Consider the following 288,358-nt stretch of genomic DNA (forward strand, 5'->3'; position numbering starts at 1 on the left):
AAAAATAATAATAGAATGGGTACAGAATATCCAATGTACAGAAAAACTAGAATTGTGTGCAGTTGGTCAATATTGCTAACTTTGAACCTTTCCAAGCTTTAGGGGTTGTCCTTGTCCATGGTATTTCAGAACTGTCTGCAATTATTACCAATACAGCTTAAAAAAAACCTGACTGGCTGCAAGTGATTTATACAGTGTGCCACTAGCACATTCCACCCATTCTTCCCAATGTACATAAGGAAATCTCAGCAGCCTCTCAGGAAACTCCAAATCCTGGCCCAGTTACCTAGAAGAAAAACACAAATCCTTCCAAGCCAGTCTCCGGCAGCTCCACTCTCGGCCGCAAAGCGTGCTGGGCAATGTAGTGTGGCGGGAAGAGTCCGACAGCTGACGGTCCGGTCCTGGTACTACACTTCCCAGAGAGCACCGGGAGAATCTGCTGCAGCTGCTGTTCTGGGACAGCTGATTTCTGAGTGCGGGGTAAGAGGTGCTGCGTGTCCGAGCGGGGTGTTTCGGTGTGCCAGGTCCTTTTATCAGTCCGTACAGAGGAGCGTGAGGGGGTGTTACCGTCTGCACCGGGGACGGGGCTGCGCTGCTGCTTCCACTACAAAGCACGGCGCAGACTTCGGCGGCATGTAATGAGTCAATTTGACAAATTACATGCCGCTGGCCGTGCGCCCTCAGGGCAACTGCGCTGTGTGCCAAGCCCACTTGGCACACACGTAGTTACGGCCCTGTGACGGACACTGTACTGTACGGTGTAATGTGAATTGGTACTATTATGTGGTCACGGCCCTTCCCCGTGAAGCCACGCCCCTATTTTTTTTACACTAACCCCTGTTTTTGATGGGGGGAAGAGGGGGAGGGGGCACCAAAGGAAACTTTCGCCCTGGGCACCACAAGGTCTAGAATCGACCCTGTATTTTTTATACTCTGTAATCACACTTATGTCTAAAATTGTATTTATATTTCTTTGTTTTACACTCTAATTACCATTAATATTCACCCTATGGCAAAATAAAAGTCATATTATGAAAACAATAGCATTCACTATAATAAACTAATAATAACATTATAAGCATTTAACTAGCACACAGGAGAAATAACAAAAATACAAGGTAACCCAGTCATTTAGTGATTGACATATTTTGTGAACATTAAATTAGAAAACTTTGTGGCTAAAGTCTAAAAAAATTGTCTTTTACAGGAGGGACTAGAGGTCTCAGTAATCCTCCTCCAGGGAACCCCAGCCAGGGCTGACTAGTTATGAGGGTTAATGTTACGGCCAGGGGACCTATATAAGCATGTCCCCTGGCTGTGGCATTATCTCCCTGACTAGTGGAGACAGTGCTGGTTCTAAAAATACGGAAGACACCTCCACCCCTCCCACATATATTCAGAACCAGGACCGGTCCAAGAACCCAGTGTTGGTTCTTAAAATACAGCGGAACCCTACTCTTTTGGGGGTTGGGCAGGGCCTTACCGGACAGGAACATGCCAGATCTTGCTGATCTGTGTATGTTTCTGTTGAACTCACCTATATGAAGATGGACTATTTTTTAGAAGAGTTTTGGTAAGGCTTTGGGTGCAAGTTAACAATTCACACTCCATTACAATTGGAGGAGTTGTATGTTTTCCATATGAAAACATCTGGATGCAGGTCTGCACATTGCGAGTTCTGGTAAAGGCAGAAACATGCGAGTATGCATGTTCCCACACCCTATTACATGTGCAAGTCCTAAAAACAAGTGCAAGTTTAGCACTAAACTAACACTTTTTAAGAACTTGGACACTATTACATTTATTTCCTTGAGCATATTGTCTACAATCACCTTACTGCCTTTCTTTCCTCCCACTCCATGCTTGACCTACTTCAGTCTGGCTCTGTCCTCTTCACTCCCGAAACTGCCCTCACGAAGGTCTGCAATGACCTCCATGCTGCCAAATCCAATGGCCCCCGCTCTCTCCTTATTCTCCTTGACCTAACTGCTACTTTTGAAACTGTGGACAACACTCTTCTCCTGTATATCCTTTAGTCTATTGGTCTGTATGATACTGCCCTCTCTTAGCTATCCTCGTACCTCTCTTACCGCTCCTTCTCTGTCTCCTCTCATGACTCTACCTCTCTCAAATTTCCATAAACAGTAGGTGTTTAAAGGTACCGTTCTTGGACCTCTCCTTTTCTCGCTCTATATGTCCTCTTTAGGTGAGCTCATTCGCTCTTTTGACTTCCAATATCTTCTCTGCTGATGATACTTAAATCTACCTTTCCTCCCCGACCTCTCCTTACTCACTTTCTCTTTATAGTAACATAGTAACATAGTATCTAAGGTTGAAAAAAAACAATTGTCCATCGAGTTCAACCTACAGATGTATCCTCATACACCGTTGCTCATAGCGCGCTATTTAGGGTCCTGAATCGCGAGTTGTAATAACGTTATGGCGTGCGTTGTGTCCCACGCCATGTAATACACATTTTCACCGCTAGGTGGCGAATGCTCCATGTTAAGCACGGTGCCGCGCGTTCACTAAGAGTAGAACACATCATACTGTAACACATCATATATTTACCTGGAGTGCCTGCTCATATTGTGGTCAGCACTGGCATAATGGTTACAGTGTCCGCTTGCAATGCGTGCATCCCGTGTTTGAATCCTGTTGAGACCAGAATTTATTTATTTTTGGTGAATTTATTTAATGTCATTTTTAATGGAATGGGAAAAGTCAGAAAAAAAATGCGTGGGGTCCCCCCTCCTAAGCATAACCAGCCTCGGGATCTTCGAGCCGGTCCTGGTTCTAAAAATCCGGGGGGGAAACGGACAGGGGATCCGCCGTATTTTTAAAACCAGCACCGAGCTCTGCGCCTGGTGCTGGTGCAAAAAATACGGGGGACAAAAAGAGTAGGGGTCCCCCGTATTTTTTACACCAGCATCGGGCTCCACTAGCTGGACAGATAATGCCACAGCCGGGGGTCACTTTTATACAGTGCCCTGCGGCCGTGGCATTAAATAACCAACTAGTCACCCCTGGCCGGGGTACCCTGGGGGAGTGGGGACCCCTTCAATCAAGGGGTCCTCCCCCCAGCCACCCAAGGGCCAGGGGTGAAGCTCGAGGCTGTACCCCCCATCCAAGGGCTGCGGATGGGAGGCTGATAGCCTTGGGAAAATTGAAAGAATATTTGTTTTTTCCAGTAGTACTACAAGTCCCAGCAAGCCTCCCCCGCAAGCTGGTACTTGGAGAACCACAAGTACCAGCATGCAGGAGAAAAACGGGCCCGCTGGTACCTGTAGTTCTACTGGAAAAAAAATACCCAAATAAAAACAGGAGACACACACCTTGAGAGTAAAACTTTATTTCACACCTGCCGACACACACATACTTACCTATGTTGACCCGCCGACTGCCACGTCTCCTGATCCGACGATCCGGGGTACCTGTGAATAAAATTATACTCACCTCAATCCAGTGTCCAGATATAAATCCTCGTACTTGGCAAAAAAAGAAAACGAACAGCCGATCCAGCGGACTGAAAGGGGTCCCATGTTAACACATGAGACCCCTTTCTCCGAATGCCGGGACACCACGTGACTCCTGTCACCGAGGTCCCTTCAGCCAATCAGGAAGTGCCACGTCGTAGCACTCACCTGATTGGCTCTGTGCGCATCTGAAGTGACAGAAGCGCATCGCACTGCTCCCTCCATTATATTCAATGGTGGGAACTTTCCGGTCAGCGGTGAGGTCACCCGCGGTCAGCGGCTGACCGCGGGTAACCCCACCGTTGACCGGAAAGTTCCCACCATTGAAACTAATGGAGGGACTTCAGACGCGCACAGAGCCAATCAGCAGAGTGCAAGGACGTTGCGCTGGCTGATTGGCTGAAGAGACACTTCTGTGATAGCTGTCACGGGGGTGTCTCTGCATTCGTGGAAAGGGGTCCCATGTGTAAACATGAAACCCCTTTCAGTACGTTTGGTGCGGGTGTTCGGTTTGTTGTTTTGCCAAGTACGTGGATTATAATCTGGACCCTGGATCAGGTGAGTATAATTATCTTTTATTTTCAGGTACCCGTGGATTCTACTTGGAGAAGAGGACCGACTGCTTCGTGTCAACATAGGTAAGTATGTGTGTGTCGGCAGGTGTGAAATAAAGTTTTACTGTCACGATGTGTGTCTCCTGTTTTTATTTGGGTATTTTTTATCCAGTAGAACTACAGGTACCAGCGGGCCCGTTTTTCTCCCGCATGCTGGTACATGTGGTTCTCCAAGTACCAGCCTGCTGGGGAGGCTTGATGGGACTTGTAGTACTACTGGAAAAAACAATATTCTTTCAATTTTCTCAAGGCTATCAGCCGCCCATCCGCAGCCCTTGGATGGGGGGACAGCCTCGGGCTTCACCCCTGGCCCTTGGGTGGCTGGGGGGGGGACCCCTTGATTGAAGGGGTCCCCACTCCCCCAGGGTACCCCGGCCAGGGGTGACTAGTTGGATATTTAAATGCCACGGCCGCAGGGCACTGTATAAAAGTAACCCCCGGCTGTGGCATTATCTGTCCAGCTAGTGGAGCCCGATGCTGGTGTAAAAAATACGGGGGACCCCTACTCTTTTTGTCCCCCATATTTTTTGCACCAGCACCAGGCGCAGAGCTCGGTGCTGGTTTTAAAAATACGGGGGATCCCCTGTCCGTTTCCCCCCCGGATTTTTAGAACCAGGACCGGCTCGAAGAGCCCGAGGCTGGTTATGCTTTGGAGGGAAGACCCCACGCCATTTTTTTTCAAGTTTTTCCCATTCCATTTAAAAAATAAATAAATTTAAAAAAAAAATCTTTTTAAAAATATATAAATAATACTTGTGCCTCCAAAAAAGACAAACCAAGTACCTAATCCCTTCTAATATAAATATGGTTTGTACACAGACACCGGACAAAATCCATTAATAGTACAACACATCAAAACACATCCAAAAAAGACAAACCAAGTACCTAATCCCTTCTAATATAAATATGGTTTGTACACAGACACCGGACAAAATCCATTAATAGTACAACACATCAAAACACATCATATATTTACCTGGAGTAAAAACTCATAACATGGTCAGCACTGGCATAATGGTTACAGAGTCCACTTGCAATGCGTGCATCCTGTGTTCGAATCCTGTTGAGACCAGAATTTATTTATTTTTTCTGGTGAATTTATTTTTATATATTTTTTTTTAAATAAATACACTTGTTTGGTCTGTTTTTTCTTTCCCGCTGGGCTCCATTATGTTTTGTACACAGACACCGGATAAAATTCGTTATGGGTATACCACATTGCAGGCGGTGGGGAAGCAAATTCAGTTTGCACGCATTGTGGGCTACAGATTCAATCCACGGTTTGTGGACTGCATCCGGCGTCTTACTGTACATCAGGCAAAAATGGCAGGAAGACGCTACGTTAGAGTGTAGCTTTTGATCCTGCTTAGGTGGCGGGACCGGCCATTTACTACGAACTCGGAGAAGCGGCGGGCTTACAATAAAGCCCGCCTTGAGATCCGAGCAAAATATGTCCAGTCCTGCAGCCTCAGGTTACTCCAGAGGAAGTGGAGTGATCTGGTCACCAGGGAGCCCAGAAAACTGGAATTACTGCGGCTGTCCCTGAGGAGTAAGTACAGTCCAGTACTGCACATTATTACTACTGTATTTAAGTAATGTACATTTCTCTAATGTCCTAGAGGATGCTGGGGTCCATTTAGTACCATGGGGTATAGACAGGTCTTTAGGAGCCATCGGCACTAAATGACTTTAAACGTGTGGGCTGGCCCCTCCCTCTATGCCCCTCCTCCAGACGTCAGTTTAGAAATTGTGCCCGGAGGAATCCGTTTGGATGGGCGACCATGTTAAGGTCGACAGTCATTAGGTCATTAGGTCGACCACTATTGGTCGACAGTGACATGGTCGACATGGACTCATGGTTGACACATGAAAATGGTCGACATGACAGGTCAGCATATGAAAGGTCTCCAGTGATGAATACTCACCACTCTTCTGACTTCTGGCTCTGTTAGGGGGTAGCGGCAGTGCTGCGGGAGTGAGCACTGGCCAGGCTTGGGCTATGTTCAGTACCCTCAGGAGCTAATGGTGTCCTGTCAGCGGAAGCAGAGCCATGGAACTTAATGAGAAGTTGGTTCCTACTTCATACCTCCCAACTTTCTTATGTTCTAAGGAGGGACACATGCGTGGCGAACCCGCGAGCTCCCGAAAAGGGGATAGGGCCTATGAAAAGGGGCGTGGCTTCGCGGATACCCCGCAATTGCTAAGCAGGGCAGCGAGATCTAGCATGCAGGCCAATCTAGCGATAGCGATGCGCAGAGCTGCGCATCGCTATCGCAGTGGGAGGTACACATGGAGCGATCATGCGTAAAATCTAAGCAATCTAGTCAAATCTAAGTGATCGCTCCGTGAGTACCCCCCTTAAGTCCCACAAAGCAGGGAGACTTGCCAGCAGCATCCTCTAGGATGTTAGAGAAATACAGGCGTTCCGAAACAAACAGTATCTGAGTGAGCCTAATAATGAGTATACTGTGAGATACTGTATGACATACTGTACAGTATGCTGTATCCGAAGTGGTGCATTCATGAACAAACTCCATATGCAGTAACCTTTTTGGTTGCTTTAAGAAATGTCATTTACAATATGGCTATCCCTGCCCCCCAGTCAAAACCTGTTTCTGCAGACACTACTGTTCAATTAGCAGCAGTTGAATGTGTATTCAGAGTAAAGTGGATTAACTCTTCGCTATTGTTTAGAAATGTAGTGTCTGCAGAAATGGTGTTTGACTGGGGGGAGGGACAGCCATACAATACTGTATGTTATACTGTAAATTACATTTCTTAGCAAACAGAAAGCCCTCCTTGTGATACATTTCTCTGTGAGTGAAAAATTGCGCCAGCAAATCAGCTCATAACTGTCAATTTTCAAAAACAGTCTGTACCATGACAGTTAGGAGCTGATTGGCAATGGCTGAAATATTACTTACCGAGTAACAATGCAGTGCTCAACTAAAGTGGTACTGATCATCAGGGCAGCGGGCGGCAGTGGAGCATAAACCGAGAGGAGCAGCTGCAGCAGTTTATCACTGCTGCTGGGCTGCCCCTGTCACCCCAGGATCAGAGTTGGCAGCAGGTGTTGTGGCAGCCTGGATGGTGTGCATGGCTTATTACACCTGCATTAAAATAAATGTTGCCAGCATGAGGGGTATCAAATGCAAAAAGGATATACAGCATATTCTCTTGCATACTGTATATCAGTGTGCCTAAATTCACGGCTCCCTTATATTATAAATTATCATATGTCACTTCAAATGCTGCCATAATATCTAAAAGGGGGAGCTCTGCCTGCCGTAATATCTAAAAGGGGACTCCACCTGCCGTAATGTCTAAAAGGGGGCTCTGCCTGCCATACTGTGTAAAAGGGGTCTCCACCTGCCGTACTGTGTAAAAGGGGGCTCTACCTGCCGTAGTGTGTAAAACGGGGCTCCACCTGCCGTACTGTGTAAAAGGGGGCTCTACCTGCCGTACTGTGTAAAAGGGGAGTCTACCTGCTGTATTGTGTAAAAGGGGACTCTACCTGCCGTGGTCATGGTTGACACATGAAAATGGTCAACATGACAGGTCAGCATATGAAAAGGTAGACATGGCTTTTTTTTTTAAATAGATTTTTAACTTTGTCATGCTTTACTATACACGTGGACTACGATTTGCAATAGTAACCTGTGCCGAGCACAGCGGTAGCAGAGCGAGGCACCTTGCCCGCAGCATGGCGAGCGAAGCGAGCCATGCAAGGACACGCGGTACACTAATTCAGGTTCCCCGTCACTTTACGATGAAAACGACACCAAAAACAGTCCAAACATCCACGTTGACCTTTTCATGTGTCGACCATTGCCATGTGTCGACCATGAGTGCATGTTGACCATGTCACTGTCGACCAATAGTGGTCGACCTAATGATTGTCGACCTTAACATGGTCGACCATTTATACCGAAACCATGCCCGGACGCCACACACCATACCGCAATGCTCGTTATACCCTATGCCACACACCGCAATCCCCTGAAACATTATACCACATACCACAATGCCCATGATATAGGTGTGGATCATAGAATCGACAGTAACTAGGTCAACAATGTTTAGGTCAACCACTATTGGTCGACAGTACCTAGGTCGACAGGGTTGGAAGGTCGACATGAGTTTTGTTTTTGGTGTTGTTTTGTTCGTAAAGTGACGGGGAACCCGAATTAGTGAACCGTGTCCCCTCACAGTAGAGGGCTCAGACTCTACTGCGCATGCACAGATCTCCGGGAAAATGGCGCGGCGGCCATTTTCCCAGAGATTTCTCTACTGCGCATGCGCAGAACTCTGTGAAAATGAGTTTTAACAGCACCTGTGACGTCGGCGCGGGACTCCGGAGAGGTGAGTATTACCCAAATGGGTGCACTGTGTGTGGTGGGGACCCCTCTGGACACATTGCACCCATTATAGAAACACCAGTGCCTGTGACACATTATGACACACCGCAATGTCCGTGATACATTATGCCACACACCACAATGCCCATTACACATTAAGTCCTACAGTAAGGCTTCTAATTACTTTTACATTACTGTACCTGCTCGTTGCCAGGGGTTTACTTGTACAGGGGATCCGGTCTTGGGGTTGACAATACTTAGGTCGACAGTGTCTAGGTTGACCACAATTGGTCGATAGTAAGTAGGTCAACAGGGTGTCTAGGTCATCAGGGCCTCTTGGTAGACATGTACTATATCGACATGACAAAAGGTTGACATGCATTTTTCTAAAATGTTTTCATTTTTTGAACTTTTTCATATTTTACGATCCACATGGGTTACGAATGGGAATAGTGACCGGTATCCGATTATATGGTCAACCATCATTAGGTCAACATTCATTAGGTTGACCACTAATTGGGGTTCCCGGTCACTCTGTGAAAAAAACGATACCCAAAAATGTCAATAGTACAATGTCGACCTATTTTCATGACAACCTAGCACATGTCCACTTATAGACCATGTCCACCTATCAACACTGTCGACCAATAGTGGTCGACATAATGACTGTCAACCTTAGTGTGGTGCACCCAATGACCGTTACCCCGTTTACCTAAGCACCTCCTCAGCCATTATTTACTGTTACAGCATTCAGTATGTGCAGTAATGTACTGTATCTAAGGGCACTGTACATTCCTTTTTGTACCCAGGGCGTCAGCAGCAGATAAGGTGGCGAAGGGCCCGGCACCACTCTTTCACTGCCATAGCGGGGACCAGCGCCACAAGCAGTAAGTCTTGTACTCTCTTTATTGGGTACTCTTTATACCAGTGGTTCCCAAACGTTTTTGAGTCACGGCACCCCTAGGCCAAAAGTTTCTTATTGAGAAATTTAGAAACAAATAAATAAACAAAAGTAAAATGTGCTTGTACAGTACTGTATGTCATCCTTAGGTTCAATTACTGTATGTGGTGAGGGACAGGATTCACTTCTGATTGCCCAAATACTGTACTGTAATTTATGATTGGAAGACCCCAGCACTGATTTTGCCTATTACAGTGACAATAAATATTTGAATTGGTTCTTGATCACCCCTGCAAGCGTCTATTTTTATTTTTGAGATTTACCAGTGTCTGTGAAACTGATCATAGATGTGCTAAATTTAGCACATCTACGATCTGATCTGAATTAGGCCCCAGGTGCGATTTGCACCTTGTGAAATGTACAGTAAACCATGAGGGTATGAATGCTTTTGTTTGATTACTGCTGGGGACAATGGTAATGCTGTGGCCAATGTGTTTAATACAGGCACCCCTGGACCAATTCCTCCGCTGCCGGCATTTGCGGACCCGCCTTGTCCTGGTAAGACATTTTTGTTAAGTTAAGGCTCATTTCACCACTGTTTCTAAACCTTATTCCCCACCCTGTGCCTCTTATCCTACACCTCCCACTGTGCCTCAGCTTCCCCTTGTCTTTTAGCCTTTCCCTGCTCCTGTGGCTGAGCCTCCCCATGTCTCTGCTGTGGAACATCATGATGTCACGTAAACTGTGCTTTATAGGGTTCCTTGGGGGCCTGGTACAGTACAGTATTTACAGTCATTTATCTTTTTTCCCATAAAACAGGTACCGGCCAAGTTCCAGTGCCTATTACAGTGACAATAAATATTTGATCACCCCTGCAAGCGTCTATTTTTATTTTTGAGATTTACGGGCATTGCATAGGAGTCTTGATCACCCCTGCAAGCGTCTATTTTTATTTTTGAGATTTACGGGCATTGCATAGGAGTCACTTTATAAGCGGGACATAAGGGGCACTCCTGGGGACATAAAGGGCACTACTACTGGGGGCATTTCTTTTATGGGCTCTACTGTACATAAGGGGCACTAACAGTACAGTGGCCATAGCATAAGGGGCAATACTACTGTGGGCATTGTATAAGGGGCGGTACTGCTGTGGGCATTATGTGTATTAGGGGTGCTACTGCTGTGGGCTTTGTGTATGAGGGGCACTAATGTGTGTCATAACATGAATAAGGGACACCCCTACAGTACAGTATGTGGTGGAATGTGAATAAGATTGTGCTACTGTGCATCATAATTTTAATTGGGTATACTATATATATTGGGCCATGCACCTTGATTTTTGACCAGGGCGCTATGGCCCGGACAACCTGACTAGGGGTACAGTCATAATAATGTTATTTTCCATGCATACTGTTCATAAACTTTGATAAAGTGCTGTACAGTATACTGTACAGTACTCAACCTGTCTTACTGTTCTAATACTGTACATTGTTTTTTATTTTCACAGACCAACTCCGGCGATTGGTCCTTATACTGAGGGCGGTAGTCCAACAAATGTTTGTCTATATTTTACGTTGCTTATAAAAAAATATTATTTTTTGTTTTTTTTCCCTTCCAGTTTTTTTATTAAGTTTTTATATAATTTACAGTTATTTTGTGTTATTATAATTTGTGTTAGTTTCCACCTTAGTACACTAAGGGGGGTATTCTATGCCGGACAAGGGGGCCAGAAGGTTCTGAAAATGGGACTTTTCACACGTTTTATAGGAGAAGTTGCTTTCTCGTATTCAACGGGGTCCCGCGTTGCTTGCCCCCCACCCTCCCGGCGAGGCAAAAACGGCATGTCATTTATAACATACAGTATTGTATGGCTGTCCCTCCCTCCAGTCAAACACCATTTCTGCAGTTACTGCATATGGAGTTTGTTCATGAATGCACCACTTCGGATACAGCATACTGTACAGTATGTCATACAGTATCTCACAGTATACTCATTATTAGGCTCACTCAGATACTGTATGTTTCGGAACGCCTGTATTTCTCTAACATCCTAGAGGATGCTGCTGGCAAGTCTCCCTGCTTTGTGGGACTTAAGGGGGGTACTCACGGAGCGATCACTTAGATTTGACTAGATTGCTTAGATTTTACGCATGATCGCTCCATGTGTACCTCCCACTGCGATAGCGATGCGCAGCTCTGCGCATCGCTATCGCTGGTGCTAGATTGGCCTGCATGCTAGATCTCGCTGCCCTGCTTAGCGTGGCTAGCAATTGCGGGGCATCCGCGAAGCCACGCCCCTTTTCATAGGCCCTATCCCCTTTTCGGGAGCACACGGGTTCGCCACGCATGTGTCCCTCCTTAGAACATAAGAAAGTTGGGAGGTATGAAGTAGGAACCAACTTCTCATTAAGTTCCATGGCTCTGCTTCCGCTGACAGGACACCATTAGCTCCTGAGGGTACTGAACATAGCCCAAGCCTGGCCAGTGCTCACTCCCGCAGCACTGCCGCTACCCCCTAACAAAGCCAGAAGTCAGAAGAGTGGTGAGTATTCATCACTGGAGACCTTTCATATGCTGACCTGTCATGTCGACCATTTTCATGTGTCAACCATGAGTCCATGTCGACCATGTCACTGTCGACCAATAGTGGTCGACCTAATGACTGTCGACCTTAACATGGTCGCCCATCCAAACGGATTCCTCCGGGCACAATTTCTAAACTGATGTCTGGAGGAGGGGCATAGAGGGAGGGGCCAGCCCACACGTTTAAAGTCATTTAGTGCCGATGGCTCCTACAGACCTGTCTATACCCCATGGTACTAAATGGACCCCAGCATCCTCTAGGACATTAGAGAAATGTACATTACTTAAATACAGTAGTAATAATGTGCAGTACTGGACTGTACTTACTCCTCAGGGACAGCCGCAGTAATTCCAGTTTCCTGGGCTCCCTGGTGACCAGATCACTCCACTTCCTCTGGAGTGACCTGAGGCTGCAGGACTGGCCATATTTTGCTCGGATCTCAAGGCGGGCTTTAGTGTAAGCCCGCCGCTTCTCCGAGTTCGTAGTAAATGGCCGGTCCCGCCACCTAAGCAGGATCAGAAGCTCCCCTCTAACGTAGCGTCTCCCTGCCATTTTTGCCTGATGTACAGTAAGACGCCGGATGCAGTCCACAAACCGTGGATTGAATCTGTAGCCCACAATGCGTGCAAACTGAATTTGCTTCCCCACCGCCTGCAATGTGGTATACCCATAACGGATTTTATCCGGTGTCTGTGTACAAAACATAATGGAGCCCAGCGGGAAAGAAAAAACAGACCAAACAAGTGTATTTATTTAAAAAAAAAATATATAAAAATAAATTCACCAGAAAAAAAATAAATTTCTGGTCTCAACAGGTTTCGAACACAGGATACACGCATTTTGCAAGCGGACACTGTAACCATTATGCCAGTGCTGACCATGTTATGAGTTGGTACTCCAGGTAAATATATGATGTGTTTTGATGTGTTGTACTATTAACGGATTTTGTCCGGTGTCTGTGTACAAACCATATTTATATTAGAAGGGATTAGGTACTTGGTTTGTCTTTTATGGAGGCACAAGTATTATTTATATATTTTTAAAAAGATTATTTTTTTTACTTTTTATTTTTTTAAATGGAATGGGACAAACCCGAAAAAAATGGCGTGGGGTCCCCCCTCCAAAGCATAACCAGCCTCGGGCTCTACGAGCCGGTCCTGGTTCTAAAAATCCGGGGGAAAAACGGACAGGGGATCCCCCGTATTTTAAAAACCAGCACCGGGCTCTGCGCCTGGTGCTGGTGCAAAAAATACGGGGGACAAAAAGAGTAGGGGTCCCCCGTATTTTTTACACCAGCATCGGGCTCCACTAGCTGGACAGATAATGCCACAGCGGGGGTCACTTTTATACAGTGCCCTGCGGCAGTGGCATTAAATATCCAACTAGTCACCCCTGGCCGGGGTACCCTGGGGGAGTGGGGACCCCTTTAATCAAGGGGTCCCCCCCCCAGACACCCAAGGGCCAGGGGTGAAGCCCGAGGCTGTCCCCCCATCCAAGGGCTGCGGATGGGGGGCTGATAGCCTTGAGAAAATTGAAAGAATATTGTTTTTTCCAGTAGTACTACAAGTCCCAGCAAGCCTCCCCAGCAAGCTGGTACTTGGAGAACCACATGTACCAGCATGCGGGAGAAAAACGGGCCCGCTGGTACCTGTAGTTCTAATGGAAAAAAAATACCCAAATAAAAACAGGAGACACACACCATGACAGTAAAACTTTATTTCACACCTGCCGACACACACATACTTACCTATGTTGACACGAAGCAGTCGGTCCTCTTCTCCAAGTAGAATCCACGGGTACCTGAAAATAAAAGATAATTATACTCACCTGATCCAGGGTCCAGATTATAATCCACGTACTTGGCAAAACAACAAACCGAACAACCGCACCAAACGTACTGAAAGGGGTCCCATGTTTACACATGGGACCCCTTTCCACAAATGCAGAGACACCCCTGTGACAGCTATCACAGAAGTGTCTCTTCAGCCAATCAGCCAGCGCAACGTCCTTGCACTCTGCTGATTGGCTCTGTGCGCGTCTGAAGTCCCTCCATTAGTTTCAATGGTGGGAACTTTCCGGTCAGCGGTGGGGTTACCCGCGGTCAGCCGCTGACCGCGGGTGACCTCACCGCTGACCGGAAAGTTCCCACCATTGAATATAATGGAGGGAGCAGTGCGATGCGCTTCTGTCACTTCAGATGCGCACAGAGCCAATCAGGTGAGTGCTACGACGTGGCACTTCCTGATTGGCTGAAGGGACCTCGGTGACAGGAGTCACGTGGTGTCCCGGCATTCGGGGAAAGGGGTCTCATGTGTAAACATGGGACCCCTTTCAGTCCGCTGGATCGGCTGTTCGTTTTCTTTTTTTGCCAAGTACGAGGATTTATATCTGGACACTGGATTGAGGTGAGTATAATTTTATTCACAGGTACCCCGGATCGTCGGATCAGGAGACGTGGCAGTCGGCGGGTCAACATAGGTAAGTATGTGTGTGTCGGCAGGTGTGAAATAAAGTTTTACTCTCAAGGTGTGTGTCTCCTGTTTTTATTTGGGTATTTTTTTCCAGTAGAACTACAGGTACCAGCGGGCCCGTTTTTCTCCCGCATGCTGGTACTTGTGGTTCTCCAAGTACCAGCTTGCGGGGAGGCTTGCTGGGACTTGTAGTACTACTGGAAAAAACAATATTCTTTCAATTTTCTCAAGGCTATCAGCCTCCCATCCGCAGCCCTTGGATGGGGGGGGGGACAGCCTCAGGCTTCACCCCTAGCCCTTGGGGGCTGGGGGGGGACCCCTTGATTGAAGGGGTCCCCACTCCCCCAGGGTACCCCGGCCAGGGGTGACTAGTTGGATATTTAATGCCACGGCCGCAGGGCACTGTATAAAAGTGACCCGAGCTGTGGCATTATCTGTCCAGCTAGTGGAGCCCGATGCTGGTGTAAAAAATACGGGGGACCCCTACTCTTTTTGTCCCCCGTATATTTTGCACCAGCACCAGGCGCAGAGCCCGGTGCTGGTTTTAAAAATACGGGGATCCCCTGTCCGTTTTCCCCCCGGATTTTTAGAACCTGGACCGGCTCGAAGAGCCCGAGGCTAATTATGCTTAGGAGGGGGGACCCCACGCATTTTTTTTTCTGACTTTTCCCATTCCATTAAAAATGACATTAAGAATCCACAAAAAAAAAAAAATTCTGGTCCCGCTAGGATTCGAACCCGTCAGCCAATCAGCAGGTAGCGCTACGAAGGGTCCGTTGGCTATTTGAGGCATTCACTGTAGTGTTTAGGAAAAGCGACATCTGGTGGACAGAAAGTAGAATGCACGTTACAATTATAATGTGACGTCACATTTACAACGCAACTTATAACGGGAGTTATAGCGCAAGGAGCTGGCGCGAGTTGCATGGCGCCCGCTATGCGGTACGCAGCAACGATATATCAGGACACATCTATATTTGTGGTCTCCTATGCACGATTATTTTGTAGAAAATTTTGACTGAAGTTGATGACTGCCGTTACATTTTACCCCTCTTTTTTATAATAACCATAGTGCGTGACTATGCCCCGTAACCCTGGATATCCTTATCCATTAGGAATTTATCTAACCCATTCTTAAAGGTGTTGACTGAGTCTGCCATTACAACTCCCTCAGGCAGGGAATTCTAAACACGTATCGTCCTTACCGTAAAAAAGCCTTTACGCCGTATTGTGCGGAATCTCCTCTCTAACCTGAGCGAGTGTCCACGAGTTCTCTGTGTTGATCTAACCAAAAACAGGTCCTGCGCAAGATCTGTATAATGTCCCCATATATATTTGTAAATGTTGATCATGTCCCCTCTTAATCTCCTCTTTTCCAGTTGTAACGCTGTAAGGGTACAAGGTGCCGTTTCCTGGGATAAATGGCAGCCTGCAGCAGCTGAGGAACCACACAAGTCCAGTTTCCGGTACAACTGGCCCCAGCCAGTTGTTTATTAGACAGAAAATAAAACAAACAGCAAAAGAAAATACCTTGCCTGTCCGGCACTAACTAAACACAAGATGTTCCTAACTATCACTAAACAAAACACAGAGTTCTCCAGTACCCTGTATGGCTCACTTGTATCAGGAAGCGTGTCTCTCTCACAGAGATCCTCCAGTCTTCCCAGGCAGTCTGCCCACCCTAATCAGGCCAGCAGCTCTATAACACTCTTACACAGCTGAAAGCCTGATTAGCCTTCTGTGAGGCCAAAGACCCGAACTGGGCCCAATCTCTGGAACTTGCCCCATCTCTCTTTCAGGGTCCTTACCCAGCTTTTCCAACAAACTGAAAAGGTTCTGACAAAACAAAACAAAAACATATTCCTAGAAGTTTTCATTTTTCTAATACATGTAAGACAAGAACCTGGGACAAACATACCTGCCCTCAAACACTATCCCAGTGTTCTTGTCACACAGTGTAAACATGCCTAGTCTTGCAAGCCTTTCCTCGCATTCCAGTGTCTCCATACCCTTAATTAGTTTGGTCGCCCGCCGTTGAACCTTTTCTAGCTCCAGGATACCCTTTTTGTAGTAAGGTGCCCAGAATTGTACACAGTATCAGTGGTGGATCCAGGAAGGGGGGGGCACTCGGGCCCGTGCCCCCCCTGTCATTTGTCGCCCCATCCACCCCCCCCCCCCGCTTGTGTCACTGAGACACGCTGCCGCTCAGTCCGGGGGCAGCGTGTCTCAGCTGTCAGGAGGAGAGCGCGGCTATCTGGTGGCGTGTTGCGGACTTCAAACCAGCCGCCGGTTCGTGAGCCAATCAGAGCTTGCGGACCGGCAGCCAATCAGGAGCCGCCGGTCCGCGAGCTCTGATTGGCTCACGAACTGTCGGCTAGTTTGAAGTCCTACACGCCGCCAGACATAGCCGCGCTCTCCTCCTGACACCCTCAGAGCCAGCCGGGCAGAGAAGCAGCAGCAGCAGCGGTAAGCAGCTGCAGAACTGCTGTGGGGGCATTTGTATACCTGCTGTGGGGGCATTTGTATACCTGGCACTGTGAGGGCAATTGTATACCTGGCACTGTGGGGGCAATTGTTTACCTGGCACTGTGAGGGCAATTGTTTACCTGGCACTGTGGGGGCATTTGTATACCTGACACTGTGGGGGCATTTTTGGATCTGGCACTGTGGGGGCATTTGTGGATCTGGCACTGTGGGGGCAATTGTGGATCTGGCACTGTGGGGGCAATTGTGGATTTGGCACTGCACTATTGGGGGCATATGTCTGTGTATCACGTCGCATTTTATGTGGCCACACTCACTATATGACTGCGGGCATTACTACAGGCAACATTACTACTGGGGGCAATACAGGCATTGCATAAGGGGCACCGCTACTATGGGGTCTATATAAGGGGCACTACCAGTACAGTGGATATTGCATAATGAGCGCTACAACTGTGGGCATTGTATAAGAAGCGCCACCTCACATGCACCGAAGCCGCACGCAAATGTACTTCCCCTTCCATGGTGCCCCCCCTATCATTTCTTCTGGATCCGCCCCTGCACAGTATTCAAGGTGTGGCCTCACAAGTGATTTATATAACGGGAGTATAATACTCTCGTCCCTAGCATCAATTCCCCATTTTATGCATGCTAATATCTTATTAGCCTTCTTTGCTGCAGTCCTACTTTGGGTACTATTGCTTAGTTTGCTATCTATGAGGACACCTAAGTCCTTTTCCAGTACAGAATCCCCTAATTTTACCCCATTTAGTAGGTAGGTGTTATTTTTGTTCTTGTTACCACAGTGCATTACCTTACACTTGTCTGTATTGTGCTTCCTAGCCTAGCCTTGATTCTTGTAGTTTGTAGATAAGTCTCATGTGTGGTACAGTGTCGAATGCTTTGGCAAAATCTAAAAAGATTACATCCACCTCTTTACCCTGATCTATGTTTGCGCTTACTGTTTCATAAAAGCCAAGTAAATTGGTTTGACAGGATCTGTCCTTCATAAACCCATGTTGATTCCTTTTAATGACCTTATTGACTTCAAGGAACTTCTGAATACTATCTCTTAGAATACCTTCCAATACTTTCCCCACTATAGATGTAAGACTAACTGGTCTATAATTACCTGGTTCAGCTTTACTTCCCTTTTTGAATATAGGCACTACTTCCGCTATACGCCAGTCTTTGGAAACCATACCTGATATTACTGAATCCTTAAAGAGCAAAAATAGCGGTTTTGCAAGTTCAGAGTGAAGCTCCATTAGAATCCTTGGGTGAATACCATCGGGACCTGGTGACTTATTAATCTTTAAATGTTTTAATCGGTCACAGACTACTTCCTCGCATAGATAAGTACCTATCAGTGGGATATTCTCATTATTGAGATTATGTGTTAGTCCCTGAATTGGGTCCTCTCTAGTAAATACTCTCTAGTAAATACTCATTTAGTGTGTCCGCTATGTCATTATAATTTTTGCTTAAGACTCCCAACTTGTCTTTTAAAGGGCCTATACTCTCCTTCTTTAATCTCTTGCTATTAATGTATTTAAATATTTTTTTGGGATTCGCTTTGCTTTCCTTTGCTACTAGTTTTTCAGTTTCTACTTTAGCCGCTCTTATTTCCTTTTTGCATATTTTGTTACATTCCTTATAGTGCTTAAATGACTCTGCTTCCTCGTCAGATTTGTATTTTTTAAATGCTCTCCTTTTCTTGCCCATAAGTTCCTTTATCTTTTTGTTAAGCCACATCGGTTTATGATTTTTATTCCTTTTTTTGCTGCTCGTAGGAATAAATTTGAGTGTGTTTTTAGCTAGCAGGAATTTTAGTACCTCCCATTTCTCCATAGTATTTTTTCCTAAAAACAAACCTTCCCATTCAATATCCCTGAAAAATACCCTCATCTTTTCAAAATTTGCTTTGCTAAAGTTTAGAGTCCTAGTTGAGCCAGTATAGGGCTGTTTATGAAAACTGATATTGAATGTGACCATATTGTGGTCGCTGTTTCCTATGGGTTCCCCTACTATAATACCTGATACCAAATCCCCATTGTTTGTTAATACCAGGTCTAAGATTGCATTGTACCTAGTTGGTTCCTCAATTAGTTGAACTAAGTAGTTATCATTAAGTGTGTTTAAAAACATATTGCCCCTAGCAGTATCACATGAATCGTTTTTCCAGTTTATCTCTGGATAGTTAAAATCTCCCATCACTACTATGTCTCCTACTCCTGCTGCTCTTTCAATTTGCTTTAATAACAATTCCTCATCAGATACGTTGATACCAGGCGGCCTATAGCATACACCCAATACTAACTTTTTTATTCCTTTTTCACAGGATGCAATTTCTACCCATAATGTCTCGACAGTGTCTACAGTCCCCTCCTAAATATCTTCCCGTATATCAGGTTTTAAAAACTGCTTTACGTAAAGACACACCCCTCCACCATTTTTATTCAGTTTGTCTCTCCTAAACAGTGTATAGCCCTCTAGATTGACTGTCCAATCATGAGATTCGTCCCACCAAGTTTCAGTAATGCCTATAATATCATACTGTTTGCTTGCTGCAAGTATTTCTAGTTCGCCCTTTTTACCAGTAATGCTTCTAGCGTTTACATACATACAACTAAGATAAGTATTTTCCCTTGCGTTAGGGACATCTTTCACCTTATGTAGCAATGATGACCTGTAATCGTCATTGGTTAGTGCTTTGGTAAAATCTCTTCTAGTACCCATGTTAGTAACCTTACCGCCTGCTCTTACCCTCCCCCCAACTTCTCCCCCATTTCGTTTACTACCGCCATCCCCACTATTCTCACTGCATGACCCGTAGTTTCTAGCTAAACCCTCCCCCCAGGCTCCTAGTTTAAAATCTCCTCCAACCTTCTAACCATCCTTCCCCCCAGCACCGCTGCCCCCTCCTCAGTCAGATGCAATCCGTCATGACAAAAGAGATGGCGCCTGCCTGAGAAGTCCGCCCAGTGTTCCAGGAACACAAACCCCTCTTTCCTGCACCAATCCCTAAACCACACATTTACCTCCCTAATCTCCCTCTGCCTCCCTGGACTAGCGCGTGGCACGGGTAATATTTCGGAGAATATTACCTTAGATGTCCTTGCCTTAAGTTTCTTTCCTAAGTCTCTATAGTCTTTCTTAAGGACATCCCACCTTCCGCTAACTTTGTCATTGGTGCCAATGTGCACCAAGACCGCCGGGTCTTTCCCAGCCCCTCCCAACAATCTATCTACCCAGTCCATGATGTGCCGTACCCGAGCACCCGGGAGACAACAGATTCTACGGCAATCACGGTCCCGGTAGCAGATTGCCCTATCTGCCTTCCTGATGATAGAATCCCCTACCACCACCATCTGACTAGGTACCTCACTATCTTTTATCCCAACTGCGCCAGAGGGACCGCTCCTCTGGATGCTAGAGGGAGCAGTCTCCTCCGGCACCGTCATTTCTTCACTATCATCCTCCGATTCCTCTTCCAGTCGGGCAAATTTGTTCGGGTTTGATAGTTCGGAGATGTCGAGCCTCCCCCTCTTTTTCTTCCTTCTAACTGTGACCCAGCTGGCTACCTAATCATCATCCTCTTCTACCAGTGACCCCTCCCGCAGCTCCTCTACCATTCTGTCTAAACTTCGCTCGATTGTGAATCTCCCTCAGTCGCGTAACGGTTTGCTCTAGATCAGTTACCTGGGCTTCCAGGGCAACCGTTCGCATATACCTCGTGCAGATGTAATCACACTGGGCCGGTAGCTCCAGGTGTGCATACATCTTGCACGACATGCACTGAGTGAGGTCCCCAATCACAGCCCCTCCCATATTGTTTGTAAGGTCTAACTCCCTGTTACTCTCAAAGAAAAGAAGCAAAAAGAAAAAGTAGAAGACAAACAATCTCACTTATACAATAATTAAGCTGGCTTATACTTATCTATCTTTGTGCGGTTATTGGTCCTTCTCTTTTATGCAGCCGTAGTACTCTCTCCTGCGGCACCGATACTCCACTTAGCAGTTGCAGTTGTTCCAGCTCACTGCACCTCCTTTTCACTCGGCTTACAGCTCCTGCTTTTGCTGTTACCAACTCACACTTACAAATCCAAGCAGCACTTTAAAATACAAGCCCTTACAATGAGCAAGCTCCAATGAGTCTAAACACTGATTATATAGGCTCAGCCCTTGGCTCTTATTGGATGTCCAAGAGCTTTGATGTCTAAAACTGAGCTGATCATCTTCACATCCTCCCGCATAACCTCACCTCCCACAATTTCATTATGGAACAACTATCTCCTCTAGCCCCAAGTATGCTGTCTTGGAGTTATCCTTGATTCTTCCATCTCCATCAAACCACACATTCAGTACCTCTCGCAGTCCTGTCGCTTCCATCACAAAAATATTTCAAGGATCAGACCCTTTCTCACCCTGGATGCTACTAAGACGCTCATCCACTCACTGGTCATCTCCAGATTGGACTACTGTAATCTCCTCCTATCGATTCTCAATGCTGCTGCCCGGCTCATCTTTCACCCATTCCTCTCACATTTACATATCTGACCTTATCTCCTTTACACTCCTACCCACCATTTTCGTTACACAAATGCATGCCGCTTCTCCTGCCAACTGATTACTTTTTCACATTCCTGCCGCCAAGATTTTGGCACTAGTGCTCCCTACCTCTGGAATGCTACACCTCTCCCTATCAGTCGCTCCACAACCCTTTAAATGGGCTCACAAGACCCACTTCCTATTCAAACACAGCCATTTCTCATCCTAACCCTCTGTTTCATGTTCACTATCTATTCCATCTGTGTCACCCCTGGATGTCTGCCCCTTCCCCTTTAAGGGCCTGCCACACTGGACGACATGAAGGATAAACAATATTGTTCATTATTTTCCCTTGAATTTCCCAGACTCCCGGATGAATGATAATGAACAAGACAGAGCGGCCACACTGAATGATTTCATGAATGACAGAAAGAAATGCCTAAATTGTTTTACTCTATGGTTTTGGCACCTTTATTTAAAATGTTTGTTCTGCATTTACATGTCATCGCTCATCATTTGCACTGCCCACACTGAACAATATGCACAGTATCGGCAACGATATAGCCAGAATTGGGCTGTAGGAACAGACGACGGACAACCTCGTTGACAACCTGCAGGAGCACGCATCGTGCATCGTTCGCACTGGCCACACTGGGCGATATTTTAAATGATGTCACTCAGAAGGGTGAAAATGAGCAATATCATTTTAAATATCGTCCAGTGTGGCAGGCCCTTTAGAATATAAGCTCTTACGAGCAGGGCCCTCTTCCTTCATATGGTTTTCCTTCTCTTACTTAGAATTCTTCTACTCCATACTCCTTACAAGTGCACCTAACTCTCAGTATCTACCACCCTGATGCTTATCTTAGTGTTGTCAGGAATCTGCATTCTCCATCGCATCACTTACTGTGGAACTACAGGTTCCAGCAGTTCAGTTCAGTTCCAGTTCCAGTTTTCAGTCTACTGCAGCCTGGAGTACACAGTGCTTCAGCTAACTCACAGCTGATCTGAACACCCAATCCAGCGGGGTGTGTTCTCACAGAGATGCAACATCCAATCATCACAGACCAAGGTGTATAAACTCCAGTTCCTGGCTCAGTCTCGTCGCCTTGGACAACACGTCACATCCTGTGAACAGGCGGCTCCTGTATGGATGGTGATATTATACAACTGTCCTGCCTGAACGACCGGCTTGCCTGGTCTGGGGCAGGGGCCTTTTGGGGTCTTCCCCTTGCGGGGAGCCCCTGGCTTTGAGTGGTGATCGCACACCGGTGCACACTTCTGCATTAGTACCTTGGGTACATCTTCCCTGATTGAAAATGTCTGGCGTAAAGAATACTATTCGTTTGGAGTTGGAAAAGGATTCATCGCAGAATGATCTGAAATTTGTCTTCCATGAGATACTGGAGAAGCTAGGGAAAGTGACTCTGAGTGACCTTTATTGTATTCAAGACTTCCCTAAACAAGGTATTTATGACGTGACATTTCATTCAAATGGCTTCTGCCTCAATGTGTATGAGGTTTTGAGGGGCAAGGAACATGAGCCTGCAATGAGGTTGGTGAGAATGAAACCTCTTTTTGCCCTTGAAGAAATTTCAATTACTCTTCATGTTTATAACCCATACACAGAGGTAAGCTTGTTAAAAGCCTTCCTACTGCAATCCTGTTCTAATGTGCGGGGTGGAGTAAAACAAAAAAATGCCCTGGGAATTTTCAATGGCAAAATACGGTTCTGGGTGAGACTAAAACCTGACCCAGATAATGTGGGTGGTACTAAGCATCCCCCTGCTAGTTTCTCTAGTTTCTGCATTGGTGGTAATAGGGGATTCTTGTACTATTTTGGACAGCCAAGCTTCTGCAGACTGTGCTTTATGTATGGACACACTAAGGAGGAATGTTCCACAGGCAAAGTTTGTAGGAATTGCAAGCAAAAAGATCATGAGGCTGGCAATTGCCCAATGGCAAAAAGCTGTGATATCTGTGGAGAGGTAGGACACAGTGTCCGAAACTGTCCTGCTGCTAAAGTCAGTATGCGAAGGCAAATGTTTAAAGAGCTTGATGCTGAGATGAGAGCAAAAAACTTTGCAGATCGTGGGGTTAATATACAACAGTCTGTGCCTGGTGGGAATTCCACTAGTGAAGAGCAGGCTAGGTCTGGACCCAGTGCTGATAACGAGGAACAGCTTGTTCGGTCTGATGAGCCTGCATGTGTGGCTGCAGATGAGGGACAGCAAGAGGAGTTTGCTGATGTAATGGAGGATGTGGTGGAAGCATCAAGTGACTGTGTGGAGAGTCCAGCTCTTAGTCTGGTAATAGATGACTGTCAGAGTCCTGTACCATCGGTGGACTCTACTAGAGTGGAGGAGTTCAGCAGTGGGCCTGAGGAGTCTGGCTCAGTGGCTAGGAAAGCTGAACGACAGGTGCGCAGAGCTAAGAAGCCACGGATGGAGAATACAACAGGACATAATACTGAAGGTATAGAAGATGTGTCCTCTGCTGAGGAGGATGGCGATAGATCACAAGAGGCATCGGCTTATTTTTTAGATGGGGGAAATGTTATCCCAAATGTAAAGAAGTGTGCCTCTTACAAGGGGCCGCAAGGTATAGGGTGAGGAGGACTGCAAAGCTGTTGAGGAAGAACTGCTTTAGATCTCAGCTAAAGAGATGGTGGTCAAAAATAGCTATTTTTTGTGCTGTACCTTGGGCTGCTTAATTAGTTCCCTGATGTTTTTTAGGGTGAACTTCTGTTTACGTGCTGTGATGCTAACAGTGCATAGTGGATGTCTAATGTTTTTGTTTTACAAAGTTTATTATTATTTTTTTTGTTGTCTGTTTGTTTTATTTTGTTTCAAATGTTTAATTTAAAAATATTCTCGCTGAATGTGAGATTAATCACAAGTAAAGCCAGAAGATCGGCAGTATTAGAATATGTGGCAGCAAGAAATGCTGATATTATTTGTTTGCAGGAATGTGGATTGTCTCATATACCGGAAAAAGAGGAATGGGGCTATGGGGAGGCTATATGGTCTGGTTCTAGCTGTAACAGGAATGCAGGGGTGGGTATTTTGTTTAAAAATAAAGAAATTAATATAGAAAGTTATTTGGTGATAGAAGAGGGGAGAGCTATCTCTGTAAGTGCTAAATATAGAGGCTGGAGATTTAGGGTGTTTTGTGTTTATGCTCCAGCAGAGAAGAAAGAGAGGAAATGTTTTTTTGAAAAATTAAAGTTTTTTTTGTCTGGAAGATTTCCTACATTGCTTGTAGGTGATATGAATTGTATTCTAGAGAAGGAAGGTAGGAGTGGGAGAGGGGAAGTAGTTGTTGATATTACTGGGAAAATCCTGAAGGATATTATTCTGGATTTTGGTTTTGTTGATATTGCAGAGACAAGTATGGGTAAGCCTGTCCCAAATACCTTTTTTGCGGACAGAGGAGGGGTAATGTCTCGTATAGACTATTTACTATGTTCTAAAGATGTGATGTTTGGAGAGTTTGTACAGGAGAAAGTGCCTTTTACAGATCATGTTTCTTTATGTTGCAATGTTTGTTGTGAGTCTAGTACAATATATGGGAAAGGATTGTGGAGACTAAATGTTAAGCTTTTAGAAGATGAGGTGTTATTCAAAGATTTCTGTAAGAAATATAGTTTCTGGCAAAGTAGGAAAAATGAGTTTGTCAATATATTGGAATGGTGGGACTGGGTTAAGGAAAGGGTTAAGAAGTTCTATCAGAGAGCAGGATATAGAAAAGCTGTGAGAGAGAGGAATAAGTATCAGCTGTGGAATAGCAGGCTTAGTTTTCTTTATAAATTAAGAGAGGAAGGTGTGGATGTGAATGATGATATTATTAAAGCAAGATCTGAGGTTAGTAAATGTTTGAATAATAGAGGTAAAGAAATTATTTTTAGGTCTAGGGTGGAGGTATTAGAGGAAAATGAAAGATGTACAAGGTTTTTTTTCAAAAAAAGCTTGAAAAATAAGCATGTGATAAAGTATGTGTTAGATAAAGATGGAGAGGAAGTGAGTGGTGAAAGAATGATGGATGTGATTACAGAATTTTATGAAAAGTTGTATGATAGGAAGGAAGTAGATAGTGATATGGAAGAAGAAGTATTGTGTGGTTTGTCTGAGAGAGTGTATGAGGGAAATTTGCCGGTTTTGATGGATAAGGTAACAGGTGATGAAGTGAAAAGAGCTGTGGATAGTGCTAAAAGGAATAAAACTCCAGGTATGGATGGGTTGCCGATTGAGTTTTATAGTTGTTTTTGGGATGTCATAGGGAAGGATGTGTGTGATTTGTGTGCTTTTATGTTTGGAAATGCAAGATTATGTGATAGTATGAAAGAAGGTATTGTGGTGTTAGTGCATAAAAAAGGTGATAGGGGTTTGTTAGAAAATTGGAGACCTATTACGCTTTTAAATTCAGATTATAAAATTCTGGCAAAAATATTGGCAAATAGGATGCGGGATGTGGTGGATCAGGTGGTGGGTGATGATCAAGTGTGTGGTGTGCCTGGTAGAAGGATAACAGATAATCTGATTTTGCTGAGAGATGTGTTGGGTGACTGCAGAGAAAGGAAGAGAGTATGTATGTTATTAGCTTTAGATTTTGAAAAAGCGTATGACCGCGTGTCTCACAATTTTATGTTTAAAGTATTGGTACGTATGGGGTTCCCGGTGGATTTTGTAAGATGTGTGAGAGGGTTATATGATTCTGTTGTGAGTAAGTTTTTGGTGAATGGGAATATAAGTAAGAATGTAGTGATTAGGTCAGGAGTACGACAAGGATGTCCATTGTCAGCTATTTTGTTTTTGTGTTATTGAACCATTATTACAGATGATTAGGAGAGATAAAGTTGTAGGGGGGGTGTTGGTACCAGGTAGTGGAGGTAGGATGGTGAAAGTATTGGGGTATATGGATGATGTTGCGGTTGTGAGTAAGAGTGTTGCAGAATTGAGAAGAGTTAAATTACTGGTTAGTTTCTTTTGCAGTGCTTCTGCATTTAAAGTTAATTGGTGTAAAACAAAATTGAAGTGCTTTGGGGATGAAAGTTGCAGTGTGGAAGGGATTATGAGCGTGAGTGAAGGGATTAAAATATTAGGTGTGGTGTTTGAGGATGATTTGAAAGGGAGTGTGAGTTGGGAAGAATGTAGTAAGAGGGTACAGAAGAAGGTGGATTTTTGGAAGATGAGACAGATGACAGTGTTTGGGAAAGTGTTGGTGATTAAAAGTGTGGTGTTACCTATTTTATTGTTTCTGGCATGTGTTTTTCCTCCGTCTGTGCTGGAGATCAAGAAAATAAACAGAGTTCTTTTCATGTTTGTTTGGGGTGGGAAGATGGAACGTTTGAAACGTGAAGTGTTGATAAAGGCAAGAGAGAAGGGTGGGTTGGATTTCCCTGATATTGAAATCTTTTTGTATGTTAATTATATTCGTGTTATAGTAGAGTTAATGGGGAAGGGGAGTAAAACTGCCTGTATGGTGAGATATATGGCTGGGTGGACTTGGTATGGTTTAGGGTGGATCAAAAGGGACCTGAAGGTACCTGTGGCGTTTAGCAGTCCGTGGTGGTACAATGTAATTGAAGTTTTCATTAAAAAGAAAGATCTTTTGAATATTTCTTTAAGTGGGTTTAAAGACAGAAAGAAGGTTATGAAAGTTATAAAAGATAGAGAGAGAGTTTGTAATATCAATTATATGCGCTCAAGTGAAGCTGTGATTATATGGAAGAGGCTATGTTCGTATGGCATGTCAAATACACAAAAGGAGATTGTATGGTTGTGTATGCATGAGGGGTTGCCAGTGAGAGTGTTTATGAAAAAAAGAGACTTGGTAGCTTCAGATGTCTGTCCGAGAGACAATTGTTATAATACTGAAACAGTGATGCATGTAATGTGGAATTGTGGTTTTGCAAATGATGTATGGAAGTGTTTGGGTGGCTTGTGTAGAGAGATTACTGGTGTTAGGTATATTGGATGGAAGGTGGCATTATTTGGTATGGGAGCATGTGATAGAGGAAAAGAGAGACTTTTGTGGTTGATCATGAGCTGTGTGATGGAAGTTTTGTGGAATGCAAGGAATCTGTGTGTGTTTAGGAGTGAGTGCTGGTCTGTGAATGAGTGTGTTAGAATGGTATTGGGTAAGTTATATGTCTATTATCTGAGAGATAGGAAAGGAAGAAAAGAGCTTGATGCTGAGGGAGTTTGGAAAGTTAAGAAATGGAGGCATGTGGTTAGATATGTTAACGAAGATTGATAGCCTAATATTGTGGGTATGTGTTAAGTTGTATATTGTTTTTTGATTATGAACAGGTGTTTTTTTGTTAATAATAATAATTGTTGTTTTTAAAAAAAATTCATGCTGATGAGTTGTTTACTGTCTAAATCTGTATTGTAGATGACTATGTTTACTAACCTAAATGGTTTAATAAAAAAAAAAAAAAAAAAGTCTCCTGTTTGCAGTCCTCTGTCTGCAGAGATACCCCTGTGTATTGGACCTGTGGAACTACAGGTCCCAGCAGTTCCAGTTTCCGGTTCCAGTCTTCAATTCTTTGTTTCCAGCAATCTCCTATTTCTGGCATCTCCTAGTTGTTTCCCTGTTCCAGTGTTCCTGTGGAACTACAAGTACCAGCAACCACTCCAGCTCCCCTGCGAGTCACATTCAGTGTTCAAGTTCCTGTGTTCCAGTCTCCAGTCTTCATTGTTCCAGGTTGCTACAAACTCCAGTACAGTCTGCACACCAATTTGCAGTAAGAGACTCTCCTCAGGTGTTTTTCAGTTCTCAGCCTGTGCACCTAATTACCAGCATTCCACTCTGTGCATTGCCTTTAGCACTTAACATCTTGCTGTGTTAGGACTGTCTCCTGCTAGGGCCTTGCTTGGTTTAAAGACGTATGCTTCTACAGAGACTGTGTGCTTTGATTGCTATTCGCTATATACCAGAGTTTTGTTTGCTGCATCTGATTTCATTATTGCCTTATTTATATCAAGTTACAAGTTCATCTTCATTGCTCATTTGTTACCAGTGACTTTTGAAATATTCATTTATCGGATTAAGTTATCATTCATTATTCCTGTCATCTGTTATATCAGTTGTTCTGTTGCTGGGTTAACCCTGTGTGATAATAAATATCAAGCGCTCATGCGCAGGGCTTTCCTTCAGTCTCCCCATTTCCTCTATCGCATCTACACTGACTCACTAGTGCCCCCTCCGGGGACAGACTAAATCAGAATCCTGACAAGTGTCATGTCCCCTGATGCAGCAATAAATATATACCATGTACTGTACTTGTCCTACATTGGGAGGTATCCAATTACCCACGGTAACTGTATCGCCAGGGGATATCCAAGTTGCCCTGATGCTGGCACTTATTGGGGATTGTGTTTCGGTTGCCTCATGCACCCGAAGCATAATCTGGGATAACTGGCCGCTAGAGCTGCGAGAACACATGGGATCGGGAGCTTATTCCGGATCACATGTGTTATCGGATGATCACGGGTCAGTTTTCCGCCAATCAAAACGGCCTCTAATTGGATACAGTGATAATGACCATTGATCAAAAATCGCGATATCCATCCATTTTGATCCGCCAAAAATGGATCGCATCTAATTCGATACCCCTCATTGTCTTGTGCTGTAATGCTGGGTACACACCTAAAGATATATCTGCAGAACAGTGGCCAATTAATCTTTCCTCTGTACACACTGGCAGATCACAGTGAAATGTGCCAAATATACCTGCAATTTACATAATGGGTTGGCCTTCTAAGGAGCACACAGATAAAGAAAATAGGCCCTCTAGTCTCATATGATGCTCTGTAACTATAAAAGCAATCGTGTCACAGTACCTCGTGTCATTTTGCCAAATAAAATAAATACTATCTAATGTACATTTAGATATACATTAAAAGATCATTATATGTGTCAGGGATGTGGCTTTGGGTCCCTAAGATAGCAATATGTATGCACCTGGATTACACCGGGAGAGAGCAGTAGTATATGTTCATAGGTTACTCCAGGACTGGACTGGCTCCCTGCAACTACCTCTACCTCTGTGGAGCTCTCTGTGCCCGCGTCCGTCCAGGGTGGTGTTTGTGGCAGCTGTCAGAGAGGAGACACGAGGGAGAGATCACAGCTTACCCACAAGGAAGCTGCTGCCTAACTTACAGGAGACTGCTGGACTGAGAGCAGACTGTCAGCATGAAGATATTACAGGCTGCTAACCCACTGCTACCGGTATACTTACAATTTCCCGTATGTCAGAATCCCGGCAGAGAGTTCCCTCGTGGGATCGCTGCAGTCGCCACGCTTCGGGCCCGGTGGCTCGCTTCACTCACAACAGGTTATATTCCAATTTGGTTGGTGACATGGATTTACCAACCGAATGGGAATAATCTGTGGTTGACGGAATCCCAACAGGCGATATTTAAAATGGCATTCCCTGCTACCGATGCTGATGCTACTGGTCTCAATGTGGGAGACTCAGGGGCAGGAGCAAAACTACAACTTTGTGCGCCCCATAGCAACATTTTGAAAGGGCCCCCCTTCTACAGAGAGGGGAGGCACAGGGTGACACACACACACATACATTGGTAGAGTTGGAGTACAATGTGTCACAAACACACACACAGGTGTAGGGGGTATAGGGTGTCACACACACACGGGTAGTGGGTGTACACTGTGTCATACACAGGGGGTAGATGGGTACAGACCATAGTTGCCTACCCTCCTGCATTCTGCAGGAGACTCCCTGAAATAGCAGCAATCTCCCTGACTCCCTGAATAATCCATCAATCTCCCTCATTACACCTTATCTCCATTATGCAGCTGTTATATTCTTGGGGGAAACAAAGAAATCCCTATGGCTACTTTCATTTTAAATAAGGTTTCTCCTGGCCACTTTCAGTATACGGAACCTCCATTTACATTTGGATGTAAGTCATTTTCATGACACGCCTCTCAGATGTAGCAGTATGCATCCGCACTGATAGGTGTTACTTTCACAATCTCCCTGAAATGCTTTTTTAAAAGTATGGTACAGACTGTCATACACACAGGGGTAGGGGTGGCACAGGTTGTTAAACAAACAAACAGGGGTAGGGGGCACAGGGTGTCACACAAACAGACAGTGGTAGAGGGGTACAGGGTGACACACACACACACACACACACACACACACACACACACACACACACACACACACACACACACGTGTAGAGGGGTATGGGGCTCTCCTGGCACTCACCGCTCTGTGCACTGGTGCTTCTTCCTCTGTCGGGTTTGGGCAATCAGGTAATTGTGCCCAAGAACAGGAGGCCACACTCTGCTCCGTCCTCATGGAGAAGCGACTTGAGGACAGAGGGTGCCATGGCTGCTGGGCAACACAGATCTCCTGCATTACCTGCTCTCTCCCCGGACAGAGTGTTCCATGTAAGTGGTGCTCTGAGATAAGTAGTGGGGGGTGCTAGGCTCCTGTGGCCCTAACAGGGTACACAGCTCTCCGGTCCATCAAGCCTCTCTCTCCCTGTATGGCCTCGGGGCAGGACCAGTGTAACTGGGTGCAGGAAATGTGGGACCCTGCACCCATGTGCCAGTGGTCTGAGTGCACAAGAGCAGGTGTGGTCATGGGGGGGAAAAGGGGCCCAGGTGTAGGTGCAGGGCCACGGGGGAGGGGTGGGCACCAGTGCAGGTGTGGCCACAGTGAAGGGGGGCCCAAGTTTTCGGTGTAGTCACGAGGGAGGGGGCACAGGTGTAGGCACAGTGAGGTGGGGGGGCACAAGTGCAGGTGGTCTTCGGTTGCAGCTCCATTTCCATGTGGAAGTGGTGCAGCCGGCAGAGCTGGAGGCCGAGGCAGGGTCTGGTGGCCCCCGAAGGAAGCGCTGCGGTGAGGCCAATATATCTGCCAGTGTGTACCCGCCATTAGTCATTGTTTTCTTGATTTCCTCATTTGTTTATGTGCTTTGTTAGGAGCTGCAGATCCCTTGTGGCTCCATATAAATAAACAAGAATAATCAAAATAAAATAATATAGAACAAAATAAGATAAACATAAACTTAAAGCCTCTGCACATATGAGAAATTCGACTTGTAAGCACTAACTGCTAGGGCCTAATGCAGACGTGATCGCTGTTGTGCGAAATCGCAAAGCGGATAATTATCGAACAACGGCGCATGTGTATGGATTGTAATGCACAGGCGCGAAGCCAAACTGCGAAAAAATCCTGCATATTTTTTGATCGCTAGAAGTATGCAGATTGATTAACAAGACGCAAACTATTGGTGATGGTAACCGCCCATTTTCTGGCAGTATTAGGAAAAACACTAGCGTTTTCAGGGAGGGTGTGTGACGTTAGCTCCGGCCCGATCAGCCTGTTTTTTATCGCACAGTAGGAGTAGATTCTGGGCTACACAGAGTGTGTGCATTAGGGAACCATTGTTTTTTCCTACACACAGACTGCACAGACTGAAAAAAATCATTTGATGGTTAGTGAGTTGAACAGATTTTCAGCTGACCGGCGCTTGCAAAAGCTTTTCACATGGCGTACGCAGACTTGCACAGGGCGGATTTTCATTCTGGCTGGGCGGCGATTATCCGATCGCAAACCTCTGCAAATTTGCAAAGGTGTGATCAGGTCTGAATTAGGCCCACAGTTCAAGAACTGGGCAAAGATAGTTAGTTCCATCCGTGTATATTTAAATGGGGAGCAAGGAACAGTCTGTGTAACACACATCGGTTTTGAATGCTAGCAGATAGGTATTTGTTGTGACCTGTTTTTGGATTGTTTACCTATACCAAGTGGGCTTTATATTGTTTTTGGAGTGTGGCCGGAGAGACCCCAGCCCACGTGGACAATGGCGGCACTGAAGGGGTTAACCCTCAGTGACCGGCGCCATATTTAAGGACAATGGGCGCTTGGCGCCACTTTTAAACTGTGCACTGGTGCTAAACGCCATCTTTAAATGTAGTGTGGGTGCTAGGCACCAGGTATTTAAAAATATATTTACTACTGTGTTTTCACCAATGTTATATTTAATGCAAATGCCAGCACTTAGAAGGAATGTGTAAGCTTACTATAGATGTCTGAATAATCATCTCCTGTCAGTAGGAAGTGGCATGCTAATGGCCCTGTCCTAGCAGAGAGGTGTGAATGACAAAAACCTTTTGATGTGTACAGATGCTAATCACGGGGTCAATGGGCTTGGAACCTGTTTCATGTACGTGATTTAATTGATATACGAACCCTGGATGGCAGATGCAGGAAGGAAGACTGTTTGTTTGTATTGTAGCCTTTCCTGTTGTAATCTCAAACACTGAGTTTGCCTGGAGATGTGAATGAGACAGAAACATTTGTATTTTGAAGCTATGTGATAAATTTATCAATAGTGAATGTTAATCTGATACCAAACGTTGTCTGGGTGACAGGAAGGAGGATATTGTTTTATTGCACTTATCTCCTTTTGAAATGTAATTTATTTATTGGTATTTTGTAAAATAACCTGATTGGTTGGAGAAGACAGGGAGGGCTTAGCCCCCTGTGGTACTGTGTGGAAAATTGACATAAAAAGGAGGCCTGTGTGCCTCCAGGTTGTAGTTGTACCATCTTATTCTGCTGGAACATCTTGCTGTATGCTGTTGCCCCTAGCAATAGGGAAGAGTTCTTTTTAGAACTATTGAGCAAATAAATACCATTTGCCTCAAGAAGACCGCGTCATCTTGTGACCTACAGGGTTATGCCAAACCTAGCCCCGTCCTCCAGCTGTCCAGGGAAGCACCTAACGTCTCCAAGTTCCGCCTTCCACCAGCTACCGGTAGAGGCCTAGCTAGTGGGGATTCGTCAACACCACACAGGTGTGGTAAGGCAGTGCGTTAGCACATACAGAGCAGAACCGTGGTTCCAAACGCCACGGCAGGTTAGGAGTTTGGTGGTGGCAGCATAAACCCGCCCACAGCGCAGTGGGTGGAGTCAGTAACAGGCGGTTACTGACGGTAAGCGGGAATCCCCTATGTGGTCAGGCCTCGTGTGACCTAACCTTCCAATCTGTGCGCAGGAGACGGGATGCAAAAGCGGCGAGTGCTTTCGTACGGGACCGTCCTGTCACAGAAATTGGTGGCATAGCGATGGGATAATCCCAGGCGGCTTTTCATCACCCGATTGGAGAAGCCGAGTTACCCAGGAGAGGAGTAACTGCAGCGCAGGAGAACACACAAGATGGCGGAATGTCCAAGGATGATCTGGAGATCGTGTGCCAGGAGAAGGGTGTGGATATCCCTTTCAACGCGTCCAGAAGCGTCATGAAGGCGGCGCTCATGAGCGTGGAGAAGTCCCATCGGGCGGAGGTTGGAAAGCACTGACGGCGTCAGCATCGCAGAGGACGGCCCAACAGTGGACCTTCGTAAGGAACCGGTGAGACCCACAAGCCCCGCCCTCTCTCACAGCAGCAATGTTTCCCAGCAATCCCTAGCAGAGCCAGGATCCCAACGTCCCAGGGGGGGTGGCCCGGATACCCTAGCAGATCGGCTAGCGGAATTGGGGGAAAGGGCAACGGAGCAAGAACGCATGCTTGTCATTCGGATGTGGCATGCGGAGCGGGCACCACAGGCCGTGGTACCCCGGAGCCGTTGTCAGCTGTTGTACACAGATCAGGACGCATTCAGTTTGCTAAGTTTGCAGACAGTGATGGGGACATTGATGGACATTTGCAAGTTTTTGAAAGGACTTGCAAACTACACGATTTACCCAAGTCGGAGTGGGTGAGACACCTTGTGCCCACTCTGCATGGAGAGGCCTATCGAGGAGTGGCCACGGAGGACTGTGGGAACTACGACGAAGTTGCCAAGGCCCTCCTCCAGCGATTCTTCATCACTCCAGAGTCTTACAGGAAGAAGTTCAGAGACTTGCCCAAGAATCCTAGCAGCACCCATGAGCAGTTCGCCACCCAGCTGCGGCAGTACGTGGTGAAGTGGGTGAAGGATTCGGAAGCCACTACATGGGACGCACTGATTGACCTGATCTGCAGGGAGCAGTTCTACCGCAGGTGCACCCCAGAAGTGAAGGAGTGGGTGCTAGATCGGGAGCCACCCAGCTTAAAGATGGCTGCCCAATTAGCCGACAAGTATGTTGCAATTCGGCCACAGGGGCAGAAGCGCCCAGCCAGCAGCCAGCTCCAAAAGACTGCACCACCAAGGGTACCCCCCTCTTCAGCTAATCACCCCCAAAGACAAGCATCTTCCAACCCGGGTGTTCTTGGCCAGCAACCGCACCGCAGCATCCTTGCAACTGATCAGAGATCATCGGTGCCACGACTGGAGAAGAAGTGCTACGGCTGTGGGAAAATCGGACATCTGAGGATGAACTGTCCTGCATCCCAAGCACCCCAGACTCGTGCCCCAAATCCGAGTGCTGGAGCCCGGCTCGCTTGTTTGACGAGAGGAGATGAGCCTACAGAGACTGTTCCCCTCCAGTCAGTCCGATGGAGTGTGGCGAGAGACAGGTGTACTCTGCGGAGAGAGTCATCTGCATGGCCAAACAGCCCCTACACAACATGTGGAGGCACCTGCAGCCGGTCCACGTGGGACCCCTGCAGGGAGAAGGCCTAAGAGACTCTGGGGCCTCAATCACTGTGGTGAGCCCCCACCTTATAGATCCTGCTGCAGTATTGCAGGGTCGCACTGCCAAGGTCACCCTGGCAGATGGAATGGAGAAAGCGGTTCCCATGGTAAGAGTCTACCTGGACTGGGGAGCTGGACCAGAGTTGCGAGAAGTTGCCGTCATGGATGGTCTCTCAACTGATGTGGTCCTAGGAAATGATCTGGGTGGTGGGATCGTCACCACGTTTGCTGGCGCCATTTCCCGGAGTCAAGTTCCACAACCACCGTTGACATCAGTTACTCCAGCACAGCCCAGCCCGGAGGAAAAGACTACAGCTGCTAGACAACTGCCAGCACAGCCAACCACAGCATCAACCAGCCCAGAGGAAAAGATTACAGCGGCTAGATCGGCACATCGGCCCCGCATGCTTTTGCCTCTGGTATGCCTACGTCCCCTAGCAACGCAGAGGATGTCGGTTCCAGCTCGTTTGATCCTGTGGGGGTGCCCAATAATACTCCTGACCCCAGTGGTTTGCCAACTCCGGCGGTGAGTATGAGAAACCACACTGACTTTTCCATGACTGACCCCTACCAGACTGACCCTAGTAGTCCCCACCTAGATCCCCCTGTAGAGTGTCCCAATTTAGGAGAGATTGAGGGCCACAGGCAGGAGTTTAGGGAGGCTCAACTCTCTGACCCATCCCCGAAAGGCATGAGGCGCCACTCTGGCAGCGACCTTGACAGGGTTGGGGCAGGAAGTTTGACCTGGCGGGAAGGGTTAAGGTACAGGGTAGCCAGGAAAGTGGGAGGGGATAGACCAGATAGGGAATGTGTCCAACTGGCCCCCCCAGGGAACGTTCCTGCGCAACCGGTGTCGCTTGCCAGCGAAACCCCTTTGGACAGTAACCCGGAGACAGACCGTACCCTGAAGTGCCTGACACAGAGCTTACCCTGGTCTGGAATGTCGGATGACGCCCAGACCAACTGTAAGGCTGGTGCTATGCGTTGGCAGCTGGGACACTCCAGCGGTTGTGTTGTCTCTGGGCCTCTGCCCATAGGAGAACCCTTGCAGCAAGTTGCTGTGGACATAGCAGGTCCCTTGCCTGTGCTCAGTAGATCGGGGAAGACACGCAGCCTCCCTGTAGTGGATGCTACACAGGATCCAGAGGCTGGTGGTCTGGCCGCCATCACTGTGGCACAGGTAGCGGACGAGGAGGGAAGAGTAGGCCTAGGTGACAGGGTAGGTTTCCCGAGTCATAGGTCGACAGAAGAGGATTGGAGGGCAGGTCTGACAGTTCGGGCAGACAGTTGCCAGATAGGTATGACGGAGGTGCAGTGCCTGGGGCACCATGTGGGAGGAGACAGGGGTAGGCCCAAACCAGAGGGGGTGGAGGCAACCAGAGGCTGTCCCCGACCCACATCACCCAGACCGGCACTGACCTTAGAACCTGTAAGGCCCTACGGACACGTTGTCATTGACTTTAGTCCTGTAGTGAACCCCTTGACAGAGATGGCTAGGAAGGGCATTCCCAAGTCAGTGGACTTTGCACCCGCTTGCGAGTTGGCATTCCAGTCATTGAAGGAGACTCGGGTACCCGCTCCAGTGCTGATGGCGCACATTCTTGACCAGGACTGTGTGTTACGAACTACTGCGCCACTGCACAGACTGGGAGTAGTACCGAGCCAGAAAGAGCCATATGGGCAGGAGCACCCTGTGGCCTGTTTGAGCAGTATACTGCTATTGTGGGAGGTGGGGTATGCCACAATTGGGACACCGTGGGTGGCACTTGTGTGTAACTGGCCCCCCACCGTGGTGACTTACCACCAACCTGTTAGGTGGCTGCAACCTACCTTGGGGAAATTGGACAGACTTTTGTGGTGGAGCCTTGAACTTGGACTTCAGGTGGACTATTTGAACATTGTGCACCCACAAAGAGAGGCCCACTGCACTATGGATGAACTGTCTAGGCTGGAGCCTACGCCCCAGGTAGCGTCACCTTCAACCCCATTAAGGACTGCGGGACCAGGGACCAAATCGTTGGGACATGGGTCCCTGGTTGACCCGCTTGAATGGGGGGGGGGGGAGTGTGGCCGGAAAGACCCCAGCCCACGTATGGCGGCGCGGCACTGAAGGGGTTAACCCTCAGTGACCGGCGCCATATTTAAGGACAATGGGCGCTTGGCGCCACTTTTAAACTGTGCACTGGTGCTTACCGCCATCTTTAAATGTAGTGTGGGTGCTAGGCACCGGGTATTTAAAAATATATTTACTACTGTGTTTTCACCAATGTTATATTTAATGCAAATGCCAGCACTTAGAAGGAATGTGTAAGCTGTGTTGGTTTTAAAATGCACTTACTATAGATGTCTGAATAATCATCTCCTGTCAGTAGGAAGTGGCATGCTAATGGCCCTGTCCTAGCAGAGAGGTGTGAATGACAAAACCTTTTGATGTGTACAGATGCTAATCACGGGGTCTATGGGCTTGGAACCTGTTTCATGTACGTGATTTAATTGATATACGAACCCTGGATGGCAGATGCAGGAAGGAAGACTGTTTGTTTGTATTGTAGCCTTTCCTGTTGTAATCTCAAACACTGGGTTTGCCTGGAGATGTGAATGAGACAGAAACATTTGTATTTTGAAGCTATGTGATAAATTTTATCAATAGTGAATGTTAATCTGATACCAAACGTTGTCTGGGTGACAGGAAGGAGGATATTGTTTTATTGCACTTATCTCCTTTTGAAATGTAATTTATTTATTGGTATATTGTAAAATAACCTGATTGGTTGGAGAAGACAGGGAGGGCTTACCCCCCTGTGGTACTGTGTGGAAAATTAACATAAAAAGGAGGCCTGTGTGCCTCCAGGTTGTAGTTGTACCATCTTATTCTGCTGGAACATCTTGCTGTATGCTGTTGCCCCTAGCAATAGGGAAGAGTTCTCTTTAGAACTATTGAGCAAATAAATACCATTTGCCTCAAGAAGACCACGTCATCTTGTGACCTACAGGGTTATGCCAAACCTAGCCCCGTCCTCCGGCTGTCCAGGGAAGCACCTAACTTCTCCAAGTTCCGCCTTCCACCAGCTACCGGTAGAGGCCTAGCAAGTGGCTAGTGGGGATTCGTCAACACCACACAGGTGTGGTAAGGCAGTGCGTCGGCACATACAGAGCAGAACCGTGGTTCCAAATGCCACAGCAGGTTAGGAGTTTGGTGGTGGCAGCATAAACCCACCCACAGCGCAGTGGGTGGAGTCAGTAACAGGCGGTTACTGACGGTAAGCGGGAATCCCCTATGTGGTCAGGCCTCGTGTGAGCTAACCTTCCAATCTGTGCGCAGGAGACGGGACGCGAAAGCGGCGAGTGCTTTCGTACGGGACCGTCCTGTCACAGGAGGCATAGAAAGCTTTATTGTTTTAATTTTCCCTATTTGTGCAGGCGCTGATAGAAATCTATATGTGTATATACAGTATTTTAATTTGACTGCTATCACTAGTTATAAACAGCTGCAGCCACCCAGGTATGCCTGTGGCCGCACACCTTAGTTAAGGGCCGTACACACGGGAGACTTCCCCAGAGATGTGTGCTGAGTGGTCTAGCGCAGACCGCTCAGCACAAATCTCTAACCCCACTCAGCACAGCGCAATGTGCTGAGCGAGGGGGGAACGGACACGGGGGGCAGCTCATTTCACCCAGTGGTGAAATGAGCGACCTGCTAGATTGTGCCTACATGCAGGCCAATCTAGCACTGGCGATAGTGACGCACGGGACTGCGCATCGCTGTCCTCGGCACCCCTACACACGGAGCGATGTCTAAGCAATCTAGTCAGATTGCTTAGAAATTAGCTGAACATCGCTCTGTGTGTACCCCCTTAAGAAAGGTTATCCAATAAAGGATAACAAAGCATTGCAGATATTAATGGTACTGTGCTTATCAATAAAAAAAACTCTGTTTTAGCTGAAATAATATGAACACACTTTTATATAAGAAAATAAAATGTATTCATTAATACTCTAAATAACATTTAGCACATAGAAAGCAATCAATTGCATTCAAATATAATAAAATTATATATATATATATATATATATATATATATATATATATATATATATATATATATAGCAAAGGTTATCTGCACTCCATATTAATCAAGCTTGCTGGGGTGACACTCAAAGTTCACTGGTTAAAAGGCACAGGGGTATATGCAATTCCGGATGAATTGCGCCTGTTTTTCGACCGTTTTAGGATTCGACACTACTCGACAGCCGAAACCCTCCACCCGGGACCATGAATTCGACATATGCAATACAAAACGCATTCGACACTCCCCTTGTCGAATAACGGACCAATCGTCGAGTAGTGGGCGTCCTGGATTCGACTTCCCGCCGTTTGCAGCCCTTTATAGGGCTTGTTTGCTGCGTGCTCAGCAGCCATTTTGTGAACCTGTAGAGAGGTGTGTGGAGGTGCAGAGCTAGCAAATTGGTTGTTTTTTGCTGTGGTATCGTTTGGACACCCAGCAGGCTTTAATCCAGGATGGACAGGATACCTGTTACCCCGGAGGAGAGTCTTTTTGGAGCGATTTCTACATTTGTAGGCACGTACCACATGTGGTCTGGCGTTGCATGTATGTGTTTGTGTAGTGTATGGGTGTTGTTCTGAGTGCTTGGCTACTGTTTTGGATGAGGTATGAGAGCCGTATGTACTGTTTGGGTGGTGGGGGTACCATGAGGTGTACATGTGGCGTTGCTTTGGGGTATGTGTGTATATAGGTCCTGTTTGGATTGCTGCAGGTCCTGCTTGTATCGCTGCATTTTTTTGGGAGTTTTGTGTTTGGGGGTAGTTTTTCACGTTTTTTTTCCCGTAAAATGTTTTTTGTCATTGGTGTACCTCCAGCATGTGCAGGGATGCTTTTTGGCTTGTTTGGGGTGACTTTGAGCGTGTAGGTATCATCCATGTGGTCGACATGTGCTGTCGTTTGTTTGCCAACACATTTTTTTGCTCCTACTTTAGCACTGGTGTACCTCCAGCATGTGCAGGGATGCTTTTTGGCTTGTTTGGGGTGACTTTGAGCGTGTAGGCATCATCCATGTGGTCGACATGTGCTGTCGTTTGTTTGCCAAACACGTTTTTTTGCTCCTACTTTTGCACTGGTTGGCCTCCAGCATGTTCAGGGATGCTTGTACGGGGGTTTTGGCTTGTTTGGCTGAGTTTTTTTTTAAATTTTTCAAAAAAATGTTTGTGTGTTTGGTCCTGCTTGAGCACTGGGGTACCAGCAGCATGACGTGTGGTTGCATGTAATTATGTAATGTGTGTTAAATTTGTAAAAATTATTTTTATTTTTACAACAGAGATGTCCAGGGACAAGCGGCCCCGACCCCCCCCCCTTCCCCCCACCCCTCAGAAGAATTTTCCCTGCACAGCAATGAGGAGTGGGAGCCGACCCAGGAGGAGGATACGACCGAACAGGCATCCAGTGACCAGCCGCAGTCGTCAAGGGACCAAAGGAAAAAGCGAAAGAAAAAGAAAAGGCCTAGACAGGTAAATACTGACAACACCTGCAGACACAATAGCATCCAACTTGACACACCCTAGTTTGCGCACTGCCATGCACACCTACAGGTATCTTTGCGCACTGCCAGGGATACTGACACACTCACAGGTACATACCGATCATATTAAATGCATGTTTTTTTATCCCTAAAGGCAAGAAGCCAGCCAGAGGATCAGTCTGAGGAGGAAGACTCTGGTGAAGACGCAGGACAGAAGAAGCCGCGTGGACCCAGATACACCGAGGCGGAAAACTGTGCCCTAGTGGATGGCGTCGACAGGTCCTACGACGTTCTGTATGGACCAAGGGCACAGACCACAGCAGCTAAGACAAAGTGAAACATCTGGGATGCCATCGCGAGACAAGTCACTGCAGTATCTGGAAACCGCCGGAGCACCAGAAACTGCATGAAGCGGTACAGTGATTGCCGCAGACAGACCAAGTAGAAGATGGGGATTCAGCGCCGACATGAGACAACTACGGGAGGTGATCCGGCTCTCAATCTGAAGTGGCTACCCTGGGAGAACGTTATTAAAAGGTGCATGAACCATGTCATGGTCCAAGGAGTTCGCGGAGGTGTGGACTCCAGCCGTCCTGCTGGCTTTCCCGAGGAGGAAGAACCGCCCAGAAGACGGAAGACGGTGGGAGACAAGCAGTCCAAAAGGAGGCCTGATGGTAAGAATACATTCAGATGAGCTGTACTAAATCTTTTTTTTTTTTTTTTTGCTAATGTGTTTGTTCTTTCCCCCAGACACGCCTGCCCAGAGGACATAGCCAGCGCGCGGACCATCACCTGTGCAGCAGGCATCGGCAGCAGCATGCGGACCATCACCTGCGCAGCAAGCATCAGCAGCGCGCAGATCATCACCTGCGCGCCACACATCGTCAGCGCGCAGAAAGTCACCTGTGCGCCAGACGTCATTAGCACGCAGAAAGTCACCTGCGCACCAGACATCGTCAGCGCGCAGACCATCACCTGCGCGCCAGACATCAGCGCGCAGAACGTCACCTGCGCACCAGACACCGTCGGCGACCACACCACCAGCTGGGCGCCAAACTACAGCTCCTGCGTGCAGGCCATCACCAGCTCGTCATCTCTCCAGGAGCTCTGGGACTGTGACCGAAGAGCCTCAACAAGACATTACCCTTGTGGACCCATCACCCGAACTGTTTGAGTCAACAGGGTTAACGGACAAGACTTTTCTAGGGTTTGAAGACAGCTGTGCAGACGTATCCAGCCATACCCTTGAAAAGTCTCCAGAACTGAGGACAAGTGAAGCTCCTGGAGCAGCGGCACCACCGGATGGAGAAGGTTTTTATTTATTTGGGGGGGGGGGGGGGGAGGGGGGTCGCCATTTTTGTATAGTTTATTACCTTTTATTGTTTTTTTTTTTTGTATTCTTTTGCAAACAGAGGTGCCACGGACCAGCAGCGGACTTGCGTCGGGGATTGGTCCCTACTTCAGGCCGGATCTCTTACAGGATGAGTCGGACGATGAGGTTGAAGTGCAGCAGCCCGCTGTTTCTACATCCCTGTGTGAGTAATTATCAAATTGTGAACCTTCTAACAAATGTATGAATGTGTATACTAATTTCTAATTTTCTTTTCAGCTTCACAAATGCAATTGGTGGCAGACGTACAGGAAGGGCAGGATCCCTCAAATGTTCAGAGGGTACACACCCTGGCAGCAGAGATGACTGCCCGCCAGGATAATTACACGAATGTCTTTGAAACCACTGGAATCCATTGAGAAGACAATGGAGAAGATGGCAAACGATTTGGTTGAAATGCAAAAGGCTCTTGCCGACAGCACGGCAGAAACGCAAAAGACCAGACTAGAAGATCACAGGGAGACTATGGACATCCATCAACCGGCTGCTGGATAACAAATCATGCCTGGCACACAGCGTTGACAACATGTCGGAGAGCCAACGACATTCGGCAGCCAGCCAACATATCATCGCAACCAAGCTGCAGATGATGTACGATAAGCTCCCAGAGCCAGCTCATCAACACGCTGGTGAACCACCACATCCGCCATTACAAGCCACATGGACGCCTCCTGCCCTTCCTCCACCACCATCCTGGTATGGACGGTCACAGCTGTACCAAGGATATACAGGGATGTATCCCACCTACCAGATGCCTCCACCACCAACACCGGCCGCATCTTCTACACCAGCACGGCCACCGAGGCCAATTCAACGCACTCCACAGCCGCCCAGGGCATCGACGCCACATCAGGAGGAAGAAGAGGATCCGGACGGACAACCACCATAAGCCCGGTCGTAATGTTTTATTATTTACTATTTATGTTTTTCATGTTTCCCTTTCTCCCCCTCCCATTAGTTTGTTTTGTTCCTTACTATTGTTTTATATTTGTGTTGGGCTCCCCCACCCCCCACCGGATACTATCAAGGAACTATGTCTAGGCATACATGCGCGTGCATGTATGCGGGTGCGTGTGGTAACTGATGAAAGCTCCTTGTGGTTACATATATGATGGGCCAAAGAGCTATTCTTGATACCACTTTTTTTTTTTATACCAAAAAACTCCCTTTGATTTGGTGTAAATTAGGCTTTCACTGTAGTGTGAATTTACTATCCACTAGTGTTTGTTTTTTGCTTCTTCATAGGATTGTTTGAAAAATAGAAGTGGATGGCGTAGATGTGTTGTGCGTACCAAGGTGAGTAAAGCAATGATTCTAGTATATATCCCAGAAACTTTGGACCGTCTGACCCTGGGGAACAACACAGTCCAGCATTGGGTCATGCTGGACTGTGTCGTTCCCCAAGTGCAGCCGTGTCAAAGTGCTGACCACTGTCTTGACTCTGCCACTTTGGACCGTCTGACCCTGGGGAACAACACAGTCCAGCATTGGGTCATGCTGGACTGTGTCGTTCCACAAGTGCAGCCGTGTCAAAGTGCTGACCACTGTCTTGACTCTGCCACTTTGGACCGTCTGACCCTGGGGAACAACAGTCCAGCAATGGGTCATGCTGGACTGTGTGGTTCCACAAGTGCAGCCATGTCAAAGTGCTGACCACTGTCTTGACTCTGTCACTTTGGACCGTCTGACCCTGGGGAACAACACAGTCCAATGGGTCATGCTGGACTGTGTGGTTCCACAAATGTTCTTGGGAAAGGAATGAACATGACATCATTAGTGTCTTTACTTAATATGGAATTTCTTTCCCCCCCCACAGATATCTACACAAGAAAAGAATGTAAAGAAGAACAAACACTACTTTGTTTTATTACATTTTATTTTTTAATCCAAAATAAAATACAATTATAATTCTTCAATAAATTTTTTAAATGAGAAGTTTTGTGTTTTCTTTAAATTATTAGTAAATAAAATATAAAATATGGCATTTCAGAGATGCAGTAGTATTGTGGTAGGTCGCCCGGGTGTGGTTCGTTTTATCGACAGTATCTAGGTCGACAATGTTTAGGTCGACCGCTATAGGTCGACAGTCACTAGGTCGACATGGATGGAAGGTCAACAGGGTTTCTAGGTCGACATGTGCTAGGTCGACAGGTCTAAAGGTCGACATGAGGATATTTTATTTTTTTGTGTCGTTTTCTTTGTAAAGTGACCGGGATCCCAAATTAGTGCACCGCGTCCCCTCGCATGGCTCGCTTCGCTCGCCATGCTTCGGGCATGGTGCCTTCGCTCCTCTACCGCTTCGCTCGGCACACTTTACCGTTCCAATCGTAGTCCACGTGGATCGTTAAGTATGAAAAAATAAAAATGTGAAAAACTCATGTCGACCTTTAGACCTGTCGACCTAGCACATGTCGACCTAGAAACCCTGTCGACCTTCCATCCATGTCGACTTAGTGACTGTCGACCTATAGTGGTCGACCTAAACATTGTCGACCTAGACACTGTCGATCTTCAGACCGGATCCCAGGTCGCCCATGGTACAGCAGGGGAACTGTCGTGTCCCTTGACATCCAGGCTGGTTCTTGCAAATCGGGAAGGATACTCTGCAAGACCTGTGGAAGAGAATAGTATTGTGTCATCCAAAGACAAGGTACAAGCAACACTTGCTAACAAGTAGGTTACATCAGCCTTTGTCCCAAATGCAACCCTCCGGTACTTGAGAAACTACGCATCCAAGCATGCCCTGACACAGCGTAAGCATTGCTGTCAGGGCATGATTGGATATGCAGTTTTGCAAATGCCGGAGGGCCGCAGTTGGGACATACCTGGGTTACTTGGACAAGAGGGAGTTTTGGGCAATACATCTCACCTGAGGGGAAGGGTGTCTGCTACATGGCAGAGGTTCAGGTCCACATCACAACTAGGTCGCCGATGGTACAGCAGGGGAACTGTCGTGTCCCTTGACATCCAGGCTGGTTCCTGCAACTTGGGAAGGATACTCCGCAAGACCTGTGGAAGAGAATGAGGAGGTAATTTGAGAGCGTTTACTCCACCCTGGGAAAGAACAAAAGGTCCCAGCAACACTGCGCATATACACAGGTTAATGAGACAAGATGGAGTTTTGGACAATACATCTCACCTGAAAGAGTGACTAACATGGCGGTGGTTCAGGTCCACATCACAAGTAGGACATCCATGGTAGAGTGGGGTAAACTGGTCCAATACTGGAGTGGCTTTGCAGAAGTGTATCCTGGGTAAAACTGTAAAATCATGGGTACATTTCCCTCAGCAGAGTGAAGAAAAAAATATTATTTTTAAAAATCAATTAAATAATACTTGTGAGTCAAAAAAAGACAAACCAAGTAGATAATCCCTTCAAATATAAATAGATATGCTATTAGCAATCCAAAAAAAAAAAAATACATGTTTTAAAATTTTTTAATCAGCTCTCGCCAGCAAAGTGAGGCGGAATGAAATTGACGAAATTACTGTCGAAAAGCACGGTTGTCGATTCGACTTTCTTCAATTGAATATACTTTTGTCGAAAAGCCGCATTTTTACCATTGCAGACATGTCGAATTTTGAAAATGACGAATTGCAAAAAGTCGAATCTGAAACGGCAGTTTTTTTGTCGAAAAATACTGTATTGCATTGTCGATATCGTTTTTACTGTCGAAAATGCCCCGTTTTTTCGACATTTGCGGAAAAACGGGGCATTTTCGACATGGAAAAAGACTATGGGGTATACGCAATTGCATATACCCCATAGTCTTTTTCCATGAATGTATAGAAATCTTGTATAGAGTGCACTCACCAGTCGATTCATGTAGACAACAAAGGTTTAATGTGGCATAGAAGTAATCATCACACCGACGTTTTGGTCCTTACTGGACCTTTGTCAAGGTTCAAGTGATACAAACACAGTTCACCCATATATAGCCATAGTAGATATCACAGTGTAACACAAAAAACCCGGTATCATCCACACATAACCTAATATAACAATACCACATACATATAACATAAATGACCCTTTCATGTTACCCTGCAATTGCGCAGCCTTATCCTTCCTGTGTATTTAATCATATTGCATCAAGCGTGTTTATTCCCGCCACCGCCAGCAACCGCGGGTGACCCGCATGCTGGCAGAAGCAGAAGTGATCAGAGCAGTATGTGGAACGCAACCACGTGCTTCAAACACGTGATATATATATATATATATATATATATATATATATATATATATATATAAAAATGAAATAGTTATAAACATAATATAAATTTGTGGAGGAATAGGTAATAGGGATCATTAAGTTAGCCCCGCAGAAGTATGGAAATCGCTATTTGCAGATTTCGTCACTTCTGCGCATGCGCACACACGATCGCAGTTTAAAAGCCAGCAGGGGGCGGTGGTAATGGGGGTTTAAATCGACACTGTTTTGTGGGCATCTACACACTATTTGGAGGGCGCAGTCCGGACAATGCAGACGTGTCCGGACCGTTAGTGGGGCGGGCCGCGGCGGATGTGTGACATTGCACACAGCTGCTGCGACCCAAAAGATGGATGCCCATCAACTGCCTTTGCAGCTAGGCTGCATAGGCAAGGGGTAACCCTAATCATGCGATACGCTCACATTAGCCGGGGAAGGGAGGGGGGGTGCAGCCCCCCGCATGCCAGCGAAAACAGTTGTAGTTTTCCTGAATCGGGCACTTAGTGCATTAAATCAATTCTTAAGACCAAGAAAGGAAAGTTTACACTTCCACTATGTAATTGTTTTTAATTTTTTTTGTATTTTTAAGCGCAGTACCATTAATATCTTATTTACTGTTTTAATGTCTGCATTACATCAGGTAAACAGATTCAAGAAATTACTCTTTCCCTTGATCCTTTTAAAGTGTATTTCAACCCTCAGAATATGGGCCTAATTCAGTAAGGATAGCAAATTTGCGATTCAACCTGAATTAGCCCCTATACCCCCTATTTTATTCTACATAAGAATACCATATAGGTTTACAAGTTGAGTATCCCATATCCAAATATTCAGAAATACGGAATATTCCGAAATACGGACTTTTTTGAGTGAGATTGAGATAGTGAAACATTTGTTTTTTGATGGCTCAATGTACACAAACTTGGTTTAATACACAAAGTTATTAAAAATAATGTATTAAATTACCTTCAGGCTGTGTGTATAAGGTGTATATGAAACATAAATGAATTGTGTGAATTTACACACACTTTGTTTAATGCACAAAGTTATAAAAAATATTGGCTAAAATTACCGTCAAGCTGTGTGTATAAGTTGTATATGAAACATAAATGCATTCTGTGCTTCGACCTGGGTCCCATCATCATGATATCTCATTATGGTATGCAATTATTCCAAAATACGGAAAAATCCCATATCCAAAATACCTCTGGTCCCAAGCATTTTGGATAAGGGATACTCAACCTGTATTACCATGTCAATGTACACTGCTCAAAAAAAAATAAAGGGAACACTAAAAGAACACATCCTAGATCTGAATGAATGAAATATTCTTATTAAATACTTTGTTCTTTACATAGTTGAATGTGCTGACAACAAAATCACTAGTGATGAGCGGGTTCGGTTCCTCGGAATCCGAACCCCCCCCGAACTTCACCCTTTTTACACGGGTCCGAGGCAGACGCGGATCCTCCCGCCTTGCTCGGTTAACCTATGCGCGCCCGAACGTCATCATCCCGCTGTTGGATTCTCGCGAGATTCGGATTCTATATAAGGAGCCGCGCGTCGCCGCCATTTTTCACTCGTGCATTGGAAATGATAGTGAGAGGACGTGGCTGGCGTCCTCTCACTTTGTTTCAGGGGGCTGCAGTGCAAATATCTTTATTCTGGGGACCAGCAGTATTATAGGAGTACAGTGCAGAGTTTTGCTGACCAGTGACCACCAGTATTATACGTTGTCTGCCTGAAAAACGCTCCATATCTGTGCTCACACTGCTTTATTGTGGGGACTGGGGACCAGCAGTATTATATAGGAGGAGTACAGTGCAGAGTTTTGCTGACCAGTGACCACCAGTATACGTTGTCTGCCTGAAAAAACGCTCCACATCTGTGCTCAGTGTGCTGCATATATCTTTGCTCACACTGCTTTATTGTGGGGACTGTGGACCAGCAGTATTATATAGGAGGAGTACAGTGCAGAGTTTTGCTGACCAGTGACCACCAGTATTATACGTTCTCTGCCTGAAAAACGCTCCATATCTGTGCTCAGTGTGCTGCATATATCTGTGCTCACACTGCTTTATTGTGGGGACTGGGGACCAGCAGTATTATATAGGAGGAGTACAGTGCAGAGTTTTGCTGACCAGTGACCACCAGTATTATACATTCTCTGCCTGCAAAACGCTCCATATCTGTGCACAGTGTGCTGCATATATCTGTGCTCACACTGCTTTATTGTGGGGACTGGGGACCAGCAGTATTACAGGTTGAGTATCTCATATCCAAATATTCCGAAATACGGAATATTCCGAAATACGGACTTTTTTGAGTGAGAGTGAAATAGTGAAACCTTTGTTTTTTGATGGCTCAATGTACACAAACTTTGTTTAATACACAAAGTTATTAATAATATTGTATTAAATGACCTTCAGGCTGTGTGTATAAGGTGTATATGAAACATAAATTATATGTGTGAATGTAGACACACTTTGTTTAAAGCACAAAGTTATAAAAAAATATTGGCTAAAATTACCTTCAGGCTGTGTGTATAAGGTGTATATGTAACATAAATGTATTCTGTGCTTAGATTTAGGTCCCATCACCATGATATCTCATTATGGTATGCGATTATTCCAAAATACGGAAAAATCCGATATCCAAAATACCTCTGGTCCCAAGCACTTTGGATAAGGGATACTCAACCTGTATATAGGAGGAGTACAGTGCAGAGTTTTGCTGACCAGTGACCACCAGTATTATACGTTCTCTGCCTGAAAAACGCTCCATATCTGTGCTCAGTGTGCTGCATATATCTGTGCTCACACTGCTTTATTGTGGGGACTGGGGACCAGCAGTATTATATAGGAGCAGTACAGTGCAGAGTTTTGCTGACCAGTGACCACCAGTATTATACGTTCTCTGCCTGAAAAACGCTCCATATCTGTGCTCAGTGTGCTGCATATATCTGTGCTCACACTGCTTTATTGTGGGGACTGGGGACCAGCAGTATTATATAGGAGGAGTACAGTGCAGAGTTTTGCTGACCAGTGACCACCAGTATTATACGTTCTCTGCCTGAAAAACGCTCCATATCTGTTCTGCATTGTAGTATATAGTAGGAGTACAGTGCATAATTTTGCTGACCACCAGTATATAATATATAGGAGTACGGTACAGAAGGCCACTGCTCTACCTACCTCTGTGTCGTCAAGTATACTATCCATCCATACCTGTGGTGCATTTCAGTTTTGCACAGTTTGCTGACCACCAGTATATAATATATAGCAGTATGGTAGGGTAGGCCACTGCTCTACCTACCTCTGTGTTGTCAAGTATACTATCCATCCATACCTGTGGTGCATTTCAGTTTTGCACAGTTTGCTGACCACCAGTATATAATATATAGTAGTACGGTACAGTAGGTCACTGCTCTACCTAACTCTGTGTCGTCAAGTATACTATCCATCCATACCTGTGGTGCATTTCAGTTTTGCACAGTTTGCTGACCAGCAGTATATAATATATAGCAGTACGGTACAGTAGGCCACTGCTCTACCTACCTCTGTGTCGTCAAGTATACTATCCATCCATACCTGTGGTGCATTTCAGTTGTGCGCAGTATATATAGTAGTAGGCCATTGCTATTGATACTGGCATATAATTCCACACATTAAAAAATGGAGAACAAAAATGTGGAAGGTAAAATAGGGAAAGATCAAGATCCACTTCCACCTCGTGCTGAAGCTGCTGCCACTAGTCATGGCCGAGACGACGAAATGCCATCAACGTCGTCTGCCAAGGCCGATGCCCAATGTCATAGTAGAGAGCATGTAAAATCCAAAACACAAAAGTTCAGTAAAATGACCCAAAAATCAAAATTAAAAGCGTCTGAGGAGAAGCGTAAACTTGCCAATATGCCATTTACGACACGGAGTAGCAAGGAACGGCTGAGGCCCTGGCCTATGTTTATGGCTAGTGGTTCAGCTTCACATGCGGATGGAAGCACTCATCCTCTCGCTAGAAAAATGAAAAGACTTAAGCTGGCAAAAGCACAGCAAAGAACTGTGCGTTCTTCTAAATCACAAATCCCCAAGGAGAGTCTAATTGTGTCGGGTGCGATGCCTGACCTTCCCAACACTGGACGGGAAGAGGTGGCGCCTTTCACCATTTGCACGCCCCTTGCAAGTGCTGGAAGGAGCACCCGCAGTCCAGTTCCTGATAGTCAAATTGAAGATGTCACTGTTGAAGTACACCAGGATGAGGATATGGGTGTTGCTGGCGCTGAGGAGGAAATTGACAAGGAGGATTCTGATGGTGAGGTGGTTTGTTTAAGTCAGGCACCCGGGGAGACACCTGTTGTCCGTGGGATGAATATGGCTATTGACATGCCTGGTCAAATTACAAAAAAAATCACATCTTCGGTGTGGAATTATTTTAACACAAATGCGGACAACAGGTGTCAAGCCGTGTGTTGCCTTTGTCAAGCTGTAATAAGTAGGGGTAAGGACGTTAACCACCTCGGAACATCCTCCCTTATACGTCACCTGCAGCGCATTCATCAGAAGTCAGTGACAAGTTCAAAAACTTTGGATGACAGCGGAAGCAGTCCACTGACCACTAAATCCCTTCCTCTTGTAACCAAGCTCCTGCAAACCACACCACCAACTCCCTCAGTGTCAATTTCCTCCTTACACAGGAAAGCCAATAGTCCTGCAGGCCATGTCACTGTCAAGTCTGACGAGTCCTCTCCTGCCTGGAATTCCTCCGATGCATCCTTGAGTGTAACGCCTCCTGCTGCTGGCGCTGCTGTTGTTGCTGCTGGGAGTCGATCGTCATCCCAGAGGGGAAGTCGGAAGACCACTTGTACTGCTTCCAGTAGGCAATTGACTGTCCAACAGTCCTTTGCGAGGAAGATGAAATATCACAGCAGTCATCCTGCTGCAAAGCGGATAACTCAGGCCTTGGCAGCCTGGGCGGTGAGAAACGTGTTTCCGTTATCCACCGTTAATTCACAGGCAACTACAGACTTAATTGAGGTACTGTGTCCCCGGTACCAAATACCATCTAGGTTCCATTTCTCTAGGCAGGCGATACCGAAAATGTACACAGACCTCAGAAAAAGAGTCACCAGTGTCCTAAAAAATGCAGTTGTACCCAATGTCCACTTAACCACGGACATGTGGACAAGTGGAGCAGGGCAGACTCAGGACTATATGACTGTGACAGCCCACTGGGTAGATGTATTGCCTCCCGCAGCAAGAACAGCAGCGGCGGCACCAGTAGCAGCATCTCGCAAACGCCAACACGTTCCTAGGCAGGCTACGCTTTGTATCACCGCTTTCCAGAAGAGGCACACAGCTGACAACCTCTTACGGAAACTGAGGAACATCATCGCAGAATGGCTTACCCCAAATGGACTCTCCTGGGGATTTGTGACATCGGACAACGCCAGCAATATTGTGCGTGCATTACATCTGGGCAAAATCCAGCATGTCCCATGTTTTGCACATACATTGAATGTGGTGGTGAAGATTTATTTAAAAAACGACAGGGGCGTGCAAGAGATGCTGTCAGTGGCCCGAAGAATTGCGGGCCACTTTCGGCATTCAGCCACCGCGTGCCGAAGACTGGAGCACCAGCAAACAGTCCTGAACCTGCCCTGCCATCATCTGAAGCAAGAGGTGGTAACGAGGTGGAATTCAACCCTCTATATGCTTCAGAAGATGGAGGAGCAGCAAAAGGCCATTCAAGCCTATACATCTGCCTACGATATAGGCAAAGGAGGGGGAATGCACCTGACTCAAGCGCAGTGGAGAATGATTTCAACGTTGTGCAAGGTTCTGCAACCCTTTGAACTTGCCACACGTGAGGTCAGTTCAGACACTGCCAGCCTGAGTCAGGTCATTCCCCTCATCAGGCTTCTGCAGAAAAAGCTGGAGACTTTGAAGGAGGAGCTAAAACAGAGCGATTCCGCTAGGCATGTGGGACTTGTGGATGGAGCCCTTAATTCGCTTAACCAGGATTCACGGGTGGTCAATCTGTTAAAATCAGAGCACTACATTTTGGCCACCGTGCTTGATCCTAGATTTAGACTATTTTTTTGAAGTGCCATCCTGTCTGACACTGCAGTGCCACTCCTAGATGGGCCAGGTGTTTGTGTTGGTCACTTGGGTCGCTTAGCTTAGTCATCCAGCGACCTTGGTGCAAATTTTAGGACTAAAAATAATATTGTGAGGTGTGAGGTGTTCAGAATAGACTGAAAATGAGTGGAAATTATGGTTATTAAGGTTAATAATACTATGGGATCAAAATGACCCCCAAATTCTATGATTTAAGCTGTTTTTGAGGGGTTTTTGTAAAAAAACACCCGAATCCAAAACACACCCGAATCCGACCAAAAATTTTCAGGGAGGTTTTGCAAAAACGCGTCCGAATCCAAAACACGGCCGCGGAACCGAATCCAAAACCAAAACACAAAACCCGAAAAATGTCCAGTGCAAATCACTAAAAATCACACAAGTGATCAATTGAAATCAAATTTATTAACCCATGGAGGTTTGGATTTGGAGTCACACTCAAAATGAAAGTGGAAAAACACACTACAGGCTTATCCAACTTTGATGTAATGTCCTTAAAACAAGTCAAAATGAGGCTTAGTAGTGTGTGTGACCTCCACGTGCCTGTATGACCTCCCTACAACGCCTGGGCATGCTCCTGATGAGATGGCGGATGGTCTCCTGAGGGATCTCCTCCCAGACCTGGACTAAAGCATCCGCCAACTCCTGGACAGTCTGTGGTGCAACCAGGGCCGGCTCTACCATTAGGCAGCTTTAGGCGGCTGCCTAGGGGCGCCAGCTCCTGGAGGGCGCCACTGAATTCATCTAGCAAAAAACTGAAGGATGTCTCTGTATGCGGCATCCTCCTTTTACACAGTGATGGCTTCTGCTGCGGGTCTAATCAAGTGCAGCTACCACTATCAGGCTGTACCACATAGTGTCTCAGTGCTTCCTCTGTGCCGACATGAGTAACATCAAGTCATGTGAAGGCACATAGGATGCAGATGTAACTATGGCTCCCAAGGGGCACCCCCACGGCTGCTCCTCATAGCCCTGATGCACCTCCTGCAGGGTTGCAGTTTAGGGGGCACGGCACCGGTTTGAAGCTTTGCCTAGGGTGCATAGAGACCTTGCACCGGCCCTGGGTGCAACGTGGCGTTGGTGGATGGAGCGAGACATGATGTCCCAGATGTGCTCAATTGGATTCAGGTCTGGGGAACGGGTGGGCCAGTCCATAGCATCAATGCCTTCGTCTTGCAGGAACTGCCGACACACTCCAGCCACATGAGGTTTAGCATTGTCTTGCAATAGGAGGAACCCAGGGCCAACCGCACCAGCATATGGTCTCACAAGGGGTCTGAGGATCTCATCTCGGTACCTAATGGCAGTCAGGCTACCTCTGGCGAGCACATGGAGGGCTGTGCGGCCCCCCAAAGAAATGCCACCCCACACCATTACTGACCCACTGCCAAACCAGTCATGCTGGAGAATGTTGCAGGCAGCAGAACGTTCTCCTTGGCGTCTCCAGACTCTGTCACGTCTGTCACATGTGCTCAGTGAGAACCTGCTTTCATCTGTGAAGAGCACAGAGCACCAGTGGCGAATTTGCCAATCTTGGTGTTCTCTGGCAAGTGCCAAACGTCCTGCACGGTGTTGGGCTGTAAGCACAACCTCCACCTGTGGACGTCGGGCCCTCATACCACCCTCATGGAGTCTGTTTCTGATCGTTTGAGTAGACACATGCACATTTGTGGCTTGCTGGAGGTCATTTTGCAGGGCTCTGGCAGTGCTCCTCCTGTTCCTCCTTGCACAAAGGCGGAGGTAGCGGTCCTGCTGCTGGGTTGTTGCCCTCCTACGGCCTCCTCCACGTCTCCTGATGTACTGGCCTGTCTCCTGGTAGCGCCTCCATGCTCTGGACACTACGCTGACAGACACAGCAAACTTTCTTGCCACAGCTTGCATTGATGTGCCATCCTGGATGAGCTGCACTACCTGAGCCACTTGTGTGTGTTGTAAACTGAAAGCACCGCCAGCTTTCAAAAGTGACCAAAACATCAGCCAAAAATAAGATTTTACTTACCGGTAAATCTATTTCTCGTAGTCCGTAGTGGATGCTGGGGACTCCGTAAGGACCATGGGGAATAGACGGGCTCCGCAGGAGACAGGGCACTCTAAGAAAGAATTAGGACTACTGGTGTGCACTGGCTCCTCCCTCTATGCCCCTCCTCCAGACCTCAGTTAAGGAAACTGTGCCCGGAAGAGCTGACAAAACAAGGAAAGGATTTTGGAATCCAGGGTAAGACTCATACCAGCCACACCAATCACACCGTATAACTCGTGATAAACGTACCCAGTTAACAGTATGAACAACAACTGAGCATCAGATAAACCAGATGCAACCATAACATAACCCTTATTCAAGCAATAACTATATACAAGTATTGCAGAAGAGGTCCGCACTTGGGACGGGCGCCCAGCATCCACTACGGACTACGAGAAATAGATTTACCGGTAAGTAAAATCTTATTTTCTCTAACGTCCTAGTGGATGCTGGGGACTCCGTAAGGACCATGGGGATTATACCAAAGCTCCCAAACGGGCGGGATAGTGCGGATGACTCTGCAGCACCGAATGAGCAAACACAAGGTCCTACAAATAGGATTTTGGTACACACTTTCAGTAGCGCTCCATATAACAACAATACCGTAAATGATATAAATTATAAGTTCTCGTGTGATTCTAGAGGGGTTTTTTCATGAAGTCTTCTACTGATGAGGTATTTTCCAGCCGTCTCCGTCAGTTCAGATCATGGGAGGGAAAAAAAAGGAAATAAGAAAGAAAAATCTCAGTCCCTATATCCTACACGGTTGGATATGAATATATCAAAGAGTGAATCCTCAATCTTCCTCCATATGGGTGGTGTTTGTTTCTTAAAGTTCTTATGGGGTCACCCTTGTGATAAACAATCAATTGTGTGCTCACAATGTTCTTACACAGAGCATAGGAGAAAATTCTTGTAAAGGTTTCTTTTCCCGTCACTATTAACCGTACAAAGACTAGGGAAATGCTCACATGTATGCTTACATCAGGTGGAGTGTGGATAAACACATCAAGGTATCTTTTATCGATCCTCCCTGGTTCCTTCAGATAATTCCTCGTGATTTCCCAAGTGGGGCCACAGAAAGTAAAGCAGAAGGAAGTGGTTAGTTGGAGAATATCTTAAATAGGTATTCACCTGTTGAGGGTACCCTTATTTGTCAAGGAAATGGTGCAAAGGAATATATATATGGGCCCACCTGTTCAGTGAAGTTAGATAGAAGAGACAGCTTACATGGAAGCTTACATGTAAACAGATATGAAATCACACATAAAGGTATCTTTCTTCCAAGAGTTCAAATCTCACATTTGATAATCTGAAATGCTCACTTTATCTGCTTACATCAGCAGGAGTGGTTCACGCTCATAAAGGTTTCTTTTCCCAGTATCAGATGGGTTCAGACGGTACCAAAAAAATGTGATGAAATCCTCGTGATAAAAACAGTTCTTTGCATTTATTCCAAATAAAAAAGTACAAATAATACAATAAAATGTGAAAGACCTCTGGGTTAGATGCCAGATGGAATCGCTAACCAAAGGGGAGAAAAAAAGTAAACCCGGGTTTCTCACCACTGCTGGTCAGCGGGGTATCAGTCCCAAAGGTCAATCCTAGTATCCTATCAGCTCCTCACCAACGCGTTTCGACCTGATGTGTGGTCTTTTTCAAGGTGAGGAGGAGACTGAAAGGGCATCCTTAAATACTTTGAATCTATTAGGTCATTTCCTGTGTGGGTGGAGTTGATGATAATCTCTAATGTTGTTAATATATACAGATTTAACTGTGGATTATCCGGGCATATTAATAACATTAAAATAATGCTTCCCTTACCAACAGGGATGCATAATGTATAAGAGTGTACCAGCTTTTAGTGACTGTATCACATAATTTTGCGTTCCACGAGCAGTGGAACGCACACACTTCCGGCGGATATCCGGTACCAGTCCGCCGGACCTGGAAGTGATATATGTGTTTTACCGTATAGTGTAGTTTCTTATTGACCCCAGCAGTGGTACACAAAGGTAAATAATATACTGTGGGGGATAGACGGGTGGTTTCCTACGTGGAGCGCATGCTTAGCTGCATGCGTTCCAACGTGCGGGTCCGATTCCGGAAGTGTGGGTGGTCACGTGACGTTACCGGAAGTGTAGCTGCGTTCCATTCACTCCCGTAACGCACTGACCACCAATCGAATACACAGATTTATACCAAGTGGGGCTACAAACAGAATACATAGGAACTGGTGTGTGATTAAAATACATTAATCTAAAGATGACATACATATCCAAGGACATCTTATCTTAACCTTTTCATGACATTATTATCCTACATAAAAAAGGAGATACATAATTATGATAGATTTCTGTTCAGAGGGGGGAGATCTCATCAGTGGGTTATACTGGGAATTTATGGGATTAAAACAATTTATATATAGAAATGGTAATATTATACTAAAAAAAGGTGTATTAGACAAAATTTCCACCCATGGGCTAAAACAAAGGAATGTATTTATATTGTATGGAATATTTGAACGGATGAGAAAAAATGGTCAAAGATGGTGGCTTATAAAAACCATTTTGTCTCGAAATCCAAATTTAAACCCGCATAATGTAAAGTACCAACATTAAAGATACATTTCATTTCTGTCTTCGCCAATAGTTTTTCCGTGTCATTCTTTCGCCAGTTGTTGTGAATGGTTTGGATTCCGCAGAAGAACACTAGTTCGGGGGGATCACAATTATGTTTATCTTTAAAATGGGCGGAAACTCCATGTGTGGTTAGGCCTTTCTTTATATTTCTGATGTGTTCTGTGAGACGGTCCTTTAATTTCCTGGTTGTTCTACCTATGTATTGCTTGCCACATGAACACTGTAGCAGGTATACCACATTTTTGCTGTTACACGTAATGAATTGGTTGATTTTTATACTATTCTTCTTACTGATTGATGTGTAGTCCACGATCTTAGAGGAGGTACTCTTACAATTCCTGCACATGGCACAATTCCCGCACCGATGAAATCCTTTAGTGAGTATCCTTCCCTTCTTCCCGATATCATGAGTGCTGCTTTTGAATAACTGATTTTTTAAATTGTAAGCTCTTCTATAAATGAATCTGGGTTTTTCGGCTAGCACCTCCTTAAGAATAGGGTCTCTAAGTAGTAGTTTCCAATGCTTCTTGATAACTTGTTCTACTTGTGTGTGTTGTTTACTGTATTTGGTTATAAAGGGTATGTTAGACATATCCGATGTCCCTTCTGGTTGATCTTCGTTTTCTTTTAGAAGCGATGTTCTTTCTATCTCTCTGTATTTATTGAACGGTCCCTCCACTATTTTAGGGTCATAGCCTTTAGCTGAGAGTTGATTCTTAAGATGTGTACCTTGTTCCTCGTGGTCCTCCTTCTTTGAACAATTCTTCCTTCTACGGTGAAACTGGCTGTTAGGGACAGATTTCAGCCAATTTTTATGATGACTGCTTGTGTAAGGAATGAATGAGTTGCAATCAGTCGGCTTCACATAGGTCTTTGTGTGTATAGTGTTCTCTTCTATGAAGATTTCCAGATCTAAGAAATGTATTGTGGTTTCACTAATCTCAAATGAGAGATTGATGTTTTTATTATTTGTTTTCAGATGAGTACAGAAGGTATCCAGAGATGATCGATCATCATTCCATATAAAGAAAATATCATCGATATATCTCGTCCAAGTCACCAGGTTCGCCCCATAGTCCACGTGGCTGTATACAGATTCGTGTTCCCATTGTGCCATAAATAAATTGGCATAACTAGGGGCGAACCTGGTGCCCATCGCTGTACCGTTCAGTTGGAGATAGAAGGTGTCATAACTGAAGAAATTGTTCTTGAGTATTAGTTCAATCCCTTCGACGGTGAATTCCAGTTGCGAGTGAGAATCAGTGCCTATGGTCATCATTTGTGATACAGCATCTATCCCATCCTTGTGGTTAATGATGGTGTATAATGAGGATACATCGGCAGTAACCAGAAAGTATCCTTCCCTCCATGTAATGTCCCCGTCTTCTTATAATATCTGTGGAGTCTTTCAAAAATGAGGGCGTTCTGCTGACTAGTGGTTGTAAGATGTGGTCCAGGAAGTGTGAAAGATTGGAGAGAATGGACTCTGTTCCTGCCACTATTGGTCGACCCGGGGGGTTCTCCTTATTCTTATGAATCTTCGGAAGTATATAGAACACCGGTATGGAAGGTTCAGATATCATCATATATTTGTAGTTTTTCTCTGTAATTACTCCCTTGTTCCGGTATTTCTCCAGGAATGTTGTAAGTTTCTTCTCTATACCTGCGGACGGATTTCCTCTAAGTTTCTTATATGAATTTGTGTCATCCAACTGTCGCATTACCTCCATGTCATATTTTTCCTTGTCCATGATGACAATACTTCCCCCCCTTATCAGTGGGTTTGATGATGATGATGGCAGAGTTATTCCTAAGATCCTTCAGTGCTTGTCTATCCTTATTTGAAAAGTTGGTATTCTTCCTGTACTGGTTGCAATCCTGTAGACCAAAATTATTCTCTAAATCTTCAACTGCCTTCTCGAAGGTCTCCACAAAACAACCTTTCTTGTGCACGGGGAAAAAAATGGATTTGGGTTTAAATATATCAATGGAAGTGATGTCATCTGTGGGGGTTGTTCCGCAAAAAACTTTTTCAAGGTGAGTTTTCTAATAAACTTTTGTAGGTCAACATAGACCTCAAAAGGATCCACCTTATTATCAGGAGCAAATTTCAAACCCCGTCTTAAAACATTTTCTTCTTCAATAGTAAGTTGATTACTACTGAGGTTGAAGATTTTGGTGTAATCAAGATCATTGTCAATTGGAGTCTTCTCAATCTCATTATCGTTGGCGTTTTCTACTGATCTCCGTTTCCTCTTTTTGAGTCGTTGACGGCTCCTTTTTCCTTTTTTGTTTTTATCCTGTCCCCCTCTTTTTCCTCTTCTGGTTTTTTTTCTTTCGGCTAGCCTAAAAAAACATCCTCGTCTAGACCTCTCAGCTTCTCATATCTGTTGGAGGTTCTGTGGTGGAATTGTGTTCGGCCCTGATACGAGGGTCTCCTATGGTTCTCATATCCCATTCTATCCCTTCCATGTGATTTCCTATACGGTTCCCTGGTGTTTACAGTGTTGTCCCATCTATACGTATCCCTACTCTTTGTTGGTCTGTCTCTGTAGGAGCCTCTTCTATACGGTGGTCTGTACCGGTCTCCTATTCCGATGTTCTCTTCTCGTTGATTGAAACGGGGTCTGTATTTCGACTCCCATTCGTGGCTATTAATCCTTCTGTTATCTGATCTATGCGGTGGTGTTTCAAACCTTACTGTAGGTCCTCGAGGTGTGAATGATTGACGTGATGTTCTATACAAGGTGTTCTGTTCCCTTTTCATCTGGTGTTGTCTTCCTTCTTTAAAGTCATTGATGTCTCTGATGTACTTCTTCCTTTTCTTTTGCATCATTTCCCTCTCATTGCGGTTAATTTTCTCTATGATATCTTGTTCCATTTCTTGATAGTCTTGGAGATCCTTAAATGGTTCAATACTCAATTTGAGTGATTCTATTTCCCCCTCTACTTCTTTTAAGTCTTTATTCCTTTCTCGTATGATCAATCTCATAAGTGAGATGGAGCAGGAGTCCAGGATTTTCATCCAATCTTCTTCAAACTCTGCTGATTTATTGGAAAACGTGGGAAATTTTTCTATCCTTAATCCTATCGGGATTATTTCCTCTGATACATATCTCTCTAGGGATAGTACTTCCCACCAGATTTTTCCTTCCTTGATTAAAGCCGTTTGTAGCTTATCCATGGTGCTTTCTAGATCTTCATCAACCAATTCTGTTGACTGAGATTCCCCTTGGAAAATCTCATTAAATTTTTCTCTCCTCACATTTCTGTGGGCAAACATAATGTGGGCAGCTGGGACTAACTCTACGGTGAAAATACAATAGAACGCAGCTACACTTCCGGTAACGTCACGTGACCACCCACACTTCCGGAATCGGACCCGCACGTTGGAACGCATGCAGCTAAGCATGCACTCCACGTAGGAAACCCCAGTCTATCCCCCACAGTATATTATTTACCTTTGTGTACCACTGCTGGGGTCAATAAGAAACTACACTATACGGTAAAACACATATATCACTTCCGGGTCCGGCGGACTGGTACCGGATATCCGCCAGAAGTGTGTGCGTTCCACGGCTCGTGGAACGCAAAATTATGTGATACAGTCACTAAAAGCTGGTACACTCTTATACATTATGCATCCCTGTTGGTAAGAGAAGCATTATTTTAATGTTATTAATATGCCCGGATAATCCACAGTTAAATCTGTATATATTAACAACATTAGAGATTATCATCAACTCCGCCCACACAGGAAATGACCTAATAGATTCAAAGTATTTAAGGATGCCCTTTCAGTCTCCTCCTCACATACCTTGAAAAAGACCACACATCAGGTCGAAACGCATTGGTGAGGAGCTGATAGGATACTAGGATTGACCTTTGGGACTGATACCCCGCTGACCAGCAGTGGTGAGAAACCCGGGTTTACTTTTTTTCTCCCCTTTTGGTTAGCGATTCCATCTGGCATCTAACCCAGAGGTCTTTCACATTTTATTGTGTTATTTGTACTTTTTTATTTGGAATAAATGCAAAGAACTGTTTTTATCACGAGGATTTCATCACATTTTTTTGGTACCGTCTGAACCCATCTGATACTGGGAAAAGAAACCTTTATGAGCTTGAACCACTCCTGCTGATGTAAGCAGATAAAGTGAGCATTTCAGATTATCAAATGTGAGATTTGAACTCTTGGAAGTAAGATACCTTTATGTGTGATTTCATATCTGTTTACATGTAAGCTTCCATGTAAGCTGTCTCTTCTATCTAACTTCACTGAACAGGTGGTCCCATATATATATTCCTTTGCACCATTTCCTTGACAAATAAGGGTACCCTCAACAGGTGAATACCTATTTGAGATATTCTCCAACTAACCACTTCCTTCTGCTTTACTTTCTGTGGCCCCACTTGGGAAATCACGAGGAATTATCTGAAGGAACCAGGGAGGATCGATAAAAGATACCTTGATGTGTTTATCCACACTCCACCTGATGTAAGCATACATGTGAGCATTTCCCTAGTCTTTGTACGGTTAATAGTGACGGGAAAAGAAACCTTTACAAGAATTTTCTCCTATGCTCTGTGTAAGAACATTGTGAGCACACAATTGATTGTTTATCACAAGGGTGACCCCATAAGAACTTTAAGAAACAAACACCACCCATATGGAGGAAGATTGAGGATTCACTCTTTGATATATTCATATCCAACCGTGTAGGATATAGGGACTGAGATTTTTCTTTCTTATTTCCTTTTTTCCCCCTCCCATGATCTGAACTGATGGAGACGGCTGGAAAATATCTCATCAGTAGAAGACTTCATAAAAAACCCCTCTAGAATCACACGAGAACTTATAATTTATATCATTTACCGTATTGTTGTTATATGGAGCGCTACTGAAAGTGTGTACCAAAATCCTATTTGTATGTCTAACCCTTTGGAGTGTATTTGGTGATATACTCTTGTCCACACTAACTATAGCTGCCCCTAGAGCGCAGGGATTTTCTCTAAACTCTACTCTTTACAAGGTCCTCCTCAGCCAGGGTATCAAACCTGTAGAACTTTGCAAAGGTGTTTGAACCTGACCAAGTAGCCACTCGGCAAAGCTGTAATGCCGAGACCCCTCGGGCAGCAGCCCAAGAAGAGCCCACCTTCCTTGTGGAATGGGCCTTTACTGATTTTGGATGCGGCAATCCCGCCGCAGAATGAGCCTGCTGAATCGTGTTACTGATCCAGCGAGCAATAGTTTGCTTTGAAGCAGGAGCACCCAGCTTGTTGGATGCATACAGGATAAACAACGAGTCAGTTTTCCTGACTCCAGCCGTTCTGGCTACATAAACCTTCAAAGCCCTGACTACATCTAGTAACTTGGAATCCTCCAAGTCACTAGTAGCCGCAGGCACCACAATAGGTTGGTTCAAATGAAAAGATGACACCACTTTTGGCAGAAATTGCGGACGAGTCCGTAATTCTGCCCTGTCCATATGGAAAACCAGATAGGGGCTTTTATGTGACAAAGCCGCCAATTCTGACACACGCCTAGCCGAAGCTAAGGCCAATAGCATGACCACCTTCCACGTGAGATATTTGAACTCCACAGTTTTAAGTGGCTCAAACCAGTGTGATTTCAGGAAACTCAACACCACGTTAATATCCCAAGGTGCCACTGGAGGCACAAACGGGGCTGAATATGCAGCACTCCCTTTACAAAAGTCTGAACTTCAGGAAGAGAAGCCAGTTCCTTTTTAAAGAAAATGGATAGGGCCGAAATCTGGACCTTTATGGACCCCAATTTTAGGCCCATAGTCACTCCCGACTGTAGGAAGTGAAGGAAACGGCCCAGCTGGAATTCCTCTGTAGGGGCCTTCCTGGCCTCACACCAAGCAACATATATGCGCCATATATGGTGATAATGCTTTGCTGTCACGTCCTTCCTAGCCTTTATCAGCGTAGGAATAACTTCATCCGGAATGCCTTTTTCCGCTAGGATCCGGCGTTCAACCGCCATGCCGTCAACCGCAGCCGCGGTAAGTCCTGGAGCAGACAGGGCCCCTGTTGCAACAGATCCTGTCTGAGAGGCAGAGGCCATGGGTCCTCTGCGAGCATTTCTTGCAGTTCCGGATACCAAGTCCTTCTTGGCCAATCCGGAACAATAAGTATTGTTCTCACTCCTCTTTTCCTCACGATTCTCAGCACCTTGGGTATGAGAGGAAGAGAAGGAAACACATAAACCGACTGGAACACCCCCGGTGTTACTAGTGCGTCTACAGCTATCGACTGAGAGTCTCTTGACCTGGCGCAATATCTCTGTAGCGTTTTGTTGAGGCGGGATGCCATCATGCCCACCTGTGGCAGTTCCCACTGCCTTGCAATCTGCGTGAAGACTTCTTGATGAAGTCCCCACTTTCCCGGGTGGAGGTCGTGCCAGCTGAGGAAGTCTGCTTCCCAGTTGTCCACTCCCGGAATGAACACTGCTGACAGTGGGAGCACGTGATTCTCCGCCCAGCGAAGAATTCTGGTGGCCTCCGCCATCACCACTCTGCTCCTTGTGCCGCCTTGGCGGTTTACATGAGCCACTGCTGTGATGTTGTCTGACTGAATCAGCACCGTTTTTTCGCGAAGCAAGTTCTCCGCTTGACTTAGGGCGATGCATATGGCCCTTAATTCCAGGATATTTATGTGAAGGCAAGTCTCCTGACTTGACCTCCGCCCTTGGAAATTGTTTTCCTTGTGTGACTGCCCCCCACCCTCGGAGGCTTGTATCCGTGGTCACCAGGACCCAGTCCTGAATGCCGAATCTGCGACCTTCGAGAAGGTGAGCACTCTGCAGCCACCACAGGAGAGACACCCTGGCCCTGGGGGATAGTGTGATTAACCGATGCATCTGAAGATGCATGGAACCTGCCGAAGGGAATGGCCACGTATGATGCCACCATCCTTCCCAGGACTCGAGTGCAGTGACGCACTGACACCTGTTTTGGTTTCAATAGATTCCTGACCAGTGTCACGAGCTCCTGAGCTCTCTCTATCGGGAGATAAACCCTTTTCTGGTCTGTGTCTAGGATCATGCCTAGAAGAGGCAGATGAGCTGTAGGAACCAACTGCGACTTTGGAATACATAGAATCCAGCCATGTTGCAGTTACACTTCCAGAGAAAGTGATACGCTGTTCGGCAACTGCTCTCTCAATCTCGCTCTTATGAGGAGATCGACCAAGAACGTGACAATAGTGACACCTTGCTTCCGCAGGAGCACCATCCTTTCCGCCATTACTTTGGTGAATATTCTCGGGGCCGTGGAGAGACCAACCGGCCACGTCAGAAATTGGTAATGACAATTCCGTACCGCAATTCTGAGGTACGCCTGATGAGGTGGATAAATGGGGACACGAAGGTATGCATCCCTTTTGCCCCGAGACACCATAAAATCTCCCCCTTTTTAGGCTTGCAATGACCGCTCTTAGCGATTTCATCTTGCACTTGAACCTTTCTAGTTATATGTTCAGGGATTTTAAATTCAATATGGGTCTGACCGAACCCTCCGGTTTCGGGACTACAACATGGTCGAATAATAACCCCCTCCTTGTTGAAGGAAGGGAACCTTGACCACCACCTGTTGAAGATACAACTTGTGAATTGCAGTTAACCCTGTTTCCCTCTCGCAGGGGGAAGCCGGCAGGGCCGACAGTGAGGAGGCATCTTCTCCAAGTCCAGCTTGTATCCCGGAGATACAATATCTATTGCCCAGGGATCTAATAGGGAGTGAACCCACTTGTGGCTGAACTTACGAAAGTGTGCCACCACCGGGCCTAGCTCCGCCTGTGGAGCTCCAGCGACATGCAGTGGATTTGTGTAGAGGCCGGGGAGGACTTCTGTTCCAGGGAACTTGCTGTGTTGTGCAGCTTCTTTCTTCTGCCCCTGCCTCTGGCAAGAAAGGACGCACCTCGTACTTTCTTGTTTCTTTGTTCGGAAGGCTGCCTTTGATAATGACGTGCTTTCCTAGGCTGTGCAGGAATATAAGGCAAAATATCAGAATTACCAGTTATAGCTGTGACCAGGACCGAGAACCCTTCTCCACACCATCCTCAGCCTTCTATAGGCCTCTTATGTCGGCATCTTCTGTCCATTGCATATTCTACAGGACACGTCAAGCAGAAATCGACATAGCTTTGACTCTAGGACCCAGTATACACGTCTCTTTGGGCATGTTTTATTATATATATATATATATATATATATATATATATATATATATATATATATATATATCTTTGTAGAGAGTGCACTCACCAGACTGTTGTTAGAGCCAGCAGATTCTTTATTCAGATATCAAGTACAACATCACACACCGACGTTTCGGTCCTATCTGGACCTTCTTCAAGGTATAACTGCCACCAACATGACTTATCTATATATAGCCATCACCTTAATCATGCTCTAATGAAAATATTCTAGTAAAAGCAAACATGGAACAAATATGACATGGACATACATATAGACACACATAATAACAATAGACATACCTAATCAGATCCCTTCATATCGCCCCTTGATCCGTGTGTTATCATCCAGTATATCCAATTAGTGGGCAATCACATTTTCCCACTATACCGCCCAACCATCTGAACCGCACGCCGATGGCGGCGGAAATGACCACAGCTCTCGTGGAACGCAACCACGTGATCACATCATGTGATACACACATGCGTCCAATCACCGCGGCGCTGTTCGTCCTATGTCTTACGTGCGTCATCACGTGCGACGCACATACCCACGTGAGGTGCCCGCGTCATCACGCATTCACCAGTTCATTACAGGGTACGCTGCCTAGCAACCTAGTTGCCTAGGAAACCCTTGTTATGTATGTACGTTCTTCAAATCTAGTACTGTGGTAGGGGCATAATAATTATAATTATATGAGGTAATGCCTGTGTGTCCCCACATAACGGATCATGGATCTGAGGGAATCTGAAAGCACTAAAGATAAAAATAGCTAGAAAAAATACCATCGTGTATCTTATAAAGACTATCCAGTTAACAATACATAACTTAAATATATAAAAAAATATGAGTTTTAACAATATCATGGATCCTGCACAGGACAGGACTAATACAGACCGGAACACATATAAAGTGAACAAAAATATTCAAAAAATAAAAAAATAAAAAAATCAAAAAAATAGAAAAAGATTTTTCTATTGAAATTATGACGGGGTTAGAGGATCTGCGGACATGTTCATCCCTACTTATTATAGAAAAATATTGAAATGAACTGATTCGTTCAAACCCTTCGGGTGAACAGTCTCTAACCTATGTATCCAATATGCTTCACGGCGTAGAAGGATCTTGGCTCGATCACCACCCCTCAATAGTGGTGGAATTCTGTCTATAACCATGTAACGCAATGCTGTTAGCTGGTGTTGATGTTGTACAAAATGACGTGCGACTGGTTTATCCGATCCACCAGTTTTCAATGCCAATCTGATATTAGATCGATGGTTCGAGATCCGTTCACGGAATGACCGTATTGTTTTGCCCACATATACTAGTGAGCATGGACATATCAAAATATATACCACATAATCAGAGGTGCACGTTAAACGATGTTGTATGGGTATTCGTCGACCATCATGTATTATGATGGTCGATAATTATTATGCCCCTACCACAGTACTAGATTTGAAGAACGTACATACATAACAAGGGTTTCCTAGGCAACTAGGTTGCTAGGCAGCGTACCCTGTAATGAACTGGTGAATGCGTGATGACGCGGGCACCTCACGTGGGTATGTGCGTCGCACGTGATGACGCACGTAAGACATAGGACGAACAGCGCCGCGGTGATTGGACGCATGTGTGTATCACATGATGTGATCACGTGGTTGCGTTCCACGAGAGCTGTGGTCATTTCCGCCGCCATCGGCGTGCGGTTCAGATGGTTGGGCGGTATAGTGGGAAAATGTGATTGCCCACTAATTGGATATACTGGATGATAACACACGGATCAAGGGGCGATATGAAGGGATCTGATTAGGTATGTCTATTGTTATTATGTGTGTCTATATGTATGTCCATGTCATATTTGTTCCATGTTTGCTTTTACTAGAATATTTTCATTAGAGCATGATTAAGGTGATGGCTATATATAGATAAGTCATGTTGGTGGCAGTTATACCTTGAAGAAGGTCCAGATAGGACCGAAACGTCGGTGTGTGATGTTGTACTTGATATCTGAATAAAGAATCTGCTGGCTCTAACAACAGTCTGGTGAGTGCACTCTCTACAAAGATATATGTTCATGGATAAGGCATATGCCTAGCTCTGATGGAACTTTGAGTGACACCCCAGCAAATTTCTGTTTCACTGTGAGTGCAGACAACCGTGGTTTGCTATATATATATATATATATATATATATATCTATCTATCTTAAGACAGCATCTTTAATATATATATATATATACATATATCTCTCCATATATCCATATACATATACGTACATACTAGGGTCTCAATTAGTCCACGCTGCCACAGCGCTATAAACCCATGCCGACCCAATCGCCGGTCTGAGTAGTGTACCAGAATGTGCACACTATCTGCAGGATCCCTGAGAATAGCTGTTACATCAGGGTTACCTTTTGGGCAAACGTGACACCCTAGGGGAAGATTCCCATCTTATCCTGACCCTAGTGGGGAAAGGCTACTGCCTGAGAATTCTTTGTGGGAAGCTGCAGCTTCTTGTCTGAAAATTCCCGCTCTTTTTCCTCATGAGAGGAGGGAAATTTACCTCAGCTTTCTTCCCCTTAAACATGTGTACCCTTGTGTCAGGGACAGATGAGTCATCAGTGATATGCAAAACATCTTTTATTACAATAATCATATATTGAATACTTTTCTGCCATTTTGGCTGTAACTTTGCATTATCGAAGTCGACACTGGAGTCACACTCCGTGTCGACATCAGTGTCTATTATTCTGGATAGTGAGCATTGTGAGACTCTGAAGGTCTCTGCTCCATAGGGACAGACATGGGTAGATTTCCTGTCTGTTCTCTAATCTTTTGTGCAATAAATTCACCTTAGCACTTAATTACACATATCCAAACAGGTGTCGGCGTTGTCGACGGAGACACCCTCTCACACACATATTTCCTCCATCTCCTCCTTATGGGAGCCTTTTACCTCAGACATGTCGACACACACGTACCGACACACTACACACACAGGGGATGCTCTGTTTGAAGACAGTTCCCCCATAAGGCCCTTTGGAGAGACAGAGAGAGTATGCCAGTACACACCCCAGTGCTATATGTCCCAGGAATCACACAGTAACTTAGTGTTAACCCAGTAGCTGCTGTATATACTGTTTTTGCGCCAAATTTATGTGCCCCCCCCTCTCTTTTTACCCTCTTTTACCGTGCAGGGGAGAGCCTGGGGAGCTTCTCTCAGCGGATCTGTGGAGAGAAAATGGCGCTGGTGAGTGCTGAGGAAGAAGCCCCGCCCCCTCAGCGGCGGGCTTCTGTCCCGCGATTTTGTGTAAAATAATGGCGGGGGCTCATGCATATATACAGTGCCCAACTGTATATATGCTGCTTTTTGCCAAGAGGTCTCTAATTGCTGCCCAGGGCGCCCCCCCCCCCCCTGCACCCTACAGTGACTGGAGTGTGTGGGTGTAATGTGGGAGCAATGGCGCACAGCTGCAGTGCTGTGCGCTACCTCATATGAAGACAGGAGTCTTCTGCTGCCGATTTTGACGTCTTCTTGCTTCACTCGCCGGCTTCTGTCTTCTGGCTCTGCGAGGGGGACGGCGGCGCGGCTCCGGGAACGGACGACCAATGTTAAGTTCCTGTGTTCGATCCCTCTGGAGCTAATGGTGTCTAGTAGCCTAAGAAGCGCAACCTAGCCGCAGTTAGTAGTTTTGCTTCTCTCCCCTCAGTCCCACGTAGCAGAGAGTCTGTTGCCAGCAGAAGCTCTCTGAAAATAAAAAAAAAACCTAACTAAAATACTTTCTTATTAGCAAGCTCAGGAGAGCTCACTGAAATGCACCCAGCTCCGTCCGGGCACAGATTCTAACTGAGGTCTGAAGGAGGGGCATAGAGGGAGGAGCCAGTGCACACCAGTAGTCCTAATTCTTTCTTAGAGTGCCCTGTCTCCTGCGGAGCCCGTCTATTCCCCATGGTCCTTACGGAGTCCCCAGCATCCACTAGGACGTTAGAGAAAGTATATATATATATATATATATATATATATATATATATATATATATAAATAGGAGCTGAGAAGTGGTCTGTGGTCACCACCTGCAGAACAACTCCTTTATTGGGGGTGTCTTGCTAATTGCCTATAATTTCCACCTGTTGTCTATTCCATTTGCACAACAGCATGTGAAATTGATTGTCAATCAGTGTTGCTTCCTAAGTGGACAGTTTGATTTCACAGAAGTGTGATTGACTTGGAGTTACATTGTGTTGTTTAAGTGTTCCCTTTATTTTTTTAAGCAGTGTGTATATATATATATATATATATATATATATATATATATATATATATATATACACACACACACACACACACACACACACACACACACACACACACACTTGCCTACTTTTGAAAATGCATTTCATGGAGATTGTGAAAGCAACACCTATCAGCATGGACGTGTACTGCTACATCTGAGAGACGTGTCATGAAAATTACTAATATGTAAATGGGCCCCAAAGCTAGTATGATCTACATGTGGAAGAAAAGACACTTATATTTTGCAGGATTCGTTTGTGTATTGTATTTTACAAGAGGTTCCATATACTGCAAGTGGCCACGAGCAGTGCCGTAACTAGACATTTTAGCGCTGTGTGCAAGAAACAGCACCGGCAACCCCCCCCCCCCCCATACACAAAACAGGGTCGGTGCGCGCCACGGGCACACTAATGAAATATTGGGGCGTGGCTTCATGGCAGGCAGAGCTTTCTTTTACTCATTACAGCAGGTAGTGTCCTCTTTTATACAGTACAGCAGGTAGAACTCCCCTTTACACATTACGGCAGGTTGAGTCCCCCTTTTGACACATTTTGGCAGCAGAGTTTCCCTTTTTACACATTACAGCAGGCAGTCCCCTTTTTACACATAACAGCAAGCAGATTCCACCTTTTTTCTAAATTAGGCAGGCAGAATCCCCCTTTTTTACACATTACAGAAGCAGAGTCCCCCTTTTTACACATTAGGCAGACAGAGTCCCTCTTTTTTACACATTGCAGCAGCAGAGTGGCCCAATGGGGGAGAGCTAGGGAGAAAAGCAGGTGAGAGGAACGCGGGGGAGGGGTAGGGAGAGAGCAGGTGAGAGTAACACAGGGGGAGGGCTAGGTTGAGAGCAGGTGAGAGGAACATGGGTGAGGGCTAGGGAGAGAGTAGGTGAAAGGAACGTGGGGGGAGGGCTAGGGTGAGAGCAGGTGAGATGAACGCGGGGGGAGGGCTAGGGAGAGAGCAGGTGAGAGGAACACTGGGAGGGCTAGGGAGAGAGCAGGTGAGAGGAACGCGGGGGGAGGGCTAGTGAGAGAGCAGGTGAGAGGAACATCAGGTGCCAAAAGGCTGTGTGGGCGCGCATGATCTGACGTCACGCCTGGCGTTGAGGAGCGCAGCTGAGGGGAGAAGGGATTGGTGAAGAGAATGCTCAGCCTCCTCCCCCAAGATCAGCTGCTGCCGGGTAACAGTCCTCATCCTCCAGGCTCCACACAGAGTCCACGTAATATCGCTGGTGAGCGGTGCAGCCCAGTCTGGGGCGGGGAAGGACAAGGGGTATGTAGAGCACACGTGCTCCTTGGCAGCGCTGCAGTTACCTAGTGGTGATGGCGGGAGGTAGTGTGGCGTGGCCAGAGCTGTATTAAGACTTCGGGGGACCCAGGGGACTTAACACAGGGGGGCCCTCCAGGTCTAAAATTAAAACCGTAATACAAATGCATACATATACAGTCTATTATTTATATATATATATATATATATATACACACACACACACATTTTCTATATACATATTTATATATATGTACAGAAATACAAACACACACACATACATACATATATATATATATATATAGAAAGAAAATACTGCGCCACTTGTGTTTAGTACCAACGATTAGAGGCCATAGGTATATAATATAGCATACACATGTTGCTCCCCATCCCTGTGTGGAGGCGGTGTAGAGCGCTGTATTAGCTTACAGCCACCATCCGCCTGCCACCAGCAGCCCACCACTCACCGCTGCCAGCAACAAATGCGGTAATGTTACCCTGTCGTTACCGTCCCTGTCCCTACTGTCACTCTCTCTCCCTGCTGGCACTGTCATCACTCTCTCTCCTTGTCGTCACTCTCTCTCCCTGTCGTCACACTCTCTCCCCCTGTCGTCACTCTGGCTGTCCCTGCTGTCACAATTTCAGCTCATTCAGTGTGCTACAATGTGAGTTTCGGCTCATTCAGTGTGCTACAATGTGAGTTTCGGCTCATTCAGTGTGCTACAATGTGAGTTTCGGCTCATTCAGTGTGCTACAATGTGTATTTCGGCCCATACAGTGTGCTACAATGTGAATTTCGGCTCATTCAGTGTGCTACAATGTGAATTTCGGCTCATTCAGTGTGCTACAATGTGAATTTTGGCTCGTACCGTGTGCTATGTGAATTTCAGCTCATTCAGTGTGCTATAAGGTGCAAGGGGCACCAGTCCTAGATAGTATAAGGGGTTCTACTACACGGGACACGCCCCCTTTTGGGTGATCACACACCCTTTTTGGGTGAGCACGCCCCCTTTTCTGGAGCGCGTGCATAATTACGTCCTTGACTTTTGCATACCCCCACTTCAACCACTGTATGTGTGTATATGTATGTATGTATATATACATACATAAAAAAAAAACACACACACACAGAGTATATTATATATACACATACACACATATACACACACACATACATACACACACACACATACATACACACATACATACATATATATATATACACACACACACACACACACACACACACTATATGGGCACAACTTGCTGGCACAAACTCACACAGTAGAAGAAGAGCTTGAAGTTCTCTTCTCTGACGAGCGCAACCACATGGCATGCTGTGGCTGTGTGCACGCTAGTAATAAGTGCTTTTCCTGGCTGGCGAGTGACAGCTCAGCTGTCCAATGGTGTGTGCAGCAGCAGCAGCCTGCGGCTCCGTGATTGGCTGGAGCGCAGACTGCAGCTGCACACACCATTGGCCATCTGAGCTGTCACCCGGCAGACAGCCCAGGAAAGCTTTGCGGCGCCTAGCAGTCAGTGCGGTATCAGAGGAGAGCACAGTGCTGCCGCTGCAGATCAGTAACACAGATCCGATCTGTCGCTGGTGGCAAAGGGCACTTTCAGATTGGGGGTGCCCGGGGTACTTAACCCTGGAACTCCCCCTTAATCTGGCTCTGGCTCGGCGGATGCCTGCAGAGATTTTTCAGCCTCACAGCGCATTGCGTTGTGTGCAATGCCTCTCTCGCCCATAGCTAGTTACTGCACTGGCCCCGAGAAGCCTTATTTAAAATGCATGTAGCTGTAGGGATCATTGTGCTTTATAACCAATACAGGGAAATAGCACTGATGATCCCATTTCATTGTATGCATCTCTGATTATTCCCCCCCAACCCCACAGAATGTAACAGCTATATAATGGGGGTAAGGTGCAATCAGGGAGATTGCTGCACTATTCATGGAGTCAGCGAGATTGCTGATATTTCAGGGAGTGTCCTGCATAATCATGGAGAGTAGGCAACTCTATGAGATTTTATTTATCTTACTATATCACTTATAATAGAAAAAAATGCAGTTATCTTTATTCCACTGCATCTTTTAACATGCTAGAAAATCACATTGTGTGTCTAATCTTAACATACTGTATATTCCAATAGTAGGGGCACCATTAGATTTCGGCTCAGGTCATCACATTTATCTCTGGGTACACATCTATCTAGGCATAATCATAATAACTGTTTCAGACAGCCTCCGATGAAAGACACTTGAACACTTCCTGTATATGAACAAGGTTCCTCCCCCACTCATGAACATTGACCTCAATTATTAGTGTGCTTTGCAGAGCTGCATGCAGGGAGAACACACTTATGCTTTTTAGACTCTGGAGTAGGGCAGACACAAGATGTACGTCTTTAATGTTCCAAGCAATAAAAAATAAAAAATTAAAATGTACAAACAGAAATAACTGCTATCAAATATTATTAAAATAGCTTTTATTTGGTACAAAACCCTAAAAAACTTCTAAACCAGTTTCAGAGGAAGAACCAATTCATGGTCATGGAATACATTTGTTAGGCTAGACTATTAACAAAATAGTTTCAAATATACCACTCACTCTTAGCTTTCATTTTTTTTTCTTCTTCAATTATTTTTATGGTTGCCAATTTGAAAGGCACCACAGACTTCGGAGGTAACCAGATGGTGAGGAAAAAGGAGCTTTATGTTAGACGTACCATGGTTAAATCTCTTTCTGCGAGGTACACTGGGTTCCACAGGGAATACATCAGGGTGTAGAGATGGATCTTGATCTAGAGGCACCAACAGGCTATAGCTTTAGACTATCCCAGGATGCATTGCGAGGCCTCCTCTATATAACTCTGGCTCCAGGCACTGTGAGCTCAGTTTTAGATAACCAGTCCAATGCAGAAGCAGGTAAAAGAGAAGGCAGATGTTAGTCACATAGAACCACGTTCTCACGACAGAAGGGACCAGTGGCTAATGCCATACAATCCCAAAGAAGCTAACAGCGTCAGGGTGGGCGCCCTGTAGAACCCAGTGTACCTCGCAGAAAGAGATTTAACCATGGTAAGTCTACCATAAATCTCTTTTTCTGTAGCAGGGTACACTGTATTCCACAGGGAATACATCGGGGATGTACTAAAGCAGTTCCTCAGGGGAGGGGACGCACCTTAACGGGTATGAGAACCCGGCCTCCAAAGGAAGCATCCTGGGAGGTGGAAGTATCAAAGGCATAGAACCTAATGAACGTGTTCACTGAGGACCACGTAACCACCTTGAACAATTGTTCTAAGGGCGCACCACGGCGGGCCGCCCAAGAAGGTCCAACAGAGTAGAATGGGCCTTAATAGCAGCAGGAGCCGGGAGCCCAGCCTGCGCATCAGCTTGTGCAATCGCCATTCTAATCCATCTGGCCAAGGTTTGCTTATTCGCGGGCCAGCCACGGTTATGGATACCAAAAGGTACAAAAAGGGTATCTGACCTCCTGATAGAGGCAGTCCTCTCCACATAAACAGAGAGAGCCCGTACCATATCCAAAGACTGCTCTTTGGAGGACAAAGAAGAGATGAATGCCGGCACCACAATCTCTTGGTTAAGGTGAAAAGATGACACCACCTTAGGCAAATAACCGGGACGAGTTTGGAGAACTGCATGGTCACAATGAAATATCAAAAAGGGTGGATGACAGGACAAAGCGCCTAAGTCTGATACCCTTCTGGCAGAGGCAATAGCCAATAAGAAAAGGACCTTAGCCGTAAGCGATTTAAGGTCCACTGACTCAAGAGGTTCAAATGGAGACTATTGCAGAGCATTCAGGACAACAGACAGAGCCCATGGAGCCACAGGAGGGACATAGGGAGGCTAAATACGCAATATGCCCTGAGAGAATGTATGAACGTCAGGAATACTCGCAATTTTTTCTCTGAAACCACACTGACAAGGAAGATATATGTGAACCTTGATGGAGGCCAGACAAAGTCCTAAATCCAGGCCTTGTTGCAAAACAAGCCAGAAGTCTGGAAGTACTAAACTTGTAAGCATCATAATTCTTAGCAACCCACCAGGTCAAGTAAGAATTCCAGACCCTATAATAAATACGTGCAGAAGCTGGTTTGCGGGCCTTCAACATAGTTTGGATAACCGCCTCTGAGAATCCTTTGGCCCTCAGGAGTGAAGCGTCAAAGCCAGTCTGGCCAGGTCCGGGTAGACACAAGGGCCCTTAACAAGGAGGTCTGGGCGTTGAGGAAGTAGAAGAGGACGCTCTATCGAGAGACCCTGCAGGTCTAAGAAAAAATGCCATCTGGGCCACGCTGGAGCGACTGCAAGTAGTATTCCTCCTTCTTGCTTGAACTTCCGTAGTACCCTGGGCAGCAGTGACACTGGAGGGAACACATAGGGCAGCCAAAAGTTCCATGGAATTGCCAGTGCGTCCACGAATGCTGCTTGAGGATCCCTCGTTCTTGATCCAAAGACCAGAACTTTGTAATTGTGTCGAGATGCCATCAGGTCTACATCTGGTAGGCTCCACTTCTCCACTAAGAGACTTCTGGATGAAGACTCCACTCTCCGGTGAGCACATCCTGATGACTGAGGAAGTGCGCTTCCCCGTTGAGGTCCCCCCGGAATGAACACTGCCGATATTGCTGGCAGATGGCGTTCTGCCCAATAAAGGATTTTTTACACTTCCAGCATTGCCATGCGGCTTCGAGTGCAGCCTTGATGATTTATGTAAGCCACCGTGGTGGCGTTGTCGGATTGTACTTGAACAGGCCTATTCTGTATCAGAGGCAGGGCAAGAGTTAAAGCATTGAACACAGCCCGCAATTCCAGAATGTTTATCGGGAGCAGCGATTCCTCCCTGGTCCACCGACCCTGGAGAGAGTGTTGCTCCAGCACCGCACCCCAACCCCTCAAACTGGCCCTGCTCAACTGATGGTCCTGTAGCCAACAGGCCAGTGACAGACGAACCTCCAGAGTCAAGGAGATCATTTGAGACCTGATCCAATGAGGCAGGCCGTCTCACATGGAAAGGACTAACCTCTGTAGAGGGCGGGAATGAGTGTACTCTACCATGTCGAATGCCGACACCATGAGGCCTAGTACTTGCATCGCCGAGTGTATTGACACTCTTGGGCGAGAGAGGAAGTATCTTATCCTGTCCTGAAGTTTCAGGATTTTCTCTAGAGACAGAAACAGTCTTTGGCTGTGTGTCCAGCAGTGCCCCCAGGTGCACCATGCTCCGAGCAGGGACCAGCGAGGAATTATTCCAGTTGATGAGCCACCCGTGGGCTTGTAGGAAGTTTACAGTCAGTTGTAGATGACTGAGGAGGATATCTTGGGAGTTCGCAGATTCCCTGATGACGCAGATGAGCAGTCATCATGGCCATAACTTTGGTGAAGATCCGAGGGGCCATGGCCAGTCCAAATGGCAGACCCTGGAACTGGCAATGAAGGTTGCCAATAGCAAACCTCAGATATTGCTGATGCAATATGGCAATAGGTATATGCAGATAAGCATCTTGTATATCCAGGTATACCATATAATCTCTGGGTTCCATGGCCAGTACAATCGAGTGCAGCATTTCCATACGGAACTTGGACACTCACAAATTTGTTCAGTGATTTGAGGTTGAGTATAGACCGGAAAGACCCATTGGGTTTCGGGACTAGAAACAAGGTCGAGTAGTATCCTCTGCCTCTCTGGGACAGGGGTACCGGCACTACCACTTCTGTATCCAGGAGGGAACGCACAACCAGGTGTAGAGCTTGCGCCTTCAATGGGTCCGAAGGGATAACAGTCGTTCGGAACTGGCGAGGGTGACGTCTCTTGAAAGAGACTGCGTACCCATGAGAGACGACTTCTCGCACCGATGCATCTGAAGTGGTCTTTAACCAGACCTGGGTGAATTGCAGATGTCGGCCTTCCACCCTGGTATCCCCAGGGGGAGGCCCGCCCCGTCACGCAGCAGGCTTGTCTTGTTTGGAAGCAGGCCGACGGGCACCACAGGATTGTTTTGCTTTGGGCTTAGTGGTTTTGGGAGCATGAGCTTGTCTCTGGTATGTCTGACCTTTTGCATTCCCTTGAGGTTGAAAGGAACGAAAAGTGGTACTCTGCCTTCTGTGCAGAAGGATTGGTATTTGGGAGAATCGCAATCTTAGCAGCCGCTAAGTCAGCAACAATATTATTCAGATCCTCCCCAAACAGGATGTCTCCCATAAAAGGTGTCACTGACCTGTGATGGGGATGTTGTGGACTCGGGGGTGCTTCCGATGGTCGGGAAAAGGAACCACAGGTAGGTCGGAGCAGGGATGGTCGGATATAGGATTTCCTCATACAAGACTCTAACAGTTAGGTTTGGTAAAAGAATGCTTAGGAACTTTATTAATGGAAGGGAGCAATACAGCGGCACATGAAAGAACGTGAACTTGTAGGCAATGTCAAAAAGTTACTGAAGAATTCATGAGCAATGATGAAGGACACTGAAGAATTTGTGAGCGATGTTTAAAGACACTGATGAATGAGGAACTTGTGAGCGATGGTAAATGACACTGAAGAATTGGTGAGCGGTGTTTAAGGACACTGATGAATGAAGAACTTGTGAGCGATGGTAAATGACACTGAAGAATTGGTGAGCGGAGTTTAAGGACACTGATGAATGAAGAACTTGTGAGCGATGATAAATGACACTGAATGCTGGAAGCACTAAGGTTGGTTCGGTCCGCAGGCCTTGCTGAATCCAGGGAGCGCTAGCAACTGCACTGCAGAGGAACACACAAGCTGCTCAGATCACTGGAGGCTGTGCTGCAGGAAGGCACCCTGAATGCTAAGTGCACAGGAGTATAGCTGCTGGAAAACACACTGCGTACGGGAGCTCTGGCATCCACTTCAGAAAAGAGACTATACTCAGGCACCGAGGCTCTGCCCGGCGTCTGACTTTGAATCTCCCGCCTCCGCTGGATTGGCAGAACAGTCTGATGACGTCACCTGCTCCCCGCCCACGTGATGCTGGGTGTCATGGCGGCGCCCCTGCCCCGGAGAACCGCCGGGAGCCGCGCCAGCCAGACGCCGAAGCCCATGGACCACCGAAGGCGGAGGCCGCAACACAGACCAGCAAGCACGCAGGGGTAAGCGAGGCGAACGCCGCCTCTGGTGTGTGACAAAAGGGAGTACCTCCAAGGTCTTTTTGGAGTCCAGGTCCACTTTCCATGACCTCAACCACAGAATTCGGCGAGCCAGGATGGACATAGTCGACTCCTTGGCCGCCATTACACCTGCCTCAGAGGACGCCTCCTGAATGTAGTGGGAGGCGGTGGCAATAGGGGACTGATATTGTCTGGCAGTGTCAGATATATCCTGAGGCAGCTCTTCCTCTATTGCCTGAAGCCATGCTTCAATTCCTTTTGCGGCCCAGGAGGCTACTATAGTAGGTCTATGTACAGCACCTGTAAGGGAGTAAATAGACTTCAGGCATCCTTCGACATGCTTGTCGTCGGTTCCTTCAGTGAGGTAACAGTGGTAACAGGCAGAGTAGAGGACACCACAAGACGGGTGACATGGGAATCCACAGGCAGTGGATTTTCCCATTTGTTACACAAATCAGCAGAGAGAGGATAACGAGCTAGCATCTTTTTAAACAAGGAGAATTTCTTCCTGGAGAAGACCAGGGTTCCTGACGTATGTCTACCAAATGGTCAGAATGAGGTAAGAGTACTTTAGTTCCCTTCTGACGTTTAAATTTATCAGGTTTCTTAGACGCAGTAGTGGGATCTACATCATCATCAATTTGTAGAATCAGTTTAATAGCCTTCACTAGGTCAGAGACATCAACTTCCATTGTAGTATCCTCGTGAGAAGAGACTGTATCAGTGTCTTACGGATCAGTATACTCCCCATCCTCATCAGAAGTATCATCTGAGATATTAGTGGATTGTGATGAGGCTGTGGCCCGATTAGATGACCCCTTGACCGCAGAGGGACGTGGGGTAGGTTTTCATCTAACCAAAGATTGATTCAATTGTTGTATCCGGGTAGACAGAGTATCCGCCTAGGGCGGATTAACCATAGGGACAATATGTGGCTGCACTGGCACAGGAGGCCCCATAGGGGGCGTAAGGCGGGTCACAAGCATATTAAGCATATTTTAGAATGCCGCCCAAGGTGGCTCCTGATTAGCTACAGGAGCAGCGGGCTGACTGGTAGATTATAGCACATATTACACAGACCATCCTTCAAAAACTTCCCCCTCAGGCAAATCCTTGGTGCATGCGCTGCATGATGCAGGAGCTTACACTGATTTCCCGCCCTTTGTGGTAGACATTATAGTGAATGTAACCTTAGAGCGTGACAGTACGATATAGCCAGACAAATATAATACCTGCAAATAAATCCCCTATTTATGCGACAGAAAATGCAAAACACAAACAGAGAATAAATGCGGTACGATGTGACTGAAATACACAGTAAAATACACTTAACTGTAAATACTGCGCAGCACTATATAATAGACCCCGACGCACCTAGTCCCCTAGGGTACAAAATACAGTGATAGCTATAGCTTGAGATACACTGAAAGTGAAATTCACACAGCAGTTACAGGTACACACAGTCACAGTGACAATGCAGATAATTATTTTAGTCAGACAACAGAACTGCACTGGACTAGTGTGTGTGTGTATAATATATATATATATATATATATATATATATATATATATATATATATATATATATATATATATATATACACACACACACACACACACACACACATATATTATACACATATATACACACACACATATATATATAACAATGCGCGGTCTGAGACCGGTTGAATATATCAGAATACTCGTACAATATATTATGGTAGAGGTACACTTGTTCTTAACGAACGCTGTCTTAAAATGACATGTAGAATACTTAAGTGTCTGTAGAATCACAGCACTGATAAATCAGGCGGCTTTACAGAGGAGACTTTGCCCTGCAGTCCCGGAGACCAGTCGTAGCTACTGTGAGAAGATGGCACCCAAAGTCTCAATCAGGGAGAGTGTGAGGAAGCTCCAGGGCGGGAACACCAGCAGTAGATGGCGCCAGGAGCTGGGGGAAGGGCTACAGGTCAAGCGCCTTATCCCCTATGCTGGTCCTCACCACCCGGTACTATGGAGCCTTATTAAACCTGTACTCCCCTGTCCTGGTGGATATAGCGAGGTTCCTGCACGGCCACAGTGTCCACGCCAGCATCGCAGTCCGTCTCCTGAGACGGCTACGGGAACACGATTTAATGGCAGGGACCCTCTTTGCTCCTCCCTGAGAAGCACCCATGCGATCCAGGAGAGCGTCTGCGGTGGTGTGCCTAGGAACCGGAGCGCCTCCGCCACAAGTACCTGGGAACAGAGCCAGCGGGAGTATGCAACGCCGTTGGGGAGGTGATGGAGCTGCAGCACAGTATGTCACACTGACATATGAAGTGCTGCAGCCCTTGAAGTCTTCTAAATTGCTTTTTCAGGGCTGCCTGCGCAGCCTCCCCTGTTAAGTGACCTGCTTATGCAGGCACCAACTCTAAAACTGAGCTCACAGTGCCTGGAGGCGGGGTTATATAGAGGAGGCCCCGCTATGCATCCTGGGACAGTAATACTTTAGCCTGTTGGTGCCTCTGGATCAAGATTCATCTCTATACCCCAATGTATTCCTGTGGAACAGTATACCCCGCTACAGAAATAGGACAAACATAAAACAGGGACATAAAAAGGTAGACAAAACAAGTGCAGAAATGACACAAACGTAGAGAGAACATAGAAAACATGAAATTAAGTCTTAGGGGCTGATTCTGAGTATGGAGCAAAAAAACTTTGCGCCTTGGTTAAACCATGCAGCACTGCAGGTGGGGCAGATGTAAAATGTGCGGAAAGGTTTACATTACAGAGAGGCGTGACCAAGCTCAAATCTAGATTGCAGTATATTCCAGATGCAAAGTTACTTTGTTTTGTTTTTTTGCTTAGCTTCAGATCCAACTCAGAATCAGCCCCTTAATATCGTAGCACAGGTGGTTATTTTCTGTCATTAGGTTGGATTCTGAATAACCCAAAAGTCCAAAAATTGAACCGTCTATGTATTTTCATCCAACTGCGCATAAAGCAGCACCATCTCTCTGGACATGAAATGGGTATTAGCTGGCTGTCTTGCAAGAGCACTTAAGTCATTCACTTCATGTCGTGGGTATGTATCTAGAGGTCGGTGCTATTACAAGGTGTGTGTGTGTGTGTGTGTGTGTGTGTGTGAGAGAGTGTGAGTGTGTGTGTGATGAAGGGACGACTATTTCAGACAAATCTTTTACAACATGCCTGGGATAAATGTAAGTGCAGATACTTGCACTGATGGTGCTGTGGATGTAAAAACAGGGAGCAGCATGGCAATATGCATGAAGGCGTGCAGATACTTGGATTAACACAAGGTAGTAAGTCTGACTAAAGCTTTGCATGCGACGCCCAATCAGGCCCATGATATCCATGCTGTGTATTTAGGGGCTAATTCAGACTGGATCTCTGCAGCGGCAGCGATCACAGTCTCAATCCTTTTGTGGAGTGTTTACACGCAGCATTCGCACTGCGCGTGCACACCCCGGGAGCCCAGTGAGACGCTAAAAGCACCTCAGGCCTGCGATCGCCTCTGCCCGATTGACAGGCAGCGGCGGTTGCAGGGCTGGAGGAGGCGTGCCAATGGCACTAGAATGCCATTGGCGGGGCGTGGTCCGGACCGTTGCGGGGGCAGGCCTCGGTGGATGCGTGACATCACACGCAGCCGCTGCGACCTGGGACATGGCAAGTAGCGGCCTGCCAGTGAGCAGGAGCTGCGCTGGCAGGGAGCTACTCAGTGGGTGCAAAAACATCGCTATTGTGCAATGCTTTTGCACCCTTGCGGGGGGTAGGGCCAGACATGCGGGGCGGACTAGCCCTGCTGGGATCCATAGTGGACACTCACTAGCAGCACATTCAAATACTTCACAGCTCCATATATGCCCTTAAACTTTATGTATATATGTGAATTTTATTATTCATTTTATTTGATGTTTAGTAAATAAATTGAAGTATGCTTTTACAATCATCCACAGTTTTCTAATTATTTACCATTGGAGAAACAACCAGCGCCGGCTTTAGTGCTTTTTGTTGTAAAAATTCTATTGGGACTGACAATCCTTTGCTGGCAGCTGTGACAGCGCATCTGGAATTGCTCTCTTTTCTTCCCGCATGTCTGAGAAACTGATCCGATGAGATCTGCATTACCCCCTTAGTACAGAGGTCTTTAAACTGCCCAATATCACTGGGAGTGGTCTCCCACTGCATTCCGTATTTATCACAAGAAACCTGAATAGCAAAAACCACTGACAAATAATATCTGTAGCCAACTTGACAGCACAACTGAAGAGCCAGACTGATGATGTGCGCTGAACAACTGGACTGTAGAAGCCCAGTGCCATGTGATGTGTGGATGGCCGCATTCTTATGCAGATTATAAATCTACCCTACTTTCAAGACAATCAGACATTTGGTTGGGCAAACTCACAGGCCAACAGAACGATGACTGGTCAGTTTGGTTGGCAAGATCAATATGCGAGGCCAACTAAAATGGTAAACCATTTTCTTATTTTATGTGTCCCGATATTCATCTCTGTATGGATAAACATTGTTTTACTATATTATTTCATTTATTCACAAATCAACTATTTACAAACAAGACAGTCATTTTTTCTTCATAAAAACACAAACACATTAATATGCACATCAGATTATGAATGCTGCATCAATGCTAGATTATCTGTATGCATATAGTAAATATGTACAACACTAGATTTTTGTAGAAAAACATTAGTGCCGAGAATTGATAAACTACTGACTTTGAACCATACTTCATATGGGGATGCAGTCAGGATCCTGGTAAGTCACAAGACCTACAGCGGAATCCCAACAGATCCCTCCGGGAAGTACTGGGCTTAGGCACAAAGGTTAAGGTTAGGCTGAGGGAGGGGTAGGGCTAAAACACAAGGATCCCAAGAGTGACTGCAAGCCGACAGAGACGGGGGGAGGGTTAGGCTGCAGTAAGGGAGGGTTAGGTTGCAGCTTAACATCAGGATGTCACGGTCGGTATTCTGACCGCCAGGATCCAGACTGCCTGCGTTTCAGCCCCAACCCTCTGCATATAGACATGTACTGCTAAACTAAACGTTCTACCAGAGACTTGGGTATTCTGAGATTTATAGTTAAACAGTAAGTATATCCAGACAATGCTTATTTATTCTTAAAAAATAATACATGTGAATTTTTTTTATAAAAAAAAGCACCTCTAGCAACTTTAAGATATCACACATTCCCACTGATACAGTTGAAAATAGGAGTAGTAAAAAAAATAAGAATTTACTTACCGATAATTCTATTTCTCATAGTCCGTAGTGGATGCTGGGGACTCCGTCAGGACCATGGGGATAGCGGGCTCCGCAGGAGACAGGGCACATCTAAAAAAGCTTTTAGGTCACATGGTGCGTACTGGCTCCTCCCCCTATGACCCTCCTCCAAGCCTCAGTTAGGTACTGTGCCCGGACGAGCGTACACAATAAGGAAGGATCTTGAATCCCGGGTAAGACTCATACCAGCCACACCAATCACACCGTACAACTTGTGATCTGAACCCAGTTAACAGTATGATAACAAAACGAAGTAGCCTCTGAAAAGATGGCTCACAACAACAGTAATAACCCGATTTTGTAACAATAACTATGTACAAGCATTGCAGACAATCCGCACTTGGGATGGGCGCCCAGCATCCACTACGGACTATGAGAAATAGAATTATCGGTAAGTAAATTCTTATTTTCTCTAACGTCCTAGTGGATGCTGGGGACTCCGTCAGGACCATGGGGATTATACCAAAGCTCCCAAACGGGCGGGAGAGTGCGGATGACTCTGCAGCACCGAATGAGAAAACTCCAGGTCCTCTTTAGCCAGAGTATCAAATTTGTAAAATTTTACAAACGTGTTCTCCCCTGACCACGTAGCTGCTCGGCAAAGTTGTAATGCCGAGGCCCCTCGGGCAGCCGCCCAAGATGAGCCCACCTTCCTTGTGGAGTGGGCCTTTACAGATTTAGGCTGTGGCACGCCTGCCACAGAATGTGCAAGTTGGATTGTGCTACAGATCCAACGTGCAATCGTCTGTTTAGACGCAGGAGCACCCATCTTGTTGGGTGCATACAATGTAAACAACGAGTCAGTTTTTCTGACTCCAGCTGTCCTTGAAATATATATTTTTAATGCTCTGACAACGTCCAGTAACTTGGAGTCCTCCAAGTCGCTAGTAGCCGCAGGCACCACAATAGGCTGGTTTAAGTGAAATGCCGAAACCACCTTAGGGAGAAATTGAGGACGTGTCCTCAATTCTGCCCTGTCCGAATGGAATATCAGATATGGGCTCTTGTATGACAAAGCTGCCAACTCTGAAACTCTCCTGGCAGAAGCCAGGGCCAACAGCATGGTTACCTTCCATGTAAGGTATTTTAATTCTACCGATTTTAACGGCTCAAACCAATGAGATTTGAGAAAATTTAGAACCACGTTCAAATCCCACGGTGCCACTGGAGGCACTATTGGGGGTTGTATATGTAGTACACCTTTGACAAAAGTTTGTACTTCAGGCACTGACGCCAATTCCTTCTGGAAGAAAATTGATAAGGCCGAAATTTGAACTTTAATGGACCCCAATTTTAGGCCCATAGACAATCCTGCTTGCAGGAAATGTAAGAATCGACCCAATTGAAATTCTTCCGTTGGAGCCTTCTTGGCCTCACACCACGCAACATATTTTCGCCAAATGCGGTGATAATGTTGTACAGTCACTTCCTTTCTAGCCTTAATCAAGGTAGGAATAACTTCCTCTGGAATGCCCTTTTCTTTTAGAATCCGGCGTTCAACTGCCATGCCGTCAAACGCAGACGCGGTAAGTCTTGGAACATACAAGGTCCCTGCTGAAGCAGATCCCTTCTTAGAGGTAGAGGCCACGGATCCTCCGTGAGCATCTCTTGAAGTTCCGGATACCAAGTTCTTCTTGGCCAGTCCGGAGCCACCAGTATCGTTCTTACTCCTCTTTTCCGTATAATTCTCAGTACCTTTGGTATGAGAGGCAGAGGAGGGAACACATACACTGACTGGTACACCCACGGTGTTACCAGAGCGTCCACAGCTATTGCCTGAGGGTCTCTTAACCTGGCGCAATACCTGTCCAATTTTTTGTTGAGGCGAGACGCCATCATGTCCACCTTTGGTTTTTCCCAACGGTTCACAATCATGTGGAAAACTTCTGGATGGAGTCCCCACTCTCCCGGGTGAAGGTCGTGTCTGCTGAGGAAATCTGCTTCCCAGTTGTCCACTCCCGGGATGAACACTGCTGACAGTGCTATGACATGATTCTCCGCCCAGCGCAGAATCCTTGCAGCTTCTGCCATTGCACTCCTGCTTCTCGTGCCGCCTTGTCGGTTTACGTGGGCGACTGCCGTGATGTTGTCGGACTGGATCAACACCGGCTGACCCTGAAGCAGCGGTTTTGCCAGACTTAGAGCATTGTAGATCGCTCTTAGCTCCAGTATATTTATGTGAAGAGACGTCTCCAGGTTTGACCACACGCCCTGGAAGTTTCTTCCCTTTGTGACTGCTCCCCAACCTCGTAGGCTGGCATCCGTAGTCACCAGGACCCAGTCCTGTATGCCGAATCTGCGGCCCACTAACAGATGGGCAGTCTGCAACCACCACAGGAGAGACAACCTTGTTCTCGGTGACAGTGTTATCCGCTGATGCATGTGCAGATGCGATCCGGACCATTTGTCCAGCAGATCCCACTGAAATGTCCGTGCATGGAATCTGCCGAATGGAATCGCTTCGTACGAAGCCACCATCTTTCCCAGGACTCTTGTGCATTGATGTACTGACACAGTTCCTGGTTTTAGGAGGTTCCTGACAAGTTCGGATAACTCCCTTGCTTTCTCTTCCGGGAGAAATACCTTTTTCTGAACCGTGTCCAGAATCATACCCAGGAACAGCAGATGCGTTGTCGGGGTCAATTGAGATTTTGGAAGATTTAGAATCCACCCGTGTTGCTGAAGCACTACTTGTGTTAGCGCCACACCGACTTCCAGCTGTTCTCTGGACTTTGCCCTTATCAGGAGATCGTCCAAGTAAGGGATAATTAATACGCCTTTTCTTTGTAGAAGAACCATCATTTCGGTCATTACCTTGGTAAAGACCCGAGGGGCCGTGGACAAACCAAACGGCAGCGTTTGAAACTGATAATGACAGTCTTGTATCACGAACCTGAGATACCCTTGGTGTGAGGGGTAAATCGGGACATGTAGATAAGCATCTTTTATGTCCAAGGACACCATGAAGTCTCCTTCTTCCAGATTCGCTATCACTGCCCTGAGTGACTCCATCTTGAACTTGAATTTCTGTATGTACAGGTTCAAGGATTTCAGATTTAGAATAGGCCTTACCGAACCGTCCGGTTTCGGTACCACAAATAGAGTGGAATAATACCCCTTTCCCTGTTGTAGGAGGGGTACCTTGACTATCACCTGCTGAGAATACAGCTTGTGAATGGCTTCCAAAACCGACGTCCTTTCTGAGGGAGACGTTGGTAAAGCAGACTTTAGGAACCGGCGAGGGGGAAACCTTTCGAACTCCAGCATGTAACCCTGAGATATTATCTGCAGGACCCACGGGTCCACTTGTGAGTGAGCCCATTGATTGCTGAAAATCTTGAGTCGACCCCCCACCGTTCCTGAGTCCGCTTGTAAAGCCCCAGCGTCATGCTGATGGCTTTGTAGAAGCCGGGGCGGGCTTCTGTTCCTGGGCAGGGGCTGCGTGCTGCCCTTTCTTACCCTTTCCTCTGCCTCTCGGCAGATAAGACTGTCCTTTTGGTCGCTTTTTATAGGAGCGAAAGGACTGCGGCTGAAAAGACGGTGTCTTTTTCTGTTGTGAAGGGGTCTGAGGTAAAAAGGTGGATTTGCCGGCAGTTGCCGTGGTCACCAGGTCCGAAAGACCGACCCCAAACAATTCCTCTCCTTTATATGGCAATACTTCCATATGCCTCTTGGAATCCGCATCACCTGACCACTGTCGCGTCCATAAACTTCTTCTGGCAGATATGGACATCGCGCTTACTCTTGATGCTAGAGTACAAACATCCCTCTGAGCATCTCGCATATAAAGAAAAGCATCCTTTAATTGCTCTAGAGTCAATAAAATACTGTCCCTATCCAGGGTCTCAATATTTTCAGTCAGAGAATCCAACCACACTACCCCAGCACTGCACATCCAGGCTGAGGCTATTGCCGGTCGCAGTATAACACCAGTATGTGTGTATATACTCTTCAGTGTAGTTTCCAGCCTCCTATCTGCTGGATCCTTGAGGGCGGCCGTATCAGGAGACGGCAACGCCACTTGCTTTGATAAACGTGTGAGCGCCTTATCCACCTTAGGGGGTGTTTCCCAGCGCGCCCTAACCTCTGGTGGGAAAGGGTATAATGCCAATAACTTCTTTGAAATTAGCAATTTTCTATCGGGGGTAACCCACGCTTCATCACACACATCATTCAATTCCTCTGATTCTGGGAAAAATACAGGTAGTTTTTTCACCCCCCACATAATACCCCTTTTTGAGGTACCAGCAGTATCAGAGATCTGCAACGCCTCCTTCATTGCCGTGATCATATAACGTGTGGCCCTATTGGAAAATACGTTTGTTTCTTCACCGTCGACACTAGATTCATCTGTGTCGGTACCCGTGTCGACTGACTGAGGTAAAGGACGTTTTACAGCCCCTGACGGTGTCTGAGACGCCTGAACCGGTACTAACTGGTTTGCCGGGCGTCTTATTTCGTCAACTGACTTTTGTAGTGTGCTGACATTATCACGTAATTCCATAACTAAAGCCATCCATTCCGGTGTCGACTCCCTAGGGGGTGACATTACCATCATCGGCAATTGCTCTGCCTCCACACCAACATCGTCCTCATACATGTCGACACACACGTACCGACACACAGCAGCCACACAGGGAATGCTCTAATCGAAGACAGGACCCCTTAGCCCTTTGGGGAGACAGAGGGAGAGTTTGCCAGCACACACCAAAAGCGCTATAAATGTATATAAACAACCCTAGAAGGTGTTGTTTACTATATATGCGCTCTTAATATATAAATATCGCCAATTTATGCCCCCCTTCTCTTTGTTACCCTGTTTCTGTAGTGCAGTGCAGGGGAGAGTCCTGGGAGCCTTCCTCACCAGCGGAGCTGAGCAGGAAAATGGCGCTGAGTGCTGAGGAGAATAAGCTCCGCCCCTTTTTCGGCGGGATTTTTCTCCCGGTTTTTAAGAAACTGGCCTGGGTCAAAATACATACATATAGCCTTAATGGGTATATGTGATGTATTTATTTTGCCACTAAAGATAATTATATTGCTGCCCAGGGCGCCCCCAGCAGCGCCCTGCACCCTCCGTGACTGAGTCAGTGAGCCGTGTGACAACAATGACGCACAGCTGCAGTGCTGTGCGCTACCTTCATGAAGACTGTGGAGTCTTCTGCCGCCTGTTTTCCGGACCTCCGTTCTGCCGTCTCTTCAGCGTCTGTAAGGGGGATCGGCGGCGCGGCTCCGGGACGAACCCCAGGCTGACCTGTGTTCCGACTCCCTCTGGAGCTAAGTGTCCAGTAGCCTAAGACTCCAATCCATCCTGCACGCAGGTGAGTTGGAAATCTCTCCCCTAAGTCCCTCGATGCAGTGATCCTGTTGCCAGCAGGAATCACTGAGATTGAAACCTAAAAAAAAACTTTTCTAAACAGCTCTTTAAGAGAGCCACCTAGATTGCACCCTCTCGGACGGGCACAAAAACCTAACTGAGGCTTGGAGGAGGGTCATAGGGGGAGGAGCCAGTACGCACCATGTGACCTAAAAGCTTTTTTAGATGTGCCCTGTCTCCTGCGGAGCCCGCTATCCCCATGGTCCTGACGGAGTCCCCAGCATCCACTAGGACGTTAGAGAAAACCCTTTCCCTTCAAAATTTTCTGTGTGCAGTTGCCACCTGAAATTATAGTGCAGTATTAACAGCCAAAGTAATACAATTAAAAACTCACTGCAGTAGTACTGAGCTACAAATGACAATGAAAGGAAGAGCATAGCTACGATCGGGAACACTGACATGCGGGGGGACGCCCAGCACAGGGCTAGCCTGCCCCGCATGTCAGTCCCTGCCCAGTCACTGAAGTACAAATGCATTGCACAGCAGCGATGCTTTTGTACTTCAGGAGTAGCTCCCAGCCAGCGCACCTTTTGCGTGCTGGACGGGAGCTTCTCATCGCTGCCCGGCTCGCAACGGCTGCGTGTGACATCACGCAGCCGATACGGTCCGCTCCCCGCACGGTCCGGCCACGCCTGTGTTGGCCGGACTGCACCCACAAAAAGGAGGCCAAATGCCGCCCTCTCCCGCCCAGCGACCACCTCTGCCTGTCAATCAGACAGAGACGATTGCTAGGCAACGACAGCCGTCGGAGGTCAGCCATGCACCGACGCACTGCGGCTCCGGCGCATGCGCAGTTCACACCTGAACGCTGCGCTGAGAAGAACTGCAACGAGCGTTCAGGTCAGAATGACCCCCATAGTTTGAACACAAGAGGTAGGAAAGTGCAAAATTGACTAGAGAAAACAGGATTTTAATAACTACCGTTAAATCCTTTTCTCCTAGTCCGTAGAGGATGCTGGGGTCCACTTCAGTAGCATGGGGGTATAGACGGTTCCGCAGGAGCCATGGACACTTTAAGACTTTTCCAGAGTGTGAACTGGCTCCTCCCTCTATGCCCCTCCTCCAGACCTCAGTATAGGAACTGTGCCCAGGGAGACGGACATTTCGAGAAAAGGATTTACTTTTAAGTTAATGGTGAGATTCATACCAGCTCACACTTCAACCATGCCGCACAACATGACATTCAACATAACACATGCCAACGGGCATAAACTATTGCAGCAACATGCTGAAAATAATTGTAACACCTGTGTAACTCACAACAAAATAACAACTGCAGGTAAAGTACGCACTGGGTTGGGTGCCAGGCATCCTCTATGGACTAGGAGAAAAGGATTTACCGGTAGGTATTAAATTCCTGTTTTCTCATACGTCCTAGAGGATGCTGGGGTCCACTTCAGTACCATGGGGTTATACCAAAGCTCCAGTACGGGCGGGAGAGTGCGGATGTCCCTGCAGCACCGATTGACCAAACTTTAGGTCCTCGTCGGCCAAGGTGTCAAACTTGTAAAACTTAGCAAACGTGTTTGCCCCTGACCAAGTAGCTGCTCGGCAAAGCTGTAATGCCGAGACCCCCCGGGCAGCCGCCCAGGATGAGCCCACCTTTCTAGTAGAATGGACAGTCACCGAATTCGGTATCGGCAATCCTGCCGTGGAATGAGTGTGCTGAATCGTACCTCTGATCCAGCGCGCAATAGTCTGCTTAGAAGCAGGACACCCAATCTTGTTGGGAGCATACAGGACAAACAGAGCCTCTGTTTTCCTTATCCGAGCTGTTCTTGCGACAAATTCTCAAAGCTCTGACTACATCCAGAGACTTTGAAGTAGTGAAGGTGTCAGTAGCCACTGGCACCACAATAGGTTGGTTTATATGGAAAGAAGAAACCACCTTTGGAAGAAATTGCTGACGAGTTCTTAACTCAGCCCCATCTTCATGGAAGACCAAAAAAGGGCTCTTGTGAGACAAAGCCCCTAACTCAGACACCCTCCTTGCGGATGCCAAGGCCAACAACATGACCACTTTCCAAGTGAAAAACTTCAACTCCATCTCTTGGAGAGGTTCAAACCAATCTGATTGAAGGAACTGCAACACCACGTTAAGATCCCATGGTGCCACAGGAGCACAAATGGAGGATGGATATGCAGAACCCCCTTCACGAACGTCTGAACTTCTGGAAGAGGCGCCAATTGTTTCTGAAAAAACACAGACAAGGCCGAAATCTGGACCTTGATTGAACCCAATCTTAAGCCAGCATCCGCACTCGCCTGGAGAAAATGGAGAAAACGTCCTAACTGAAACTCTTCCTTTGGAGCCTTCTTGGATTCACACCAAGACGCATATTTTCTCCAAATACGGTGGTAATGTCTAGACGTTACTCCCTTCCTGGCCTGAACCAGAGTGGGGATGACTTCTTTGGGAATACCCTTTCGGGCTAGGATCCGGCGCTCAACAGCCATGCCGTCAAACGTATCTGCGGTAAGTCTTGATACACGCACGGCCTCTGCTGCAGCAGGTCCCCGCGAAAAGGAAGAGGCCGAGGATCTTCTATGAGCAACTCCTGAAGATCTGGATACCAAGCGCTCCTTGGCCACTCTGGGACAATGAGGATCGCTCGAACCCCTGTTCTTCTTATGATCTAGAGAACTTTCGGTATGAGTGGAAGTGGAGGGAAGACATACACCGACCGAAACACCCACTGGGTCACCAGTGCACCCACTGCTATTGCTTGCGGGTCTCTCGACCTGGAACAATATCTCTGAAGCTTCTTGTCTAGACGAGATGCCATCATGTCTACTTGAGGAACTCCCCAAAGACTCGTCACCTCTGCGAAGACTTCGTGGTGGAGGCCCCATTCCCCTGGATGGAGATAGTGTCTGCTGAGGAAGTCTGCTTCCCAGTTGTCCACTCCCGGAATGAAAATTGCCGACAGAGCTCTTGCATGTCTTTCTGCCCAGAGGAGGATCTTTGTCACCTCTGCCATCGCCGCTCTGCTTTTCGTTCCGCCCTGACGGTTTATGTACGCGACTGCTGTTACATCGTCCGACTGGATCTGTACGGGATGATCTTGAAGAAGATGCACCGCTTGTAGAAGGCCGTTGTAAATGGCTCTCAACTCCAGAACGTTTATGTGAAGTTTCTTGACTTGACCATCTTCCTTGGAAGATTTCCCCTTGAGTGACTGCTCCCCAGCCTCGGAGACTTGCATCCGTGGTTGCTAGGACTCAGTCCTGAATCCCGAACCTGCGTCCCTCTAGTAGGTGAGAACTGTGTCGCCACCACAGGAGCGAAATTCTGGCTTTTGATGACAGGATTATCCTCTGATGCATGTGTAGATGGGATCCGGAACACTTGTCCAACAGGTCCCACTGAAATACTCTGGCATGGAATCGGCCAAACTGTATGGCCTCGTAGGTCGCTACCATCTTTCCCAACAACCAAATGCATTGATGAATCGACACTCTTGTTGGTTTCAGAATTTGTTTGACCATTCTCTGGATTTCCAGAGCCTTTTCTACTGGAAGAAATACCCTCTGTACTTCTGTGTCCAGTATCATCCCCAGAAACGATCATCTTGTCGTCGGTTCCAACTGTGACTTTGGAAAATTTATGATCCAACCGTGTTGTTGAAGTACTGTCAGGGAGAGTGCAATATTCTGCACCAACCTTTCCCTGGACCTCGCTTTTATCAGGAGATCGTCCAGGTAAGGAATTATATTAACTCCTTGTTGTCGAAAGAGGACCATCATCTCCGCCATCACCTTGGTGAACACCCTCGGAGCCGTGGAGAGTCCGAACGGCAACGTCTGAAATTGGTAATAGCAATCCTGTACGGCGAATAATAATTATTATTATTAATATCCTTTATTTATATGGCGCCACAAGGGTTCCACAGCGCCCAATTACAGAATACATAAACAAATAATCAAACAGGAAAACAGCAACTTACAGTTGATGACAGTATAGGACAAGTACAGGGTATATAAACATAGTTACATCAGCAGATGACACTGGAATAAGTATCAGGTGGCAGAAGACTGCTGGATGTGGTGCAGTTGAAGATTATTAAAGTAAGAAAGGATAAGCACATGAGGGAAGAGGGCCCTGCTCGTGAGAGCTTACATTCTAAAGGGGAGGGTTAGACAGACAGGGGTGACACAGATGGGGTACATAGAGAGCGTAGAACAGAGGGTTAGGATGAGATTTGGCTGGGTTTGGTAAAGAAGTGGGTCTTGAGAGATCGTTTGAAGTTTTGTAGAGAGGTGGAGAGTCTGAGGGGGAGAGGTAGGGAATTCCAAAGAAGTGGTGCAGCACGTGAAAAATCTTGGAGGTAGGAGTGGGAGGAAGTAATCCGTAGGCAGGAGAGTCCGCGTGCATTAGCAGAGCGAAGAGGACGGGTGGGAGTGTAAAGGGAGATAAGGTCAGAGATGTAGATGGGAGAGGAGTGGGTGAGGGCTTTGTAAGCGAGTGTGAGAAGCTTGAAAGAAACCAAAAGAACTAATGAGCTTACCTAGTGAGGACGTATAGAGAGAGAAGAGAAGAGGACCAAGAACAGAACCTTGGGGTACCCCTACAGTTAGTGGAAGTGAGGGGGAGGTGGAGTCATGAGAAGAGACAGAGAATGACCGGTCAGAGAGGTAGGAAGACAGCCAAGAGAGGGCAGTGTCACGCAGACCAATGGAGTGAAGAATTTGCAGTAGGAGAGGATGGTCCACAGTGTCAAAAGCAGCAGAGAGATCAAGTAGAATAAGAATCTCAGATAAGCTTGATGTGGAGGCTAAATGGGGACATGCAAGTAGGCATCCTTTATGTCCAATGACACCATGAAGTCCCCTTCCTCCAGACTGGAAATCACTGCCCTCAGAGATTCCATCTTGAACATTTGCAGGTAGAGATTCAGGGTTTTCAGGTTTAGAATCGGTCTGACCGAGCCGGAACAACGAAGAGGCTTGAATAAAACCCTTCTCCTTGTTGTGACAGGGGAACCAGGACAAGAACTTGATCCTGACACAATTTTTGTATTGCTGCTGCTACCACCTCACTGTCTGTGATCGAAACTGGTAAGGCTGATTTGAAAAATCGGCATGGGGAACGTCTTGAAACTCCTGCTTGTACCCATGGGACACTATTTGTAGGATCCACGGGTCCAGGCCAGATTGAACCCAGAACTGACTGAAGAGTTTTAGACATGCCCCCACCTGAGTGGACTCCCGCAAAAGGAGCCCCAGTGTCATGCTGAAGATTTGGGAGAAGCTGACTTCTGCTCCTGTGATCCTGGAGACGCTGTGGACTTTTTTCCTTTTCTCCTTCTTTTGCCCGCAAAGAAAGGGGAACCTTTACCCTTTTTGTACTTATTGGGCCGAAAGGACTGCATCTGAGAGTTTTGTGTCTTTTTTGCCGGCGCAGGAGCATTAGGCAAGAATGTCGACTTACCTGCGGTAGCCGCAGAAATTAAAGCATCCAGGCCCTCTCCAAACAAGGCTTCTCCTTTATACGAGAGTGCCTCCTTATTCCTTTTGGAATCTGCGTCAGCATTCCATTGGCGAATCCACAACGCCCTCCGTGCTGAGATTGCCATGGTAGCGGCTTTTGATCCCAAGAGACCAACATCTTTCATGGCTTCTAGCTGTATGCAGCAGCGTCTTTGATATGACCTAACATTAGGAGTATCTCTCGTCTATCTATTGTGTCAATTTCTGATGACAAGTTTTCTGACCACTTTTCAATAGCACTACTCACCCACGCACAGGCAATGGTAGACCCGAGTAGTGTCCCATTGGCCACATAAATAGATTTTAACGTAGTCTCCAACTTGCGGTCTGCCGTCTCCTTTAGTGAAGCCGTCCCAGGCGCAGGGAGATCACCTTTTTTGTTAACCGTGACAGGGCACTGTCTAAAATGGGGGGTGACTCCCACCTTTTCCTGGCCTCTGCAGTGAAAGGTTAAGCTACCTAAATTCTTTTGGGAATCTGAAATTTCTTTTCAGGATTTGCCCAACCTCCCTCAAAGAGACTGTTCAGCTCATGGAGATGGAGGAAAAGTTACATTCATTTTCTTTTCTTTATAAAAGTAAGCCTTCTCCTGTGGTAAAGGAGAGGGCTCCGTAACTTCCAAAACCTCCTTTATAGCATCAATCATGTATTGAATGTTTTTAGCTAATTTTGGATCTATTCCCCTGGAATCACTAGTGTCGACATAGGAAGACCGTGTCGGTATCAGTTTGTACTACCTGCGCAAATGACCTTTTATGTGAACTAGAGGGGTCCTCTGTGGGTGAAAGGGCAGAACTATTAAAAAAATCACATCTTCCACGGATTTTCTCCAGGTTTCTGCATGAGACTCAGGGGCATATTTACTAAAATGGGAGTTCTATTTAAGATGGGATGTTGCCCATAGCAACCAATCAAATTCCAGGTATTATCTTCTAGAAGGTGCTAGATAAATGAGAAGTAAAATCTGATTGGTTACTATGGGTAACATCCCATCTTAAATAGAACTCCCATCTTAGTAAATTTACCCCTCAGACTTATCTAATCTCTTACTGATAGGATTCACACTATCACGTAATTCTTTCACCCATTCAGGCTCGTGGTGTGCCGGCAGCGCCACCACATTACAACTGTGTCCCTAAAATGGCTCCCTCAGGGGAAGAGCTCCCTGCCTCAGACATGTCACCACACGTGGACAAACACCCAGACACTCCGGGGCTTATAGGGGACAGACCCACAGTAAAATCTGTCAGAAGGACACAGAAAATATTTGCCAGTTCATAACTCAGCGCCTGACTAAAATCCCTGTGTAATGTAAAATGTCCACAGAGACCTGTAGCGCTTTTATAATGCCAAATAGCTATAATTAAGCACCAATTTACACTGTGCCTCCCCTTACTTGCACCCCGATACTTGATTCAGAAGTGGAGGACCAGCGTTTCGTCCCCTGCAGCTTGCTTGGAGAAAATGGCGCTGAGCAGTGTGCTGGCTGACTGAGGAGGAAGCCCCGCCCCCTGTAATGGCGCGTTTCCCCTCCGAATTTATCACAAAAATATTTATACTGGCGGGGGTGTAGGATTGTGCCACGGCATAATATACTACTTTTGCCAGTCTAAGAGGAGGTTTCATGCTGCCCAGGGCGCCCTCCCGCACCCTTCTGTGCGCTGTGTAATGGATAGCATGTTCGCGCAGCGTTCCCGCCCGCTGCGCGGTACATTGAGCCGTCACGATGACCGGAGGTCCCTCTTGCAGATCTCCGGTAATATTACTCACCCGTCTTCTGGCTCTGTTAGGGGGGTGACGGCGTGCTGTGGGAGTGAGCGCATAGCCGCAGCTAGTGTTCATTACCCTTCAGGAGCTAATGGTGCCCTGTCAGCAAGAAGCAGAGCCATGAAACTCTTCAGGAAGTTGGTTCCTACTTCTTCCCCCCTAAGTCCCACGAAGCAAGGAGACTGTTGCTAGTAGCCTCTCTGAAAACAAAAAAACCTAACAAAGTCTTTTAGAGAAACTCAGTAGAGTTCCACTAGAGTGCGACCAGTCTGCCTGGGCACATTTTCTAAACGGAGGTCTGGAGGAGGGGCATAGAGGGAGGAGCCAGTTCACACTCTGGAAAAGTCTTAAAGTGCCCATGGTTCCTGTGGAACCGTCTATACCCCCATGGTACTGAAGTGGACCCTAGCATCCTCTAGGACGTATGAGAGACACTTACTTACATTTTAGGATATATTCAATATTGCTTCTAATTTCACAGCAAATGTTGGAACAGGTATACAATACATAGTGATGTAATGAAATTTTCAGCAAATACTGTATATAGAAAATACTGTTGGCTTGTGCATATAGAGTGTAGTAGTAGTAGTAGTATTGGTAGTTAACATCTTGTCATCTGTGTATTATTTACATTTATATTGCACAGGACACTGAAACCAAAAAAGGATGGTCCATGTAGCGAGATATTATGTTTTTATTAGCTCTGAGTTGTAACTTGTGGTAGTATAACAGATGCACAAGCTATTCCAGCAAAGGACTCTGGGAAATGCAAGTCCCTTTCCCATTCATCAGTTTCTGCATTGTACACTTGTACAATACTTGTCACATTGTTTAAGTGCCAGTTGTAACCCCCTACAATGAAAATTTTCTTATCCAGAAGACAGCAGCCAGCTTCAGACTGCCCTGCTCTCATTGGGCTCACAGTCGTCCACGCATCAGTCTCTGGAGTATAATACTCAACAGCCAACACATCAAAACATCGATCAACATGATCCATCCTCCCGCCAAACACATAAATTTTGTTTTTAGTCCCTATCATTGCATGAAGGACTCTTGGTTCATTCATTGGACTTTTGAATTCCCACTGGTCTAAAGAAGGATCATAGCAATGCAAGGCTTTTTTGTCTTCAACAGACACTCCATAGCCTCCTGAAATGTATAGTCTGCCCCCAAGTGTAGCACCAGCATGGCCCCAAGTTCTACGTTTTAGTGAGCAGACATAGGTCCATTCATTCTTTTTTGGACAAAATCTTTCGACAGAGGCCAAACTTCCTGATCTGTTTCTTCCTCCGGTGGCGTACAGCATGCCATACAAGACATGCAGTTGAAACTGAATTCTGCTCTCCTGCATAGATTGAATTCGTAGCCACTGATTTAAATGAGGATCATAGCGGAAACAGACTTCTACAGCTCCTTCCCCGCTTCGATACTGCAAATGTTGTCCTCCAACTACATACACAAAATTGTCCAGCACTGCAACGCAAGCATGGCTACAACCAACCTCCATTTCATAGAGGTCCTTAAACTGACGAGCACTCATGTCTGGCAAATAATACACTTTGCTGCTCACCGTACGGTCATTATCTGTGTAAGGCGTTCCACCAAATGTTATAAGTGAAGATACATCTGACCTTATGACTGTTCGATGAGATTGCATTTCGTGCTGCCTGAATGGAAGAATTTGATAGTTGAAAGCCTCAAGCAGGTACTGTCTGCACAGGACATCCTCTACCATGATATCTACAATCTGAACACTGTCCACCAGCTCAGAAGACTTCATCAGCGGAAACCGGATATGGCAAAGAACTTGACTAGCATTAGCACGACGAGAATAATCAAATTGCAGCCAACGAATTGCAGCATGAAATAAATCTATTTCACTGCAGTTTTTAAGCTTATTGCTTTGGAGGAAAAAAACTAACCTTTCTAAAGGCAAATGAAGAAAATCTTCTTCCTCGGAAATTTTAAGAAAGTGTCTAAACGTAAATGAATCCACGGATTCTTTCAGAGATGCCAAGCTAAAAGTTGTAGCCATCTGTCCAATATTTAAACAGGTCTCCACACTCATTGCAGACTTCAGAAACTCTTCACAAAGTTCAACAACAGGTACCATTTGGAGGAAGACTGCAGCTCCCAGCACATCATGAATACAGTCAAGGTCAAGAGTAACTTCCGCGCTATATGCAAAGTCAATGATGTGTCGCAATCCTCTGGAAGACACACCTTTTAATTCAATAACATCTTGGCTTGCTTCTCTCATCCCTCCTGTAAACATTGCCCTTTAAAACAAATAAATAAAAATAAGATTTTACTTACCGATAAATCTATTTCTCGTAGTCCGTAGTGGATGCTGGGGACTCCGTCAGGACCATGGGGATTAGCGGCTCCGCAGGAGACAGGGCACAAAAATAAAGCTTTAGGATCAGGTGGTGTGCACTGGCTCCTCCCCCTATGACCCTCCTCCAAGCCTCAGTTAGGATACTGTGCCCGGACGAGCGTACACAATAAGGAAGGATTTTGAATCCCGGGTAAGACTCATACCAGCCACACTAATCACACCGTACAACTTGTGATCTGAACCCAGTTAACAGTATGACAACGTAGGAGCCTCTGAACAGACGGCTCACAACAAGAACAACCCGATTTTTTTGTAACAATAACTATGTACAAGTATTGCAGACAATCCGCACTTGGGATGGGCGCCCAGCATCCACTACGGACTACGAGAAATAGATTTATCGGTAAGTAAAATCTTATTTTCTCTAACGTCCTAGCGGATGCTGGGGACTCCGTCAGGACCATGGGGATTATACCAAAGCTCCCAAACGGGCGGGAGAGTGCGGATGACTCTGCAGCACCGAATGAGAGAACTCCAGGTCCTCTTTAGCCAGGGTATCAAATTTGTAGAATTTTACAAACGTGTTCTCCCCCGACCACGTAGCTGCTCGGCAGAGTTGTAATGCCGAGACCCCTCGGGCAGCCGCCCAGGATGAGCCCACCTTCCTTGTGGAATGGGCCTTGACAGATTTAGGCTGTGGCAGGCCTGCCACAGAATGTGCAAGTTGAATTGTGCTACAAATCCAACGAGCAATCGTCTGCTTAGAAGCAGGAGCACCCAGCTTGTTGGGTGCATACAGTATAAACAGCGAGTCAGATTTTCTGACTCCAGCCGTCCTTGAAATATATATTTTCAATGCCCTGACAACGTCCAGCAACTTGGAATCCTCCAAATCGCTAGTAGCCGCAGGCACCACAATAGGCTGGTTCAGGTGAAACGCTGACACCACCTTAGGCAGAAAATGAGGACGCGTCCGCAGTTCTGCCCTGTCCGAATGGAAAATCAGATATGGGCTTTTATACGATAAAGCCGCCAATTCTGACACTCTCCTGGCTGAAGCCAGGGCCAGTAGCATGGTTACTTTCCATGTAAGATATTTCAAATCCGCCGATTTGAGTGGCTCAAACCAATGGGATTTGAGAAAATCCAAAAACTACATTAAGGTCCCACGGAGCCACTGGGGGCACAACCGGGGGCTGTATATGTAGTACTCCTTTTACAAAAGTCTGGACTTCAGGAACTGAAGCCAATTCTTTCTGGAAGAAAATCGACAGGGCCGAAATTTGAACCTTAATGGACCCCAACTTGAGGCCCATAGACAATCCTGTTTGCAGGAAATGTAGGAATCGACCCAATTGAAATTCCTCCGTGGGGGCCTTCCTGGCCTCACACCACGCAACATATTTTCTCCAAATGCGGTGATAATGTTGTGCAGTCACCTCCTTCCTGGCTTTAACCAGTGTAGGAATGACCTCTTCTGGAATGCCTTTTTCCCTTAGAATTCGGCGTTCAACCGCCACGCCGTCAAACGCAGCCGCGGTAAGTCTTGGAATAGACACGGTCCCTGCTGAATCAGGTCCCGTCTTAGAGGTAGAGGCCACGGATTTTCCGTGAGCATCTCCTGTAGTTCCGGGTACCAAGTTCTTCTTGGCCAATCCGGAGCCACGAGTATCGTTCTTACTCCCCTTTGCCGTATAATTCTCAGTACTTTGGGTATGAGAGGCAGAGGAGGAAACACATACACTGACTGGAACACCCACGGTGTTACCAGAGCGTCCACAGCTATTGCCTGAGGGTCTCTTGACCTGGCGCAATACCTGTCCAGTTTTTTGTTGAGGCGAGACGCCATCATATCCACCTTTGGTTTTCCCCAACGGTTCACAATCATGTGGAAGACTTCTGGATGAAGTCCCCACTCTCCCGGGTGTAGATCGTGTCTGCTGAGGAAGTCTGCTTCCCAGTTGTCCACTCCCGGAATGAACACTGCTGACAGTGCTATCACATGATCTTCCGCCCAGCGAAGAATCCTTGCAGCTTCTGCCATTGCTCTCCTGCTTCTTGTGCCGCCCTGTCTGTTTACGTGGGCGACTGCCGTGATGTTGTCCGACTGGATCAACACCGGCTGACCCTGAAGCAGGGGTTTTGCCAGGCTTAGAGCATTGTAAATCGCTCTTAGCTCCAGTATATTTATGTGAAGAGACATCTCCAGGCTTGACCATACTCCCTGGAAGTTTCTTCCCTGTGTGACCGCTCCCCAGCCTCTCAGACTGGCATCCGTGGTAACCAGGACCCAGTCCTGTATGCCGAATCTGCGGCCTTCTAACAGATGAGCACTCTGCAACCACCACAGAAGAGACACCCTTGTCCGTGGCGATAAGGTTATCCGCTGATGCATCTGCAGATGCGATCCGGACCATTTGTCCAGCAGATCCCACTGATAAGTTCGTGCGTGGAATCTGCCGAATGGGATTGCTTCGTAAGAAGCCACCATCTTTCCCAGGACTCTTGTGCATTGATGCACAGACACTTTTCCTGGTTTTAGGAGGTTCCTGACAAGTTCGGATAACTCCTTGGCTTTCTCCTCCGGAAGAAACACCTTTTTCTGAACCGTGTCCAGAATCATTCCCAGGAACAGCAGACGTGTTGTCGGGGTCAACTGAGATTTTGGAAAATTCAGAATCCACCCGTGTTGTTGCAGCACTACTTGGGTTAGTGCTACTCCGTCCTCCAGCTGTTCTCTGGACCTTGCCCTTATCAGGAGATCGTCCAAGTAAGGGATAATTAATACGCCTCTTCTTCGCAGAAGAATCATCATTTCGGCCATTACCTTGGTAAAGACCCGAGGTGCCGTGGACAATCCAAACGGCAGCGTCTGAAACTGATAATGACAGTTTTGCACCACGAACCTGAGGTACCCTTGATGTGAAGGGCAAATTGGGACATGCAGGTAAGCATCTTTTATGTCCAGGGACACCATAAAGTCCCCTTCTTCCAGATTCGCTATCACTGCTCTGAGTGATTCCATCTTGAACTTGAATTTTTGTATGTACAGGTTCAAAGATTTCAGATTTAGAATAGGTCTTACCGAGCCGTCCGGCTTCGGTACCACAAATAGCGTGGAGTAATACCCCTTTTCCTGTTGTAGGAGGGGTACCTTGACTATCACCTGCTGAGAAAACAGCTTGTGAATGGCTTCCAATACCGTCGCCCTGTCTGAGGGAGACGTTGGCAAAGCAGACTTTAGGAACCGGCGAGGGGGAGACTTCTCGAATTCCAACCTGTAACCCTGAGATACTACCTGCAGGATCCAGGGGTCCACCTGTGAGCAAGCCCACTGCGCGCTGAAATTCTTGAGTCGACCCCCCACCGTTCCTGAGTCCGCTTGTAAAGCCCCAGCGTCATGCTGAGGGCTTTGCAGAACCCGCGGAGGGCTTCTGTTCCTGGGAAGGAGCTGCTTGCTGCCCTCTCTTACCCTTTCCTCTGCCTCGGGGCAGATATGACTGTCCTTTTGCCCGCTTCTTATAGGACCGAAAGGACTGCGGCTGAAAAGACGGTGTCTTTTTCTGTTGGGAGGGGGTCTGAGGTAAAAAGGTGGATTTCCCGGCAGTTGCCGTGGCCACCAAATCCGATAGACCGACGCCAAATAATTCCTCCCCTTTATACGGCAATACTTCCATATGCCGTTTGGAATCCGCATCACCTGACCACTGTCGTGTCCATAAACTTCTTCTGGCAGATATAGACATCGCACTTACTCTCGATGCCAGAGTGCAAATATCCCTCTGAGCATCTCGCATATAAAGAAAAGCATCCTTTAATTGCTCTAAAGTCTGTAAAATACTGTCCCTATCCAGGGTATCAATATTTTCAGTCAGGGAATCCGACCAGACCACCCCAGCACTGCACATCCAGGCTGAGGCGATGGCTGGTCGCAGTATAACACCAGTATGTGTGTATATACTTTTTAGGGTAGTTTCCAGCCTCCTATCAGCTGGATCGTTGAGGGCGGCCGTATCAGGAGACGGTAACGCCACTTGTTTTGATAAGCGTGTGAGCGCCTTATCCACCTTAGGGGGTGTTTCCCAGCGCGCCCTAACCTCTGGCGGGAAAGGGTATAATGCCAATAACTTTTTTGAAATTAGCACTTTTCTATCTGGGTTAACCCACGCTTCATCACATACATCATTCAATTCCTCTGATTCAGGAAAAACTACAGGTAGTTTTTTCACCCCCCACATAATACCCCTTTTTGTGGTACTTGTAGTATCAGAGATATGCAAAGCCTCCTTCATTGCCGTGATCATATAACGTGTGGCCCTACTGGAAAATACGTTTGTTTCTTCACCGTCGACACTAGATTCAGTGTCCGTGTCTGGGTCTGTGTCGACCGACTGAGGTAAAGGGCGTTTTACAGCCCCTGACGGTGTCTGAGACGCCTGGGCAGGTACTAACTGGTTTTCCGGCCGTCTCATGTCGTCAACTGATTTTTGTAATGTGCTGACATTATCACGTAATTCCATAAACAAAGCCATCCATTCCGGTGTCGACTCCCTGGGGGGTGACATCACCATTACCGGCAATTGCTCTGCCTCCACACCATCGTCCTCATACATGTCGACACACACGTACCGACACACAGCAGACACACGGAATGCTCTATTGAAGACAGGACCCCACTAGCCCTTTGGGGAGACAGAGGGAGCGTTTGCCAGCACACACCCAAGCGCTATAATATATATGGGAACAACCCTATATAAGTGTTGTATCCTTATAGCAGCTTAAATATAGTAATATCGCCAAAAAAAGTGCCCCCCCTCTCTGTTTTACCCTGTTTCTGTAGTGCAGTGCAGGGGAGAGTCCTGGGAGCCTTCCTCACAGCGGAGCTGAGCAGGAAAATGGCGCTGTGTGCTGAGGAGAATAAGCCCCGCCCCCTATTTCGGCGGGCTCTTCTCCGGAGTTTGTGAGATCTGGCAGGGGTTAAATACATCCATATAGCCTCAAGGGCTATATGTGATGTATTTTTTAGCCATAAAAAGGTATTATACATTGCTGCCCAGGGCGCCCCCCCAGCGCCCTGCACCCTCCGTGACCGCTGTGTGAAGTGTGCTGACAACAATGGCGCACAGCTGCAGTGCTGTGCGCTACCTCAGGAAGACTGAAAAGTCTTCTGCCGCCTGCTTCTGGACCTCTTCCATCTTCGGCATCTGCAAGGGGGGTCGGCGGCGCGGCTCCGGGACCGGACTCCATGGCTGGGCCTGTGTTCGATCCCTCTGGAGCTAATGGTGTCCAGTAGCCTAAGAAGCCAATCCATCCTGCACGCAGGTGAGTTGACTTCTCTCCCCTAAGTCCCTCGATGCAGTGAGCCTGTTGCCAGCAGGACTCACTGAAAATAAAAAACCTAAAAACTTTTTCTAAGCAGCTCTTTAGGAGAGCCACCTAGATTGCACCCTGCTCGGACGGGCACAAAAACCTAACTGAGGCTTGGAGGAGGGTCATAGGGGGAGGAGCCAGTGCACACCACCTGATCCTAAAGCTTTATTTTTGTGCCCTGTCTCCTGCGGAGCCACTAATCCCCATGGTCCTGACGGAGTCCCCAGCATCCACTAGGACGTTAGAGAAAAGGTTAAAATTTCCAACAGGACGAATTCAGTCCACCATGAAATGTACATCCTTAATGGTTATTTGGTGAAATAATCAATATTAAAACTAACAATTTTCTTTTATAAAACTACATGTATAAAATTTATATTACATGACTAAAAACAAATTTTTATAATAATAAATCACAAAATTTATCGGTTGTGCACAAAAAGCGGATGAGAGAACAGCAAAAAGCATTTATCAGCAAATGTCTGCTGAGTGGAAACGAGATAAGGGAGTCGATAGATATGGGGCCTACATTTAGACAGCAATAAATATATAACGTGTGTTGCATAAAGCAATTGATGAATTGAACCATGTGGTTTAAGTCCTGACACAGTAATTTCTGGTCCAGTTCCTCACGGAGTGAGAATAATATATTCACTGAATGCACATCTTTACAGTGCCATAAAAAAGTATTTAGGAGCATATTTATCAATTGTTTTTATGAAAAAAAAACCCAAAAGTATGTAGAAACTGCAGTTTATGCACAATTTTATGAATTGTTGCTATGTACAAATAGCCTAATGCAGGAGATTCACAGAAATCTTCTGCAGAGGCTAATTAGTGTTGCAGATCAGTCCTCATTATCATCAATGGAGACAACGATGTGACCCCTATTTACCAAACTCCAAGAAGTTTCGTAGTTGGGCTTTGTTAGTTTGGTATGCGGTCTCTCGGTCGACAGTCACTAGGTCGACCACTATTGGTCGACATGCATTAGGTCAACAAGGTTTCTAGGTCGACAAGACGATTTTTAATTTTTTTCACATTTTCATACTTTACAATCCACATGGACTACAATTGGGAACGGTAACCTTGCCCGAAGTATGGCGAGCTAAGCGAGGGGACACAGAGCACTAACTGGGGTTCCCGGCCACTCTACATAAAAAAAAAAAAAAAAAAAATTGTATCATTTTCTTAAGTAAAGAACCTCATGTCAACGTTGCTCATGACGACCTAATGGTTGTGTTGACATAGTTACGGTCGACCAATAGTGGTCGAACTAGACACTGTCGACCTAAGTGTGGTCGACCCTATGAACCACACCCATTTTACATAGACAATGCTAGGATTTTTTGGCTCAGTTCTTCAAAGTATGGAGAACCTTAAATAAAAATAAGCATTCCAAAATTGTTACACTAACTACTAAGACTGTCACCCCCCCTCCACCAGAAATGATTAAAACAAAATTATATTTATACAGTATATCCTATAATCAAATTTCATCAAATGTAAAACAGCGACTCAAGACACAATTTGTGCAATAACTCCAAGTGTAAAATTAGTGGACGATAAATGTAAATCTCCTCTCTGACTGTATTCATTTTTATCTGAAGGGTTTGTGGACATCTACAAATCTGTAAGTGTGTATTTATGAGCATCTTCACTCTCCAAGTATAAGAGAATAAAAAACCCATTTACACTCTGTAATGGTTTCTGATACATCACAGTTAAGTGTTTCTTGTATGTAATAGCTTCCTGTAATTTAGAAAGGTAAAAATAGGATTTTAGTTACCTACCGGTAAATCCTTTTCTCGTAGTCTGTAGAGTATGCTGGGATCCACATTAGTACCATGGGGTATAGACGGGTCCACCAGGAGCCATTGGCACTTTAAGAGTTTGAGAGTGTGGGCTGGCTCCTCCCACCAGACTCAGTCTAGAAACTGTGCCCAAGGAGACGGACATCTTCGAGAGAAGGATTTAACACAGACATTGGCGAGATACATACCAGCTCACACATACAAGGCACATCAAGCTACCTTGGCTTGAAAACTCAGCAACAGCTGATAACAATACTTACCAAGTAACAATGCAGTACTTAACTAAAAACAAAAGTTGTACTGAACCAGATAATTGCAGAAAATAAGATTTTACTTACCGATAAATCTATTTCTCATAGTCCGTAGTGGATGCTGGGGACTCCGTCAGGACCATGGGGAATAGCGGCTCCGCAGGAGACAGGGCACAAAAGCAAGCTTTTAGGATCACATGGTGTGTACTGGCTCCTCCCCCCATGACCCTCCTCCAAGCCTCAGTTAGGTACTGTGCCCGGACGAGCGTACACAATAAGGAAGGATCTTGAATCCCGGGTAAGACTCATACCAGCCACACCAATCACACCGTACAACTTGTGATTTTAACCCAGTTAACAGTATGATAACAATGAAGTAGCCTCTAAAAAAGATGGCTCACAACAATAATAACCCGATTTTTTTGTAACAATAACTATGTACAAGTAATGCAGACAATCCGCACTTGAGATGGGCGCCCAGCATCCACTACGGACTATGAGAAATAGATTTATCGGTAAGTAAAATCTTATTTTCTCTAACGTCCTAGTGGATGCTGGGGACTCCGTCAGGACCATGGGGATTATACCAAAGCTCCCAAACGGGCGGGAGAGTGCGGATGACTCTGCAGCACCGAATGAGAGAACTCCAGGTCCTCCTCAGCCAGGGTATCACATTTGTAGAATTTAGCAAACGTGTTTGCCCCTGACTAAGTAGCTGCTCGGCAAAGTTGTAAAGCCGAGACCCCTCGGGCAGCCGCCCAAGATGAGCCCACCTTCCTTGTGGAATGGGCATTTACAGATTTTGGCTGTGGCAGGCCTGCCACAGAATGTGCAAGCTGAATTGTACTACAAATCCAACGAGCAATAGTCTGCTTAGAAGCAGGAGCACCCAGCTTTTTGGGTGCCTACAATATAAACAGCAAGTCAGACTTTCTGACTCCAGCCGTCCTGGAATTATATATATATATATATTTTCAGGGCCCTGACAACGTCTAGCAACTTGGAGTCCTCCAAGTCCCTAGTAGCCGCAGGCACCACAATAGGTTGTTTCAGGTGAAACGCTGACATCACCTTAGGAAGAAACTGGGGACGAGTCCGCAGTTCTGCCCTGTCCGAATGGAAAATCAAATATGGGCTTTTGTAAGACAAAGCCGCCAATTTTGACAATCGCCTGGCCGAGGCCAGGGCCAACAGCATGGTCACTTTCCATGTGAGATATTTCAAATCCACAGATTTGAGTGGTTCAAACCAATATGATTTGAGGAATCCCAACACTACGTTGAGATCCCACGGTGCCACTGGAGGCACACAAGGGCTGTATATGCAATACTCCCTTGACAAACGTCTGGACTTCAGGAACTGAAGCCAATTCTTTCTGGAAGAAAATCTATAGGGCCGAAACTTGAACCTTAATGGACACCAATTTTAGGCTCATAGACACTCCTGTTTGCAGGAAGTGCAGAAATCGACCTAGTTGAAATTTTTTCGTGGGGCCTTCCTGGCCTCACCCACGCAACATATTTTTACCACATGTGGTGATAACGTTGTGCGGTCACCTCCTTCCTGGCTTTGACCAGGGTAGGTATGACCTCTTCCGGAATGCCTTTTCCCTTAGGATCCGGCGTTCAAACCGCCATGCCGTCAAACGCAGTCACGGTAAGTCTTGGAACAGACAAGGTCCCTGCTGGAGCAGGTCCTTTCTTAAAGGCCGATGCCACGGTTCCTCTTGGAACAGACATGGTACTTGCTGAAAGCAAATCCCTTCTTAGCTCCCGAGGCCATTAGTCCTCTGTGAGCATCTCTTGAAGTTCCGGTTACCAAGTCCCTCTTGGCCAATCCGGAGCCACGAGTATAGTTCTTACTCCTCTATGTCTTATAATTCTCAATACCTTGGTTATGAGAAGCAGAGGAGGGAACACATACACCGACTGTTACACCCACGGTGTTACCAGGACGTCCACAGCTATCGCCTGAAGGTCTCGTGACCTGGCGCAATACCTGTCCCATTTTTTGTTCGGGCGGGACGCCATCATGTCCACCTTTGGTCTTTCCCAACGGTTCACAATCATGCGGAAAACTTCCCGATGAAGTTCCCACTCTCCCGGGTGGAGGTCGTGCCTGCTGAGGAAGTCTGCTTCCCAGTCGTCCACTCCCGGAATGAACACTGCTGACAGTGCTATCACATGATTTTCCGCCTAGCGAAAAATCCTTGCAGTTTTGCCACTGCCCTCCTGCTTCTTGTGCCGCCCTTTCTGTTTACGTGGGCGACTGCCGTGATGTTATCCCACTGGATCAATACCGGCTGACCTTGAAGCAGAGGTCTTGCTAAGCTTAGAGCATTATAAATTTGCTCTTAGCTCCAGTATATTTATGTGGAGAGAATTCTCCAGACTTGATCACACTCCTTGTGTGACTGCTCCCCAGCCTCTCAGGCTGGCCTCTGTGGTCACGAGCATCCAATCCTGAATGCCGAATCTGCGGCCCTCTAGAAGATGAGCACTCTGTAATCACCACAGGAGAGACACCCTTGTCCTTGGATATAGGGTTATCCGCTGATGCATCTGAAGATGCGATCCGGACCATTTGTCCAGCAGATCCCACTGAAGAGTTCTTGCGTGAAATCTGACGAATGGAAGCGCTTCGTAATAAGCCACCATTTTTACCAGGACTCTTGTGCAATGATGCACTGACACTTTTCCTGGTTTTAGGAGGATCCCGATTAGCTCGGATAACTCCCTGGCTTTCTCCTCTGGGAGAAACACCTTTTCCTGGACTGTGTCCAGGATCATCCCTAGGACCAGCAGACGTGTCGTCGGAACAACTGCGGTTTTGGAATATTTAGAATCCACCCGTGCTGTCGTAGAACTACTTGAGATAGTGCTACTCCGACCTCCAACTGTTCTCTGGACCTTGTTCTTATCAGGAGGTCGTCCATTTTCTTTGAAGACGAATCCTCCTTTCGGTCATTACCTTGGTAAGGACCCGGGGTGCCTTGGACAAACCAACGGCATCGTCTTGAAACCGATAGTGACAGTTCTGTACCACGAACCTGAGGTACCCTTGGTGAGAAAAGGCAAATTTTGGGACATGGAGGTAAGCATCCCTGATGTCCCGGGACACCATATAGTCCCCTTGTTCTTTGCTATCACTGCTCTGAGTGACTCCATCTGGATTTGAACCCTTGTAAGTGTTCACATTTTTCAGATTTAGAATAGGTCTCACCTAGCCTTCAGTACCACCATATAGTGTGGAGTAATACCCCTTTCCTTGTTGTCGGAGGGGTAATTTTATTATCACCTGCTGGGAATACAGCTTGTGAATTGTTTTCAATACTGCCTCCCTGTCGGAGGGAGACATTGGTACAGCAGACTACAGGAACCTGCGAGGGGGGAAACCTCTCGACATTCCAATCTGTACCCCTTGGATACTACTTGTAGGATCCAGGGGTCCTGTACGGTCCCAGCGTCATGCTGAGAACTTGGTAGAAGCGGTGGAGGGCTTCTGTTCCTGGGAATGGGCTGCCTGCTGCAGTCTTCTTCCCTTTCCTCTATCCCTGGGCAGATATGACTCTTATAGGGACGAAAGGACTGAGGCTGAAAAGACGGTGTCTTTTTCTGCAGAGATGTGACTTAGGGTAAAAAACGGTGGATTTTCCAGCAGTTGCCCTGGCCACCAGGTCCCATGGACCGACCCCAAATAACTCCTCCCCTTTATACGGCAATACATCTTTGTGCCGTTTGGAATCTGCATCACCAGACCACTGTCGTGTCCATAAACATCTTCTTGCAGATATGGACATCGCATTTACTCTTGATGCCAGAGTGCAAATATCCCTCTGCGCATCTCGCATATATAGAAATGCATCCTTTAAATGCTCTATAGTCAATAAAATACTGTCCCTGTCAAAGGTATCAATATTTTTAGTCAGGGAATCCGACCAAGCCACCTCAGCTCTGCACATCCAGGCTGAGGCGATCGCTGGTCGCAGTATAACACCAGCATGTGTGTGTATACTTTTTAGGATATTTTTCAGCCTCCTATCAGCTGGCTCCTTAAGTACGGCCCTATCCGTAGATGGTACCGCTACTTGTTCTGATAAGCGTGTGAGCGCCTTATCCACCCTGAGGGGTGTTTCCCACCGCGCCTTAACTTCTGGCAGGAAAGGGTATACCGCCAATAATTTTCTATCGGGGGAAACCCACGCATCATCACACACTTCATTTAATTTATCTGATTCAGGAAAAACTACAGGTAGTTTTTTCACCTCACACATAATACCCTTTTTTGTGGTACTTGGAGTATCAGAAATATGTAACACCTCCTTCATTGCCCTTAACGTGTGGCCCTAAAAGAAAATACGTTTGTTTCTTCACCGTCGACACTGAAATCAGTGTCCGTGTCTGGGTCTGTGTCGACCGACTGAGGTAAATGGGCATTTTACAGCCCCTGACGGTGTTTGAGACGCCTGGACAGATACTAATTTGTTCGCCGGCCCTCTCATGTCGTCAACCGGCTTGCAGCGTGTTGACATTGTCACGTAATTTCCATAAATAAGCCATCCATTCCGGTGTCGACTCCCTAGAGAGTGACATCACCATACAGGCAATTTGCTCCGCCTCCTCACCAATATTTTCCTCATACATGTCGACACACACGTACCGACATACAGCACACACATAGGGAATGCTCTGATAGAGGACAGGACCCACTAGCCCTTTGGGGAGACAGAGGGAGAGTTTGCCAGCACACACCAAAACGCTATAATTATCCAGGGACAACCTTTATATAAGTGTTCCTCCCTTATAGCATTTTAATATATATACATATCGCCAAATCAGTGCCCCCCCTCTCTGTTTTAACCCTGTTTCTGTAGTGCAGTGCAGGGGAGAGCATGGGAGCCTTCCCACCAGCCTTTCTGTGAGGGAAAATGGCACTGTGTGCTGAGGAGAATAGGCCCCGCCCCCTTTTCGGCGGGCTTCTTCTCCGGAGTTTTAGATATCTGGCAGGGGTTAAATACATCCATATAGCCTCAAGGGCTATATGTGATGTATTTTTCGCCATACAGGTATTATACATTGCTGCCCAGGGCGCCCCCCTCCAGCGCCCTGCACCCTCCGTGACCGCTGTGTGAAGTGTGCTGACAACAATGGCGCACAGCTGCAGTGCTGTGCGCTACCTGATGAAGACTGAGAGTCTTCTGCCGCCTGGTTCCGGACCTCTTCATCTTCAGCGTCTGCAAGGGGGGTCGGCGGCGCGGCTCCGGGACGAACCCCAGGGCGAGCCCTGTGTTCCGACTCCCTCTGGAGCTATGTCCAGTAGCCTAAGAATCCAATCCATCCTGCACGCAGGTGAGTTGAAAATCTCTCCCCTAAGTCCCTCGATGCAGTGAGCCTGTTGCCAGCAGGACTCACTGAAAATAAAGAACCTAAAAACTTTTTCTAAGTAACTCTTTAAGAGAGCCACCTAGATTGCACCCTTCTCGGCCGGGCACAAAAACCTAACTGAGGCTTGGAGGAGGGTCATGGGGGGAGGAGCCAGTACACACCATGTGATCCTAAAAGCTTGCTTTTGTGCCCTGTCTCCTGCGGAGCCGCTATTCCCCATGGTCCTGACGGAGTCCCCAGCATCCACTAGGACGTTAGAGAAAAACGAAGCGCTTGGCGGGCGCCCAGCATCCTCTACGGACTATGAGAAAAGGATTTACCAGTAGGTAACCAAGATCCTATTTTCTCTTACGTCCTAGAGGATGCCGTGGTCCACATTAGTACCATGGGGATGCACCAAAGCTCCCAGAACGGGAGGGAGCGCGCGGAGGCTCCTGCAGAACGGATTGGCCTCTGATGATCTGAAGTTCAGTCAAAGTATCGAACTTGTAGAACTTTGCAAACGTGTTCGACCCAGACCAAGTTGCAGCTCAGCAAAGTTGTAACCCCCAAGACAGGGCAGCCGGCCAGGAAGAACCCACCTTACGAGTAGAGTGGGCCTTGACAGACATAGGACACGGCAAGCCTGCCGTAGAATACGCATGCTGGATAGTGAACCTGATCCAGTGAGAGATCGTCTGCTTAGAAGCAGGACACCCAAATTTCTTTTGATCATACAGGACAAACAGAGTACGATTTCCTGTGACGAGCAGTCCTCTTCACATAGATTTTCAGAGCCCTTACAACATCCAAGGACTTTGATGAAATTGAGGAGTCAGTAGCCACTGGCACCACAATAGGTTGGTTGATATGAAATGCCGACACAACCTTCGGAGGAAACTGCTGACGTGTCCGGAGCTCAGCTCTATCTTCGTGGAAGATCAAGTATGGGCTTTTACAGGACAAAGCCCCCAACTCCGACACACGTCTAGCAGAAGCTAAAGCCAATGTGACAGCCTTCCACGTAAGAAATTTGACCTCAACCCCCTATAGAGGCTCGAACCAGTCCGATTGGAGGAACTGCAACACCACGTTAAGGTCCCAAGGCGGTACAAAGGGAGGTTGGATGTGCAGAACTCCATTCAAAAAGGTCTGAACCTCAGGGAGGGCAGCCAGTTGTTTTTGGAAGAAAATGGAAAGGGCCGAAATCTGGACCTTCACAGATCCCAACCTCAGGCCCATATCCACATCAGCTTGTTGGAAGAGGAGAAACAGTCCCAGTTGAAACTTCACCGCAGGAAACTTCTAGGATTCACACCAAGATACATATTTTTTCCAAATCCGATGGTAATGTTTAGACGTTACTCCTTTCCTAGCCTGTATCACGGTAGAAATAACCTTGTTCGGAATGCCCTTCCGAGCTAGTATCAGGCGTTCAACCTCCATGCCGTCAAACGTAGCCGCTGTAAGTCTTGATAAGCGAACCGCCCCTGCTGCAGCAGGTACTCCCGAAGAGGAAGAGGCCTCAGCTCTTCTTGCAGTAGATCCAGAAGATCCGTGTACCAAGCCCTCCTTGGCCAGTCTGGAGCAATGAGGATCACTTGAACCCTTGTTCGCCTTATGAGCTTTAAAACTCTTGGGATAAGTGGAAATGGAGGAAATACGTACACCACGAAGTCACTAGGGCATCCACTGCTTGCGGGTACCTCGACCTGGAACAATACCGCCCAAGATTTTTGTTGAGACAAGAGGCTATCATGTCGATCTGGGGTACGCCCCAAAGACAGTGGTGCAAGTAGAAATATTTTCTTAGTGGTACGGAGTGCCGAAAATGGGCGTGGTCATGTGTTGTGAGGGCGTGTGGCCACATGCTGCTAGTGGGAGTGGCTACATGACACTAACGGCGTGGCCACACGACAGCCCCCTTTTTTTTGGAATCTGGAGGCAATGCTAAAAATATATAGTAATGCCTCCAGTATAATAGAAATATATAGTATTGCCCCCAATTTAATAATATATAGTAATGCCTCCATTATAACAGGAAAATACAGCCACTGTCGCAATCCCAGTAACCCTGACAAAGTGGGACGAGCCGTCATGCTGCCAAGCACCATGGTCTTGTGGCTTTGTGACATTATAATTGTGGTAATGGCAAAGTGTGTGGCAGGTGGTACTGTGTACCCGCTGCCAAATTCTTAAGGGTACTCCGTACCCAAGCGTACCCGCATACTTGCACCGCTGCCCAAAGATATGTTACCTCCTTGAACACCTCTGGATGGAGGCCCCACTCCCCTGGATGGAGATTGTGTCTGCTGAGGAAGTCCGCTTCCCAGTTGTCTACTCCCGGAATGAACATTGCCGATAGCGACAACGCATGCTTTTCTGCCCAGAGGATGAGTCTTGTTACCTCTGTCACTGCAACTCTGCTCTTCGTTCCGCCCTGTCGGTTTATGTAAGCCACCGTTGTCACATTGTCCGACTGCCCTTGAATGGCCCGATTTCTTAGAAGATGGGCCGCTTGGAGAAGACCATTGTAGACGGCTCTTAGTTCCAGAATGTTTATCGGCAGGCCGGCTCCCAGACTTGACCACCTTCCTTGGAAGGTTTCCCCTTGAGTGACTGCGCCCCAGCACCGGAAACTTGCACCCGTGGTTAGAAGGATCCAGTCCTGCAGCCCTCCAGAAGGTGAGGTAATTGCAGCCACCAGAGGAGTAAAATCCTGGCCTTTGGCGACAGACGTATTCTCTGGTGCATGTGTAGATGGGATCCCGACCACTTGTCCAGGAGCAGTTGGAAGGACCGAGCGTGAAACCTCCCGTACTGCAGAGCCTCGTATGAGGCCACCATCTTCCCCAGAAGGCGAATGCACTGATGAACTGACACCCAGGCTGGCTTCAGGACATCCCGGACCATCGTTTGAATCACCAACGCTTTTTCCTCTGGGAGAAACACCCTCTGCACCTCCATGCCGAGGATCATTCCCAGAAAGGACAACCTCCTGGTTGGTTCCAATTGTGATTTTTGAAGATTCAGGATCCAACCATGTTCCCTGAGAAGCTGGGTCGTGAGGGTTATGGACCTTAACAGCTTCTCCTTGGACGATGCCTTCATTAGCACATCGTCCAGATACGGAATTATGTTCACCCCCTGTCTGCGGAGGAGAATCATAATTTCCGCCATCACCTTGGTGAATACCCTAGGTGCTGTGGAGACCCCGAATGGGAGGGCCTTGAACTGAAAGTGACAATCCAACAATGCGAATCGAAGATAAGCTTGATGCGGCAGCCAAATCGGAATGTGGAGGTACGCATCCTTGATATCCAGGGATACTAGGAATTCCCCTTCCTCCAGACCTGATATCACTGCCCTTAGGGACTCCATTTTGAACTTGAACTCCCAAAGAAAGGGGTTTAGTGATTTTAAGTTCAGAAATGGGCATGACCGAACCATCCGGTTTCGGTACCACGAAAAGGTTCGAATAGTAACCTTTGTTTTGCATATGAAGAGGTATTGGTACTTGTGCCTCCACCAACTTCTGGATGGCTTCTTGCAGGACAGTCCTGTCTGCCAGCAGAGCTGGCAAGCCTGATCTGAAAAATCGGTGAGGAGGGAGATTTTGAAATTCCAGCCTGTACCCCTGGGACACAATATCTTGCACCCAGGGGTCCAGGCCGGAGGACACCCAGACGTGACTGAAATGCCCGAGTCTCGCTCCCACCGGCCCCACCTCCAGGGCGTGCAGTCCACAGGCATGCAGAGTACTTTGGTGTACCTGAAGCAGGTTTCTGTTCCTGGGAAACTGAAGCCACAGGTTTCTTGAACTTCCCGACCTCCCCGAAAGAAGGTGGTGTTGGACGGCTTGGCCTTTCTGGGCTTGTTAGAACGAAAGGGCTGTGATGTAACTGAAGAAAAGGGTTTCTTCAGAGCAGGTGTAGCTGACAGAAGAAAGGGTGACTTACCAGCCGTAGCCATGGAGATCCAAGTATCTAACGCTTCCCCAAAGAGAGCCTGACCTGTGTAGGGTAGGGTAGGGTCTCCACACTTCTCCTGGATTCTGTGTCAGCAGACCACTGGTGCAACCACAGTCCTCGACGAGCTGATACTGACATGGAGGAAATCCCCACAGCCATGGAACCCAGGTCTTTCATGGATCCTACCAGAAATCCTGCAGATTCCTGAATGTTACATAAAAACAATTCAACATCACATTTCTCCATAGTAGCCAAGTCCTCAAGTAACGTGCCTGACCACTTTACTATAGCTTTGGCAATCCATGCACTGGCAATAGTGGGACGTAGGATTGCCCCAGAAACCGTGTACATGGATTTGAGCGTTTTATCAATTTTACGATCGTCCGGCTCTTTCAAGGCGGTAGATCCTGGAATAGGTAAAACCACCTTTTTTGAAAGTCTGGATACGGACGCGTCAACAATAGGCGGGTTTTCCCATTTTTTCCTATCCTCTACCGGGAAAGCAAACGCTACCAGAACCCTTTTAGGGATCTAGAATTTTTTATCTGGGTTTTTCCAAGCCTTTTCAAATATAGCATTTAATTCCTTTGACGCAGGGAAGGTTAGCGAGGCTTTCTTATTTTCAGTGAAGTAAGCCTCCTCAACCTGCTCGGGTGTTGTGTCAGTAATATTCAACACATCCCTAATAGCCTCTATCATCAACTGCACCCCTTTTGCAAGAGATGCAGCCCCACACAACACATCCGTCACCGCCTGCAGTATCAGAATCGGTATCATCCTGCATGATCTGAACAAGAGCACGTTTATGTGAACATACAGCGGGGAGCCCTGATGTACCAGAACTAAGCCAGACTGCCATAGAGTTCTGTAAAGCCTGAGTTGCAGATTAATTTTGTGCAACCCTATTTGAAATCTGAGAAATCATAGATTTGATAGAGGATAACCACTCAGGCTCCCTTGCTGGAATCTGTGCTAAACCAGTGCAATCCTGATTACATGGAATGAGATCATCCTGAGAGGACATATCCAGAGTCCCTGGACATTGCTTAATGGAGACCACAGACACTACACACACGGGAGAAGAAAAGGATAGATATACACACTCCAGCGCTAAGGAGAGGACCACATTCACAGAGTAAGTTCAAAAAGCTCCATGCAAAAAACTTATCACCAGTGTGGATAATAAGTTAATTAATAATACTTAACGTTAGGGAAGTGATCGACACAAATGTAGAATGATCTTAGTCCGTAGATTTCCACAGTTTACCATATGAAAGGAACAAAAGAATATATGATAGTGCAGATTATTTAAAACAAGTTCTAAATTTTATTACAGGTATCCACTTACAAACACAGAGTTTGGATTGAGCCTGATATTGTTCCTGTAGTGGCAATTTCAGCATCTAGTAGGTACATCGATTCCAAGTATACCCCGGATCTTTCATGTTGACTCCATAGTAAGGTATATGTTACCATAAAAAGAAGAATATAGATAGTGCAAGTATGTAAAAACAGCTAAGAGATTTTAATACAAATATGCACTTAAAAACACTTGAAAAAACACAGCATAACTGGTTCCCCACTGGCAAAACAGCATAGGTGAGTTCCTGATGTTTCGAGGAATTCCAACACTCACTTCCGGAATGTGAATGCTGTAACAGACCTACGATCTCCAGCCATGCAGGGTATCCGTCCCAAAGCCACGCTAGACGTGTTTCAGACCAAAGTCCTTCCTCAGTAGCGTGGCTTATGTTATCCTGAATGTCCTTATATTGAGAGTGAACAGGTGCTCCCAATCCCCGGTAATTTGCGCCGTCCGCGCATCAAACACGTGTCACAGCCGGAACCGGAAGTGATGTCGCGATTTGCGTTCCATCCAACCGGAAATGGTTCATATGCGTTCCACAGTCGTTTTCTGAATGCCAAGCGTGTCCGTCACTACCGGAAACGGAAGTGACGTCATAATTTGCGTTTCACTTGGCCGGAAGGAGATCACATATGTTCCCAGTCCATTTCTCTAACAGGAGTCATTAACAACAAGTCCCGATACAAGATCCTCTTAGTACAACTAGGGCAAGACAATCACATATCAAAGACATCAATAAAAACAAAAACAAAACAAGATATACATTCTTAAAGTGCATTAAAGTTATATAAAAAGGTATAGATTACCACAAGAATTCAAGGGAATCAAGCATCAGAATAAATATATATAAAATTATATATAAATATATAAAAAATATATATACAAAAAAATTATTTTATTATAAAATTGTTTAAAAAATGTGAACTGATAATTATGTTAAAAAGCATTTAAGCTCGAAGTCCACATTAAGCCCATTAGGGACAAGGGTTCCTAGATAATGTATCCACCGCATTTCAGCTTGTGATAATCGTTTCTCTATATCACGGTTTCTAGATCTAGATCTTTTGTTCCTTTCATATGGTAAACTGTGGAAATCTACGGACTAAGATCATTCTACATTTGTGTCGATCACTTCCCTAACGTTAAGTATTATTAATTAACTTATTATCCACACTGGTGATAAGTTTTTTGCATGGAGCTTTTTGAACTTACTCTGTGAATGTGGTACTCTCCTTAGCGCTGGAGTGTGTATATCTATCCTTTTCTTCTTTTCACTATTTCTGAGTAACCTGGATGCATTACTCTGATATACATAACTAGCTGCATTATAGGGTTTTTTTTGCGCACTAAAATTGGAAAATTTTTTTTTGTTTACTATAGATTCAGAAGCACCCTCTTTTACCAGTCTAGTGCTGCAAACATGTTCACTTATAGAGAATCCAGGAATCAGATGATTAAAAATACATTTTCTAAACCTGGTGATGACCCCCAGTTATGTGATGATGACCTAGGGTCAGTATTTAAGAAACTAGAGATAGTTATGATAAAAGAAAATAAGTTGTGGTGGGAGGTAGCCACCCTAGAACAGTACCAAGTTTCCCGCATTGTTCCAAAAGGACTAAAAATTTATAAACAACCATCATTTGGTACTAGTGATGATATTTTTAAAAATGAATGGAACGCTATTCTGGAGAGTTGTTCTCAGTCTCTGGTTAATTTAATTATCAGGGAGAGAACAACGCTCCTGAAGAAATTAAATGATGAAATTAGCCTATTACAATCTATGGCACATCCCTTTAAGGAATTGGATGATTTTGCTTCATACGAAAAAGAACTACTTTTTAAATTAAATAAAAATACTAAAGAGTTAAGGGAGAAAAAACAGAAAAAGTTTTTTAGGGATGTTAATCCTCCTACAGCCCTGGATGATACGCCATGTTCTACCATGGCACAATCCAGTTTACGGGTTGATGAAGATCCCATCCCTTTTAAGAAACGTAGAATTAATCCCCAAAGGCGAGAAGTTGCCAATAATCCCAGATATTCTAGTAACCACAGATATTTTCAGGATAATAGAAGGCCAGAAGCTGCCATTAAATCTAGATATCCTAATGAACATAGAGAAGATAATAGGAACAATGAACAACATTATTTAAAATGGGATATCAGGAATTACCATCACAGAAATAATTCTTGGGAACGAACAGGCCATAATAGAGGGGGCAATATGGCGAGAGATTGGGTAAATAATAGACGAGAAAGAATTAATTCTAATTACACTCGGTTTAATCATCCAAATAGATTCTCAGTTTTAGAGAATCAGGAACAACAGAAATTCCATGAACCAGAACGCTCTTCTTTTTTATGGGATCGCAGGGCGACAAGGTGGAACAAACATTAGCTATTAGCACGAAGAAAACAAGGATGGGAAAAAGGGGCGGACGAAAAAATCACCAAAAACAGAAACAAAAATATAATAGAAAAAAAATCTAGTCCTTTAACGACAATAGACAGTATTGTGACTGATGGTAATGATTCAGTTAAGGGAAAAGTATTTAATCTTACAGATAGAGAGCTAACTGAGGAAGAGTTGAAAGTCCTCCAAAAAGGACTCAAATTTGCTCCATCATTTCATCCCAATTCTTTTAATTTATTGATGTGCAGAAGTATATAAGAAAGTTGACGATTAAACACTTTTTTCTAAATAAAGAGAGAGAAGAAGGCACACAAAATGTTGAACCAACTATCTCCTCTAAATTTAAGCCACCATCCACTTTTTATCCCTCACATTTTAAAGGAAGTTTTTTAGATTGTTTTAACAATGTGGTATGTGAGGAAATTAATAAAATAATACAAAAGGAACAGAAAAATAAAGGTAGACATTTAGATAAAAATAAAAAGTGTAATCTGTCTAAAAAAGAGTTCAGTGCATTAAAATCACTTAAAGCTGATAGCTCGATAATTATAAAGCCTGCAGATAAGGGTGGGGGGGTGATTTTATTGACACGGGATGCATATATAGGGGAAATTAACAAACAATTAGGAAATGGTGATACATATAAAAAAACTCAAGGGTGACCCTACCTTAAGAATTAGTAAAGCACTCCTAGAGTTAACCACTGATGCTTTAAATAAAAAAGTGATCAACAAGAATGAGTTTGAATTTTTAAATATAAAAGAACCAACTGTTCCCTGTATATATGTTCTCCCGAAAATACACAAAGACCCCCTTCACCCGCCAGGAAGACCTATTATCTCTGGCTGTAATAGTATCACAAGTAATTTATCTGCTATGATAGACCATTACCTTAAACCCTTAATTTTAGAAACAAAAGCTTATTTACGAGACACTGGTGATATTTTGAGGAAACTATCTCTATATAATTGGCAAGAGGGTGATCTACTATGCAGTGCTGATGTTAGCACACTGTATACTATTATAAATAAAGAAAAAGGGTCTGGTAGCGGTGTCTTACTTTTTGGATAAAAGCACTTTAGATTCTAATCTAAAGAAATTTATTTTAGACAGTATTAATTTTATCCTTACAAATAATTATTTTATATTTGAGGGGTCCTTTTATCTACAGTGTGTAGGTACCGCCATGGGCACCAGGTTCACCCCCAGTTATGCCAATCTTTATATGGCCTACTGGGAAGACCAAGTGATATGGCATGATGGCGTACTGGCGGCGGGCCTGGTGTCCTGGATCCGTTTTATTGATGATGTGCTTTTTATTTGGAGAGATGGCGAGAATCTTTTTAACCAGTGGTGCACCGATCTTAATTCAAATGCCTTTTCTATCGTATTAACTTTCTCTTGTAGTCCCTTGAAAGTGTCCTTCTTAGATCTTAATATTTATATCGAGGATGGTCTATTAAAAACCAGAACTTTTAGGAAAAAAACCGATTCAAATAGCTTCATTAACACCTCGAGCCAACACCATAAAAATTGGCTTGATGCAATCCCATTCGGGCAATTTTCCCGGATCAAGCGTAATTGCACTGATGGGTTTGTTTGTGAGGCACAACTGGATGAGGTATCAGTTAGGCTAAGTGCTAAAGGTTATTCTGGTAATCTATTGCAGAATGCACGAGATAGAATAAATACAATTGAAAGAAAGGACCTTTTGAAGATTAAAACTAAAGAGGATAATATTGATAATAAGAATAAACATGAATGGGCCTTCTTTAGCCAATATAATAATTGTCACCGAGAGATAGAAAAGGTTTTTATTAACAATTGGAAACTATTACAACAAGATCCAATTATAGGTACAATTATTCCAAATAAACCGGTCTTTGTCTATAGGAAGGCACCGTCCTTAAAAGATCATTTAGTCAAAAGCAATCTAACAACTGAGATTAGGCAGAGCATTAGAACAAAAGGTTTCCATCGATGCGGGGGATTGTCTTATGTGTAAGACAGTTAAGACAAAAGATAAGAAAGTTAGTAGTTTACACATTGGGGGTAAAATATACCCTATTAATGAATTCATTACCTGCCATTCCAAAAATGTCGTATATCTTTTACAGTGTACTTGCGGCTTGCTATATGTGGGTAAAACCACGAGACAATTAAAAATTAGAGCAGCCGAGCACATTTACAATATTAGGAAATCTTTCTTGACTCACAATGTCTCTGCTCATTTCCATAATTATCATGAATTAAGGGAATGTTTCATTAAGAATTTTTGGGGTATTCAATTGATATTGCCTAGATCTAGAAACCGTGATATAGAGAAACGATTATCACAAGCTGAAATGCGGTGGATACATTATCTAGGAACCCTTGTCCCTAATGGGCTTAATGTGGACTTCGAGCTTAAATGCTTTTTAACATAATTATCAGTTCACATTTTTTAAACAATTTTATAATAAAATAATTTTTTTGTATATATATTTATATATAATTTTATATATATTTATTCTGATGCTTGATTCCCTTGAATTCTTGTGGTAATCTATACCTTTTATATAACTTTAATGCACTTTAAGAATGTATATCTTGTTTTGTTTTTGTTTTTATTGATGTCTTTGATATGTGATTGTCTTGCCCTAGTTGTACTAAGAGGATCTTGTATCGGGACTTGTTGTTAATGACTCCTGTTAGAGAAATGGACTGGGAACATATGTGATCTCCTTCCGGCCAAGTGAAACGCAAATTATGACGTCACTTCCGTTTCCGGTAGTGACGGACACGCTTGGCATTCAGAAAACGACTGTGGAACGCATATGAACCACTTCCGGTTGGATGGAACGCAAATCGCGACATCACTTCCGGTTCCGGCTGTGACACGTGTTTGATGCGCGGACGGCGCAAATTACCGGGGATTGGGAGCACCTGTTCACTCAATATAAGGACATTCAGGATAACATAAGCCACGCTACTGAGGAAGGACTTTGGTCTGAAACACGTCTAGCGTGGCTTTGGGACGGATACCCTGCATGGCTGGAGATCGTAGGTCTGTTACAGCATTCACATTCCGGAAGTGAGTGTTGGAATTCCTCGAAACATCAGGAACTCACCTATGCTGTTTTGCCAGTGGGGAACCCGTTATGCTGTGTTTTTTCAAGTGTTTTTAAGTGCATATTTGTATTAAAATCTCTTGGCTGTTTTTACATACTTGCACTATCTATAGTCTTCTTTTTATGGTAACATATACCTTACTATGGAGTCAACATGAAAGATCCGGGGTATACTTGGAATCGATGTACCTACTAGATGCTGAAATTGCCACTACAGGAACAATATCAGGCTCAATCCAAACTCTATGTTTGTAAGTGGATACCTGTAATAAAATTTAGAACTTGTTTTAAATAATCTGCACTATCATATATTCTTTTGTTCCTTTCATATGGTAAACTGTGGAAATCTACGGACTAAGATCATTCTACATTTGTGTCGATCACTTCCCTAACGTTAAGTATTATTAATTAACTTATTATCCACACTGGTGATAAGTTTTTTGCATGGAGCTTTTTGAACTTACTCTGTGAATGTGGTACTCTCCTTAGCGCTGGAGTGTGTATATCTATCCTTTTCTTCTTTTCACTATTTCTGAGTAACCTGGATGCATTACTCTGATATACATAACTAGCTGCATTATAGGTTTTTTTTTTGCACACTAAAATTGGAAAAATTTTTTTTGTTTACTATACACACAGGGGAGGGCAGACAGAGTTTCCCCCCCAAGAATGGCAAGAGAGACACAGAGATTGGAGCCAACCCACACACAGCGCTTTTAATATAAAGGGAGACCCCCCCATATCAGCGCTGACTGTGCACCTTAATAGGTTACACAGTCGTTTTGCAGCCTCCCCCCCTTCTACAACCCCCTGGTACCGTGATAGATAGCTGGAGTTGCTGTGGAGGGACTTGCTCTTCACTGACAGCGTTGTGCAGGCAGCAAAATGGCGCTGAACGCTGCTGGGTCCACTCTGAGAAGCCCCGCCCCCCAAAATGGCACTGTCGGTCTTCCCACTCTTCAGAGGATTATACTGGCCTGAGGATTTGTGCTGGCTGAGATCCAGGGACCCCGACATGCTGTGTGACCAGTGAAGGCGCTGGCTCAGGGCGCCCCTCACGGCGCCGCACTATGTACCGCTGAGCCTCCGGAGCGCAGTTAATACTGCGCTCCTACCTTTATGCCGCCATCTTCACACCAGCCCCCCCTTCCTAGGAAAGGGGGGGTTGGTGACTCACTCGCCACAAATCTTCAGCTCTGTAAGGGGGTGGCGGCATGCTGCCGGGGTGAGCGATCCCCTGTGGCGGGGAACGATCTATCCCCTCAGGAGCTCAGTGTCCTGTCAGCGGAGATAGTGGCTCAGACCCCGCAGGCCGGACACTACTCCCCCACTTAGTCCCACGAAGCAGGGAGGCTGTTGCCAGCAGCCTTCCTGTAAAATAATAAACTCTAAGATAAAACTTTACTAGAGAAACTCCGTAGAGCTCCCCTAGCTGTGACCGGCTCCTCCTGGCACATTTTCTAAACCGAGTCTGGTGGGAGGGGCATAGAGGGAGGAGCCAGCCCACACTCTCAAACTCTTAAAGTTTGAATGGCTCCTGGTGGACCAGTCTATACCCCAAGGTACTAATGTGGACCCCAGCACCCTCTAGGACGTAAGAGAAAATGCAATGTGCAGAGATTTGAAACTCATCACAAGAAGGACATACAGTACATCCTAGATGTGAACACTGGTTACTCTAAGCGGTTTATTACCTAAGGGCTCGATTCAGAGATGTACATTAATCTGCGCCTGCGTAGGACCCGTTCTGCACACATGCAGAACAGGTCATGCAATACTGGACTGATTGACAGGCAGAGGCATTTGGGAGGCGGTGCAGGGGCATTCCTGGCTAGAAACGCACCCTTTTTCTGGGAGTGGAGAGTCAGGGTTCTGCGTGTCACCACAGATTTCCTGGCCTTGCAGCCCCCACTAAACGTCACTCAGTTGAGTAAGCTGGAGCTTACTCAGCTGACCTTCTGCGATGTTGGATTCCAGCTGGCAATGTCGGTCGCAGTGCTTGGATCGCAGCTATATGCATGAGACGTCTATCATAAGGAGACTCCTCATGCATGCCCATCCTGGAGATTGGATGAAAATACAATGCTGCTTGTATGCAGAATTGCATTTTCGTCCATCTCTGTATCAGACCCTAAGTATGGGGTTCTAAAACCCGGCGCTACAGATTGTGTTTATGTCCGTAATTTAAAAGGGCAATGCTTTTATTAGAAAAAAAAACAGCTACTCTTTTACATTTTAGGAATAAACACAATCGGAAGCGCCAGATTTTAGTTCCCAACTCTTAGTACAAAAAATAAAAATGTTATCACTCAAAGCTGCTCTTTCTACAAGGGAAAATTTCAGTTGTACTTCTTAGGACAGAAACTGTAGATTAAACACATCATACCCAGAAATAATCCCTCCAAAAACAAGATAAGGCTGGCCAAACAAGAAACCAGTTTCTTCAACTAGCCAGCTTTTCTTTCACAACTTAAATATATTGCATTGCCAGGAGACACATATTGCCATACATAAAGGAAAAGGATATTAAAGAAAAAGAAATCCAAGTTCTAAACCCACCTAAAATAGTCACTGCAGGCAGCTAAGACCACTTTGTGTACTTGGAACACTTCATTGTGAATGGTAAGAATGACATCAAGCAGCTGACCCTGAGAACGTAGTGCAGTCAGCCCCTGCAGGAGAGTTGTGCTATGGCCAGGAGCAGAGAAGGTGCATTTCAAGCTGCTGTTCTTGTCAGCCATGCTAAAAAGTAAAGAAAATCACATCTCATTGACTATTCTTCTCGTAAGACGTTTGAATACACAAGATATTCAGATAAACATTCACATGGTGTTGTATAGATCTATACATCTAAAAGAAAGCCAGAAGCTAAATATGCACATCATTCACATCAACTTGCACAAACTCCCAGCTTGCTCCACACGTACAGTCCTCTGAAGAACTGGATTTGTGTCAAAGATCTTTCCACACATGCACATTTCTCAAACTGGACAATTAAAATGTTTATGTCTAGCCTTAAAAAAAAATAAAAAAATCCATCAGTTAACAATAAACATTAGATATCATTTTTATATAGTTTTAAGTTCCGATTTTTAATTCTAAGCAGGGTATTTTGTAACACCACAGGTGTGGATAAACGGGTAACTTGCATAATACAACAGGCTAGTGGAGCGCCCTCACTCTGTAGATCTCTTTACACCGTAATTTATGTACATATGGTTTTGAGTAAAATAAAAAAGTTTTTTTGCACAATATATATATATACACATACATACACCAAATTTTTTTTTTGCACATATATATATATATATATATATATATATATACACACACACACATATATACACACACATATACAGTATATATATATATCTCTACACACAATTTTTTTTCTCATAGACTAATGTTACATGGTTCTAATTTATATTATGAATAAATGCATTCCCTTTTTAGCTCCATCTATTATGCAGGAGGATTAGACTTGCTGAATAACTGTTATTCTATGCATGACAGGTTAGACAGAAACAAGCTTTCCTCTGTTAATGGTTATTTGTATTTCTTTTTAATAATTAGAACTGGTTTCATCATCTATGTATTGAATGATTATTTTGCTGACAAAATATTGATTAATAACAATTGCATATGCGGGCTACTGTGTTGTGGTCACTATTGCAATATTTAATTCATACATTGGAAAGGGGGGGGGGGGGGGGGGGGACTGGACAGGAGTATAAACCCCAGAGAGCTATGCATATATGCAAAGATTGCTTCTGCATCCAAATAGTCTATAATGTGAGAGAGAGAAAAAAACACTGCAGGCGATGAGTGAGTGAGAGTATTTTATCTTTCAGACTATTGGTTTTTCTGCAGTTTCTTAAGCCCCATACACATTATGCGATCCCCACTGACGCCAATATTGGCTGTCGTTAACGAGGACCTCCCTCGTCTGTACATGTTCACATGAGGGAGGGGGTCATTAACATTGAGTGTACACACTGGACAAGATTGTGAAAGATCTCGCTCAGATCGGCCCTTTTGAGCAAGATCTTTCATTTTCTTTTCTAGTGTGTATGGGCCTTAAAAGTGGCAAGGGGAGTTTGCAAGGTATATAATAGGATTTTAATACCTACCGGTAAATCCTTTTCTCCTAGTCCGTAGAGGATGCTGGGGTCCACTTCAGTACCATGGGGTATAGACGGTTCCGCAGGAGCCATGGGCACTTTAAGACTTTTCAAGGGTGTGAACTGACTCTTCCCTCTATGCACCTCCTCCAGACCTCAGTTATAGGAACTGTGCCCAGGGAGACGGACATTTTGAGGAAAGGATTTACTTTTATACGAATGGTGAGATTCATACCAGCTCACACCTCAACCATGCCGCACAACATGACATTCAACATAATACACGCCAACAGGCATGAACCATTTACAGCAACATACTGAAAATAAATGAAACTAGTGAAACTATAAGAACAAACTGCAGGTAAAGTACGCACTGGGTCGGGTGCCCAGCATCCTCTACGAACTAGGAGAAAAGGATTTACCGGTATTTTCTCATACGTCCTAGAGGATGCTGGGGTCCACTTCAGTACCATGGGGTTATACCAAAGCTCCAGTACGGGCAGGAGAGTGTGGATGACCCTGCAGCACCGATTGACCAAACTTGAGGTCCTCATCGACCAAAGTGTCAAACTTATCAAATTTAGCAAATGTGTTTGACCCTGACCAAGTAGCTGCTCGGCAAAGTTGTAAAGCCGAGACGCCCCGGGCAGCCGCCCAGGATGAGCCCACTTTCCTAGTAGAATGGGCCTTCACCGACTTCGGTACCGCCAAGCCTGCCGTAGAATGAGCGTGCTAAATTGTCCCTCTGATCCAGCGCGCAATAGTATGCTTAGAAGCAGGACACCCAATCTTGCTGGGAGCATACAGGACAAACAGAGCCTCTGTTTTCCGTAACCGAGCTGTTCTTGCGACATAAATCTTCAAAGTTCTAATCACATCTAGAGACTGACTCAGTGAAAGTGCCAGTAGCTACTGGCACCACAACAGGTTGGTTTATGTGGAAGGACGAAACCACCTTTGGAAGAAATTGTTGACGAGTTCTTAACTCTGCCCTATCTTCATGGAAGATCAGGTAAGGGCTCCAACTCAGACACCCGCCTTGCGGATGCCAAGGCCAAAAGCATCACCACTTTCCAAGTGAGAAACTTCAATTCTATCTCCTGCAGAGGTTCAAACCAATCTGATTGAAGAATCTGCAACACCACATTAAGGTCCCATGGTGCCACTGGAGGCACAAATGGAGGCTGGATGTGCAGAACCCCTTTCACGAACATCTGAACTTCTGGAAAGGAGGCCAATTGTTTTTGAAAGAAAACTGATCAGGCCAAAATCACCAGCCTGCAGAAAATGGAGAAAACATCCCAACTCAAACTCTTCCGTAGGAGCCTTTTTGGATTCACACCAAGACACATTTTCTCCAAATACGGTGGTAATGTTTAGACGTTACTCCTTTCCTGGCCTGAATAAGAGTGGGGATGACTTCTTTGGGAATACCCTTTCGGGCTAGGATCCGGCGCTCAACAGCGTAGCCGCGGTAAGTCTTGATACACACATGGCCCCTGCTGTAGTAGGTCCTCTCGAGGAGGAAAAGGCTGAGGATCTTTTATGATCAACTCCTGAAAATCTGGATACCAAGCCCTCCTTGGCCAGTCTGGGGCAATGAAGATTGCTCAAACTCTTGTTCTTATTATTTTGAGAACTTTTGGAATCAGTGGAAGTGGAGGGAAAACATATACCGACCAACACACCCACTGGGTCACCAGTGCATCCACTGCTATTGCTTGAGGGTCTCTCGACCTGGAATAATATCTCTGAAGCTTCTTGTTTAGACGAGATGCCATCATGTCTACCAGTTGTCCACTCCCGGAATGAAAATTGCTGACAGAGCTCTTACATGTCTTTCTGCCCAGAGGAGAATCCTTATCACCTCTGCCATTGCCGCTTTGCTTTTCGTTCCGCCTTGCCTGTTTATGTACGTGACTGCTGTTACATTGTCCAACTGGATCTGCACGGGATGATCTTGAAGAAGATGCATCGCTTGTAGAAGGCCGTTGTAAATGGCTCTCAATTCCAGAACGTTTATGTGAAGGCAAGCTTCCTGACTTAACCATTTTCCTTGGAAGCTTTCCCCCTGTGTGACAGCTCCACAGCCTCGGAGACTTGCATCCGTGGTTATTAGGACCCAGTTGTGAATCCCAAACCTGCGTCCCTCTAGTAGGTGAGAACTGTGTAGCCACCACAGGAGCGAAATCCTGGCTTTGGGGGACAGGATTATTCCGGTGCATGTGTAGGTGGGATCCGGGCCACTTGTCCAACAGGTCCCACTGGAATACTCTGGCATGAAATCAGCCAAACTGTATGGCCTCGTAGGCCGCTACCATTTTCCCCAACAACCGAATGCATTGATGGATCGACACGCTTGTTGGTTTCAATATTTGTTTGACCATTTTCTGGATTTCCAGAGCCTTTTCCACTGGAAGAAATACTCTCCGTACTTCTGTGTCCAGAATCATCCCTAAAAAGGACAATCTTGTCGTCGGTTCCAACTGCGACTTTAGAAAATTCATGATCCAACCGTGTTGTTGGAGTATTGACAGGGAGAGTGCGATGTTCTGCACCAACTGTTCACTGGATCTCGCTTTTATCAGGAGATCGTCCAGATAAGGAATTATATTGACTCCTTTTTGACGAAGGAGGACCATCATCTCCGCCATCACCTTGGTGAATACCCTCGGTGCCATGGAGAGTCCGAACGGCAACGTCTGGAACTGGTAATGGCAAGCCTGTACTGCGAATCTCAGATAAGTTTGGTGAGGAGGATAAATGGGAACATGCAAGTAAGCATCTTTTAGGTCTACTGACACCATGAAGTCCCCCTCCTCCAGACTGGAAATCACTACCCTCAGGGATTCCATCTTGAACTTGAACCTTTTCATGTAGGGATTCAGATTTTTCAGGTTTAAAATCAGTCTGACCGAGCCGTCCGGCTTCGGAACTACGAAGAGGCTTGAATAAAAACCTTCTCCTTGCTGTGACAAGGATACCAGGACAATGACCTGATCCTGACAATTTTTGAATTGTCGTTGTTACTGCCTCTCTTTCTGGAAGAGAAGCTGGCAAGGTCGATCTGAAAAATCGGCATGGTGGGGGACGTCTTGAAACTCCAGTCTGTACCCTTGGGACACTATTTGTAAGACCCATGGGTCCAGGCCAGATTGAATCCAGATTTGACTGAAAAGTGTCAGACGTGCTCCGGCGTCATGCTGCAGATTTGGCAGAAGCAGGGGTGGACTTCTGCTCCTGCGATCCGGGAAACGCTGCAGATTTCTTTCCTTTTCCCCTTCCTGCAAAAAAGGGGGAACCTTTGGCCTTTTTGTATTTGTTGGGCCGAAAGGACTGTATGCGAGAGTGATGTCTTTTTCGCCGGTGTAGGAGCATAAGGCGAGAATGTCGACTTACCTGCGGTAGCCGCCGGGACTAACGCATCCAGCCCATCACCAAACAAGGCCTCACCTTTATACGGGAGAGCCTCCATATTTCTTTTGGAATCTGCATCAGTATTCCACTGGTGAATATACAACGCCCTCCGAGCCGATACTGCCATGGTAGCGGTTCTTGATCCCAAGAGACCAATATATTTCATGGTTTCTAGTACGTACGCAGCAGCGTCTTTGATATGACCTAACGTTAGCAGTATCTCGTCTCCATCTATTGTTTCAATGTCGGACAAGTTTTCTGACCACTTCTCAATAGCACTACTCACCCACGTACAGACAATGGTAGGCCTGAGTAGTGTCCCATAGGCCACATCAATAGAGCACCTCACTCACTTGCGCCTGTCGGCTCCTTAAATGAAGCAATTCCAGGCGCAGGGAGAAACACCTTTTCTCTTTTATGACAGGGCCCTGTCTAAAATGCGGGGTGACTCCCACCTTTTGGAAAAAAGGTAAACTGCCTGAATTCCTTTTGGGAATCTGAAATTTCTTTTCAGGTTAAATCAGACTCCCTCCAAGAGACTGTTCAACTCCTTAGGTGGAGGGAAAATTACATTACTTCTTTACTAAAGTAAACCCTCTCCTTGTGGTAAAAGAGGGGGCTTCGTAACTTCTAACACCTCCTTTATAGCTAAAACATGTTTTGAATGCTTTTTTGCTAACTTAGGACCTATTCCCCTGGAATCACTAGTGTCGACACAGGAATCAGAGTCCGTGTCGGTATCAGTTTGTACTACTTGTGCAAATTTGTATGTGACCCAGAGGGGTCCTGTGGATGAAAGGCAGAACTATTAAATATCACATCTTCAACAGATTATTTTCAGTATAAGATTCAGCCCAACCTCTTACTGATATGATTCACACTATCATGTATTCACACTATCATGTAACCTTTCACCCAGTCAGGCTCTTGGTCTCATATTACACCTCTCTGTCCCTAACATGTCTCCCACAGAGGAAGAGTTCCCTGCCACAGACATGTCACACACGTGCACAACCACACCACAGACACTCCGGGACTTATAGGGGACAGACCCACAGTAAAATCTGTCAGAGGGACACAGATAGGATTTGCCAGTTCACAACCCAGCGTCAGTAACACAATGTCTGTGAACACAAAATGCCCACTGACATGCAGCGCTTTTATAATGTTAATCACACAATTATATAGCACCAAATTCACTGTGGCCCCCCTGTTTTGCACCCTGATACTTGTTCAGCAGTGGAGGACCAGCGTTCTTCTCTGCAGTCCGGAAGAGAAAATGGCGCTGAGCAGTGTGCTGGCTGACTGAGGAGGAAGCTCCACTCTTCAATGGCGTGTTTCTCCTCAGCTTTTATGAGGTCATTTTTTTATACTGGCGGGGGAAGGACTGTGCCTCAGCAACTTATGTCCCTTATTATGCCAGTTTCCATAGGTTTCATGCTGCCCAGGGCGCCCCCCACGCCCTGCAGTGCCTGTGTATGTGTGGGCAACATGGCGCGCCGCGCGGTACCTTTAGCCGTCACTTTCTTGATTGAAGATCTGTCTTCTAACACTCACCTGTCTTCTGACTTCTGGCTCTGTGAGGGGGGTGACGGCAAGCTGTGGGAGTGAGCATCTAGGCACAGCTAGTGTTCAGTTCCCTTCAGGAGCTAATGGTGTCCTGTCAGCAAGAAGCAGAGCCTTGAAACTCTTTAGGAAGTTGGTTCCTACTTCTGCTCCCTCAGTCCCACGAAGCAGGGAGACTGCTGCCAGCAGTTCTCCCTGAAAATAAAAAACCTAACATAAGTCTTTTCAGAGAAACTCAGTAGAGCTCCTCTGGAGTGCATCCAGTCTGCCTGGACACATTTCTAAAACTGAGGTCTGGAGGAGGGGCATAGAGGGAGAAGCCAGTTCACACCCTTGAAAAGTCTTAAAGTGCCCATGGCTCCTGCGGAACAGTCTATACCCCATGGTACTGAAGTGGACCCCAGCATCCTCTAGGACATATGATAAAATATGTTCCAACTTGCTGTAACCGAAGCAATTACAGCAATATATCTGCTAAATTTAAAGCATCAATTTATTTTAAAAGGAAAACCAACCTGTCTCTTTTAATTTAGCTTCCATAAAATTAGTACCCATTAAACACAACTATACTGTAGGTCTATTCTTAATGCTGTTATTTGGAATAATTCAAATTCTCTCAAGTTATTACCAAACCAACCTATTTTCGTTATATTTATGTTGGTTAGTATTTATCAGGATTGATGTAGCGTTGTTCTTCTGCATCTTTTCTGTGCTTCATTTTTAGCAGACTAACTGCAGAGATTAGCATGTTTAATATAAACAGTAACAAAAGAGTAAACAATCTACCTCACTGCTCAAATAGATAAGTCTTCCTCACCAACACACATCCGGGTAGAATGACATTCCTCACAAAACTGGTAATGCCAGTATAGTTTCACAGCAGTGTTTAGAACTTTTAACATAAAACAATGAGGAGAGGATCTTTCAAAACGGTTTAATGGAATATTCATCTTATTTTGCAGGTACACGTAGTTTTGCAGGCCGATATTAATCTAACTGCGAGATGTAAAAGTCTTTACTGGCTGCTGGAGTTCGGATATTCCAAAAGATGCCCTAGTAAAACTTTTTATGCAAACCATTTTTCGCATTGCTGCTGGAAAGCTCATTTCAGGGAACATTTTAACCAGCTTTAAAGACCAGTCCTGATGCCGCCTTACAAATTTACCATGAATGAGAGTACACAGAGAAATACTTTAAGTGAAAAACATTTGGAGGCTGACTGTCATTAGACAACCCATATTTGCATAATTCACCTGGCCACCAGGTTTTTTCGGTAAAAATTGTAGTAGTTTTACCACAAGCATGCGCGCTCCTGATACCCACATTATGCAATTGAAAAATAATTGGTGCAGGGTGAGAGTGAGTGTAGTAGAGCAGTGTATGAAGGAAGGGATGCACAATGACAGGTAATGGAGTGCAGGGTAGAGTGATGTAGTGCAGTTTGTGCTGGGAGAGGGTGCAAGGTGAGCAGTAGTGTAGGAGCAGTGTATGCTGGGAAAGGGTGCAGGGTGAGGAGTAGTACTGTACCTGTGTCTAGCGTGGGAAGCCCTGCCACCTGGAAAAAGAGTGACTAATTTGGAAATCTCAAATTGCTTAATTACTCATTATGGGGAAGGGGGTGTTCGAGGGGTTCAGAAGGAAGTACCAACAATTTTTCTTTAAAATAACAATTTAAGGAAAAATTGGACTTGCTCTGGGGCTGCGAGAAAAGAGCAACAGCGATTTTTATAGAAGCTAATTTTCTCTCTTTACATTGAATAGGAAAACTACGCACTCAGGGCCTAATTCAGCATGGATCACTAATGTAAACAATTTATTAAAAAATTGCAATTGATCGCAAAATTGAGTACACGCCCCCAAAAAGTATAGGCGACAACCATCGAAACTACAAAATAAAGGTGGTTACTAGGGCTGCCAAAATGGCGGTTTTGTTAAACTAATGTAATCGCAGATGCAACAGCAAACGCAAAATACAGAGCATTAGTACCATTTATATGTATATTTCCCAGTATTTTCAAACCCACTGACTACAGACTTAGTCCAGGTGTAACTAAACAATGAAGCCATCACACAACAAATTACTTTGATTGGTAAATTGTTCAATATACAAGGTTTCCTACATATAACTGATAGATACCAATACATTTAAAAAAAACAAAAACCAAAAAAGAGTTACTGAGAACATAAATGGTTTAACAAACAGGTAAATTTAAAAAAAAAAAAAAAAACCTTAAATCAAAATGTTAATACAGGCAGCCATGCCAGCCAGGTGTTGCTACAGCTGCTGCCTGATTGCAGAATTCCTGTTTTCATCGTCAGCATCTACAGATAGTGGGGGGGACAAGGAAAAAAAAAGTGTTAAAACTGTACTAATATACATACTGTGTAGACCATTTCTCAAATGCTATTTGTGGTTATGTTCCCCAAAATTCCTCTTTTTGGGAGCAAGCCACAAACATTTAATATTACCGCAATTTTAGAAGGAAGAAACGTAGGAGGTATCTTCAATACCTGGTGCATTGCCCTTAGGTGTATATGGGGGTTGCAATGCTGGCAGATGTATAAATATTCAGAATGGGTGCGCATAGGCCTGGACAACATTGCAGGGACTGGCTCCTTACCTTCCACTAAATTTGCGAATGATCAATAGCCACCCATAAACATAATTTTATAGGTTAAAACAGCATTTATGTAAACTTCCTCTATTGAGAAGGGCCATTTTTTTGCACCTCTTCCCCCTCGAGAGTGCGTTATCACGGCCAAGGGATGTTGATGAGAGGGTTGGAGTCTGGAGGTGCTGGGGCCTTGGCGTATCTGTTGTCTTCTTGCATTGTCTAAAAAACAAAGATTAAAATATATTTTAATTGAAAAATTAAATTTCTATTATTTAAAATGATACATAAATATACTGTCTTAGTCAACTACAGAACTGCCTTAATTTAATTCTAAGCACTACATTTGGCTACATATCATACACAAACTGGCACCTGAACATGAAAACCTATAAACACACAAGCACACCAGAAAACAACACCAAACATACATAATGTCTGAAAGTATGCTGAAAAGTACTTACGCTCATGAATAGATGCCCTCAATCTGGCCAACAGATCCAGCAGTCAGCTTCTTAGGTCAAACCACCGCCTCTCTAGCTGCACAACTCCACCTCCTGTGCAGATATACACAGAGACCTGTGTGTATGCGGCAAGACCTGGGTGCATGCGGCAAGTTTGCCCGCATTAGACACAAAGCATGGGGTGCCCCAGCCTCCTGTCCATGATCGCAGTTAGTATGTGGAGCTCCCGTGTACGGAATGACTTGGCTCTCATGATGGCTGAAGTCTTGATTTTTATGCAATATTTATAGGATTTGTTGAGTTGTGAATGGTTGCCTTCATTAAAATGGACTGCACACCCTGTTACTAAGGATATTAAGAGGTGCTATCATGCAGAGGCGTCTAATACTTTGCTGGAGGAAGAGAAATTCAGGTGCACACTCCTAGCACTAAGAACACTGACAGTAAGAATAATTTAAATAAACCCTCACAATTAACATTAAATATAAGTGAAGTTCTTAGCACACATTTGCGCAAATATGTGGGCCCATGTACCGCGACCAGGTGACTTCATAAATTAGTGCTAGGATTGTGCATCTGCATTTCTCTTCCTCCAGCATAGTACAAGAGGCAATGGCAAGATGTCCTGGTGATTCACAGGCCAGTGGTAGATAGAAGGGGATATAGTTATGTGACCGGCTGTCAGGAGACCACCGGTCACATTACCGATGGCTAAATCCCTCACCCCTTTAAATGCTGGCCAACAGGGACAAATCCCACTTGTAAGGGGCTTGTTGTGCTCGCTCCCCCGCTGGCATTCCGCGGTCGGTATGCTGACCGTTGGGATCCCCAGCGACTGTCCCGCATACCCAACCCAGAAAGAAGTGGGCAAAAGATCTGACAAAAGACTACAAAAAAAATAAAATATATATATATATATATATATATATATATATATATATATATATATATATATATATATATATATATATATATAATATAAATAATAATAATAATAATAATAATAATAATAATTAGGATTTTGCCTACCTACCGGTAGATCCTTTTCTCGTAGTCCGTAGAGGATGCTGGGGTCCACATTAGTACCATGGGGTATAAATGGGTCCACCAGGAGCCATTGGCACTTTAAGAGTTTAATAGTGTGGGCTGGCTCCTCCCTCTATGCCCCTCCTACCAGACTCAGTCTAGAAACTGTGCCCGAGGAGACAACATACTTCGAGAGAAGGAAATACACAGATAGTGGCGAGATTCATACTAGGTCACACAAACATGAAACTCCGGCCAACATGCCGGAACAACTCAGCAACAGCTGAAACAGTAAATAACTCAGAACTTAACTAGGAACCAGGTAACACTGAACCATAAAACCAATGCAGGAAGACGAAGCACTGGGCAGGCGCCCAGCATCCTCTACGGACTACGAGAAAAGGATTTACCGGTAGGTAACCAAAATCCTATTTTCTCTAACGTCCTAGAGGATGCTGGGGTCCATATTAGTACCATGGGGATATACCAAAGCTCCCAGTACGGGAGGGAGAGTGCGGAGGCTCCTCCAACACTGCCTGACCAAACTTGAGGTCATCAGAGGCCAAAGTATCGAACTTGTAAAAGTTGGCAAACGTGTTCGACCCAGACCAAAGTAGCTGCTCGGCAGAGTTGCATCGCCGAGACACCACGGGCAGCCACCCAGGAAGAACCCACTTTACGAGTAGAGTGGGCCTTTACGGATTTCGGACACGGCAATCCTACCGTGGAATAAGCATGCTGGATAGTGAACCTGATCCAGCATGAAATAGACTGCTTAGAAGCAGGACATCCAATTTACTTTGGATCATAGAGGACAGTTTTCCTATGACGAGCCGTCCTCTTCACGTAAATCTTCAAAGTCATCACTACATCCAAGGCCTTTGAAGTAATTAAGGAGTCTGTAGCCACTGCCACCACAATAGGCTGGTTGATGTGGAAAGCAGACAACAAGGCAGGAACTGTGAATGAGTCCTAAGTTCTGCCCTGTCTTCATGGAAGATTAGATAGGGGCTTTTACAAGATAAAGCCCCCAATTCCGACAAGCGTCGTGCAGAAGCCAAGGCCAACAAGGTGACCACCTTCCACGTGAGAAACTTGAGATCAGCCTCCTGTAGAGGCTCAAACCAAGTAGATTGTAGGAACTACAACACCACATCAAGATCCCATGGAGCCGTAGGAGCCACAAAGGGAGGCTGGATGTGCAGAAACCCTTTCAAAAAGATCTGAACCTCAGGAAGAACAGCCAATTGCTTTTGGAAGAAGATGGACAAAGCAGAGACCTGGACCTTGATGGAGCCCAGTCTCAGCCCCATATCCACCCCTGCCTGCAGAAAAAGGAGGAGAAAACGACCAAGTCGAAAACTCCACCGCTGGAAACTTCTTAGACTCACACCAAGAAACATATTTCTTCCAAATGCGATGATAATGCTTAGACGTTACCCCCTTCCTGGCCTGTATCAGGGTAGGAATGACCTCACTCGGGATACCCTTCCGAGCCAAGGTCTGGCGTTCAACCGCCATGCCGTCAAACGAAGCCGCGTTAAGTCTTGATAAGCGAACGGCCCCTGCAGAAGCAGATCCTCCCAAAGAGGTAAAGGCCGTGGATCTTCCAGTAGAACACAGGTTCTCCTCACAGAATCACAAGTTAAATAATTAGCTCCACCTGTGGACCTTTTAAAATGTGTCAGTGAGTAATTAATACACCTGTGCACTTGCTGGGTTACCTGCAAAACATGCACTGTGTGGGGTCCTGAGGACCGAGTTTGAGAACCCCTGTAGTAGAAGATCCAGCAGGTCCGCGTACCAAGCCCTCCTTGGCCAGTCCGGAGCAATGAGGATTGCCAGAACCTTCGTTCCTCTCACGAGTTGAAGAACCCTTGGTATCAGAGGAAGTGGAGGGAACACATACACTGACTTGAACACCCAAGGTGTTACCAGTGCGTCCACCGCCACTGCCTGTGGGTCCCTTGACCTGGAACAGTACCTCCGTAGCTTCTTATTGAGGCGGGAGGCCATCATGTCTATGTGAGGAACCCCCCACCAACTGGTTATTTCCTCGAACACCTCCGGATGGAGGCCCCACTCCCCTGGATGGAGATTGTGTCTGCTGAGGAAGTCTGCTTCCCAGTTGTCTACGCCCGGAATGAAGATTGCCGGCATCGCCACCGCGTGCCTTTCTGCCCAGATGAGGATCTTGGACACCTCTGCCATGGCAGCTCTGCTCTTCGTTCCGCCTTGTCGGTTTATGTAGGCCACCGTGGTCACGTTGTCTGACTGCACCTGTGCACCTGAACAGCCCGATCCTGTAGAAGGTGTGCTGCTTGTAGAAGGGCATTGTAAACGTCCCTGAGTTCCAGAATGTTTATTGGGAGAAGTGACTCTTGATCCTACCATCGTCCTTGAAAGGTTTCCCCCAGAGCGACCGCTCCCCATCCTCTTAGACTTGCATCTGTGGTCAAAAGGATCCAGTCTTGAATTCCGAACCTTCGCCCTTCCAGAAGGTGTGGAAGTTGCAGCCACCAGAGGAGTGAAATCCTGGCTTTCGGAGACAGGCGTATCCTCTTGTGCATGTGTAGGTGAGAGCCCGACTACTGGTGCAAGAGGTCCAGTTGAAAAGGTCGAGCATGAAACCTGCCGTACTGCAGAGCCTCGTAGGCGGCAACCATCTTCCCCAGAAGGCGTAAGCATTGATGAACCGATACCTGGGTAGGCCGTAGGACATCCTGGACCATTGTTTGAATCAACGCTTTCTCCGCCGGGAGAAATACCCTCTGCACTTCCGTGTCGAGTATCATTCCCAGTAAAGACAGCCGCCTTGTCGGCTCCAGATGAGACTTCGGAAGATTCAGGATCCAACCGTGCTTCCTCAGCAGCTGTGTTGTGAGTGCAATGGCCCGCAACAACCTCTCCCTGGATGACGCCTTGATCAGGAGATCGTCCAGATATGGAATTATGTTCACCCCGTTTGCGGAGGAGAACCATCATCTCTGCCATCACCTTGGTGAAGATCCTTGGTGCTGTTGAGAGGCCAAACGGCAACGCCTGGAACTGATAGTGATCGTCCATCAGCGCAAACCTGAGATAAGCTTGATGCGGCGCCTAAATCGGAATGTGGAGGTAAGCATCCTTGATGTCCAGGGACACCAGGAACTCCCCATCCGACAGCCCTGAAATGACAGCTCTCAGAGATTCCATCTTGAATTTGAACTCCTTGAGATAAGGGTTCAAAGATTTTAAATTTAGAATAGGCTGTACCGGTTTCGTTACCACAAAAAGGTTCGAATAATAACCCTTGTTCTGTTGCTGAAGAGGGACCTGAACAACGACCTCTGACACCACCAATTCCCTGATGGCTTCCAGAAGAATTGTCCTGTCCGCCAGCAGAGCTGGTAAGCCTGACTTGAAGAAACGGTGAGGCGGGGGCTCTTGAAACTCCGGTCTGTACGCCTAGCTGTCCACAGTCATGCGGAAGACTTAGGGGTAACAGAAGCGGGCTTCTGGGTCAGGGAACCTGCGGGAGCGGGTTTCTTTCCTTTGGCACAACCACCTCTGAAGGTGTTCGAAGGCTTATTCTTTCTAGGCCTCGCGGACCGAAAGGACTGTGACATGTTAGATGAAAAGGGCTTCTTCGTAGCCGGTGCAGCTGAGGGGAGAAAAGGAGACTTACCCGCGGTAACCGTGGCAATCCACGCATCCAGCGCCTCCCCAAATAGAGCCTGACCTTTGTACGGAAGGCCTTCCACAAACTTCCTGGATTCCAGTTGCGCAGCCAGAGACCTCTTCGAGCCGAGACAGACATGGAGGAGATCCCCGCAGCCGTGGAACCGAGGTCCTTCATGGAATCCACCAGGAACCCTGCAGAATCCTGAATATTACGCAAAAACAAATCAACCTCACCTTTGTCCAGCGTAGACGATTCCTCCTGAAGAGTGATCGACCACCTTGCAATAGCTTTAGCAATCCAAGCTCAGGCTATAGTAGGCCGCAATATAGCCCCCAAAGCCGTGTAAATGGATTTCAGCATAGCATCCACCTTGCGTTCTGCCGGGTCCTTTAACGCGGTAGATCCCAGGACCGGTAAAACTACCTGTTTGGACAGCCTGGATACAGAGGCATCGACTATCGGCGGGGATTCCCACCTCTTCCTATGGGAAGGTAAAAGCCACCAACACCCTCTTGGGAATCTGGAATTTCTTTTCGGAGTTTCCCATGCCTTTTCAACGATAGCATTCAATTCTTTGGATGCCGGGAAAGTGAGGGGGGGGGGGGGGCTTCTTATTATCTGTGAAGAAGGCCTCCTCCACCTGTTCCGAAGCTGTGTCTGAAATGTGCAAAACTTCCCTAACAGCCTCAATCATCAACTGCACCCCCTTGGCAAGTGATGCCGTGCCCCGCAACACATCCCCATCACCGTCTGCAGCGTCAGAGTCGGTGTCCGTGTCATCCTGCATAATTGCAAGTGCACGTTTATGAGAATGTACCGCCGGGGACCCCGAGGAGGCAGAATTAGACCATACCACCATAGACGACTGGAGGACCTGAGTGGCGTGCTCAGTCCTAGCAACTCTATCAGAAATGTGGGAAATAGTCCCCCTCAGAGAGACTAACCATTCTGGCTCTCTAGTTGGGATCTGCGCTAAAACTGTGCATTCCTGATTACATGGTATGGAGTCCTCTTGGGAGGACAAATCCTCTGCAGCATATGACACATTGTCCCTAAACATGTTACCACACACACACACACACACACACACACACACACACACACACACACACACAACACCCCACAAACACACAGGGTATTATGTAGGCAGAGTCCCCCGCTCTCCCCCCAAGAAGGGCAGAGAGACACAGAGATTGGAGCCAACCCACACACAGCGCTTTTTAGGCAAAGGGAGCCCCTTTCCAGTGCTGTGTCTCTTAATAGGTGACACAGTCTATTATGCAGCTTCCCCTCCCTTCTACAGCCCCCTGGTACCGTACAGACTGCTGGAGAAAGCTCTGGAGGGACCTGGATCCAGTGGATAGCGACTGCAGGCAGGAAAAATGGTGCTGAACGCTGCTGGGTCCGCTCTGAGGAGAAGCTCCGCCCCCTTCAATGGCACCGGCTTCTCGCTCTCAAGAAGATTATACTGGCCTGGAGGATTTGGCTGACCTGGATCCGCAGACCCAGACATGCTGGCCCAGGGCGCTCCCTCCCAGCACCGCACCAAGGTACCGCTGAGCCTTCCAGAAGCGCGGTTAAGACCGCGCTCCTAACCCTCTAGCCGCCCTCTTCACACTGTCCTCCCGCTTGCAAGGGGGGACAGTGACTCACTCGCCATCTTCAGCTCTTGAGGGGGTGGCAATCGGCTGCCGGGGTGAGCGTTCCCCTGTGGCGGGGCACGATCGGACCCCTCTGGAGCTAGTGCCCAGTCAGCGGGAGCAGTGGCTCAAGACCCCGCGAGGCGGACACTGCTCCCCCCTCTCAGTCCCACGCTGCAGGGAGGCTGTCGCCAACAGCCTCCCTGTAAAATAAAAAAACCCGAAAAGGAAGAAATATACTCTTTTTCTAAGAGAACTCTGTAGAGCTCCCCTAGCTGTGATCGACTCCCCCGGGCACATTTTCTAAACTGAGTCTGGTAGGAGTGGCATAGAGGGAGGAGCAACCCCACACTATTAAACGCCTAAAATGCCAATGGCTCCTGGTGGACCTGTCTATACCCCATGGTACTAATATGGACCCCAGCATCCTGTAGGACGTTAGAGAAAAAAAAAATGGAAAAGTGGCACCTGTGGCCAGATCATCAAAATATCTATAAGGAAACCAATTCACCTTATAAACAAACTGCTAATGTTTGGTTGCACTGTAGTGATTTTTAGGTTTCCTATATTATATAGGTTAGGTTTGTGGTAAGTGTTGGCATAGGCGTGCGCATGGGGGGTGCCTTGTGCGCACAGGTACCCCCAACATGCAAGGCCAGCAGCTGAATTGTCTTCACTACTGCTGCGGCTGTTAATTGTTAATTTAGCTGCCTCTCAAGGTCCGCCTCCGACTGGTCACTAAGCTGCTGTACCCGGGGCGGCCTCCGGCACCTCCCTACTTGAAATGCTGCACCTCCAGTCCCGCTTATGTCTGCCTCCAATTCCTCCTCTCCCGTCTTCACTTACAGGGCCACAAAACAGCTCCGCTCACCGTGGCAGCCTCCTCAGCGGCACCACCAGACTTCTCCATCCGTCAGACAGGGGCTCCCTGCTACTTACTGCTGCTGCACTCCTCTGCACTGCGGCGCCCGGCCTACACAGCCACCGCTGAGCTGCCTCACAAGATTCAGGAGCCGCTGTGTCACAGGTACACACAGCGCAGCTCTGTTCCTTCAGAAAGCTGCCTCGGCACTAACGGTCCGTGGGTCCCCTGTTATTTTTAATCTCGTCTCCTCTAAGGTGCCGAATGTTTCCCCGCTCTCTCCACTAGACCTTGTATAGCTGGCATGCAGGGTACAGTTCCATTACCCACACATTGGCTCCTGGAGCTGCTCTCAGTGTCCACTGCTACCAGTGAGTCTCTGGCAGCATAAGGTTTAGCATATATTTATATAGACTACCAATTGCTCCCTCACTCATATCCACTACATCTAGCATGGGGTCTAAATTGGGAGGGGGGTGGGTGGGTGGAGGGGTATTAAGGGGCTCAGTTGTAGAAGTGAGGTGCCACTTTGTGTATTTATTTTTATTCACAAGAATGCTCTCAGTATTTTATGGTAGTCACTAAAATACTCTAGTTATTGTCTGGTGGTGACTGAAATGCTCTCCGTATTCTCTGGTGGTGACTGAAATGCTGTCTGTATTCTCTGGTGGTGACTAAAATGCTCTCTGTATTGTCTGGTGGAGACTAAAATGTTCTCCGTATTGTTTGGTGGTGATTAAAATGCTCTCCATATTGTCTGGTAGTCCCTAAAATGCTCTCCGTATTGTCACAAAAATGATGTCTGCATTGCTTGGTGGCAATTAGTATTCTCTCTGTTTGACAATCTTAAAAATAGCATTTTAATTGTATGGCAATCTCAAAAATGATCTCTGAATTATATGGTGATGCACAAAAAGCTCTTCATATTGTATAACGGTCACAATAAATGCTCTATGTCAATTAGTATATTCTCTTTGCACTGTGTGGTGGTCATATAAATTTCATATATTGTATATTGGGTGGCAGACACAAAATCATAGGATCCCTCTTCTGTGAGGGAGTCTCCATATGCAATAAAGCACTTAATGCCATCTGAGGACAACTTTAAATAATGTATAATAGTTATCGAAACAACCAATAGGCAGTGCTAGACACGCCCCCTCCAGCAGTGCACACCCTAATAAAATGTTCTGCGCACACCTATGAGTGTTGGCCAATTGGAAGTGGAAAACCAGTGATCGTGGATAATCCCCCACTGGAATTGGCTGCACATCTCATGGAAGCCCCACATCTTGAAACTGCTAATCAGAATTTAAAGACAATATAAGTAGCACACGATTATGAATAAATACAGAGACATAAAAATGTAAAAACAATATAATTATTTCCTACTCTTTCACTGCAGTATGGTTTGTACAATTTACAGAAGTATGTCATTTTTCCTAGTAGCTTCTGATTCATGTTGAAACACCAATTTAGATACTTACAGTGTGTGTATATATTATAATAAGAATTTACTTACCGATAATTCTATTTCTCATAGTCCGTAGTGGATGCTGGGGACTCCGAAAGGACCATGGGGAACAGCGGCTCCGCAGGAGACTGGGCACAAAGTAAAAGCTTTAGGACTAGCTGGTGTGCACTGGCTCCTCCCCCTATGACCCTCCTCCAAGCCTCAGTTAGGATACTGTGCCCGGACGAGCGTACACAATAAGGAAGGATTTTGAATCCCGGGTAAGACTCATTACCAGCCACACCAAATCACACCGTACAACTTGTGATCTGAACCCAGTTAACAGCATGATAACAGAAGGAGCCTCTGAAAAGATGGCTCACAACAACAATAACCCGATTTTTGTAACAATAACTATGTACAAGTAATGCAGACAATCCGCACTTGGGATGGGCGCCCAGCATCCACTACGGACTATGAGAAATAGAATTATCGGTAAGTAAATTCTTATTTTCTCTAACGTCCTAGTGGATGCTGGGGACTCCGAAAGGACCATGGGGATTATACCAAAGCTCCCAAACGGGCGGGAGAGTGCGGATGACTCTGCAGCACCGAATGAGAGAACTCCAGGTCCTCCTCAGCCAGGGTATCAAATTTGTAGAATTTAGCAAACGTGTTTGCCCCTGACCAAGTAGCTGCTCGGCAAAGTTGTAAAGCCGAGACCCCTCGGGCAGCCGCCCAAGATGAGCCCACTTTCCGTGTGGAATGGGCTTTTATAGATTTTGGCTGTGGCAGGCCTGCCACAGAATGTGCAAGCTGAATTGTACTACAAATCCAACGAGCAATCGTCTGCTTAGAAGCAGGAGCACCCAGCTTGTTGGGTGCATACAGGATAAACAGCGAGTCAGATTTTCTGACTCCAGCCGTCCTGGAAACATATTTTCAGGGCCCTGACTACGTCCAGCAACTTGGAATCCTCCAAGTCCCTAGTAGCCGCAGGCACCACGATAGGTTGGTTTAAGTGAAATGCTGAAACCACCTTAGGGAGAAATTGACGAGTCCTCAATTCTGCCCTGTCCGTATGAAAAATTAGGTAAGGGCTTTTATAGGATAAAGCCGCCAATTCTGATACACGCCTGGCTGAAGCCAGGGCTAACAGCATTACCACTTTCCAAGTGAAATACTTCAAGTCCACAGTGGTGAGTGGTTCAAACCAATGTGATTTTAGGAATCCCAACACTACATTGAGATCCCAAGGTGCCACTGGAGGCACAAAAGGAGGCTGTATATGCAGTACTCCCTTGACAAACGTCTGAACTTCAGGTACAGAAGCTAGTTCTTTTTGGAAGAATATCGACAGGGCCGAAATTTGAACCTTAATGGACCCTAATTTGAGGCCCATAGACAGTCCTGTTTGCAGGAAATGCAGGAATCGACCCAGTTGAAATTCCTCCGTAGGGGCCTTCCTGGCCTCGCACCACGCAACATATTTACGCCAAATACGGTGATAATGTTGTACGGTTACATCCTTCCTGGCTTTGATCAGGGTAGGGATGATTTCATCCGGAATGCCTTTTTCCTTCAGGATCCGGCGTTCAACCGCCATGCCGTCAAACGCAGTCGCGGTAAGTCTTGGAACAGACATGGTCCCTGCTGGAGCAGGTCCTTCTTAGGAGGTAGAGGCCACGGGTCTTCCGTGAGCATCTCTTGAATTTCCGGGTACCAAGTCCTTCTTGGCCAATCCGGAGCCACGAGTATAGTCTTTACTCCTCTCCTTCTTATGATTCTCAGTACTTTTGCTATGAGAGGAAGAGGAGGGAACACATACACTGACCGGTACACCCACGGTGTTACCAGAGCGTCCACAGCTATTGCCTGAGGGTCCCTTGACCTGGAACAATATCTGTCCAGTTTTTGTTGAGGCGAGACGCCATCATGTCCACCTTTGGTTTTTCCCAACGGCTTACAATCACTTGGAAGACTTCCGGGTGAAGTCCCCACTCCCCCGGGTGAAGATCGTGTCTGCTGAGGAAGTCTGCTTCCCAGTTGTCCACTCCCGGAATGAACACTGCTGACAGTGCTATCACATGATTTTCCGCCCAGCGAAGAATCCTTGCCACTTCCGTCATTGCCCTCCTGCTTCTTGTGCCGCCCTGTCTGTTTACGTGGGCGACTGCCGTGTTGTTGTCCGACTGGATCAATACTGGCTGACCCTGAAGCAGAGGCCTTGCCTGACTTAGGGCATTGTAAATGGCCCTTAGTTCCAGGATATTTATGTGAAGTGACGTTTCCATGCTTGACCACAAGCCCTGGAAATTTCTTCCCTGTGTGACTGCTCCCCAGCCTCTCAGGCTGGCATCCGTGGTCACCAGGACCCAATCCTGAATGCCGAATCTGCGGCCCTCTAGGAGATGAGCACTCTGTAACCACCACAGGAGAGACACCCTTGTCCTTGGAGACAGGGTTATCCGCTGATGCATTTGAAGATGCGATCCGGACCATTTGTCTAGCAGATCCAACTGAAAAGTTCTTGCGTGGAATCTGCCGAATGGAATCGCTTCGTAAGAAGCCACCATCTTTCCCAGGACCCTTGTGCACTGATGCACCGACACCTGGCCTGGTCTTAGGAGTTTCCTGACTAGGTCGGATAACTCCCTGGCTTTCTCTTCCGGGAGAAACACCTTTTTCTGTACTGTGTCCAGAATCATCCCTAGGAACAGCAGACGTGTCGTCGGAATCAGCTGCGATTTTGGAATATTTAGAATCCATCCGTGCTGTCGTAGTACTATTTGCGATAGTGCTACTCCGACCTCTAACTGTTCTCTGGACCGTGCCCTTATCAGGAGATCGTCCAAGTAAGGGATAATTAAGACGCCTTTTCTTCGAAGAAGAATCATCATTTCGGCCATTACCTTGGTAAAGACCCGGGGTGCCGTGGACAATCCAAACGGCAGCGTCTGAAACGGATAGTGACAGTTCTGTACCACAAACCTGAGGTACCCTTGGTGAGAAGGGCAAATTGGGACATGGAGGTAAGCATCCTTGATGTCCAGAGACACCATGTAGTCCCCTTCTTCCAGGTTCGCTATCACAGCTCTGAGTGACTCCATCTTGAACTTGAACCTTTTTATGTAAGTGTTCAAGGTTTTCAGATTTAAAATGGGTCTCACCGAGCCGTCCGGCTTCGGTACCACAAACAGCGTGGAGTAATACCCCTTTCCCTGTTGTAGGAGGGGTACCTTGATTATCACTTGCTGGGAATACAGCTTGTGAATGGCTTCCAATACCGCCTCCCTGTCGGGGGTAGACGTTGGTAAAGCAGGCTTCAAGAACCGGCGAGGGGGAGACGTCTCGAATTCCAATTTGTACCCCTGAGATACTACCTGCAGGATCCAGGGGTCCACTTGCGAGTGAGCCCACTGCGCGCTGAAATTCTTGAGACGGGCCCCCACCGTGCCTGAGTCCGCTTGTAAGGCCCCAGCGTCATGCTGAGGACTTGGCAGAAGCGGGGGAGGGCTTCTGGTCGTGGGAAGAAGCAGTCTGTTGTAGTCTTTTTCCCCTTCCTCTGCCCCGGGGCAGATATGAGTGGCCTTTTGCCCGCTTGCCCTTATGGGGACGAAAGGACTGAGCCTGAAAAGGCGGTATCTTTTTCTGCTGCGAGGTGACTTGGGGTAAAAAGGTGGATTTCCCAGCCGTTGCCGTGGCCACCAGGTCCGATAGACCGCCCCCAAATAACTCCTCCCCTTTATACGGCAATACTTCCATATGCCGTTTGGAATCCGCATCCCCTGACCACTGTCGCGTCCATAATTCCATAATCCTCTTCTGGCAGAAATGGACATCGCACTTACTCTTGATGCCAGAGTGCAAATGTCTCTCTGTGCATCTCGCATATATAGGAATGCATCCTTTAAATGCTCTATAGTCAATAATATATTGTCCCTGTCCAGGGTATCAATATTTTCAGTCAGGGAATCCGACCAAGCCACCCCAGCACTGCACATCCAGGCTGAGGCGATTGCTGGTCGCAGTATAACACCAGTATGTGTGTATATACTTTTAAGGATATTTTCCAGCCTCCTATCTGCTGGCTCCTTAAGGGCGGCCGTTTCTGGAGACGGTAACGCCACTTGTTTTGATAAGCGTGTGAGCGCCTTATCCACCCTAGGGGGTGTTTCCCAACGAGCCCTAACCTCTGGTGGGAAGGGATATAGTGCCAATAATTTTTTAGAAATTAGCAGTTTTCTGTCGGGGGCAACCCACGCTTCATCACACACTTCATTCAATTCATCTGATTCAGGAAAAACTACGGGTAGTTTTTTCACACCCCACATAATACCCCTTTTTGTGGTACTTGCAGTATCAGAGATGTGCAAAACCTCCTTCATTGCCGTGATCATGTAACGTGTGGCCCTACTGGAAAATACGTTTGTTTCTTCACCGTCGACACTGGAGTCAGTGTTTGTGTCTGGGTCCGTGTCGACCCACTGAGGTAATGGGCGTTTAATAGCCCCTGACGGTGTTTGAGACGCCTGGACAGGCACTAACTGAGCTGCCGGCTGTCTCATGTCGTCAACAGTTTTCTGTAACGTGCCGACACTGTCACGTAATTCCTTAATTACGGCCATCCATTCAGGTGTCGACTCCCTAGGGGGTGACATCACCATTATAGGCAATTGCTCCGCCTCCACATCATTTTCCTCCTCATACATGTCGACACACACGTACCGACACCCAGCACACACACACACACAGGGAATGCTCTGATAGAGGACAGGACCCACTTAGCCCTTTGGGGAGACAGAGGGAGAGTTTGCCAGCACACACCAGAGCGCTATATATGTATAGGGACAACCTTACAATAAGTGTCTATCCCTTATAGCTGCTTATATCTGTTATTTTGCCAAATAAGTGCCCCCCTCTCTTTTTTACCCTGTTTCTGTAGTTGCAGGATGCAGGGGAGATTCTGGGAGCCTTCCTACCAGCGGAGCTGTGTGGGAAAAATGGCGCTGTGTGCTGAGGAGATAGGCCCCGCCCCCTTCACGGCGGGCTCTTCTCCCGCTTTTTTCTGGAAAACTGGCAGGGGTTAAATACATCCATATAGCCCAGGAGCTATATGTGATGTATTTTTCGCCAACTAAGGTAAATTCATTGCTTCCCAGGACGCCCCCCCCCCCCCAGCGTCCTGCACCCTCAGTGACCGGAGTGTGAAGTGTGCTGAGAGCAATGGCGCACAGCTGCAGTGCTGTGCGCTACCTTATGAAGACAGGAAAGTCTTCTGCCGCCGATTTATGGACCTCTTCTTGCTTCAGCATCTGTAAGGGGGCCGGCGGCGCGGCTCCGGGACCCATCCATGGCTGGGCCTGTGATCGTCCCTCTGGAGCTAATGTCCAGTAGCCTAAGAAACCCAATCCACTCTGCACGCAGGTGAGTTCGTTTCTCTCCCCTAAGTCCCCCGATGCAGTGAGCCTGTTGCCAGCAGGTCTCACTGAAAATAAAAAACCTATTTAAACTTTTACTCTAAGCAGCTCAGGAGAGCCACCTAGATTGCACCCTTCTCGTTCGGGCACAAAATCTAACTGAGGCTTGGAGGAGGGTCATAGGGGGAGGAGCCAGTGCACACCAGCTAGTCCTAAAGCTTTTACTTTGTGCCCAGTCTCATGCGGAGCCGCTGTTCCCCATGGTCCTTTCGGAGTCCCCAGCATCCACTAGGACGTTAGAGAAATATATTTTAATTATACATACACACACACACACACACACACACACACACGTGATGATAGGTCAGCAATCCTCTCCCTTCTACGCCCTCAGCCCGCTGTACAGCATGGGTGCCACTATGAACTTTTGCCTGCTTTTCTGTACCTTGAATCCAATGTTGCTATTGGCTCTTTCTTCACTATTGCATACTTCCTCTTTGTGATGTGTGGCACTTGTCTATCAGCAATGTCATCTTCTGTTGATTCATTACAACTGTTGTCACATTGGAGTGGGTGCTTGATATCTTTTATCTACAGCAGAAGCAGCTGCACCTAGATTTGTAAGGCACACCCTCTGGTTCACCATCTCATACAGTAAATCTATGTCTTGCGCAAATTGTAAATACTTTTTTAAAGCCATTTAATACTGTTTAATGTGTTGGGATGCGTTTAGCATCCTAGCAGTCTGTAAGCCGGCGGTTATGTGACCGACGCCAGGATCCTGACACCACTCAGGACACCAACCGCCGGAATGCCAATGGTGAGTATCGGGGTTAGGCACTAAGGGAAGGGGGGGAATTAGGGTTAGCCACCCCTCCGAGGTTTAATCCTAGCTGCTACCCACAAAGGGTTAGGCTTGGGGTAGGGGGCATGATAGGGGCAAAATACTTACCCCTTTTCCGGTGCCAGGATACGCATTGTCGGGATGCAGATGTCAGTCATGTGATTTGCCGGCATCCTCGACAGACGGTATTTCATATCCAACCCGATGTGTTGATGTTTGACATTGGGATAAGTGGAGACATGTATATGTTAGCAAACAGTATAGTATTGTTCTCCATGAGTTACATTTGCAAAGTCAAAAGTTATTTACAGTGTAGAACATATGAATTAGTCACACATGGTACACAAGGTAATGGACATGAACAAGGTAATTGAGGGTTCAGTTTTTTTATATCACTAAATTAAATGTTTGAACATAATGTGTTAAAAATAAAAAGGTTTAAAAAACAACAACAAACAGTTGTTGCTTTTAAGATTTATGAAGTAAAAGAACTTGCACAATTTTTTTTTTTTTTTTTTTTTATTGTTTAAACATAGTTTAAAAATCTACTGTATATCAGAAAGTAAATTACTGGCTAATCTACTTTTTTAGTTTACACTTTACAATTGTAGCAACAGTAAATAGTATTTAAAAAGAAAAAAAAAATTCAAATGAGAACATACGTGACAAAACACAATCTTATAAGTCTATTTCAGTGCAGATATACATTGCAATGTTTAAATTAACTGGAAAGGCTAATCACTTGTATTTTGTGCAGTCTCTCAAACATCGATGGTTGCCGTGAAAGAAGGCATTGGAAAATCAGAGAACAGCCTGCGAAGCCCAAGAGCTACTCAGAAAACGGATTGCAATTGTCTGCTCTCCTCGTGGACATCTGCGACAAAATATGCAGTAACTAGTGTATGCAAGCCCACACTGAGGCCGCATATGCCCACTTTTGCAATACTAATTCAGCCACTCCCCAAAACCCCTTTTCTTTGCTAGTGCTATATGAGGATTTTGGGATTGCAATTGCACTGCGTTCGCTGTCAGTTCTCTGAACACAGCCAATAAGACTATACGACTTTCCCTCAGTGCTGAACAACTTTTGGTAATATCACTGCCGGGCAGCAGAGAAATTTTGCCAGACGGACCACCTGAGAAAACTGCGTGGGGAGAACACTGACAACCTTTCTTGAATCACAGCAACCTAGAGCAGGCATTCCCAACCACGGTCCTCAAGGCACACCAACAGTGCAGGTTTTAGTGATATCCAGGCTGCAGCACAGATGGTTAAATCAAAATAACTGAGCTACTAATTAAGTCACCTGTGCTGAAGCCTGGATATCACTAAAACATGCACTGTTAGTGTGCCTTGAGGACCGTGGTTGGGAATGCCTGACCTAGAGTATCAGCATTTGTTCACGGCACTACTAGGGCAAAAGTACCGTGTTGAAAAGTTCAGCAAAATATATTTCATTTAGAAAATTGTGCTGAACAGTCATCCACAGAGTGTTATGTGGCGACAGGATTGCACTTGTTTGTCCACATATTTTATGGTAGGCAAAACCTGTGCTCATGTCTGCCAATAACATGGACCAGAAATAATTTGATTTGGACCAGGACCAGCAACCAATGCAATTACCCAATAGTACCTGGTTTGGTAACCACTGGTTTAAAGCTTAGGACTTCCGATAAGACACTTTACAGGAGTCATTACATGCTATGGAAGCTGCTCATTTTGCACAAAGTGTGGTCAAGAATGATTTTTTTTTACGCACTTTATTTTTCCAGAACCTCAGGCTTAAGGATACAGTACATGGGGTAGACATGTTCAATAAAAAGTTAAGCTCACCAAGTACTTCTGTCCTCCAGTTATCTCTTTATATGGGTCCATGTGTCCATGTATGCATAATGTATGTTTTAACTGTATTTCATGCTAGTACTATTACTAAGCCTATATAAGAACTAGAACCATTTTGGGTAAGGCTGTTCCTACCACGGCGAAGACAAGCATAAGTGCCTACTCGTGCCCTGGCTGGTAGCCCAGTTCTGCATCCAGAAGAGCATTAAGACTATAGGAATTGCCTCTCGGCCAGAAAGCAAAAAGCTGCAATTCATCCGTTCAGGGATTAAATCAACCAATCTTCACTCCAGTGATTAGGCACTTCTTGGAAAAACCATGGTGAACCCTGATATATTCAGATATCATGGAGTCAAACATGGATGGGCAGCACTTGACATTATAGCCTTGATAGTGAAAGTCTTACAGAAAGGGAGCCAGATGGCGGGAGATAGGTTATGAAGTGTCATGATAATAAAAGGAGACTTTGTGATTGTGAATCTGGGGGTCAGGACTGCATGACTGACTAAAGAATCTAAAGCTGGGTACACAGTACACGATTGGTCATGCAATCGTGGTACCTGCGACCACTCTGCACAACCATAGTGTAGTGTGAACTCTTTTACACATTGTTCATGGTTGCACAGGGTGCACACAGAGACATACGATTGCACTATCGGAAGGACTGTCAGATGATTGGCATGTCGTTCATGTGTATAGTATACACTATATACCCAGCTTTAGGCTACAGCAACGGACTACAAGGATCTGCAATCTTCTTCCTCGGGCATGAACCCCTGCAGGATTTGTGGATTAATGTGCTAGTTGTAAGTGTGGTGAAAATTAAGAACAAACAGTGCTTTCCAGCAGTGATAGGAAAAGAACCTTGGTATCACAGACCACGCTGAAACAGGTACCTGAAGGCTAGCACCTAGAAGAATAGTCTTACACAATACTTTTACGTATGCTGTACATTTCATGTCAACAGACAGCAAGCTTTTCGCTACCACTCTGCCAGCTAAATTCTAGTTATATCAGTAAGTCAGTTCTACAAACATTAATTTACATTTTATAATACATCTATTGCGACCTCTGATGTAGAAAATACACTCCTATACTATTCCAATACACTAATCCAGTGGTTCTCAAACTTGGTCCTCAGGACTCCACACGGTTCATGTTCTCCAGGTCACCTGCAGCTGCACTGTGCTTCACCAACTGTCACATTTTAAAAAATCTCCAAGTGACCTGCAAAACATGAACTGTGTGGGGTGGCGAGGACAGAGTTTGAGATCCTGTGCACTAATCACACTGTGTTAAAAGAAAAAATAAGATTTTAAACCTACCGGTAAATCTTTTTCTCGTAGTCCGTAGAGGATGTTGGGGACTCCGTAAGGACCATGGGGATAGACGGGCTCCGCAGGAGACATGGGCACTCCAAGAAAGACTTTAGGTATGAGTGTGCACTGGCTTCTCCCTCTATGCCCCTCCTCCAGACCTCAGTTAGAGAAACTGTGCCCAGAAGAGACGGACAGTACGAGGAAAGGATTTTTGTTAATCCAAGGGCAAGATTCATACCAGCCACACCGTATAACTTGTGTACCCATTAAACAGTTAACAGTATGAAAAAACAACGTAGCATCAGTCCAAAACTGATGAAACTATAACATAACCCTTATGTAAGCAAAACTATATACAAGTCTCGCAGAAGTAGTCCGGACTTGGGACGGGCGCCCAGCATCCTCTACGGACTACGAGAAAAAGATTTACTGGTAGGTGTAAAATCTTATTTTCTCTTACGTCCTAGAGGATGCTGGGGACTCCGTAAGGACCATGGGGATTATACCAAAGCTCCCAAACGGGCGGGAGAGTGCGGATGACTCTGCAGCACCGATTGAGCAAACAGGAGGTCCTCCTCAGCCAGGGTATCAAACTTATAGAACTTTGCAAAGGTGTTTGAACCCGACCAAGTAGCAGCTCGGCACAGTTGTAGTGCCGAGACCCCTCGGGCAGCCGCCCAAGACGAGCCCACCTTCCTAGTGGAATGGGCCTTTGACCGATTTTGGTAACGGCAATCCAGCCGTAGAATGCGCCTGCTGAATCGTGTTACAGATCCAGCGAGCAATAGTCTGCTTTGAAGCAGGGGCGCCAACGGCTGCATATAGGACAAACAGTGCATCTGTTTTTCTGACTATAGCCGTTCTGGCCACGTAAATTTTCAAAGCCCTGACTACATCAAGGGACTCGGAATCCTCCAAGTCTCGCGTAGCCACAGGCACCACAATAGGTTGGTTCATATGAAAAGATGACACCACCTTAGGCAAGAACTGAGGACGGGTCCGCAATTCCGCCCTATCCATATGGAAAACCAGATAGGGGCTTTTATGAGACAAAGCCGCCAATTCCGACACTCGCCTAGCCGAAGCCAAGGCTATTTTAACTCCACCGTTTGAAGTGGTTCAAACCAGTGCGACTGAAGGAAACTCAACACCACGCTAAGGTCCCAAGGCGCCACCGGAGGTATAAAAGGAGGCTGAATATGCAGCACTCCCTTCACAAAATAAGATTTTACTCACCGGTAAATCTATTTCTCGTAGTCCGTAGTGGATGCTGGGACTCCGTAAGGACCATGGGGAATAGCGGCTCCGCAGGAGACTGGGCACAACTAAAGAAAGCTTTAGGACTACCTGGTGTGCACTGGCTCCTCCCACTATGACCCTCCTCCAGACCTCAGTTAGGATACTGTGCCCGGAAGAGCTGACACAATAAGGAAGGATTTTGAATCCCGGGTAAGACTCATACCAATCACACCGTATAACTCGTGATACTATACCCAGTTAACAGTATGAAATATAACTGAGCCTCTCAGATGGCTCAACCATAACCCTTTAGTTAGGCAATAACTATAAACAAGTATTGCAGACAATCCGCACTTGGGATGGGCGCCCAGCATCTACTACGGACTACGAGAAATAGATTTACAGGTGAGTAAAATCTTATTTTCTCTGACGTCCTAAGTGGATGCTGGGACTCCGTAAGGACCATGGGGATTATACCAAAGCTCCCAAACGGGCGGGAGAGTGCGGATGACTCTGCAGCACCGAATGAGCAAACTCTAGGTCCTCCTCAGCCAGGGTATCAAACTTGTAGACTCTTGCAAAAATGTTTGAACCCGACCAAGTAACAGCTCGGCAAATTTGTAAAGCGGAGACCCCTCGGGCAGCCGCCCAAGAAGAGCCCACTTTCCTCGTGGAATGGGCTTTTACAGATTTAGGGTGCGGCAGTCCAGCCGCAGAATGTGCAAGTTGAATCGTGCTACAGATCCATCGAGCAATAGTCTGTTTAGAAGCAGGAGCACCCAGCTTGTTGGGTGCATACAGGATAAATAGTGAGACAGTCTTTCTGACTCCAGCCGTCCTGGAAACATATACTTTCCAGGGCCCTGACTACGTCCCGTAACTTGGAATCCTCCAAGTCCCAAGTAGCCGCAGGCACCACAATAGGTTGGTTGACGCCCTGATATATAAAAGAGGGAGTGCAAATGCAATAAGCAGTCTTTGTACACTATTAGTAGAGTTCCCATTTTAGTTGTCACACTTAAGATACTGCATCCGTGGCGCTGATATCTCTCCAGTACACAACCACAATAGGTTGGTTCACATGAAAAACTGATACCACCTTAGGAAGGAATTGGGAACGAGTCCTCAATTCCGCCTTATCCATATAAAAAAAAAATCAGATAAGGGCTTTTGCATGACAAAGCTGCCAATTCTGATACACGCCTGGCCAAGGCCAACAGCATGACCACTTTCCACGTGAGGTATTGTAGCTCCACGGATTTAAGTGGCTCAACCCAATGAGACTTCAGGAAATCCAACACCACGTTGAGATCCCACGGTGCCACTGGAGGCACAAACGGGGGCTGACTATGCAGCACTCCCTTAAAGTCTGAACTTCAGGCAGTGAAGCCAGTTCTATTTTGGAAGAAAATCGATAGAGCCGAAATCTGGACCTTAATGGAACCCAATTTTAGGCCCATAGTCACCCCTGACTGTAGGAAGTGCAGAAATCGACCTAGCTGAAATTCCTCCTTTGGGGCCTTCCTGGCCTCACAGCACGCAACATATTTCCGCCATATGCGGTGATAATGGTTTGCGTTCACTTCTTTCCTAGCTTTAATTAGCGTAGGGATAACTTCCTCCGGAATGCCCTTTTCCTTCAGGATCCGGCGTTCAACCGCCATGCCGTCAAACGCAGCCGCGGTACGTCTTGGAACAGACAGGCCCCCTGCTGCAGCAGGTCCTGTCTGAGCGGCAGAGGCCATGGGTCCTCTGAGATCATTTCTTGGAGTTCTGGGTACCAAGCTCTTCTTGGCCAATCCGGAACAATGAGTATAGTTCTTACTCCTCTCCTTATTATTCTCATTACCCTGGGTAAGAGAGGCAGAGAAGGGAACACATACACCGACTGGTACACCCACGGTGTTACCAGAGCGTCCACAGCTATCGCCTGAGGGTCCCTTGACCTGGCGCAATATCTTTTTAGCTTTTTGTTGAGGCGGGACGCCATCATGTCCACCTGTGGCCGTTCCCAACGGTCTACAATCTGCGTGAAGACTTCTGGATGAAGTCCCCACTCTCCCGGGTGTAGGTCGTGCCTGCTGAGGAAGTCTGCTTCCCAGTTGTCCACTCCCGGAATGAACACTGCTGACAGTGCTAACACATGATTTTCCGCCCATCGGAGAATCCTTGTGGCTTCTGCCATCGCCATCCTGCTTCTTGTGCCGCCCTGTCGTTTACATGAGCGACCGCCGTGATGTTGTCTGACTGGATCAGCACCGGCCGGTGTTGAAGCAGGGGTCAAGCCTGACTTAGGGCCTTGTAAATGGCCCTTAGTTCCAGAATATTTATGTGTAGGGAAGTCTCCTGACTTTTCCATAGTCCTTGGAAGTTTCTTCCCTGTGTGACTGCCCCCCAGCCTCGAAGGCTGGCATCCGTGGTCACCAGGACCCAGTCCTGTATGCCGAATCTGCGGCCCCCTAGAAGATGAGCACTCTGCAGCCACCACAACAGCGACACCCTGGCCCTTGGAGACAGGGTTATCCGCCGATGCATCTGAAGATGCGACCCGGACCACTTGTCCAACAGAACCCACTGGAAGATCCTTGCATGGGACCTGACGAATGGAATTTCTTCGTAAGAAGCTACCATCTTTCCCAGGGCTCGCGTGCATGATGCACCGACACCTGTATTTGTATTAGGAGGTCTCTGTCTAGAGACGACAACTCCTTGGACTTCTCCTCCGGGAGAAACCCTTTTTATCCTGTTCTGTGTCCAGAACCATACCCAGGAACAGTAGACGCGTCGTAGGAACCAGCTGCGACTTTGGAATATTCAGAATCCAGCCGTGCTGTTGTAGCACTTCCCGAGATAGTGCTACTCCGACGAACAACTGCTCCCTGGACCTCGCCTTTATAAGGAGATCGTCCAAGTACGGGATAATTATTTCGGCCATTACCTTGGTAAATACCCTCGGTGCCGGGGACAGACCAACGGCAACGTCTGGAATTGGTAATGACAATCCTGTACCACAATTTTGAGGTACTCCTGGTGAAGAGGGTAAATAGGGACATGCAGGTAAGCATCCTTGATGTCCAGTGATACCATGAAATTCTCCAGGCTTGCAATAATCGCCCTGAGCGATTCCATTTTGAACTTGAACCTTCGTATATAAGTGTTCAAGGATTTCAATTTTAGAATGGGTCTCACCGAACCGTCTGGTTTCGGTACCACAACATTTTGGAATAGTAACCCCGGCCTTGTTGAAGGATGGGTACCTTGATTTCACCTGCTGGAAGTACAGCTTGAGAATTGCCGCCAGTACTACCTCCCTTTCTCCGAGGGCAGCAGGCAAGGCTGATGTGAGGTAACGGCGAGGGGGAGTCGCCTCGAACTCCAGCTTGTATCCCTGTGATACTACTTGCAGAACCTAGGGATCCACCTGTGGGCAAGCCCACTGGTCACTGAAGTTCCCGAGACGCGCCCCCACCGCACCTGTCTCCACCTGTGGAGCCCCAGCGTCATGCGGGGGACTCAGAGGAAGCGGGGGAAGATTTTTGATCCTGGGAACTGGCTGTCTGGTGCAGATTTTTCCCCTCTTCCCTTGTCTCTGTGCAGAAAGGAAGCGCCTTTGACCCGCTTGCTTTTCTGAAGCCGAAAGGACTGTACCTGAAAATACGGTGCTTTCTTAGGCTGTGAGGAAACCTGAGGTAAAAAATTTTCTTCCCAGCTGTTGCTGTGGATACGAGGTCCCAGAGACCATCCCCAAACAATTCCTCACCCTTATAAGGCAGAATCTCCATGTGCCTTTTAAAGGCAGCATCACCTGTCCACTGCCGGGTCTCTAATACCCTCCTGGCAGAATGGACATTGCATTAATTCTGGATGCCAGCCGGCAAATATCCCTCTGTGCATCCTTCATATATAAGACGACGTCTTTAAAATGCTCTATGTTACCAAAATATTTTCCTGTCTAGGGTATTAATATTATCTGACAGGGTATCAGACCACGCTGCAGCAGCACTATTTATGCTGAGGCAAATGCAGGTCTCAGTATAGTACCTGAGTGTGTATATACAGACTTCAGGATAGTCTCCTGCTTTTTATCAGCAGGCTCCTTCAAAGTGGCCGTATCCCAAGACGGCAGTGCCACCTTTTTTGACAAACGTGTGAGCGCCTTATCCACCCTAGGGGATATCTCCCAACGTGACCTATCCTCTGGTGGGAAAGGGTACGCCAGCAGTAACTTTTTAGAAATTAACATTTTCTTATCGGGGGAACCCACGCTCTTTACACACTTCATTCACTCATCTGATGGGGGAACAAAACACTGGCTGCTTTTTCTCCCCAAACATAAAAACCCTTTTATGTGGTACTTGGGTTCATGTCAGAATGTGTAACACATTTTTTAATGCCGAGATCATGCAACGGATGTTCCTAGTGGATTGTGTATATGTCTCAACCTCGTCGACACTGGAGTCAGACTCCGTGCAGATATCTGTGTCTGCCATCTGAGGTAACGGGCGTTTTTTAAGCCCCTGATGGCATTTGAGACGCCTGGGCAGGCGCGGGCTGAGAAGCCGGCTGTCCCACAGCTGTTACGTCATCCAGCCTTTTATGTAAGGAGTTGACATTGTCGGTTAATACCTTTCACCTATCCATCCACACTGGTGTCGGCCCCACAGGGGGCGACATCCCATTTATCGGCCTCTGCTCCGCCTCCACGTAAACCTTCCTCATCCAACATGTCGACACAGCCGTACCGACACACCGCACACACACAGGGAATGCTCTGACTGAGGACAGGACCCCACAAAGTCCTTTGGGGAGACAGAGTATGCCAGCACACACCAGAGCGCTATATAATGCAGGGATTAACACTATAACTGAGTGATTTTTCCCCCCAATAGCTGCTTGTATACACATATTGCGCCTAAGTTTAGTGCCCCCCCTCTCTTTTTAACCCTTTGAGCCTGAAAACTACAGGGGAGAGCCTGGGGAGCTGTCTTCCAGCTGCACTGTGAAGAAAAAATGGCTCCAGTGTGCTGAGGGAGATAGCCCCGCCCCTTTTTCGGCTGACTTTTCTCCCGCTTTTTTCATGGATTCTGGCAGGGGTAATTTATCACATATATAGCCCTGGGACTATATATTGTGATGATTTGCCAGCCAAGGTGTATTTTATTGCCCTCAGGGCGCCCCCCCCAGCGCCCTGCACCCATCAGTGACCGGAGTGTGAGGTGTGCATGAGGAGCAATGGCGCACAGCTGCAGTGCTGTGCGCTACCTTGTTGAAGACATAAGTCTTCTGCCGCCGATTTTCCGGAACACTTCTTGCTTCTGGCTCTGTAAGGGGGCAGGCGGCGCGGCTCCGGGAACGAACACCAAGGTCGGGTCCTGCGGTCGATCCCTCTGGAGCTAATGGTGTCCAGTAGCCTAAGAAGCCCAAACTACCACCAGTTAGGTAGGTTCGCTTCTTCTCCCCTTAGTCCCTCGCTGCAGTGAGTCTGTTGCCAGCAGATCTCACTGTAAAATAAAAAACCTAAAATATACTTTCTTTCTAGGAGCTCAGGAGAGCCCCTAGTGTGCATCCAGCTCAGCCGGGCACAAGATTCTAACTGAGGTCTGGAGGAGGGTCATAGTGGGAGGAGCCAGTGCACACCAGGTAGTCATAAAGCTTTCTTTAGTTGTGCCCAGTCTCCTGCGGAGCCGCTATTCCCCATGGTCCTTACGGAGTCGCAGCATCCACTTAGGACGTCAGAGAAAAGTCTGTACTTCTGGGAGAGAAACCAAATATTTTTAAAAGAAAATGGATAAGGCCGAAATCTGAACCTTAATGGAGCCTAATTTTAAGCCCAAATTCACTCCAGTTTGTAGGAAGTGAAGGAAACGGCCCAGATGGAATTCTTCCGTAGGAGCATTCCTGGCCTCACACCAAGAAACATATTTTCGCCATATCGGTGATAATGTTTCGCTGTCACATCTTTCCTAGCCTTTATCAGAGTAGGAATGACCTCATCCGGAATGCCCTTTTCCGCTAGGATCCGGCGTTCAACCGCCATGCCGTCAAACGCAGCCGCAGTAAGTCTTGGAACAGACAGGGCCCCTGTTGCAACAGGTGCCGTCGCAGAGGAAGAGGCCACGGATCTTCCGTGAGCATTTCCAGCAGATCTGGATACCAGGCCCTTCGTGGCCAATCTGGAACAATGAGAATTGTTCTCACTCCTCCTCTTTTTCTTATTATTCTCAACACTTTGGGTATGAGAGGAAGAGGAGGAAACACATAGACCGACTGGAACACCCACGGTGTCACTAGGGCGTCTACTGCTACCGCCTGAGGGTCTTTTGATCTGGCACAATACCTCTGTAGCTTTTTGTTGAGGCGGGACGCCATCATGTCTATCTGGGGCAGTCCCCACTGACTTGCAATCTGTGCGAAGACTTCCTGATGAAGTCCCCACTCTCCAGGATGCAGGTCGTGTCTGCTGAGGAAGTCTGGTTCCCAGTTGTCCACTCCCGGAATGAACACTGCTGACAGTGCGCTTACATGATTTTCCGCCCAGCGAAGAATCCTGGTGGCTTCCGCCATTCCCACTCTGCTCCTTGTGCCGCCTTGGCGGTTTACATGAGCCACTACGGTGATGTTGTCTGACTGGATCAGAACTGGTTGGTCGCGAAGTAAGTTCTCCGCTTGACCTAGGGCGTTGTATATGGCCCTCAGTTCCAGGATGTTGATGTGAAGACAAGTCTCTTGACTTGTCCAAAGTCCTTGGAAGTTTCTTCCCTGAGTGACTGCTCCCCACCCTCTGAGGCTCGCGTCCGTGGTCACCAGGATCCAGTCCTGAATGCCGAACCTGCTGCCTTCTAAAAGGTGAGCACTCTGCAGCCACCACAGGAGAGATACCCTGGCTCTGGGGGACAGGGTGATCAGCTGATGAATTTGTAGATGTGACCCGGACCACTTGTCCAATAGGTCCCATTGGAAAGTCCTTGCATGGAACCTGCCGAAGGGAATGGCTTCGTATGTTGCCACCATCTTTCCCAGGACTTGAGTGCAATGATGTACTGACACTTGTTTTGGCTTCAATAGGTTCTTGACTAGAGTCACGAGTTCCTGAGCTTTTTCTATCGGAAGAAAAACCCTTTTCTGGTCTGTGTCCAGAATCATGCCCAAGAAGGTCAGACGAGTCGTAGGAACCAGCTGCGACTTCGGGATATTGAGAATTCAGCCGTGTTGCTGTAACACCTTCAGTGAAAGTGACACGCTGTTCAGTAACTTCTCTCGTGATCTCGCTTTTATGAGGAGATCGTCCAAGTATGAGATAACCGTGACACCCTGCTTGCGCAGGAGCACCATCATTTCCGCCATTACCTTAGTGAAAATCCTCTGGGCTGTGGAAAGCCCAAACGGCAACGTCTGAAATTGGTAACGACAATTCTGTACCGCAAATCTCAGGTACACCTGGTGAGGTGGATAAATGGGAACATGAAGGTATGCATCCTTTATGTCCAGAGATACCATAAAATCCCCCCCTTCCAGGCTGGCGATGACCGCTCTGAGCGATTCCATCTTGAACAGTTTTAAGTATAGGTTCAGGGATTTTAAATTCAATATGGATCTGACCGAACCGTCCGGTTTCGGGACTACCAACCGAGTTGAGTAGTATCCCTTCCCTCTTTGAAGCAGGGGAACCTCGACCACCACTTGTTGAAGACACAATTTGTGAATAGCATTTAACACTATCTCCCTTTCTAGAGGAGAAGTCGGTAGAGCAGATTTGGAAAACCGGCGAGGAGGCACCTCTTCGAATTCCAGCTTGTATCCCTGAGAAACAATTTCCATTGCCCTGGGATCCACCTGTGAGTGAACCCATATGTGGCTGAAAAGTCGAAAACGTGCCCCCACTGGGGCGGACTCTCTCAACGGAGCCCCAGCGTCATGCGGTAGATTTTGTAGAGGCCGGGGAGGACTTCTGTTCCTGGGAACTAGCTGTGTTGTGCAGCTTTTTTCCTCTGCCCTTACCTCTGGCAAGCAAGGACGATCCACGTACTCTTTTGCTTTTATTTGACCGAATGGACTGCATTTCATAATGTGGCGCTTTCTTAGGCTGTGAGGGAACATAAGGCAAAAAATTCGATTTACCTGCCGTAGCTGTGGAGACGAGGTCCGAGAGACCTTCCCCAAACAATTCCTCACCCTTGTAAGGCAAAACCTCCATATGCCTCTTTGAGTCGGCATCACCTGTCCACTGCCGGGTCCATAAGACTCGCCTAGCAGAAATAGACATAGCGTTTATTCTGGAACCCAGTAGACTAATGTCTCTGAGCATCTCTCATATATAAGACAGCATCTTTTATATGGCCTAGGGTCAATAAAATGGTATCCTTATCTAGGGTCTCAATTTCAGCTGATAAGGAATCTGTCCATGCTGCTACAGCGCTACAAACCCAGGCCGACGCAATTGCCGGTCTGAGTAATGTACCAGAATGTGTGTAAATGGACTTCAAGGTAACCTCCTGCTTTCGGTCAGCAGGATCCTTGAGGGTAGCCGTATCCTGGGATGGCAGCGCTATCTTTTTTGGTAAGCGTGTCAATGCTTTCAGAATCAGGTTTATTGGCCAGGTATACTTGCGTATACTAGGAATGTCTTCGGTTTGCTTTACAACAGCCAAGTACTGTAGGTAACAGATAAGCAGGTGGGGGGGTAAGCAAAGTCACAGATAGGTATACTTTGTCTACCCTAGGGGAGGATTCCCACCGTATCCTGTCAGTTGGCGGGAAAGGATACGCCATAAGAATCCTTTTGGGAATCTGCAGTTTTTTGTCTGGAGATTTCCAAGCTTTTTCACATAATTCGTTCAACTCATGTGAGGAGGGAAAAGTTACCTCAGGTTTCTTTCCCTTATACATGTGTACCCTCGTGTCAGGGACAGGGGGTTCCTCTGTGATATGCAAAACCTCTTTTATTGCAATAATCATATAACGAATACATTTAGCCACTTTTGGCTGTAATTTTGCATCATCGTAGTCGACACTGGAGTCAGAATCCGTGTCGGTATCTGTGTCTCCTATTTGGGATAGTGGGCGCTTTTGAGACCCCGAAGGTCCCGGCGACATAGGGACAGACATGGGTTGACTCCCTGACTGTTCCCTAGCTTCAGCTTTGTCTAATCTTGTGTAATAAATTTACATTAGCACTTAAAACATTCCACATATCCATCCAGTCAGGTGTCGGCGCTGCCGACGGAGACCTCACATTCATACGCTCCCCCTCCTCCCTAGGCGAGCCTTCTACCTCAGACATGTCGACACGCGCATACCAACACACCACACACACAGGGAAACTCTTATCTGAAGACAGTTTCCCCACCAGGCCCTTTGGAGAGACAGAGAGAGAGTATGCCAGCACACACCCCAGCGCTATATGACCCAGGAAGAAACACAAAATGTTTACCCAGTAGCGCCTTTTATATGTATATGCGCCAATTATGTGCCCCCCCTCTTGAAAACCCTCCGTCACCATGAGTAAGCAGGGGAGAGTCCGGGGAGCTTCCTCTCTGCACCGTGCTGTGGAGAAAATGGCGCTGGTGAGTGCTGAGGGAGAAGCCCACGCCCCCTCTGCGGCGGGCTTCTGTCCCGCTCAAAAATCTTAAAAAACTGGCGGGGGCTCTTTATATACATGTACAGTGCCCTGCTGTACATGTATATATGTATTTTTGCCAAAGGAGAGGTTTATATGCTGCCCAGGGCGCCCCCCCCCGCGCCCTGCACCCTTACAGTGACTGTCGTGTGTGAGGTGTATGGGAGCAATGGCGCACAGCTTTACTGCTGTGCGTTACCTCTGTGAAGATCAAGAAGTCTTCTGCCGCCTCTGAAATCTTCTTTTCTTCTCATACTCACCCGGCTTCTATCTTCCGGCTCTTCGAGGAGGACGGCGGCGCGGCTCTGGGACGGACGGCGAGGGTGAGACCTGCGTACCAATCCCTTTGGAGCTAATGGTGTCCCGTAGCCTAAGAAACAGAGCCTTGAAACTCACAGAAGTAGGTCTGTTTCTCTCTCCTCAGTCCCTCGATGCAGGGAGTCTGTTGCCAGCAGGCTCCCTGAAAATAAAAAACCTAACTAAAATACTTTCTGACAGGAAACTCAGGAGAGCTCCCTGTAATGCACCCAGTCTCCTCTGGGCACAGTATCAAACTGAGGTCTGGAGGAGGGGCATAGAGGGAGGAGCCAGTGCACACCCATACCTAAATTTTTTCTTGGAGTGCCCATGTCTCCTGCGGAGCCCATCTATCCCCATGGTCCTTACAGAGTCCCCAGCATCATCTAGGACGTAAGAGAAAAAAAAAATCTCAATGCAGATTTGAGTCAGTACAATACATAAAATATTTTGTGAAAAAAGTAGGTGCCACATTAAGAGCACCTGTACTAGATATGCATTAGACTGTAAAGGGAAACTGGTCTCTTATTTTTGGAGGGGATTTGGACGATGGATAGGCAGTCAATAGATTGACAGGGTCAAAAGGTCGACAAGTAAAAGGTAGACCAGTCAGTAGGTCGACAGTTTTTTTTTTTGTAGACTTGTGTCGACCCTTTGTACCAGTCAACCTATTGAATGGATCCAATAACTGTAGGGCTTCTATACCACCACCCCCTTTTGGAGGATGCCTATATAAAATGCACTAGAAACATATAAAAAAAAATAAGAATTTACTTACCGATAATTCTATTTCTCATAGTCCGTAGTGGATGCTGGGGACTCCGAAAGGACCATGGGGAATAGCGGCTCCGCAGGAGACTGGGCACAAAGTAAAAGCTTTAGGACTAGCTGGTGTGCACTGGCTCCTCCCCCTATGACCCTCCTCCAAGCCTCAGTTAGGATACTGTGCCCGGACGAGCGTACACAATAAGGAAGGATTTTGAATCCCGGGTAAGACTCATACCAGCCACACCAATCACACCGTACAACTTGTGATCTGAACCCAGTTAACAGCATGATAACAGAAGGAGCCTCTGAAAAGATGGCTCACAACAACAATAACCCGATTTTTGTAACAATAACTATGTACAAGTAATGCAGACAATCCGCACTTGGGATGGGCGCCCAGCATCCACTACGGACTATGAGAAATAGAATTATCGGTAAGTAAATTCTTATTTTCTCTAACGTCCTAGTGGATGCTGGGGACTCCGAAAGGACCATGGGGATTATACCAAAGCTCCCAAACGGGCGGGAGAGTGCGGATGACTCTGCAGCACCGAATGAGAGAACTCCAGGTCCTCCTCAGCCAGGGTATCAAATTTGTAGAATTTAGCAAACGTGTTTGCCCCTGACCAAGTAGCTGCTCGGCAAAGTTGTAAAGCCGAGACCCCTCGGGCAGCCGCCCAAGATGAGCCCACTTTCCGTGTGGAATGGGCTTTTACAGATTTTGGCTGTGGCAGGCCTGCCACAGAATGTGCAAGCTGAATTGTACTACAAATCCAACGAGCAATCATCTGCTTAGAAGCAGGAGCACCCAGCTTGTTGGGTGCATACAGGATAAATAGCGAATCAGATTTCCTGACTCCAGCCGTCCTGGAAACATATAGTTTCAGGGCCCTGACTACGTCCAGCAACTTGGAATCCTCCAAGTCCCTAGTAGCCGCAGGCACCACAATAGGCTGGTTTAAGTGAAATGCTGAAACCACCTTAGGGAGAAATTGAGGACGAGTCCTCAATTCTGCCCTGTCCGTATGAAAAATTAGGTAAGGGCTTTTATATGATAAAGCCGCCAATTCTAAGACACGCCTGGCTGAAGCCAGGGCTAACAGCATTACCACTTTCCATGTGAGATATTTTAAGTCCACAGTGGTAAGTGGTTCAAACCAATGTGATTTTAGGAATCCCAAAACTACATTGAGATCCCAAGGTGCCACTGGAGGCACAAAAGGAGGCTGTATATGCAGTACTCCCTTGACAAACGTCTGAACTTCAGGAACAGCAGCCAGTTCTTTTTGGAAGAATATTGACAGGGCCGAAATTTGAACCTTAATGGACCCTAATTTGAGGCCCATAGACAGTCCTGTTTGCAGGAAATGCAGGAAACGACCCAGTTGAAATTCCTCTGTAGGGGCCTTCCTGGCCTCGCACCACGCAACATATTTACGCCAAATACGGTGATAATGTTGTATGGTTACATCCTTCCTGGCTTTGATCAGGGTAGGGATGACTTCATCCGGAATGCCTTTTTCCTTCAGGATCCGGCGTTCAACCGCCATGCCGTCAAACGCAGCCGCGTTAAGTCTTGGAACAGACACGGTCCCTGCTGGAGCAGGTCCTTTCTTAGAGGTAGAGGCCACGGGTCTTCCGTGAGCATCTCTTGAATTTCCGGGTACCAAGTCCTTCTTGGCCAATCCGGAGCCACGAGTATAGTCTTTACTCCTCTCCTTCTTATGATTCTCAGTACTTTTGGTATGAGAGGCAGAGGAGGGAACACATACACTGACTGGTACACCCACGGTGTTACCAGAGCGTCCACAGCTATTGCCTGAGGGTCCCTTGACCTAGCGCAATATCTGTCCAGTTTTTTGGTGAGGCGGGACGCCATCATGTCCACCTTTGGTTTTTCCCAACGGTTCACAGTCATGTGGAAGACTTCCGGGTGAAGTCCCCACTCCCCCGGGTGAAGATCGTGTCTGCTGAGGAAGTCTGCTTCCCAGTTGTCCACTCCCGGAATGAACACTGCTGACAGTGCTATCACATGATTCTCCGCCCAGCGAAGAATCCTTGTCACTTCCATCATTGCCCTCCTGCTTCTTGTGCCGCCCTGTCTGTTTACGTGGGCGACTGCCGTGATGTTGTCCGACTGGATCAACACCGGCTGACCCTGAAGCAGAGGTCTTGCCTGACTTAGGGCATTGTAAATGGCCCTTAGTTCCAGGATATTTATGTGAAGTGACGTTTCCATGCTTGACCACAAGCCCTGGAAATTTCTTCCCTGTGTGACTGCTCCCCAGCCTCTCAGGCTGGCATCCGTGGTCACCAGGACCCAATCCTGAATGCCGAATCTGCGGCCCTCTAGATGAGCACTCTGTAACCACCACAGGAGAGACACCCTTGTCCTTGGAGACAGGGTTATCCGCATTTGAAGATGCGATCCGGACCATTTGTCCAGCAGATCCCACTGAAAAGTTCTTGCGTGGAATCTGCCGAATGGAATCGCTTCGTAAGAAGCCACCATCTTTCCCAGGACCCTTGTGCATTGATGTACTGACACTTGGCCTGGTCTTAGGAGGTTCCTGACTAGGTCGGATAACTCCTTGGCTTTCTCCTCCGGGAGAAACACCTTTTTCTGTCCAGAATCATCCCTAGGAACAGCAGACGTGTCGTCGGAATCAGCTGCGATTTTGGAATATTTAGAATTCATCCGTGCTGTCGTAGTACTACTTGAGATAGTGCTACTCCGACCTCTAACTGTTCTCTGGACCTTGCCCTTATCAGGAGATCGTCCAAGTAAGGGATAATTAAGACGCCTTTTCTTCGAAGAAGAATCATCATTTCGGCCATTACCTTGGTAAAGACCCGGGGTGCCGTGGACAATCCAAACGGCAGCGTCTGAAACTGATAGTGACAGTTCTGTACCACAAACCTGAGGTACCCTTGGTGAGAAGGGCAAATTGGGACATGGAGGTAAGCATCCTTGATGTCCAGAGACACCATATAGTCCCCTTCTTCCAGGTTCGCTATCACTGCTCTGAGTGACTCCATCTTGAACTTGAACCTTTTTATGTAAGTGTTCAAGGATTTCAGATTTAAAATGGGTCTCACCGAGCCGTCCGGCTTCGGTACCGCAAACAGCGTGGAATAATACCCCTTTCCCTGTTGTAGGAGGGGTACCTTGATTATCACCTGCTGGGAATACAGCTTGTGAATGGCTTCCAATACCGCCTCCCTGTCGGGGGGAGACGTTGGTAAAGCAGACATCAGGAACCGGCGAGGGGGAGACGTCTCGAATTCCAATTTGTACCCCTGAGATACTACCTGCAGGATCCAGGGGTCCACTTGCGAGTGAGCCCACTGCGCGCTGAAATTCTTGAGACGGGCCCCCACCGTGCCTGAGTCCGCTTGTAAGGCCCCAGCGTCATGCTGAGGACTTGGCAGAAGCGGGGGGGGGCTTCTGTTCGTGGGAAGAGGCTGTTTGCTGTAGTCTTTTTCCCCTTCCTCTGCCCCGGGGCAGATATGAGTGGCCTTTTGCCCGCTTGCCCTTATGGGGACGAAAGGACTGAGCCTGAAAAGACGGTATCTTTTTCTGCTGCGAGGTGACTTGGGGTAAAAAGGTGGATTTTCCAGCCGTTGCCGTGGCCACCAGGTCCGATAGACCGACCCCAAATAACTCCTCCCCTTTATACGGCAATACTTCCATATGCCGTTTGGAATCCGCATCCCCTGACCACTGTCGCGTCCATAATCCTCTTCTGGCAGAAATGGACATCGCACTTACTCTTGATGCCAGAGTGCAAATATCCCTCTGTGCATCTCGCATATATAGAAATGCATCCTTTAAATGCTCTATAGTCAATAATATATTGTCCCTGTCCAGGGTATCAATATTTTCAGTCAGGGAATCCGACCAAGCCACCCCAGCACTGCACATCCAGGCTGAGGCGATTGCTGGTCGCAGTATAATACCAGTATGTGTGTATATACTTTTAAGGATATTTTCCAGCTTCCTATCAGCTGGTTCCTTGAGGGCGGCCGTATCAGGAGACGGTAACGCCACTTGTTTTGATAAGCGTGTGAGCGCCTTATCTACGCTAGGGGGTGTTTCCCAACGCGCCCTAACCTCTGGCGGGAAAGGGTATAATGCCAATAATTTTTTACAAATTAGCAGTTTTTTATCGGGGGAAACCCACGCTTCATCACACACCTCATTTAATTCATCTGATTCAGGAAAAACTACGGGTAGTTTTTTCACACCCCACATAATACCCTTTTTTGTGGTACTTGTAGTATCAGAAAATGTTCAAAACCTCCTTCATTGCCGTGATCATGTAACGTGTGGCCCTACTGGAAAATACGTTTGTTTCCTCACCGTCGACACTGGAGTCAGTGTCCGTGTCAGTGTCTGTATCGACCTGAGGTAACGGGCGTTTTATAGCCCCTGACGGTGTTTGAGACGCCTGTACAGGTATTAACTGATTTGCCGGCTGTCTCATGTCGTCAACAGTCTTTTGTAAAGTGCCGACACTATCACGTAATTCTTTCCATAAGACCATCCAGTCAGGTGTCGACTCCCTAGGGGGGTGACATCACTAACACAGGCAATTGCTCCGCCTCCACACCATTTTCCTCCTCATACATGTCGACACAGCGTACCGACACACAGCACACACACAGGGAATGCTCTGACAGAGGACAGGACCCCACTAGCCCTTTGGGGAGACAGAGGGAGAGTTTGCCAGCACACACCAGAGCGCTATATATATACAGGGATAACCTTATATAAGTGTTTTTCCCTAATATAGCTGCTGTATATATTAATATGCCAATTTAGTGCCCCCCCTCTCTTGTTTTACCCTGTTTCTGTAGTGCAGGACTGCAGGGGAGAGTCAGGGAGCCTTCCTCCAACGGAGCTGTGAGGAAAAAATGGCGCTTGTGCGCTGAGGAGATAGGCCCCGCCCCTTTTTCGGCGGCCTTTCTCCCGCTTTTTTGTGGAAAACTGGCAGGGGTTAAATACATCCATATAGCCCAGGAGCTATATGTGATGTATTTTTAGCCATTTAAGGTATTTTCATTGCGTCCCAGGGCGCCCCCCCCCAGCGCCCTGCACCCTCAGTGACCGGAGTGTGAAGTGTGCTGAGAGCAATGGCGCACAGCTGCGGTGCTGTGCGCTACCTTATTGAAGACAGGACGTCTGTTACAAACCTGCAGCGGCCGCGGCGGCCGCGCTTGTCCCTACGGGTGGTCTGGTCTGCCCGGCGCCTCGTTCCCCCTGGCGGTCTCCGGATTCAGTGGCGGGTCGGCGCTGCTCCCCGGCGGCTTCCCGGAAGCAGGGACGCCGCCATCGCAAGTGAGGGCAAGCAGGCGGAGCAGGTCTGACGTCACCTGCCTGCTCCGTCAATCAGGCTGGGGCGGGGAGTTTAAAAGCGGATACCAGGCAGAGATCCGGTGCCTGAGTATCTTCGTTTCTCCTTCGGAAGCTGTGATTCCAGAGCTCCCTCGTCCTGTGCCTCCAAGCATCCTGTGCCTCCAAGCATTCCGTGCCTCCAAGCACCTCCGTGCCTCCAAGCACCTCCGTGCCTCCAAGCACCTCCGTGCCTCCAAGCACCTCGTGCCTCCAAGCACCTCCGTGCCTCCAAGCACCTCCGTGCCTCCAAGCACCTCCGTGCCTCCAAGCACCTCGTGCCTCCAAGCACCTCCGTGCCTCCAAGTACCTCCGTGCCTCCAAGTACCCTCGTGCCTTCAAGCACCTCCGTGCCTCCAAGCACCTCGTGCCTCCAAGCACCTCCGTGCCTCCAAGCACCTCCGTGCCTCCAAGCACCTCCGTGCCTCCAAGCACCTCCGTGCCTCCAAGCACCTCGTGCCTCCAAGCACCTCCGTGCCTCCAAGCACCTCGTGCCTCCAAGCATCTCCGTACCTCCAGGGGCCTCCTAGCACGCCCTGTACTTCCAGCACCTCAGAACCCCAATACCGCGGAGCCTCCGACATCACGGTACCTCTAATATCTCAGTACCCCAGCCTTCAGTATTTCTACGAGTCTTGTCTTACAGGAGACCGTCAAGAACTCCTCTGTGCCTCCCGCCTGCCGACGTAGTCCTGCATGAGGAAGACCTACATCCGGCCATCCCTACTGCGACCCAGTGGCGGTTCCTCTTCCCGGTCATCGGAAGAAGCCCCGAGTCCACAACACTCCCAAACCAGGTCAGTGATAGTATACTCAGGCCAAATGGACTCGGGGATTCGGAACACGGACTCGAGTGCCATCCAGAACCTGGCTTCCCGAGTACAAAGTCAGGAGGCGGCGCAAGGCCAGGTGATGCAGTACCTCCAGCAGTTGTCCGGACGTCTGGATCAGATCCAGGCGTCTCTGGCCTCAGTAATTCCGGCTCCTGCTCCAGTGGTCGCACCAGTTGTCGTTGCCAGTAATGTTCAACCATCGGCTGGTATCACTCCACGTCTTCAGTTGCCTACTCCGTCCCGCTATAATGGGAATCCCAAAAATTGCCGCGGTTTCTTGAACCAATGCGAGGTACATTTCGAGCTACTTGCACACAACTTTCCTACAGACCGGTCCAAGGTAGCATATATCATTTCTTTATTGGAAGGTTCTGCTTTGGATTGGGTGTCTCCACTATGGGAACGGTCCGATCCCATGGTTTCCAACTATACCAACTTCATCTCGTCCTTTCGAAGGATTTTCGACGAACCCGGCAGAATGACCACGGCTTCTTCCGATTTGCTCCATGTTCGGCAAGGCGCCCGTTCCGTGGGCCAGTATGTGGTTCATTTCCAGACCATTGCTTCCGAACTACGCTGGAATAATGACGCCCTGAGAGCTGCCTTCTGGAACGGTCTTTCCGACCGGCTGAAAGATGAGCTGGTTACTAGGGATCTGCCGGATCCATTAGAAGATTTGATTTCTCTGTGCGTCAAGGTGGATCTTCGGATGCAAGAGCGTGGAAGAGAACGTAGCCATTCAGATCGTCCCAGGCTCCGGAATCCTACTCCTAGGCCGGTGGCCTCACCTAGCTCAGATGAGCCCATGCAAATTAACCGCTCCCGACTGTCTCCAGAAGAACGACAGCGTCGTCGTGAGGGTAAACTCTGCCTTTACTGTGGAGCCGCAGATCATTTTCTTAAATCTTGTAAAGTCCGTCCGGGAAACGGGCAGTCCTAGCTTGTTCCGGAGGAGTCAAGCTGGGAGTTGCGACAAAAGCTTCTCCAACTTCGGACTGTTTGCTTCCAGTAACTCTAGTCTCCAACTCAGTCTCCAAGTCTTGTGAAGCCCTATTGGACTCCGGAGCTGCGGGGAACTTCGTTTCTTCCATCTGTGCCCAAAGTTTGGGTTTGAAGTTACGGCCTATCGAGCGGCCAATCTCACTGACGGCTATCAATGGGACTAGAATTGCCAAAGGTCTTATAAGGTGGCGCACGGGGCCAGTTAAGCTGCAGGTCGGGGCTCTACATCAGGAAGATTTGGAACTCTTGGTAATCCCAGAAATGTCCCATGATCTGGTTCTTGGAATACCTTGGCTAAAAAGTCATAATCCCCACATCGACTGGAAGTCGTCACAAATTCTGTCCTGGAGTTCCTTTTGTCACACTAATTGTCTTACTCCTGTCTGTCCGCTCCGTGTCACTTCCAAGACGGATGAAGAGCACATTCCGGAGGCATATCAAGGGTACAAGGACGTGTTTTCGGAACAAGCTGCGGACCTATTACCACCTCACAGGCCTTGGGACTGCTCTATTGACCTTGTCCCAGGGAAGACGCCACCCCGTGGTCGCACATATCCTCTGTCTCTTCCTGAGACCCAAGCCATGTCGGAGTAGATTAAGTCCAATCTGCTCAAAGGATTCATTCGCCCCTCTTCCTCCCCTGCTGGTGCAGGCTTCTTTTTTGTGAAGAAAAAAGACGGAGGGTTGAGACCATGCATCGACTACCGCGGCCTAAATGACATTACTATTAAGAATAAGTACCCTTTGCCACTAATCACAGAGTTATTTGATAGGGTTCGTGGGGCCCGCATTTTTTCCAAACTCGACTTGAGAGGAGCTTATAATCTTATACGCATCCGAGAGGGGGATGAATGGAAGACTGCCTTTAATACCCGAGATGGGCATTACGAATACTTGGTGATGCCATTTGGTCTTAGTAATGCTCCCGCGGTTTTCCAGGGATTCGTCAATGAAATCTTTCGTGATATGCTGTATCAGAGCGTTGTGGTATATTTGGACGACATATTGATTTTTTCCAAGAATCTTGTCGAACACAGGTTACAAGTCAAAGAAGTACTACACCGTTTACGAGAGAATCATCTCTACGCCAAGCTCTCCAAGTGTACCTTTGAGGTAACATCTATTCCGTTCCTCGGTTATGTCATCTCGGGGACGGAGCTTCGCATGGATCCGGAAAAGTTATCTGCCATTCGTGACTGGACTCAACCTCTTTCCCTGAAAGCAATACAAAGATTCCTGGGCTTTGCGAACTACTACAGGAAATTCATTAAGGGTTTCTCCACCATTGTTGCGCCCATTACTGCCCTGACGAGGAAGGGTTCCAATCCTAGTCTGTGGTCCCCGGAAGCCATTTTAGCTTTTTCTCGTTTAAAATTAGCCTTCATGACGGCTCCAGTTCTCAAACAACCAGATTTCGATGAACCCTTCTTCTTAGAAGTTGATGCGTCTTCAGTCGGAGTTGGGGCTGTTCTCTCCCAGTATTCCTCTGATAAGAAACTACATCCGTGTGGCTTCCATTCTCGTAAGTTCTCTCCGGCCGAACGGAACTACACTATTGGAGACCAGGAACTCTTGGCAATCAAGTCTGCCTTGGAAGAATGGAGATATCTTCTGGAAGGGGCTAAACACGTGTTTACTATCTACACAGATCACAAGAATTTGCTGTACATCAAATCCGCACAGTGCTTGAATCCTCGCCAGGCAAGATGGGCACTTTTCTTTTCCCGATTCTCGTTCATTATCAAGTACCGGGCCGGGAGTCTCAATATTAAAGCAGATGCACTTTCTCGTTCACAAGTTTCCTCTGACGAGGATGAACCTCCGGAGCGGGGTTTAATTCTGAATCCAGTTTCTGTCTCTGTTGCTTTAACTACTCCAGCTCCTCCTCCTGGAAGAATGTCCGTACCAGCTAGATTCCGCTCAAGGATACTACTGTGGGTCCATAACTCCAAGTTTTCCGGTCATCCCGGCGCTCAGAAGATGTACAAGTTTCTGCAAAGATCTTACTGGTGGAACACCATGAGGAAGGATGTACAAGATTGCGTTAATTCCTGTCCCCAATGTACACAACACAAATCTCCTCGTTTGCCTCCTGCAGGGTTACTTCGTCCTCTGCCTATCCCTGTGAGACCCTGGACTCACATTTCCATGGACTTCGTCACTGACCTGCCCTGTTCCAAAGGTTTCAACACCGTTTGGGTTATCGTTGACCGTTTTTCGAAGATGGCACACTTTGTGCCCTTGACTGGTCTTCCAACAGCACCGAAACTGGCACTACTGTTTATCCGAGAACATTTTCGTTTGCATGGGTTGCCACAAGAGATTGTTTCTGACCGAGGAGTACAGTTCACCGCCAGGTTTTGGAAAGCCCTTTGTTCGACTCTGCAAATCAAACTTAAGTTTTCGTCTGCTTATCATCCCCAAACAAATGGACAAACGGAACGTGTCAATCAGGATCTAGAGACTTTTCTTCGTCTGTACCTCTCTCCTTCACAGGACAATTGGGTGGAGTTGCTGCCTTGGGCGGAGTTTGCCCACAACCATTTGTTTCATTCTTCCACTGGGGAATCACCATTTTTCGTCAATTACGGGTTCCATCCCCGTGTTCCGGAATTTCCAAGCCTTCCGTTAGTAGAGGTTCCTGCTGTAGTATCCACTCTACGACACTTTGGACAAATTTGGAGGAAGGTTCATGCCAATCTTAAGCAGGTTTCGGCTCGGTACAAGTTCTTCGCAGATAAGAAACGGCGAGCTGCACCTCAATATAAAGTTGGGGACAGGGTATGGCTGTCCACACGGAACCTCCGGCTGAAGGTGCCTACCATGAAATTCGCTCCAAGGTTCATCGGGCCCTACCCTGTGCTAAAAGTCTTAAATCCTGTGGTCTGTAAACTGGGTTTGCCTGCCCATCTTCGAGTACCTAACGCCTTTCATGTTTCTCTACTCCGTCCCCTCGTTCTGAATCGGTTCCACTCAGCACTCCCTAGGTCAACGTCAGTAGTGGCAGAAGCCGGAGCAGAGTTTGAAATCAAAGCTATTCTTGACTCCCGTTATCTTCATAAAAAATTACAGTACTTGGTGGACTGGAAGGGTTACGGTCCTGAGGAAAGAAGTTGGATTGGAGCTACTGAAGTAATGGCTCCTCGTCTGATTCGGATCTTCCACTCCAAACATCCGACTAAGCCCGGGAAGTGTCCAGGGGCCACTCCTGGAGGAGGGGGTACTGTTACAAACCTGCAGCGGCCGCGGCGGCCGCGCTTGTCCCTACGGGTGGTCTGGTCTGCCCGGCGCCTCGTTCCCCCTGGCGGTCTCCGGATTCAGTGGCGGGTCGGCGCTGCTCCCCGGCGGCTTCCCGGAAGCAGGGACGCCGCCATCGCAAGTGAGGGCAAGCAGGCGGAGCAGGTCTGACGTCACCTGCCTGCTCCGTCAATCAGGCTGGGGCGGGGAGTTTAAAAGCGGATACCAGGCAGAGATCCGGTGCCTGAGTATCTTCGTTTCTCCTTCGGAAGCTGTGATTCCAGAGCTCCCTCGTCCTGTGCCTCCAAGCATCCTGTGCCTCCAAGCATTCCGTGCCTCCAAGCACCTCCGTGCCTCCAAGCACCTCCGTGCCTCCAAGCACCTCCGTGCCTCCAAGCACCTCGTGCCTCCAAGCACCTCGTGCCTCCAAGCACCTCCGTGCCTCCAAGCACCTCCGTGCCTCCAAGCACCTCCGTGCCTCCAAGCACCTCGTGCCTCCAAGCACCTCCGTGCCTCCAAGTACCTCCGTGCCTCCAAGTACCCTCGTGCCTTCAAGCACCTCCGTGCCTCCAAGCACCTCGTGCCTCCAAGCACCTCCGTGCCTCCAAGCACCTCCGTGCCTCCAAGCACCTCCGTGCCTCCAAGCACCTCCGTGCCTCCAAGCACCTCGTGCCTCCAAGCATCTCCGTACCTCCAGGGGCCTCCTAGCACGCCCTGTACTTCCAGCACCTCAGAACCCCAATACCGCGGAGCCTCCGACATCACGGTACCTCTAATATCTCAGTACCCCAGCCTTCAGTATTTCTACGAGTCTTGTCTTACAGGAGACCGTCAAGAACTCCTCTGTGCCTCCCGCCTGCCGACGTAGTCCTGCATGAGGAAGACCTACATCCGGCCATCCCTACTGCGACCCAGTGGCGGTTCCTCTTCCCGGTCATCGGAAGAAGCCCCGAGTCCACAACACTCCCAAACCAGGTCAGTGATAACGTCTTCTGCCACCGATTTTCCGGACCTCTTCACTCTTCTGGCTCTGTAAGGGGGCCGGCGGCGCGGCTGGGCCTGTGATCGTCCCTCTGGAGCTAATGTCCAGTAGCCTAAGAAGCCCAATCCACTCTGCACGCAGGTGAGTTCGCTTCTTCTCCCCTTAGTCCCTCGATGCAGTGAGCCTGTTGCCAGCAGGTCTCACTGAAAATAAAAAAACCTATTTAAACTTTTACTCTAAGCAGCTCAGGAGAGCCACCTAGATTGCACCCTTCTCGTTCGGGCACAAAATCCTAACAGAGGCTTGGAGGAGGGTCATAGGGGGAGGAGCCAGTGCACACCAGCTAGTCCTAAAGCTTTTACTTTGTGCCCAGTCTCCTGCGGAGCCGCTATTCCCCATGGTCCTTTCGGAGTCCCCAGCATCCACTAGGACGTTCGAGAAATAAGATTTTACTCACCGGTAAATCTATTTCTCGTAGTCCGTAGTGGATGCTGGGGACTCCGTAAGGACCATGGGGAATAGACGGCTCCGCAGGAGACTGGGCACATCTAAAGAAAGCTTTAGGACTATCTGGTGTGCACTGGCTCCTCCCCCTATGACCCTCCTCCAAGCCTCAGTTAGGACACTGTGCCCGGAAGAGCTGACACAATAAGGAAGGATTTTGAATCCCGGGTAAGACTCATACCAGCCACACCAATCACACCGTATAACTCGTGATAGGAACCCCGGTTAACAGTATGATAACAATGGAACCTCTGAATAAATGGTTCGCAATAACAACCCGATTTGTGTAACAATAACTATTTACAAGTATTGCAGACAATCCGCACTTGGGATGGGCGCCCAGCATCCACTACGGACTACGAGAAATAGATTTACCGGTGAGTAAAATCTTATTTTCTCTGACGTCCTAGTGGATGCTGGGGACTCCGTAAGGACCATGGGGATTATACCAAAGCTCCCAAACGGGCGGGAGAGTGCGGATGACTCTGCAGCACCGAATGAGAGAACTCCAGGTCCTCCTCAGCCAGGGAATCAAATTTATAAAATTTTGCAAACGTGTTTGCCCCTGACCAAGTAGCAGCTCGGCCAAGTTGTAAAGCCGAGACCCTTCGGGCAGCCGCCCAAGATGAGCCCACCTTCCTTGTGGAATGGGCTTTTAGAGATTTAGGCTGCGGTAGGCCCACCGCAGAATGCGCAAGCTGAATAGTGCTACAAATCCAGCGCGCTATAGTCTGCTTAGAAGCAGGAGCACCCAGCTTGTTGGGTGCATCTAGGATAAACAGCTAGTCAGTTTTCCTGACTCCAGCCATCCTGGAAATATAATTTTTCAGGGCCCTGACTACGTCCAGTAACTTGGAATCCTCCAGGTCCCTAGTAGCCGCAGGCACCACAATAGGTTGGTACAAGTGAAAACCTGATACCACCTTCGGGAGAAAGTGAGGACGAGTCCTCAACTCTGCCCTATCCATATGGAAAGTAAGGTAAGGGCTTTTTTATGACAAAGCCGCCAATTCTGACACATGCCTGGCCGAAGCCAGAGCCAACACATGACCACTTTTCATGTGAGATATTTCAAATCCACGGTTTTAAGTGGCTCAAACCAATGTGATTCCAGGAACTCCAAAACCACATTGAGATCCCAAGGTGCCACTGGGGCACAAAGAAGGGGCTGAATATGCAGCACTCCCTTACAACGTCTGAACTTCAGGCTGACATCCTTCCTGGCTTTGATCAGGATAAGAATGACTTTCTCCGGAATGCCTTTTACACTCAGGATCCAGTGTTCAACCGCCATGCCGTCAATGCAGCCGCGGTAAGTCTTTGAACAGACAGGGCCCCTGCTGCAGCAGATCCTGTCTGAGTGACAGAGGCCATGGGTCCTCTGAGATCATCTCCTGAAGTTCCAGGTACCAAGTCCTTCTTGGCCAATCCGGAACAATGAGTATAGTTCTTACTCCTCTTTTTCTTATTATCCTCAGTACCTTGGGTATGAGAGGGAGAGGAGGGAACACATAAACCGACTGGTACACCCGCGGTGTCACTAGAGCGTCCACAGCGATCGCCTGAGGTTCTCTTGACCTGGCGCAATATCTTTTTTATTGAGGCGGGACGCCATCATGTCCACCTGTGGTCTTTCCCAACGGTTTACCAGCATTTGGAAGACTTCTGGATGAAGTCCCTATTCTCCCGGGTGGAGTCTGCTGCGGAAGTCTGCTTCCCAGTTGTCCACTCCCGGAATGAACACTGCTGCCAGTGCTACCACATGATTTTCCGCCCAACGGGCAATCCCTGTGGCTTCTGCCATCGCCCTCCTGCTTCTTGTGCCGCCATGCCTGTTTACATGGGCGAGCGCCGTGATGTTGTCTGATTGGATCAGTACGGCTGGTGAAGCAGGGGCCTTGTTTTGCTTAGGGCCTTGTAAATGGCTCTTATCTCCAGAAAATTTATGTTAAGTGAAAAACTCCTGTTTGGACATAGTCCTTGGAATTTTATTCCCTGTGTGACTGCACCCCAGCCCCGAAGGCTGGCATCCGTGGTCACCAGGACCCAGTCCTTTATTCCGAATCTGCGGCCCTCTAGTAGATGAGCCCTCTGCAGCCACCACCGCAGCGACACCCTGGTTCTTGCCGACCGGGTTATCCGCTGCTGTATCTGGAGATGGGACCCGGACCATTTGTCCAACAGGTCCCACTGGAAAATCCTTGCGTGGAACTTTCCGAATGGAATTGCTTCGTACGAAGCTAACATTTTTCCCAGGACTCGTGTGCATTGATGTACCGACACCTGTCCCGGTCTTAGGAGGTTTCTGACTAGAGATGACAACTCCTCGGCTTTTTCCATTGGAAGAAACACTTTCTTCTGGTCTGTTTCCAGAATCATTCCCAGGAACAGAAGACGTGTCGTCGGGACCAGCTGTGACTTTGGAATTGAGAATCCAGTCCTGCTGTTGCAGCACTTCCCGAGAAAGTGCTACCCCCTTACCAACTGTTCCTTGGACCTCGCCTTTATCAGGAGATCGTCCAAGTACGGGATAATTAAAACTCCCTTCTTGCGAAGGAGTATCATCATTTCGGTCATTACCCATGGTAAAGACCCTCGGTGCCGTGGATAATCCAAACGGCAGCGTCTGGAACTGATAGTGACAGTCCTGTACCACAATCTTGAGGTACTCCTGGTGAGGAGGGTAAATGGGGACATGCAGGTAAGTATCCTTGATGTCCAGAGAGACCCTGTAATCCCCCTCGTCCAGGATCGTAATAATCGCCCTGAGCGATTCCATCTTGAACTTGAATCTTTTGTTATATGTGTTCAAGGATTTTAAAGTTAAGATGGGTCTCACCGAACCGTCCGGTTTCGGTACCACAAACATTGTGGAAAAGTAACCCTTTTCCTGTTGAAGGAGGGGTACCTTGATAATCACTTGCTGTGAATACAGTTTTTTGGATAGCCACCAACACTGCCTCCCTGGCAGAGGGAGTTGCCAATAAGGCAGATTTTAGGAAACGGCGGGGGGGAGACGTCTCGAATTCCAGCCTGTACCTCTGAGATACTGTTTGAAGAACCCAGGGATCCACCTGTGAGAGAGCCCACTGTGCGCTGAAATTTCTGAGACGGGCCCCCACCGTACCCGGGTCCGCCTGAGCAGCCCCAGCGTCATGCTGTGGACTTACCGGACGCAGGGGAGGACTTCTGCTCCCGGGAACTAGCTGTGTGCTGCAGCTTTGTCCCTCTACCTTTTCCTCTTGGCAGAAAAGATGAGCCTCTAGCCCTCTACTTTTCTGGGGCCGAAGGGACTGTACCTGATAATACAGTGCTTACTTTTGCTGTGGGGTAGCTTGTGGCAAAAGTTTTGATTTCCCAGCCGTAGCTGTGGAAACGAGGTCTGAAAGACCATCCCCAAACAGTTCCACCCCCTTCTAGGGCAAACTTCCATGTGCCGTTTTGAACCGGCATCGCCCGACCATTGCCGAGTCCATAACCCCCGTCTGGCGGCAATGGTTTTACATAGCGCTTATTAGTGATGCCAGTCGGCAAATATCCCTCTGTGCATCACGCATGTATAAGACAGCGTCTTTTATATGCTCTATTTTCAGCAAAATATTGTCCCTATCTATAGTATAAATATTATCCGACAGGGAATCTGACCACGCAGCTGCCGCACTGCACATCCATGCCGAGGCAATAGCAGGTCTCAATATAATGCCCGTGTGTGTGTATATAGCTTTAAGGGTAGTTTTCTGCTTTCTATCAGCAGGTCCTTCAGGGCGGCCATATCCGTGACGGTAGTGCCACCTTTTTTAATAAGCGTGTAACCGCCTTATCTACCCCAGGGGTTATTTCCCAACGTGACCTATCCTCTGGCGGAAAAGGGTACGCTGCTTAGAAATTATCAATTTCTTATCGGGGGAAGTCCACGCTTCCTCACACACCTCATATCAATTCCTCAGATGCAGGAAAACTACTGGTAGTTTTCTGTCACCAAACATAATACCCTTTTTTGTGGTATCTGGGGTATTATCAGAAATGTGTAATACATTTTTCATTGCCTCAATCATGTAACGGGTGGCCCTATTGGAAGGTACACTAGTCTCATCGTCGTCGACACTGGAGTCGGTATCCGTGTCAACATCTGTGTCTGCCATCTGAGGTAGCGGGCGTTTTAGAGCCCCTGATGACATGTGAGACGCTTGGACAGGCACAAGCTGAGCAGCCGGCTGTCCTATGTCGTCAAACCTTTTATGCAAGGAGTTGACACTGTCACGTAATTCCTTCCATAAGTCCATCCACACCGGTGTCGACCCCGCAGGGGGTGACATCCCATTCACAGGCATTTGCTCCGCCTCCACATCATTATCCTCATCATACATGTCCACACAGCAGTACCGACACACAGCACACACACAGGGAATGCTCTGACAGAGGACAGGACCCCACAAAGCCCTTTGGGGAGACAGAGGGAGAGTATGCCAGCACACACCAGAGCGCTATATATCACAGGGATATCACCTATAGAGAGTGTTTTCCCTTATAGCTGCATAATATATATATACTGCGCCTAATTTGTGCCCCCCCTCCCTTTTTAACCCTTTTCTGTAGTGCAGGACTGCAGGGGAGAGCCAGGGAGCGATCCCTCCAGCAGAGCTGTGAGGGAAAATGGCGCCAGTGTGCTGAGGGAGATGGCTCCGCCCCTTTTCGGCTGGCTTTCTCCCGCTATTGTAAAAGTTCTGGCAGGGGTTAATAAACACCTATATAGCCCCTGGGGCTATATATGGTGTCAGTTCGCCAGCCAAGGTGTTAATATTGCTGCTCAGGGCGACCCCCCCCCAGCGCCCTGCACCCATCAGTGACCGCAGTATGTGGTGTGCATGAGGAGCAATGGCGCACAGCTGCAGTGCTGTGCGCTACCTTGGAGAAGACAGAAGTCTTCAGCCGCCAATTTTCCGGACCACCTTCTTGCTTCTGGCTCTGTAAGGGGGGACGGCGGCGCGGCTCCGGGAACGGACGACGAGGTCGGGTCCTGTGTTCGATCCCTCTGGAGCTAATGGTGTCCAGTAGCCTAAGAAGCCCAAGCTACCACCACTTAGGTAGGTTCGCTTCTTCTCCCCTTAGTCCCTCGGTGCAGTGAGCCTGTTGCCAGCAGGTCTCACTGAAAATAAAAAACCTAAACTATACTTTCTTTCTAGGTGCTCAGGAGAGCCCCTAGTGTGCATCCAGCTCAGCCGGGCACAGAAATCTAACTGAGGCTTGGAGGAGGGTCATAGGGGGAGGAGCCAGTGCACACCAGATAGTCCTAAAGTTTTCTTTAGATGTGCCCAGTCTCCTGCGGAGCCGTCTATTCCCCATGGTCCTTACGGAGTCCCCAGCATCCACTAGGACGTCAGAGAAAACAAAATTTGGGGCCGGGCAGCACATCGCACACAAACTGTAAATGATTGTGCATATAGGGGTCCAGAGCCGGATTAAGGGGGGGTCCCAGGGGGTGCGTTACCCTGGGCCCCCCAAATCTCTGGGGCCCCCCTGGACCAGTAGGAATTGTTCACTTTGGCCCCAAGAGCACGCCGCTTCTGCTGCTGTATAGCTGCTGTCATCGGGGCCAGCACTCAGTGCAGCAGCCAGTCACAGCCTAACTGGTCATCTCTCACTGCCACCAATGGGCTGCTGGGAGGATGCCTCTACTCACTCCCCTCCCGGCTGAGACCCCGCCCCTATTCTCCGTGAAGCTCTGCCCCTTTCTCTCCTCTCTCCCTATGTCATTGTTTATCCTGCCCTAGCCTCCACCATTTCTCCTCCTCTCTTCTGCCCTATCTGTGACTGTCCCTTCTTCTCCCCATGAGCTCCTGCTCCGCAGTCTGCTGAGACCAGGCAGCCTACTTCCTACCGAGGTAAGTATATGGGGAAGTGTAAGGGGGTATATTAATGCAGTCTGGAGTTGTATTGATGTTATTTGTGGGAGTTATGTTAAGAGGATGGGGGTGTGTTAACATTATGGGGACTATATTACTGTTATTGGGGTGGGGGTGTATTAATATCATGGGGTATAGTACTGTTATCTGGGTGGTGGGTTGGGGGGGGTGTATTAATATTATGGACGTATAATACTGTTATCTGGGTGGTGAAATGGGGTGTATATTAATCAGTAGCGGATCTTGCCACGGGCAAGCAGGACTTTTGCCCAGGGCACCGCCTTCCGGAGGGCGCCGGCGCCATCCGGAGGGTGCCGCACCATGGCAAGATCTGCTGCTGCTGTGCCCCCCGTGCCGCTGCCCGCTGTGAAGGGAAACTCCTTCGTCGGCTGCCCGTTGTGAAGGGAAACTAGACGCTACGCGTCTAGTTTCCCTTCGTGGAGAGGACCTTTACTGTAATGATGTGCGGTGCGCATTGACGTCATCGCGCACCGCACAGCAAAGGTCCTCCCCACGAAGGGAACTAGACGCTTAGCGTCTAGTTTTCCTTCGTGGAGAGGACCTTTGCTGTGCGTGATGACGTCATCGTGCACCGCACATCCTACTACAGTACAGGGGGCGTAACTGACCACGCCCCCTGTATGAAGCTACGCCCCCTAATGCCGCCCGGAGCGCAAGAAGCCCCGGAACCGGCCCGGATATTAATATTATGGGGGTATATTACTGTTATCTGGGGGTGGGCATATTAATATTATGGGGGTATATTACTGCTATCTGGGTGGTGGGGTTGTTTTAATACTGAGCCTGATTTGGAGGTGGGTGAATCTGCAGTAGCTGCAGCAGCTGCTACTACGTCTTTATGATAATGCCGCAGTCGGTGGGCGCCCTTATGTGACGTCCACCAGCTGTAATGAAGATCTGTCAATGTGCGAATGAAGACGGGCCATCGATCAAACATTGGTTGCACCATCAGACATTATAGAATCCCTTTGGTGCTCCGACTGTCCATTGGATCGTGGCTGCCAGTGGAACTGCGTCTTTTGACGCAGTCTCTGAGATTGACAGGTCTACCACCATTAGCCACTCTCCTATCACCTCCCAGGAAAGCCTATCGAAATTGCATGGCTCTCCATGCAATGCAGATATGTGTCTCCTGGTGGTATCGACTGGGACATATTATATTGGCCAGATTGACATAGTGCTAGGGTTCATACATTCATAGGATTCTTTACTTTTACATGTCTGCAGATTTGAAGGCAGAGAAAACCAAGCATCTAGAAGAGGATGCAGTGGATTGGAGCAGATGTCCTCAGTAAGTAGCTGTGACATGCACCCACACATTATAAAAAATACACACACCACAGCAAGGTGTCCGGCCCTCCCTGTAGAAAAAAGCCTTCAGCGCCGGGTGCCCGCACAATCTGAATCACATATATCCCCACATAGTGCAGCACTCCAGGCAGCTGAAATAAACACTATAACAGCGGCATATATTTGGCAACTTTTCAGTGCCTGACGAAAGGCGCACCTACAGTATAAACGGCACAGAAACGTTACCAAATATATGCCGCTGTTTTAGTATTTAATTCAGACGCCTGGGGTGCTGCACTGTGTGGGTATATGTGTGTGTTTATTCGTTGCGTGCATCTTTGTTAGGGGCCCCCCTGACTGAGTGCGCCCTGGGCCCCCCATAGCCTTAATCCGGCCCTGTAGGGGTCTATTCATGAAGCAGTGAAAAGTGTGGAGAAGCTGCCCGTGGCGACCAATCAGTATTGAAGTAACATTTATAATTTGTATACTGTAAAATTATACAGCGCAGCTCCTGATTGGTTGCCATGGGCAACTTCTCCACTCTTCACCGTTTTATGAATAGACCCCTTAGTACTTTACATTGGGACATCCACCAGTGTTTAAAACCGTACTTTAATTACGTGAGGTGCTGTACACACTTCCAACCGCATAGCAAGTTGTGTTACCATCATCTCACACCCACTGCAGACGTGACAGCACTTTTGCATTTACAGAAACTGGCTTGTCATATATACGGACATATTTAGGGAAAGTTTCCTGGGTATCCAGGCGGCCTGTCCCCGCCACACACCCCTTTCTGAGGCCTTCTCTCATGCAACATCCCCGGAGTCTCTTAGCACAGTCTTACCGCCTCTCCCCAGCACCTCTCCGCGGCCTACCTCACACAGCCTCCCATTACTCAATATGCGGCCTCCCGTGTCTCCTCACCTGCTCTGCCCGAGCGAGACGTACTCCCCTCCGCCGGACTCCGCCATGTTCCTGGGGCAGCCTCAAGTAATGATACTATGGCGCTTTAAAGAGATAGCATCCCCGACACTGCATGTGCCTAGAGCCGCGCACAGCGATAGGAACACCACATCGGCGTCTTGCCAGAGCGGGACCATGCGTGACGGAGCCTCCCGCAGGGTCATTATATAGGTGTGTACAGTATAGGAGACGCCAGCGGCCAGAAGGGGCCAGTGCCCTCATCAGACGCTGCAGCCTATGTACAGCCGCTGCTCCTGGGACTGGCGCCGGCTTAGCGTGTCTGACTGGTCAGTGCTGCGCCTCATTCACCCTGTGCAACAGAGCGCCGGGGCCCGGGGGACCAGCACCGAGCACACACAGATACTAGCCGGAGATGCTGCCTGCACTGTACTCGTACTGACTACACGCTAAGCCGCTGCCTTGCTAACGCCATGGGAACACCTGTACAGCACTGTCTGTGGCGCCTTCTCTTATAACCTAGGTATATGTTATCATCATTTTTAGATACAGTACATGCAGCTACCAGCAGCAGCGCCGTACGTTTAGGGTTATATTTATCAGTGTGTCTCCCACAGCACAGGAGCCCCCGGGTGTCACACTACAGCATCTACCACTACGGCCAATAGGGACGCGCAGATGCGGGTGCGGGCGTGTCCTGCTGTCAGAGGGAGGCCTGGGACGCAGAAGTCTGAAGTCCATGAGGCTGTGTGTACTGTGTGTGCAGGGTACTGAGTTTAGCTTTAAATATTAGAATTGCTGCAGCCGTCTTCACCGTATATGTTGTGCATAGCAGGGTCCCCTTTGAGTAACTGGTCCATTACACGGTCACAATGGCAACTGCAGCATCTGGACTGGTAAATGTCTTGGAATCATACAGAGGCAGAGACAGGCTGGTGAGTGTATAGTAAATCTTGGCTGAGGTTCAAATCGGCACTGTGATTTTTGTGGTGAACCTTACACCAGTGACCGCACGTCCCTGCCTTACACCCCCCCCCCCCCCCCAGGAACATTACCTGTGGGTCTCTATCAGACCTTCCACCATGACCCCTTTCAGCAGGTACAAAATGCTCTGCAGTTGCTCCTGGAATTTCCCCTCAATTGAGGATTGCAGTCCCGTGTGTGGAATCATCAGTCTCATCAATTAACTAGTGCAACACAGGGGACTGAAGTTATCAATTGAGGGGGAAGTCCAGAAGCAGAGCATTTTGTACTTGCTGGAAGGGGTCATATTGGAGAGACTGTTCTTTGGTGCCCATTTATTAAACAATATTTGTGGCTATTTCCCTGAAAACACCCCTTTTTGCAAATATTAAGTATCCCCCTAGGAGAGGCTGCAGCAGATATCTCTAAAGGGGGGTAGACACGGAGAGATCCGTGCTTAAAATCTAAGCAATCTAACTAGATTGCTTAGATTTTAAACACGGGTCTGTCGTGTGTATGCCCTCCAGCGATAGCGATGTGCTAGATTGAGCCTGCATGCAGACAGAGTCCCCATTCAAATGGATGGATTTTTTCTCTTTATAAAACGTAATTTACTAACCAGAAGGAGTAAAATGAGGATCTCCTCCTCCTTCAACTATCAGCTCCTCGCTCAATGTGCAGCGGTAGGCCAGGGCGCAGGGCAGTGTGGGAGAGTCTCTGTGTAAGCCAGGAGAGACGTCTGACGTCATCACGTCTCTCCCGAATTGCAGGGGGGCCGAGCCGGCATTCAGGGCTGGGCCAATTAGGCAGACAGTGAATACAGCGCTGCCACCAGGCCAGGTCCTTTACAGCAGCAGCAGCGCCGTCAGCGGGACACAGGCGCCGCCGCTGGCAGTGAGTGTGTGCACTACACGGGAGTCTGGAGATAGTGGCTGTGCAGGTGTGCTGCCAGATGGTGCACCATCAGTGCATTTGCGATGTGGGCAAGGTACCATTGGCACACACCTAGTTACGGCCCTGCCACTGCCCACCAATGATTTAAGCCAGTAATATATACATGTATATATTACTGGCACCACTGCCCACCAATGTTCATGTCTAATTTATACATGTTATATAAATTGAAGGCAGAGTCCCCATTTATACACATTATGGCAGCAGTCCCCTTTTTACACATTATGGCAGCAGTCCCCTTTTTACACATTACGGCAGCAGTCCCCTTTTTACACACTACGGCAGGCAGAGTCCCCCTTTTTACACATTATGGCAGCAGTCCCCTTTTTACACATTACGGCAGCAGTCCCCTTTTTACACATTACGGCAGCAGTCCCCTTTTTACACATTACGGCAGCAGTCCCCTTTTTACACATTACGGCAGCAGTCCCCTTTTTACACATTACGGCAGCAATCCCCTTTTTACACATTACGGCAGCAAACCCCTTTTTACACATTACGGCAGCAGTCCCCCTTTTTACACATTACGACATCAGCTCCCCCTTTTACACATTACGGCAGCAGTCCCCTTTTTACACACTACGGCAGGCAGAGTCCCCCTTTTTACACATTATGGCAGCAGTCCCCTTTTTACACATTACGGCAGCAGTCCCCTTTTTACACACTACGGCAGGCAGAGTCCCCCTTTTTACACATTATGGCAGCAGTCCCCTTTTTACACATTACGGCAGCAGTCCCCTTTTTACACATTACGGCAGCAGTCCCCTTTTTACACATTACGGCAGCAGTCCCCTTTTTACACATTACGGCAGCAATCCCCTTTTTACACATTACGGCAGCAGTCCCCTTTTTACACATTACGGCAGCAGCTCCCCCTTTTACACATTACGGCAGCAGTCCCCTTTTTACACACTACGGCAGGCAGAGTCCCCCTTTTTACACATTATGGCAGCAGTCCCCGTTTTTTCACATTACAGCAGCAGTCCCCGTTTTTACACATTACAGCAGCAGAGTCCCCATTTTTACAATGGCCCATGCTCCCACCCTTGGAATACAGACTCAGCCCATTATGTAAATAGCCTTTCTAATGAAAGATTTTCAGCAAAGTCTTTCGCTTCCTGAAAATTTCTTGCTCTTTGGGAAAATAGCTCAGTGTGTATGTACTACTTTCGTGAAAGATATATCAAGATGTTGTCAAAGTGTTTTTGATATGAAAATCTCCTAGTGTGTATGGGCCTTTACTGTACAGCAACATTGAAGATTTTCCTGCATTGGTGATCGCTAAAAGCCTATACACACTGGGCGATTTTGAGCTGAGAGCAGGTAACTTTTGGTGTGTTGAGCTGCTTTCAGCTCAAAGCCGCCCAGTGTGTATGGACAAGCGATGAGAGGTGAGCGCTGATGCGGGTTCCCGCATCATCGCTAGCTGCCGCCGTTCATCTACTGTTATTGCCAGTAGATGAACGGCGGGGTGAGTGTCTTTCCACAGCGTCCTGCTATGGAAAGCCGCTCACCCCCGCTGACATTGCTGGGCAGGGGAGAAAAGCGCTCAGTGTGTGTATGCACTGAGCGCTTTTCAGCCCAGCGATGTCAGCGATCATCGCTGTTCATACACGCTGGGCAAAAATGCCCAGTGTGTATGCATCTTAAGTGCTTGGGAAACAGCCAAAGAGCTGGCATCTCATAGCAATCACTGCTAACTGAATTGTCAAATTTTTATAGCATTTAAATGGTTAGGCAATTTACAGATCTTATAGATTATCCTTTCTTTGGTATTTGCTTATATATATATTCCTTTCATAGATGCGGACGCTGGGCTACAGCTGCCAGCTGCTGGGTGGAATCATTACAGTGAAGCATGGAGAAAAGCAGCATTGGGGAAAGAGCCTTCTTATCGTGGCCTCACAGCTAAGCAACTGCCGGACAGTACTGAGACTCTTCGATGACTTGTCCATGCTCACGTATTCTCTTCAGTATGGTCTAGGAAAGCAGGTCTGTTGATCAATTCACATTTCCAAGTACCAGATGAAACACCGCAAGTTATTGCCACTGTACACAGAATGGATTTCTAATGCTAGGCTACGTACTGTACACATAAGCGTTTCTCATATGTCCTAGAGGATGCTGGGGTCCACTTCAGTACCATGGGTTATAGACTGTTCCGCAGGAGCCATGGGCACTTTAAGACTTTTCAAGGGTGTGAACTGGCTCCTCCCTCTATGCCCCTCCTCCAGACCTCCGTTTTAGAAATGTGCCCAGGCAGACTGGATGCACTCCAGGGGAGCTCTACTGAGTTTCTCTGAAAAGACTTATGTTAGGTTTTTTATTTTCAGGGAAAACTGCTGGCAACAGTCTTCCTGCTTCGTGGAACTGAGGGGGCAGAAGTAGGAACCAACTTCCTAAAGAGTTTCATGGCTCTGCTTCTGGCTGACAGGACACCATTAGCTCCTGAAGGGAACTGAATGCTAGCCGTGCCTAGATGCTCACTCCCACAGCACGCCGTCACCCCCCTCACAGAGCCAGAAGTCAGAAGACAGGTGAGTGTCAGAAGACAGATCTTCAATCAAGAAAGTGACGGCTAAAGGTACCGCGCGGCTGGCGGGAGCGCAGCGCGCCATGTTGCCCACACATACACAGGCACTGCAGGGCGTTGGAAGGGGGGGCGCCCTGGGCAGCATGAAACCTATGGAAACTGGCATAAATAAGGGGCATAAGTTGCTGAGGCACAGTCCTACCCCCGCCAGTATAAAAAATTACCTCATAAAAGCTGAGGAGAAACACACCATTAAAGAGTGGAGCTTCCTCCTCAGTCAGCCAGCACACTGCTCAGCGCCATTTTCTTTCTCTCCTGAGGCTGCAGGGACAACGCTGGTCCTCCTCCACTACTGAACAAGTATCAGGGTGCAAAACGGGGGCCACAGTGAATTTGGTGCTATATAATTGTGTGGTTAACATTATAAAAGCGCTACATGTCAGTGGGCATTTTGTGTTCACAAACATTGTGTTACTGGCGCTGGGTTGTGAACTGGGAAATCCTATCTGTGTCCCTCTGACAGATTTTACTGTGGGTCTGTCCCCTATAAGTCCCGGAGTGTCTGTGGTGTGGTTGTGCACGTGTGTGACATGTCTGTGGCAGGGAACTCTGTGGAGACATGTTAGGGACACAGAGGTGTAATATGACACCAAGAGCCTGACTGGGTGAAAGGTTACATGATAGTGTGAATCATATCAGTAAAAGGTTGGACTGAATCTCATACAGAAAATGAAAATAATCTGTTGAAGATGTGATTTTTAATAGTTCTGCCTTTCATCCGCAGGGACCTTTCTGGGTCACATACAAATTTGCACAAGTAGTACAAACTGATACCGACACGGACTCTGATTCCTGTGTCGACACTAGTGATTCCAGGGGAATAGGTCCTAAGTTAGCTAAAAAGCATTCAAAACATGTTTTAGCTATAAAGGAGGTGTTAGAAGTTACGAAGCCCCCTCTTTTACCACAAGGAGAGGGTTTACTTTAGTAAAGAAGTAATGTAATTTTCCCTCCGCCAGCCTACTTTTTTCCAAAGAAGGTGGGAGTCACCCCGCATTTTAGACAGGGCCCTGTCATAAAAGAGAAAAGGTGTTTCTCCCTGCGCCTGGAATGGCTTCACTTAAGGAGCCGACAGACCGCAAGTGAGTGAGGTGATCTATTGATGTGGCCAATGGGACACTACTCAGGCCTACCAATGTCTGTGAGTGGGTGAGTAGTGCTATTGAAAAGTGGTCAGAAAACTTGTCATTAGACATTGACACAATAGATACTCCTAACGTTAGGTCATATCAAAGACGCTGCTGCGTGCGTACTAGAAACCATGAAATATATTGGTTTCTTGGGATCAAGAACCGCTACCATGGCAGTATCGGCTCGGAGGACGTTGTGGATTCGCCAGTGGAATGCTGATGCAGATTCCAAAAGATATATGGAGGCTCTCTCGTATAAAGGTGAGGCCTTGTTTGGTGATGGGCTGGATGCGTTAGTCACGACGGCTACCGCAGGTAAGTCGACATTCTTGCCTTATGCTCCTACACCGGCGAAAAAGACACATCACTCTCACATACAGTCCTTTCGGCCCAACAAATACAAAAAGGCCAAAGGTTCCCCCTTTTTTGCAGGTAGGGGAAGGGGAAAAGGAAAGAAATCTGCAGCGTCTCCCGGATCGCAGGAGCAGAAGTCCACCCCTGCTTCTGCCAAATCTGCAGCATGACGCTGGGGCTCCCTTGCGGGAGTCCGCTCGGGTGGGAGCACGTCTGAAACTTTTTAGCCAAATCTGGATTCAATCTGGCCTGGACCAATGGGTCTTACAAATAGTGTCCCATGGGTACAAACTAGAGTTTCAAAACGTCCCCCCATGCCGATTTTTCTAATCGACCTTGCCAGCTTCTCTTCCGGGAAGAGAGGCAGTAACAACGGCAATTCAAAAATTATGTCAGGATCAGATCATTGTCCTGGTACCCTTGGCACAGTAAGGAGAAGGTTTTTTATTCAAGCCTCTTCGTAGTTCCGAAGCTGGACGCTCAGTCAGACCGATTTTAAACCTGAAAAATCTGAATCTCTACCTGAAAAGGTTCAAGTTCAAGATGGAATCCCTGAGGGTAGTGATTTCCAGTCTGGAGGAGGGGGACTTCATGGTGTCAGTAGACATAAAAGATGCTTACTTGCATGTTCCCATTTATCCTCCTCACCAAGCTTATCTGAGATTCGCAGTACAGGATTGCCATTACTAGTTTCAGACGTTGCCGTTCGGACTCTCCATGGCACCGAGGGTATTCACCAAGGTGATGGCGGAGATGATGGTCCTCCTTCGTCAAAAAGGAGTCAATATAATTCCTTATCTGGACGATCTCCTGATAAAAGCGAGATCCAGGGAAAAGTTGGTGCAGAACATCGCACTCTCCCTGTCAATACTCCAACAACACGGTTGGATCATGAATTTTCCAAAGTCGCAGTTGGAACCGACGACAAGATTGTCCTTTTTAGGGATGATTCTGGACACAGAAGTACGGAGAGTATTTCTTCCAGTGGAAAACACTCTGGAAATCCAGAAAATGGTCAAACAAATATTGAAACCAACAAGTGTGTCGATCTATCGATGCATTCGGTTGTTGGGGAAAATGGTAGCGGCCTACGAGGCCATACAGTTTGGCCGATTTCATGCCAGAGTATTCCAGTGGGACCTGTTGGACAAGTGGTCCGGATCCCACCTACACATGCACCGGAAAATAATCCTGTCCCCCAAAGCCAGGATTTTGCTCCTGTGGTGGCTACACAGTTCTCACCTACTAGAGGGATGCAGGTTTGGGATTCACGACTGGGTCCTAATAACCACGGATGCAAGTCTCCGAGGATGGGGAGCTGTCACAAAGGGGGAAAGCTTCCAAGGAAAATGGTCAAGTCAGGAAGCCTGCCTTCACATAAACGGGCAAGGCAGAACGAAAAGCAGAGCGGCAATGGCAGAGGTGACAAGGATTCTCCTCTGGGCAGAAAGACATGTTAGAGCTCTGTTAGCAATTTTATTCCGGGAGTGGACAACTGGGAAGCAGACTTACTCAGCAGACACGATCTCCATCCAGGAGAGTGAGGCCTCCACCAAGAAGTCTTCGCAGAGGTGATAAGTCTTTGGGGAGTTCCTCAAGTAGACATGATGGCATCTCGTCTAAACAAGAAGCTTCAGAGATATTGTTCCAGGTCGAGAGACCCTCAAGCAATAGCAGTGGATGCACTGGTGACCCAGTGGGTGTTTCGGTCGGTATATGTTTTCCCTCCACTTCCACTGATTCCAAAAGTTCTCAAAATAATAAGAAGAACAAGAGTTTGAGCAATCTTCGTTGCGCCAGACTGGCCAAGGAGGGCTTGGTATCCAGATCTTCAGGAGTTGCTCATAGAAGATCCTCGGCCTCTTCCTCCTCGAGAGGACCTACTACAACAGGGGCTGTGTGTTTATCAAGACTTACCGCGGCTACGTTTGACGGCATGGCTGTTGAGCGTTGGATCCTAGCCCGAAAGGGTATACCCATGGAAGTCATCCCCACTCTTATTCAAGCCAGGTAAGGAGTAACGTCTAAACATTACCACCGTATTTGGAGAAAATATGTGTCTTGGTGTGAATCCAAGATGGCTCCTACGGAAGAGTTTGAGTTGGGACGTTTTCTCCATTTTCTGCAGACTGGTGTGGATGCGGGCCTTAGATTGGGGTCAATCAAGGTCCAGATTTCGGCCTTATCAGTTTTCTTTCAAAAACAATTGGCCTCCTTTCCAGAAGTTCAAACGTTCGTGAAAGGGGTTCTGCACATCCAGCCTCCATTTGTGCCTCCAGTGGCACCATGGGACCTTAATGTGGTGTTGCAGTTCCTTCAATTAGATTGGTTTGAACCTCTGCAGGAGATAGAATTGAAGTTTCTCACTTGGAAAGTGTTGATGCTTTTGGCCTTGGCATCCGCAAGGCGGGTGTCTGAGTTGGGGGCCTTGTCTCACAAGAGCCCTTACCTGATCTTCCATGAAGATAGGGCAGAGTTAAGAACTCGTCAACAATTTCTTCCAAAGATGGTTTCGTCCTTCCACATAAACCAACCTATTGTGGTGCCAGTAGCTACTGACACTTTCACTGAGTCACAGTCTCTAGATGTGGTTAGAGCTTTGAAGATTTATATCGCAAGAACAGCTCGATTACGGAAAACAGAGGCTCTGTTTGTCCTGTATGCTCCCAGCAAGATTGGGTGTCCTGCTTCTAAGCAGACTATTGCGCGCTGGATCAGAGGGACAATTCAGCACGCTCATTCTACAGCAGGCTTGGTGGTACCGAAGTCGGTGAAGGCCCATTCTGCTAGGAAAGTGGGCTCATCCTGGGCGACTGCCCGGGGCGTCTCGGCTTTACAACTTTGCCGAGCAGCTACTTGGTCAGGATCAAAAACATTTGCTAAATTTTATAAGTTTGACACCTTGGCCGATGAGGACCTCAAGTTCGGTCAATCGGTACTGCAGGGTCATCCGCACTCTCCCGCCTGTAATGGAGCTTTGGTATAACCCCATGGTACTGAAGTGGACCCCAGCATCATCTAGGACGTATGAGAAAATAGGATTTTAATACCTACCGGTAAATCCTTTTCTCCTAGTCCGTAGAGCATGCTGGGCACCCGACCCAGTGCGTACTTTACCCGTTTTTTATAGTTACACAAGTTGTGTTTCATTTGTTTTCAGCATGTTGCTGTAAATGGTTCATGCCTGTTGGCGTGTGTCATGTTGAATGCCATGTTGTGCGGCATGGTTGAGGTGTGAGCTGGTATGAATCTCACCATTAGCATAAAAGTAAATCCTTTCCTCGAAATGTCCGTCTCCCTGGGCACAGTTCCTATAACTGAGGTCTGGAGGAGGGGCATAGAGGGAGTAGCCAGTTCACACCCTTGAGTGCCCATGGCTCCTGCGGAACCGTCTATACCCCATGGTACTGAAGTGGACCCCAGCATCCTCCTCGGAGTAGGAGAAAAGGATTTACCGGTAGGTATTAAAATCCTATTTTTGCTCTGTCTTTGTTCTCTAAATGACCATGGAGAGCAAAAATAAGGCATGCTGTTTCCATGATTTCTGCAACTATTCTCCATGTTTAGTGGGGCCATTCCCCGAAGCGGCCAGTTATGCTAATTATATTTGCCATTTCACCAAGTCTAGATCATTAACATTTTTTGCGTACTGTACATTCTGTGTATTATATAAATAATATGTACAGTTCATTTTTTCTAAATAAAATTCCCTATAGTGTGTGCATTCTCTGTGTATCATTTTCTTGATCTCTGAAGCTGTCGTAGGTCTTTTCTATAGGCTCACAACTTGCTATTGATTCACATAATTCCTTAATATTACATTGTTAAAATCTGTGGTGTCATGAAATTGAAAAATAAATTATTAGTGCAAAATCAATATAATTTTAAGTTAGCTTATTGTTTAATATTACATAATGGAAATGGAGATCAGATTTGTGTAATATCTTATCAAACTCCCCAGGAGGAAGATTATCTCATCAGGTGGATATCTGTCATAGGCAACATATTTGACCAGCTCTACTACCCATGTGAGCATGTGGCCTGGGCTGCAGATGCTGGCGTTCTCCACACCAAGTCAGAAAAATGGTGGACAGCCAGTACTGCCCTGTGGGGTCTTTCGCTTATGGTGGGAATTGTAAAGTAAGTGCCTCAACCCCTAAAAGTATTAATATGTGACAGCTTTTGATTAAAATATACAGATGTGTCCACAAGCAGCTTATGCTGATTAAAATGATATGCGGCACAACTATATTATCTGTGTGTCTGCGGCTGTGTCTGCATACAAAATGGTATGTTACAGTGTTTTTACTAGAAACACTGTAACGTAGCATTTTGTATGCAGTTATAGCCACAGATGCACACAGAATATATGCATTCCGCATATCATTCTAATCAGCATAAGCTGCTAGTGTGTCCTATTCGTATAACAATGCGAATAAGAACCATTTTCAGCAAATAAGGAACGCGTTAGGATTGAAAGGACTTAGGGGCTAATTCAGACCTGATTTAGCACATCTACGATCAGTCACACTGACATGCGAGGGGACACCCAGCACAGGGCTAGTCCGCCCCGCATGTCAGCCCTGCCCCGTCGCACAAGTACAAAAGCATCGCACAGCGGCGATGCTTTTGTACTTCTGGAGTAGCTCCCAACCAGCGCAGGCTCTGCGCGCTGGCAGGAAGCTACTCGTTTCTAACCGGGTCGCTGCGGAGGACGTCACACAGCTGCCCCCCCCCCCCAACGGTTCGGGCACGCCTGCGTTGCCAGGACTGTGCCCTCCAAATGGCGGCTGAACGCTGCCAGCCCGTCCCTTCCTGCCCAGCAACCACCTCAGCCTGTCAATCAGGTAGAGGCGATCACAGGGCTACGACAGCCGTCGGCTGTCTGCCAATGCGCCGGCACACTGCGGCGCCGACGCATGCGTAGTTCAGACCTGATCGCTACTGTGCTAAAAACCCCTAATCCGGTCCTCTGATGGTACCTGTCATGGAAGCACCCGGGCAACATCGCACAGCCACGCGGCTGTACCGGGATGCAGCTACAAAAGGCTCCCTGCTATCGATCCAGACGGGCTCGTTCTGTACAGGCTGGCCAGCCTAACAGGTGACTTTTTGCTAGTTGAACAAACATCCCTGACATTTATGACTATATTTCCAAGGATGTAAATAACGGAACGTGGTATACTAAATTCCCACAGCATCAGGACTTAAGCAATTTACCCTCACTCCACCAGTTGGTGGAAATTCTCAGTGTCCCAATTAAGGGGATGCGGTCAAGATGCCGCCGGCCGGAATCCCGGCGGTCGAAATACCGACGCCGGAATCCCGACCGCCACAATCCCGACCGCCACAATCCCGACATATTCTCCCTCCGTGGGTGTCCACGACACCCATAGAGGGAGAATATAATAGTGTGCCGAGCGTAGCGAGGCACCGTGCCCGCAGCGTGGCGAGCGAAGCGAGCCCACAAGGGGCTGCGTTCCGCTCGCCACCCCTGTCGGGATTGTGTGGTCGGGATTCCGGCGTCGGGATTTCGACCGCCGGGATTCCGGCCGGCGGCATTTAGTACTGATCCCCAATTAAGTGCGTAGCACGCAGACAGTCACAAAATCAGTTTCTAATACTAGAGACAATTTATTAGTCTCACTGTTGATATCAACTGGTCAGTTTCCGGAATGATCAGAATGTCATTTCAGAAATTATATATATAAATATATATATATATATCCACGGTAATCCTGCACTCTCATCCCATAAACTCCAACGTTGCGGGTGCTCCTAATGAACCCTTGCAGATCCACTCGAACAGCAAAATTTCCACTAGGTGGAAGGTGCACTCTCGCAGTAATAAATGAAGTCCGTGTATAAAAAGACTTTTATTAAGAAAGTCCAAAGCCTTATATGTCGACGTTTCGGTCCGTATGACGGGCCTTTCTCAAGACTATTAGCTTTTAAATTAACATCTTGCATCAAATTATTGTCATGTGTCTGTGAAAAGAATAAAGTATAGACAAATTCACATATACAGGGAACTACGCCTCCCAGGCCAAGTATCATCTGACAACCATCCAATAATATAATCACCGCATTAAATATTCCATCTCACCAATTACTAATGTATGTGATCATGCAGCTTTTACATAAATCTCACCACCTTCACCTGTGACAGAGCCACCCAAACTCATAGTATCACGTGAAACAGCTCACCTAAGATCAGATCATAGTCATCAACAAATTCCTAGCACAAAAAGGAATAGCATATCCGGACACAGTCTTAAAAGTCATAGATGTAGAGGAACGTACAGCTAAAATAAAATGTCAAACATGGATTATACTCATGGAAAAAATCACTACCATAGTGATCACTACCATTGGTGAGATTTATGTAAAAGCTGCATGATCACATACATTAGTAATTGGTGAGATGGAATATTTAATGCGGTGATTATATTATTGGATGGTTGTCAGATGATACTTGGCCTGGGAGGCGTAGTTCCCTGTATATGTGAATTTGTCTATACTTTATTCTTTTCACAGACACATGACAATAATTTGATGCAAGATGTTAATTTAAAAGCTAATAGTCTTGAGAAAGGCCCGTCATACGGACCGAAACGTCGACATATAAGGCTTTGGACTTTCTTAATAAAAGTCTTTTTATACACGGACTTCATTTATTACTGCGAGAGTGCACCTTCCACCTAGTGGAAATTTTGCTATATATATATATATAGTGAATTTAAGCGACCAGTGGTGTCTAATATTAATGGGAGACTCAGATTAAAATAAAATAAAAAATTTTTTTTATTAAATCTAGTATGCACCAATAGAAACAAATAAAAATAAAGTAGTAGCTCTATTACAAAGAGCCAGAAAAGTTACTAAAACTATATATAAGACTTAAATTAATATAAGATTCGTAATACAAACTAAAATGCGACAAGAGAAAAAAACGTCCTAAAAGTAGAAAGTTGGACATAAGATCAGCATAAAAAGTATAAAAATAGGTTCTTAGCTTTTTGAGAGGGTATGTATCATAGCACCCAACGCGTTTCGTCCTATCTGGACTTCATCAAGGGGTGACAAACAACTGGGACAGCTCATCTATATATACCTGTATTAGTAAGGAAGTGATAGCTACATCACTTCCTGCCAATTAACAGGTGTCAGATTTCATATATTAATTAAACATTTAAAACATAATGGAAATACTCCCATGGCATAGTGTAACCATGCTGAGTGAAAACGCTTTATAAATAACACTTTTTGTGTGTTCAAAAGTCTAGAAAACACTGATAAAGTTCAAAGTCCCGGACTTTGTACATAGATGGGGAACCATCATGGAAGATTGGGTGCTGTAACTTTCTTGAGCAAGGTGCCGAGAGGTTCTTATTATAACTAATATACCGTCTATCACCCTACTATGGGAATTTCGGCGTAAATATGCTTTTAATGTTCTAAAAAACCTTATACCATGCCACCTCCTGCACTGAAATGTGTCTGCTACTATACCATCTTCGACATGATAGTGATTATTTTTTGCACTCACTGCATAACTGTATCAGTATATGATTAGAAGTATCAGCACTACTAAACCTGACTGTATTATGAAATTATTAATGTTTTCTTGTCAAAATATCAGCCAGACATCTAATTATACTAGATGTTTTAATTATGTCCACACTTGGGACCAGAGATACCAGTATACCTAAGTATGAATACGAAATATTCATATACAATCATCTTCTGAAACTTGTTTCTCTTATTTTCGGCAAAACACTCATTTCCATTATGAACTATCCTATCCAAAATGGCCGCCGCAATCACGAGACCATACAACTGAATGTCTGGGGGAATGAACTCCAAGAAAATGGCCGCCGTTACAGCACACATGTTCCCAGCCACTGTTGTTAGACGGGAGAACAGGCGCATGCGCAATGGATGCCGGACACGGACCATCCACAACCCGCGCTCGGCGCATGCGCAATGAAGAATGCCGGACACCGGAAGCGGGGCGGACGTGACGTCACCCGCGATCCGGACAGGAAGTCCGGGACTTTGAACTTTATCAGTGTTTTCTAGACTTTTGAACACACAAAAAGTGTTATTTATAAAGCGTTTTCACTCAGCATGGTTACACTATGCCATGGGAGTATTTCCATTATGTTTTAAATGTTTAATTAATATAAGAAATCTGACACCTGTTAATTGGCAGGAAGTGATGTAGCTATCACTTCCTTACTAATACAGGTATATATAGATGAGCTGTCCCAGTTGTTTGTCACCCCTTGATGAAGTCCAGATAGGACGAAACGCGTTGGGTGCTATGATACATACCCTCTCAAAAAGCTAAGAACCTATTTTTATACTTTTTATGCTGATCTTATGTCCAACTTTCTACTTTTAGGACGTTTTTTTCTCTTGTCGCATTTTAGTTTGTATTACGAATCTTATATTAATTTAAGTCTTATATATAGTTTTAGTAACTTTTCTGGCTCTTTGTAATAGAGCTACTACTTTATTTTTATTTGTTTCTATTGGTGCATACTAGATTTAATAAAAAAAACATTTTTATTTTATTTTAATCTGAGTCTCCTATTAATATTAGACACCACTGGTCGCTTACATTCACCTTATCCCCTTTTTTCGTTTACACTGTACATGAAGCACCTTACCAATGCTTCTCTCTTTAAGGTGTAGCTGACGCCCGACTAATACTAAGGGAGTGTCTAGAAAAAGGAGACTTTTTTGTTTATTTAAATATCCTGGACTGCATTTTAGTATAAATTGGTATCGCGGCTAAGCGCCGATAAGCATTCCCCCATCTATCTACTATTTCGGTAATCTTTTGCCCACGGCTGCCTTTCATAAGTCGATACCACACATACAATATGTTCAGAACCGGGGAACGCACCAACAAGAGAAATAATGCATGCCATAAAATCTTTAATGAAACCAACACCATTGAAAGTGTGCCCAATACAGACACACTTGATGATATCTTTTGGAGTATGGAAAGACTACTAATTAAAGAAGTGAAGGCATGGTGGGACGTGAAAGGGTTGGAACACTACATAAGCGTGGACCGAATTCCCAGGGGTCTCAGAATCACCAAACAACCAACGTTTGGAGCAGAGAATCCCGAATTCATGAAAGAATGGGACAACGCACTCCATAGCTGCTCAGTGAAATTAATGAAAATCCTGGTGACGGAAAAGAAACGCATCATCTCCACCCTGGAAACAGAAATTAAAGAAACTGAAACAAAATTGGAAGTATTCAAGGACAAAGAGGATTTTAAGATCAATGAAAAAGTACTGAATAGGAAACTTGAGCAAGTTGAAGATGAGGTCATAAAGAACAAAGGAAAGAAATTTATACGGGACAAGCAAGATTATGAGAATAACAAAATTAAGAATTGGAGTAGATTTGATGGAAATGACAAGAGTGATCTAAGAACGAAGAGGGAATACTGGCAATCTGTACCAAGAAGAGGCATGGAGAATGGAAGAAATCCCACACAGAGAAGACAAAATATACAGACTACCAACAGGTTTTCCACATTACAAAGAATAAACTCGGCCAATGAGGAGGATTTTTTATCACCAGGCAAGAACGCAAGGTTCAAAACCACGACAAGAAACATTCCAAAAGAAAAAGTTATGAGCACAACACCCCTAAAAAGAAGATTAGCAGACGAAGAGGATGTCGAGGGGGCAGGAGGAACAAACCTATACAACAGCAAAAGAAGACACCTCCACTAGGACATCCGACAACTAAAGGTATATTCAACCTATCAAGCCACACGTTAACAGAATATGAAAATTCACTATTGAGTAAAGGACTCTCCTATGCACCAACGAGAGGGATGAATAAATTTGACGTCTTCATAGATTTAAATAAATTCGTAAGGAAGTTAACACTCGAGGCATTTTCTTAAAAAGGAAAATGCGGTCATTCGAAACTATGACCAATCCAAATCAGGATTGAAACCCACTTCAAAATTCTACCCGTTGGAATCAAAGGGTCACAATGTGGGCATCTTTTATGATCTAGTGAAGAAAGATTTATGTGAAACTGAAATGGAGACTATCAAGGAGAAGAATCTCACAAACAGAGAAACCAAGGCGATCAAAGAACTCCAGGACAACAAAAACATTGTTATAAAATCTGCTGATAAAGGGGGGGGGGGGGGGTTGGTCATCATGGACCGGGAGGCATACGTTGCAGAAGCAAATAGACTTTTGGGAGATAGAACTTCGTACACCCCACTCCCAGGAGACCCAAAAGATGGTTTCATTGAGGAATTAAGAACCATACTTTTGAAAGCATTTAGATGCGAGATCATAACTAAAGAAGAATACCAGTACCTGCTCAACTCCAACCCCACCACCCCCATATTCTACTTCCTACCAAAGGTGCATAAATCGTTGACGAATCCCCCTGGAAGACCAATTGTGGCCGGGATAGATTCTATGACATCACATTTGTCCGAATATGTGGATATATTTCTAAGAAAACATGTGGTAAATCTGCCAGCCTATTTAAAAGACACAACATCTGTTCTTAATTTGATGGATTCATTTGAATGGAGAGACACCTATCGATGGATCACCATAGATGTCCAATCACTCTACACCTGCATAGAACACGACAAGGGTGTAGAGGCCTGCAATGGATTCCTAAAAAAAGATGCCGAGATTACAGAGGAGCACACAATCTTTTTATGTGAACTGATGAATTTTATCCTGAAAAGGAATTATTTTAAATTTTTAGATGCATATTTCCTACAAATCTGTGGAACCGCCATGGGGACTATTTTCGCGCCCAGTTTCGCAAACCTTTTTATGGGGAATTGGGAAGATGAATATATTTTTAAGGATCACCCGTTCCAACAAAATATCGCGTTTTATAAACGCTACATAGATGACATTTTACTTGTGTGGGACGGTGATGATATGAGTTTTAAAGAATTTTTTACTTATTTATCCAACAATTCCATGAATCTTCAATTCACTGCGAAGACTAGCACTGAGAAAATAGAATCCTTGATCTGGTTTTGACACACACAGGCAATGAGGTGATCACAAAGAACTATGTGAAGGAAGTGGATATGAACAGCTATGTACACTACCGAAGTAATCACAGCCAACAATGGAAGAATAACATCCCCTTTTCACAGTTCAACAGAATTGCTCGAAACTGTAAGGATACTGAAGATCGAGATCAACAACTACAGGTATACACGGAAAGATTCAGAGAAAAAGGCTATCCTAATCATCTCCTGGAAGAAGCAAATCTGAAGGCCAAGAATTTGGAGAGGGAACAACTCCTGAGCTACAAAACAAAAGAAAAAAGAGAGGACACAGTGCGTTTTATCACCACATACAGCAGACATGAGAAGATCATCAAAAAAACGCTTAAGAAACACTGGAATATCCTCCTTATGGATCCTATTTTAAAGGACTATCTCCCCAAGGATCCCCTTGGGGTATTTAGGAAGTCGCAAAACCTCAAAGATCTTGTGGCACCAAGCATGCTGAGGAACCCGGAAGTACGATCAAGCATGCCCAAATGTGTTGGGTGTTATAAATGCGGCCGCTGCAATATATGCCGCTACGTACACCCTAATAGGAAAACCTTTAAAAATACCAATGGATTAAAAGAGCACAAGATCAAGCAGTTTATCAACTGTAATACGGTGTCAGTAATTTACATGCTCGAGTGCTCATGTGGGATGAAGTACATAGGGAAAACGAAAAGACCCTTAAAAATCCGTATACAGGAACATATAAGAAATATAAAGAACAAAGTACTAACACATGCAGTATCTAAACACTTCCATGCTTGCCACAACTCGGATCCTGACGAACTAACCTTTAAGGGCATTGAACTAGTCTCATTGGGCGAGAGAGGCGGCGATCTCTCCAACCTTTTATCTAAAAGAGAAATGTTCTGGATCTTCGAACTCAACACCATGCATCCAGATGGCTTCAATGAAGGCTATGAAATAGCCCCCTTTCTGTAACGTAAGCCGACTGCATTTATTTTTTCCGTTTTAGGCCACCTGTCTTTACCTTACTTTCTGCGATTTCCACTTCATTCACTACTTCTACCACGCTGTTATTACTATACCTCCAAAAACCACGCCAATACTACAGCCATACCACACTGGAGATGCCCAATTCCGTTCGATCTTGGAAGCCAAGCAGTGTTGGGCCCAACCAGTACATAGATGGGGAACCATCATGGAAGATTGGGTGCTGTAACTTTCTTGAGCAAGGTGCCGAGAGGTTCTTATTATAACTAATATACCGTCTATCACCCTACTATGGGAATTTCGGCGTAAATATGCTTTTAATGTTCTAAAAAACCTTATACCATGCCACCTCCTGCACTGAAATGTGTCTGCTACTATACCATCTTCGACATGATAGTGATTATTTTTTGCACTCACTGCATAACTGTATCAGTATATGATTAGAAGTATCAGCACTACTAAACCTGACTGTATTATGAAATTATTAATGTTTTCTTGTCAAAATATCAGCCAGACATCTAATTATACTAGATGTTTTAATTATGTCCACACTTGGGACCAGAGATACCAGTATACCTAAGTATGAATACGAAATATTCATATACAATCATCTTCTGAAACTTGTTTCTCTTTTATTTTCGGCAAAACACTCATTTCCATTATGAACTATCCTATCCAAAATGGCCGCCGCAATCACGAGACCATACAACTGAATGTCTGGGGGAATGAACTCCAAGAAAATGGCCGCCGTTACAGCACACATGTTCCCAGCCACTGTTGTTAGACGGGAGAACAGGCGCATGCGCAATGGATGCCGGACACGGACCATCCACAACCCGCGCTCGGCGCATGCGCAATGAAGAATGCCGGACACCGGAAGCGGGGCGGACGTGACGTCACCCGCGATCCGGACAGGAAGTCCGGGACTTTGAACTTTATCAGTGTTTTCTAGACTTTTGAACACACAAAAAGTGTTATTTATAAAGCGTTTTCACTCAGCATGGTTACACTATGCCATGGGAGTATTTCCATTATGTTTTAAATGTTTAATTAATATATGAAATCTGACACCTGTTAATTGGCAGGAAGTGATGTAGCTATCACTTCCTTACTAATACAGGTATATATAGATGAGCTGTCCAAGTTGTTTGTCACCCCTTGATGAAGTCCAGATAGGACGAAACGCGTTGGGTGCTATGATACATACCCTCTCAAAAAGCTAAGAACCTATTTTTATACTTTTTATGCTGATCTTATGTCCAACTTTCTACTTTTAGGACGTTTTTTTCTCTTGTCGCATTTTAGTTTGTATTACGAATCTTATATTAATTTAAGTCTTATATATAGTTTTAGTAACTTTTCTGGCTCTTTGTAATAGAGCTACTACTTTATTTTTATTTGTTTCTATTGGTGCATACTAGATTTAATAAAAAAAACATTTTTATTTTATTTTAATCTGAGTCTCTTATTAATATTAGACACCACTGGTCGCTTAAATTCACCTTATCCCCTTTTTTCGTTTACACTGTACATGAAGCACCTTACCAATGCTTCTCTCTTTAAGGTGTAGCTGACGCCCGACTAATACTAAGGGAGTGTCTAGAAAAAGGAGACTTTTTTGTTTATTTAAATATCCTGGACTGCATTTTAGTATAAATTGGTATCGCGGCTAAGCGCCGATAAGCATTCCCCCATCTATATATCATATATATATATATATATATTTTTTTTTGTGTGGATATTAATCCTATGTGGTTATTAAATTAAATTTTATTATGATTCAATTTTACCTATTTTTGGTCTGTTTCTCTTTAAAATTCTTGGGGGTTGGCAATTCCCCCTTTTAGGGAGAGCTGCATAGGTAATTTCTCCTCCAAATCCACAGGTCTGGTGGGCAGCTTTTCTGTTATCTGTGTATATTCATACTAGCTTACCAACCTTCCACCTACAGTATTTTTGCAAACTGTCCCATTTTCCCATTGTGTCCGTCCATATCTACATTGTAAGCTTGCATGAGCAGGATCTTTTTCCTTTTGTCTACTCTACGTAAGTATGCTAACTGCTCACTGTAATTGTGGATCTGTGTGAATTTATATACTGTCTCTATTAGTCTGTACTTGCTGAATCTATCCTTTTGTCAATAGTATCCCCTTGTGTGCTGCTATGGAATCATTCTGACCAATTATAATTGATGATGATAGTAATAGTAATAGTAGTAGTAGTAGTAGTAGTAGTAGTAGTAGTAATAATGATCAATCCTAACTCTAAATCTTTGCAAGCCCAACTGTTAAAATGTCTGCGCTCTTTTTGATACAGCACTCCAGTTTCCCACAACCTAAATCTGCTCACACGCATAACAATTGTATTATTTCCATTCAAATAATTGAATTAAGAAACAATGTATTTCATTGTAAATTCAGGTTAATATTCTTAAGATTTTGAGTGTGTTAAGGAAAAAATAATGTTTTTATTTATTATGATTCAATCTGCCCAAATACAAATGGAGCTAAATGAGTAGATTTCTGTGCAATATATAAATTGAGCCATAGGGGGTATTCTATTAGCAGCGGTAATTTACCACTGCTAATAGGTTTGCCGGGGGCTATCCGATTATCTCTGATGAGGCGCACTCCTCCTCCCGATGCCACTTATTGGGTATTATGCGTCAGGTGCCTCAGGCACCCGAAGCACAATCCAGAATAAGCAGATTGTGAATTTATCTCTGATCCCATGCGTTATCGCGGGTCTGTTTTCAGACAATAAAATCGGTCTCTAATTTGATAGCTGTATGTGCAGTAGTTTTTTCACTGTTATTTTCATGGCTGCGGCAAAAAGTGGCTAGCGCTAGGCTGTCAGCTAGTAGCCCTGCGCCACCACCGCCTCTTACACTGTGTAAGAGCCAGGAATGGGATATCCCTCCTCTATCACAGGCTGAGCTGTCATTCACGGCACAGCCCGTCCCCCAGCTCTCAGTCTGTAGTAGAGCCAGCCTATGCGCATGCGCTAAAACAACAATAGTGGTAAAACAATTGATGGTACCACACTGAATAGTTACCAGATATTGATGTTTTTTTCCCAAATGGATGCCACACCAATGCCATCCCTAAACATAGGTTAATCCAGTTTACCTTGTCAAAATAAAAGCTACACCTGAAATACATCCCATGACCGTTTACAATGGATAAGCAGAAGCTATTAAATCTTTAAGTTGCTTTTCAAGGAGATGTAGATAGTCCCCCAAATATACAATAAGCCATTGCATAATGTGTTGCACTTACCGGGAGTTCCCACAATCTGTTTGTACTACTAGTCCCTTCTGTATGTGATTCTTTTTTGTATAGTAGAACTCTTGAGCTGCTAACCAGACACTTGCTTTGAGTTTCTTGCTTGCACTAGACCCATGAAAGTAAATTGCTGATTGGGTTGTTTGGTTCAGTGAAAGTTTTGTACCTAAAGATGTGTCATCTTACATCCTTGCTGCAGTCATGCTAAACAGCCCACGCCATGCTGTCTTATCTGACCTGTTCTCTCAGGATGCGACCAGTCAGATAAACAGTGTTAGCAGCAGCAGGGAAACTTCCCTTCCGCTGCTGCTGTCTGCTTCCCTGTACCCTCCCCTCAGTGTTGCCGTGCTGCCGATCATTGCTGATCGGTCAGCATGGCAGGACCCCCAACCCAGTGGCTGCAGGCTATGGCAGCCACTGGGGAAGTGTAAAACAAGCCACCCCCATATTCCCCCCAGTGTACCTGGCGGCTGTCTCGGGTGTAAAAAGTATTGTTGCGATGTTACCGATGTTACCAATCTTCCTGACCGATGTTGCGATGTTTGCAAAAAAATGTATTTAAAAAAAAAATGTACAATTAAAAAAAATATTTTTATTTTTTATTTTATTTTTAACCCAAATCATTTTGGATAAGGTTAAATTCATATTCTTCACCTAATTCACTCATAAAAACACCCAGACAATTTCTGAGCGTTTTTTTTTGGGGAAAAATTGTGGGTTAAGTGGTTAAAATTATATGATACCTAGATTCTGTTTGTAATTGCGGCTTTATCTGCATTCAAATGCCACACTACAGAATATAGGTATACTGCATATCATTTTAATCAGTAGAAGCTGCTTGTGCATCCTATTAGACGCAAAGTAATTAAGACGAAATTTCGCAGGAAAAAACACACAAAAGACACTCAGCGCTACCAAGTCAAACGGCACTCATGCGTTATGTGTAACACGACTTGTAGCAAATATGTAAGAGGACTCATCTGTAAACACAATATTGTGACATCCCTGCTGTCAAGGTGTACATATTGGAGTATTACATAAGTAATTAAGATTTTACATCTTTATTATATCCTTTCACCACCAGATCTTTAAGAAATTTACTTAAGTTAAGAAGAAGCAAAGGAAAACATTTAGGGTAAGTTGTGGTTTTTTTTTTGTTTGTTTTGTTTTCTTGAGTGTGGGTGTATCAATAGAGCCACTATGGAAAACATTATTTTAATTTCGGTCACATAGGGTATTCTAGTCAAATACAAAACCATTTTGTGCTTATCTGGTAAACTTGGCTGAATAAAATACCACCATTTTATACAAATGTAGCCAGGCTCATTGTTGCCGCTATGCGTACACATGTGTATACGTAACGCACCAACAACTAGCTGCGCCTATTCACGTCCGCGACTAGGTGTTGCAAAGTGTACATATCATGGGTGCGAATATATGTGCAAGAGCACCCCAACATGTGCGGGCATTGCGGCAAACTATTCGCAACCGCAATGAGTGTGGCTACATCTGTAATAGTGCTATATTTTAAACAGGGCTGTGGAGTTGGCATGCCATCCTTCTGACTCCTTTACTTCAATACTGTCTGATTACGATTCCAACTCTGACTCCTTCATAAATGGCAGATCTATATGTTACATGTATTCTGCCTAGACTACAATTTAACCTTAGGATAATTAAATCTGTGCAATTCATACTTTTTATTAGGGTTCAAATGGTAGTTTAGGTCATGAGATAGTAGAAGAATACATGTAAACATAGTGTAACACCTGCATATGGTAACTGGCAATTATCACAGTGTAGTCTAGTTGTATTAGCATCAGCATCAAGTGGCATACTTGTCTGTGGGCAGAAATAGTCCTTAAAATGTTAAGAGAGGAATCATTTAAATCCTCCAAAATAATGTAAAGTTACCACTGCTGCCAGAAAAGAAGGTATTAGTTACTGTAAAGTATGTGACACAGTGGGGTAACTAAATACTGTAAACTAAGGGGGAGATGTATTAAGCAGTGATAAAAGTGGAGAAGTTGCAGCTGATTGGTTACGATGGGAAACTTCTCCACTTGCTCAAGTCTCCACTCTTATCACTGCTTAGTACATGTAGCCCTAAGGGCCTAATTCAGTAAGCATTGCATTTGAAAAGTTGCTCGCATGCAATCCTTAGCAATGCAAATGCAGAAGGAGGTGCATACCTCCTCCTTCCTGCATTTGCGATCTCTTTAAACTGCGATGCGAACGTAGTTCTGGATGAACATCGTGACCATCGGTCGTGATGTTCATCTGCGACTGCAGGCTGAGTAAGCCTGAGCTTACTCAGACTAGCAGTCGAAGTGCAACTTGCGAGCCCAAGGAAACTGGGTCTGGGATGCAGCCCTTGGCCTCACCACTCCCAGAAAATGGAGACGTCACGCCACTGTCCCTCCCTGCAAACGCCTCTGCCTGTCAATCAGGCAGAGGCGATCGCATTACTGTAATGCATTCGCAGGATCTGTTCTACTCACAGAGCTGCCCATCCCAGGGGTCAGGCAGCTATCACACATATCACAAGTAACATTAAATGTATGTTTATATGTTTTAACTGCCCCGCCCCCCATGCTATGTGTAGTCTGCGTTCAAGCCCAGGGGCATCAGCCGCCACTGATAAACAACTAGCAGCTGGGTATGTGGGGCTGATACACTAACAAAGCTTTGACACTATCTTGCCGCACGGCTGCATATACTTCTAATATTTATGATACAGAAATTATTTGTATATGATAAAACATGTATACCTAAGCGTTTAAAGAAATCAAATAGAAGAGTCACCTTGAGAGTTTGCCAGGGGCCTCCACGCCTCTTGTTACACCACTGATAAGACAGTAGAGTAATTACATAAATGCAGTTCATTCTTTCACTGACTTGTACAGTATACTTCTTTACAGTGCTGCTAATTCTCACCCCTGCTCTTCTAACATTAGTATAGTACTCCTCATCTATCACTTGCCTTGCATCATGTTATGTGTTACTTACCTATACTCGCACATGTCTGGACTAGATACAATTTACCTCACTGCGCTATGCAGCTAATTTTTTTTCCTGTTCTGAACAAACACTGTTCTCCTGCCAATTAGCATTTATTTTCAACAAGTGAATGATCAGGCTCATATGCTCAGAGATGCATGAAGCTTATCTGGTGGAGTGCATGGGAAATGGAGAATGAAGAGTCTGCACATTTTTACATCAGAGATGTGCGGAAATGCATTTGCAGCTGTCACTTTGTACATAGCGGCTGTGCAAAAATATGCAAATGCCACAGTCATCTGGATTTGTATTGACACCAGCGGCTGCATAAAAAGATGCAGCATCTGTCACCGATCCGCCAATTATACAAGTTCTGAGTAACCCTATGGTCATGCAGGAAGTAAGACGGTAGAGACATTGCAGCTACATACGGGGTCTCCGTCTCAAACATGCCCCCACAACGGCCGCTACATGCCTGTGTTTTTACTGCCACTCCCTGTCACCTCTTCCAAGCAGTATCAAACTGTCGCTCACTTTGCAATTAAATCTTCTGTGTAGCCGGTGTCGCAAGACCATCGTTGCACATGTGCAGTGCAACTTGGACAAAACTGAACTCATCATCTTCCCCCCCATCCAGAGCAACACCCCCCGACCAATATCTCCATCATTGTTGACAACACCACCATCTGCCCCGTTCCCCAACTCCGCTGCTTGGGCGTCACTCTTGACTCCTCCCTCTCCTTTGCACCCCACATCCAAGCTCTGGCACAATCCTGTCGTTTCCAGCTATGCAACATTGCTCGTATCAGGCCATATCTCTCCCAGAGTGCAACTAAACTCATCATCCACACACTGGTCATCTCACGACTTGACTACTGCAATGTTCTCCTCACTGGCCTCGCTTGCTCCCATCTTGCTCCCCTCCAATCTGTCCTGAACTCCGCAGCTAGGGTTATCTTCCTCTCCCGCCGCACCACCTCTGCCACTCCCCTTCGACAAAATCTACACTGGCTCCCATTCCCCTACAGAATCCTCTTCAAACTCCTCACCCTCACATACAAGGCCATCTCTAATTCCACTGCTCCCTACATCTCCAACCTCCTTTCCCTTCATACTCCCTCCCGCCCCCTACGGTCGACTAATGACCGTCGCCTCTCCACCGCCCTGGTCACTGCTTCCCATGCACGAGTTCAGGATTTTGCCCGTGCTGCACCCCTTCAGTAGAACGCACTCCCCCGCTCCATTAGACTCTCCCCGACCTTGCAAAGCTTCAAACGGGCACTAAAAACCCACCTATTCATCAAAGCATACCCTCCCGATGCATAACCCAGTGCTGAAGCCGCGCCTCCACCCCCCTGCCTCATGCCGTGAACACCTCAGCTTTGCTTGCATACTGCCATCTGGCTACCTCCCACTTGCCTGCACCTCTTGTCATCTGTCTGTCGCCCCTCCCCACTAGATTGTTAGCTCTTCAGAGCAGGGCCCTCTTTCCTCTTGTTATCTAAGCCCTCTGTCACGATCCGGGTATCTGGACGCCATTACTTACCCTTCAGATGCCTCCTAAGGCTGGCTCAGCGTTCCAGGACCGGATCCCGCTGTTCCTGAGTTTCCACATGCAGAATGTCAGAGTGGTGATTTCATCAGCCGCGGCCTCCGCTGTGCCCGCGTGGTTAAATGTGCGCTTGTCAGTCTGGCGTCTCCTGTGGCCGGCGTCGCCATTACTGTTTCAATTCTCACATGGATTACAAACCAAACTTCCCTCCAAGTGTCTGCATGGGCGCAGCCATCTTGGATTTTGTCATCTGATTATTTCCACCAATCTGCTGTCTGTATTGTTGATTTGCATAATTGCCTAGCCAACCCCTTCCTTGCTGCAGGTATAAGTATGCTGTGCCTGAGCAAGGAAGGCGTCAGTGCTTTGGTTGTCTAACCTAGTTCCAGTTTGTCTCTCTCCTGTGGTTGTCTTCCAGGTTCCAGCTCCTGTCTCCAGACTTCTGCTATAGAGACCCGCACCAACATTCCATCTGCGGTGTAGCCTGACTCTCCGATCCATTCTGGACTCACCTGTTTCCAGCTACAACAATCACCTGCTTCCAGCCCAGCTTCCAGCAGTGTACAGCTTCTCTTAAAGGGCCGGTGTCCTTTCTGCAGTTTACCACTCTCCACCGGTATTATTATTTCACCGCTCTCAAACAATCACCTGCTTCCAGCCCAGCTTCCAGCAGTGTATAGCTTCTCTTAAAGGGCCGGTGTCCTTTTCTGCAGTTTACCACTCTCCACCGGTATTATTATTTCACCGCTCTCAAACTCCAAACTTCATTATTATTTCATCGCTCTCAAGTTCGTTTATTATTTAACTGGTTCCAGCCAGTATCCACTCCGTACCAACAACAGTCTGGTTCCAGCCAGTATCCACAGCAGCCGTTTTACCTTCAGCAGCCCAGCCTTTCCTGGAACATCAGCTGGTACGATCCTGGGTTCTCTCCATTGCTACAGTCAGGCCTGGTAAGGACTTTCCAACTAGAAGATTATAAGAACTGTCTCACACTACCAGTGCCTGTGGCCCTTGCCACCCTGTAGTACCCAGGAATTGTATTTATCCTCTGTTGACTTTTATGTTTCCTTTTACTGCTGCTGTGTTACGGAGTTTGTCATAATAAACATCATTGACTTTTATCCTGGTTGTCGTGGTCACGCCTTCGGGCAGTTATTCTACATGTTACTTACATGTCTAGGGGTCTGATACAACCTCCCAGGTTCCGTTACATCTCAGCCCCTACAACTGAGGCTGCCTCCCGTCAGCTCAGGCAGTCAGTTGTGACAGTAAGCACTGACCTAATGAATCCAGCCGGAGACCAGGATCAAGCGGCCAGGCCAATGCAAGAACTGGCAGCCCGACTTGAACATCAGGAGGCTGCACAGGGCCACATCATCCGCTGTCTCCAGGATCTCTCTACACGGCTGGATGGGATTCAAACGACCCTCCGTGGACCTGGCACATCCGGTGCGTCCACTACAGTGACAACAGCTGTAACCCCACCCACCTTACCCATTTCCAGTCCACATCTTCATCTTCCAACGCCAGCAAAATTTGATGGATCTCCAAGGTTCTGCAGGGGATTTCTCAATCAATGTGAAATCCACTTTGAGCTTCTACCTGGCAATTTCTTCAGTGACCGTACCAAAATTGCCTATATCATCTCCCTTCTCAGTGGCTCAGCCCTTGACTGGGCATCACCTTTATGGGAGAAGTCTGATCCCCTGCTATCCTCCTATACTGACTTTGTAGCTACATTCAGGCGCATCTTCGACGAGCCAGGCCGGATAACATCTGCTTCATCTGAGATTCTCCGTTTACGCCAGGGAACACGTACTGTGGGACAGTATCTTATACAGTTTAAAATCCTGGCATCCGAACTGGCATGGAACGACGAGGCCCTGTATGCTGCATTCTGGCATGGCTTATCAGAACGCATCAAGGATGAGTTAGCTACCAGAGACTTGCCCTCTAAGTTGGATGAGCTAATTTCTCTTTGCACGAAGGTTGATCTACGTTTCAGAGAGAGAGCAACCGAGCGAGGAAGATCATCTACTCCTAAATCTTCTGCTCCTCCTCCTCGTCAACCATCTCCATCCAGGGATGAGCCTATGCAAATTAGTCGTTCCCGTCTATCTCCCGCTGAGCGCCGAAGACGTCTCTCTGAGTCTCTCTGTCTCTACTGTGCAGCTCCGTCGCACACTATCAATGCCTGTCCCAAACGTCCGGGAAACTCCAGATCCTAGCTCGCCAAGGAGAGGGCCGGCTAGGAGTAATGATCTCCTCTCCATCTCCTCATGACTGTAACCTCCCAGTGTCGCTCCAAATTGCTCAACGTTACAGGAACGTCATTGCCCTCCTTGATTCCGGAGCAGCTGGGAATTTCATAACCGAAGCTTATGTTAAACGGTGGTCCCTACCCACCGAGAGACTGTCCTCGTCCATCTCTTTGACTGCCGTGGATGGCAGCAAGATTTTTGACGCAGTCATTTCCTTAAGGACTCTTCCAGTTCGTCTGAGAGTGGGAGTTCTTCATTCTGAGTATATTTCTTTTTTAGTGATTCCAAGAGCCACACATCCAGTGGTTTTAGGCCTTCCATGGCTCCGTCTCCACAACCCATCAATTGACTGGACGACTACGCAAATACTGGCATGGGGTCCCTCCTGTGCTGAGACTTGTTTAGCCAAAGTTCTTCCTGTTTGTTCTTCCTTCCCCAGGTCATCTGATGTTCTGCCTCCTCCATATCAAGACTTCACGGACGTGTTCAGTAAAGCCTCTGCTGATATCCTTCCTCCTCATAGAGAATGGGACTGCCCAATCGACCTCATTCCAGGGAAGGTTCCACCGCGAGGCCGAACTTATCCGTTGTCTCTGCCTGAGACACACTCCATGGAAGAGTACATCAAAGAGAACCTGGCGAAGGGTTTCATCCGACCATCTTCTTCTCCAGCCGGCGCAGGCTTCTTCTTCGTTAAGAAGAAAGACGGTGGTCTGCGTCCGTGCATCGACTACAGAGGTCTGAACGACATTACCGTCAAGAACCGATACCCTTTACCCCTGATTACCGAGCTCTTTGATAGAGTTAGTGGTGCAACTATTTTCACAAAGCTGGACTTGAGGGGTGCCTACAATCTCATCCGAATCCGTGAGGGTGACGAGTGGAAGACCGCCTTTAACACCCGTGACGGACATTATGAGTACCTCGTCATGCCCTTCGGATTGAGCAACGCTCCAGCAGTCTTCCAGCACTTCGTGAATGAGATTTTCAGGGACATCTTGTACCGCCATGTCGTGGTTTATCTAGACGATATCCTCATCTTTGCTAATAATCTCGAAGATCATCGTTTCTGGGTAAAAGAGGTTCTTTCCCGTCTCCGTGTCAATCACCTCTATTGTAAATTGGAGAAGTGTGTGTTTGAAGTTAAAACCATTCCGTTTCTAGGTTACATTGTGTCCGGTTCCGGACTAGAGATGGATCCTGAGAAACTCCAAGCAATCCAGAATTGGCCTATACCCTTAAGCCTCAAAGGGGTCCAGAGGTTCTTAGGGTTCGCCAATTATTATAGAAAATTTATACGAGACTTTTTTCCACCATCGTGGCGCCTATCACTGCATTAACCAAGAAAGGTGCTAATCCGTCCAAGTGGTCCGAGGAAGCTACACAGGCCTTTCACCTTCTGAAGCAACGGTTCATCTCTGCACCAGTTCTGAAACAGCCCGACACCGACTCTCCTTTTATCTTAGAGGTAGATGCCTCCTCCGTTGGAGTAGGAGCAGTGTTATCCCAGAGGGCCAAAGATGGACATCTACATCCTTGCAGTTTCTTCTCCCGGAAGTTCTCCCCAGCTGAGCGCAACTATGCCATTGGCGATCAGGAGTTGCTAGCCATCAAGCTCGCTCTGGAGGAGTGGAGATACCTGTTGGAGGGAGCTTCCCACTCAATCACCATACTTACCGACCACAAAAATCTTTTATATCTCAAAGGCGCACAATGTCTGAATCCTCGTCAGGCCAGATGGGCACTTTTCTTCTCTAGGTTTGACTTTAAACTCCAGTTCTGTCCGGGTTCTCAGAATCGTAAGGCCGATGCCCTTTCCCGCTCATGGGAGCAAGAAAATGAGTCCGAGTCTGCAGACAAGCATCCTATTATTAATCCGTTGGCATTCTCCACGGTAGGGATGGACTCTACGCCTCCACCAGGGAAAAGTTTTGTTAAGCCAGTTCTAAGGAAGAAGCTCATGCATTGGGCCCATGCTTCCCGTTTTGCTGGACATACAGGCATTCAGAAAACCCTTGAATTTATTTCTAGGTCCTACTGGTGGCCAACTCTGAAGAAGGACGTTATGGAATTTATTGCCTCCTGCCCAAAGTGTGCCCAACACAAAGTCTCCCGCCAGTCGCCTGCGGGGCAACTGGTTCCATTATCTGTTCCCCGTCGACCTTGGACCCATTTGTCGATGGACTTTGTTTCCGATCTACCTATCTGCAACAAGTTTAATACCATCTGGGTGGTAGTTGACCGGTTCACCAAGATGGCACATTTCATCCCTCTCACCGGTCTTCCGTCAGCTTCCAAGTTGGCTCAAGTGTTTATACAAGAGATCTTCCGACTTCACGGTCTTCCTGAAGAGATCATATCGGATCGTGGAGTACAATTTGTAGCCAAATTTTGGCGAAGTTTGTGTCAAGCCCTCCAAGTCAAGTTAAAGTTTTCCACGGCTTACCATCCTCAGACCAATGGTCAAACCGAGAGGGTGAATCAGGACTTGGAGGCCTTCCTCCGTATATATGTGTCTTCCTCTCAAGATGACTGGGTTCAACTCCTTCCTTGGGCCGAGTTCAGCCACAACAATCAATACCATTCCTCATCTTCTTCTACACCATTCTTCATTAATTATGGATTCCACCCTAAAGTCCCAGAATTCCAACCGCTTCCCACAACTTCTGTTCCAGCAGTGGATGTCACCTTGCGTCAGTTTTCAAATAACTGGAGGAACGTCCGCGCAGCCCTGCTTAAAGCCTCATTCAGGTATAAGAAGTTTGCCGATAGGAAGCGTAGAGCGGTTCCTGCTCTCAAGGTGGGTGATCGTGTGTGGCTGTCCACGAAGAATTTGAGGTTGAGAGTTCCCAGCATGAAATTTGCACCTCGCTACATCGGACCCTTCAAGATTGAACAAGTCATCAATCCTGTTGCCTACAGGTTACAGTTACCATCCTTCTTGAAAATACCCAGGACATTTCATGTTTCTTTGTTGAAACCGCTGATCCTGAATCGGTTTCATTCCGCACTTCCTCCAGCTCCCAAAGTTCAGACTCAACGGGGAGTCGAGTACGAGGTGGCCAAGATTTTGGACTCACGTTTCCGTTACGGTCAGTTACAATACCTCATTGACTGGAAGGGCTATGGTCCTGAAGAACGCTCTTGGACCAATGCCTCAGACGTCCATGCTCCTGCCTTGGTCCGAAATTTCCACGCAAAGTTTCCTTTAAAGCCTAAGAAGTGTCCTGGGGCCACTCCTAAAGGGGGGGGTGCTGTCACGATCCGGGTATCTGGACGCCATTACTTACCCTTCAGATGCCTCCTAAGGCTGGCTCAGCGTTCCAGGACCGGATCCCGCTGTTCCTGAGTTTCCACATGCAGAATGTCAGAGTGGTGATTTCATCAGCCGCGGCCTCCGCTGTGCCCGCGTGGTTAAATGTGCGCTTGTCAGTCTGGCGTCTCCTGTCTCCTGTGGCCGGCGTCGCCATTACTGTTTCAATTCTCACATGGATTACAAACCAAACTTCCCTCCAAGTGTCTGCATGGGCGCAGCCATCTTGGATTTTGTCATCTGATTATTTCCACCAATCTGCTGTCTGTATTGTTGATTTGCATAATTGCCTAGCCAACCCCTTCCTTGCTGCAGGTATAAGTATGCTGTGCCTGAGCAAGGAAGGCGTCAGTGCTTTGGTTGTCTAACCTAGTTCCAGTTTGTCTCTCTCCTGTGGTTGTCTTCCAGGTTCCAGCTCCTGTCTCCAGACTTCTGCTATAGAGACCCGCACCAGCATTCCATCTGCGGTGTAGCCTGACTCTCCGATCCATTTTGGACTCACCTGTTTCCAGCTACAACAATCACCTGCTTCCAGCCCAGCTTCCAGCAGTGTACAGCTTCTCTTAAAGGGCCGGTGTCCTTTCTGCAGTTTACCACTCTCCACCGGTATTATTATTTCACCGCTCTCAAACAATCACCTGCTTCCAGCTTCCAGCAGTGTATAGCTTCTCTTAAAGGGCCGGTGTCCTTTTCTGCAGTTTACCACTCTCCACCGGTATTATTATTTCACCGCTCTCAAACTCCAAACTTCATTATTATTTCATCGCTCTCAAGTTCGTTTATTATTTAACTGGTTCCAGCCAGTATCCACTCCGTACCAACAACAGTCTGGTTCCAGCCAGTATCCACAGCAGCCGTTTTACCTTCAGCAGCCCAGCCTTTCCTGGAACATCAGCTGGTACGATCCTGGGTTCTCTCCATTGCTACAGTCAGGCCTGGTATGGACTTTCCAACTAGAAGATTATAAGAACTGTCTCACACTACCAGTGCCTGTGGCCCTTGCCACCCTGGAATTGTATTTATCCTCTGTTGACTTTTATGTTTCCTTTTACTGCTGCTGTGTTACGGAGTTTGTCATAATAAACATCATTGACTTTTATCCTGGTTGTCGTGGTCACGCCTTCGGGCAGTTATTCTACATGTTACTTACATGTCTAGGGGTCTGATACAACCTCCCAGGTTCCGTTACATCTCAGCCCCTACAACTGAGGCTGCCTCCCGTCAGCTCAGGCAGTCAGTTGTGACACCCTCGTCTCGACACATTTCACTCGCAGCTCTCCCCTACTCAATGACCATCTTTATCCTGCTAGTAAAGGCTCATCTCCATCTATGGCCACCAGCCTCTAGTAGTACGATGATCACTCCCTCAATACTTGCATCTTAGCTGTATTATGTCTTGAGAACGTGTGGTGCTCTCAGTGATCGCGCTGGGCGAAAAAAAATGTGGGTCCCAGGGACCCCTTGCTTTGAAAATGTGGGGTCCTACTTAACGATTTCTGGGTCCCATAACATAATATAGGGGGTGAGGCAGCAACATGGGATAAAGCGGGTAAGGGCAAGCAGCATTTGGGGTAAAGCTGATGGTAGAGGGGGCCAAGGACAGGCAGGGATTGGGGTAGGGAGGGGGAATGTTCAGTCAATTGGCAATGTTTTCTATTTATTATTATTTCTATAATAATAATAATAATAATTATCCCCCTGCAGCACATACAGCCATCCGCTCCCCTCTTCCTCCCCCCCTGCAGCACATACAGCCATCCGCTCCCCTCTCCCCCCTGCAGCACATACAGCCATCCGCTCCCCTCTCCCCCCTGCAGCACATACAGCAATCCGCCCCCCCCTCCCCCCCTGCAGCACATACAGCAATCCGCTCCCCTCTCCCCCCCTGCAGCACATACAGCCATCCGCTCTCCTCTCCCCCCTGCAGCACATACAGCAATCCGCTCCCCCCCCCCCCCCCCCCTGAAGCACATACACAGCCATCCGCACCTCTCTCTCCCCCTGCAGCACATGTACAGCGATCCGCTCCTCTCTCTCCCCCTGCAGCATATACACAGCCATCCGCTCCCCTATCCCCCCCCCCCGCAGCACATGTACAGCCGTCCACTCTCCTCTTCCCCCCCCTGCAGCACATACACAGCCATCCGCTCCCCTATCTCCCCCCCCCCCCCCCCCGCAGCACATGTACAGCCGTCCACTCTCCTCTTCCCCCCCCTGCAGCACATACACAGCCATCCGCTCCCCTATCCCCCCCCCCCCCTGCAGCACATGTACAGCCGTCCTCTCTCCCCCCCCCCCTGCAGCACATACACAGCGATCCGCTCCTCTCCCCCCCCCCTGCAGCATATACACAGCGATCCGCTCCCCTATCCCCCCCCCCCGCAGCACATGTACAGCCGTCCACTCTCCTCTCCCCCCCCCCCCCTACAGCACATACGCAGCGATCCGCTCCCCCCTTCCTCTCTCCCCCCCCCCCCTACAGCACATACAGTTACTAACGATGACTCCCATAGCATACGCCTGTCACCCGCTGACTGGATCCCCCTTGAGTGCAGCCACGTTAAATACAAACGTCTTCTGCAGCCTTCCATGGGGTCCCGCTCACTACACTGAGCCATCATGCTGGGACCTTGTGTGAAGCCGCTGCACATGACCAGGAGAGGAGTCGAAGCTCCACCTCCTCATTTTAAAGCCAGGATTCATCAAGCGGAGCGCGTCCCTGGGGACCCGCCCATTTTAGAAAAGTGAGTCCCTGGCCATGAAAACGGGGTAAAATACGCGCTATAGCGCGTTTTTGCGAACACTGGCACTGCTCTGTTACCTGTACTCTATTTCTGTTATTTATTTACTGTAATGCTATGTTTTGTCTCCCTGTACTGTCCTTTGTACGGCACTGCGAAACACATGTGGCACCTTATAAATAAAATGTAAAAATAATAATGTGCATCAGCAAATAATCTCTTCTCTGTGTACTAACTCGACATTGCATACAACTCCAACTCGGGCCCACTGATATTTGTATAATATACAGATGTGTCATCTTACATCTGTGCTGCAGTCACGCTAAACAGCCCTTCAAGTCACACCAAGATGCCATGATGTAGCGGGACTGTAGCGCAAAACACATTTTTTGCCTTTTTCCCCCCGCAAAAATGTGTCTTACATGCAATGTAATGCAATAGTACGCACAAGCAGCTACTGCTGATTTGAATGATATGCAGCATACCTGTATTCTGTGTGTGACTGCGACTGTATTTTCACGGAAAAAAAAAACGGAAAAAAAAGATGATCGGCTCTATTTAGTCACACGGCAGTCACGAGTTTTGTAACGTGACTTATAGAGTAAAGATGTAATAGGCCATACACAATGGGCGATATTCGTGAAAGATATGAATTATCTCGTTCATTAATGAATGAGATACCATTCGTATCTTTCAGTGTGGAGGCACCAGCGATGAACGATGCACGGCCCCGCACTCGTTCATCGCTGGTGCTCCGTCGCTTGTGCATGCAGGCCAATATGGACGATCTCGTCCATATTTGCCTTCACTGCTATGGAGCCAGGTGACGGGGGGAGTGAAGAAACTTCACTCCTCCCATCCCTGCCCCCCCCCGCCACCGGGTCACTCGTCGGCCGTATCCGCCGTCGGGCAGCTCGGCGGCGAATCGCGCAGTGTGTAGGGCCTCTAAGAGGGCACATCTGCATGTGCTTATTTAGATGCTGGTGTAAATTTCTTCCGACTCCACCCAAAACTCCATAACTCTGGTTAATAAGGTAAGAGATAGAGGCATTTCCCTGCCCCTCATCGTTTTCTCAAAGATCACATCACTTGGGGGCCCATTTATTAAACAATATTTTGGGGGGGCCCCATTTATTAAATAATATTTGGGGGGGCCCATTTATTAAACAATATTTGGGGGGGCCCATTTATCAAACAATATTTGTTTTTTCGGGGGGTTAGTCCCAAATATTTTGTTTCACCAGAATGTATGAAGAAAAAATTGTGTATACTCCGCGCTATATGTACACTGTAACAAGTAAAACTACAGTGTGCAGTCTGTCATATAAAATAATTGACTCAGTAGAACTATAGGGATAAGTATCAATAAATTCTTTATCCAATAATTGTTAAAAATAACACATTTCAAACGACACAAGCAGCGTATACTTAATAACAGTTAATCATTTATAATCACAGTTAGTATAGCATACAATATAATAAGATTACCAGAATGTATGTAAGTGGGACCGCAGTTGATATCTCCGATACCTGCTACGATCCCTCCATTCCCACGAACCATCCCCGGAAATTACCGCTGTGCATGCGTGGTCACCCTTGCAGCCGGGGTATCTCACTAAACTCATCGCAGAGACAGGCTCCTTTTGGAGACCCTGTCCTTCCTGTGCAAGGTGATCAATTCATCCGATGTGATCACATTCTGCAATGCGATCTTGGGCACTAATATCGTGTCCAGATCGCATTGCAAATGCAATCAAGGATAAATGGGCCCCTTACAGAGAAATTGTGGATGCCAGGTTGCTGACAAACCTTGTGGAAATGACAATGTAAAATCTTGGTTACCTGGAGAACTATATCGCCCTTCCTTTTTCTCCCCTTCATTCTGTTTTTTACCTCCCCCTCTCTCTGTCTCTCCCACTTTCCCTATCACTCTTCTCCTCTTCCTCCCACCCCCACCCCCTTTTTGTGTTGTCTTCCATTTCTTCCTGTTGCTTTCTGCTTTTCTTTCTCTTACCTTCTTTTTTTTTTTTTCTCTCTCATTTTTTCTTTTTTTATTTCTGCCCACCTTATTCTTGCCTTTAATCGTAAACTTCCTTCCTTCCTTTCTTCCTTCTTTTTGTTTTCATTTATTGTTTTTATTTATTTTTTCACCATCAGCCCCACATTGCTCCTACTCCACACCAGTTCCGTTTTCTCCCATCAGCCCCACATTGCTCCTACACCACATTTCCCGTTTCACCATCAGCACCACATTGCTCATACACCATACCAAGTCTGTCTTTTCTGGGACTGACTCACCTGTGGGCCGCAGTGTCCCGCCAGGAGAGAAGTTGGGGGGGGTGGAGGGGGAGCACTGTCGCCGCTGCTGTGAATGGATACCATGTGATGCGCATGGCATCTATACATAGTTCAGGAAGAGCCGGAGGGCAGTGGCATGCCCCCAAAGTTATCAAAACAGGGGTGCAGCGAGGCTTTGCCTCCTTTCTATGAGGATCCATCCCTTTTTTGCATGTGTCCAAGATCCCAAAATTTGGAAGATATGCCTCCCTGCCTTTTTCTCTACTACCTTCATCCTGGTGTTTATTGACTACAGCATCCATAGCTCTGACTGTGGATGCAAAGGACAGATACCATAGAAAATTATGTGTAAGATTTTAATTTGCATATTTTTTTTGTAGGTGTGACCCGCCAAAGAGCCGTGGTGAAATTAAATTCCTAATGAAGTCAGAACTTTTGTGCATAATCAGCTGTTCTTCTGATCTAATAAATGCCATTCACTGGATGCCCCCTGGTTTTATGTGGGGTGGCTGTTCACCCACATGGTTGGTTGGCCTGATGGGGACTATCTCGTCATTGATTGGAATCTACCAGACTGCTGTTGGTGGAAGCTCAGCTGGAGTGTAAAGCTGGAAGCAGCAGGAGAAGCAGATGCAGCTAACGCCACTATGAAGCATTTGTCTTGGTACCACAAGAAATTAGGTGTGCTAACACTGGACTACTATTCGGATTTACAGTGCATCCGGAAAGTATTCACAGCACTTCACTTTTTCCACATTTTGTTATGTTACAGCCTTACTCCAAACTTGAATAAATTCATTTTTTCCCTCAAAATTCTACACACAATTTTCCATAATGACGTGAAAAAAATGTTTTTGAGATTTTTGCAAATTTATTAAAAATAAATAACTAAGAAATCACATGTACATAAGTATTCACAGCCTTTGCTCAATACTTTGTTGATGAATCTCTGTCAGCAATTACAGCCTCAAGTCTTTTTGAATATGATGCCACAAGCTCGGCACACCTATCTTTGGGCAGTTTCGCTCATTCCTTTTTGCAGCACCTCTCAAGCTCAATCAGGTTGGATGGGAAGCGTTGGTGCACAGCCATTTTCAGATCTCTCCAGAGATGTTCAATCAGATTCAAGTCTGGGCACTGGCTGGGCTACTCGGTGACATTCACAGAGTTGTCCTGAAGCCACTCCTTTGATATCTTGGCTTAGGGTCATTGTCCTGCTGAAAGATGAACCGTCGCCCCAGTCTAAGGCCAAGAGCTCACTGGAGCAGGTTTTCATCCAGGATGTCTCTGTACATTGCTGCATTCATCTTTCCCTCTATCTTGACTAGTCTCCCAGTTCCTGACGCTGAATAACATCCCCACAGCATGATGCTGCCGCCACCATGCTTCACTGTAGGAATGGTATTGGCCTGATGATGAGCATTGCCTGGTTTCCTCCAAACATGATGCCTTGCATTCACGCCAAAGAGTTCAATCTTTGTCTCATCAGACCAGAGAATTTTGTTTCTCATGGTCTAAGAGTCCGTCAGGTGCATTTTGGCAAACTCCGGGCTGGTTGCCATGTGCTTTTTACTAAGGAGTGGCTTCCATCTGGCCACACTACCATACAGGCATGATTGGTGGATTGCTGCAGAGATGGTTGTCCTTCTGGAAGGTTCTTTTCTCTCCACAGAGGAATGCTGTAGCTCTGACAGAGTGACCATCGGGTTCTTGATCACCTCCCTGACTAAGGCCCTTCTCCCTCGATCGCTCAGTTTAGACGTCCAGCCAGCTCTAGGAAGAGTCCTGGTGGTTCCGAACTTCTTCCATTTACGGATGATGGAGGCCACTGTGCTCATTGGGACCTTAAAAGCAGCAGATGTTTTTCTGTACCCTTCCGCAGATTTGTGCCTCGAGACAATCCTGTCTCTGAGGTCTACAGACAATTCCTTTAATTTCATGCTTGGTTTGTGCTCAGACGTGCACTGTCAAGTGTGGGACCTTATATAGACTGGTGTTTGCCTTTCCAAATCATGTCCAATCAACTGAATTTACCACAGATGGACTCCAATTAAGCTGTAGGAACATCTCAAGGATGATCAGTGGAAACAGGATGCCCCGGAGCTCAATTTTGAACTTCATGGCAAAGGCTGTGAATACTTTTGTTCATCTGATTGCTTCGTTTTTTTATTTTTAATAAATTTGCCAAAAACGCTTAAACATTTTTTTCACGTCGTCATTATGGGGTATTGGTGCTAATTCTGACCTGATCGCTAGGCTACGTTTTCATATAGCGGGCGATCAGGTCTAAACTGCGCGTGCGTATGCACCGCAATGCGCAGGCGCGTCGCACGGTTACAAAGTGGATCGCCGCTCAGCGATGGGTTTGTGCAAAGGATCCATTCGCACAGGCGTTCTCAAGGAGATTGACAGGAAGAAGGTGTTTGTTGGTGTCAACTGACCATTTTCTGGAAGTGTTTGGAAAAACACAGGCATGTCCAAGCGTTTACAGGGCGGGTGTGTGACGTCAATCCCGACCCTGAACAGGCTGAAGCGATCGCAGCGGCTGAGTAAGTCCTGGGCTACTCAGAGACTGCATAAGATCTGTTTGTACAGCTCTGGTACACATGTGTTCGCACACTTGCACAGCTAAAATACACTCCCCCTGCAGGCGGCGACTATCTGATCGCAGCAGTGCAAAAATCGCCTGCTACCCATCAGGTCGTAATTAGGCCCATTGTGTGTAGAATTTTGAGGGGGAAAAAATGTATTTATTCAGTTTTAGAATAAGACTGTAACATAACAATGTGGAAAAAGTGAAGTGCTATGAATACTTTCTGGATGCACTGTATGGTAAAGCCAGCATAACTAGCATACCTCTCTTGTATTAACCTTCGTTTTAGACAAATTTTAATGTACAGTAAGCAATATTAAATGCGGATCAATCAATATGATTTTTTTATTTTTTACAAATTATGGTTTTATTTTATATATCCTCGGCTTTTACTTTCATTCTTCTGCTTGGAAATACAGTACTATGAAGTTATATACTGCAAGTAAGCTCATGTCTGTATTTCTTTCTTCATTTGGTAGAAGATTACTAAACCAAATAGATTAATACTTTGGGGTATATTCAATAAGAGTCAGATCCATTCCGACATGTAGTTGTCAGAATGGATCCGACAACCCCTATTCAATGGACGGCCAAATCCGACTGTCGGATTTGGCCGTACACAGGGCCCCTATTCAATGGACGGCCAAATCCGACTGTCGGATTTGGCCGTACACAGGCCAGGGGGTGCAGATGGCAGTGGCCGGTGGGGGGATTAACGGCGGCGGCCATGAGTGGGACGGTGGCGGGGGGAGCAGAGATCGGCGGCCGGTGGGAGGAGCTGGCTGCGGGGGGACATGTCTGCGGCGGCGGGGGGAGGCGCTGCAGGGAGAGAGGTGCTTCTCCCGCCGGCCGCCGATCTCAGCTGCCCGCAGCACCGCTCGTCTCCTGTCCTCAATTGGACATATTTTCAAGTCGGATTGAGTTTGTCGGAAAGGGGGCCAAAACCTGTCGGATTTGGCCCCATTTCCGACCGAAGCACGCGGATCGGCAGCTATTCCGTAGGAAAATAATCAGCCCCTGAATAGGTCGGAAATTTCTGTCAGAAGCTGCCGTCTTTCCGACAAGACCGCAGCTTCCGACAGTTATTGAATACACCCCTTAATCTAGAATGTGTACAAGCCATCTTGTTTTAAGGCGAGCAGAGCAGAGCAGATCACACAGGAGCATGAATGTATAGGATACAGTAAGTACATGCTGAATGTTGAGGATTCCTTAGTTTGGGATATAGTTATTCTACTTAAATTACCTCATCTTATTGTTTGAAAATTCAGATGCCTCTGTGGAGTTGGGCTTAATAATCAAAGGGCACATTATACATGGGTCTGCATTACAACAAATCCTTAATGCTATTATAGTATGGTACATGATTGCAGTCTTCACATAATGCCAGGAATACTCCATTAATTTATGATTAGTAAATATAATTCTAATTTGATTTACTTTAGCTTTGTACGTCTTTGTAGTTTGAGCTGAAAGTGACTTACTGTAAATATGATTTTGTGTAACAAACTCCACTACTTGCAATTTTCAGAAGAATATTAAAGAGCTGGCTACTTCTAGTTCTTGCGTTGATGGCGTGAGCCACGTCCCTCTGCAGCTCCGCTGCATACTCAGCCGTCCTGGGCTTCAATTCTGTTGGCTGCTAGTGCCCACAATCTCCCGAGACCCCACTGCAGAGCATGGAGAGGTATATGGCCTCCCCGATGCCCAGTAAACAGCAGCAGCCTCATTCTGTTTGTCAGAATCCAAATGCGTCTTATCCAATATGGCCACTGCAGCTTCTAAGAACGCCAGAGCTCCAGTCACACACCCTGCCATGCAACCACTGGAGCCACAGCACAGTGCTCCCGCTTCTCCTGGTGCAGGTACTGTGTCCTCCATTTCATAGGCATTGTGCAGGCTATTCAGTAGATTGTGAGTCCCCTACTTGAAAAACAGGCCAAAGAACAGGCTGCTGTATTACAACAAGCAGTCACTGATAATAAAGATAAGAACTTGCTAGGAGGCTTTCTCCAGTGGAACACAGGCCTAGAGAGACTTTCAAGATGTCACTACTTTAAAGTCCTGGGCTTCTAAATTATAGAAATCTGAGTACCAGATCTGGGCTAATCTGGATGACCGTAAGAATATGGTACAGATGTAGCCACACTCATCCAGCCTGCGGCATGGGCACATGCCCGAAGTGCGGGTGCTCCGCCCATGTATTCTTATGGGCACCCGTACTTTGACACATTGCCACGCCCACACTTGGCGCAAATACGGCAAGCTGTAGGCTAGATGAATGTGGCTACATCTGTAGGTCACGCCGCAATAAGAGTTGTGAGCCTACCAGAAACCTTAAAGGCTCTGTGCTTTACCACTTCTTACAGTCTACACTCACTGAACTGATTAATATTCAAGATTTATGTAGTTTGAAAAGAGCTGCAAACCTGATCCTCTAGATCACAACCTCATTCCAGATCACAAAGTGTACTATTCCAAGCATTTAAAAAATATTTTTAATGCAGATGTGATAAATATTTTCTTTTACGTCCTAGAGGATACTGGGGTCCACAAAAGTACCATGGGGTATAGACGGGCCCACTAGGAGACATGGGCACTTTAAGAAAATGGTAGTGTGGGCTGGCTCCTCCCTCTATGCCCCTCCTACCAGACTCCGTTTAGAAAATGTGCCCGGAGGAGCCGGTCACGCTTGGGAAGCTCCTGAAGAGTTTTCTGCATTTATTTTCTTTTTGTTGTTTTCAGCCAAGTCTGGCTGGCACCAGACTGCCTGCTTCGTGGGGCTTGGGGGGGGAACGGCCCAACCTCCCTAGGGTTAATGGTCCCGTTCCCCGCTGACAGGACACCGAGCTCCTGAGGGTCCTATTCGCAAGCCCCACCACCATAGCGAGCGTACAGACCCATAGTACGCCGCCACCCCTAATAGAGCCAGAAGAATGAAGAGTGGTGAGTAGGTGGCCGGCGTCCCGGTTAGCGGGTCGCCAGCTGTAATGGCGGCACTAGGGTAAGAGCGCAGCACTGACAAGCAGGCTGCGGCTCCAGGCTTCAGAGGCATACAGGGTGTCACAGCATCAGAGTGGCGGCCGTCCTGCTTACCGATCTGGGTGCGTTGGGTCTCAGGGGCGGCTTCTCCTCCGTCGGATGCTGGGTCCCGGGGGGCAGGTGGCGCTGCCGCCGGCGGTTCCCCATTCCGTGGGCGCCGCCATTGCGCTCAAAGTCCATGTGGGGCTGTAATGTAACCTCTACCTTCCCTCCTTCCTCCGCAAATGAGAAGCAGAGCGGGAAGGTTAAAAGGAGTATCATCGCTGCAAAGCTACCCCCCAGGCTCACGTCTCTCCGCTACAAAGTCCCAGTGCTTCTAGCATACAGCGTGTCTCTCAGCTACAGAGTTCCAGTGCTTCCAGCATACAGCGTATCTCTCAGCTACACAGTTCCAGTGCTTCTAGCATAGGGGGTCATTCTGACCCGTTTGCTTGCTGCTGTTTATCGTAGCCGAGCGAACGGGCATCTACTGCGCATGCGCCAGTGCCGTAGTGCGCCGGCGCATGCCAGACGGCCTAAGGCCAAAGCAGGTCAGCGATCGCCTCTGCCTGATTGACAGGCAGAAGCGGTCGGTGGGCGGGAGGGGGCGAAACGGCGGTGCTTGGCTGCCGTTTCGTAGGCGCGGTCCGGCCAACGCAGGCATGGCTGGACCAAACGGGGGGCGGGACGCAGCAGCTGTGTGACGTCACACGCAGCCACTGCAGGCTGGTGAGCGAGGAGTAGCTCCCGGCCAGCACGCTAAAGCTGCGCTGGTCGGGAGCTACTCCTGAAGTGCAAAGGCATCGCCGCTGTGCGATGCCTTTGCACTTCTGCGGGTGGGGGGGGGGGGGCGGCACTGACATGCGTCCCCCCGCATGTAAGGGAAGATGATCGTAGCTGTGCTAAATTTAGCACAGCTACGATCAACTCTGAATGACCCCCATAAAGTGTGTCTCTCAGCTACAGAGTTCCAGTGCTTCCAGCATACAGCGTCTCTCTCAGCTAGATTTCCAGTGCTTCCAGCATACAGCGTGTCTCTCAGCTACACTATAATGTGGATCCCAGTATCCTCTACCGACTACGAGAAAAGGATTTACGGGTAGGTAATTCAAATTCTATTTTTTCTTAAATTCACAGTGAAAATAAATGATAAACTTTCATGCAAAATTACCAATGTTCTCTTGCCATGAAACGGGCTCCGATAAGAGCCCATCTTGGCAAAGAGCTGGAAGCAGTGTGATAACATATCGCTATCAGGCTATTTCCTGTGTCCACAAAGACGCAGCCTTCTTGTTCATTACGGTGGACTTCCGGACCTCTGCCATTAAGCCTTATTGTTAACAAGTTGGCCTCTTGTTTTGTGGACTAATGGTATAGGTACAAGACTTTATTTCTTATTAAGATAATTAAACCCTTTTCCACATTTGCCCCTGAGCTGCTTATACCTAGTGTTCTGTATGCCGTTGAACTGATTATCCAGCATTTCTACATTGCATGTGGACATTACTTCTTTTATGCGTCTGAGCTAATTATATGCATTCCACATTCTGCTCCAGTAGCATCTGCTTCTAAGCTAATTACCTAGCAGCCACCTGTGTTGACCTATATGCCTTCATTACATACTGCTGCTAATCACTGCTTCCGAGCTAATTATTTCAGCAGTCCGTGTTTTGTTGTTTTTATCCTATGATGTTTTAACTGCTAGTTTGTACCACCTATTTTTTAATCTATCAAGTACTTATGATAAATCATTGTTATGTATTTCTCCTACCTCTGTGTGACATAATCATTATCGCCTATAACAGGTTCTTACAACTATTTCTACATACCTTTTACACTGTTATGGTGTTGGGACATTCCCAGTAAGTAACTTTCTGTGCACTATAGTTTCTCTGACGTCCTAGTGGATGCTGGGAACTCCGTAAGGACCATGGGGGGATAGCGGCTCCGCAGGAGACTGGGCACAAAAGTAAAGCTTTAGGACTACCTGGTGTGCACTGGCTCCTCCCCCTATGACCCTCCTCCAAGCCTCAGTTAGCTTTTTGTGCCCGAACGAGAAGGGTGCACACTAGGGGCTCTCCTGAGCTGCTTAGTGAAAAGTTTAGTTTTAGGTTTTTTATTTTCAGTGAGACCTGCTGGCAACAGGCTCACTGCATCGAGGGACTAAGGGGAGAAGAAGCGAACTCACCTGCGTGCAGAGTGGATTGGGCTTCTTAGGCTACTGGACGCCATTAGCTCCAGAGGGATCGAACACAGGCCCAGCCATGGAGTCCGGTCCCAGAGCCGCGCTGCCGGCCCCCTTACAGAGCCAGAAGCAAGAAGAGGTCGGGAAAATCGGCGGCAGAAGAGATCCTGTCTTCACCAAGGTAGCGCACAGCACTGCAGCTGTGCGCCATTGCTCCTCAGCACACTTCACACTTCGGTCACTGAGGGTGCAGGGCGCTAGGGGGGGGCGCCCTGAGCAGCAATAAAAACACCTTGGCTGGCGAAAATACATCACATATAGCCCCCAGGGCTATATGGATGAATTTTAACCCCTGCCAGATTACACTGAAAAACGGGAGAAAAGGCCGCCGAGAAAGGGGCGGAGCCTATCTCCTCAGCACACTGGCGCCATTTTCCCTCACAGCTCCGTTGGAGGGAAGCTCCCTGGCTCTCCCCTGCAGTCACTACACTACAGAAAGGGTTAAAAAAGAGAGGGGGGCACTAATTAGGCGCAGTATAAACAATACAGCAGCTATAAGGGGAAAAACACTTATATAAGGTTATCCCTGTATATATATAGCGCTCTGGTGTGTGCTGGCAAACTCTCCCTCTGTCTCCCCAAAGGGCTAGTGGGGTCCTGTCCTCTATCAGAGCATTCCCTGTGTGTGTGCTGTGTGTCGGTACGTTTGTGTCGACATGTATGAGGAGGAAAATGATGTGGAGGCGGAGCAAATTGCCTGTAATAGGGATGTCACCCCCTAGGGGGTCGACACCTGAGTGGATGAACTGTTGGAAGGAATTACATGACAGTGTCAGCTCTTTACAAAAGACAGTGATTGACATGAGACAGCCGGCTACTCAGCTTGTGCCTGTCCAGACGTCTCATAGGCCGTCAGGGGCTCTAAAGCGCCCGTTACCTCAGATGGCAAATACAGACGCCGACACGGATACGGACTCCAGTGTCGACGGTGAAGAGACAAATATGACTTCCAGTAGGGCCACACGTTACATGATTGAGGCAATGAAAAATGTTTTACACATTTCTGATAATACGAGTACCACCAATAGGGGTATTATGTTCGGTGAGGAAAAACTACCTGTAGTTTTCCTGAATCTGAGAAATTAAATGAGGTGTGTGATGAAGCGTGGGTTTCCCCCGATAAAAAAACTGATAATTTCTAAACAGTTATTGGCATTATATCCTTTCCCGCCAGAGGTTAGGGTGCGTTGGGAAACACCCCTAGGGTGGATAAAGCGCTCACACGCTTGTCAAAACAGGGGCTCTACCCTCTCCTGAGATGGCCGCCCTTAAGGATCCTGCTGATAGAAAGCAGGAGGGTATCCTAAAATGTATTTACACAACATACTGGTGTTATACTGCGACCAGCAATCGCCTAAGCCTGGATGTGCAGTGCTGGGTTGGCGTGGTCGGATTCCCTGACTGAAAATATTGATACCCTAGATAGGGACAGTATATTATTGCCTATAGAGCATTTAAAAGATGCATTTCTATATATGTGTGATGCACAGCAGGATATTTGTCGACTGGCATCAAGAGTAAGTGCGCTGTCCATTTCTGCCAGAAGAGGGTTATGGACACGACAGTGGTCAGGTGATGCGGATTCCAAATGGCATATGGAAGTATTGCCTTATAAAGGGGAGGAGTTATTTGGGGTCGGTCTTTCAGACCTGGTGGCCACGGCAACAGCTGGGAAATCCACGTTTTTACCCCAGGTCGCCTCTCAACATAAGAAGACGCCGTATTATCAGGCGCAGTCCTTTCGTTCCCATAAGGGCAAGTGGGCAAAAGGTTCCTCATTTCTGCCCCGTGACAGAGGGAGAGGAAAAAGGCTGCAGAAATCAGCCAGTTCCCAGGAACAGAAGCCCTCTCCCGCCTCTGCCAAGCCCTCAGCATGACGCTGGGGCTTTACAAGCAGACAGGGAGGCAGTTTTGGAAGCCATTCACAAGCTGTATTCCCAGCAGGTGATAATCAAGGTACCCCTCCTGCAACAGGGAAAGGGGTATTATTCCACACTGTTGTGGTACCGAAGCCGGACGGCTCGGTGAGACTGATTTTAAATCTAAAATCTTTGAACACTTACATACAGAGGTTCAAATTCAAGAGAAGGGGACTACATGGTGTCTCTGGACATCAAGGATGCTTACCTTCATGTCCCAATTTACCCTTCTCACCAAGGGTACCTCAGGTTTGTGGTACAGAACTGTCACTATCAGTTTCAGACGCTGCCGTTGGATGGTCCACGGCACCTCGGGTCTTTACCAAGGTAATGGCCGAAATGATGATACTCCTTCGAAGGAAGGGAGTTTTAGTTATCCTTTACTTGGACGATCTCCTGATAAGGGTAAGATCCAGGGAACAGTTGGAGGTCGGTGTAGCACTATCTCAGGTAGTGTTGCGACAGCACGGTTGGATTCTCAATATTCCAAAATCGCAGCTGGTTCCGACGACTCGTTTTCTGTTCCTAGGGATGATTCTGGACACAGTCCAGAAAAAGGTGTTTCTCCCGGAGGAGAAAGCCAGGGAGTTATCCGAGCTAGTCAGGAACCTCCTAAAACCGAGCCAAGTCTCAGTGCATCAATGCACAAGGGTTCTGGGAAAAATGGTGGCTTCCTACGAAGCAAGCCCATTCGGCAGATTCCACGCAAGAACTTTCCAGTGGGACCTGCTGGACAAATGGTCGGGGTTGCATCTTCAGATGCATCAGCGGATAACCCGGTCACCAAGGACAAGGGTGTCCCTCCTGTGGTGGTTGCAGAGTGCTCATCTTCTAGAGGGCCGCAGATTCGGCATTCAGGACTGGGTCCTGGTGACCACGGATGCCAGCCTGCGAGGCTGGGGAGCAGTCACACAGGGAAGAAATTTCCAGGGCTTATGGTCAAGCCTGGAGACATCACTTCACATAAATATCCTGGTGCTAAGAGCCATTTACAATGCTCTAAGCTTAGCAAGACCTCTGCTTCAAGGTCAGCCGGGTTGATCCAGTCGGAGAACATCACGGCAGTCACCCACGTAAACAGACAGGGTGGCACAAGAAGCAGTCAATGGCAGAAGCTGCAAGGATTCTTCGCTGGGCAGAAAATCATGTGATAGCACTGTCAGCAGTATTCATTCCGGGAGTGGACAACTGGGAAGCAGACTTCCTCAGCAGACCTCCACCCGGGAGAATGGGGACTTCACCCAGAAGTCTTCCACATGATTATAAACCGTTGGGAAAACCAAAGGTGGACATGATGGCGTCCCGCCTCAACAAAAAACTCGACAGGTATTGCGCCAGGTCAAGGGACCCTCAGGCAATAGCTGTAGACGCTCTGGTAACACCGTGGGTGTACCAGTCAGTGTGTGTTTTCCCTCCTCTGCCTCTCATACCCAAGGTACTGAGAATTATAAGATGGAGAGGAGTAAGCACTATATTCGTGGCTCCGGATTGGCCAAGAAGGACTTGGTACCCGGAACTTCAAGAGAGGCTCACGGAGGATCCGTGGCCTCTACCTCTAAGAAGGGACCTGCTCCAGCAAGGACCCTGTCTGTTCCAAGACTTACCGCGGCTGCGTTTGACGGCATGGCGGTTGAACGCCGTATCCTGAAGAAAAAAGGCATTCCGGATGAAGTCATCCCTATCCTGATCAAAGCCAGGAAGGATGTAACCGCAAAACATTATCACCGCATTTGGCGAAAATATGTTGCGTGGTGCGAGGCCAGTAAGGCCCGACGGAGGAATTTCAACTGGGTCGATTCCTACATTTCCTGCAAACAGGAGTGTCTATGGGCCTGAAATTGGGGTCCATTAAGGTTAAAATTTCGGCCTTGTCAATTTTCTTCCAGAAAGAACTAGCTTCAGTCCCTGAAGTGCAGACGTTTGTAAAAGGGGTACTGCATATACAGCCTCCTTTTGTGCCTCCAGTGGCACCTTGGGATCTCAATGTAGTTTTTGGGTTCCAAAAGTCACATTGGTTTGAACCACTTAAAGATGTTGGCCCTGGCCTGGGCCAGGCGCGTGTCAGAATTGGCGGCTTTATTCTGTAAAAGCCCTTATCTGATTTTCCATACGGACAGGGCGGAATTGAGGACTCGTCCTCGGTTTCTCCCTAAGGTGGTTTCAGCGTTTCACCTGAACCAACCTATTGTGGTGCCTGCGGCTACTAGGGACTTGGAGGACTCCAAGTTGCTAGACGTTGTCAGGGCCCTGAAAATATATGTTTCCAGGACGGCTGGAGTCAGAAAATCTGACTCGCTGTTTATCCTGTATGCACCCAATAAGCTGGGTGCTCCTGCTTCTAAGCAGACTATTGCTCGTTGGATTTGTAGTACAATTCAGCTTGCACATTCTGTGGCAGGCCTGCCACAGCCAAAATCTGTAAAAGCCCATTCCACACGGAAAGTGGGCTCATCTTGGGCGGCTGCCCGAGGGGTCTCGGCTTTACAACTTTGCCGAGCAGCTACTTGGTCAGGGGCAAACACGTTTTGCTAAATTCTACAAATTTGATACCCTGGCTGAGGAGGACCTGGAGTTCTCTCATTCGGTGCTGCAGAGTCATCCGCACTCTCCCGCCCGTTTGGGAGCTTTGGTATAATCCCCATGGTCCTTACGGAGTTCCCAGCATCCACTAGGACGTCAGAGAAAATAAGAATTTACTTACCGATAATTCTATTTCTCGTAGTCCGTAGTGGATGCTGGGCGCCCATCCCAAGTGCGGATTGTCTGCAATACTTGTACATAGTTATTGTTAACTAAATCGGGTTATTGTTGTAGTGAGCCATCTTTTCTAGAGGCTCCTCTGTTATCATACTGTTAACTGGGTTTAGATCACAAGTTATACGGTGTGATTGGTGTGGCTGGTATGAGTCTTACCCGGGATTCAAAATCCTTCCTTATTGTGTACGCTCGTCCGGGCACAGTATCCTAACTGAGGCTTGGAGGAGGGTCATAGGGGGAGGAGCCAGTGCACACCAGGTAGTCCTAAAGCTTTACTTTTGTGCCCAGTCTCCTGCGGAGCCGCTATCCCCCCATGGTCCTTACGGAGTTCCCAGCATCCACTACGGACTACGAGAAATAGAATTATCGGTAAGTAAATTCTTATTTTTTGCTTCCTACGGTTTCATTTTTCTCTGTATAAAACGGCATATCAATCATTTAAAACCTCCCATTCCCCTAACACTAAATGCTTACTAAAATTGGGGAATGCTATTCCTTATTCATAGATTTTAAAAAATTGACAATAAATCAGACCTCTAACCTCTTCAGAAGCTCACAATCCCCTAAGTGTTTAAACTTGTATGAAAGCCTGGCCATTCCTATACTAAAAACAGCATGGAATCCACAGAGGTACTTTGACGCTTTTATAAATGTAAAAGTATTTACACCCAACCTCCAGTTGATGAGCAGTATAGAAATATTTAGATCCTGACACTGGATCAGCTATACACCATTATTACCTGTAATGAGGTATGATCAGCCATGCAGAAATTAAAACAAATAACAGCCCAAAACCCCTGGTCCTGATGGTTTTACAGGGGAATAATATAGGATTTACTAGTATCTTCAATACTATTCATATGAGCGTGACCTCCCAAAATGTTTTAATGATGCCCGCATCAAAGTGCTGGTAGAGGCTTAGAACTAAAAAAGAGGGGGGGGGGGGGGCCTGGACTGCACACCCCATTACTAAAGATATCAAGAGGTGCTATCATGCTGAGGCTTCTAATACTATGCTGGAGGAAGAGAGATGCAGGTGCACACTCCTAGCACTAAGAACACTGGTAGTAAAAAGAAAAAAGTAATTTAAATAAACCTTCACAATTAACATGGAGTATAATTTAAGTTCTTAGCACGCATTTGTGCAAATATGTAGGCCCATGTACCGCGACCAGGTGACTTCATCACATGAGTCCCTAACATTCCTAATGCTATCACATTATATAAATTTATCCAGGGCTTACCTCTAAATAGTGTCCTTATCAATGTGTGATCTGAAATGCAGGAACCCAGCTAATTAAAACACCTAAGGGTAAATGGGAGGGGTGTCAATACCAGAGGACTACTGTAACTCTGCTTATGTCCCAGCTAAAGCGAGAGATTACTAGGTGTGACCGGACGGTCCCGTACGACAGCCCTCACCGCTTCGCGTCCTGTCCCCAGTCACAGAATGGAGTTTTAGGTCACACCGGACCTGGCCACATAGGGGATTCCCGCTTACGGTCAGTAACCGCCTGTTACTGACTCCACCCACTGCTCAGTGGGCGTGTACTAGGTTGCCACCATCAAACTCCTAATCTGCCATGGCGTCTGGAACCACGGTTCTGCTCTGTATGCGTCGGCACGCTGCCTTGCCACACCTGTGTGGTGCTGACGAATCCCCAATAGTCGCTTGACTAGGCCTCTACCCAGTAGCTGTCCGGAGGCAGAGCTTGGAGACGCTGGTTACACCCTGGACAGCCGGAAAACGGAGCTAGGTTTTGCCTAGCCCTGCAGGTCACAAGATGACGCAGTCATCTTGAGGCAGATGATGTTTATTTGCTCAAATAGCTTTCAAAAAAACTTCCCTATTGCTAGGGGCAACAGCAATACAGCAAGATGTTACAGCAGAAAGTAGTTGGTATAATACACTCTGGAGCTCACAGGCCTCCTATTTTAATACAGTAAAACTGAAATGCATCTCAGGGGGTAGTTTCCCCCTCTGAGCCCTTTCCATCCAATCAAGATATCTTACAAAATATAAATAAATTAGGGTATAAGTGCATGAAGCAATTTCCTCCTTCCTGTCACACACAAAGTTTGGTGTCATTTAAACTCCCAATTCCTACCACCTGGTAGTTTACGCTTCGCCATTGATACATGTATCACATATACGAATCCTGAATGGTATATGCATATCAACTAAACCAGCTACATAAATAAATACAGGTTCCAAACCCATACCAATCCATACCACTTTACATATGGAATAAGGAAATATTTCAAATATGGTGCCTAGCACCAGTTGTCCTTTAAAAGGTGCTGGGCACTTAAGGGCTAACCCCTTACGCGCCGTGGTCGTCATTAACCATGTGGCCACCAGGAACTCCAGCCACAGACCATCGTAAAATATCTTCTATGTATGTTGTACAACTGGCAATCCTTGCCACTGACTCTTCTGGGCCCAGTTATAGGGTTATTGTGTATATATATATATATATATTTATTTATTTATTACAGAAGCAAGGGATAATGTTGCGCCACTTGTGCTAGGACACAGAGATGTTGTGCAACCGGCAACCTAAAAAACACTCCCCTCTACTGTTAATGGGGCGTCTGCTGGGTCCCTCAAAAAATACAGGGGTGGTAAGCCCCTGAAAACAATGTAAAAAGAAGGGGGGATGAGGAATATATAGTGACTAATGTGTTGATACAATGTACAGTTGCCACTTAGATATAAAAAAAATTATTTATTAATATAGACATAAAAGAAACATAAAGGCATATATAAAAATGGGACAACAAAACATACACAGCTGAGCTAAAAACACTTAAATGAAAAAACTCTAAAATTTCAATAAAACCAAGTAAAATGGATTTTCCTTATCTTAGGTGAGGTAGGTGCAGGATTTCCCCAACGCGTTTCGTCTCAAAAGACTTCTTCAAGGAAGACTTCTTGAAGAAGTCTTTTGAGACGAAACGCGTTGGAGAAATCCTGCACCTACCTCACCTAAGATAAGGAAAATCCATTTTACTTGGTTTTATTGAAATTTTAGAGTTTTTTCATTTAAGTGTTTTTAGCTCAGCTGTGTATGTTTTGTTGTCCCATTTTTATATATGCCTTTATGTTTCTTTTATGTCTATATTAACACATTAGTCGCTATATATCCCTCATCCCCCCTTCTATATATATATATATATATATATATATATATATTACACTGTTAAAAAAAATAAAGGGAACACTAAAATAACACATCCTAGATCTGAATGAATGAAATATTCTTATTAAATACTTTGTTCTTTACATAGTTGAATGTGCTGACAACAAAATCACACAAAAATTATCAATGGAAATAAAATTTATTAACCCATGGAGGTCTGGATTTGGAGTCACACTCAAAATTAAAGTGGCAAAACACACTACAGGCTGATCCAACTTTGATGTAATGTCCTTAAAACAAGTCAAAATGAGGCTCAGTAGTGTGTGTGGCCTCCACATGCCTGTATGACCTCACACAAGTGGCTCAGGTAGTGCAGCTCATTCAGGATGGCACATCAATGCGAGCTGTGGCAAGAAGGTTTGCTGTGTCTGTCAGCGTAGTGTCCACAGCATGGAGGCGCTACCAGGAGACAGGCCAGTACATCAGGAGATGTGGAGGAGGCTGTAGGAGGGCAACAACCCAGCAGCAGGACCGCTACCTCCGCCTTTGTGCAAGGAGGAACAGGAGGAGCACTGCCAGAGCCCTGCAAAATGACCTCCAGCAAGCCACAAATGTGCATGTGTCTACTGAAACGATCAGAAACAGACTCCATGAGGGTGGTATGAGGGCCCGACTTCCACAGGTGGGGGTTGTGCTTACAGCCCAACACCGTGCAGGACGTTTGGCATTTGCCAGAGAACACCAAGATTGGCAAATTCGCCACTGGCGCCCTGTGCTCTTCACAGATGAAAGCAGGTTCTCACTGAGCACATGTGACAGACGTGACAGTCTGGAGACGCCAAGGAGAACATTCTGCTGCCTGCAACATCCTCCAGCATGACCGGTTTGGCAGTGGGTCAGTAATGGTGTGGGGTGGTATTTCTTTGGGGGGCCGCACAGCCCTCCATGTGCTCGCCAGAGGTAGCCTGACTGCCATTAGGTACCGAGATGAGATCCTCAGATTCCTTGTGAGACCATATGCTGGTGCGGCTGGCCCTGGGTTCCTCCTAATGCAAGACAATGCTAGACCTCATGTGGCTGGAGTATGTCAGCAGTTCCTGCAAGACGAAAGGCATTGATGCTATGGACTGGCCCGCCCGTTCCCCAGACCTGAATCCAATTGAGCACATCTGGGACATCATGTCTTGCTCCATCCACCAACTCCATTGCATCACAGACTGTCCAGGAGTTGGTGGATGCTTTAGTCCAGGTCTGGGAGGAGATCCCTCTGGAGACCATCCGCCACCTCATCAGGAGCATGCCCAGGCGTTGTAGGGAGGTCATACAGGCACGTGGAGGCCACACACACTACGGAGCCTCATTTTGACTTGTTTTAAGGACATTACATCAAAGTTGGATCTGCCTGTAGTGTGTTTTGCCACTTTAGTTTTGAGTGTGACTCCAAATCCAGACCTCCATGGGTTAATAAATTTGATTTCCATTGATAATTTTTGTGTGATTTTGTTGTCAGCACATTCAACTATGTAAAGAACAAAGTATTTAATAAGAATATTTCATTCAGTCAGATCTAGGATGTGTTATTTTAGTGTTCCCTTTATTTTTTTGAGCAATGTGTGTGTGTGTATATATATATATATATATATATATATATATATATATACACACATTCCATGTGGTGGGCGGCACTCAGTGACTGGCATACAGCTGGTTACTGCACAAAAACACCCGTAGGGCGTGATTTTAATATGTAACGTTTCAGCGTATTTCTCCCCTTCAGTCAACACAGCAAACATAACAGGGAGTTTAAATACCTTAGTGTACACATCTCTTACCCTCCTTGTGCTTCAGTCAGTGTGCTCCCTGGTTAGCCCGGCCACCTCCCCGCATGAGCACTTCCGATCGCGGCTCCCTCATCGCACCATAATACCCCTTTCACATCGCAGACCTACTCCTTCCTTGCGATCACTTCAGTCTGTTTAGTTCCTGTTTTGACGTCACAAACACGCCCTGCGTCCGGCCAGCCACTCCCCCGTTTCCCAGGCACGCCTGCGTTTTTACCTGACACGCCTGCATTTTTTAGCACACTCCCGGAAAACGGTCAGTTACCACCCAGAAACACCCACTTCCTGTCAATCACTCAACGATCAGCAGTGCGACTGAAAAGCGTCGCTAGACCTTGTGTGAAACTACACAGTTTTTTGTGAAAGTACGTCACACGTGCGCACTGCGGCCCATACGCATGCGCAGAAATGCCGATTTTTAGCCTGATCGCTGCGCTGCGAACAACGGCAGCTAGCGATCAACTCGGAATGACCCCCTATATTAACATGTTCTCACGTTGTTGAGTGAGTGCTGCCATCTAGTGGCTGTAGCCTAAAATATTAAATCATAATTACATACTGTAAACTTAGCATAAAGATGACCACTTAATGGAAGGGACAAAGGTGTCAACTGCTACTCATACTTTTATTAATGAATGATCTCCGTATTAGACCTTAAAGATTCGTTAAGACCTTTGGGAGCAACACAATCTAGACGGAAAACACATCTGGACTCTAGTAATAATTTACCACGATCACCTCCGCGTCGTGAAGCTGGAACGTGATCAATAGCCTTATATTTAAGACTAGATAAGTTGTGCTTGTATTGTGCAAAATGGCGGGCCACAGGTTGCTCACTAGTCCCTGTTAGTAAAGCCCCTCTAATTGCTGACCTGTGTTGTGTTAACCGTACTTTCAGTTGACATTCAGTTTTACCCACGTAGTACAAGCCGCACAGGCATATGATGACATGCACTACAAAACGGCTTGTACATGTGAGTGGCCATTTGATACTGAATCGTTTCCCTGTATGGGGATGAGGAATCGAATCCCCTACTGCTACTTTAGCAGTGGCTCTCCTCAGAGCCGTCTTAACAGCAGTGTGGGCCCCTGGGCACAGCAATGCATTGGGCCCCCTACCCATGCTCCAGCGGTAGGGGTGGGAGGTGGGAGGAGCTATCAGCAGCAGCTTTGATGTCCTGCGAGCAGTAGGGGGTGTTCTATCTTCTGCTCAGCATGTAGGACCTGAAGCAGTGATTTCTGCTAATTACTCCTTTACTGCACAGATGGGCTAAACTGTAGAAGGGGTCATTGTGCTGAATGAAGAAGCCCTGGTACATGACTTCTAGGGTGGTAGGGGGTGTTTAATACGTAGGGGAGGGGTGGCTAGTGGAGTGGGCTTAATATCATTTTACGGTGGGAGGGCAGCTTGCTGACTGCAGATATCTCAAGTTCCTGAAAATATATTTCTTAGCTTTGAAATAAAATACTAGAGAGTTCCACCTTTCAGAAGGTTCTGGGGACTTGGGGATCAGAGTTCAGGAGCCAGAGCAATTCACCAACGAAAATCTAAAACTGCATATTAGGCTTGTGGAGCTGGAGCAGGGACCAGATGCTTGAAGGCTGATATCTCTGGTTCTGGGCATAGTAGAAACAAGCTGCCAGTGTCCACTAAAAGTGGAGAGTCCCGGCTTTTGGCTTATACCCTTAGAAATACTGAAAGTCAGACAGAACCCGAAATATCTGGCTGGGAAGAGCAATTAACAGGCTTGGATGGGGACCACTGCTTTCAAGTCAGATATCTCTGGTTCCCCAGGGCCGATTTTCAAAAATCTGGTACCCCTGGAAAGAGGGGACCCTCAGCTATCAGCCTAGGGCCCTTATTCTCTTGGGGCCCTTGGGCAAGAGCCCATTGAGCCCATACGAAAAGACGGCCCTGGCTCTCCTGGAGACTCTCACAGCAGCCAAGCAGCCAGTCACTATTGTTAGTGCTGGTGTTCCAACGTGCCGCATTACAGGGAAGAAGATGCACTCAATAAACTGCAGCTCCCAGCAACCCTAAGGGCCGGAATGCTTCAGTGCTAAGGGCTGCTGGGAGCTGTAGTTTATTTAGTGCGTCTACTTCCCTGTAATGCAGTGCGTTGGGACACCAGTGCTAACAATAGTGACAGGCTGGCAGAACTGACTGACTCAGTGTATCAATGTAAAAGGTGAGAGTGTTGTGCAGTGTCAGTGACACTGCACACCCATTGCACTGCACAGCACTGTCACCTTTTACATTGATTCAGCGTCCAGACATTACCCTCCGCGATATCGCCCACTCTATCCGTTACATTAGCCATCTCGGGGCTTCCAGGCCGGCAGCCCAGGTGCTGTGTTGCGGAGTCAGGGCCTCTGGGGATCTGGGCGCGGCTGTTGTGGGGAGGCACTTCTGTGACATCAAGCGCAGAGGATACTCCGGGGCTCAGAGAGTATGCGGCGCAGGGAGGGCTATGAAAGCCTTCCGCTGCGCCGCTTTCATACACATTTATGCCGGTGGCCGTAGCAGCTTTTATTCCACTTGCGCCGCGGCTAGGGAGTGGGGATTGTTGATGGAGGAGGGGGCAGGCGGATGGGGCAGTAGGACAAAGGACGCTGCAGTAAAAGGATTTTTCTCATACGTCCTAGAGGATGCTGGGGTCCACTTCAGTACCATGGGGTATAGACGGTTCCGCAAGAGCCATGGGCACTCTAAAACTTTTCAAAGGGTGTGAACTGGCTCCTCCCTCTATGCCCCTCCTCCAGACCACAGTTTTAGAAATGTGCCCAGGCAGACTGGATGCACTCCAGGGGAGCTCTACTGAGTTTCTCTGAAAAGACTTATTTATTTTCAGGAAGGACTGCTGACAACGGTCTCCCTGCTTCGTGGGACTAAGGGGGCAGAAGTAGGAACCAACTTCCTAAATAGTTTCATGGCTCTGCTTCTAGCTGACAGTACACCTGAAGGGTACTGAATGCTAGCTGTGCCTAGATGCTCACTCCCACAGCACGCCGTCACCCCCCTTGCAGAGCCAGAAGTCAGAAGATAGGTGAGTGTTAGAAGAGAGATCTTCAATCAAGGTGACGGCTAAAGGTACCGCGTGGTTGGCGGGAGCGCAGCGCGCCATACTGCCCACACAACACAGGCACTGCAGGGCGCGGGGGGGGGCGCCCTGGGCAGTATGAAACCTTATAAAACTGGTAGAAAAGGGGCATAAGATGCCGAGGCACAGCCCTACCCCCGCCAGTATAAATATTGTTATCAGAATCTCTGAGGCGAAACGTGCCATTGCGGGGGCGGAGCTTCCTCCTCAGTCAGCCAGCACACTGCTAAGCGCCATTTTCTCTCTCTCCTCAGGCTGCAGAGACAACGCTGGTCCTCCTCCACTACTGAATACAAGCATCAGGGTGCAAAACGGGGGTGGGGGGGGGGCACAGGGAAATTGGTGCTTTATATTGTGTATTTACATTATTAAAAAGCGCTGTATGTCAGTGGGCATTTTATGTTTCACAGGCATTGTGTTACTGGCGTTAGGTTTGTGAACTGGCTGCTCCTATCTGTGTCCTTCTGACAGATTTTACTGTGGGTCTGTCCCCTATAAGTCCCGGAGTGTCTGTGGTGTGTTTGTGCACGTGTGTGACATGTCTGAGGCAGGGAGTTCTTCCCCTGAGGGAGCCATTTTAGGGACACAGAGTTGTAATGTGGTGTTGCTGCCGGCACACCACGAGCCTGAATGGGTGAAATACGTGATAGTGTGAATCATATCAGTAGGAGATTAGATAAGTCTGAGTCTCATGCAGAATGCTGGAGAAAATCAGTGGAAGATGTGATTTATCAGGGGGCTGCTTTCTCATCCGCAGGCGACCCCTCTGGGTCACATAAGAGACCGTTTGCAAACATTGTACATACTGATACCGACACAGACTCTGATTCCTGTGTCGACACTAGTGATTCCAGGGAAATAGATCCTAAATTGGCAAAAAGCATACAATATATGATTGTTGCTATAAAGGAGGTCTTAGAAGTTACGGAAGCCCCTACTGTACCTCAGGAGAAGGCTTATTTCTATAAGGAAAAGAAATGTAAGGTAACTTTCCCAACTTCCCACGAGCTAAATACTCTTTTTGAGGGAGTTTGGGTGAATCCTGAAAAGAAATTTCATATTCCCAAAAGGATTCAGATTGCTTTTCCCTTTCCATTAGAGGACAGGAAAAGATGGGAGTCACCCCCGGTGTTAGACAGTGCACTGTCAAGGTTAACAAAAAAGGTGATTCTCCCTGCACCTGGGACGGCTTCACTAAAGGAGCCGGCAGACCGCAAAATGGAGACTACGTTAAAATCTATTTATGTGGCCAATGGTATGCTGCTCAGACCCACCATTGCTTGCGCGTGGGTGAGTCGTGCTATCGAAAAATGGTCAGATAACTTGCTTCGGAAATTGACACAATTGATAGAGACAAGATACTCCTAACGTTAGGTAATATCAAAGACGCTGCCGCATACATGCTGGAAGCTATGAAGGATTTTGGACTCTTGGGTTCAACAGCCGCTACCATGGCAGTATCGGCTCGGAGGGCGTTGTGGATTCGCCAGTGGAATACTGATGCAGATTCCAAAAGAAATATGGAGGCTCTCGCGTATAATGGTGAGGCCTTGTTTGGTGATGAGCTGGATGCGTTAGTCTCGGCGGCTACTGCAGGTAAGTCGACATTCTTGCCTTATGCTACTGCACCGGCGAAAAAGACACATCACTCTCACATGCAGTCCTTTCGGCCCAACAAATACAAAAAGGTCAAAGGTTCCCCCTTCTTTGCAGGTAGGGGAAGGGGAAAAGGAAAGAAATCCGCAGCGTCTCCAGGATCCCAGGAGCAGAAGTCAACCCCTGCTTCTGCCAAATCTGCAGCATGACGCTGGCGCTCCCTTGCGGGAGTCCGCTCGGGTGGGAGCACGTCTGAAACTTTTCAGTCAAATCTGGATTCAATCTGGCCTGAACCCATGGGTCTTACAAATAGTGTCCCATGGGTACGTCCCCCCATGCCAATTTTTCAAATCTACCTTGCCAGCATCTCTTCCAGAAAGAGAGGCAGTAACAACGGCAATTAAAAAATTATGTCAGGATCAGGTCATTGTCCTGGTACCCTTGTCACAGCAAGGAGAAGGTTTTTATTCAAGCCTCTTCGTAGTTCCGAAGCCGGACGGCTCGGTCAGACCGATTTTAAACCTGAAAAATCTGAATCTCTACCTGAAAAGGTTCAAGTTCAAGATGGAATCTCTGAGGGCAGTGATTTCCAGTCTGGAGGAGGGGGACTTCATGGTGTCAGTAGACATAAAGGATGCTTACTTGCATGTTCCCATTTATCCTCCTCACCAAGCTTATCTGAGATTCGCAGTACAGGCTTGCCATTACCAGTTCCAGACGTTGCCGTTCGGACTCTCCACGGCACCGAGGGTATTCACCAAGGTGATGGCGGAGATGATGGTCCTCCTTCGACAACAAGGAGTCAATATAATTCCGTATCTGGACGATCTCCTGATAAAAGCGAGATCCAGGGAACAGTTGGTGCAGAACATCGCTCTCTCCCTGTCAATACTCCAACAACACGGTTGGATGATGAATTTTCCAAAGTCGCAGTTGGAACCAACGACAAGATTGTCCTTTTTAGGGATGATTCTGGACACAGAAGTACGGAGAGTATTTCTTCCGGCTCTGGAAATCCAGAAAATGGTAAAACAAATATTGAAACCAACAAGCCTGTCGAACCATCAATGCATTCGGTTGTTGGGGAAATGGTAGCGGCCTACGAGGCCATACAGTTTGGCCGATTTCATGCCAGAGTATTCCAGTGGGACCTGTTGGACAAGTGGTCCGGATCCCACCTACACATGCACCGGAAATAATCTTGTCCCCCAAAGCCAGGATTTCGCTCCTGTGGTGGCTACACAGTTCTCACCTATTAGAGGGACGCAGGTTCAGGATTCAGGACTGGGTCCTGATAACCACGGATGCAAGTGTCCGAGGCTGGGGAGCTGTCACACAGGGGGAAAGCTTCCAAGGAAAATGGTCAAGTCAGGAAGCCTGCCTTCACATAAACGTTCCTTGAATTGAGAGCCATTTACAACGGCCTTCTTCAAGATCATTCCGTGCAGATCCAGTCGGACAATGTAACAGCAGTAGCGTACATAAACAGGCAAGGCGGAACAAAAAGCAGAGTGGCAATGGCAGAGTTGACAAGGATTCTCCTCTGGGCAGAAAGACATGTAAGAGCTCTGTCAGCAATTTTCATTCCGGGAGTGGACAACTGGGAAGTAGACTTCCTCAGCAGACACGATCTCCATCCAGGAGAGTGGGGCCTCCACCAAGAAGTCTTCACAGAGGTGGCAAGTCTTTGGGGAGTTCCCCAAGTAGACATGATGGCATCTCGTCTAAACAAGAAGCTTCAGAGATATTGTTCCAGGTCGAGAGACCCTCACGCAATAGCAGTGGATGCACTGGTGACCCAGTGGGTGTTTTGGTCATTATATGTTTTCTCTCCACTTCCACTGATTCCAAAAGTTCTCAAGATAATAAGAAGAACAAGAGTTCGAGCAATCTTCATTGTCCCAGACTGGCCAAGGAGGGCTTGGTATCCAGATCTTCAGGAGTTACTCATAGAAGATCCTCGGCCTCTTCCTCCTCGAGAGGACCTACTACAGCAGGGGCCGTGTGTGTATCAAGACTTACCACGGCTGCGTTTGATGGCATGGCTGTTGAGCGTTGGATCCTAGCCCGAAAGGGTCCCAAAGAAGTCATTCCCACTCTTATTCAGGCCAGGAAAGGAGTAACGTCTAAACATTACCACCGTATTTGGAGAAAATATGTGTCTTGGTGTGAATCCAAGAAGGCTCCTATGGAAGAGTTTGAGTTGGGACGTTTTCTCCATTTTCTGCAGACTGGTGTGGATGCTGGCCTTAGATTGGGGTCAATCAAGGTCCAGATTTCGGCCTTATCAGTTTTCTTTCAAAAACAATTGGCCTCCTTTCCAGAAGTTCAGACGTTCGTGAAAGGGGTTCTGCACATCCAGCCTCCATTTGTGCCTCCAGTGGCACCATGGGACCTTAATGCGGTGTTGCAGTTCTTTCAATCAGATTGGTTTGAACCTCTGCAGGAGATAGAATTGAAGTTTCTCACTTGGAAAGTGGTGATGCTTTTGGCCTTGGCATCCGCAAGGCGGGTGTCTGAGTTGGGGGCCTTGTCTCACAAGAGCCCTTTCCTGATCTTCCATGAAGATAGGGCGGAGTTAAGAACTCGTCAACAATTTCTTCCAAAGGTGGTTTCGTCCTTCCACATAAACCAACCTATTGTGGTGCCAGTGGCTACTGACACTTTCACTGAGTCAAAGTCTCTAGATGTGGTTAGAGCTTTGAAGATTTATGTCGCAAGAACAGCAAGGATACGGAAAACAGAGGCTCTGTTTGTCCTGTATGCTCCCAGCAAGATTGGGTGTCCTGCTTCTCAGCAGACTATTGCGCGCCGGATCAGAGGGACAATTCAGCACGCTCATTCTACGGCAGGCTTGCCGGTACCGAAGTCGGTGAAGGCCCATTCTATTAGGAAAGTGGGCTCATCCTGGGCGGCTACCCGGGGCATCTCGGCTTTACAACTTTGCCGAGCAGCTACTTGGTCAGGGTCAAACACATTTGCTAAATTTGACCTCAAGTTTGGTCAATCGGTGCTGCAGGGTCATCCGCACTCTTCCGCCCGTACTGGAGCTTTGGTATAACCCCATGGTACTGAAGTGGACCCCAGCATCCTCTAGAACGTATGAGAAAACAGGATTTTAATACCTACCGGTAAATCCTTTTCTCCTAGTCCGTAGAGGATGCTGGGCACCCGACCCAGTGCGTACTTTACCTGCAGTTTGTTCATTATAGTTACACAAGTTGTGTTGCATTTGTTTTCAGCATGTTGCTGCAAATGGTTCATGCCTGTTGGCATGTGTTATGTTGAATTCCATGTTGTGCGGCATGGTTGAGGTATGAGCTGGTATGAATCTCACGATTAGTATAAAAGTAAATCCTTTCCTCGAAATGTCTGTCTCCCTGGGCACAGTTCCTATAACTGAGGTCTGGAGGAGGGGCATAGAGGGAGGAGCCAGTTCATACCCTTTGAAAAGTCTTAGGGGTATATGCAATTGCGGTCGAATTGCCGCAAATGTCGAAAAACGAGGCATTTTCGACAAAAAAAAAAAATTGACAATGCAATACAGTACTTTTCGACAAAAAAACGTCCGTTTCAGATTCGACTTTTTGAAATTTGACAGTTGTCAAATTCGACATGTCTGCAATGGTAAAAATGCGGCTTTTCGACAAAAGTATCTTCAATTGAAGAATGTCGATTCGACAACAGTGCTTTTCGACAGTCATTTCGTCAGTTTTAGTCCGCCTCATTTTGGTGGCGAAATCTAATAAAAATTTTAAAAAACATGTTTTTTTTGTGTGTTTTTTTTGTTGCTAATAGCATATCTATTTATATTGGAAGGGATTATCTACTTGGTTTGTCTATTAGGAGCCACAAGTATTATTTATATATTTTTTAAAAGAATATTTTTTTTTTTTTACTGACTAAAATAATATGAAGAGATCAGAGCATGTTTTTCAGTGGGAAGGGGTGGGAATGGGTTATAAATCTTGAAAAAAAATGCGTGGGGTCCCCCCTCCTAAGCATAACCAGCCTCGGGCTCTTTGAGCCGGTCCTGGTTGTAAAAATACGGGGGGGAAATTGACAGGGGATCCCCCGTATTTTTACAACCAGCACCGGGCTCTGTGACCGGTCCTGGTGCAAAAAATACGGGGGACAAAAAGCATAGGGGTCCCCCGTATTTTTAACACCAGCACCGGGCTCCACTAGCTGGAGAGATAATGCCACAGCCGTGGGACACTTTTATACTGGTCCCTGCGGCCGTGGCATTAAATCCCCAACTAGTCACCCCTGGCCGGGGTACCCTGGAGGAGTGGGGACCCCTTAAATCAAGGGGTCCCCCCCTCCAGCCACCCAAGGGCCAGGGGTGAAGCCCGAGGCTGTCCCCCCCATCCAAGGGCTGCGGATGGGGGGCTGATAGCCTTGTGTCAAATAAAAGAATATTGTTTTTTGTAGCAGAACTACAAGTCCCAGCAAGCCTCCCCCGCAAGCTGGTACTTGGAGAACCACAAGTACCATCATGCGGGTGGGAAACGGGCCCGCTGGTACCTGTAGTTCTACTGCAAAAAAAATACCCAAATAAAAACAGTACACAGACACCGTGAAAGTAAAACTTTATTACATACATGCACACACATACTTACCTATGTTGACACGAGGCTCGGTCCACTTCTCCAAGTAGAAACCATGGGGTACCTGAAAATAAAATTATACTCACAAAAATCCTGTGTAGCATCTGTCCTCTTCTCTTTATAATCCACGTACTTGGCAAAAAAACAAACCGCATTACCCGGACCACGTACTGAAAGGGGTCCTATGTTTACACATGGGACCCCTTTCCCCGAATGCCAGGACCCCCCGTGACTCCTGTCACAGAGGGTCCCTTCAGCCAATCAGGGAGCGCCACGTCGTGGCACTCTCCTGATTGGCTGTGCGCGTCTGAGCTGTCAGACGGCACATCGCACAGCCGCTCCATTATCTTCAATGGTGGGAACTTTGCGGTCAGCGGTGAGGTCACTCGCGGTCCCGGCATTCGGGGAAAGGGGTCCCATGTGTAAACATGGGACCCCTTTCAGTGCGTGGTCCGGGTAATGCGGTTTGTGTTTTTGCCAAGTACGTGAATTACAAAACAGAAGAGGACAGATCTACACTGGATTTTGGTGAGTATAATTTTATTTTCAGGTACCCCGTGGATTCTACTTGGAGAAGTGGACCGAGCCTCGTGTCAACATAGGTAAGTATGTGTGTGTCGGTATGCATGTATGTAATAAAGTTTTACTTTCACGGTGTCTGTGTACTGTTTTTATTTGGGTATTTTTTTTGCAGTAGAACTACAGGTACCAGCGGGCCCGTTTTCCCCCCACATGCTAGTTCTTGTGGTTCTCCAAGTACCAGCTTGCGGGGGAGGCTTGCTGGGACTTGTAGTTTTGCTACAAAAAACAATATTCTTTTATTTGACACAAGGCTATCAGCCCCCCATCCGCAGCCCTTGGATGGGGGGGACAGCCTCAGGCTTCACCCCTGGCTCTTGGGTGGCTGGAGGGGGGGACCCCTTGATTTAAGGGGTCCCCACTCCTCCAGGGTACCCCGGCCAGGGGTGACTAGTTGGGGATTTAATGCCACGGCCGCAGGGACCAGTATAAAAGTGGAATTCTCTCTCCAGCTAGTGGAGCCCAGTGCTGGTGTTAAAAATATGGGGGACCCCTACGCTTTTTGTCCCCCATATTTTTTGCACCAGGACACAGAGCCCGCTGCTGGTTGTAAAAATACGGGGGATCCTCTGTCAATTTCCCCCCCGTATTTATACAACCAGGACCGGCTCAAAGAGCCCGAGGCTGGTTATGCTTAGGAGGGGGGACCTCACGCAATTTTTTTCAGGGTTTTTTAAACACTTTTGTGCCGTCCAAAAAGTCGAATCTAGGACGCACACTATCCGTCAATTGGTCCGTTTTTCGATAGCGGGACTGTCGAATCCGTTTTTTATTGAATATGTCGAATTCGGGTCCCGGTGGGAGGGTATGTGACTGTCGAATTTAAAAACGGTCGATTTCCAGCTGGCATTCGACCGCAATTGCATATACCCCTTAGAGTGCCCATGGCTCCTGCGGAACCGTCTATACCACATGGTACTGAAGTGGACCCCAGTATCCTCTACGGACTAGGAGAAAAGGATTTACCGGTAGGTATTAAACTCCTGTTTTTTCCCCTCCTATCTACAGCGCAGAGACTTGCTGCAAATGCAGTGGCATATCCTCCAGCTGTACCTTTTTGGCAGGTACAGTACCTTTTTTTTTATGGTCTGTACCGATTTTTGGCTCTCCAAACTTCCATTGAAAGTATAGGAAAAGGGGAGTGGCCACGCCACTTTACCCGTTGCCACACACCCTTTTTGAATTTGTAGCGATGTTTATGTGTAAATTGTTGGAGGGTATGTTGCTGCAGATGCAGTGGGCCTATTTTGGGGTGTGCACCTGGTGCTGCAGCTCCATCAGCCCCATTGTTAATCCTGCTCTGGGTACACACAGCAGCCAAAGGGCAGAGCCTCTCATCGGATGTAACCTGTGTGGGAGGGCGTTTTTCAGCCAATCAGCTGTGGACTGGGTGTGATAGACCTGATGCTAACCCAATGAGAGCTACTAGCCACGCCCAGCGTTATACACACACAGGGCTGACTTTTCGTATGGGCTCAATGGGCTCTTGCCCAAGGGCCCCAGGAGTATATGGGCTTATAGATAAGGGTCCCCTCTTTCCAGGGGTATCAGATTTTTGAAAATCGGCCCTGGGGAACCAGAGATATTTGATGTCAAAGCAGTGGTCCCCAACCAATCCTTTTAATTGCTATTTCCAGCCAGATATATTGGGTTCTGTCTGACTTAGAGTTTTTCTGATGGTATACTCCAAAAGCGAGGACTCTCCCCTTTTGTTGGACACTGGCAGCTTGTCTCTGCTATGCCCAGAACCAGACCATATCAGCCTTCCAGCAGCTGGTCCCTGCTCCAGCTCCACACGCCTGGTATGCCGTTTTATATTTTCGCTGGTGAATTGCTCTGGCAACTGAACTCTGATCCCCAGGTCCCCAGTCCCTCCTGAAAGGTGGTACTCTCTAGTTTTTTTTTATCCCATTCAAAGCTAAGAAATCTATTTCCAGAAACTTGAGATATCTGCAGTCAAGCAAGCTGCCCTCCCTCCAGAAAATGATGAATATTAAGCCCACACCACTATCCAACCCTCCCCTGCGTATTAAACACCCCCTACCACCCTGGAAGTAATGTACCGGGGCCCCTTCATTCAGACCAATGCCCCCTTCTACAGTTTAGTGTTCTCTCTTCTGCCCCATCTCCTACCATCTGTGCAGTAAAGGAGTAATTAGCAGAAATTACTGCTCCAGGTCATACATGCTGAGCGGAAGATAGAATACCCCCTACCGCCAGTGGGACATCAAAGCTGCCGCTGATAGCACCCCCCAACCCTACTGCTGGAGGATGGGTAGGGGCCCCAGTGCATTGCTGTGCCCAGGGGCCTACGCTGCTGTTAAGACGGCCCTGTACACACAGACACAGTCACAGATCTGGGCTATTATATAGGGGATTTGCTATTTAAACAATTTTAAATCTTCACATCATATTTTTTAGAGTGTTACACTGGGTTTATTTATTTATATCGATCACCTATATGATTTTTTTTAAACTTAGACAAACGTTTTTTTACATATGACACTTAAATACTTTCACAATGGATGCTTTGGGTATCTATAAAAAAAGATGTGATCTTTTGCACTCTACTGGATTGCATACACTGTGTTGCTTACATGTTGTTTACACACTGTATTGTTTTCAGTGTGTTTCCATGGTCCCTGGAGCCGGACGGGTGACATCACTTCCGGTGCGACGAGGGAGCCGCGATCGGAAGTGCTCATGCAGGAATGCGGCTGGGCCAGGGAGCACACTGACTGAAGCACAAGGAGGGCAAGAGATGTATACACAGAGCCGGCCCTAACCAATATGATGCCCTAGGCAAGATTTTGGCTGGTGCCCCCTAGCACCACCGCTAGTTCCGCCTCTGACCTTGCACCTCTTTCCCAGCATCATCACCCCTCATCCATAGCAGTCCTTATTTTGGGGTTTGTACACCTTATATTTTAAATAAGAACAGTTCGCACATTTGGCGCACATCCCAAAAAGTGTTTTTGCTGGCAAGGGGCATGGCAACACAATAGTAACCCCAATTCCAATTACGCCACACAGTACTGCAACTTTATTCACATTTGATCATGCGATAGTGTCCATAATTCATAATACATCCCACAGTAGAACCCCTTATTCACATTACATCACACTGAATTGCTCCTTATTCACATCAGACCATACCCTATTGCTCTACATTATTAATGCACTTATACACATAATGACACACATACTGTCGTGCCCCCTACACATTTGCTGCACATTATTAGTGCCCCTATACACATAATATGTGTGATACAATAGTACCGTTACACATATTCTGCACATTATTAATGCCTTTATACACATAATGACACACATAGTGCCCCTTACACATATGTTGTACATTATTAATGCATTTTTACATGACACACATAATGCTTCTTACACACAACACTCACACTGCCACTAACACTGTGACCTCTGCCTCTGCTGGGATACAGATGTGTCCTCATAAATCTTGCCTCAATGCTAACGTTGGGCACATTTTTTTTTATTGATAATGCATCTTATTTGCATTGCTATGTGGCTAGGATGCACAAGCAGCTTCTGTTGATTAAAATGATATGCATCATGCCTATATACTGTGTGAGACTGTGGCTGTATCTGCATATGAAATGATACACATAGAATATAGGCATGCCACATATCATTTTAATCAGCAGAAGCTGCTGATGCCCCTAGGCATATCAAATGCCCTAGGCAATTGCCTAGTTTGCCTATGCCTATGGCCGGCTCTGTGTATACACCAAGGTATTTAAACTCACTGTTATGTTTTGCTGTGTTGTCTGAAGAAGGGGAGAAATACCCCAACACGTCACGTGTTAAAATCACACCCTACGGGTTTTTGTTGCATTAACCAGCTGTATGCCAGTCTCTGAGTGCCGCCCACCACATGGAATGTATGTCTATACGGGCTTATGCCTTTGAGGTGGGCACCAGAGCAGAGGCGTATCTAGGGTAGGGCGAGTGGGGCACGTGCCCTGGGCGCCTTGGCAGGCCCAGGAGAGGGGGACGCCGCCGGCGTCCAGGGCATCATACCCCACTCGCCCCCGTCAACCCTAAATGTGAGGGGAGGAGCGCAGCGTCTCTCCCTCCCCTCACCGCCGCTGCCAGCACTAGCAGCGCTGCTGTGTCCGGTCTCCGGCGTTAGCCAATCAGAGCTTGCGGACCGGCTCCTGATTGGCTGCCGGTCCGCGAGCTCTGATTGGCTAGCGAACCGGCGCCAGACAGCCGCCGGAGACCTGGAGCGGCGAGAGGAATGAGACGCGCTGCGCTCTCCTCCCCTCACATAGCAACAAGAAGCCACCGGCCGGTAAGTGACGGGGATGGGGGGGGGGGGGGGTCCGGCGGCAAAGTGGGGCATGTATCTGGCACCAAGTGGGGCATGTAACCTGCAGTGAGTGGGGCCTGGCACTGTGGGGCATGTATCTGGCACTGTGGGGCATGTAACTGGCACTGTGGGGCATGTAACTGGCGCTGTGGGGCAATGTATCAAGCACTGTGGGGCAATGTATCAAGCACTGTGGGGCAATGTATCTGGCACTGTGGGGCAATGTATCTGGCACTGTGGGGCATGTAACTGGCACCAAATGGGGCATGTAACTGGCACTGAGTGGGGCCTGGCACTGAGGGGCATGTATCTGGCACTGTGGGGCATGTAACTGGCACTGTGGGGCATGTAACTGGCACTGTGGGGCAATGTATCAGGCACTGTGGGGCATGTAACTGGCACTGTGGGGCAATGTATCTGGCACTGTGGGGCATGTAACTGGCACCAAATGGGGCATGTAACTGGCACTGAGTGGGGCCTGGCACTGAGGGGCATGTATCTGGCACTGTGGGGCATGTAACTGGCACTGTGGGGCATGTATCCGGCACTGTGGGGCATTGTATCCGGCACTGTGGGGCAATGTAACTGGCACTGTGGGGCATGTATCTGGCACTGTGGGGCAATGTATGTGGCACTGTGGGGCATGTATCCGGCACTGCGGGGCAATGTAACTGGCACTGTGGGGTATGTATCTGGCACTGTGGGGCATGTATCTGGCACTGTGGGGCAATGTATCTGGCACTGTGGGGCAATGTAACTGGCACTGTGGGGCATGTATCTGGCACTGAGTGGGGCATGTATCTGGCACTGTGGGGCAATGTATCTGGCACTGTGGGGCATGTATCCGGCACTGTGGGGCAATGTAACTGGCACTGTGGGCCATTTTCAGTGGCCACACCCCTTCTGGTGTGTGGCCACGCCCTCCGGATGGCGGCGACCCGGGCAAAAGTCCTGCTTGCCCATGGCAAGATCCGCTACTGGGCACCATACAAATCAACAATGATGAGATTTAAGAATCTTTTCTCCAGAAAGAATATCATTTACAAATTATGAGCACTAGAGGGCAGCAGTTTAAACATTTTAAAGATCACTCCTTATTACAGCCTGCTTAATCAGACTTCATTGGAAATTCGTCTGTAGACTTGATGACAAAACAACTTATCTCAAAGGACAGAATAGGAATATTCACTTAATCTATGAAAAATGTTGTCTCGCACTAGGAACCTCATTCAGCTTGGATCGCTATAGAGACACAAATTGTGATTTTCTCAGATCTGCTTCTACTAAAAAATGCATCTGAAGAGCCGCCCAAAAAAAGGTAAAAGACGCCAACAGATGCATTAGCAAATTTGCGTATGCATGCACGGTTGACCCATGCATACGCAGTGTCTCAAAACGGAGGTTATCTGTGCTCCCTAGCCACGATTTAGCTCACCTCTGCCACAAGCCTGGGCGTGATCCATCATCCGGGCGCTTTCCGTGATGTGTCCCGCGCTCGCCGCGGCACCTGTGACTGTGTTCCAACATCTTCTTGTCTGGTGGCCATAGCGGCTGGCTCTGGCCGCAGCACGCCGAAGTTCCCGCCGCTCTTCCCCATGGACAGTGCCATGACAGTCTCCAGTCAGCGGATCTCCCAGGAGCCAATCCGGACTCATTTCCGCATCATGTGAGTTGCTCATCCACTCAGCTGCAAGTATTGGGTATAAGTTCCAGGTCTCAGCACTAGCAAGGGGTCAGTGCTTTGGTGTCACTCAGCCTGGAGTGAGCTCCAGAATCTCCTGCTGGTAATAGACTCAGTGCAGTTACCATCTACCACACTCCCTGACTCCCTGGATGATTTAAAGAGCCATCGCTGCCACTACATACTGGCATCTCCAGATTCACTGGAAGTCCTCCAGTGATCCAGAGGGACTGTCCTACATCCCTAGCGGCATTATAGACTCTGCTGGTTCCTACCAGCTTCCAGTTAAACTGCTGCGCAAGGTAGCGCACCTCGGTATCCGGAAAACTTGCTACTGCTTTCTACCACCTTGCAGCCAGGGCCGGATTAACAATGGGGCGGATGGAGCTGCAGCTCCAGGCCTCCCATTAAAATAGGCCCACAGGATCTGCAGAGCAGCTGCTGTAAACTAGAATTTTTTTTTCTTGCTATAGCAGCCTGCCACAAGCCATCTGAGTCCCCGCTCCACCCCCTCTGTCAAGCCCCTTCAACCCCTCCTGCGGTACTGTCGGATCCAATGCCGCCGTCGGCCCACCATCTATTGTATATCACTGGTGGCGCGATGAAAGGCTTTACTAGCCAAACGCAGCAATGTCAGGACTACCACAGAAGCACTGTCCCACCACCGCCGCGGCCGCCCCATGAAGAAAGCAGCAGGAACAGCTAGCGGGAGGCTCCCTGAAGGCCCACAGCAGCTGCAGAACTGTTGCTGTAAACAGGAAAACATTTTTCCTGTAAGAGCAGCCTTCCACAAGAAGCCAGAGTCTCCGCCCCCTCTCCCAGGCCGCTGCCATCCTTCTCTCCCTCCCACAGCACTGGCGGATCAAATGCCGCTGACATCAATTCTAGAGATGAGCGCCGGAAATTTTTCGGGTTTTGTGTTTTGGTTTTGGGTTCGACCGCGTTTTGGCAAAACCTCACCGAATTTTTTTTGTCGGATTCGTGTGTGTTTTGGATTCGGGTGTTTTTTTCAAAAAACCCTAAAAAACAGCTTAAATCATAGAATTTGGGGGTCATTTTGATCCCAAAGTATTATTAACCTCAAAAACCATAATTTACACTCATTTTCAGTCTATTCTGAATACCTCACACCTCACAATATTATTTTTAGTCCTAAAATTTGCACCGAGGTCGCTGTGTGAGTAAGATAAGCGACCCTAGTGGCCGACACAAACACCGGGCCCATCTAGGAGTGGCACTGCAGTGTCACGCAGGATGTCCCTTCCAAAAAACCCTCCCCAAACAGCACATGACGCAAAGAAAAAAAGAGGCGCAATGAGGTAGCTGTGTGAGTAAGATAAGCGACCCTAGTGGCCGACACAAACACCGGGCCCATCTAGGAGTGGCACTGCAGTGTCACGCAGGATGTCCCTTCCAAAAAACCCTCCCCAAACAGCACATGACGCAAAGAAAAAAAGAGGCGCAATGAGGTAGCTGACTGTGTGAGTAAGATAAGCGACCCTAGTGGCCGACACAAACACCGGGCCCATCTAGGAGTGGCACTGCAGTGTCACGCAGGATGGCCCTTCCAAAAAACCCTCCCCAAACAGCACATGACGCAAAGAAAAAAAGAGGCGCAATGAGGTAGCTGACTGTGTGAGTAAGATAAGCGACCCTAGTGGCCGACACAAACACCGGGCCCATCTAGGAGTGGCACTGCAGTGTCACGCAGGATGGCCCTTCCAAAAAACCCTCCCCAAACAGCACATGACGCAAAGAAAAAAAAAAGAAAAAAGAGGTGCAAGATGGAATTGTCCTTGGGCCCTCCCACCCACCCTTATGTTGTATAAACAGGACATGCACACTTTAACCAACCCATCATTTCAGTGACAGGGTCTGCCACACGACTGTGACTGATATGACTGGTTGGTTTGGACCCCCCCCAAAAAAGAAGCAATTAATCTCTCCTTGCACAAACTGGCTCTACAGAGGCAAGATGTCCACCTCATCATCATCCTCCGATATATCACCGTGTACATCCCCCTCCTCACAGATTATCAATTCGTCCCCACTGGAATCCACCATCTCAGCTCCCTGTGTACTTTGTGGAGGCAATTGCTGCTGGTCAATGTCTCCGCGGAGGAATTGATTATAATTCATTTTAATGAACATCATCTTCTCCACATTTTCTGGATGTAACCTCGTACGCCGATTGCTGACAAGGTGAGCGGCGGCACTAAACACTCTTTCGGAGTACACACTTGTGGGAGGGCAACTTAGGTAGAATAAAGCCAGTTTGTGCAAGGGCCTCCAAATTGCCTCTTTTTCCTGCCAGTATAAGTACGGACTGTGTGACGTGCCTACTTGGATGCGGTCACTCATATAATCCTCCACCATTCTTTCAATGTTGAGAGAATCATATGCAGTGACAGTAGACGACATGTCCGTAATCGTTGTCAGGTCCTTCAGTCCGGACCAGATGTCAGCATCAGCAGTCGCTCCAGACTGCCCTGCATCACCGCCAGCGGGTGGGCTCGGAATTCTGATCCTTTTCCTCGCACCCCCAGTTGCGGGAGAATGTGAAGGAGGAGATGTTGACAGGTCGCGTTCCGCTTGACTTGACAATTTTCTCACCAGCAGGTCTTTCAACCCCAGCAGACTTGTGTCTGCCGGAAAGAGAGATCCAAGGTAGGTTTTAAATCTAGGATCGAGCACGGTGGCCAAAATGTAGTGCTCTGATTTCAACAGATTGACCACCCGTGAATCCTTGTTAAGCGAATTAAGGGCTCCATCCACAAGTCCCACATGCCTAGCGGAATCGCTCCGTGTTAGCTCCTCCTTCAATGTCTCCAGCTTCTTCTGCAAAAGCCTGATGAGGGGAATGACCTGACTCAGGCTGGCAGTGTCTGAACTGACTTCACGTGTGGCAAGTTCAAAGGGCATCAGAACCTTGCACAACGTTGAAATCATTCTCCACTGCACTTGAGACAGGTGCATTCCACCTCCTATATCGTGCTCAATTGTATAGGCTTGAATGGCTTTTTGCTGCTCCTCCAACCTCTGAAGCATATAGAGGGTTGAATTCCACCTCGTTACCACTTCTTGCTTCAGATGATGGCAGGGCAGGTTCAGTAGTTTTTGGTGGTGCTCCAGTCTTCTGTACGTGGTGCCTGTACGCCGAAAGTGTCCCGCAATTCTTCTGGCCACCGACAGCATCTCTTGCACGCCCCTGTCGTTTTTTAAAAAATTCTGCACCACCAAATTCAAGGTATGTGCAAAACATGGGACGTGCTGGAATTTGCCCATATTTAATGCACACACAATATTGCTGGCGTTGTCCGATGCCACAAATCCACAGGAGAGTCCAATTGGGGTAAGCCATTCTGCGATGATCTTCCTCAGTTGCCGTAAGAGGTTTTTAGCTGTGTGCGTATTCTGGAAAGCGGTGATACAAAGCGTAGCCTGCCTAGGAAAGAGTTGGCGTTTGCGAGATGCTGCTACTGGTGCCGCCGCTGCTGTTCTTGCGGCGGGAGTCCATACATCTACCCAGTGGGCTGTCACAGTCATATAGTCCTGACCCTGCCCTGCTCCACTTGTCCACATGTCCGTGGTTAAGTGGACATTGGGTACAACTGCATTTTTTAGGACACTGGTGAGTCTTTTTCTGACGTCCGTGTACATTCTCGGTATCGCCTGCCTACAGAAGTGGAACCTAGATGGTATTTGGTAACGGGGGCATACTGCCTCAATAAATTGTCTAGTTCCCTGTGAACTAACGGCGGATACCGGACGCACGTCTAACACCAACATAGTTGTCAAGGCCTCAGTTATCCGCTTTGCAGCAGGATGACTGCTGTGATATTTCATCTTCCTCGCAAAGGACTGTTGGACAGTCAATTGCTTACTGGAAGTAGTACAAGTGGGCTTACGACTTCCCCTCTGGGATGACCATCGACTCCCAGCAGCAACAACAGCAGTGCCAGCAGCAGTAGGCGTTACACGCAAGGATGCATCGGAGGAATCCCAGGCAGGAGAGGACTCGTCAGAATTGCCAGTGACATGGCCTGCAGGACTATTGGCATTCCTGGGGAAGGAGGAAATTGACACTGAGGGAGTTGGTGGGGTGGTTTGCGTGAGCTTGGTTACAAGAGGAAGGGATTTACTGGTCAGTGGACTGCTTCCGCTGTCGCCCAAAGTTTTTGAACTTGTCACTGACTTATTATGAATGCGCTGCAGGTGACGTATAAGGGAGGATGTTCCGAGGTGGTTAACGTCCTTACCCCTACTTATTACAGCTTGACAAAGGGAACACACGGCTTGACAAATGTTGTCCGCATTTCTGGTGAAATACTTCCACACCGAAGAGCTGATTTTTTTGGTATTTTCACCAGGCATGTCAACGGCCATATTCCTCCCACGGACAACAGGTGTCTCCCCGGGTGCCTGACTTAAACAAACCACCTCACCATCAGAATCCTCCTGGTCAATTTCCTCCCCAGCGCCAGCAACACCCATATCCTCCTCATCCTGGTGTACTTCAACACTGACATCTTCAATCTGACTATCAGGAACTGGACTGCGGGTGCTCCTTCCAGCACTTGCAGGGGGCGTGCAAATGGTGGAAGGCGCATGCTCTTCACGTCCAGTGTTGGGAAGGTCAGGCATCGCAACCGACACAATTGGACTCTCCTTGTGGATTTGGGATTTCGAAGAACGCACAGTTCTTTGCGGTGCTTTTGCCAGCTTGAGTCTTTTCAGTTTTCTAGCGAGAGGCTGAGTGCTTCCATCCTCATGTGAAGCTGAACCACTAGCCATGAACATAGGCCAGGGCCTCAGCCGTTCCTTGCCACTCCGTGTGGTAAATGGCATATTGGCAAGTTTACGCTTCTCCTCCGACAATTTTATTTTAGGTTTTGGAGTCCTTTTTTTACTGATATTTGGTGTTTTGGATTTGACATGCTCTGTACTATGACATTGGGCATCGGCCTTGGCAGACGACGTTGCTGGCATTTCATCGTCTCGGCCATGACTAGTGGCAGCAGCTTCAGCACGAGGTGGAAGTGGATCTTGATCTTTCCCTAATTTTGGAACCTCAACATTTTTGTTCTCCATATTTTAATAGGCACAACTAAAAGGCACCTCAGGTAAACAATGGAGATGGATGGATACTAGTATACAATTATGGATGGACTGCCGAGTGCCGACACAGAGGTAGCTACAGCCGTGGACTATTGTACTGTACTGTGTCTGCTGCTAATATAGACTGGATGATAATGAGATGTAGTATGTATGTATAAAGAAGAAAAAAAAAAAAACCACGGGTAGGTGGTATACAATTATGGATGGACTGCCGAGTGCCGACACAGAGGTAGCTACAGCCGTGGACTACTGTACTGTGTCTGCTGCTAATATAGACTGGTTGATAAAGAGATGTAGTATGTATGTATAAAAAAGAAAGAAAAAAAAACCACGGGTAGGTGGTATACAATTATGGATGGACTGCCGAGTGCCGACACAGAGGTAGCTACAGCCGTGGACTACTGTACTGTTTCTGCTGCTAATATAGACTGGTTGATAAAGAGATGTAGTATGTATGTATAAAGAAGAAAGAAAAAAAACCACGGGTAGGTGGTATACAATTATGGATGGACTGCCGAGTGCCGACACAGAGGTAGCTACAGCCGTGGACTACCGTACTGTGTCTGCTGCTAATATAGACTGGTTGATAATGAGATGTAGTATGTATAAAGAAGAAAGAAAAAAAAAACCACGGGTAGGTGGTATACAATTATGGACGGACTGCCGAGTGCCGACACAGAGGTAGCTACAGCCGTGGACTACCGTACTGTACTGTGTCTGCTGCTAATATAGACTGGATGATAATGAGATGTAGTATGTATAAAGAAGAAAGAAAAAAAAACCACGGGTAGGTGGTATACAATTATGGATGGACTGCCGAGTGCCGACACAGAGGTAGCTACAGCCGTGGACTACCGTACTGTGTCTGCTGCTAATATAGACTGGTTGATAATGAGATGTAGTATGTATAAAGAAGAAAGAAAAAAAAACCACGGGTAGGTGGTATACAATTATGGACAGACTGCCGAGTGCCGACACAGAGGTAGCTACAGCCGTGGACTACCGTACTGTGTCTGCTGCTAATATAGACTGGTTGATAATGAGATGTAGTATGTATAAAGAAGAAAGAAAGAAAAAAAACCACGGGTAGGTGGTATACAATTATGGATGGACTGCCGAGTGCCGACACAGAGGTAGCTACAGCCGTGGACTACTGTACTGTGTCTGCTGCTAATATAGACTGGTTGATAAAGAGATGTAGTATGTATGTATAAAGAAGAAAGAAAAAAAAACCACGGGTAGGTGGTATACAATTATGGACGGACTGCCGAGTGCCGACACAGAGGTAGCTACAGCCGTGGACTACCGTACTGTACTGTGTCTGCTGCTAATATAGACTGGTTGATAAAGAGATGTAGTATGTATGTATAAAGAAGAAAGAAAAAAAAAACACGGGTAGGTGGTATACAATTATGGATGGACTGCCGAGTGCCGACACAGAGGTAGCTACAGCCGTGGACTACTGTACTGTGTCTGCTGCTAATATAGACTGGTTGATAAAGAGATGTAGTATGTATGTATAAAGAAGAAAGAAAAAAAAAAACACGGGTAGGTGGTATACAATTATGGACGGACTGCCGAGTGCCGACACAGAGGTAGCTACAGCCGTGGACTACCGTACTGTACTGTGTCTGCTGCTAATATAGACTGGTTGATAAAGAGATGTAGTATGTATGTATAAAGAAGAAAGAAAAAAAAACCACGGGTAGGTGGTATACAATTATGGATGGACTGCCGAGTGCCGACACAGAGGTAGCTACAGCCGTGGACTACTGTACTGTGTCTGCTGCTAATATAGACTGGTTGATAAAGAGATGTAGTATGTATGTATAAAGAAGAAAGAAAAAAAAACCACGGGTAGGTGGTATACAATTATGGATGGACTGCCGAGTGCCGACACAGAGGTAGCTACAGCCGTGAACTACCGTACTGTGTCTGCTGCGACTGGATGATAAATAATGATATAAAAAATATATATATATCACTACTGCAGCCGGACAGGTATATATTATATAATGACGGACCTGCTGGACACTGTCTGTCAGCAGAATGAGTTTTTTATAGAATAAAAAAAAAACACCACACAAGTCACACGACGAGTGTTTAACTTTTTCAGGCAATCACAATATAGTATACTACTAACTATACTGGTGGTCAGTGTGGTCAGGTCACTGGTCAGTCACACTGGCAGTGGCACTCCTGCAGCAAAAGTGTGCACTGTTTAATTTTAATAATATGTACTCCTGGCTCCTGCTATAACCTATAACTGGCACTGCTCTCCAGTCTCCCCCACAATTATAAGCTGTGTGAGCACAGTCAGATATATACATAGATGATGCAGCACACTGGGCTGAGCAGTGCACACAGATATGGTATGTGACTGAGTCACTGTGTATCGTTTTTTTCAGGCAGAGAACGGATTATATTAAATAAAACTGCACTGTCTGGTGGTCACTGTGGTCAGTCACTACTAAACTCTGCACTCTCTACAGTACTCCTAAGCTCCAGTAAATCAAGTGTCTCTGTCTCAAATCAATCTCACTCTCTCTCTTCTAATCTAAATGGAGAGGACGCCAGCCACGTCCTCTCCCTATCAATCTCAATGCACGTGTGAAAATGGCGGCGACGCGCGGCTCCTTATATAGAATCCGAGTCTCGCGAGAATCCGACAGCGTCATGATGACGTTCGGGCGCGCTCGGGTTAACCGAGCAAGGCGGGAAGATCCGAGTCGCTCGGACCCGTGAAAAAAAACATGAAGTTCGGGCGGGTTCGGATTCCGAGGAACCGAACCCGCTCATCTCTAATCAATTCTATATTCGCTGGTGCAATGAAAGGCTTCCGTTGCCTTGGCTTCCCTGCTGTGGCGCATACGCTGTGAGGACCTGCCCTGCCATGACCGTGCCCGGAAGGAAGCAGGAGCTACAGTTAGTGTCAGCCAGCAGGCAGCTCCCTGAAGGCAGCCTTGGACCAGCAGGTGAGGTGACAATCCTAGTAGCTGGAATTATGTGTATAAGGGACACTACCCCATTATCGGCAGCTGGCCCTTCTCTTCTAGGTCATGCCTCGTGTCCATGGTAGTGGGAGCAGCTAGAGCGTACATCAGAGCTTCATCTATGTACGCATTGAGGAAATGGGACTCTCTGTCACACACTTTTTGTCTCCCAGTATTTCTCCCATCACCTACTGCCTCTCCCCTGTGTCACTATCTCCCCAGCACCCTCTCTCCAGTCACCTTCTGACTCTGTAAGGCACCATCATCTTCCTCTTTTTACGGATATGGCATTCCCTTTGAAGCCACGCCCCTTGTTGCGAAGTCACACACACTTTACCAGGAGCTTGCGCGCATTCAGTGCTGGTCACACCACGTGCAGTGGCACACAATAGACCCTTCAGAAATTTTAGCTCCAGGCCCATGAGGACCTTAATCTGGCACTGCTTGCAGCAATATCTCATACATTGTGCAGAATCACTAAATTACAGCACCTGGGAAACCAGCACTGCTGACATTGCATTACACATAATTTGGAATCCCCACTGTGCTGCCTCAGTTGCCCAGCATCTGGAAATCCGCATAGCTGATGCTCTCAGCTTCATCTACAGTTATTGCTGATGTGCTCAGCTTCGTCTACAGTTACTGCTGATGTCCTCCGCTTCATCTACAATTATTGCTGATGCCCTCAGCTTCCTCTACAGTCAATGCTTATGCTCTCAGCTTCATCTACAAGTATTGCTGATGTCCTCAGCTTCATCTACAGTTACTGCTGATGCTCTCAGCTTCAACTACAATTATTGCTGATGTCCTCAGCTTCCTCTACAGTCATTGCTGATGCCCTCAACTTATTCTACAGTCACTGCTGTTGTCCTCAGTCTCTTCAACAGCTATTACACAGGTTACAACCAATGATCCGAGAATCTCCTGCATTGCCGGTCCTCCCAGCATTCCGTCAACTCACCAGTCCTCATGTCACTCTCCATTAGGTGACAACCCAGCTACTCATTGTTCCAGTACCATAGCTGGTCACCTTTCCTCATAGAGTATACTGCCTGACTGCCACGTCTGAATGAGCAGATTATTCATCAAGCCAGCCGAATTCTGTCCACAGCGCTCAAGACCAAACCCAGTGTCCAGTACTAGTCCGGGTTCACAAACAAGCTCAGCCGTGACATACAGGATATACACAGCTGCAGTCGCTGCGGTGCCATGTTTTTAATTGCAGCAATCGCTGCTGACGTCGGCTCCATGCCCTGAAAACGGCCATTACACACCTGCTTTTTCCCAACCACTCGACGCGATAATCAGGCGATTTGCGAATTTGCAATTTTGCATCAGAAGCTGTATAAGGCCCTAGGTTCATACGTTTTCATCTCTTTGTAACAAATGAGAACAATAATGACAAAATAAAATAATTTATTACAATTTTTTTGTTATAGTTTTATGGGTTGTGTTATTTTATTATAGTTATTATTATTATTATTATTATTATTATTATTGTTCTTTTATTGTGGTGTCACTTGAGCTATTTTAATACAGGTTGAGTATCCCTTATCCAAAATGCTTGGGACCGGAGGTATTTTGGATATCGGATTTTTCCGTATTTTGGAATAATTGCATACCATAATGAGATATCATGGCAATGGGACCTAAATCTAAGCACAGAATGCATTTATGTTTTATATGCACCTTATACACACAGCCTGAAGGTAATTTTAGCCAATATTTTTTATAACTTTGTGCATTAAACAAAGTGTGTCTACATTCACACAATTCATTTATGTTTCATATACACCTTATACACACAGCCTGAAGGTCATTTAATACAATATTTTTAATAACTGTGTGTATTAAACAAAGTTTGTGTACACTGAGCCATCAGAAAACAAAAGTTTCACTATCTCACTCTCGCTCAAAAAAGTCCGTATTTCGGAATATTCCGTATTTCGGATATTTGGATATGGGATACTCAACCTGTATTGCAAAAAAAACTTTATAGTGTAGTTCAGAATTTTTTTCATTCTGGCAAGAAAAGCTCTGTTTGAAATTACACATATTACGTATACAGTTCTAGATGTATTAAATTAGCATTCAGCCACCCCTAAACCAGTTGGAATGAAACTAATGCAAGGTTGAATCCTGGCCATGTTTTAAGGTGGTTAGGGTCCCAGTCGGACCTCAGGCGGAATGTGCCGGTCAGAACTTTGACCCAAGAAGCCTGTTCAGGACCTTCCACTGGATGGATTTGGAAGAAAATTTCACAGAATGGTAATATTGGATCCCTGAAGACATACTTGGGGTTTTGGGTCCTGTTCATACCTCCCGTTGGTGTATGCTGGGCAGAACTTTGACACAGGGAGCCTGTTGAGGGATTTCTACGAAATGGATTGAAATGAAAACTTCACAGAGTGGTAACACTGCGAAGACATACTAGGGGGTTGGGGTTCCGGGAGGTCCTCATGGCTACTGGTGACACAACAAAAATGACACTAGGCGGCCACCTCATGAGTGTAAAAGATACAGGAAATAATTTACCCTGATAGAATTGGGCGCTAAACACTTTCCAATATATATATATATATATATATATATATATATATACCGTATATAGTTAATTAAAAGGCACCTATCTATTGACAATTATTAGTATTTAATAACATTTAATTGAGCAGCTCCTAAGGGCAATCTGGATGTCTTCTGACAAAGTGTATAGCATATGTTTGTGAAGCCGACAATTACGGAACGCTTATAAAATGCTCAAATTTTATTTTACATAAATAATATCATTAATATACATTAATTGATACTAAAACAATCAAGAAAGTAGCAGTGAATAAGCGTAATGTTATAGATATAGTCAACTAGAGTAGCTAGGTTTTGTTAACCAATGTTGCGGTCCATTTAAAAAGTTTTATGCTGATGATGTCCAGAATTATTATGCTGGTATGCTGTATATATCAAATCAAAATTTGAAAAGAGATTGGAACAATGGGTACGTTATGTTCACCCCTGTCGGTTGAAGTAACTTTCACTCGTTGCTAGTATTAGCGCTGATTCCCGTCGATGGCAATGCAGAAATGGATACTCCAAGCGGCTGCAGGTTTCCCCTTCTTTCAATGTAACGGAGGGGGAGACACCAAGTCCGCGGTAGCACGTCTGCTGACGGGGCTTCTTAGGCACAGCGGCAGTAGGTAGAGGTGGAGAGTGTTCAGAGCGATGGAAAGCAAGGGGAGGACGTACACCAGCTTAGTGATAGCAGGGATAATATCAAGCAACAGACCCGCAACGATCAAAGCCCTCAACGCATTTCTCCACTACGTCCGTCAGCGGTTTCTTCAGGAGGAGTGAATCCTGAAGAAACCGCTGACGGATGTAGTGGAGAAACGTGTTGAGGGCCTGATCTGCATGTCTATTATTTCTTTACTTTTTATGCTGTGACTTTTTATTACACATTTTGCACTTGGTCCCGGCAGAGGCGGATTTGCCGCTAGGCAACCAAGGCATGCGCTTAGGGCCCTATGAGTCTCAGGGGGCTCGGCAGCGGCCATGGATTGCCAAAAGTAGGGGCACTGCAGACTGTCAGCGCACGCTGATTGGACAGCTGCCGCTGGGACCAGAGCCAGCTCATACCCACAGTGTACCCCCTCCTCCTCTCCTCCATGTGACTGACCAGCAGCTTCGCAGCATGGAGACCAGGAGAAGGAGCGGGCTGCAGGAGGAGAGAGGATAGCCGATGCCCAGCCATAAGGGAGTGCATGGTCACCGTCGGAGGATTGAAGGGGGAGAGCTGTCAGTGCTCAGTGAGTATCGCGGCTGAGGCCAGGGGCCCGGGCTGCCTTTAAAGTGTGTGCGGCGGGGGATGGGTGAAGCTAATGGGGCAATCCTCATCCTTCCGGTTTCTTGATGGGGTCCGAGGGGGTGCCTGCCAGTGGGGCGACGCAATCGGCCAGGGGGTGAGATTGACCGTGTGGCTGCCACTACCAGTACAGCTGGAGGTGAGGGTGAGCCCGGAGAGGCCAACAATCAGCATGTGGGGGAAAGGGGGAGCATGGGTGCTGTGGGAAGGTGGACTGTGTGGCATAATGTATATTTCAGCTCATACTGTGGTGCATAATACGCATTTTTATTCATACCATATGGTGTAATATGAATTTCGGCTCATACTGTGTGACGTAATGTATATTTTGGCTCATAGTGTGTGGCACAATATGCATTTTGACTCATATCATGTGGCGTATTGTGAATTTTTGCAAATACAGCGTAGTGTAATGTTAATTTTCAGCTCATACTGTGTGGTATAATGTATATTTTGTCTCATACTGTGGTGCATAATACGCATTTCTACTCATACCATATGGCGTAATATGAATTTTGTCTCTTACTGTGTGGCGTATTGTGAATTTCGGCAAATACCGTGTGGCGCAATGTATATTTCGGCTCATACTGTGGTGCATTATATACATTTTTACTCATACCGTATGGTGTAATGCGAATTTCGGCTCATAGTATGTGGCATAATGTGAATTTTGGATCCTGCTGTTTGGTGATATTTAAATATTATATTTGCACTGTGTTTTTATGTACCTTTTTAGTGTTTGTGATGACAGTAATGTTTAAAGTTTTAAAAAGTAGAATATAAGGTGCAAAAATTACAATGTAAGGGGAATAAATCAGGAAGGAAAATAAAGTATTATGGATTGTTTGAGGAAGGGGGGCCCCAAATCGGTGTCTTGCTTAGGGCGCCATGAGATCTAAATCCGCCTCTGCCTATCGGTGACTGTACACCTCATTTATGAGTAGATCCGTACACATTGTAGGTAGTGATGAGCGGGTTCGGTTCCTCGGAATCCGAACCCGCCCGAACTTCACCTTTTTTTTACACGGGTCCGAGCGACTCGGATCCTCCCGCCTTGCTCGGTGAACCCGAGCGCGCCCGAACGTCATCATCCCGCTGTCGGATTCTCGCGAGACTCGGATTCTATATTAGGAGCCGCGCGTCGCCGCCATTTTTCACACGTGCATTGAGATTGATAGGGAGAGGACGTGGCTGGCGTCCTCTCCGTTGTATTAGAAAAAAAAAAAACTGAGTGACTTAGTTTTAATTGTGGGGAGGATTGGGGACGGGGAGCAGCTGTTAGGGAGTACAGTGCAGGGTTTTGAGTTTAATCCGTTGTTTCTCTGCCTGAAAAAAAAGCTCCACCATATATGTGCTCACTCAGTGTGCTGCACTGCTGCATGATATATCTGTGCTGAGTGCACTGCTCACACTGCCTAATTGTGGGGACTGGGGAGCAGTTATAGCAGGAGTACAGTGCACAGTTTTGCTGACAGTGACCACCAGTCCAGTATACGTTTGTCTGCCTGAATAACACTGTGGTGTTTTTTTTTTCTTTCTTCATGCTAGTTTGTTTAGCAGTCTGCTGACAGTGTCCACCAGGTCCGTTATACAGTATATTATATATATAATTAAGCACTAAGCAGCAGTACGGTAGGCCACGGCTGTACCTACCTCTGTGTCGTCAGTGCACTCGTCGTCCATAAGTATAAGTAATACTATACTATCCATCCATCTACATTGTATACCTGTGGTGTTTTTTTTTTCTTTCTTCATAGTCATACTAGTTTGTTTAGCTGTCTGCTGACAGTGTCCACCAGGTCCGTTATACAGTATATCATATATATAAGCACTAAGCAGCAGTACGGTAGGCCACGGCTGTACCTACCTCTGTGTCGTCACTCGTCGTCCATAAGTATAAGTAATACTATACTATCCATCCATCTACATTGTATACCTGTGGTGTTTTTTTTTTCTTTCTTCATACTAGTTTAGCAGTCTGCTGACACTGTCCACCAGGTCCGTTATACAGTATATCATATATATAAGCACTAAGCAGCAGTACGGTAGGCCACGGCTGTACCTACCTCTGTGTCGTCACTCGTAGTCCATAAGTATAAGTAATACTATACTATCCATCCATCTACATTGTATACCTGTGGTGTTTTTTTTTTCTTTCTTCATACTAGTTTAGCAGTCTGCTGACACTGTCCACCAGGTCCGTTATACAGTATAATATCATATATATATATAAGCACTAAGCAGCAGTACGGTAGGCCACGGCTGTACCTACCTCTGTGTCGTCACTCGTCGTCCATAAGTATAAGTAATACTATACTATCCATCCATCTACATTGTATACCTGTGGTGTTTTTTTTTTCTTTCTTCATACTAGTTTAGCAGTCTGCTGACACTGTCCACCAGGTCCGTTATACAGTATAATATCATATATATAAGCACTAAGCAGCAGTACGGTAGGCCACGGCTGTACCTACCTCTGTGTCGTGACTCGTCGTCCATAAGTATAAGTAATACTATACTATCCATCCATCTACATTGTATACCTGTGGTGTTTTTTTTTTCTTTCTTCATACTAGTTTGTTTAGCAGTCTGCTGACAGTGTCCACCAGGTCCGTTATACAGTATATCATATATATAAGCACTAAGCAGCAGTACGGTAGGCCACGGCTGTACCTACCTCTGTGTCGTCACTCGTCGTCCATAAGTATAAGTAATACTATACTATCCATCCATCTACATTGTATACCTGTGGTGTTTTTTTTTTCTTTCTTCATACTAGTTTAGCTGTCTGTTGACACTGTCCACCAGGTCCGTTATACAGCATATCATATATATAAGCACTAAGCAGCAGTACGGTAGGCCACGGCTGTACCTACCTCTGTGTCGTCAGTGCACTCGTCGTCCATAAGTATAAGTAATACTATACTATCCATCCATCTACATTGTATACCTATGGTGTTTTTTTTTCTTTCTTCATACTAGTTTGTTTAGCAGTCTGCTGACAGTGTCCACCAGGTCCGTTATACAGTATATCATATATATAAGCACTAAGCAGCAGTACGGTAGGCCACGGCTGTACCTACCTCTGTGTCGTCACTCGTCGTCCATAAGTATAAGTAATACTATACTATCCATCCATCTACATTGTATACCTGTGGTGTTTTTTTTTTTCTTTCTTCATACTAGTTTAGCAGTCTGCTGACACTGTCCACCAGGTCCGTTATACAGTATAATATCATATATATAAGCACTAAGCAGCAGTACGGTAGGCCACGGCTGTACCTACCTCTGTGTCGTCACTCGTCGTCCATAAGTATAAGTAATACTATACTATCCATCCATCTACATTGTATACCTGTGGTGTTTTTTTTTTCTTTCTTCATACTAGTTTGTTTAGCAGTCTGCTGACAGTGTCCACCAGGTCCGTTATACAGTATATCATATATATAAGCACTAAGCAGCAGTACGGTAGGCCACGGCTGTACCTACCTCTGTGTCGTCACTCGTCGTCCATAAGTATAAGTAATACTATACTATCCATCCATCTACATTGTATACCTGTGGTGTTTTTTTTTTCTTTCTTCATACTAGTTTAGCAGTCTGTTGACACTGTCCACCAGGTCCGTTATACAGCATATCATATATATAAGCACTAAGCAGCAGTACGGTAGGCCACGGCTGTACCTACCTCTGTGTCGTCAGTGCACTCGTCGTCCATAAGTATAAGTAATACTATACTATCCATCCATCTACATTGTATACCTGTGGTGGCTTTTAGTTGTGCGCAAAGTATGGAGAACAAAAATGTGGAGGTTAAAAAAATAGGGAAAGATCAAGATCCACTTCCACCTCGTGCTGAAGCTGCTGCCACTAGTCATGGCCGAGACGATAAAATGCCATCAACGTCGTTTGCCAAGGCCGATGCCCAATGTCATAGTACAGAGCATGTAAAATCCAAAACACAAAAGATCAGTAAAAAAATGACCCAAAAATCAAAATTAAAAGCGTCTGAGGAGAAGCGTAAACTTGCCAATATGCCATTTACGACACGGAGTGGCAAGGAACGGCTGAGGCCCTGGCCTATGTTCATGGCTAGTGGTTCAGCTTCACATGAGGATGGAAGCACTCATCCTCTCGCTAGAAAAAATAAAAGACTTGCGGCAAAAGCACAGCAAAGAACTGTGCGTTCTTCGAAATCACAAATCCCAAAGGAGAGTCCAATTGTGTCGGTTGCGATGCCTGACCTTCCCAACACTGGACGGGAAGAGCTTGCGCCTTCCACCATTTGCACGCCCCCTGCAAGTGTTGAAAGGAGCACCCGCAGTCCAGTTCCTGATAGTGAAATTGAAGATGTCAGTGTTGAAGTACACCAGGATGAGGATATGGGTGTTGCTTGGACTGGGGAGGAAATTGACAAGGAGGATTCTGATGGTGAGGTGGTTTGTTTAAGTCAGGCACCCGGGGAGACACCTGTTGTCCGTGGGAGGAATATGGCCATTGACATGCCTGGTGAAAATACCAAAAAAATCAGCTCTTCAGTGTGGAAGTATTTCAACAGAAATGCGGACAACAGGTGTCAAGCCGTGTGTTGCCTTTGTCAAGCTGTAATAAGTAGGGGTAAGGACGTTAACCACCTCGGAACATCCTCCCTTATACGTCACCTGCAGCGCATTCATAATAAGTCAGTGACAAGTTCAAAAACTTTGGGCGACAGCGGAAGCAGTCCACTGACCAGTAAATCCCTTCCTCTTGTAACCAAGCTCGCGCAAACCACACCACCAACTCCCTCAGTGTCAATTTCCTCCTTACCCAGGAAAGCCAATAGTCCTGCAGGCCATGTCACTGGCAAGTCTGACGAGTCCTCTCCTGCCTGGGATTCCTCTGATGCATCCTTGAGTGTAATGCCTACTGCTGCTGGCGCTGCTGTTGTTGCTGCTGGGAGTCGATCGTCATCCCAGAGGGGAAGTCGGAAGACCACTTGTACTACTTCCAGTAAGCAATTGACTGTCCAACAGTCCTTTGCGAGGAAGATGAAATATCACAGCAGTTATCCTGCTGCAAAGCGGATAACTGAGGCCTTGACAACTATGTTGGTGTTAGACGTGCGTCCGGTATCCGCCGTTAGTTCACAGGGAACTAGACAATTTATTGAGGCAGTGTGCCCCCGTTACCAAATACCATCTAGGTTCCACTTCTCTAGGCAGGCGATACCGAGAATGTACACGGACGTCAGAAAAAGACTCACCAGTGTCCTAAAAAATGCAGTTGTACCCAATGTCCACTTAACCACGGACATGTGGACAAGTGGAGCAGGGCAGACTCAGGACTACATGACTGTGACAGCCCACTGGGTAGATGTATTGCCTCCCGCTGCAAGAACAGCAGCGGCGGCACCAGTAGCAGGATCTCGCAAACGCCAACTCGTTCCTAGGCAGGCTACGCTTTGTATCACCGCTTTCCAGAATACGCACACAGCTGAAAACTTCTTACGGCAACTGAGGAAGATCATCGCAGAATGGCTTACCCCAATTGGACTCTCCTGGGGATTTGTGACATCGGACAACGCCAGCAATATTGTGCGCGCATTACATCTGGGCAAATTCCAGCACGTCCCATGTTTTGCACATACCTTGAATTTGGTGGTGCAGAATTATTTAAAAAACGACAGGGGCGTGCAAGAGATGCTGTCGGTGGCCAGAAGAATTGCGGGCCACTTTCGGCGTGCAGGCACCGCGTACAGAAGACTGGAGCACCACCAAAAAAACCTGAACCTGCCCTGCCATCATCTGAAGCAAGAGGTGATAACGAGGTGGAATTCAACCCTCTATATGCTTCAGAGGATGGAGGAGCAGCAAAAGGCCATTCAAGCCTATACATCTGGCCACGATATAGACAAAGGAGGTGGAATGCACCTGTCTCAAGCGCAGTGGAGAATGATTTCAACGTTGTGCAAGGTTCTGCTGCCCTTTGAACTTGCCACACGTGAAGTCAGTTCAGACACTGCCAGCCTGAGTCAGGTCATTCCCCTTATCAGGCTTTTGCAGAAGAAGCTGGAGGCATTGAAGGAGGAGCTAAAACAGAGCGATTCCGCTAGGCATGTGGGACTTGTGGATGGAGCCCTTCATTCGCTTAACCAGGATTCACGTGTGGTCAATCTGTTGAAATCAGAGCACTACATTTTGGCCACCGTGCTCGATCCTAGATTTAAAACCTACGTTGGATCTCTCTTTCCGGCAGACACAAGTCTGCAGGAGTTCAAAGAACTGCTGGTGAGAAAATTGTCAAGTCAAGCGGAACGCGACCTGTCAACATCTCCTCCTTCACATTCTCCCGCAACAGGGGGTGCGGGGAAAAGGCTACGAATTCCGAGCCCACCCGCTGGCGGTGATGCAGGGCAGTCTGGAGCGACTGCTGATGCTGACATCTGGTCCGGACTGAAGGACCTGCCAACGATTACTGACATGTCGTCTACTGTCACTGCATATGATTCTCTCACCATTGAAAGAATGGTGGAGGATTATATGAGTGACCGCATCCAAGTAGGCACGTCAGACAGTCCGTACGTATACTGGCAGGAAAAAGAGGCAATTTGGAGGCCCTTGCACAAACTGGCTTTATTCTACCTAAGTTGCCCTCCCTCCAGTGTTTACTCCGAAAGAGTGTTTAGTGCCGCCGCTCACCTTGTCAGCAATCGGCGTACGAGGTTACTTCCAGAAAATGTGGAGAAGATGATGTTCATTAAAATGAATTATAATCAATTACTCCATGGAGACATTCACCAGCAGCAATTGCCTCCAGAAAGTACACGGGGATCTGAGATGGTGGATTCCAGTGGGGACGAATTAATAATCTGTGAGGAGGGGGATGTACACAGTGAAAGGGGTGATGAATCGGACGATGATGATGAGGTGGACATCTTGCCTCTGTAGAGCCAGTTTGTGCAAGGAGAGATTGATTGCTTATTTTTTGGTGGGGGCCCAAACCAACCAGTCATTTCAGTCACAGTCGTGTGGCAGACCCTGTCGCTGAAATGATGGGTTGGTTAAAGTGTGCATGTCCTGTTTATACAACATAAGGGTGGGTGGGAGGGCCCAAGGACAATTCCATCTTGCACCTCTTTTTTCTTTCATTTTTCTTTGCGTCATGTGCTGTTTGGGGAGTATTTTTTAGAAGGGCCATCCTGCCTGACACTGCAGTGCCACTCCTAGATGGGCCAGGTGTTTGTGTCGGCCACTTGGGTCGCTTATCTTACTCACACAGCTACCTCATTGCGCCTCTTTTTTTTCTTCTTTGCGTCATGTGCTGTTTGGGGAGTAGTTTTTGGAAGGGCCATCCTGCCTGACACTGCAGTGCCACTCCTAGATGGGCCAGGTGTTTGTGTCGGCCACTTGGGTCGCTTATCTTACTCACACAGCTACCTCATTGCGCCTCTTTTTTTTCTTCTTTGCGTCATGTGCTGTTTGGGGAGTAGTTTTTGGAAGGGCCATCCTGCCTGACACTGCAGTGCCACTCCTAGATGGGCGAGGTGTTTGTGTCGGCCACTTGGGTTGCTTAGCTTACTCACACAGCTACCTCATTGCGCCTCTTTTTTTTCTTCTTTGCGTCATGTGCTGTTTGGGGAGTATTTTTTGGAAGGGCCATCCTGCCTGACACTGCAGTGCCACTCCTAGATGGGCCAGGTGTTTGTGTCGGCCACTAGGGTCGCTTAGCTTACTTACACAGCTACCTCATTGCGCCTCTTTTTTTCTTTGCGTCATGTGCTGTTTGGGGAGTATTTTTTGGAAGGGCCATCCTGCCTGACACTGCAGTGCCACTCCTAGATGGGCCAGGTGTTTGTGTCGGCCACTTGTGTCGCTTAGCTTAGCCATCCAGCGACCTCGGTGCAAATTTTAGGACTAAAAATAATATTGTGAGGTGTGAGGTGTTCAGAATAGACTGAAAATGAGTGGAAATTATGGTTATTGAGGTTAATAATACTATGGGATCAAAATGACCCCCAAATTCTATGATTTAAGCTGTTTTTTAGGTTTTTTTTGTAAAAAACACCCGAATCCAAAACACACCCGAATACGGAAAAAAAAATTCGGTGAGGTTTTGCCAAAACGCGTTCGAACCCAAAACACGGCCACGGAACCGAACCCAAAACCAAAACACAAAACCCGAAAAATTTCAGGTGCACATCCCTAATTGTAGGTGCAGCAGTTGGGCAACAAACCTATTTCTAGAGATGAGCAGGTTCGGCTCCCTGAGAACCGAACCCTACCGAACTTCACTACCCGAGCCCGGCTCGGGATTTCCCGCCAGACTCGGAAACGAGAACTAGGCAAAACGTCATCATCCCGCTGTCGGATTCTCGTGGGTTTTGTATTCCATATAAGGAGCCGCGCGTCACCGCCATTTTCACTCCAGAATTGGAGAGTGTAGCGAGAGGACGTGTCTCCGTACTCAGTGTCTGTGCGGGAGGAAAAGTGGGGTGGCGATTCCAGTGCTGTCTTGTGCTGCTCAGTCCAGTGTAGTGTCTTATGCTGCATCAGTCCAGTCACGGTGGTGGTGTCCTCTGCTGCCATATGTCCAGTGTAGCTGTATAAGTCCAGTGCAGTGGTGCTATGTTGTCCTGCATCAGTACAGTGGTAGTGTCTTGTGCTGCATCAGTCCAGTCACCATGGTGGTGTCCTCTGCTGCCATATGTCCAGTGCTTCTGTATAGGTCCAGTCCAGTGGTGCTGTGTTGTGCTGCATCAGTCCATTGGTGGTGTCTTTTGTTGCATTAGTCCAGTCACAGTGGTGGTGTCCTCTGCGGGTGTAGGATGGTATGCCGGAGGCCGGGCTCCCGGTGACCAGCATACCGACGCCGGGAGCCCGACCGTCGGCATACCGACAGCGTGGCGAGCGCAAATGAGCCCCTGTTTTCGGTATGCTGGCTGTCGGGATTACTGTGCGCCGGGATCCCGACAGTCGGCAACCTGAAGACCACCCGTCCTCTGCTGCCATATGTCCAGTGCTGCTGTATAAGTCCAGTCCATTGCAGTGGTGCCGTGTTGTCCTGCATCAGTCCAGTGGTGGTGTCCCTGTGCTGCCGTATATGTCCAGTGGTTCTGCCGTATATGTCCAGTGCTACTGACCTATAAATCCAGTGATACTGCAATATAATTCCAGTGATACTGCCGTATATGTACAGTAGTACTGCCATTTAAATCCAGTGGCACTGCCGTATAAATCCAGTCCAGTGGTACTGCAGTATATGTCCAGTGATACTGCCGTATATATCCAGTGGTACTGCCGTATAAATCCAGTGATACTGTCGTATATGTCCAGTGGTACTGCCATATAATTCCAGTGATACTGCCGCAGTGTTCGCAAATACGCGCTATAGCACGTATTTTACCCGGATCTGAGGGCGGGGACTCACTTTTCAAAAATGTGAGGGTCCCCGGGGACGCGCTCCACTGCAGCCAGGTTGTAAATTGACGGCGCTTCCTGCTTGTAAAGAGCGGAGGTGGAGCCTTACCACTGCCAGTCCTCTGGCGGTGCCCCCTCCTGGTCACATGCAGCGGGGCTTCACACGGGGGCCGGGCAGAGAGTGAAGACGGCTCTGCGGCTGCTGTACGCTGTGCTGCGGGCGGGAGGTGACTCGCCAAGACAGTGAACTGCAGCTCCCTCCCATCCCGATATCTGCCTACCTCTCGGCTGCCTCCAGTGTGCTCTGCCACGATCTGTGTGAAGGAGAGCAGCAGTGGCCGGCCAGGAACCTCACCTCCAGCCCCTGCCATGCTCTGGCGCCATACTGCTGCCATGAGAAGAGCGGGCTGCACCATTACCATCAGGTGTCCCCAGCGTCCCTACGGACGCCCAGCTAATGGGCCTGTGACTGGGGAGCCAGTTCCCGAGGTGGCCGCATTGGGTACACCCCCCCCACCCCCCCTCAAACTTCTTCTCACTTATTTTACCTGACGGAAGCAGCGGTGACAGCACAGGGCCTGGTGCGGAAGGTACGTTCCCATGTAGCAGGCGGCAGAAGGGGAGTGAGGTGCATGCATAGTGCATGGTAGCGGCACGGAGTCCTAGCTTCCATGTCCATGGGTATGTAACTGAGTTGATCACCTGGAGTGCTCTGTGTTATCTACAGTAGCTTTGTAGTACGTGTGCCCCATGTACAGAGTCTTTAGTGTATATATAGCATTAGAGTATATGGTCTTCTTTACTGTGCTGCGGCTGTCACACGTATAACAGCAACCTCATTATTGTGCCAGCACAGTGCTGATATACAGTATGTGCTGTAGTATGGTACAGTATATAACAGTAATTATATATGTACTGTATTAGCACATGGTACATGACCATGACATGCACACCGTTACCCGAGCAGCCTGAATTGCTCCCTGCATTATTGTTCATGTGCCTCGGGGTCCCCTACACTACTACCAGAGCCGGCCCTAGGCATAGACAAACTAGGCATATGCCTAGGGCATTTGGAATGTCTAGGGGCACAAGCAGATTCTGCTGATTAAAATGATATGTGGCATGCCTATATTCTGTGTGTGACTGTGACTGTATCTGCATACGAAATGCTATGTTACAGTGTATTCCTGCTAAACACTGTAACGTAGCATTTCATATTCAGATACAGCCACAGTCGCACACAGACTATAGGTATGCTACATATCATTTTAATGAGCAGAAGCTTCTTGTGCTTCCTAGCCATATAGCAATGCAAATAAGATGTATTTTTGGCAAAAAAGGCATCCCCTGCTGCATGGCGTATTGAGGCAAGATGTATGAGGACACATCTTTATCCAAGCAGAGGTCACAGTATTAGCTGCCATGCGAGTGCTGTGTTCAGGTGTGTTGGTTGTTCAATAGTGTTGGCATATGTGTAAGGAGCATTATGTGTGTCATGTGTATAAATGCATTAATAGTGTGTAAGGGACATTATGTGTATAAGGACATTAATAAAGGTTGGCATAATCTGTAAGGTGCATTATGTATGTCATGTGTATAAATGCATTAATAATGTGCAGCATATGTGTAGGGGACAATATATGTGTCATTATGTTTATAAGGACATTAATAATGTGTGTAAGATGTGTAAGGGGCATTACTGTGTGGTATTATGTGTATAAATGCATTACTAATATGTGGCATTATGTGTATAAGGTGCTCTACTTTGTGGCGTAACATACAGACAGGGCACTACTGTGTGTTCTAATGTGAATAAAGAGCAATATGCTGTGGTGTAGTGTGACTAATGAGCAATTCAGTGTGATGTAAAGTGTATATAAGGGGCACTATTGTAAGAACTAACGTATATAATGTAAAGTAGTGATGTGCACCGGACTTTTTTCGGGTTTTGTGTTTTGGTTTTGGATTCGGTTCCGCGGCCGTGTTTTGGATTCGGACGCGTTTTGGCAAAACCTCACCGAAATTTTTTTGTCGGATTCGGGTGGTTTTTTTTCAAAAAACCCTAAAAAACAGCTTAAATCATAGAATTTGGGGGTCATTTTGATCCCATAGTATTATTAACCTCAATAACCATAATTTCCACTCATTTTCAGTCTATTCTGAACACCTCACACCTCACAATATTATTTTTAATCCTAAAATTTGCACCGAGGTCGCTGTGTGACTAAGCTAAGTGACCCAAGTGGCCGACACAAACACCTGGCCCATCTAGGAGTGGCACTGCAGTGTCAGACAGGATGGCAGATTTAAAAAATAGTCCCCAAACAGCAATGATGCAAAGAAAAAAAGAGGCGCACCAAGGTGGCTGTGTGACTAAGCTAAGCGACACAAGTGGCCGACACAAACACCTGGCCCATCTAGGAGTGGCACTGCAGTGTCAGGCAGGATGGCACTTCCAAAAAATTGTCCCCAAACAGCACATGATGCAAAGAAAAAAAGAGGCGCACCAAGGTGGCTGTTTGACTAAGCTAAGCGACACAAGTGGCCGACACAAACACCTGGCTCATCTAGGAGTGGCACTGCGGTGTCAATCAAGACAGGATGGCACTTCCAAAAAATTGTCCCCAAACAGCACATGATGCAAAGAAAAAAAGAGGCGCACCAAGGTGACTGTGTGACTAAGCTAAGCGACACAAGTGGCCGACACAAACACCTGGCCCATCTAGGAGTGGCACTGCAGTGTCAGGCAGGATGGCACTTCCAAAAAATTGTCCCCAAACAGCACTAGATGCAAAGAAAAAAAGAGGTGCACCAAGGTCGCTGTGTGACTAAGCTAAGCGACACAAGTGGCCGACACAAACACCTGGCCCATCTAGGAGTGGCACTGCAGTGTCAGGCAGGATGGCACTTCCAAAAATTGTCCCCAAACAGCACTAGATGCAAAGAAAAAAAGAGGCGCACCAAGGTCGCTGTGTGACTAAGCTAAGCGACACAAGTGGCCGACACAAACACCTGGCCCATCTAGGAGTGGCACTGCAGTGTCAATCAAGACAGGATGGCACTTCCAAAAAATTGTCCCCAAACAGCACATGATGCAAAGAAAAATGAAAGAAAAAAGAGGTGCAAGATGGAATTGTCCTTGGGCCCTCCCACCCACCCTTATGTTGTATAAACAGGACATGCACACTTTAACGAACCCATCATTTCAGCGACATGGTCTGCCACACGACTGTGACTGAAATGACTGGTTGGTTTGTGCCCCCACCAAAAAAGAAGCAATCAATCTCTCCTTGCACAAACTAACTCTACAGAGGCAAGATGTCCACCTCATCATCATCCTCCGATTCCTCACCCCTTTCACTGTGTACATCCCCCTCCTCACAGATTATTAATTCGTCCCCACTGGAATCCACCATCTCAGGTCCCCGTGTACTTTCTGGAGGCAACTGCTGCTGGTGAATGTCTCCACGGAGGAATTGATTATAATTCATTTTGATGAACATCATCTTCTCCACATTTTCTGGAAGTAACCTCGTACGCCGATTGCTGACAAGGTGAGCGGCTGCACTAAACACTCTTTCGGAGTACACACTGGAGCGAGGGCAATTTAGGTAGAATAAAGCCAGTTTGTGCAAGGGCCTCCAAATTGCCTCTTTTTCCTGCCAGTATACGTACGGACTGTCTGACGTGCCTACTTGGATGCGGTCACTCATATAATCCTCCACCATTCTTTCCATGGTGAGAGAATCATATGCAGTGACAGTAGACGACATGTCAGTAATCATTGGCAGGTCCTTCAGTCCGGACCAGATGTCAGCACTCGCTCCAGACTGCCCTGCATCACCTCCAGCGGGTGGGCTAGGAATTCTTAGCCTTTTCCTCGCACCCCCAGTTGCGGGAGAATGTGAAGGAGATGTTGACGGGTCACGTTCCGCTTGACTTGACAATTTTCTCACCAGCAGGTCTTTGAACCTCTGCAGACTTGTGTCTGCCGGAAAGAGAGATACAACGTAGGTTTTAAATCTAGGATCGAGCACGGTGGCCAAAATGTAGTGCTCTGATTTCAACAGATTGACCACCCGTGAATCCTGGTTAAGCGAATTAAGGGCTCCATCCACAAGTCCCACATGCCTAGCGGAATCGCTCTGTTTTAGCTCCTCCTTCAATGTCTCCAGCTTCTTCTGCAAAAGCCTGATGAGGGAAATGACCTGACTCAGGCTGGCAGTGTCTGAACTGACTTCACGTGTGGCAAGTTCAAAGGGTTGCAGAACCTTGCACAACGTTGAAATCATTCTCCACTGCGCTTGAGTCAGGTGCATTCCCCCTCCTTTGCCTATATCGTGGGCAGATGTATAGGCTTGAATGGCCTTTTGCTGCTCCTCCATCCTCTGAAGCATATAGAGGGTTGAATTCCACCTCGTTACCACCTCTTGCTTCAGATGATGGCAGGGCAGGTTCAGGAATGTTTGGTGGTGCTCCAGTCTTCTGTACGCGGTGCCTGAATGCTGAAAGTGGCCCGCAATTCTTCGGGCCACCGACAGGATCTCTTGCACGCCCCTGTCGTTTTTTAAATAATTCTGCACATGGGACGTGCTGGAATTTGCCCAGATGTAATGCACGCACAATATTGCTGGCGTTGTCCGATGTCACAAATCCCCAGGAGAGTCCAGTTGGGGTAAGCCATTCTGCGATGATCTTCCTCAGTTCCCGTAAGAGGTTGTCAGCTGTGTGCCTCTTATGGAAAGCGGTGATACAAAGCGTAGCCTGCCTAGGAACGACTTGGCGTTTGCGAGATGCTGCTACTGGTGCCGCCGCTGCTGTTCTTGCTGCGGGAGGCAATACATCTACCCAGTGGGCTGTCACAGTCATATAGTCCTGAGTCTGCCCTGCTCCACTTGTCCACATGTCCGTGGTTAAGTGGACATTGGGTACAACTGCATTTTTTAGGACACTGGTGAGTCTTTTTCTGAGGTCTGTGTACATTTTCGGTATCGCCTGCCTAGAGAAATGGAACCTAGATGGTATTTGGTAACGGGGACACAGTACCTCAATCAAGTCTATAGTTGCCTCTGAATTAACGATGGATACCGGAACCACGTTTCTCACCGCGCAGGCTGACAGGGCCTGAGTTATCTGCTTTGCAGCAGGATGACTGCTGTGATATTTCATCTTCCTCGCAAAGGACTCTTGGACAGTCAATTGCTTACTGGAAGTAGTACAAGTGGTCTTCCGACTTCCCCTCTTGGATGACGATCGACTCCCAGCAGCAACAACAGCAGCGCCAGCAGCAGTAGGCGTTACACTCAAGGATGCGTCGGAGGAATCCCAGGCAGGAGAGGACTCGTCAGACTTGACAGTGACATGGCCTGCAGGACTATTGGCTTTCCTGGGTAAGGAGGAAATTGACACTGAGGGAGTTGGTGGTGTGGTTTGCAGGAGCTTGGTTACAAGAGGAAGGGATTTAGTGGTCAGTGGACTGCTTCCGCTGTCACCCAAAGTTTTTGAACTTGTCACTGACTTATGATGAATGCGCTGCAGGTGACGTATAAGGGAGGATGTTCCGAGGTGGTTAACGTCCTTACCCCTACTTATTACAGCTTGACAAAGGCAACACACGGCTTGACACCTGTTGTCCGCATTTGTGTTGAAATAATTCCACACCGAAGAGCTGATTTTTTTTGTATTTTGACCAGGCATGTCAATGGCCATATTCCTCCCATGGACAACAGGTGTCTCCCCGGGTGCCTGACTTAAACAAACCACCTCACCATCAGAATCCTCCTTGTCAATTTCCTCCCCAGCGCCAGCAACACCCATATCCTCATCCTGGTGTACTTCAACACTGACATCTTCAATTTGACTATCAGGAACTGGACTGCGGGTGCTCCTTCCAGCACTTGCAGGGGGCGTGCAAATGGTGGAAGGCGCAAGCTCTTTCCGTCCAGTGTTGGGAAGGTCAGGCATCGCAACCGACACAATTGGACTCTCCTTGGGGATTTGTGATTTAGAAGAACGCACAGTTCTTTGCTGTGCTTTTGCCAGCTTAAGTCGTTTCTTTTTTCTAGCGAGAGGATGAGTGCTTCCATCCTCATGTGAAGCTGAACCACTAGCCATGAACATAGGCCAGGGCCTCAGCCGTTCCTTGCCACTCCGTGTCGTAAATGGCATATTGGCAAGTTTACGCTTCTCCTCAGACGCTTTTAATTTTGATTTTTGGGTCATTTTACTGAACTTTGTGTTTTGGATTTTACATGCTCTCTACTATGACATTGGGCATCGGCCTTGGCAGACGACGTTGATGGCATTTCATCGTCTCGGCCATGACTAGTGGCAGCAGCTTCAGCACGAGGTGGAAATGGATCTTGATCTTTCCCTATTTTAACCTCCACATTTTTGTTCTCCATTTTTTAATGTGTGGAATTATATGCCAGTATCAATAGCAATGGCCTACTACTATATTTACTGCGCACAACTGAAATGCACCACAGGTATGGATGGATAGTATACTTGACGACACAGAGGTAGGTACAGCAGTGGCCTACCGTACTGCTATATATAGTATACTGGTGGTCACTGTGTCAGCAAACTGCAAAACTAAAATGCACCACAGGTATAGAATGTAGATGGATAGTATACTTAATGGATGACAACACAGAGGTAGGTACAGCAGTGGCCCTATCGTACTGCTATATATAGTATACTGGTGGTCACTGTGTCAGCAAACTGCAAAACTAAAATGCACCACAGGTATAGAATGTAGATGGATAGTATACTTAATGGATGACGACACAGAGGTAGGTACAGCAGTGGCCTACCGTACTGTTATATATAGTATACTGGTGGTCACTGTGTCAGCAAACTGCAAAACTAAAATGCACCCCAGGTATAGAAGGTAGATGGATAGTATACTTAATGGATGACGACACAGAGGTAGGTACAGCAGTGGCCTACCGTACTGCTATATATAGTATACTGGTGGTCACTGTGTCAGCAAACTGCAAAACTAAAATGCACCACAGGTATAGAATGTAGATGGATAGTATACTTAATGGATGACGACACAGAGGTAGGTACAGCACTGGCCTACCGTACTGCTATATATAGTATAATGGTGGACACTGTCAGCAAACTGCAAAACTAAAATGCACCACAGGTATAGAATGTAGATGGATAGTATACTTAATGGATGACGACACAGAGGTAGGTACAGCAGTGGCCTACCGTACTGCTATATATAGTATACTGGTGGACACTGTCAGCAAACTGCAAAACTAAAATGCACCACAGGTATAGAATGTAGATGGATAGTATACTAAATGGATGACGACACAGAGGTAGGTACAGCAGTGGCCTACCGTACTGCTATATATATATATAGTATACTGGTGGACACTGTCAGCAAACTGCAAAACTAAAATGCACCACAGGTATAGAATGTAGATGGATAGTATACTTAATGGATGACGACACAGAGGTAGGTACAGCAGTGGCCTACCGTACTGCTATATATAGTATACTGGTGGACACTGTCAGCAAACTGCAAAACTAAAATGCATCACAGGTATAGAATGTAGATGGATAGTATACTTAATGGATGACGACACAGAGGTAGGTACAGCAGTGGCCTACCGTACTGCTATATATAGTATACTGGTGGTCACTGTGTCAGCAAACTGCAAAACTAAAATGCACCACAGGTATAGAATGTAGATGGATAGTATACTTAATGGATGACGACACAGAGGTAGGTACAGCAGTGGCCTACCGTACTGCTATATATAGTATACTGGTGGACACTGTCAGCAAACTGCAAAACTAAAATGCACCACAGGTATAGAATGTAGATGGATAGTATACTGTTACGCACACCAGTGCTAACAGGAGTATACCGGTGTATGAACAGAGAGGGAAGCGAAGCAAACGAACTCACAGACAGTATAACATAACATACACAGGAGGTGATGGAATAACTAATAAACACAAAGTGAACGGAGAAGCCCAAAGGCTCAGGAATTGGGTGTCTCCCTAGTGTCAGGAATGCTCAGATAGAATAGAGCGGACAATGAAGCGATGTGTATTGATTTAACATGTGGAGCACCTGAAATGATGTTGCTAAGAGCAACAGAAAAAACCCCAAAGGGTTACCAACGGGTGTGGGAATAAACTCCTTGGTCAGAGATAGAAATATAGACACAAGGAGAGTATCCACAATCCTAACCCCCACTTGCAGGGCACAGGTTCAGCTTACTGCCACTAAACTGACACCTGGACGCCCTGCACAGTGAGGGAGGATTAAGCAAGCAGGTCTGAGAGTACAGCCGCAAACCTGCTGGGTTCACAGAATAGCAAAAGAACCCCAGCAGGTCAAACAACTGACTCCAGTCTTACTGCTAGGTCCGGATTGGCAGAATGAAGTACCGAATCCCAAGGCCTATTCGCAGTAAGCAACAAGTAAATACAAAGTCACACAGTACTAGCTAACTCTCTGGAACTGACTAACAAACAAAGATTCAGCAGCATTTGCCTAGCCTGAGAGGATGGTTTATATAGCAGGTGCTGTCCACGCCCCACTCAGACCTCACAGACTGTGAGCACAAAACCAGCGCCGGATTCCCTGCCGTGCACAGAGCCTGTAACCACTACACAGTAAAAACCCGGACCGGAGTATCAGCTGCGCTCAGGTTACTTCGCTAACACTTGCCTCCCGGTTGCCATGGCGACGTGGCAGCACAGAGCAGGAGATCCTAACAGTACCCCCCCTCTGACGAGGGGTCAAAGAACCCCTACCACCGGGTTTATCGGGGAACTGCGAGAAGAAAGAGCGTATCAGTCTGGGGGCATGAAGATCACAACTGCGCACCCACGACCGCTTCTCCGGGCCATACCCCTTCCAGTGCACCAAAAATGACAGCCGACCCCGAACCATCTTGGAGTCAAGAACCCTTTCAACCACAAACTCCCTCTGACCCCGTATCAGAAGAGGAGAAGGTCTCCCACTGGAAGAAGGATTACTAACCGCCAGTTTTAAAAGGGAACAATGAAATATTTTATTGATACCCAATGAACGGGGCAGATCTAACTGAAATGCCACCGGATTGATAACCCTGGTGATCTTATAAGGGCCGATGAACCGGGGGCCAAACTTATGAGATGGCTGTCTCAACTTCAAATTCTTGGTGGACAACCAGACGAAGTCTCCTAATTTGAAGCTGCAGGGTCTTCTCCGCTTATCAAAAACCCTTTTGGTCACTAATGACACAGACACAAGGGCTTTCTTCACTTTCCTCCAAATACCCCTAAGGACCGAAACAACAGAGGAACCACCAGACGTGGAATACAGGGGGTCAAAAGAATTGGCCTTAGGATGATGCCCATACACACAAAGGAAGGGAGAGATCCCTGTAGCAGAGTGAGCCGCGTTGTTATAGGCAAACTCCGCCATGGACAGATGAGCAACCCAGTCAGTATGACACTTGGAGACATAACACCTGAGGAACTGCTCCAAGGACTGGTTCACCCTCTCAGTCTGCCCATTAGACTGTGGATGGTAGCCTGACGATAAGCTCACAGAAATCTGGAGATCAGAACAAAATGCCCTCCAGAATTTGGCCACAAACTGGGATCCACGGTCAGAGACCACATCAAGTGGCAACCCGTGGAGGCGCACAACATGCTGCATAAATAACTCAGACAGGCGTCTGGCCGATGGCAACCCAACCAGTGGAACGAAATGCGCCATCTTCGAAAACCTGTCAACGACAACCCAAATGGCTGTCATCCCCGAGGATTTGGGCAAGTCCACCACAAAATCCATGGAAATGTGGGTCCATGGCTTAGACGGAATAGAGAGTGGATGTAATGGGCCGACAGGAACCCCTCTAGGAGTTTTATTTCGGGCACAAACGTCACATGCCCGAACCCACTGATCCACATCCCTAGCCACCGAGGGCCACTACACCGCCCTAGACAGCAACTCCCGAGTTCTGGCAATACCCGGATGCCCTGCCGACCTCTTGGCATGGAATTCCAGGAACACTCGCTGTCTTAACCTAGGAGGCACAAACAAGAGACCTACCGGAAGGTCCGGAGGAGCCTGCTCCTGTGCTCTAAGGACTAATGATAAGAGGTCCTGGGTAATGCCCACTTTAATACATGATGGGGACACAATGGGCAATGGCTCCTCGGTGGTCTCTTGAACTGGAGCAAAACTCAGCGAGAGCGCATCAGCCTTGATGTTTTTTGACCCAGGGCGATATGTTATCAAAAAATTAAAGCGAGCAAAAAACAAAGCCCATCGTGCCTGCCTGGCATTGAGCCGCTTCACTGACTCTAAATATGCCAGATTCTTATGGTCGGTGAGAATTGAGACCACAGACTTAGCCCCCTCAAGCCAGTGTCTCCACTCCCCGAGTGCATCCTTTATAGCCAACAATTCCCAGTTACCCACATCATAATTCATCTCGGCAGATGAAAATTTACGGGAAAAGTAAGCACAGGGATGAAGGCGATTATCAGACACCCCCATCTGAGAGAGCACTGCCCCAATACCTATCTCAGAGGCATCCACTTCTACCACAAAAGGACGCTCTGGATCTGGGTGTCGCAGCACCTTGGCCGAGACAAATGCCCTTTTGAGACGGGCAAAGGCCGCTTTGGCCTCACAAGACCAGTGAGCAACATCCGCCCCTTTCTTAGTGAGTGCCACCAAGGGGGCCACTATAGACGAAAATCCAGCGATAAACCGTCTATAAAAATTCGCAAAGCCCAGAAAACGCTGAAGCGCCTTCAAACTAGTGGGCTGCACCCAATCCAGGACTGCCTGTACCTTAGAACCCTCCATTTAGAAACCTTCTGAGGAGATAATATACCCTAGAAATGCGATTTGCTGGACTTCAAACTCGCACTTCTCCAGCTTCGCCCCAAGCTGGTGGTCTCTGAGTTTCTGGAGGACTAAGCGTACATGCTTCCGATGTTCCTCCAGGGAATGAGAGAAGATTAGGATGTCATCTAGATAAACAACTAAGAATCTATCCAAATATTCCCTGAGCACATCGTTCATGAATTCCTGGAAGACTGCCAGGGCATTAGAGAGCCCAAAAGGCATCACCAAATATTCATAATGCCCTGAGTGGGTATTAAAGGCAGTCTTCCATTCATCCCCCTCTCTTATTCGGATTAGATTGTAAGCACCGCGTAGGTCAATCTTAGAAAAAATGGTGGCAGTACGAAGCTGGTCAAACAAAACCGAAATGAGAGGCAGTGGGTACGAGTTTTTAATCGTGATACGGTTCAATTCCCTGAAGTCGATGCAGGGTCGCAACGAACCGTCCTTTTTACCCACGAAAAAGAACCCCGACCCAACTGGGGACTGTGAGGGTCTGATAAATCCCTTAGCCAAGTTCTCCTGAATGTACTCTGCCATAGCCTGAGTCTCAGGACGTGACAGGGAGTACAACCTGCTCTTGGGAAGCTTAGCATCCGGCAACAAATCAATGGCACAGTCATAGGGGCGATGGGGAGGTAGTACCTCCGCAACTTTTTTGGAGAACACATCCGCAAAATCTGCATAACATCCTGGCAATCCTGGCAAACTTAGCTTCGAGAGCCTGACTGGAAGGCTCAAGCAACTCCTGAAACAATCATTACCCCAACTAAGAATCTCCCCAGAGACCCAGTCAAATTGAGGGTTATGGGCCCTTAACCAGGGTAACCCCAAAACCAATGGGGCAAAAGAACAGACAGTCACATAAAAAGACAATTTTTCAGAGTGTGTGGCTCCAATAAACAAAGGCATTTGGCTGGTGCAGGAGGTAATTTTACCCTGGGACAATGGTTCCCCGTTTAACCCACAGATCTCAATCTCTGATGCCAAAGGTACTGAGGGAACAGAGTGTTCCAGGGCGAATTGACGGTCCATGAAAACCCCATCGGCCCCACTGTCAACAAAGGCCTCAGTCTTGACAGTTTGACCGAGGATCTCCAAAGTCACCGGAATGAGAAAAGTCTTTTTAGGAAATTCTGACTTCTGGCCTGACAGGATATTTCCCATCACCCTCAGGCCCTGAAGTTTTCCAGTTTTTCTGGGCATGATACTACAACATGACCTTTATTCCCACAGTACAAACACAAACCCTGCTGTCTCCTCCGCGTCTTCTCACGCGAGGAGAGGCGGGTAGCCCCAATCTGCATAGGCTCCTCGGAATATTCCTCAGAGTCTGAGGTTCCCTTGGGAAAAAAGGAAACTGCGGTCTCCCTTTCAAGCCTACGCTCTCTCAGCCGTCTATCCACCCGGATGGATATCTGCATGAGCTGATCTAAGCTATCAGGCGAGGGATATTGTACCAGTTGGTCCTTTATCTGGTCAGAAAGGCCCCTTCGGTACTGGTTTCTCAGGGCTGGGTCATTCCACTGGGTATCATGAGCCAACCTCCGAAACTCCGTACTATAAACCTCAGCTGGCCGTCGCCCTTGCTTAAGAACCGTAATCTGAGCCTCGGCTGAAGCCATCTTGTCAGGGTCATCATACAAAATGCCCAGTGCCGTAAAAAAAAGCATCAACACTTTTAAGCGACGGACAGTCAGGCTGTAACCCATATGCCCAGACCTGTGGGTCTCCTTGTAGCAAGGAAATCACCAGGCCCACCCGCTGAATCTCCGACACAGAAGACTGGGGCCTAAGCTGGAAATATAGCTTACAGCTCTCCTTGAAACAAAAGAACTGCGAGCGATCTCCAGAAAAACGATCCGGGAGATTTACTTTCGGCTCCTTAACCCCTGAACTTGCCGCTGCTGCTGCGGGAGCTCCGCTAGCGGCCTGCGGGGTGTTCATTTTAATGGACATCTCATTAAATTGTCGAGTCAGGATCTGCACCTGATCGACCACCTGTTGCAAAGTATTTTGAGGGGTATGCTCCATATTCCCACAAAATTTCAACAGGAGTAGGGC

General features: G+C 46.9%; 2 protein-coding genes and 1 pseudogene across 5 annotated transcripts; 2 read left to right on the plus strand and 1 right to left on the minus strand.

The window, feature by feature from the left end:
* Positions 1-96,227: 96,227 nt before the first annotated feature.
* On the minus strand, positions 96,228-185,285 carry KLHL26 (kelch like family member 26). 2 transcript variants are annotated; one of them, XM_063914770.1, is made up of 3 exons: positions 185,186-185,285; positions 124,428-124,610; positions 96,228-98,148 (listed from the first exon to the last, which is right to left on the minus strand). In XM_063914770.1, the coding sequence occupies exons 1-3, from the start codon at positions 185,212-185,214 to the stop codon at positions 96,567-96,569; spliced, it is 1,794 nt and encodes a 597-aa protein (XP_063770840.1). In that variant the 5' UTR covers positions 185,215-185,285; the 3' UTR covers positions 96,228-96,566. The 2 variants fall into 2 exon arrangements, with proteins under 2 accessions (XP_063770840.1, XP_063770841.1); XM_063914771.1 differs by lacking the exon at positions 185,186-185,285 and adding an exon at positions 184,134-184,223.
* PEX11G (peroxisomal biogenesis factor 11 gamma) lies at positions 183,156-223,378 on the plus strand. Of its 3 annotated transcripts, none has more exons than XM_063914773.1 (5): positions 183,156-183,207; positions 187,851-188,039; positions 194,086-194,264; positions 206,533-206,583; positions 220,997-223,378. In XM_063914773.1, the coding sequence occupies exons 1-5, from the start codon at positions 183,199-183,201 to the stop codon at positions 221,220-221,222; spliced, it is 654 nt and encodes a 217-aa protein (XP_063770843.1). In that variant the 5' UTR covers positions 183,156-183,198; the 3' UTR covers positions 221,223-223,378. The 3 variants fall into 3 exon arrangements, with proteins under 3 accessions (XP_063770843.1, XP_063770844.1, XP_063770842.1); XM_063914774.1 differs by lacking the exon at positions 183,156-183,207 and adding an exon at positions 184,263-184,343; XM_063914772.1 differs by lacking the exon at positions 183,156-183,207 and adding an exon at positions 184,834-185,065.
* On the plus strand, positions 202,278-202,396 carry LOC134947792 (5S ribosomal RNA; annotated as a pseudogene).
* Positions 223,379-288,358: the final 64,980 nt, after the last annotated feature.

Source organism: Pseudophryne corroboree, chromosome 1 (assembly GCF_028390025.1).
Source record: "Pseudophryne corroboree isolate aPseCor3 chromosome 1, aPseCor3.hap2, whole genome shotgun sequence".
NCBI lineage: Eukaryota > Metazoa > Chordata > Amphibia > Anura > Myobatrachidae > Pseudophryne > Pseudophryne corroboree.

Excerpts from the sequence above, each read along its gene's own strand:
- KLHL26 (XM_063914771.1), bottom strand. The coding sequence starts at position 184,180 with ATGGCGGAGTCCGGCGGAGGGGAGTACGTCTCGCTCGGGCAGAGCAG. Across the intron at positions 124,611-184,133 it reads GTCTCGCTCGGGCAGAGCAG|CATGGCTGACAAGAACAGCA; the intron begins GTGAGGAGACAC and ends TTTACTTTTTAG. Across the intron at positions 98,149-124,427 it reads GCCTGCAGTGACTATTTTAG|GGCAATGTTTACAGGAGGGA; the intron begins GTGGGTTTAGAA and ends TTTGTTTTAAAG.
- PEX11G (XM_063914772.1), top strand. The coding sequence starts at position 185,003 with ATGGCAACTGCAGCATCTGGACTGGTAAATGTCTTGGAATCATACAGA. Across the intron at positions 188,040-194,085 it reads AGTATGGTCTAGGAAAGCAG|GAGGAAGATTATCTCATCAG; the intron begins GTCTGTTGATCA and ends CAAACTCCCCAG. Across the intron at positions 206,584-220,996 it reads AGCAAAGGAAAACATTTAGG|GTGTGACCCGCCAAAGAGCC; the intron begins GTAAGTTGTGGT and ends TTTTTTTTGTAG.